Source organism: Tiliqua scincoides, chromosome 7 (assembly GCF_035046505.1).
Source record: "Tiliqua scincoides isolate rTilSci1 chromosome 7, rTilSci1.hap2, whole genome shotgun sequence".
NCBI lineage: Eukaryota > Metazoa > Chordata > Lepidosauria > Squamata > Scincidae > Tiliqua > Tiliqua scincoides.
The window spans coordinates 46,882,031-47,125,823 of NC_089827.1; the positions used below are offsets into that span (position 1 = coordinate 46,882,031).

The 243,793-nt window shown below is 44.3% G+C and overlaps 5 protein-coding genes and 1 pseudogene across 9 annotated transcripts; 1 reads left to right on the top strand and 5 right to left on the bottom strand.

Moving 5' to 3' along the window:
* Positions 1 to 6,594: 6,594 nt before the first annotated feature.
* CREB3L2 (cAMP responsive element binding protein 3 like 2) lies at positions 6,595 to 92,435 on the bottom strand. Of its 2 annotated transcripts, none has more exons than XM_066633830.1 (12): positions 92,349 to 92,435; positions 43,567 to 43,783; positions 27,182 to 27,354; positions 25,463 to 25,550; positions 24,152 to 24,333; positions 22,603 to 22,749; positions 22,167 to 22,225; positions 21,020 to 21,088; positions 11,249 to 11,348; positions 9,600 to 9,726; positions 8,202 to 8,424; positions 6,595 to 7,287 (listed from the first exon to the last, which is right to left on the bottom strand). In XM_066633830.1, exons 2-12 carry the CDS (start codon positions 43,697 to 43,699, stop codon positions 7,212 to 7,214), a joined length of 1,377 nt encoding a protein of 458 aa, XP_066489927.1. In that variant the 5' UTR covers positions 43,700 to 43,783; positions 92,349 to 92,435; the 3' UTR covers positions 6,595 to 7,211. The 2 variants fall into 2 exon arrangements, with proteins under 2 accessions (XP_066489927.1, XP_066489926.1); XM_066633829.1 differs by lacking the exon at positions 92,349 to 92,435 and adding an exon at positions 88,942 to 89,363.
* Positions 92,436 to 103,974: 11,539 nt separating this feature from the next.
* On the bottom strand, positions 103,975 to 116,879 carry SSBP1 (single stranded DNA binding protein 1). 3 transcript variants are annotated; one of them, XM_066634012.1, is made up of 7 exons: positions 116,795 to 116,879; positions 112,476 to 112,545; positions 111,475 to 111,535; positions 110,104 to 110,244; positions 108,419 to 108,506; positions 106,387 to 106,475; positions 103,975 to 104,145 (listed from the first exon to the last, which is right to left on the bottom strand). In XM_066634012.1, exons 2-7 carry the CDS (start codon positions 112,497 to 112,499, stop codon positions 104,102 to 104,104), a joined length of 447 nt encoding a protein of 148 aa, XP_066490109.1. In that variant the 5' UTR covers positions 112,500 to 112,545; positions 116,795 to 116,879; the 3' UTR covers positions 103,975 to 104,101. The 3 variants fall into 3 exon arrangements, with proteins under 3 accessions (XP_066490109.1, XP_066490112.1, XP_066490111.1); XM_066634015.1 differs by lacking the exon at positions 116,795 to 116,879 and adding an exon at positions 115,172 to 115,194; XM_066634014.1 differs by lacking the exon at positions 116,795 to 116,879 and adding an exon at positions 112,732 to 112,838.
* Positions 116,880 to 124,284: 7,405 nt separating this feature from the next.
* On the bottom strand, positions 124,285 to 146,459 carry WEE2 (WEE2 oocyte meiosis inhibiting kinase). The gene is made up of 11 exons (XM_066634452.1): positions 146,106 to 146,459; positions 140,452 to 140,642; positions 138,264 to 138,315; positions 133,149 to 133,321; positions 131,821 to 131,942; positions 130,231 to 130,377; positions 128,019 to 128,120; positions 126,364 to 126,449; positions 125,591 to 125,761; positions 125,366 to 125,508; positions 124,285 to 124,435 (listed from the first exon to the last, which is right to left on the bottom strand). The coding sequence occupies exons 1-11, from the start codon at positions 146,457 to 146,459 to the stop codon at positions 124,285 to 124,287; spliced, it is 1,692 nt and encodes a 563-aa protein (XP_066490549.1).
* Positions 128,462 to 128,581, bottom strand: LOC136658273 (5S ribosomal RNA; annotated as a pseudogene).
* A 4,685-nt stretch (positions 146,460 to 151,144) lies between the features above and the next one.
* Positions 151,145 to 183,755, top strand: DENND11 (DENN domain containing 11). Its single transcript, XM_066634113.1, has 9 exons — positions 151,145 to 151,376; positions 170,295 to 170,394; positions 171,249 to 171,407; positions 172,021 to 172,174; positions 175,133 to 175,271; positions 178,396 to 178,527; positions 179,968 to 180,118; positions 181,192 to 181,260; positions 182,999 to 183,755. Exons 1-9 carry the CDS (start codon positions 151,145 to 151,147, stop codon positions 183,192 to 183,194), a joined length of 1,332 nt encoding a protein of 443 aa, XP_066490210.1. The 3' UTR covers positions 183,195 to 183,755.
* A 5,045-nt stretch (positions 183,756 to 188,800) lies between these two features.
* Positions 188,801 to 242,790, bottom strand: AGK (acylglycerol kinase). Of its 2 annotated transcripts, none has more exons than XM_066633743.1 (16): positions 242,562 to 242,790; positions 238,885 to 239,052; positions 223,784 to 223,823; positions 221,045 to 221,124; positions 214,232 to 214,307; positions 212,773 to 212,865; positions 209,928 to 209,960; positions 206,500 to 206,594; positions 203,121 to 203,190; positions 202,230 to 202,309; positions 200,496 to 200,553; positions 198,682 to 198,829; positions 198,267 to 198,364; positions 196,175 to 196,245; positions 191,448 to 191,532; positions 188,801 to 189,504 (listed from the first exon to the last, which is right to left on the bottom strand). In XM_066633743.1, exons 2-16 carry the CDS (start codon positions 238,992 to 238,994, stop codon positions 189,370 to 189,372), a joined length of 1,272 nt encoding a protein of 423 aa, XP_066489840.1. In that variant the 5' UTR covers positions 238,995 to 239,052; positions 242,562 to 242,790; the 3' UTR covers positions 188,801 to 189,369. The 2 variants fall into 2 exon arrangements, with proteins under 2 accessions (XP_066489840.1, XP_066489838.1); XM_066633741.1 differs by having other exon boundaries at positions 238,885 to 239,065.
* Positions 242,791 to 243,793: the final 1,003 nt, after the last annotated feature.

Genomic DNA, 243,793 nt, shown 5'->3' on the forward strand with positions numbered 1-243,793 from the left:
TTCCCCTGCCTGCTCAGTTCTATGGGCAAAACTAAAATCCGTACACAAGGCACACGCTGATTTTTGCTTTTTCATAGCTGACATGGAATCTCCATGTGCTGTGTGGTCTACTGCCATTACGGGGAAGCGAGTGCCATTGATTGTCCCTAGTTTTACATGTGCATTAACAGGGATTCAAGCCAACAGCTGTTCCTGACATAAAAGCCAATCGGAACTGGCTTAGGTGGAAACTTAGTCTGCACACTGGATTTCCCATGTGCTTAAGATGCATTTAGGTTTGTGATATAAAGTGAAGTATGTTTTTAGGGGGTGACAAATTGACAAATTGAATTCTGCATATAAACCACCTCTAGCATTTTCACCTAAAGATGTGCATAACTGGGCTTCTGGAAAAATCCATCCTGTCAAACCATGGAGACAACTGTGAAGGATCTTCCTGGAGCTTTGCCCTCAAAGACTGCACAACAATCTCATCCGCAGGTACAGGGCTCAGGTTCATTGAAAATGTATGAATTAGGAAACTGGTTTCAGTTCATTGCTCTGATATACTGGAAATCTATGACAACCATGGATTTTCCCACAGCAGTACAATCTTAAATGCTGGCAACAGAGTTTGCAGTTCAGCACCATCACAAATATGAAGTTTCACCAACGGAAAAATGTAGGGTCTGTATGCTAGACCATCTAAGTTACTAGTCCTCAAAAGGCATTTGGAGATAGAATATCAAATAACAGGAATGGCACTTAATTGCATCTAGAGAAAGATCAGAACAAAGATTTCTTTTGCATATACCAAGCCTAGTTTACAGACCAGTTCCTGAAGATAGGTATCAACATGAGCAGGGATTCTAAGTAGTACACATTTCTACACATGAAAAAAGAGAGAAGAGTTTGACACAGCAACCATTTACAAATTAAGATACATCACTGTTGATTAAGCCAGACTACTACAGAACTAGAAACAATTTTTGCTTAACATGTCCTCCACTTTGCAGCTGTATCTATGAACACATCATCTCGCAAATATGCCTGTACAGACAACATCACAGATAAGTGCACAAAATCTAGACTCCTACACCATAAAGTTCAGGTGAAAACACCACACTTGTTTAAAGAGATTTGCCCATGACCCATTGCTCATATCCATTTCTTCCATATTCCCTTTTTAGAGTCATGTGAATTATAGAGTCATGAAAACACAGTGAGGAAATAATTCTGCGTGTTGCACTCTGAGGAAGGACAAGAAGAGAAACATATGAAAAATTGTAGCTGGTTGGGTTGCTCCCTTATTTTCATATCTGCTTCGGAACACTGATTTGTTTCAGCCACAAACCCTGTGGTTCCTCAGGAGATCAGTAATGTGGACTAGCTTCTTTGAAAGACGACTTACCCCTCACTTCTGACTTTCCCCTGCAATGTGAGCTCACAGAACTGTGTCGTTTGTTCCAGGTCATACCACATTTGTGCTGGACTGCAGTGAGGCCAACAGGATTGGCCAGGGTCCCATGTTAACTAACGTGCCTCCGTCTTCTGCACACACCTACTTATCCATGAGGAGATCCCGCATCACCTGAGGCTGTGTCTGAATGACCAAATGATGTGGGATCTGCTCGGGGATAACCCATCTGGCTATGAGACCATCTAAAGGGCAATTCACTAGAGCTCTGTGCCAGATTTTTATTCTCTTCATTTGCGCAGAATGAATTATAGTGAGAAAGATCTCAGCAAAGACTTTGAAAATTGTCACATTTCAACTGGCAAAATGTGAATGGTTAAGGTTATATAATTTAAGTAAATTTACCTAAAGATAAGTTATTTGGAGTCAGTTTCAAGGGTCTCGCTTACAAAGTTTTCTCTTACTTTCCGTAAGAAATTAGGCAACAATTCTACTAAAGATAGAGCACAGATTTCCTCCACAGTCAAAAACATCTACTGGGACTTCTACTATCCGTCACCAATGGTTACTACACTCATTGAAACAGGCATATTTTTCTATGTACATACTAAGAACTCTGTTTTTCCTTCCCTAGGTTTATTTATTTAGGCATGGTTCGCATCCCCAGTTATTACAGGAACATAAGAAGCTGCCTTGTATGGAGTCAGACCAGTGGCCCATCTACGTCAGGACTGTCAACACTGGCAGGTAACAGCAGCTCTCCACAATCTCAGATGGGAATTTTTCTCTACCCTACTTGGTGATGCCAGGGATTGAAACTGGGACTTTCTACGTGCAAAGGAGATGTTATTCCACTGAACTATGACCGTTCCATAAAAGGAGGATGGGGTACACATGTGTAAGCACACATGCTACAACTTCAGTTCAGCTTTCATTCCCATGAAACAGTGGGAATGTGTATTCAAACATGTGCTAGTGGTGGGGTGGGAGGAGAGCAAACTCAGACAACATAATCTTGTCCCCTCCAACCTGTGCAGGCAATTGTTATGCTGATTGGGCAAGATGACCAGACCTGCAGCATGGCTCAATTTGACAATACAAGCTCAGAATAATCAAATATGCAAATAAAGCCTGGAGAGAGATGATTGGTCTACTGGCTAGTGCTGTCAGAGCAGCGCTTAACCCTGCATTGAGCAATACTCTTCTTGACTGCTTTGGCTGGGATCATGTGCATGGTGGGAGGAAGGGACCTTCCTTCACAGGCAAAAAGTCAGATTCCTTAAGCGCAGCCTAATATAGTTTCCCCTCTCTCAGATTTCTTATGTCTTTCCAGGAACATTATTACAGAATCATGTGAAGCGTTCTCTGTTGCCAAATTATATGCCCCTCACATATAATTCAGAAGAGATTACACTACAGAAAAGCCCACAGGTTTTGGCACTTGGAATACTAGAGTTGGATCTGGTCCAAATTCCTACTTGCAGAGCTTTCAGCAGAACCAAACTAGGAAGTAAATACAAACTTCTAAAAGGCCTTGCTTTTTTCTTAGTCGTTGGATCAGTGGCTTACTGTTTCACCTTCAAAACTACCCCAAAAATGGCCTCCTTCCAATTAGCAATTAGAGGAGAACTATTTTTGTCACAGAGTGCGGAAAAGGATGCTAAATATACAATGCCTTATGCTGTGCGTGTGTGCAGGTGGGAATGGGGTTGGGTGTTTGCACAATGGACTTCTGGTATTAGAGCCCAGTTCTTCATGGAAATCCTTTCTAATGTGGCAATTAATTTTAGTCATTCATTGACTAACAGCCAAAGTGCACCTAGACAATGTCTACACCTCAGGGGCTGAGGGCATCCAGGGTCTCCTGGGCAACCGGGACTGCAGTTTACACAGCTCCCTGGCTTATGTGCCCAAACCCCACCTCTTTACAAGGTTGTCCACCTGGCAAGCCGCTAAACACTCCCATGTCCCCCACCTGTCTGTGGCTCTGGCCGTAAGCAGGAGGAGGGGAAATATTAGGTCATTTACCCAAACCTTCCAATGGTTCCTCAGGGTAACCCAGTTCCCTCTGGTCAACCAATACGCATGCACTCCAGCAATTTACTAAAAAAATTTATTAAAGCTTTTCCATGTTAGTAAATAAGACAAAATCCCTCCACCCCTCAAAATACCTTGAGGCTCCCATGGGAGGGTCCCAAACTGTGAGACACATACATTTTAAAGTCAGCAGACAATAACAAGCTGACTACCTACTACATACATGTAATTAAATTTTCAAAGATCATGCAGAATCAGTGTTCAAATGGGCAGAGCATCTCGCTGCACTCTAGTCATAAACCAAACACTCTAAGCTCACTTCTCCTACTTATATAGCTAATGCCCCTTTTTGGTCCAGTTTAATCAGATAGTCTTAATTCTGCCAAGTCATGATCTGCCCCTCTGTTGCTACCCCACATAGCTTCGAATTCTCAGCTATCTGGCATAGCTCCAAACTGACAGCACCTGGTCTCTGTCATTGCAGCCCCCCCCCCAACAGATAACGGACCTTTTGATTACCAGAGCAATAGCTCTCCAAACTGGGATTTAAATTGTCAGTTTTATTCCTCTGGCTGGGTAAGCCTCTGACTTCTCCATCTACTTCAAAAAACTTTACATTTCCCTCTAATCTGGATCTTACAAGTAGGACATTTCCATTTCAGTACAACAAGGGTCTTACAGAAAGGGTATTTCACTTTAAAGCACAGCATTCTCCTTTCCACATTTCCCCACTCAGCCCTCTAAGTGGATGTACCAACGACAAATCTAGAAAGGAAAAATTGGGCATTTGACATTAAAGTCAACTTTATAATCAAGAACTGGACAATATTGTTAAGAATAGCTGAAGAAAGAAGGGCAGATTTTCAGCTTGGTGTAAAAACAGAAAACCATCAATTTACATCAGCAAAAGTCTGGTTCAGAACCAGCCTGAAATAAACTAATTTGTATGTAATAATAGAGAATACAAGGGGGGAAAGTAGGAGTAGAGTGGCAGAATATATACAGCAAAAGAAAGCCACTACCTACACCTTAATCAAATGATCAAGAAGCGCTACTGAGCCCAGGTCTGATTTCCATAAATACAAAGTTTAAAATAATGCCTTCTTTACAGCTCACCCACCAGCTTTCCAAGAGTCTCATAGCGACAGAGATGTGCAATCAATAAGGAGAACTTTGAACACAGACAGTCATAAATTGACATGTAACAGAAAGCATGTGACAGCCACGGTTTGTCGAAGTTTAACATTTCCCTATAGAGCCATTCCAGATTATGAAAAATCCCACTGGAAAGCAATTGAGGACATCATTTTGAAAGATCTAAGCAGGCAGCTATAATTGCATCACAACTCCCTGGAAGCTGTGTTACTTGGGGGTGGTGTGTGTGTTCTACTCTTGAGATATCCACATTAGCAATTCCTTCTAATACCCACAAGAATGATGGTGACTGACCTGGAAAGCCACATGCACTGAGGCAAATGCATCAACAATCATCACTACTGGGTCTTTGGAACCAGAGCAGATGTTTATTGAATGTCATGGTCACAAAAATTGGCCTCTGGTACTCAAGACAGGAAGTTGTGATCATTTGAGCTCAGCTTGGAACTTGCCAGGTTAGGCAGGATATTAAACCTTCACTGGTTTTCATTGCAACACCACCTACTTTGAGGATTGGTATAACTAAAGGGGGGGGGGGGAGAGAGAGAGTCAGGAAGGAAAAGTTTGAATAAATGATTGCACTGATCTTACATTTAATTCTAGGAACCCAAAATGAAGTTTGGAAATTGCTCAATATCTACCAAGAGCATGTGGAGAGATTTCACAGCCTTTGCTTGTCATTCTGGCTGCTAGCTAAAATGGTAGGGAAAAACTAATAAATACTATTTACAACTGAAGGGGTCAGAATGGTAGGGGAATCTGAACAAGTAGAGACCTCATTTGTACAAGAAAAACACTGAATACTGGTTTTCAAGCCAATTTAGTTCAACTGGCACCATTTTCTCAGACAGGATAGAGGAACTATCATCTTTGCTCATTTCCTTTTTGATGATCATTGCAAATAGGAGAATCAGGGATTGCTTTGTGTGCTCAGGAAGGAAGGAAGCAAAGGGAGAAAAGTCAAGGCAAGAAAGAGGATTTTTACCTTTGAACAGATTTTCTTGACTGGTATTAAGCAAGAAAATTGGTTTAGTGCTTGGCCAAGCCACAGATCATAGGCGATAGTAAAGCTACTAGATTTCCTATAAATTCCAATCTTAATTTTAATAGAACGTTACACTGTGTCCAAATGGAGGTTGGTCAAGACTTTAAAAAAGCAAAAGCAATGGTTTAAATTGCAGGTTAAATGAGACTAAAGCTGAAACCCTCTACTCACTTTGCTGGGAATAAGCCCCACTGAACACAGCAGGGTTTACTTCTGAGCAGACATGCAGAGGATTGCTCTGTAAGGAGAATCCAGTTGGAGATTTTAGGACTTGCACAGAAACCCCATGCAGGACACTTTGGTCAACACTGAAAAAAAAAAATCTCAATTTATACTCAAAAATTGGTTCCAGCAGGTTTTTAATCACTAACTGTCAATTTTGCAGAATTTAGCTTTCTGAGGTGCAGGATTTAGGATGCAGATGTGCAGTAATCTAGCTCTCCTGCTCTTAGCATCTATTGTGCCCTATGTTACAAGAAGATTGAGGCCCACCTATAGTAACACAACGTTCAAACACCATTAAGGGATGCACACAAGTGACTTGCTGGGGATCCCGCCAACTACTTGGAGCTTTTCCCATTTTTATGCATGATAGAAATTGGCAGACCATAACCTATATATTGAGGTGTTTGAAAATGGTGTTATTTATTTTACTCAGAAGTAAGCCCATTGTGTTCATTGAGACTTGGGCTGTAATCCTATCTTGCTCTCTGGAAACAAATACATTTACCAATACACTTTCCATTTCAATGGGGAAATGTCACTATGAGGTGAACGTATCTTATAATTACCAAGATCAATGGTGGAAACTACATCTTTGATGGCGTTCCCATAATATAAGTCAAGTTCTCTCAGTTCAGCAACAAATGAAAATGCTTTCGCTGGAACTCCATTGCATTCTTCCAGAATTTGATTACCTGGTCATTCCCACCCATCATCTCTGAGAAAGATATAACAGTCCAATTCACCTACCGAACAAAAATGCCTTTCCTGTGGCTGAGTTTTAAGGGAACATATTTATAAAAACAAGTGATAACTGAAGGATGTTTACTACCTAATGGTGACATTTCTTTGTAAAATTCAATGATGGAAACTCACCCTTGGCCCAATCATTGAAGACAGATTTAACCTCACCTCTGGGAGGGCCTCTGCAATCTCTTAACCTCTATCTTACATTTTGATTAATCTATAAGATAACCAAGAGAAGGCAACCGCTCTTTTGACACTCGCAGGAACCCACTTGATTATCCATTCAGCACCGCACTGCACTTCTGCTTGGAGACATCCTTGTTCCCATCAGACCCCTACTAGCAATGCTTTTTTGGTACCAGCTGCCTTTAAATCCTTCCTGTTGATTGCAGGAGGCAAAAAGCAGTAAAAGGGTGTAAGTTGGAGATGGGAGGGGGCAGAACAAGAGCTGAAGACCAAAAGTCACTTCCTTGAATCCAAAGCCAGTGCAGAAATCAGGCAAATGCTTCACTCTTGCTCTTTCCATTTACTGTCATGATAAGTTCCTCAGGCCTTTGGTTGGAAAGAAGAGGAAGGAATGAGAAAAAAATCCCTTATTTTGTTTTCCTTTTAAGATGTAGCATTAACTCTTCTGTCAATTTCAATGATCTTGAACGTCTCATTTACATCCAGTTCTGAGTTGACTCTATAAGTAGAAGTGATAGAAATTCAGTTACTACAAAATGATAGTAGATGCAGAAAAAAAAAAATCATGACAGAAGTATTTTCTATTCACATTGCTAAATTCTATGCTTTGTAATTCTGCAGTAAAGTCTCCGGCAGAGACCTTTCCAGCCTTGCTACCTGAAATCCTTTTAACGTACAACTGGAGATGCTGAAGTCCAAACCTAAGACAAACCTGCTCCATCTCCCACATGACAGTTCCTCACATATGTATGGAAAGTTATTGTGTCTCCTCTTCAATAGTCCTCATTGTCTCTTCCCCAGACTGACCCATTCTCCTAGGACATGGTCTCCAGCACCCTCACAATTCCAATCCTCCGCTTCTAGACCTGCTCCAGTTTGTCAATATCCCTCTTAAACTGTGATACTCTGGATACAATATTCCAGGTGGGGTTTGACTAATGCAGAATACAGCAGTGCCATTACTTCTTGCAGTTTCGATAGTAGACTTCTGTTAAAACGGCCTAGAATTGCATTTTCCTTATTTGCCACAGTGTCACACCGCTGGCTCATGTGATGCTTGTCATCTATTAAAACACCCAGATCTTTTTTTACACAGACTCAGGCAAGTTTCTTTCCCAAGACAAATAGAAGCGAGAGCAGGGGACAGAACCTGAACTGTCCCCATTTCCCATATCATGGAACCAGTCCAGGTCTCACTCACACCAAGAATCCTATTTATGAGAAAACGCACTAGGGAAGCACTCAAGGGACAACCTACACATTTAACACACTGTGTAGCTTTGGCCCAATGGCAGTAACTATCTTCTCCAGAGCAAGTGACTAAACTCTTCTCTTCCCCACTGTAGCGTGCATCCATATTCAGTCAGCTGAGTCATTGGCCAGATTTCTTTCTCCTCCTTGCCATTCACTCACCTGCGTGTTTGCAGCCCTACCAGGACAGGCTTCTCTAGCCTGGTTTCATTGGCTATTGTGATCTCTGTCACTTCATCATGCTCTGCCCTGGAAGCAGACTCCAAGGATGATACTGAATGTTTGGAAGCATCCAGGTGCCTGTCCAAGGCGTTGCTGTGGTCAGAGAGATGCTGCTCCTCTAGCGGGTGAGATCCTTCGTAAGTCAGCAGGCTCCTTGACCTCACTGCACAGATAAAGAGATGGAAGACAATCTCAGGCACAAGGGGACAGACATTTTGGACACTAGGGAAGTTCACTGGATTGTGGTCCTTGATCACCACACACTGTTTTAAGTGAAGAGTTTCTGCTAGGACTACGTTTGTGGGGTCAGGTATGATTCCACTAAGGAGGCTGCCTTGTATGGACTCATACCATTGGTTCATCTTACAAAGTACTAAATGACACTGGCTCTCCAAGGTCCTTTCTAGAACTTGTACCAGAAATTGTGTTCATCTGGAGGTGCCAAGGACTGAATCCAAGGCGTTCCATATGCCATGAATGTGCTGCTCAACTGAGAGTTGGCTCTGCAGTAAATAAGTGGGCCACAGGCCCAGCCCATTCATGCAATCAACTGAGGCAGTTGCCTCAGGCAGCAGACTGGTGGAGGCTCCACCTCCACCCACCCACCCACTTGCCTCCACTTCTCCTCCATGAGGAGAGTACGCAGCAAGTAAGGGAGGTGGCAGCATTTGGCATGACACCTCAGGTGCCAGGAAGTTTTGGGTCAGCTCTGAAGGGCCATTTGCCACTGAATATATATGAAGCTGTCCATATAAGCAATTCTGGCTGCACAGATACTCCCCCTTTTCCAGACTTGCTGCCTGTGAACCTTGTCGCCTGGGAACCAGATGCCAATGACTGAATGGGACATTCTGCGGGCCCAGAGTATGTTCTACCACTGAATCATACTCTCTTTCAGAGTTGAAATGGACCTCTAAGTCTCCCCATCAACTTGCTCCCTAAACAGAGGCGACCCCCCCCCAACTGCTACTCAGGCATCTACTTCTGGAGCTCCTGTGGTGGAGCACACCACCACAAGGCTGTCAGCAGCAGGTTAGTGATGGCAATATTGGGCAGAAGTGGCTTAAGGGGCCACAGCAGGCACCACAGGGCAGCTACAGTCATATAGATCTGGTTGTGGTTCTTCCTGAATAAACAAGCTCCCTCTGCACAAGACTATTCATTGCACCACTGTGTGGAAGCAGGAAGTAGAATTCACTTGTGTTTCCCGTTTCTTCCACAGAACACCTAAAAAGACTCCAGGCCGAGTCCTAAAGACCTCTGGATTCCAAGACAGAAACTCCAAGTTCCTTTCCTTTCCAAAATGAAAACCACCAACCCCTAGGAACGTTCACTCACCTATGGAGGCTGTATATGATTCTGGTATGGAATGCTGACTGGGCAGCACTGTCTTCGTGATGGAAGAATTCGGCCCAAAACTCTGTGAGAAGCTGCCAAAACAAACTGCAAAGCACAATACGACAACCTGGCAGAAGGAAAAAAGAACACAAACATTCAAATGATACATGACAAAATAATGTCTCATTGTTTGCGCATAAATCCAGTCTGAACATAAATCCAGCAGAACTCACATCAAACCCAAGCAAATAAAGTGTGGTTCAAGGGGTTTCATTTTCCCAAGCTGTATTTATCATTTGATAGGATGTTTGTTGCATCTGTGTTTCTGGTTACAAACATCCAGCTTAACTCAAGACACATCTAACATTAGTGCGGCACCCTGGATGTTCTGAAGCCATTTGGCGCAGATGAGCTCCTTATTGAAAAACTAGCAAAGGTAAGAAATCTGCCTTGGCTAGACGAGGCTGTGATATGAATTTCAATTTTGTTTCATAACAGTAAAGCAGGCATGCCTTGGGCTACTTGCTCTGATGGGTACCATGTGTTTAAAAAGTAACTTAACTGGACATACTGACAGTGCAAAGACTCAAACAGGGATGGGGGAATCGCAGGAGCAGAAGTGATACTTGAGAATACAGGGACAATATTCTCAAAGCAGCTTCCCCTCTTGGATTGATACAGCAGAAAAGAAACAGAAACACAGTCAGATTTACTAACTACAGAAAGTCAACCCACAAGCAGATGGCTCAAGCCTTTTGGGACTGTAACATTTCATAAGGAAGAGGAACATGAGTTTGACTGCTCTCTATACTTCAAAAATTCCCCATCCAAGAAAAGCTACCACTCAAGCCAGCACATCCCAGTTCGCTAGGTTTCTACATGCAGGGAGTTGTGAGTAGAATTGAATCTAATATATGGTTCTGGGACAGTAAGGAGCTAAAGATGTGAAGTGAAACTCTTGTGACCAGGACTGGACCCTACTACCCAGTGAAAGAAAAACCTATGAGTTCACCATGAGCACAACCTAGGCAATCCAGTCAAAATCTAACCAGGCTGCTGACTTCTCCCTTGGCACTGCCACTGTTTGCCTCAGGTCTTCCATAGAGATTGAACTGAAGGCTGGCTTGGCCATTTTCACTACAGTTGACCCACAGCATTCACAGGGATTCCATTCCAGGAACCCACAGAGATGCTGAAATCGGCAGATAACAGGATCCACAAGTGGGCTTCTTAGAGGACCTCGCATTTTGGAGGACCTGCCAGAGGCCTTTAAGATGCACCTCCATTTCTTCAAAGAGCCTCTCAGAGGTCTCAGAAAGCCTCCTGGATGCGACTGGAATGGGCATCTGGTCACATCTGGAACATCAGGTCAGCCCTACACCATGGATTTGGAACCCGTAGCGAGTCAAATCCCCACAGAACCCACATTCCAAACCTGCGAGCAAAAAGGGCCAACATATACTGAAGTCAACCACCATCTTCCTCTTCTCAGTGTGCACATGACCACAACTAAGTGAAGGAAAAGCGCCCCATAAACTGCAATGCACACATACGCTTTGAAGTGATTTCTCTAACCACCCCACCCCACAACAGCTGTAGCCAAAGGATAAGACCCAAGAAAGGCCAGTGATGGCCCAGAGAGGGCTCACCATGAGACAGGTCCCCGTTTGTGTGCTAGCTGCTTTGCATGAGCGAGACAATCTGCCAGCCACCATGGCTTGGAGCCTCTGCAACTGTTGCAGGAGTGTTCTGAAAAAAAGACAAGAACAGCAGTAATCATTATAAAAGCATCCCTATAAACTAATTAAGGAGTAGCAAGAAGTCTGGATATTCAGTTAAACCACCACAACAGCAAGACAATGAATTGTCCAGGAGTATATCATTACACACAGGAAGATGGCAAACATGTGCACATTTATGTGGGTATAAGCTCCACTGAACTCCATGGAATTTGCTTTCACCTACACAAAGGACAGAGTTGCAAGCATTATAGCAACAACTGACACAGTTAGCTATTGGGAAGCAACACTATTTTTATTTACTCGATTTCAATAAATAATACAAGTAACCCTTATCCAAAATCCAAAACTTTTTGTGTTTTGTGGTCATGATTTTTTTTTTTTTCCAAATGGTTGCTATTATCTTGTGTGGCTCACATTTGGTTCCTGCACCTTTAAACAGCAGCCTGATACATAGAAATGAAGAGGGGGAGACACTCTTCCTTGCATGGAGAGGAGTCTAGCTCACTGGTGGCCAACCCACAGAACACACGCCATTAACGGCACAAGGACACTTTCTAAGTGGCACTTGCAAAGTTACCACATATTTAAAAAAAAAAATTCAAATAGTAACTAAGGAAGCACCACAGCAGTTTACAGTTTGCATGAGTTCTTGGCTTTTCCTTACACAGCACACTCTCAAGATTCTAATGCTGCAATGGGTGCACTCAGGGTAGCCATGCTTACTCAGCATTGATTTACTCTGGTTGGAAAATGGGGAGAAAGGTGGGAAAAGAATAATGGACAGGAGGGAAAGCCAATAGGGTGGATGCTAGTGAGCTGCATTCTGCTAACTGGCCAGTCACTCATCAGAGAAGGTCAGGTTGGTGGAGTGCGGAAGAGGTGAGGGGCGGTGGTGGGACTGAGATGGTGGGGCTGAACAGATCAGCAAAGAGATAGCCAATGAGATCAGTAAAGCCCAGGTGGCCCAGCCAGGTGGAGATACCATTTCAGGAAATCATCTGCAAATCATCAGGAAAATCATCTGCAAAGAGATCCTGACTAAGATAAGACCTTTGAGGATAAGAAGGTGGGCAAGGCAGAGGGGGATTGAGCTATGTAGCAGTACAATGAATGCACCTTGGACCAGACTGAAGGCCACACTAAAGTGATGTTAAGGTAAGTGGTGTTCAAGATTCTCTACTTTAAAAGTAGCACTGGCGTGCTGCTGTTTATCCACCCTTGGCCTAGTGACTGTGAAAAGGACCATGAGTTTGAAGAGGAAAGACATGCCCCAAAGCCATTCGTCAGAGTTCCAGCTCCTTCGACTCCCTCCCAGAACCCTTTCTGTCTCTCCACACCTTCTGTAGAGAAAGGCTCCTTTGGAGATAAAGTGGGGGAGAAGGCAAAGCAAAGCTAAAAGCCTTGCTCTTCCACTGAGAAAATGCTCTCTCATTTTTTAAATACATTCCTTTTAGCCACTGTCTACCAAAAAAATGAAAGTGGGTTGTGAGAGAAGTCATGGGGGGGGGGGAGATCCAAGTGGATGATACATTAAGTAAAAGGTACTTGTTATACATTTTATTGCAGGTTACAAAGGCTTTGGTAAAGCAAACATATTCAGAGCCTGAAGGGTGGGGAGGGAAAGGGAACAGAAACCCTGAGGCAAAGTGGCTGAAAAGAAGACACCCTTCCAATCTTTGTCTGACTCACTTTATGGGTGCAATTCAACTAATGAATCACCTCCTCAGAGGTGACATGTATGTGCTTTTGCACTTCCCTTGCCAACGAAGGCTCTGTTGTTTCATAGCTCTGTGTGAAGAGAGTCTCCTACTTTCCAGTTAACATTCTGCTTCTCTCCAAGGATGAGCTAGGTGAGGTGCAAAGCACAGAACATAGTTCCTGTTCAGAAGACTTACGTGTGATGTGGGTGATACAAACAAGACAAGTGTGATCCACCAGCCAAAGTGTCTGACTCTGACCAGGAGGACCTGGGTTCAGATTCCGCCTCGGGTATGAAGCTCACTAGGTGGCCTTGGGTCAGTCACTCTCAGTCTAACCTACAACCTCACAGGGTTGCTCCAAACATAAAATCGGATACTTCCATCTATTAGTCCAGGGGTGGCCAATCCACAGCATGCGCGCCACTAGTGACATACAGACACTTTAAATGGCATGTGCAAAGTCGCCATACTTTTGGGGGGGAGAACCACACACAAAGAAAGCACTGCAGCAGCTTACGGTTTGTTTGATTTCTTTACTACTCCTTACACAAGCATGCTCCTAAATTTCTAACACTGCAATGGGTGCACTCAGGGCAGCCAAGCTTACTCTGCTTGATTTGCTCTGGTTGGAAAATGGGGAGAAAGGCAGGGAAAGAATGATGGACAGGAGAGAAAGCCAATAAGGTGGATGCTAGTGTTGATGCTAACTCACTCGCTTAACCGAGGATGGTATTGATAGAGTGCTGAAGAGGCGAGGGGTGGGCTGTAGAAGGCAGCAGGGGGCCAAGCAGGGCAGTGTAGTGGTGGCCAAAAAGATCTGCAAAGCCCAAGTGGCCCAGCTGAGCAGATATACCATCTTCTGGAAAATCATCTATGGAGAGATCCCAGCTAAGATCATCTTTGAGGTTAAGGTGCGCAGGCAGAATGGGGAGTGGCTGGGCTATGCAGAAGGGCAATGGACACACCTTATATGCACCTCGGAAGGAGTCCTGCTGGGCTAGACTAAAGGTTGGTTGGCAACCTTCAGTCTCAAAAGACTATGGTATAAGCCTACAGCACCTGGTATTCCCAAGCGGTCTCCCATCCAAGTACTAACCAGGCCTGACCCTACAAGCAGGTCATCTTTCTGGCCTCATTAGCAGTCAGCCAGGTGTCTTTGTAAAGTCCCAAATAGGCAACAGCACTCCCATGTTTCTTGCTCTGTACCTTCTGGCCCTCGGATATATACTGCCCTTGAACACGGAGGCTCTATTTAGCTATTATGATTATCGCTAAAAGCGACATTAAGGTGGAGTGGCACATTCAAGACTCTCTACATAAAAAGTGGCACAGGGCGTGCTGTGGGTTGGTCACTCCTGTTCTAGTCCATTCCTGGTTCCTTAACAAAATGGAAAGATGTACTAATGATTAATAATTTCATTTATTTAATCTTTTTACATCTCAACTAATCTTTCCACTATAAAAATTTCCTAAGGTGGTCTGACTGACACATGAGTAATGGGAAAGGTCTGACATTAGTGCAAGTACAGCAGAGATCAGTTGAGAATAGAAGAGCAAGCCCTGCTGGATCACACCATAGGCCCATCTGGTCTGGCATCCTATTTCCTGGCAGAGCGGCCCATAGATGCCTGGGGAAGCCCCTAAGCAATAGTCCCCCTCCCAGGAAAAGATTAACCTCAGGTGGCTAAGGAAAGCCCCTGAAAAAGAAGAGGAACTCAGCAAAGAATACAGCTGCTTGACAAAGGAAGGGAGAGAACTTCCAGGCACAAACCATGCCACTGTTTTGATTTTCTGCAATCTGCCTGCAGAAAGTGGTTCATCAGAAATGTTCTCTACATTGATAAGCATTTAAGACTGCCTTGTGTCACTAAGTTGCAGGCAAATCCTAAGGTTTGCCCAATCTATACCTACTGGAAGAAAAAGCTGCTATCATAGAGAAATCCCGGTTGAATACCCATTACTTCTACACACCTGTCTTTTATCTCTTACAAAAAATTAAATACACACCTGATCCCCCCAAGGACTGTCAGGCTGTGGCAGCACAATACGGGAGATCCAAAATTATCACGCCTCATTTGAAATGCCTCATTGAAGCTTGCAACAAAATCCATCGTCACTTAATGGGAAAGGTAGATTGCAACACAGATTCTTGTTTGTGTTTTTTTAAATGAAGTCATGTAAATGGAAAACAGACAAACACTCTATACCAGAATTTCAGCATACTTCACCATATAGAACGCTTACTTTCAGCCATTCCTCCTTTCTTCCTGCACACACACACTTCAATAGCTGATTTATCATTAAATTTATTAAGAACACAGAGGACAACTTGGGTCATTTCTGTTTATGCCTAACAAAAGAACAGTTCAATTTAAGTTGCAAAGCCATCATCTTAAAAGGCAATCCATTTAATAGGTATGTTGGAAAACATTTCCGATCAATTTAATTTCACTAGTTGCCCCATCATTCCTCGCCTTATGTTAAGAGCCAGCTCTGGTTGGCTCCCCTCAACCAGCTTGCACGTAACTTTCTCTGGACAGCCTGAACATGGAGCAGCAAGTACTCACCCCTGCGATGGAGTGTTGCAGACTAGATGTGCAAGTAAAGTTTGCAAGAGAAGCACGCTTTCAACCAGAAACAGTGCACAAGGGATGGTGACCACTGGGGACCAGGACACATGGGGAGAAGGAGATTCACTCACTTTCTCCTTAAATTGCTCGTTTGGGAGCCAACTGTTGCTTCAGGAGGTCGTTTGCAACAGGAAAATGGCAAAAGGAGAAACAAAAAATCTCTCCTCTCCCACTTGCTTGTATTAGATGTTTCCTATAAGGAAATCTTTTGCTTCTTTGATGGTCCATACAGAGCCCAAATGGAGATCAAGTACACGAGAGGGATGTTCCTACCACTGTTTCTATGCCAGCTGAAGCAACTCAAATTCCCTCTCTTTTCATGATTCTTTCCAGTGGCAACCTTTGATATTGACACACCTAAAGGGAAAAGATCAAGATGTGATCCCCTCACCTCTTCGGAAGGGAGCTCATGTTTTGTAAAGGAACACACAGCTGGTTCCTGCATTCACATTCACCACTTGAGAACTGTGGCATTAAGTGATGATTCACAGGCATGGACAAGCCATCACATGTCAAACAGCAAATGGTACTTTCTGTTAACTTGCCCCAAAACTGACTCCGAAAAAGCTGGTACATACATTCAGCAGAGAGGCAGTAAGTGTAGAGTAATCCTACAACAAACCTGCCTGTATGGACTGACCCAAAGATGGAGGCTGAAGGTAAAAACATGGTGGCACCTTTAGAATCTGTCATCTGAAGCAGGGAGTCCACACTGCTTCCTGGAAAGGAAGGCTGGATATCTCTCTTTCTGTAAGGAGGGGATCAGCTTCTTTCCTGTATTGCAGGGTGAGGGGAGAATCTCTTTGCATCTACTGACCCTCCCTCCCCCAGATGATGGGGGGGTCTCTCTCACTCACACACACACACACACACTCACCACTTATTCCATTATGAAGCAGCACTTGTGTTCCCATGTGGTGATACAAATTCTACATGTAGTGCATGCTGTATGGATCTGTGTTTAACATCAGTCCCTAATAATACAACATAAAGCTGATCTGTTAATGGGACCTAAACGACAGCTGACTTCAGGTGAGTGGAAATCTGCTACTTAACAGGAACCCTGAACTCAGGAATTTGGAGTTGGACTCACGGGCTCTGCACCAACTGTTGCCCCAGAGAAACAGATGATGCAATAGACTTCTATGATCCCTGGCTCTAAAGACAGGTGTTGCACATTTTATGACCCATGAAACAAACTTCTGAGAAACCCAACTCATTATGACATATCATGGGATGTTGATGTCTGTAAGAAATGGCTAACATTGGCTTGGTTTTTCTGTCCTCTGAATATAAAGCTCCCAAGCTTTATTGCTAACATCTGAAATCTCTCCCCCTATGCCCAAAACTATGTTTACTCTTCTAGAAGAAGGGTTGCGTTGGTAATCTGGTGTCTTTCACTATTACAGAATGAGCCTTTTTTGGACATTTTTTTCTCAATTTTCCCAGAAGATACACATGGATTTGCAAAAACAAGAACTCAGAAGGATCCCGGAATACTCACATATTATACATTTCACATGACTGCAAACACAGGCATTGTGTCTATCCCAATATATTCCCATACTCCCAGAAAGATCCCTTTAAATGCTGTTTCCACTAGAATGCTTAGAACTACTGCTTGAACATCCAATGGAAATTCATTGGGTTGACTGCCAAATTCGCACTGATAAAGCACTTAAACACACTAACACACTGTGGGGACAGTGCTAGCAATACAACACCAATGCACGACAGAAGGGCACTCAGCCGATCCTCAGGAAGCTGGGACTGTTTTCTGCTCCCAATGTCCCTCAGGAAACCAGAAGTGACATTTTTGGCCTGAAAAGGCCATTCTGAATCCTGCAGAGGCCATAGGCGGATGTGTGTGGCCTCTGTGGCCTTCAGAAAACCCTCCGAAGCACAGCTCCAGTCACCTTTGGAAGGTTCAGGTTGGCCAAGTCTGGCTCAACATGAGTCTGGGGGCCTCACTTTGAGCTAGATCCATGGAAAGAAAATCTGCAGATACTGAGACCCCACCTGTACTTTGTTATTTAATGACCAAGTGCGGTAATGCCGCGGGGTGCCCCACTTTTTCCAATATGTGTCTTCCATACAGAAGACCAGGATCAATCTCCAGAACAGAAGATCTATGATTGGACTTTCTATAGCTTTTTAAGAAGGGAAAAGTAGCCACTGGGAAGGTCCTTTGGGTCAGGGTCCTCAAACTTGGTGGGGAGAGTTAAACCTTCTCCCTTACTCATTTTTCTGATTTCTTCCCGTCACCAATCAACCTGCTACGTGCCCTGCAGGAAAAATCATATAACATGGTAATTTAAATATCTTGGACGGAACAGTGGGACAAAAGCTAGAAATCATTGTACAAGTTGCCACAAGGTCTCACAGGGTCTGCTGTGAACCAACCTGTCAGTCTTTGTTATAGACAGTGACCTGATGCCATACTGAGATGTCACAAGTGGACAGAAGACATGGAGAGGAAATTGTATCCTCTCAGCTTAGATTTCCCTGGATAACCTTGAAACGCAGAGTCCTCAAAAAGGCTGCACAGCTATCCTTTGCTTCACTTCATTCACCAGCAGCGCTGTACCTGCCTGCCTGACAGATTTAATTCTGATCATTCCTTATAAGCGTCAGAGAAAATCCCACCATCTAGTAGTGCTCTGGCAATTAGAAATGACAGCCAAACTCATCATGAGGAAAAAAAATATTAAAATGACTATGAGAAACCTCTTTCCATCTTGAGCTACATTGCAATTTAATTTGCACAGTTCAGCCTTTTCCAATCATTCTTTTATGTACATATGCAAAACGTCTGCCCCAGATCAGACTGACACACACAGACAACTCTTGATCACTTCACCATGGATTCTGTTGAGAATAGCCCAGACTTAAATGCACTGGAATTCGTTGGGCTGACACAATTCTGTATGAAGCTGGTGATTCATCTACTTCTACGTATGTATGATATTAATGCTGTTTTGGAGGGATTGTGTATAACTCAGAAAGGGGAGATCTAACACATATTTACACTGTCATTGCTAGAAGCACACAACATGATCATTTTTTAGCATTTTAAATTGAATTAATTACCAGTGTTGATGATTTTTTTTTTTAATCCACAGTTTGATTTATGAAAGAGAAAAATCCAAGGGGATGTGTGGGAGAAGCAAACAACATAGCTGGTGAGGTATATCCCTGCAGGGCAAGTCTCAGTAAAAACACCACGAGCACTAATAATGCCATTTTCATGGGACTAAGACAAAGAAGGGTTCACAGGCAAAATTGCCATTTTGTTACTTTGCTGACAAACCCAAATCTGAATCTTGCAATTTCAAAATATTAAAACAGTAAATTTTTAAAAAATTACCCAGCTTCTCACATCCTGTTTCTCTTAAGTCAATTCACACATTGCAAAGCCTCAGTGAACTCTTCCTATAAAATACCTGGAGAAATTGAACAGATTGTGTCCAAGTGGGCACTATCAGCTGCTGTTCTTGGAGACAAAAGGTGAGCCATCGTGAAATGGTAACTACATATAACACACAGACTACAACCCCAGCATCTTTAATTGAAGAAAGCCACTTTGCAAAGGATGACCTGAGAATGTTGATGCAAGCAGCAGGATGCTTCATTCTTTTCCCAGTCACTGTTTCTCTGCTCCATATTGTATCCACATTCCTTACCCCATCTCATAGGCAAGGTCTGTGGGGCACCTTCAGGCAAGAATCGGTGGGCTGAGCAAGCTCTACTCTCCCTCCATGCAGTGTAAACTGTGGGCATCTCAAACCAGAGACTCTGGCAACATGTCCCAGGAGTTGGACTCACTGAACTCATCAAGCCAATTTCTAGGCAGCGATCAGCCTGACCTTTGCTGCCCTGCAGTGCCACCCATGTTGTGGCCAAATCCAGTACTACAGCCCAGATGACCTGGGAAATCAACAGGGGCCTGGCTGGCTCCATATAAAAGTTGTTCCAGGCTTGGTTCCCAAGTCTGAGCAACTTGTCACTAAATAGCTATCCAGAAAACCTTGCCTCGCCACTTTCCCTACATGATCCAGAACCTGACTACAAAGCCTGCCCTGGTTCTTGTTGATGCTAACTCCACTGGGCCCTAACACACAACAAGCCTCTCCTACATGTTTCAGTTACTCCCCCTTCCCCCACGATTTTCTCACCTTCCAAATAGGAAATATGATCAGCAGAGGAGGAAACAGGTTAGAGAGGGTACATTAGAACATGGGTGTTACAGTCTGTAACACAGCAAAGGAGAATCAGTGGGTACAGAAAGAGTTAAGCATGCTCTCTTTTGGCTGTCAATTCTTCCTTAGAGCAGCGTCTTCTTCCTCCACACTGCCTATACATATTTAGATATGAAAAGCTGCATTTGCTGGGATTACACATAGTTCTGCCCTTGGTTCACAAATTGCACATGGGAAACCTCTCCCCAGCTAAAAGCAGCCTGGGGTGGCCTTTGCAATACAAAATCTGGAGATTAAAAACACGTGCAGTCCAATTAGCCAACACAGCGACCGTCAGTCAAACTCTTCAAGGTCCTTATCATCAAGATCTCTCTCTCTCTCTCTCTCTCTCTCTCTCTCTCTCTCACACACACACACACACACACACACACACACACACAACACTTCAGTGCTATGGTTTTCTTCCAACAGATGCATGATTACACTCCCTTAACTAGGTGCTTTTTAATATATATATATGCACATACCAAGTTCACCACCCTAACCTGTCGCTGTCACAGCAGAGAAAGCTGATAGAGCCCAGATGCCTGATCAGAAAGAAGAAAGGCATTCCTGGTGAAATGCACTCAGTGCTGACACTTCTCGTGTCAAAGTGGCAGGTCTCTGCCTCACTGCCAGTGCCTAACCATATATCAACACGGGTGTTACAACCAGTAACATAGATGGTTCTGTCAACCTATACCATGAGAAATATTAGTCAAGGGGCATTGAATACACTGACCATATCTATTGGAATATTTATAAACCCATAGTCTTCTATTCACCCAGCACTAGATTTTAAAAAGCAAATTGATCTTATCACACATCATAGCCGCAGGCGCATGTCCAATAATGACGCTACTTAGAAACCCGGAGAACCCTTAAAAAAAACAACAGTTCACCATGAACAGTTTTCCAAAAGAACCAACTTTTACCTAGGTGATAAAAAATTTAACACAAAGGGCACCTGCTCTTCCCCCCCCCCCCAAGAGAGGGCATTCTATTAGCAGTTGATAGGTGAGTCCATACTACAGGCCCTTTCATTCATCCATTGCTCTGTTCCAAGGATGGTGAAAAACGAGTTGCTGATCAAGGGTTTGACAGCCTTACCTGTTTGTATTTTCCAGAACTTCCACTTTCTTGCGGAGTTCACTGTTCTCATTTGAGCAGGATTCAACCCTTGGAGACAAAGAATTCACCATTAAGGATCAGCGTTTAAGACAGGCCAACAAAAATTGAGTCCTTGAGCTCATGGTTAGGCAAGCAGACAAGGATCTGTCACAAACCCCTAACTTTAAGAACCTGGCAGCCATTTAATTCATAAGCCAGAGTAGCTTGCACTGCTCACAGTGCTGGAAAAGGAGAAGATGCTGCCCCAATCCTGTTCTTGGCATGGGTACCTAAGCGTGACAACAATAGTTTGACAATATTACCACCAAATCTGAATTGCTATCATAAGCATTAATAGCTAAAAGTTTCCTTCTGATATCAATAGCAGTATTCCCACCAGCAGCCACTAGGGGGCACATGAAACACACACTCTTCCACCTATCTGTGGCCATGTTGATTCCAGGCACCCAAATGAACACAGCAAGAGGACTTGTTAACAGCTGGTATCTTTGGGTCAAACTGGATGTGACATGGGATTTCCATGCCTGGAGTTCTCAATGTCTCTTTTTTCCAAAAAAAAAAATAGCCACCTGGGAGGGGGGGGGCACGACGACAATCTGGATCAGGACTGTGACATATTGGAGGCTTCTGTGCCATCCCCCAGAGATGCTATTAGCCATGGACGGAAAAATGTGCAAGCGCAATTTTCCCCTCTGCAGCTATTAGTTAGCATCTAGTTAACCGTGGGGCAGAGGGTGACTTGAACCAGGAATTGACACAGGACAAAAGGGTTTACTTTCTCCCATTTGCCACTGTTCTAAACCAGAGTCCTCAGCTGCTGCTTTCTCGGGAGGGATAACGAACACAAGGCTAGCAGTTCCATTCACAGAACTGCCATCTTGCATCTAGTTCAACCCTTAGTGACTCAGCTGAAGATAGGATCACCCTCCACCCTCTAGAATTGTATGTTCTGGGAGGCAGCAGACCTCCTGGACTTCAGTGCAACAGTCCTTCCTAGATTGCTAGACAATAAGAGGACCAAACCTGGAACTTTAGCATGCAAAGCATGTGCTCCTCACTGGGAACCCTGGGACAATCTTCCAGCTCCCATTGCTATTTGATAACATAAAATGATTGGCAAGCTTACTTCTTCTCCAGGCTGTCCATGTATTCTTTCTTTTTTCTTCTGCTCTCCTGTGCAGAGATCTATGAGAAAAAGAAAATACCATTTACAGCAGAGAGAATCCATAGCAAAATCCATAGCTAAATCTTAAACTAAATCTTAAGCTATAAGATTTAGAAAGACAGGCACACAGTTCCAGCTTCTCCTCAATCCCGATATCATTCAAACATGGATGGCTGAAGAGATGAACTAGTTTCATGCTAGTTGGGGAGTACTTGTATTGCCCCATTACACCAGGTCAACACAGGCTAGCCCAAAATCTCTGTTAGCCTCTCAGAGACCAAAGTGGTCACACAAGGCACCGAGTCATCCTTTCTCAGAACCATCTTAGTACAGCTGTAATCAAGCACAGTTCCATGGGACGAAAAACAAAAGACCACATTGCTTCACAGGGATGTACCTTGTTCTTGATTTTCCTGCGGATCTTCTTAAGTGCTTTCTCTTCTGCTTTTGTAAGTGGGAGTTTTGTAGGGATAGGGTACCCTTCTGCGATCAGTGTCCTCTTCTCTTCCTCTGTCAAGATCAGTGGACCCATACCCTGTAATTTCTAAGACCACCACACAGCAAGGGAGAAAGAAAACAGCTAAATGCATGCATAACGTACATTCTTAAAGGCTTCTCTCACAAGTAAGACCATGACAGCAATCAAAATGCTGACATCTGCTTATATACTCATGCAGACTTTCAGTATAGAAACAGGATCTAGTCTCTGAAATAGAATAGGCAATATTATATGCTAACAAAACTGCAGGTGTTAAAAAATTCCTTCAAAATTAAACTGGCTGCCCAATTAAGCAGGGCACTTCATTAAATTATCAAAATGTTTTAAAATCAATTACTCTGCCTATTATTGACTCAACACTGCAGCCCTATTAACAGTACTAAAGTATCCCTTTCCGTGTTTACTTTAAACAGCCATAATACTGCTGCCAGTATTTTGTAAACTGAAATACCTCTTCCTGCTTGTTACTTGTAACTGCATTCCTGGTTTGTTCCCTTCAGGCTCAACAACCGAATGGGAGCCTGATTCTGCCATCACTAAGTGCCCCTCTGCCCCACTCTCAGGATTAAAAGCACAATCCTGAGCACCCCAGGCAGCCACCGCTGCCTCCTTGGGAGAAGGTGACTTTCAGCCCCTTGCCCCAAGTAAAGGAAGTAACCCCGCAATCAGGCCGCTTGATTCTGCAGTGGCTCTTGAACTGGCGCAGAATTGAAGAGTCCTGTGCTGGGCCGCGCAGCCCAACCCAGGGCTCAAGATCCGGTGGAGCTGAGCTCCACCAGTCCCGCCCCCTCCCTCCCCCACCATGCCTCCTACCCGCCCTCTGCCCGCCCTACCAAGATTTTAACAATTTGGGTCAGTAGTTGTGTCACACACACCCTGTGTGTCAGCCGGTGCAGCCCGCACCCCCTAGCGACACCACTGGGCAGGACCACTGTGGGCAATCTGTTGAACAGTAAGAACTGCACTGGAGGCAGCATCACATCCTTGGACAGAGCAGAAGTACCTGAATAGGACTCCTCCCCCAGCTAGTGGTATTAACTTACCTGCCGCAATACACTGCCCAGAGCGTGGAGTGTATTACCTGCAGCAATACACAGGGTGCACAATTTTTTGACAAGAGTTTGTAGCTAATCCTCCTTCTTGCTCTCTTCAGCGACTCGGGTGTCAGTTACTAGATGCCAGAGGCAACAGGTAGACCTGATCTTTGTGCCCCTGATGGCACCTGCTTCCAATAGAGCTCCAAACCGACAGTGCAAGCCTATGCTTGTCTAATTAGTAGTGTGCATAGGACTGCAGTTCTAAGCAACTGCACAGCCAAATATATCCTGAAGCAGTAGGATTTAGTGGTCCAACAGCAATGCTCATCGCAATAGCTTATATTGTACCACATGAAGCGCAGGACAAAACCAAATGCATCACATTAAAGGAGAAAGAGCGCATCCCTTACATGTGGCGCTGTTAACAGTGGAGAGTTGGCCAGTGCGGAAGCTGTGCGCGATGTCACTTTGACAGCAGCTTGCAACTGAGTGGGACTTGATGGTGGGAGGGACCTGGCTGGGCTCTGCCCACCCTCGGAATCACTGCCATGGCTGCTGGGTGGGGTTGGAGGCATGCGCAGAGCATCCACTGCTGCAAGAGACAGAAGGGAAGAACAGAGAGCTTGCCTTAAATACTATATATAACAACTGGAGGTCGCCATTGCAAATGTTCAGAAATGATCTTTATGGTTTTGTATTTCCAGTTACTGCTGCCTTGGATCCCTTCGGGGAGAAAGGCCGCTTAGAAATACAGTAAATAAATAAATCTTAAAACTCTCAAAAAAAGGAAATCCATTCCTTTTAAATAGTGCAAAGGGGGGCATGATTGGGAGCAGAACTGCAGCAAGGGCAAAATTCTAAAGAGCCCCCCCCCCCAATTATTATCCTCTGCTGTGGGTCTGCTCCCTTTCACTCCCTCCCCTGGCTTCTATTTTTTTAAAATAAAGAACAAATGCACCAGGCCACATCACATGTTTAGGGTAACATGTAATTTGACTTTCAGTCCGCAACCCCTATGCTACAAGAAAAGTTAATGAGAAGTTGGATATCGCATCAAAATCTCATTTATGATTGTGCTGGCACCCAGTGCAGAAGCAGACACCCAAATTTGCATATGAAGGATTTTTATCTCATATTTAAAGAGACGCTTTACAGGAAGTACAGATAAAAACATAAGATCATTATCCTGTCCTGCTATTTTTTAAATTTTTTTTTGCACCTCGGTTATCATTATGGAACTCTCCTGAGATACTCTTAATACTTCATACTTTGGACTATTAGCTACAGCTGTTTGCTACAGATGGACTGAAATGTATGGCAAACTAAAAAGAAACTCTAGGACTGCTGAAAATATTTTTAGGAGGGTGTGGGGATCACATATTTCCTCTAACAAAAGGTCAATAATTCAGTCATATTTTTGACCTTCAACAAAAGGTCAACCATCCAATGTAAAATGGCAAACCCCCTAAAGCTACTGTCAGTCAATTGTGAAACTGACAAAAGGTTGGAGGAAGAGAAACCCCCAAGGATGGATGGGTGTATTATCCATCATTTCCTTATCACCCCATTGCAAAACTCTCAGCCACTGTGCTAACCTCTCAGCAGGTGCAGTTTCCCAGTGCGTCTACCTGCAAGGTATTGATCAAAACCTGTCCCTTTTGAATAAGGCACTTCTCTTTTGCTGTCTGTAAATGGAAGAACATCAACAGGCAAAGACAAACCTTCCTTGGAAGAAAAATTCAGGAACTGATCCACCTCGTGCGGCTCCAATTTGATCTCTGGAAGAGCCTTGTGATTCAGTGGTTTCATCTAGAAGGACAAGGGTATTCAAAGAGAAATCAGATAGCCATCAGGACAAAAAAGGCATGCCCTTCATTCTTCCTGTTTTGTCATTTGTTAATCCAGATAAATGAGACTGTCACCACAGAAACCTGTTAGGTCACTTTTCTTGCTAATGCCAAAACTGTAGACAAAGTCACAAGATGGGGATCAGCTCCATAGGTCCTCCCCCCATCAGTTCAAATGCTTTCCACCACTACCACCACCCATGGAATGGTCAGCCCAATGTTTACAAAGGCTTTCAAGAAAAAACAAAGTACACAAAAACAGCCGATTAACATGGGACAGCCTCAACTCTCCAGTAACTGTCAGGCAGCAAGACAGATATAAACAAGCATGATGCCAAAGGTTGACTGCTACCATCAATACAGAGCCAACACATTCAACCACCCATCTAGAAGTGCTCAATTTCTGATTGGCTAATCTGTAAACCCCCCGACTGGAAAAATCAGAATCAATTTTAAACAATCCAGTACTACAAACTAATGGATATTTCACTGGATATACAATGGGCATGATCTAGTATGGTGCTTTTAATAAACATGCATGCGTGTGCAAGAGAGGTTTGTTAAACCCCAGTTTCCCATGACATTCAAATCAAAAACTGTGGTTTAAGTGATCTCTGCAAATCAGGATACACATCCATTCTTCTACTGCAAGGGTCTCCAAACCCCATCCCAGGGGTTCAGATGCGGCCCACAGTGACAAGCCTCTATCTGGCCCGGGACTGATCCCCGTAAGCCTCTAGCCCACTTGACCGAATGTGACCAGAACTGTGCTCCCATCGCATCTGGAGGGTGTTCTGAGGAGGCCATGCCTCAGAATGCCTTCTAAATGCCTAAAAACATCAGTTTCTAGTTTTCCAAAAAAAACTTGGAAGTGACGTTTTTGCGCCCTCCAAAAGTCTTAGGCTTTCTGAGGGTCAGGAAGGCCTCCACAGCTCTCAGAACATGCTCCAGGCATTCCTGTGATGTGCTGGTTCTGAGTTATTTACTCCTGTACATGTAAGTAAGCTGCTTGTGGGATGGGGAAATAGAAGTCCATTTGAGTGTGCGTGCTTTATTTCTGTGGTGTGTGTTTATGCTTGGAGAAATCCTAGGACTTAGAGCCCATTCATTCATCTAAGTTCCATCTCTAATGTATTTATTTAAATTTTATATTTTTTTTTTTTGGACCTCTGGCCAAAAAGTTTGGAGACCCCTGTTCTACTGCCACATTCTCCCACTTCATTCCATTGCATGCTTTAGACCAGGTCTTGGAGCCCTGTCAGTTCATGGGTTCAAGCTGAAAGAGTTACAAGCCTTGCTCTTTCCTTGTTCTGTAGCCAACACAAGACTACCTCTGGGCAATGACTGCCAGGTAGAAGGAAAGAATTATTGCTTTTCATTTTCATTAATATCTGATTGCTATACAGTTAGAAGTGCCAGGGAGCTCAATTACACGCCCGCTTGGTGGTAAGCACACATTTGCCACTGCAAAACACCTTTAACTCTGACCCCATCAAAAAAACGAAGCCTCTGGGGGAATGCTAGAGATTGACATCATAGCCCAGTGACATCATTGTTTTGCTCAGTTAAGTCATTAAGTACTAAAGACCGTACCATGCTTTCATCCTGCAGCTCTGATTCTCCTTCTTCAAGAGCTTTGGGACTAGGTGTGGCAGTAAGGCTAACAGAGGGAACAAGACTCGAGGCTTCCCCCACAGCAGTTTCTGTCTTTATGGTTGCTGAAGTCAACTCTGAACCCAGACACCATTCTCCATTTTCCAGGTTAGCTGAAAGAAAGAGTGCAGATGTTATGAACCAATGCCAGAACAGGCAGACTTTTCCCCAGGAATTTGGGAGGGGGGAGAGACCCAACAAAAGCCAACTGTAGCCAAGAACCGGAAACCCAAAGAGAAAGCATTTAACTCAACAAGCAAAGTGTTCCACTTTCCCTCCCAGGCTATCATTTCTTAGCCCAAACACAGCCTGGGGCAAAGGTGGAGTGGCAAGGACGGCAAACAAGGTAATTAAGGAGAGCTGCTCAGAAGAGCCGCAAACAAGACTAAACAAGCCATTAGACAAAGCAGCTGGGGGTTCGTGCAGTCGTGCGAACACCGAGAGATTGCCCGCTCAGCCAGCAAGGCCTTCTGCCTTGACGCTGCTCCCACGGATCTGCATGAAAGCGATTTAAGAAGCAGGATCGCCTAGCGCTCTTGCAATCAGGCTGTCTTTCTCACAAAGCTCAATGCACCAGCGAAACCTGGAACAATGTCTCAGCTCATGTGATTCTCAAAGGCAGACAGGGCTCCTGCAGTACCACAGACAGTGAGGCTGAAGGGGAAATGGTGACATCTTTGTACTCTCTCACCCTGCTGAGCCTGATGGAATCACCTGTAAATGATATAGGAGTCCTGACCCAACTGCTGATGCATACAGGCACTGATGCCATCCTGCTTTAATTCTTCCAAGAAGTAGCTGGAAGTCATGTCAGCAAAGCTGTTCTTGTATGCCAGGGGTGGCAGGCTTCAGGTTTGGGAGATCTACTCTTTTTTTCTGAACATTGAGGTTTTACTTCAGTTATCTGGGGCCAGGTGTCAAACAGCAGCCCAGGAATGGTGCCATAAGTTATACGCTGGGATAACTGAGCACAGGTAAAGATCACAACCGTCACACCTACGACCTGCACACCTACATGTGAAGCGCTATAGACCAGAGACAATAATTGATTGTTCCATCTTTAGCATAGGGAGAAATTATGTTGCACAGTTGCCATGTAGACTGAATGATTCGTGATGCTGCATTGCATATATTTTTAGCACATATTTGCAGGCAGTAGCACACCAAGGGTGGTGCGGAGGAAGCAGTCCACCCCGGGTGCATGCCATAAAGGGGTGTCAGCATGCCTGTCCATTCAAATGTTGGGTACACCTGGCCTTCTCCATGGGGAACCTCAAGGCAGAGGCCAGGTCTACCTTCTGAAAACAGGCTGGTCTGGCCTCCCAGGGAGGCGGAGAAGGTACTTTATTTACTGGAGGTGCATACTAATAGAAGTAGTAAATCTGCCCCAATTCAGGCAGCAGATCCACTCAGGCCACTGCTGCCTTGCATGGTACCAGCATTTCTTGCTCAGGGGTAAACCTCCTCAGATCAAGGAAGCCTTGAACCACTGTGTCTCAGTCACTGAAAGCCCCATCTTCCATAAATATATCCAAATATATCCGCCAGGAGCCATATCAAGGCGTCACTGTTTTAGCCAACAACTTCCCTTCAACAGAAACATGATATGCAGAAGTGATGGATAGTTTGGTCCATCTTGCCTGCAGAGGATATTTATTGCAGCAATTACTAGCAGCTTTGAGAGAAAGAGAGAGACAGACAGACAAAACTAAAATTTGGAGAGGGGAAAAAAAGGCTTACAACCTCTTGCTCCTGAAGCCTTGTAGTGAGCAATATGAAAGGAGGAGGAGGAAAAATTACAGAGCTCTGATGTTAGTAATTACTTGGCGGTGTAATCCTAACCTCCCCCTGCTGGCAAGGGAAGATGTAATTTGAATAATTTGGTAGGCCAGGCCAAAAAGAAGGTGAACAAAAATAAATATGTATATACTGTATCCTGTAATCAGACACTTCAAAACAGTAATCCATGCTCTGCCAAGGAGAATTAACTGTATAGCAAACAATCACTAACTTTTAAAAAAATATATATATTAAGAGAGACAGATTCCAAGGAAATGATAATTTTGCTGCATGTCAACCCATGATCAGAGAATGCTAGAAGCCCTTCTCTGGCCCTAAAACAGCCCTTCCTTTCCCCACATGCAGCAGATGGGCCCTGTTCATAAATTATAAAGACTTTATCCCATTGTTAGTGAAACACCACACATGCGTATGGTGAAGAACAAATGAGACACGACGCTGACTGCATCACCATCTAGTTACAGTCCATTTTCAAAGTAGAGCAGCCGCCGTGTGCATCTGGATCAGGACCATGCAGGAGGAGACTAACATTTTGTTCTCGATGAGGACTGCTCACCCTTCAGCCCTGTTTGACTTGGGAGGAAAGCTTCCACTGGTGACAATGGCTGGGGGAGGGGGCAGAAACAGTCCGTATCAAGACCACGGCAGGGTCAAAGTATGAAAAAACAAGACCAACTCTATTGTGGTGGCTTCAATATAGATTCCATACACACACACACCCAGCAGCTGTTAAGAAAGACTAAACATTTCAAGGATAGGACCATTATTAGTATAGCATGTAGTCTTGTCCTTAGAGGCTTAACAAAGGAGAGGATGTGGTACCCTGATTTCTGGCTTGTATATGCACAAACAGTCTCAAGAACAATGAAGATATCAGAGTCTTTTTTTTTTTGCATTCTTAAACACAGCTTGATCAAAAGGAGCTGGAAAATCCAGCTTTGGAATGCAGAAAAAGTGAGTCTAGAGACGGGATATCGAATAATCTTATTCCCAGCTGCAACTTCCCTCTTCAGGCACCAAGTCTGGCCTCCCTGAATCTCACCCAACATCTTTGCAGGGCATGCCAAGGCAGACATAATCCCCCCCTTTTTCCAGAGGCACCACCACCCCTCTGACCCACCAGGTGAGAGGCTGCATTCATTCATCTCTAAATGGGTGGGGGTTCTCTCCCACCCACCACCACCACAGATAATGAAAGACAAGCGGTGGGCACATGCTCCCAACAAAGGCGGCAGTGTGCAGCCCCAAACACTAGAACCTTTTACAGACTGGCAGCATGAATGATTAAATAGAAAGAGGAAGGGAAGGTAGAGCATACCAGAGTGGGTCTGCGGCAGTCATTTTCCAAAGCTCTCTTTGTTTTGAAGGACAGGCATCGGTTTGACTGGCAAGTCCATGGCTCAGTGTGGGCTGAGGTGCAGTCCCAGAACCCCCTTTCTTTACCAGGACTTATTCCTCAAACGTGAGAATATTCAAGAAGAGTGTCTTTGCCCACACGCAGAGTGCTTTTCCCCTCTCACTAGTAGCGTCTTCAGGCAATGTCCCCCAGGAACTCAGAGAGAACGTCTCAAAACAGGAGAGCAATCACAGCAGGCTGCTCCATGAAGTGCCTCCAGACAGAAGCTCTCTGTTCTTTGTGCCCCAATGCTGCTGACTGGGAACTTTGGGCCATACCAGTTGGAAGTTTGCCACAGATCCTCCTGACCTGGAAAGTCAGATGATGCTGGAGGGTCAATCAAGAACACGCGAGGGATACGAGGACCCACAGATCCTTCAGTCTGGGCAACTCCCCACAGGGGAGTCACCTGGTTCTCCTGCTGTGCCTTCCAAGCACCAGCTTTTGGATCCAAGCGTGCCTTCAAGAGACTGATCTAACCCCAGCCCAAGTACATGACAGACATATGGCATCTAGGTCAGGCATCTAGGTGGTTCACTATCCACCTCTCCTTTTAGAGAGTAAGGAATGGACATGTTCTGTTTCAGCTCTAAGGAATCTTTTTTAAACACACAGTAGTTTTTCAATTAAGACACTCACTGCATCTCCAACTGCAATTCTTAAGGCTGGGCAAAGAATTATCCAAGAAAACTTTCAACTGAATGAGGAGAAAGGGGGATGATTTGCAGGTGAACAGGGAGCTTAATTTGGACTTATTTTTAGCCATCTTCTCTGCATTCGCCGTGAGTGCCTCTTGTATTTGGGCAACACCACCCTTCTTGGCAGCTGCCATCTTTTTCCCAGAATCCCTCCTCCACACAATACTATGTCATTATGTTGTTACATTGTTCGAACAAAGATTCTGGGGTAAGAATGCCACTCTGAACATTTTATCTCTACTCCCTGAAAACTCCACCTCCTCATTTCCACTACTTGCAAAATGGGGTGACAATATAGGAGGGGGCAGGATAGATTTCAGCCCAGCCCTAGCAACTACAGCATGGGTTATTATAGCATGACCTGGCTTTAGTACCACAGAAGTTCATTTCACTTCCTGCATCCAAGGCTGACTGGCAATGAAACACTCCCCTCTCCATTCCGACGATGGCCGCAAACGTTATTCAAAGCCCCCCACCATGTTCTTCACACATGCAGGAGTCAGTCGGGTAATGACAGGATGGCTGCTGACTCATCTGGAATGGTTCCTCGGCTGGCGGATCTGAAAAGAACGAAGGCCCTCATTTTGTGGCTTTGCACTCTTTGTGGGTTAGGACAGGAATGGCCAACGTCTGTGCTCTCGAGGGCTGCTCCAGCTCGCTGTCTGGGGACTGAAAGTGTACTCAGCCACACAAGTGGTTGGGTGACATGATCTATCATTATAGGCAGTTCTTCCTTTTATAGAAGATTCAGAAGTCTCCCACCCTGGTACTGACCAGGACCACACCTACTTAGGTTTAACGGTGAAGCTTGTGAAAGGGAAACGGGGTGGGGACGGACGAACACATAGCCATATTCAGTAATAAAGCACATACTTTGCATGCTGAAGGTGCCAAGTTCAATCCATAACATCTCTAGCAGCAAGCGGGGGGAAAATGCCCCACACATGCACACATACCCATTCAAGATCTTGGAATGTCTCTATCAATCAGTGTAGATACTACTGGATTAAATGAACCAATTATCCAAGTCAGTAGCAGACAAGGCCACATTTTTATGTGCTATCACAGTGTTTCCTCAAACTGTGGAGCAGGACCCACCAGTGGATCATGAGTCGATTTTTGGTGGGTCGCAAAAAAATTTTGAACCGAACCAAAAAAAAAAAAACTTTGCAAGCATCCTTGTCCAGTTTGCAGAATAAAATTGTTAGTTAGAATGCTAACCTGTGGTATGAGGTAAATTAATTTTCATACCTGTAAATTAAAATGTGACATTTTCCAATTATCTCTAGTAATTGGTGTGCAATAGATCACCTGTGAACCCAGTTTCAGCCTGGAAGTCTCTAACTTCACATCGTGCTCTCCAGTTCAGCCTTCTGGGTACCCTGGAATGACTGTAAAGATTTGGGGGAATAGTCCTTGAAAGTCATTTCAGGGAGACTAGCAAATGCCTACACACACGTTTTAAAATGTATGGTTCCTAGCAACCTCAAGAGCACAGGATCCCAATTATTAATTATTAATAAATAAAATATTTGTTTCTAGATCTTTGTCTAGGGGGTCGTGATAGATCATAGTTTTAAAAAGCGGGTCCCAATGCTAAAAAGTTTGGGCAACACTGTGCTACCACATTACTGTAGCAGATGTATCTACACCAGTTACTCAGCCTATCAAAATTTGGCAGCACAGAGTTTCACAAATTACGGTGCGCATGCAGACAGGCACAACAGGTACAAACTCAAAAACAGGTCCCAAGAGGGATAACACAAAGTGTGCAGCATCTCACTTACACACATACAACTTCAACACCACTTCCAGGACCAACTAACCTATTTCAGAATTAGATGCACCCAACTTAGAAACACTCTTTATGAACAAAACTGTGGGCAACACCATACCATAATTAACATTTGAGAGGGCTTCAGGCCTTGCATCCAGCCCTAGGTCACATTTTGAACACCAGTGGTGTAGAGCTGGGGTCTCTAAACTTTTCGGCCGAAGGGCCGCATCAAATATCTGGCACAGTGTCGAGGGCCGGAAAAAAAAAATTAAATATAAAATTTAAATAAATACATTAGAGAGGGAACTTAGATGAATGACTGAAATGAATGAATGAATGAATGGGTTCAAATGTCAACGATTTCTCCAAGCACCAAGCCAGCCCAAGAAATAAAGCACACACACTTAAATGGATCCCCATTCTCCCACCCCACAAGCACAACTCCGGCTGGGTATGGTCAGAGGCTCTCAGGGGATCGGAGGCTGACCAAGGGGCCGAATTTGGCCCCTGGGCCGGGGTTTGGAGACCCCTGTAGAGATACAGTGGCTGATAGAGGAGAGCATCTGAAAAGACAACACTCATTTTTAAATGTGCTTCTCATACAGTAGAATTAGTTCTGCCTGAAGACAATTCCAGTTTGGAGCAGGCCCAAGCTTGGCACGTGAGCAACTCATATGCAAACAGTAGATTTTGCCTGTTAAACACCATAATCAAGGGGAGATTTCATGCGAGACAAGCCGTATCATGCAAGACAAGACAAGAATCCTTCAAGGTTATAAAAAAAAAAACTACAAGAAAGGTAGCAGATGTGAACCATGGATAATCACCAATGTATTGCCCTCTGACCAGCACTGGGGGAGTGGGGGGGGGGGAAACAGTCACCTGGCTCAACAGAAATTAAAAATGGGCATCTTACAGCAATTTCCTTTATGCCTAGGAAGGTTTAATACAGAACTTTACTACCAACAATTTTTTCTTCCCCCAAACAAAAGGCAATGCATTGGGCAGCCTCCCACCCCTACACCCAAGTCTCACTTCTGCACTAACTAGCTGCACAAATGAAGCCTAATGGGGCTTTGTCACCATCATGGTAGATCCAGCTGCTGATCTAGTTCAAAAAAGTAGCAAAAGCAGCAGCAGGTCTCTTTAGAGTGAATTCAACCAAGGAGCTACATGGGGGAGCATGGAGAGAGAGAAGACTGTGTCCCTGATGCAGCTAACTTCACTTTTGATGTGAAACAGTCAAAGGGGCCTCGCTTCCTGTTCTCAGTTTGAAGGAGAGGGTTCATATGGGAGAAGGCATCCCCATCAACATCCTGGACATTAAGGGCTTTAAAAGTCAATTTAGTATTAGTTAGTATAAGTATTTATAAACCCCTTTTCAACAAAAAGTTCACAAAGCGGTTTACAGAGAAAAATCAAATAACTAATGGCTCCCTGTCCCAGAAGGGCTCACAATCTAAAAATATGCAAAAGAACACCAGCAGACAGCCACTAGAAAAGACACTGCTGGGGTGAGGACGGCCAGTTACTCTCCCTCTGCTAAATAAAAGAGGAGCACCCACTTGAAAAAGTCCCTCTTACCCAGTTTTCAAGGATTTAGCATGGAAACCAAGTTGTAAGATAACCACTGAACATTTGTAACACTAGTATAATATGATCCATGTGGATGACCCTGACAAATGTTGTCCCACCACTCCGCTGCAATTTAATACCCTAATGCAAGGGTGCCCAAACCCCAGCCTGGGAGACACTTGCGGCCCTTGGGGGCTCCCAATCCAGCCCGCAGGGAGCCCCCAGTCTCCAATGAGCCTCTGGCCCTCCTGAGACTTGCTGGAGCCCGTGTTGGCCCGATGCAACTGCTCTCAGTGTGAGAACGACTGTTCGACCTCTCACCTGAGCTGTGGGACGAGGGCTCCCTACACTACTTGGGTGTTCCACATCTGTGATGCAGCAGTGGCAGCAAAGGAAAGGCTGGCCTTACTTTGTGCAAGGCATTTTATAGGCCTTGAGCTACTGTAAGACCTTCAGTCATTCATATAAGTTCCATCTCTAATATATTCATTTATGTAAATTTTTCCCCTGGCCCACACAGTGTCAGAGATGGTGCGGCCCTCCTGCCAAAATGTTTGGACACCCCTACCCTAATGTATTAAATGGAAGTTAATATCCTAGTGTTCTGACAGCTATTGGTGACAACACTTGATGAGTAGGCTCATAGAGGACAGGCCAATCACTAGCTATGATCAATGGAACCTCCAGGTTCAGGAGCAATATACCTCTGGATACCAGTTGCTGGTGATCAGCAAGCTAGGAGGGCCGTTTGTCTTCTTGCCCTGCTTCGGAAGTTCCCAGGTGCATCTGTTTGGCTACTGTGGGGAACAGGACAGAGGACTAGATGGTCTTTAGGTAGAGACAGAATGCCATTGAGACCCAGAGCTTTGTCACAACGAAAGGACTACACTTGGAAGTCAATTTCCAAATACCACAAATACAGCATCATTTATGAACGCGACACACATACATACATTTTAGCCTTTGACCTCTAAGGAGCAACAGGCCAGAAGGATCAAGTCTCCACACTAACAAGTTATTTCTACATCAGACGAAGTGGCCTGTAGCCCACAAAAGCTTACGCTGAAATAAATGCACCCTCTTCAAAGAACTCTGTTGCTTTTGCTGCAACAGGTGGGGGGTGTTGTAATCTCATGCACACTCACCTAGAAGTAAGTCTTATTGAACTCGAAGGAGTTTGCTTCTGAGTAGACATTCATAAGATTGCACTGTAACACAGCAGCACCTTTGGAAGTTCTGCACTTCTAGTTCTTAGACTGACTGTGCAGCCATTCTTCCAAAAATCAACATATGCTCGTGAGCAAATTCACTTATTCATCACCCTGTTGCAAAATGGTCTTGGGTATCTTCCTCTCCTGGAATCTCAGTCTGATTTGAAGACGGTTATCATGTATGTAGGACAACCTAATTTCTCTATGAAAATAACTTAGATTCTCTGTTGCTACAGGGACTAGATTCAATTTCTAAGAACATTTTAAAAGTGGGGAAAAATTACCCTTTAGGAGAAATTGAATCCATATGGAAGGGGAGGGGAGAAAAAATTGCATCAAATGTCACAGCTACAGCCATCCCCCCATCTCAGCAGGCCTTATGCATGCAGCCAGCTTCCCTTAGAGCAGCAAAGAGATGTTTGATGATTCACCAGAATTATGAATCATCAGAAGACTCAGGCTGGCCCCCCAGAACAGGGGCACTGTGAATGCCAGCCCACTTCCAGTAGAAAGCAACACAGATACAGCAACTGAATGTTAAGTAACAAAACTGGTCAAGTAATTAAATACACATCAAGTTAAGAAGACAGCTGCTTTAAAAGGAGCTGAAAATGTTCTCAAACTGCAAAAGAAGTTCCACAAAATGTTCTTCTGTATCACTAAGTAAAATTGTCATGGGGAGAAAATGACAAAGTGTATTTTCTATAAGCACTTGCTCGCTGCAAACATGCAGCCTCACCAATACTGCACTTTTCCAGCCATAGTGTCAAGAAGATGGTCATTTATCTCAGTGTTCCTTCACATGCCATGGACACATTATTTTTTTAAAAAAGGACAGAATTGTCTTGCGGGGTCACACCTAGCTCTACCCAGTCCAGCTCTATATTCCAAACAGCAGCCAGTCTGATGATTCTGAGCATTTGCAAGCAGGGAACATGAGGGCAAGAGGTCTCCCCTGCTCTTTGTCCCCATGATCTGGCATTAAAAGTTGCTTCTCCTTATGGAGAGTCAATTTCACCATTATGGCTATTTTTAGACCTTCCCACCCCACCAGCTCAGGGATAGTAACAGTATATCAATTACTGTGTCCTATCCCTCAATTATCAAACACTTATTACACTTCTCTAGTTCTGGCCACTAAAAACTAGTTGTTTCAACTGAATGTTGAAAGCACCATACACTGTTTTCTGGCTGATGCACCAGCCCAAATTTGGTGAGACTGGAAGCTCTCTCCAGAAACCAGAACTGGCTTTCGGAGGCTTTTGCGGGTCATTCTGAGGCCTGCGGAGGCCAGTAGAGTGGGTTGCCGGCCCAGTGTAACCCACAAGAAGCTTCCAGGGCCACCCAAAGCTTATGGAATGGCTCTGATTTGGAGCCATTAGGACGAAAGGGTGTGTGGGAGGGCCCAGCCTGTGACCCATCCTGCACGGGCTCGCAACCCACACTGGGTTGGGAAAGGTTGCTCTCTAGTCTTTTCTTGTAGGGAAGGTGACCCAAGCCCTTGAACGCTTTAGTTACCGTATCTTTCCTAGATTCATCATATCCCTGCTTGGATGAAAAAACCAGAACTGTACACAGTATACTGAACACAACCACCCTAGAGATTTATATAATAGCACTGTGATATTTGCTATTTGCATGCTTCTATTTTTAGACCGATGTAGCTTTCTAAAAAATCCAACTGTCAGATGTAAGTAAGAAATGGAATATAAGTCATGAATTACTATTTGAAACTCCAGCTGGTGGTAACTGGCAGTTAGTCTTCAGAATGTGCCTATTAGGAAAATAAAGCAGACTCCAGTTATATATAGCTACATTGAGCTGATGTTTACTTGTGCATATGTCTGGTTTGATAATCACATGTGAATTCACAGGTGCCCACAAGGGCCAGCAGACCATCTGCAAGCTTCTGCTCAGCCTTTGTCCTTGTAACGTTTTCTCCCCCTTTCTCCACAGGCCTTCTTAATTTGCATCCCTTAGCATACTAGTTCTCAAACCTTTTAGCACAGGGACCTGCCTTTTAGAATGATAATCAATGTCAGTACAGTTTCTCAAACTGTGGGTCGGGACCCACTAGGTGGGTCGCGAGCTAATTTCAGGTGGGTCCCCATTCATTTCTATATTTTATTTTTATTATATGACTTGATGCTACCATGGTATGTGACTGCATTTGGGGAACTGTTATAGAGCTGTACATTGAACAGGCTACTCTGTATATGCTTTTAACAATTATGGTAAATGGGACTTACTCCTGGGTAAGTGTGGGCAGGATTGCAGCCTAGGATTGTTGAAAAATTTTCCTGCTTGATGATGTCACTTCTAGTCATGACATCACTTCTGGTGGGCCCTGACAGATTCTTATTCTAAAGAAGTGGGTCCCAGTGCTGAAAGTGTGAGAACCACTGATCTATGTCATTACTCTGAAGTGATGTCATTAACCTCGAAGTGATGTCATTGCCAAAGTGACATCAAGAGGGAAAATTTTTAACACCCCCATATGACAAAAAAAATCAAGTAAATTGAACTTTTACAAGTATAAATTTAAAATAAAGAACCACCCTCCTAACCTCCCCAAGAAGTTACTAATCTATTAAAAACATCACAAACATCCCCAAACATCACAAAGACTGCAATCCTATCCACACTTACCTACAAGTAAGCCCCACTGACTAACATTGTTAAAGTCATATACACAGTAGCCTGAGAAAAGTGCAGAGCTGTAACATTTCTCCAAATGCAGTCGCATACCATGGCAGCATCAAGTCTATTAAAAAAAATACATATTGAAATGAATGGTGGCCCACCTGAAATTGGCTCACAACCCACCTAGTGGGTCCTGACCCACAGTTTGAGAAACATTGCCATAGTACATCTGCACAGACTCCAGGACAGTGTTCATTCAGCTCCACAGATGCCAAAAATAACTTCTGATCTTAACTGCACTGAGTGTTAATTTGCACACCTTCCCTTCTTCACCCTACTACAGAGTTACCACACCACTGCACAGTGACAGTTGCACAGGTCATAGGCCAACATAGCAGCACAGCAGACCCAGCTTTCTTTTATTTTCAGGAACAAATTGGTTCACCAACCAAAAATAAATCATGCTCAAGACCAGAACGTGCATGAATCGCCACCATGAAAGTGTCTATGGTCTTGCAAGAACAGAAGAACCATGTAGCTTAACACACTGATTCCAAAACACTCATTTCCAGAAAGTGCAATCCTAAATCTCACCATGACCTAGATGTCCACGATCAGCAATTTTTGTAAAATTCCTGGGCTCCATTACCATCTCCAAAGCACAAACACGAGGATAATCATTTTAACAGTTCGAAGAATAGGGGAATCCAATTGACATAGTGGAGCATTAAAAAAAAAAAAACCTTTGATTTCAATCTTCTACATACTTTATATATTCTACCACCTTAATGAGATCATATGCCTCTACCATGGTCTTTGTAATATTTCTGTAAATTGCAATGGGTGCTCTGATGGTGCTGGAATCATTACCCCAACAGCATTAAATGGGAAACTGAAATTAACATACATCTGTTTGTTTCGTGTTTGTAAGTACAAAAATATCACTATGATTGACTGCTATTTGTCCTGCTGTTTCATTTCTGTACTGCCAAATAAAAATGCTTAATGAGGGTGGTTTTTGTCTTTGCAACTGGGGTCATGTTCAAGCCATCTACCCAGTGGCTGTTTAGTCACCTCTTACGACAGGTACAGCCACTGAGGGCCTATTCTTATCCCCCAGCCACCGGGTAGATGGGACTCGTTAGCCTGGGAAGGCAGCTCATCTGAGAGAAGGAAAACTCTGATCCCAAACCTCCACTGCCTTGTGGCTACATCCAGTTATGGAAAAGGCTTCAGGAGTCAACCCTGAGGCAAAATCCAGAGCCGCAGTCCCTGAGGCAGTTCATGGCTGAACACAGTCATGTTCCGGGAACTCCTGCGACGCCGCTGGAACCAACCATATTGACTTCTGCTTTTCCATTGGACCATTTCAGTGACGTGGAGAGGGGGGATTTGCTGCATGGGTAGCAGTCTATCCTCCATACCTACTTTACCCAGGCTTCGTGCACTGGAGAGGACACTGTTCCAGAACAACTATTCAGAGCGCGATACCATTGTCTTCCGAGACTGAAGGATGCCAACATGGACACGTTCAAGCCATGAACACCAGTTTGGGATACATTGAACACCTACACGTGATTAGTCAACACTGTTTGTTAACTCGCTCTGTTCTCTTCTTGCAGAGTTTCTCTAGCATTATGGGACAAGTTCTCTTGGTGGGAAACTACACCAGAGACACCAAAAAAAACATTCAACATCAACTGGGTTTTGGGGAGGGTTTCCAGTTCTGGGCAGTGATTACATGACACTTTCTTTACAATCTGCCTTGCATCTAGTATCCTGCATCCTTGCCTTCTCTCTCTTGTACTGACAGAAGGACTAAGCAACTGACAGTGCAGCAGCTACATCCGCCCCAAGAAATGCCATATTTGGACCCCAACTTAGTATCCCATTTATCATGCTATTTACCCATAACAAGCTCTTTGCCTGGGTGGCTGGAACACAGATACAGGGTCCTTAAATGCTCTTCACCTCAATCTGAAAAATTACAGGATTTTTGGCAAAGCCGATTTTAGGCTTCTCAGCTATTCACTCCCAAAGCACTTTTGTCATTAGGTTTGAATTATTGTAATTCAACATGGGGCTGCCCTTGAAAATGGCTGGAAGTTGCAGTTGGTTCAGAATGCTGCAGCCCAGGTCCTTTCTGGGGCCCAGTGTTCTGATCAAATTATTCTTGTATGCTTCCAAACAGAGAGTGGGTGTCAATGGGCAATTTTCACAATGGGGAGAGGTGAAAAGCAGTGTGCCCCAAGGATCTGTCCTGGGACCGGTGCTTTTCAACCTCTTCATAAATGACCTGGAGACAAGGTTGAGCAGCAAAGTGGCTAAGTTTGCAGACGACACCAAACTTTTCCAAGTAGCGAAGACTAGAAGTGATTGTGAGGAGCTCCAGAAGGATCTCTCCAAACTGGCAGAATGGGCAGCAAAATGGCAGGTACGTTTCAATGTAAGTAAGTACAAAGTCATGCACATTGGGACAAAAAATCAAAACTTTACATATAGGCGAATGGGTTCTGAGCTGTCTGTGACAGATCAGGAAAGAGGTCTTGGGGTGCTGGTGGACAGGTTGATGAAAGTGTCGACCCAATGGGCGGAGGCAGTAAAGAAAGCCAATTCTATGCTTGGGATAATCAGAAAAGGTATTGAGAACAAAACGGCCACACCTGGAGTACTGTGTCCAGTTCTGGTCGCCACATCTCAAAAAGAATATAGTGTTAATGGAAAAGGTGCAAAAGAGAGCAACTAAGATGATTACTGGGCTGGGGCACCTTCCTTATAAGGCTATGGCATTCGGGCCTCTTCAGCCTAGAAAAGAGGCACCTGAGGGGGGACATGATTGAGACATACAAAATTATGCATGGGAAGGATAAAGTGGATAGAGAGATGCTCTTTACACTCTCACATAATGATGCAAGGGAGGGCACCTGGATGCAGGTCTCTTGTTGTCTTGTGTGCTCCCTGGGGCATTTGGTGGGCCTCTGTGAGATACAGGAAGCTGGACTAGATGGGCCTACGGCCTGATCCAGTGGGGTTGTTCTTATGTTCTTAATTCAAGGGGCTGGCTGGAAACTTTAAAGCTGTATACAGTTTAGAACCTGGCTGCTTGAAAGAGAGTCTTCTCCCACATGCATCTGCCCTTGCACTTAATTCAGCAACTGAGGGCTTGAGCCCAGTTCTATTTCTTAGTGAGGTACGTCTGGCAGGAATAAGATGCAGGGCCTTTTCGGTAGCAGCACCTAGTCTATGGAACTCCCTTTCTTGGGAGGCCCAATCATCATAGTCTCTTGAGACATTTTGTCAAGGCATACTTGTTTAGACTGGCCATCTGTTTATAATGTGCTTCCCTTTTAGCTTTTTTTGTTATTTGGTAATTTTATGGAGATGTTTTTAACATTTTATTTATGGATTAAGGCTTCTCGTTTTATAGCTATTGTAAGTGGCCCTTGCAGATGTTAGAAAGCTGAGCTCCAAAATTTTCTAAATAAATAAGTTTACCTGGGACTCTGCTGCTTAAGTTTATAAGAGCAAAATTCTGCCAAAAGTCACACTGGCCAACAGGAAGTTGGCCACCATCTTGGCTTGCGGCATTGTCAGTGGGGGGAGCCAATGTTGCTGCACTTTTTAGCACTTGATCAATTTAAAATAAAGTTATGCATTAAAAATTAGTTGCCAATGCGAAGTTTGTTCTTAACTCTCTGGGATGCAATAAAGCAGAGTCATTAAGGACAAGGAAGAACAGAGTACATGGTGCAAAGGATCGCCCTAGACAGGGCCTCTGAGAGGAATTTTATCAGGAGGTACAAAGTTTATTTGGGACCCCTTCCCAAAGGGTGGGGGGAGAAGGTGGCACCAGGGGCGGAATATTCTTTGGAGACCAAGTCTACTGGACTTCCCAATGCAGAGCCCAAATCTATTTGCCTATGCAACGTCAGCAGCTAGATACAGTAATATGGAAAACCAAACACACTCCCAAGTCTCTCTAAAATCTTTTAAACATAGATAAACATTGCAGAAAATTAGCATCATCATATTTAGGCTCACACTAGAATGGAAAGTGTCCTCTGTAAATCAAAGCATACTTCTGTAGCTGTGTCCCTGAACTCCTAAACACTCCTTCATGGTAAGCAGTTCCACAAGCCAAAGAGCTACTGTAGCAGGCCAGTTTCCTCTCAGATTTGACACAGTCTTAAGGACTGTCATGTATGCATTCCTTGGCCTGATGTATATGGTTTGTGGTAGCAGCCTCTACATGCCCACAGTAGTGCCCCCAGCATCCCACACGGGCAGTGAGTTAAGGTGAGATAGGAAAATGTAAGAAAAGGAAGTTTCTGGGGCCCCTTCTTTGGGTCCTGGGACCAAAGGACCCTTTCATGGGTCCTGCCTACAGACCCTCACATCATCACTGGGTACCCAGGGGCTGATGGTGCCAAGCCAAGATAGATCAGATATAAAAACAATGGAAGTGCTGGTGGGGCCTTCAGTTATTGGGCCTTTTAACAAGACAGGGCCCAGACAACAGCTTGAACTAACCAATATCTGGCACTGCCCATGCCCCATCATCTGTGTGCAGTTGTTCAAGAACATACATCTTTCATGATATTTAACATTCTGCAGAAAACACTGTTACAACAGCCGCTATGCTGACAGCAAACAAACTGCAGCTACTTAAAGCAGGGAGCTGCTCTCGCTTCCCACAAAGACAAGCCAAAACAGATCGCTGCCATGTGGCTCCCATCTAAGATGCCTCCTCTTCAGCTTGTGAATGCCTCAAGCAACACCGCCTCTACCAAAGCTACCCACAGTTCCATAAAGAGAAACAGCTATTTTGTCCGCTCTCGAATCTCAAACAATGCTCACTAACTCTACAAAGTTTGACGCATTCACAATGGCCACTTTGTCAAAGTGCAAAGATGCAAAGGAATCTCTCTCTCTCGCACACAAACACACACTCCTCCCCAACATTTAGGGGTAAAAACATTTTACAATCATATGCTCCCACTTGAACCTGCTGAATTGTTAAGATACTCATCAGACATGCTGCTCACAGCACCCCCCATTCTATGAGCCGAGGTGAGAACTAAGGACAGGGTCAGGTCCCGGCTGAGGGGCAGAGTGCACAGATCTTAAACAAATCAAATCTTCTGAGCAGACAAATATGCTTAAACCCGGCATGCTTTCATTGAAGCACAGCCCATTTTCAAGCCTCTCTCCCACTCTCTTCTTACCTTCACTGAAACTGTCATCAGCTGAAATGTGGGTCAGCGGCGATTGGGGCCGAGAGTCGCCACAAAGCGAGTAGCTGTGCTCTGCCTGGATGAGGGGAGCAGGAGAAGCTGGGGACAGCTCCACCTCCATCATCTCATTTTTCTCGGACAGGAAGGGGTCATTCAAGAGCTGCCCCAGAACATCCTGGGAAAACTCATCGAGGAGCTCGGTGAAGTGCTGAAGAGAGAAAGAGGAAGAAGAAAAAAAAATAAGAGCTCAAAGTGCTTTTACCATGGCATAAATGATACATTCACCCAAGCAAAAGTAGAAAAGAATTTTTTTTTTTAAAGCAACAAGTTTTTGACCATTTTCATTTCATTTTCCTTAGGAGCAGCTCTAACTGAGTTCAGTTCACTGGTCCATTTCACTGAGTGAAATGTGATTTCAACACTCCAACGCTTATTGGCAGCAGCTCTCCATGTTCTAGACAGGGCCCCCCCCCCCAATCCTTCTTGGAAATGCCAACAACCATTGAACTTGGAGTCTTCAATATGCCAAACCTGAGCTCTTCCATGTAGCCACAGACTCATTCTTTCAGCACCAGAGTGCAATCATTCACAGCACAACCCCACTGCATTTTTACTTAAAGGTACATTCTACTGTGTTCAACCGAACTTACTCTTACTAATTGTGTTTAGGATCATAGTCTTTAGTTGAAAGTCTCAGGCAACCAGCATGAGGTCGACACAACCAAACAGGCATACTGGGAACATGGACTGAGTGGATTGGTGAAGAGTGAAGCAGTTGCTCATGTTTCACCAAATGTCTACCCTCATAATTCAGTCATTTTAGAACATACTGCATTGTGGGATCAGATCCCTTTCCTCTGGAAGCTTACAAGCAGGATCAAGTGCCGGAAGTACTATCCATTCTTAGGTAATCATGGATAATAACCACTGACAGGCCAACCCCATAGCCCTTGGCATATGTACTTAGCCCACAGTACGTAGGCTAAGTACAAATGGGGAAAGTGATATCATGGCAGCATGTCCCAATCCCAGTCTAAGCCTACACAGATCCCACACAGGTACAAACTTGGTTGGCAACCTTCAGTCTCAAAAGACTATGGTATAAGTTTACAGCACCTTGTATTCCCAGGCGGTCTCCCATCCAAGTACTAACCAGGCCTGACCCTGCTTAGCTTCCAAGATCAGACAAGATCGGGCATGTGCAGGGTAACAGTTGCTGCACTGTACCCAAGTAGGCTTGTTTATACAATTGAGGAGGCCTTCCTTTTTGCAAAGTCCCAACTATAAATACAATTTGTAGGCACAAGATATCAGTGTGAGCACCTTACTGTCACACAGGCTGAAGGGCCCAGCCACCATTATCCTGCTTCCCCCACCACACACACGTGTAGCCAGCCTACATGGACACATTTACCACACTCCAATTCAATCCAGTTTGGAAAGGCTTGACCTGGTGAGACAGACATGGATTAACTTGCAAACTGAGTACACAAAAGCAATCACATGACTGCTTTATCATGCACTGTTTCTTTCGCCTGGACTGATTCACACAAGCATATGCATTTCTCTCAACTAGATAATATGGCTAACTCATCACTCTGACTGCTACATTAAATGAAACTCTGCATGTGTGAATGGGCTACAGACAGTCACTCAAGCAGAATTTTCAGGATCTGAACTCCATGTTTTCGGCTGTTCTTATTTTAACTCTGATTTTAACACAGAGTTTCCAAGCCAGGTGAAAAGGAAAAACGTAACAAGAGTGTAACATAACAAAAATGCAAATATCTTAAGATTGCCATTAGTACATTTAAAATAAACTAGAGATGTTTTATAGTCTACTCACATGGACCCAATAATGACTTTTTAATTAGAACTGATCAAGACTGTTATGTCTTGCAGAAAGTTGACACAGATGAGACCACCATTTCTTTTTAATCTCTGACCCTCCGTCAAAAAAAAAAACAACACTCAGCATTTTACAGACTGAAATGAAGTGTACTATGCAGCATTCTATATATCTTTACGGTCTAGCAATTTTGCCCAACACCATTATTTGCCATCTTAGTCCACCCCATCTACGTACATTCTAGACAAGCATAGGATACACAAAATTTTCTACTGCAAAGTAAGAAAACACTCCATCATGTGGCTATAGTTAATGAATTTATCTGTATGAGAAATGTTAAGATCTTTTGCATATTATTTCAAATGAACCCATTCTGCTGCATGTGACAAGTCTAATAATTTCGTTGTTTACAGACTTTAAAAGATTTTAATCCATGCTAGAGATCCCCACTTTGATTCTCTGATGAATTTTTGCTATGACTTTGGTCAGATAACAGACAAAACATGCATCTTCTGTAACAAAAAAATACATTAGACTTCACTCTGGATGTTCACCAAGGAATGCAGTTGATCCAGTATACCTGAGATTTCAACCACAGGCAAACTTTCTTTTTTATGTACCCTCTAGTTTCCATATTATGATTTCAGGTAAAACTGAAGGCAAAAATAAATCCTTAAATGGAGTAACAGATTGGAAATAATAAGGGAGTAAGGTCAAGGACTGCAACGTATAAGGCATCAGAGCACAATTTTAGCAGTGTAATCTGGCCCTATTGTGTTAAATATATAAAATAAAAGCCACAAGAATATCATGAGGCTGGTATTTAGTGTCAAAAATTCCTTCTGCCAGTTGAGAAATTAAGTGTTGAATTGTACTCTTGCTGTAATGCAACAGTCACTCTCAACATAAAGGATTGTGTCTCATCAAGTTAATTGCTGCTTCTTTAATAATAAACATAAACAAGGGTTTCAACATGGCGGATGAGAAAATAAAATGAGAAATGTAAAAAGAGGTTAAATGCTGAATGTTTTGGGAAATAAAGCTACAAACAGCATAAAAGTTGCTTGTGACCTCCCTCTCTTTTTGCCCTTGGTTTTGAATGCAGACAATAAAATGGTCCTTTCCTGCATTTTCTTAACTCTTGTTTACTAATCATTAACTAACAGAGCACTACACTGGCCTTTCAGACAACAAATACCACTGGGCCTTTTTGAAGATGAAACAGTGGTTGAAATATTGTCACAAGAAACCACGGTCAGACTTACACCACAAGCAAGAAATAAGGTCAGCATGGAGAAAATGTTGATGTTGCCAGAGAGTCAAAACTAATGAAAGAGCATATTTCACCCAAGCAAGCAATGCAAAATCCCACAGGATAGGCAGTCAAAACACTGCATCCTCCACACACACACACACAATACACAAATAGAAGGGTGGATGTTTAAACTTCCAGCTGTAGGAGAAACGTTGTTTTTTTCCCCCTCCTAAGCTTTTTCTTAGTTAAGGGCCAAGTTACATTTTGCAATTTGCATTGAAGTACACTTAAAACCTCCAAAAACAAAAAGCAGCCATGCAAGGGACCAGAGTATGGGGTAGAGAGTAGAGTATGCCGAGTGACACAGCATGAAAGCCTTCTCTCCTGCGCCGTTTCCCCACTGAAAACTGCCTGTCCAAAGTTGCCACATTGACCCCAATGCCGCTCTTTGATTGTCTCAAAAAGGGAACGTGTCTACTACCACAGCCTGGAGCAAAGAAATCTTGCAAAGAAAGCAGAAGGGGAAGCTTCCAACCCCACATATGCAACTGTTATCCCACACAACTAAATCATTGTTGCCATATCAGTAACAAGGTCTTCAGCTGCTGCAGAAACTAAGCCCAAGGAAAAGGGCCACGACCTCCATTCATGTATGTTCTTCCTTCACTCTTGCCCGCCTGGTTCTTTCCTTCTCTACGCCCATGTTGTCTTCTGCCTTTGTTGAAACTGAGGCTTATCAGTTCCATGGAACCTGCCCATTTGCTTATGGTACCCTTTAAAGCACCTTGCATGCTGAGAGTGCTAGACAAATAACCAGGCACAAGTATTGGGATTCAGGTAACCTTTTTGTTCACTTTCAAAACAGGTGCTGACAGGAATGGAAGTAAGAGATTCCCAACATGGGGTGGTTGTCTACTCTTTTAGGGTACAGAGAAAGTCCGGGGTGTGGTGAAAGGCTATGAATGGAAGGCACAAGAGAAGCATTGCTCTTTAAACAAAACTGAAAGCACCCAGGTGAGATCTGTAGTGACCACAGAAAGCTGAAAGACAGGTGCACAGAGAAAAGTTACCAGGAAGGATTCTGCTGCAGCTGGGGGGAAATGCAAGAAAAAGAGTGGACGACAGCCACGTTTGAACCGGAGGGCAAGCCTGACACCCACCCACAATCCGTCCTTCCCCAATTCACTGAAAGAAAAGCAGCACCTGCATTTCTGAAGCATGGACAAACTTGTTGACGATCACCAAAAGCAGGAATGAGTGCTCCCAACAAGCTTGGAGTGGTGCATTCACACAAAAACACCCATTTAGATAGAACCAGAATTTAAATTTCTAAGGACCCATGCTGCATCACATGCCAAGTCTACCCACATACACACAGACCCACCCCCCAATCTCTATAATCACACTGCCGCCTTCATTTGAACTCAGGTATAATACATACATTAGATTAATGGCATGACAACTGCCAAACATCACAGTAACACAGGAAGTTGCCCTATACAGGGTCAGAACATCGGGTCCATCTAGCTCAGTGCTGCCTACCATAGGGGTGTCAAACATAAAGCCAATGGGCTGGATCCAGCCTGCAGAAGCTCTTTCTCTGGCTCCTGTAACAACTGGGTTCTCCCAGCGCTGCCTTACACAAGCAGTCAACTTTCCTACAAATCCCACACCTGTAATATACCCAGTTGCATATTTAAAGCCACATTTAATCCATTCATATGGGAGATGCTGCCAGCTGTTAAAGTATCCTCATGCTTGGGAACACTGCCATATGTCACAATGAGAAAGCATCACCATTTCCTAAACCATGGGAAATGCCCCATAGCGCTCATTCAAGAGATTGTGAAGCTGGGGCAGGCACTGAATCTTAAGTCACTTCTCCAAGGCTGGGAAGATGCTACACTAAGGTATTCCGGTATAGGGCTGTAGCTCAATGGTAGAGAACACATTGTGCATGCTAATAATCTCAGGTTCAATCCCTGGCATCTCCAGGGAAGATCACTACCTGGAACCATGAATAGCTGCTGACATTCCTGACCTAGTGCAGAGGTCTTTAACCTTTTTCAAACGACCCCAATCAATCAATAGACTGCGTCACCACTGCTGGTTCCATCTCCCCTCCCAGGACCCAATCTACCCACCCCACCCATCCCCTTCCCTGTCCACCCTGTTTTTCCCTACTTCTTGCGGCTTTACAGCCCCATGAGGTAGCAGTTTGAGCCTTAGGAGCTATGGGTAAGACAATAAGAAGATGCTGTTCAGAATTACATCAAGAATCCATTTCTGCTAAGGCAGTGCCATTATTTGATTGGATTCAAGCCCTTGTTATTTGATGGCATCACAAACCACAATTTGAAGAACACTGACCTAGAGGGTTCAATAGTCTCATTCAATGCACAGCAGTTTCATACGTTTGCTCTGCAGTCAACACAGCTCTATCTCCTTGGAGAGCAGTGAGTTAGAAACTGGCTGGGAAGGGAGAAGGAAGCAAGACTGCATGGGCAGAAACAGTTTACCTTCAGCATTCACACAGAAAGTGTGTGGACTCTGGTTGGCAACCTTCACTCTCGAAAGACTATGCTATAAGCCTACAGCACCCGGTATTCCCAGGCGGTCTGCCATCCAAGTACTAACCAGGCCTGACCCTGCTTAGCTTCCGAGATCAGGCATCTTCAGGGTAACAGTTGACTCTATTAGAAGGCATTGCCAGAGTCCTCCTCACCTACTGCATTTTTTTTACAGTGGAGTGACACATTCTCTCCCATGCCCACTCTAGAGAACTATTTAAAAAACAAACAGCAGCTTTCAGTTCCCAGACTGAAATGTGGGATCCTGCGGCTTCTAAGTCAAACAGGTATAATTCATGTCCTAATGGAAAGCTCCTGGGAATTGGGATCCCAACTAAACATAACAACCCAGGTGGTCTCTAGGGTTCATTAAAAAATGAAACAAAACAAAACAAAAAGTAGGTGAGGCTGAAACAAAAAAAGAAGATTTTTTCACATTTTTAGTTGGAGATGAATGCTCATCCTCTGTTTATCTCCAAGTTCCACAGCTCCAAATTAGTCATCATGACTTTAAACACATACTCTGACCCTACATCTTTGGATTTATTTTTTTCTGCAAGTGGTGGAGGTGGGGAGCCAGACAAGGACAGCAGTATGGAGAGGGATTTAACCCTTTGCCTCTTTCATGACTAATCTTTTGCCTCCAGACTCCCCTGGCTGCTATTTATGGGGGAGAAAGTCAAACATATAAGGACCAATGATGAACTGAAAACCACATCTAGTTTGGCTCTAGGCAACAGGAGCTCTGTCAAAACCCCAGGAATATTTCCATTGATGTTTTTCACTCCTGATTCAAGTAACTTCCATCTGCTACAGCATCTTTCAAGAGGTGTGTCAGTAACCCACTGCAGGATCTTAAGCTACCTAACCAGGTCTACAGCCAGAAACTTTGTGGTGCTGGAGCCCAGATAAACATTGCAGAACAACCAGAACAGCCTAATCGACTGAACTTTATGCACTTAATCCACAGCCTAATCCACTGAACTTTATAAATGCCATATTAAATAGCATTTAAAAATACATGCCTAATCACTATCACCTTGCAGTCATTGGCTAGACTTTTAGAAGGAAGGAACACTTGTTAATGAGCCATTGGGTAGAATTCCATCTGCATGCTGTTTTTTAATGCACAGGGGTGGGCAGGCGGAATTTAAGATGTCACAGTGTTCCACAGAGGGATGAACAAAACTATCTATATCATTGACTGAAGGAACACATTAGCTGGATGCCAGGGAGCAGTAAATATACTAATCAGTGCACAAATGTCATGAGAGATAAAGCACTAAGCAAAATCCAGTTGTCTGTTTAACGCCCTGGCAGAAAGGTCTTGATCATCTTAAGCCACTGCTTACACAGAGACACAGTTAAGGTCAAATCAACTTGGTCTGGACTTGCCAACTTCAAAAACCATGGTGATCACCCTTGCCAAAACAAACAAAAGAACATCACACAAGCTATATTGTCAGGGTGACCAGATGTCATAACCACAAGAGGACAAGGCAACCCAAAATGTAGGACATCCAAGAAAAATGTAGGACGTGACAAAATAAAAGCTAAAAATATGCATATGTTGACTGCATGTGGTTAAACACTACATTACAAATTAAATTTAAAACTATATTATATATAATTGAGTAATTACAAAAAGGCTATGTGCTGCCTACAAGGGCTCACTCACAGGGAAAAGAGGGCATCTTTTCCAGGACACAAGGCTAAAAAAGAGGATGTCTGGTCATCCTGTATACATGCCCTGAGGGATTTGGTGCTGATATCTCCATCAGCAATTGGATAAGTTGCCATAACGTCACAGAGAGGTAAGTGAGGCAGAAGAACCTTGGACTGCCATTGGCTGAGCTAGGCCACTCCCACAGAGGGGCAAACACAAGGGCTTTGAGAACGAGTGGGGTGGAGAGAGAGGGATTCGACAAATTTATGGAGGAAAAGTTCATCACAGGTAACCTACCAAGTCATGGTAGGTATGTGCAAGCTCATGGTTTTAGAGGTAGGCTAACTCAGATTGCCAGATGCAGGGGAGGGCACCAGGATGCAGGTTGTGTCTTGTTGCCTTGTGTGCTCCCTGAAGCATTTGGTGGGCCACTGTGGAATACACTGGGACTGGATGGGCCTGTGTCCTGATCCAGCAGGGCTCTTAGGTTCTTAATCCTAGGAAGCAGAGGAAACTTGCATTCTGCCATCCCAATAAACACACATTAGAACATACACTCCACTAGAAAGTGCACGTGTAGTTAAAATAATATACAGTTAAAAAAAAAAAAAAAGGTGATATTCCCTTTAGCTACAGCTAGAGAGGTTCTTTCTTTTTCTTTTTGCCTCCCATATGCCCAAATTCATTGATTTATTGAAGCACACAGCCATGTAAAAGAAAAAGAAAAACCCATTCCACAATCAAACAGAGTAAGATCAACTCCTGGAACAGCAAGAGGTGGGGAAATGCCAAACCTTGGCTGTGGACAAGTTGGAGCGCCCAGAAACAGCTCAGTCTGTCCAGACACATACCAAGTCTTTCAGACAAAACATTCCTTTCTCTATGCCTGCCTCCGGCATAAAAGGCTATTTATGTCTGACTGCAAGAATCCCTGCGGAGCAGATGACGGCCCACACTTCAGCTAACCCCTCTACCCTTGACTTCACTGCATGAAATCCCCAACGTGGTTCGGAACATCACACAAGCCATTTTAAAACAAAAGTTAAGCCAGCATGATATCGGTAGCAACAGGATGCCTGTCTGGAATTGTGAAGTCACCAATCAAGGGAGGGGAGGGGGAAAAAAAACTCATTTTATCCTCTCTGTAGAAAAGAACCTAGGAAATGTGCAAATTATCTGGCTATTTTCAGCACTATATAGAATACATTGTGCAATCCATTTCCACGCTTTCTGCAACAAAGCCAATCATCTTGCAGGTACTGTATTCAGACACACCGAGAGCACAGGGGCAAACCAGTGAATCCTAAGTGCCACCGAATGTTTATTTATATCCCATCACATTAAAAACAATTTAAAATGGGGGCATTCAGCCCCAAGTGTGTGTCAGTCCCTCCTTTTCAGAGCCTGAGTGTACAGACACACACAAATGCTTCTAGTGATCATCATTCACTACCTAGTTACCTAGCTGCCATCTACTATGCATTCCATCTAGATGGGATTCCAAGTACCACCCACCACCTTCCCACAAGAACTAAATCCACAGAGAGATGGATGAATCACACCAAACTAAGTTTCACAGCTGTGAAGTGGTGGGTTGAACTGAAATCTACCAAGAATAACTCCTTCTGGATTCTTCTCCCTATCCCAAGATCTAATTTTCAGTGTAGGAGAGGACTGCATGATGGAGCGGGGGCAGTTCACATGAATCCCACTAATTTTAATTTGATTCCATTCCACTTGTGTATCTGAAAGCAAATACCCTACTTTAAAAATAAAAAATAAATAAAAGCTATTTGTGTTGGAACTAGATAGCATTCAGGACTTCTTCCCCACTACATCACCATGATAAATTTGCCCCCCCCCCCACTGTTTCAGTCTCAAATCACTTATTCCAACACAAACCAGTGCAATTGGGCTAATACTGTGAATCTGGATTTGCATCCCACTGCCAAAGATTCACATTATTTGTTACAGAAGGCCTGTGTTATCTCCCCACTAGGCTGTGTCAAATCTTACCTGAAGTCAGAAGTTTCTAGTTTTGCTGGCTGAGCCAGAAAGTCTTGCACCAGACTGACGCTGGACATTGGATCCTGTGTCAGTAAACAAGGTTGTATTGCCGGTTCACCAACCTTTGCTTTTAGCTGAGGATGTAGCACTTGCTTAAGAGGGTTGACCCTAGGATTTCCAGGAAGATAGACTATCCTGCCTGCAGGTGGAAAAACTACCAGCTAGAAAAAGTTTACCAAAAAACTGAATTTAGAAATCAATACCATTAATTAGGACTATGAGAAAGGATACAACTTTGAACTGCGATTAGATTCAGCAAGAACACACTAAATGTACACATCCCTTGTTGATTAAATCAGCTTTAATTAAAACCCAAGCATTCCAGAGACCCTTGAATCACATTATAACTTAATGGAAGGGTCTCTCCCCACTGACTCAAACAGGTGCTGCCCTAGAAGGGCAGTAACAACTTCTGGAGATTTTCCCACAAATCAGTTCAGCAATCAGCTGATAACACATCGATTTTATGCTTGTTTACTCAGATGCAAGTCTTTAATACATTTCTAACCCACCTTTCTCTCCCTGCCATGGTCACACAAGGCAGCTGGCATTATTATTACTATTACTATTTTTAATATTACTATACAAACAATGCAGCAAGAAAGCAGGAAAAAGTCAGAAATAAAGGCATCCACTGGAGATGAAAGTAAAAACTGCTTTCTTTGTAAACTGCTTTGTGAACTTTTTGATGTAAAGCAGTATATAAACACTGTTAATAATAATAATAATAATGAACAGAAAAATAAAAGCAGCAATAAATGAAAATAGAATCACCCTGAGCTCCTTGGAGGAAGGGTAGAATAAAAATGTAGAAAACAACCAAAGACAGACATCAAAGTTTGCAATAAAAGCAAACATGAAACATTAAAAAAAAACCAGTTTAATTAAAAATCTTTTCAGTTCCCACCAGAATGCATTAAGGAAAGGGGTTCCATAACTGTGGTGCCACAGATTAGAAGGCCCTGTGCCTTGTTGCCACCCTCCTCCCTTCTGTTGGGGGTGGCACATGCAAGACAGCCCCCACTGGCAATTTCAGGTAGTGGGCCAGGATGTATGGGAGAAGACAGCCCTTCTGATCCTTTGCCATAGAAGTCTTTAAAGTCAAAACCAACACCTTGAACTGGACCCAGAAGCAAACTGGCAGCCAGTGTAGACACCAGAACAGTGGCCCAACAGAACTGAACTGCCAACAAGTCAGTGGGGAACCACGTAACAACAACGGCTGCCAAGTTCTGCACTATCTGATGTTTCTGGACTGTCTTTGAGGCAGCCTCTCGTGGAGTGTGTTGCAGTAAAATAAACAAAATGTCACCAAGGTATGGCCCAGTGGGATCTTTAAGTTCAAAAGGCATAAAATGGCAACCTTAACCCACCCCCAATGCCCTCCTGCCCATTTCACACCAGTAATTATGCCTTTGACAAAGTCAGAGGTGAAAACACTAAAAAATTATTTCCACATCTGGTCTGCAGCAAGAATGGGACATCTGTTGGACTGATGAATTACCACAAAATGAAAGCAGATACCAGCAAAGGAAACAGAGCTGCATCGCCTTTTGGTTTCTCTCTACTTAATGCTTTAGGAACAGGATGATGATCTTCTAGTTAGAACACAAATGTCTTACCAGGGTTCAGGGTTGGCCCCTGGTTCCTTACAGCCCTGTTTTGACATGAAAATATGAACAAATGCAAGTTGAAGTGTGGCTACAGTCATACAGCCTCCCTTCTTTGTCTTCACCAGTGTGTAAGGGTGTCTACCCAGCCAATTAAAGCAGGCTGGGCAAGGAGGAGGGAAGAAAGCAGCAGAGATGTTGTAACAAATCTTGAGCTCCATCATCTGCCAATTCTCATCCAGATGCTTCTTCAAACTCACAGGCTGGGTGGAACATGCTGGGAGTGGATGAGAACTCTGCTGTCAGCATGTGTAATTAAAGAAGTGACCGGCTGAGAACCAACAGGAGGCAGAGCTTATAGCAAGGGCAGGCCAGTGTACTGATCAGATCACTCTGCCTTCTACTTTTTCCAGCACTTACTGCTGCAATTGCTTGTGACTCCATACCTATAGGAAGAGATGGATTGCCGCTGCTCTACTCCTCAGTGAGCAAAAAGAGGATCAGAGAGCAGGATGAAGTGCTGGGTTGGCAGTGAGCAGATCTGGGGCACCCCTTGTCAGTTTGCCACCACCTCCAGCCCATCACTAGAAGCAGCCACTTCAGTCTGACCTGTGGTTGGGCCAGCCCGAGCTACAGCTTGGGCATCTATCTGCTTCGGACAGTAGACAATTAATCCACTCAACTTTTGCAAATGGAAGTGTTTGTGGCAAGCAGGCTGGATCAATTCACTCAACCCCGACAAGCCACACTGTATTGAACGGTACCAATTCTCATGCCATTTTCACCATTGGCCAAAATGGATAAGCTGTGGTACAAAGCCGGTGACAGTAGCACCAAATCCCCAAGCTGCCACTCAGGTGCAAGAGTGGTTCTAATGTCACCTCTGCTGTGAACTCCCACCACTCTTTCAGCTTCAGCCCGCTACCCCCAATTTTCAGACTGTTGTACGGATTGTTGAAATGACATGCGAACATTCTAAAATACAAGTTGATTTGCACCACTCTGAGGCACTTCTTACTCCATTTCTTATCTTTGCAGTGGAGTCAGACATCCAGATGTGCCTTCAAAAGCCTGCCAAGGAAAGCAAGACACTTCTGCACCACAAAGGGTTAGATTTTCGTGCAGAAAAATCTGTTTCGCAGGAACACATTCAATCTGTCTTCTTCACACTTCCACTAGCTAAAATTGCTAAGTACCATTGGCTTTCTTCTCCAAATGCAAAACCCCTCCAGTCCCACTAACTGGTTTCTTTACACAAGGGAAAGGATAGCTTCCCACACAGAACTGTTCTGCTAGCAAGTCATTTTGGAATTATACTTTGTACGTAGCTTGCAAATAAGGGCGGGAAAGAAAATAACCCCAGTTGTGTGGCTTTAGTAACAGAGGCAGCTGACCAAGTAATTCTCTTTACATTGCTTTATGGCTAATTGATACTTAAGATCAGGGCTAGATTAAAGAGGCACAAGGTAGAACTGTATCCTGTGGTCCCAACTTTATCTCGAGCTCTGCAGCACATTCCGATCTTCACCTCTCCTCATTACACCCTGCCCTGGCTATCAGACTCCTGAAAGCTGCCTTGACACAGAAAGCATTGTTTTTCTCCTCGAGCCAGAGATGTTATGGGCATTGTAAGGCTCCCACACAGCTGAGAACACGGTTGCCACTTCTAGAAACTGTACCATGTCCTGATGACAGGCAGGATTAAAGACACTCAGCATTGTGAGGGCTCACCAGACACATTTAGTTGTGAGACTGCTCTACACAGTACTTCGTGTTAATGGTTAATCCAGCCTGACAGAGTTTATCCCAAGGAGTAAGCTCTGGTCGCTCATTGCGATGTACTGCTACTGTTGACAGCTCATTTGTCCTTGATGACTACAGCCATGTTTTCATGTCATCAGGATCTACAAATACAAGGTGGCTGGAAGAGGGCATATGTTATTACACCTCCTAAATCAAAAAGAATGTAGCATGTGAGGACCAGGTGTTGACAACTCCTGATACCATGCAGATTCCAACATAGCCACTGATGCCAGGCTGAACTGGATGTTGCGCACCGAGAAGCACTCGAGCTTCATCTAGCTTCTAGCTTCTCATCTAGCTTCTAAAGCTATAACACAGTGCAGGCCACAGGTTTGGACCCAACACAAAACATACATGTCTGTCGCTTCTGACTAACTGCTTTAACACTTCAAAGACTTAAAGAGGTGGGAGGGGAAAAATACATTGTTCAGAGACAAGCCGCAATTGTCTAAATGCAATCTTATTAGCTCCTGGGTTTTCTCTGTGATATTTCAATGAGGATTTTATTGTTCACTGCTCTGATCGCTCATTGAAAAAGTCAGTTTAAAAATTACAGTAAACAAACGCACCACAAGGATGCGTGAGTCATTTTCTGTGGAAGCACCACTTGCAAAAGATTGCTCAACGAGAAACTGGGGATAGACAGAGAATGAACAAAAGAACATGATTTATTTAGTTACTTATTTTAGTGACGTTAACTTGCCCTTCATCCGCAGAATTCAGGGCAGTGTATGTGGTCACTCCCACCTCCTTTTATCCTCAAAAAAAAAACACCTGTGAAGTTGGTTAGGCTGATAGTGGCTGGTCCAAGGTCACTCAGGAAGATCTTTGTCACCAAGTGGGGTTTTGAACCCAAGTTCTACCAGTGTAACACTGCTCACACCACTCTACTTAAATCCTCTCTAGACCACCATCCTGGTTATAAAATCTACCAGTATTCAACAGCCTAGAAAGACAGAAACATTTGACTCTTGATTTTTGAGAAAGGTGTCATTATGGGCTTTCAACATCCTTTTTGCCCTGATACATTTACAATAAATGTATAAATTGCCAGGAATAACCCCTGGGTACTACCCAGTGCCTACCTAGACAAGTACTTGTGCTCTAGCAGCTGCTGTCCACCTATGGATCATGCAATATTATGGTTATCATCTGTTTTAGTGACTGAAAAATATAAAGATTTTCCACTCATGGAGATAAAATGGTGGGAGAAGCTAGAAGGCTAGAGAACAGCCAGTCAAAATAAAGGATGGCGGCCCTTTATCCAGTACACTTTTTAGATTCATTAAAAAGAACATGAAGAAGGTGTGTTTGGGCAGGGCATCTCCACCTCAGGAGAAGTTAGAACAACTCCACATAACAGAGTCTGTGCCATGTACCTAGTGAGGGTGGTGTCTGGCTGACTGCGCACTGGCCAAAGGGGCCACCTAGCCAGGCTGACCTCTGAAAGTTCTAAACCAGTGGCAGTGTCCAATGCGCCATCAGGGCCTAGGCACATCAGTGGCTAGTGTCTGGGGAGCCCAGGATAGGACTTTGCCCCAAGGTCTCCAGGTACAAGAACCAGGCCTTTTTAGTATAACTAAGCAAACAGCAGTTACTAAGCTACTGTCATGTGTTTTCTCTGTTCTTTCCTTCCAGAGCATGCCTCAGGTTCGAGCTGCCTCCGCAGAGATCAAGGAGAGCAGTTGACTGGTTGCAATTAATTCCCACAACATATATTACCTTCCCCCCCCCCCCCATCATTTGCTGCTCCTTGGGTGGTATCCCGCTTCCTTCCATTTAAGTTGTGGATCGTTTTTCTCCTCCTTGGGTATGCATTCTTGAATGTAGCAAAGTTACAGTGAGCATCTGCAATTTGCCATCTGGACTGAGAAAAGCCTGAAAAACTCAAGTACAGAGTGTTGCAGACATAGTTGGAACTCAGAATGGCCTTCAACCCCAAAACAGCCAAACACAAATCCTGGTGTGATTTCCACAAAGAGCGCTTTCAGTCACGCAAATCATAAAACATGCAGCGGCCCAACAATCCAAGAAGGGAAGGCAGAACTGAAATGAAAGAAACAATTATTGCCAAAACTCTGGTTGGCAACCTTCAGTCTCAAAAGACTATGGTATAAGCCTACAGCACCCGGTATTCCCAAGCGGTCTCCCATTCAAGTACTAACCAGGCCTGACCCTGCTTAGCTTCCAAGATCAGACAAGAACGTTTCAACAAAAACTAGCTACAAACAGTCATTGCTGGTGCCAAGGATGTTCACACACAAACTGTCACACCCTATAAAGCCCTGGGAATATAAACCAACTCTTCTGCACTGCTAAATGAGTGGACAACATGAACAGCATGATCTAAGGTGGAGCATAAGCAGACACGGAAGAAAAGAGAGGAACAGGAAAGGCATTTTCCTCTAATGAGAGAGGAAGATCTCTCTCAGCTGCATTTAAAGCCATCACTGAACCTCTAAAATGGAAATGTTTTTAATATTTGGAGGTGATACCCAAATATTTATTTATAGTATTTTTATCCCACCTTTCTCCCACACCAAAGGGGACTCAAGGGAGCTAACAATATGAAACATAAAATACAATATATATTAAAAACAATTAAAAACAAACACCCAGGATCACAAAATTAAAATATACATCATTAAAAAGCGCCAGCCCCCATGATCAGTTAAAAGCCTTCAGGAATAAGAAGGTCTTGAGGTCCTGCCAAAAGTTCTCCAGAGAAGGAGCTGTTCAATTCCATAAATGGGGTGCCACCACCAAGATATTTGAAGTATTTCTCCAGTCTTGCCATCACTCATATCTTACCGACTAACATTCTAAACACCAGGTTCTCACCCCCACCCCACGGAAGCCTTCATAGGTAGACACAAATGTTGAGTCCATATATGTCTGGGCTATCAGTAAGCCTATCTTGGGTTCATATGTTCCCTTCTACCTACTCGCACTCCAACGGTCTCCCTCACTGCCTGACTCAAGCAAATGTTTGCTGTTACGCCCAAACTGGGGTAATGCTCTGTTTCCAAGCCAGAACTGGAAACCCACTTCAGACTATGATTTCTGGTCTGGTAAACTCTCGATACCGAGCTAAACAAACGCATCGGTAAAGCAGCTACCACGTTTTCCAGACTCACAAAGAGAGTCTGGTCCAACAAGAAATGACAGAACATACCAAGATCCAGGTCTACAGAGCTTGCGTCCTGAGCACACTTCTGTACTGCAGTGAGTCATGGACTCTTCGCTCACAACAGGAGAGGAAACTGAACGTTTTCCACATGCACTGCCTCCGATGCATCCTCAGCATCACCTGGCAGGACAAAGTTCCAAACAACACAGTCCTGGAACGAGCTGGAATCCCTAGCATGTATGCACTGCTGAAACAGAGAGCCTGTGTTGGCTCAGTCATGTCGTGAGAATGGATGATGGCTGGATCCCAAAGGATCTCCTCTATGGAGAATTCATGCAAGGAAAGCGCCCTACAGGTAGACCACAGCTGCGATACAAGGACATCTGCAAGAGGGATCTGAAGGCCTTAGGAGTGGACCTCAACAAGTGGGAAACCCTGGCCTCTGAGCGGCCCGCTTGGAGGCAGGCTGTGCAGCATGGCCTTTCCTAGTTTGAAAAGACACTTGGCCAACAGTCTGAGGCAAAGAGGCAAAGAAGGAAGGCCCATAGCCTGGGAGACAGACCAGGAACAGACTGCACTTGCTCCCAGTGTGGAAGGGATTGTCACTCCTGAATTGGCCTTTTCAGCCACACTAGACACTGTTCCAGAACCACCATTCAGAGCACGATACCAGAGTCTTTCATGACTGAAGGTTGCCTACTACTAAACTATGGTTTGCACACATCAGAGAGAGGAGAATTGGCATGTGGGATGATGGGAGAGGGAGAATGTGCAAACCCAGGGTATGGTTCAAATGGCCTACCATGGTTTTGCTTTTACATGTGAGTCAAGTCAAAGGAAGGTCAACGGTTTGACTCAGCACCGAAGAATGAAATCAAGTGCGTCAGGGTTCTTGGTTTGATCACAGGGGGCAAGGAAGAAAATATACCTTATCTGTCCCTTAGCTCAGGTGACTGATATACAGAGCCTGAAAAGACATCAGATGGCCGAGTTGAGCAACACACTCAAGACACTTCCAACTTGGAGTATTTTTTTACCCTGAGATTCCATTACAGCCCTTGCCAGCTCACTGCAACGCAAGTTGAACTTAGATTTTTCTTCTCTAACAGTTACTTTTAACCTTTGCTCTAGAAATAGGTACAGATGAAAGACTGGATTCTCCAGACTTGGAGGAGGCACTGAAAACAAAATGTGAAAAACCTAGTATTAATTGCAATTCTGATGGAAGGAACAGAACCAAATGGATATTGTAATCATGACTTTGCAAGACAAGCAGGTACCCTCAAGTTCCTTTAAAAACAGCCTTGCAAATAAGAGGATGGACATTATAATCCACAATAGCAGGCCATTTGATTCTGTATCTGCTATGCACTTCTATCTCAGTTGTTTTGGCCTGAAAGACAAAGGAGAAACAACTTTTGCAATACTTTCCTGCTACAGGCAATCCTTACTTGCCAAAGGCAACCAGGCAAGTGCTATTTTAAGGTTGGTTTTAAAAATGGGTCACACAAGTCATCCACAAAATGCTCCTAATTTATGAGCCCATCAACACAGCTCACAAGGTTTGCTTTTTTCCACCATCAAGGCAGCTACATAAACAAGTTTTTGCCCTTCTCCATGATGTCACTTGAAGAAACTTTTGATTCTCTTCCAGATTGCATTTGCAGCTGGCTCTAAGAAGGAGAAACTACTGGAGTGTATGCACATTTGCGAGAATCACTGTGATATCATGATTAGTCACGTATGCTGGGGAAGGAACAGGCTGCTCTCGTACACAATCCTACTCCCTGCAGATCTCCTAATGCCCCCAAGGGATGTGAGATCCAACTGCAAGTTTGAGACTAGCATCAGACAGGATAACTGCACACACCCATTCCATTGGGTTGATCCTTGGGCTTTGTGGGCAAATTTCCCTTTCCTTCCCCATATTAAAAATGGAGGAAGAAAAAATCTACCATACTCAAGTACAAAGAAGGAACTTCGCACTTTTCACAGAATGAAACAAACAAAAACCACCATCGTGTTCTGTAATTAGAAGATGCTTTGATTATCTACTTCCTATGTGAGTAAATGAAGAGTAAAGAAAAGAACGAAATTTGTGGCACTAAATATAATCTTGGTATACAGTAGGTGGGATATTAAGGCTGCATGGGACAAAGAACATTTAACTTTGGGTCAGTACCAACGCAAGGCACATGAAAAAAATTTGTACTATCAGCAGTTATTACACCAAGCAGTCTTGGTCCACAAAACTCTCCTTCTGATTAAAAAAAAGTTGTTGCAAGAAAGAAAGAATCTGAGTCACAAACACGACGCATCTTATGAGGTTTTTAAAAAATAATCAAGTTGGCTGCAAAAGTCAAGCATGACAAATGGGGTGTTGTTCCTCAGTGGTGGAACATGTGGATTGCTTGTAGAAAGGCTAATGTTCAAGTCTGTGGCATCTCCAGTTAAAAGGATCTCAGGACTGTGAATGAGTCCAGTTAAAATAATAAGATCCAGTTAAGAATAAGATCCAGTTAAAAGGATCTCAGGACTGTGACTCTTTGATACTTGGACAATCACTGCCAATCACGTCAGGCAATACTGGGCTTAGACCAGGTGTCAAACTCATACAGTGGGCCGAAAGTATTCATGATGCCTGCTGAGGGCCAGAAGTGATGTCATAAAGCAGGACATGATGTCATTAAGCTGGTCATGACCAGAAATAAGCACTTTTTTCTCACTTAGGAACTCAGTTGCAAATGACAGAAGAGAACAATGTGCAAATCTTGATCATTTTCAAGATATGGGAAACCCCAATTATCATGCAGGCAGCCCTTTTAGCAGTGACACTTTGGCACAGCTCAACAACTGAGAGCAGCTGATGGTAGTGCTAGGACAGCCCGAGGGCTGGATAAAGAGCTTCTGGGGGGCCCGTGGGCCTTATGTTTGACACCCCTGCTTAGACAGTCCAGTGCTCTGAAGCAGCCCACGGCAGCTTCATATTTAAACTGACAGTTGCAGAGGTTCAGATACAAGCCCACAATGAAACCCACGTTCAAGTTAAAAAAAAAAATTCAACTCCCTTCGAGAGCCAAGAAAGTGCTGAGAGAGCAAATATCAGGCACCCTTCCCTTCCCCCCCCCCACGAACTATTGTCCCTTCCTTGCCTTTATTGCCATTCCTTATTGTCTTTCCTTGCAGGGAAAGAAAAGATTTGGACCAAAAATCTCAGAATGCCTTTCTGATTCCACTTCCTGACACTGCTCTGTTGGCCCAGACAGGACACATTCCCTGGGGCGGGAGAGTTGGCAGGTCTCCAACTGGAACTTCAACACAACGCTTGTATTCTCCAACAAAGAGGAATGTTCCACAACAGGCGTGCATAACTTCTCATAACTGCACGCTTTCTCTTTCAATATTTTAGCCTGCCTGTAATTTTTTATTTTTAATTACAAAACACTCCATCGGCGAGGGAAGTTTTAAAAAAAGTTCCCAATGGGGACTAGACTATTCCCAGACCAGAGGGGGATTCTTATGACTTCTCAATCCGAAACGGACTGGGAGGTTTTGTTTTAAACTGGATGACCCAGAAACTTTCCATAATCTGCCATCTGTACAGCATATTGTTATTTATGAAATCTAATCTGACTGAACGGTAATCAGATTCCATGTTTGGGTTTTTTTAACTAGAGTTCCATTTTTGTTTCTGGATTTTATGAACAACATGAATAAAATGGAAGGAATTGCAACTGTAAGTAATGAAACAGTTTTAACTTTTTAAACAGGCAAGTGGCTTTATTTTTTTAAAGCTACATGGCTTGCATCTGCTTTTAAGACCATGTCAGAAGTCAAGCGATGCCCACCTATAAACGTTTCTTAGAGACAAATTTGTCCAATGAAAAGCGGCATGCAGAAATTCAAACTATATATAATGAATGTATGGGCAGAGCAGCCTATGTGCACTCAGTTGGAGATATGCAGGGATCTTAGGTGCATGCAACAATTGAAGCATGGAAGCTCCCAGGAGATGCATGCACGTTGAGGGGCTTGCCTTCCTGTGCCTTCAAAGTATGCAAAAACACTGTACCAAAAACAGCTCAAGTCCCCTGGAATCTAAATAGAGATCAATATTTACCACTTTAAGAATATAGACTGCACAGGTAGGGTTGCCAACTCTCCAAGACTGGTCTGGCATCTCCAGGAATTAGTATCCAGCTATTGAAAGCGACCCTGGAGGGCTTCCAAGAATCCAAACACAGCCTCTAGGAATTCCCAACATGATTTCATGCTAAGAAAAAAAAATATCCAGGAATAGCTTCAACCCAAGTTGGCAACCCTAGGCATAGACCAAAATCCCCTCCACAGTGTAGGCCTAAATCCACAGAAATAAAGTCACGTTCCACTGAAATTAATAGAATATGATCTGTTCGTGACTAACTTTTCTTGACTTTAGTGGTGTTTAAGCATGACTGACTTCTCAGAATTTAAGTCATAGGGTTCAAGTCAGTGAATCAAGCCTTGCAGCAGATTACCAATTCCCACATTATGTACTCTTGTCTCCCAGTTATCTTCTATCATGTTCCTTTTCTTTCCATTTCTCTTATGGAAAAAAGAAGCCTGGGCATAATGTAATTCTGCAAAGGTCCAAGAACGCAACAGGGAGAGTGTTTTAATTATTTTCTTCCCAGAAGTTCTGCACCACCCAAAAGGATGAATTCCTGGTTTCATGAAACAAAGTTTTTATTTCAAGTTGTAGCTCTGTTTTTTTCACCATAGTCCTATATAACCTTGTTTCCTGGAGTGGTAAATTAGACATAGTGGGGAGAGCTTAAAGGTGATGGCTTTCCCCTGCTGTCTGTTCCCAGCATCTAGTATTTAGAGTTATTCTGGCTTCGACAGCTTTTTTTTTTGTGTGGAACTATTAGTGTGCATAGCGCTTCACAACAGAGGCCCCTGATCAGAGGTGCTTGCAATCTACGAAATGACACAAAGGTGACAGAGGAAAGGGAGGAGAGAATATGCAATTATATCATGCATATAATCATGGGCATAATTGCACCAAGGTAAAAGAAAAAGAGACTAGCTTCATGGTAAAGGTGGGTTTTGATCAAAAAGTTGAAGGAAGGAGGCGTTTCATTCAGCTTTCACAGTGAATAGCTTTTAACATACTCATCCCCCAGACATCTGTCTAGCCACTTTTAAAGCCACAGAACCCAATGACAATCACCATGAGGTTCATTATGACCACATATATTTACCTTTTTTGGCATGCCCTAATCAAGTTGCTTCCAAGTTCTAGTTATATGCAAGAGGAAGAAAAAAAAATTCTGAAATCTCTCTAAATGACTCCAAATGCGATAGTTCTAGCTTGTCCCCCTTGGCCTTCAAAGCCCCAAATGCTTAGTCTTTCCTCACATGGAAAGCATGCAGAGGATCACCACCCTAGTTAGCATGCCAGTCATGTTTTAGATAAACACACGTAATTATAGAAACTCTCGCCGTGGAAGGCCATTTAACCAGAACAGTGGTGCAGTTATTTCATAGGTTTGGGACATGTTTTGAAGGGGTGGGAATTGTATGAGTAAACATTCTGCTGCTTTCCTGTTATGAAGGCAGGAGGATTTTTTTTTCCCCCATGCAGAAAGTCTGGGAAGTAACCCTATATATAGTATGAAATGTTGTGTACTGCCCAGTTATGGTATCCAGAGTGGGGGAGGAGAGTTCAAGCGACAGCCTGTACGGCTCCCCACATATGCCCTACTGCAGGTAATTATGTTACCAGAGGTGGAGAAAGTCAGAGCAAGGAAAAAGGAGAGTCTTCACAAAGTCCCCCAAATCTTTGGTGTAAGAGGGATAGAAGCACATATGGGTGTAGCAAAAGCCTTAAGCGGCAAGAGCTAGAAACAGACCACCGTTTCTAAAAGAGGTGAATGTCCCCACCTCACGTTTCTTTTGCCCTATTGCCATCTCTGGTCAAATAGGCTTGAAAAGGATACCAAATAAATGGAGTGCTTCCAAGCTAATCTTTTTTGTTTCCCCTCTCTCCAGTGGTGATATAATTTGCTCAATCATTTTTTTTTTTATTTTTTTTTGAGAATCCAGTCTGCACTTATTCCAAACCACTGCTCTCTTATGTTATCTCCATTCCTTCCTGACCCACCTCTTCCATGCTGGTTTATTGCAAAGTTTTTTTAAAAAGGTTCTCACACAAGCATAGCACAAAGCTTTCCACTGTGAAATGACTAGCCCTATAATCTCAGCCTGTTTGGGGGAGTGTTTTTTTTTTATATATGAGTAGGTGATCGGGTAGAGCCCTGCCTCTTCCATCCAGTCCCCCCAACATTACTTTCACCACCACTACACTATCTCCAATGAAACTGACAAAGTGGGCAAAGCTGGTCAATTTTCATCTGCCTCTGCTTTTTGCTTTTAAAAAACAAAAAAATTTAAGTACACATATATCATTTCTTGTTTTTTGTTCAAATTCTCCACAGTGCAGCAGGGGAAAAAACCCATGCCACAAGGGGAAGTCCTCACAAATGCTCAGCAAAGAGAGGCACACAGGCAGAGTGGCAGCTGCCAATGGCTAAGAACTGTGAAAGCCCCGGCACTTCCATATCACAACAATATGCTGAGTTAGTGAAGTTTGCAAGTGCCCCCTCAACACAAACCAGCTTATGAAGCAGCTCCTCTTCCCTTACCACCATAACATTCCTCTCTGTGGCTGTGCTCTGCTACCAGTAACAGGGTTGGCAGTGAGCACCACTGATAATGGGTGCAGCTGGGAAAAGAGACTGCACTTGAAATCACACGATACTTTCTTCTGGGGGAAGGGGTCAGGATGGTACTCCTAACTGTGGTCTGCATCCAAGTCTCATTCCCAGAACACAGCAACAGCCCGCCAGCACTAACCAGGGTGTCCAGCAGCCGTTGCACTTTACATACGATATTACGTAATATGCTCTTGCCACAGAACACTGCTGGCCCTAACATTGGAAAGCCAGTTCTCCCAAAATGGAATGAAAAAGATCTACACTGTGTGGTGCCTGGGTGGATGCCACCTAAGCCTAATGGAAGCTGGGATAATGCCCATCCCAGATATGTGTGATTCCTCAGAAGCTCTCTCTCTCTCTAGCAGGATGTTAATTACAAGTAGATTTAGTATGAATCTGTTTTTTATTTTGAGCATTGCCTTTTGATTTCATGTATAGAACTTGATCGTTTATCCCGCATTTGTCTCTTTAAAAAAAAAAAATCTTGTCCTTTGATTAAAACCAACCTGCCTAGTGCTTTAGCTCAGACAGCAATTATCCCCCAGAGTTCCTTGGCCTTAACGCAGTCAACACACTACCCAAAGATGTATGGAAATGTAAAAGGTAAGAGAGAGAAGTTAAGCAGGAACATCAATAGAAATGCTTCTCCCCCTCCCCCTATCCTTTTCCTTCCTCAGAGAACACAGCACTGAAGCGGCAGACAGACAAACAGACTTGCTTGCTTTGTGGCCTGTGCTGGTGGCAGCAAAAGAATATCAAGTACATGTATGACAATGTCAGGTTGCATGCATGTTGATGTGTTCTCAGGATGGGGAGAAGTACCACTTCAAAGTAAATGTGGTCCTCCTCAGCACTGCTCAGAAGGTCACCACAATTACTACGGAGTCGATTCCTAAGCAAGCAAGTTTATGATATAAGCTGATTTTCAACATCATTTCTTTCCAATGCTCAGGTTGTGCAAAGCTGAAGGGCTGAACACCTGTTTCTCAGGTATGCCTAGCTCTCCTTCAGGCCTTTCTAGTACTCCTGAACTTCACATGCAAAAAAAGCAGATAGCCTGAGGAGGTGTCACTTGTTCAGCTGCCAGACTAAGATGGAGAATGGTGCTCATTCCTCATTTTTTTTAAAAATCTTTCAAGCATCTTGGGTCCTCCTCTCTCAGTGCAGAACCTTAGCCAGAAGGGCAACTAGACAAACAAGTCTAGACTACAACTGTAACCTGCATAACCTCTGACAAAATCCATGCCATGCCTGATTTCTCAGGGCTTCTCTGTACCAAATGAACTGGTAAGCCATGCTTTCTGAAGCGACACTTTCTGAACCTCCTGCAGCAAAGTGTAGAGAGATCGGGGGGCTACATCACATTCTCTAAAGATGCACAATTGCGAGGCATGAGGGTTCTTATAGTGGATGGACATTCAACCATATTTTGGGGGCATGCAATTTAAAAACACTCTGTTCCATTCAAAATGAAACGAATATGCGCCGCATGTGTTACCAATGACAAGCAGTGGAGTTGCACAAGCAAATATTTGCCAATAGGAAAAGAAATTTTAGCCTCCAAGATACAGTATCATTTTTTCATAAATATGTTCAGGCTGCTGCTGGTGTATAGTGAAGTAAAATTGTATCCAATGCTTAAATTTCATCAATTATTTTGGATAGCACAATTAATTCAGAGAATAATCTGAAAAGGCACACAATGTAAATTCCATTCCCAAAGTTAAGCCATTCTAATCCTGTAAGTTGCCTGGATAAGAAACTTGCTGGGAACCATGAGTAAGCCAGTGTGAGGAACAGCAGGACAGAAGCCAAGTGAGTCAATTAAATATCTGTCTCATTTTGGTAAGAGATCCGTCAACTCTGCTACCATGTTATAAACTTGGGAAGCCGGAGATTTGTGGAGTGAGCAGTAGGGTGGCAGTAAACATGGACAGCTAATCTAATCCACCTAACATATCACCTGGTCAAGATGATGTCCAGACAGTTGAGCTAGGATTTCTCACTGATGAATTAACCAATGGGAAAGGCCGTATCTCAAAACCGTACAAAAAGGGACGACTGGATTGAGGTGCTACATTGTTTGTTCCAGCACTTGCAGAGTTAACTGCACATTGCTCCCATTAACAATCCTGCTGTTGCATTTTGTACCAGCTGCTACTTCCATCTGATCATCAAGGGCAACCCCACACAGAGCATGTTGCAGTAATAATGTTGGGGTGGGTGGAGTCGGTCATTTTCCCCTTAAAGCAGCCTCTTTTATAACCAACTAGATCCACAATATTTTCTTCCAGTGCTATGAGCCAATGCTCCATGTTTTTTCTTAAGCTGAAGCATATTTGTGGAAGAATGATCATTTTTATACAAACAGGCTCGTAAAAGCCTGTTTGAAAAGTTTCTCTCTTTCAAAGGAGATGGATATAAGAATTCTGGAGCAAAATGGAATGCTAAGGCAATGCACATAAGCATCAGCTGCAGGACAGATGTGATGGGTTTCCCCAACAGATTAAATGAGACACAACATGGTGTAGTGGTTAATGTTAGACGAGAATTGGGAAGGCTCCGGTTCAAATCCTTTCTCTGTCATAAAGCTCAGTGGGTGACTTTAGGCCAGTCACTATCATCTTGTCTAACTTGACTCACAGGACTGTTATGAGGACAAAATTCAAAGGGAGAGAATCACATTCATCACCCTGCGGTCCTTGGAGAAAGGTTGGGATTAGGAGATAGGAAATTCCACACCTGTGGCAACTCCTACCTGTGACAGGACTATACCACTTCAGACTGCAGGTGGGGGCTCCCTGAGGGAATGTTCCCCCAGGAAAAATTTCCATGCACCAAAAATGAAGATGCAAAGAGGACAAAAATAACTATGGCCTCACTTTCATGGAGGTGGCCAGCCTCTGTCTGGGCTGTACCACTTCAGATGTAGGTTGGGGCTCAAAGGAATGCTCTTTCAATCAAAAAACTTCAACACATATAGAAAACCAGTACAGTCAAGGAGAAGGGGTCTAGCCCAGCCTTGCTTTGTCCCTCACATGCTAGCTTTCTATGTGTAGGAATATTGGGGGGGAGCACTCCATCAAGTGAGTTCCAACCCTCAGTTGAAAGACACCTCATCAAAGATTAAACCACAACAGCCTCTGGTCACCTTTGCAATGCTGGGAAACTGGAAGCAGAAACCAAGGTTAAGGATGGTTGTTGCAGCACCAATTCTGAAACTGACATACTACATAATTAGCAAGAGCCTCTGTGAAAGACACCTTTGTGCTTCTAATCAGGGTAGGTTCTGTTCCCACCCACCCCCCCTTTCCTCAATCACCTTCAACTGCTGCATTAATTTGATTTCCATGCCTGCTTCTTGAAATACCTGCCAGAACAAAAGACACTTCATATTTCCCTTGCAACTCAGACACTACTCCAGCATGGTGACATGTTGCTCTATTTTTTAAATGACTTACAAATTAGTTCTTCATATGCTAAATGTCAACTGTCAGGGATTCAAATGCTCTTGCTGCCAATACATAAACACATGCAGATCCAAAGACCATAAAGACAATTTCAGAGTTTTTAAAACAATACTCTGACTAAGAAAGGATAACTTAAATGGCCTTGGAACTTCACAGATCACATTTTCCATTTAAAAAAAAAAACACCTTAATATTAGCCTTGTGACTGAAGGCTAATAACTGCAAGCTTCAAGTATAGGTATTGGCAACCTTCAGTCTCGAAAGACTATGGTATCGCGCTCTGAAAGGTGGTTCTGGCACAGCGTCTAGTGTGGCTGAAAAGGTCAATCCGGGAGTGACAATCCCTTCCACACCGGGAGCAAGTGCAGTCTGTCCCTGGTCTGTCTCCCTGGCTATGGGCCTTCCTTCTTTGCCTCTTAGCCTCAGACTGTTGGCAAAGTGTCTCTTCAAACTGGGAAAGGCCATGCTGCACAGCCTGCCTCCAAGCGGGCCGCTCAGAGGCCAGGGTTTCCCACTTGTTGAGGTCCATCCCTAAGGCCTTCAGATCCCTCTTGCAGATGTCCTTGTATCGCAGCTGTGGTCTACCTGTAGGGCGCTTTCCTTGCACGAGTTCTCCATAGAGGAGATCCTTTGGGATCCGACCATCATCCATTCTCACGACATGACCAAGCCAACGCAGGCGTCTCTGTTTCAGCAGTGAATACATGCTAGGGATTCCAGCACGTTCCAGGACTGTGTTGTTTGGAACTTTGTCCTGCCAGGTGATGCCGAGGATGCGTCGGAGGCAGCGCATGTGGAAAGCGCTCAGTTTCCTCTCCTGTTGTGAGCGAAGAGTCCATGACTTGCTGCAGTACAGAAGTGTACTCAGGACGCAAGCTCTGTAGACCTGGATCTTGGTATGTTCCGTCAACTTCTTGTTGGACCAGACTCTCTTTGTGTTTCCTTGAACACAAGGATTCAATATCCAAAAACAATAATTAGAACAAGCAGTCTTGTCTCATGATAAACAGTTGTACTGGAAGTGATTACAGGGGTTGAACTGATGTTGACAAACCGAATTTCATGGTGACTTCTCAATTCTCATGAGAAAAACACACTATTATGATTTACTTTGCATCTTTCCGGTGTTATCTGTTGAACTTCAACTACTGAATTCAGGCTTCAAAAAGGTATTGGTAGTGTTAACAAAGTTATAAACTGTTTCCTGGCCAGGCCTCTTAACACAAGCCAATAGCAGGGTTTCTCCTAGTCCAAAGGAAGGAGGAGGAGGCCAGGTTATACTTCAGGTGACAGTACACAGTTAATTTACTGTGCTTGAATGAAACACATTTCCTCTCCTAAAACTGGGCACAGGGTTCAAGCAGATATTCAGATATCAATGGAAAATTATGCTCAAGATTACAGTGAAACCTGCTTTGTACACTTAAAGGTCAATAGAAATGTTGTATTGTGGCACTTTTACATCTTCCCCTGATCTACTGAAAATAGATCAGAGGTGACATTCCCACAGAGCCAGGTTCTCAACATGCACACCAAATTTCATTCCAAGATCTGAATGTTCAAAAGGAGATGTCACTTTACAAAGAGAACATCAAGCAAGTACATTGAACCAGTGTGCCTCACTTAGCTTGGACAATGAGTTTGGTGGGGCAGGGTTTGCTTTTAGATTCCAGAACATGTCCTCTCCTAGTTTTGAAGGTGCTTATGTTAGACAGTTGATCGCCAAGAGCTTAAAGTCTCAGAAGTTCCTGTGATCAAGAATCTTCATTCCAAGTGTCACCTAATTAGGCAGGGCTTGCCACAATCTTCTAAGCAGTCCAGTACAATTTCCCCAAATACAAACCAAGACTGAGGGCTTATATAGAAAAGGCCACTGGGGTTACTTCCAGTGGTACCTGCTGAATATCTCCACATCTTATTCGTGCGGTAGCACAGCAATCTACTTCACCAGACACAATGGATGGTTAGGGCTACACTTGCTGCTGCCTGGAGGTGTAAACAGCTGTTATCTGAACAGAAAAATCAAGGACCAAAATGTATATATTATTTTTCAATGTCTCTTTCTCAGGTGTTCGTTCTCTTATAGAAGCTCATATGCCATCCATAACCAGCTTTGCATTGCTTTCAGTACTGTCACTTTCCAAGACACTCTTCCTTCTTCTGGATAATTTTCCTAGCTGCCACCTGATTCTGTACTACCAACTTTACACACCAAATCCGCCTGTAGTATTAATTGCCTGTATTTCTTGAAAAGCACTGTCTGTTGAACTCCATTTGCATTTCTTACAGGTATCACACACATAATTGGGTAAGAGGCACTTTTTCAAGTGGGTGCTCCTTTTTTTTAGCAGGGGGAGAGTAACTGGCCCATCTCACCCCAGCAGTGTCTGTTCTGGTGGCTGTCTGCTGGTATTCTTTTGCGTCTTTTTAGATTGTGAGCCCCTTTGGGACAGGGAGCCATTTAGTTATTGGATTTTTCTCTGTAAACCGCTTTGTGAACTTTTAATTGAAAAGTGGTATATAAATACTGTTAATAACAATACTGTTAATAACAATAACAACAATAACAATTATTATTATTATTATTATTAGTAGTAGTAGTAGTAGTAGTAGTAGTAGTAGTAGTAGTAGTAAGCAGCACACTTAAAAAAGGAGCCTAACTGGTAAGCCTGTACAAAATGTCAGGAGGTCCTTTCAGGCTCAATATCTAAAAACATCCAAAGGGTGGCCTTTATCAGTTTTTGCTTTGTTTGTTACAACATAGATTAAGTTAAGGCAATTTGGTTGGACAACCTAAGCAGTTATGCTCGAAGTGAAGAAAAAGAGAGGAAAGCCACATGAATAGAGAATGGGCAAGATGTGCATGATTTACTCATGGAATGAGGAGCTGGGGGGATTTCAACCAGGAGAAAAACAAACATGCAAGAGTTAAATCCTCTCTTCACTTCATGCTGCACTCTTAGGCCAAGCAGTGCGCAAACACACACATGCACATCATGGCCGTGTTTGCTTTTTACAAGAAAAACACGGCAGATTAAATAACGGATCTCCTGTTGCCTTACCTAGTTACGCCCTAAAAGGCAACTAGAGTGAAATCAACTATGCAGACAAGCTAACGGCCCTTCAGCGTCGTGTGCCGCAATGGCTGAAGTTCCCCCTCAGCTCCCTCACCAGATCACCCATGAAGGCCAATTGAAGCTGTTGCTTCAGGCAACAGATTAGTGGAGATGCCCACTTCTGTTTGACTGCTCACCTCCACTGCTCCTCCTACTACTACCTGGATTAGAAAAGGAAGAGGGGGATGGAGCAGATGTGTGGCAGAGGACATGTGGTTGATGTACCAACCATTCCTCTCCTCAACTCCACCCTCCTGTTCCAATACAGGAAGTGCGAGAAGCACAGGTTGACATATCAACAAGGGGGACAGCATTTGGCCTGCTGCCTCAGGCACTGGGAGATCTTGGCCTGGCCCTGCTCCCTCCTGACAGTTCTGCAGTTCCCACTTCCCCTCTCACTTCTCCCAACTGGTCTGTGGCCATAAGAGTTCTGCATTATCTCTGAAAGACAGTGTGCAGCTCGACACTGGTTCCGCGTCTGTCACAAAGTGCCTTTGCAAGCCTTAGGCAGCAAAACGAACCACTTAAAGGAGCACGGCGAAAAACCTTTTCAATTCTAAATTCCAGAATCTTGTGAAAGAATCAGCCACGGAACCAGCACTTATGCACCCTGGACTTTTTAAGCAGCCTCCTGCAGGTACAAACTGGCTGAATGGTTTCAAAACATTTTTAGGCACAGACAGACCAACACTTTCTGCAGAAGGGGAGAGATTTTGACAGGCTAAAACATGTGCATTACTATTTTTATCTTGGTCTTCACAAGAAACCCACAAGTAAGAGAGATATCAGGGTTCCCATATCAACAGGGCTAAGAGGACAACTTGAGACACAACTTGCTCCAAAAGGAGTTCAAATAAACCCAGGCTCAGAGCTGTAGTCACACAGCAAGACTGTCCTCCTAAAACAGTGTTTCTCAAACTGTGAGTCGGGACCCACTAGGTGAGTCGCAAGTCAATTTCAGGTGGGTCCCCATTCATTTCAATGTTTTATTTTTAATATATTAGACCTGATGGTCTAATATATGAGACTGCATGGTATGAGACTGCATTTGGGGAAATGTTACAGACCTGTACTTTTAACAAGCTACTATGTATGTTCTTTTAACAATGAGAGTAAATGGGACTTACTCCTGGGTAAGTGTGAGTAGGACTGCAGCCTAGGATTGTTAAATGTTCCTGCTTGATGATGTCACTTCTGGTCATGACATCACTTCCGATGGACCCACTTTTTCGAATGAGAATCTGTCAGGACCCCAGTGCTAAATGTGTGAGAACCACTGTCCCAAAAAATATTCCAGACTGCCTTTGGGACTTTTTTTTTTTTTCCCCTGTTTTGCATCAATTCCCTACCCCTCTAAATTCCCTCTCCACCAGTTTTCTGGCTCCAGGCCTGTCCTGACCTCACCTAGTCCAAGTCCCGACATAAGGGAGCAAGATTTCATCTACCAGAGCAGTCAATCTTTTTTTTCCATGTGCTGTGGATTTTTGCCTTGAGGGAGTTATGAGTGAGCAAAACTTTCCAGCCACTGATGGAGAAAAGCTAGGAGAGAAGGCCAGGGCTTGGCATTAGTACACAATGGAATCTCACATCTGGAGGGCCAGCAGGCGCCAGGTTGCTTACGCTCTCCCTCACTCTGTGAAAGGGGCTTTTGTTACTGGTTGGCTATATTTACAAATGTCTCACTCTCTGCATCTGGTGGTGGTCTTTGTTTTCCTACAGGAAGAGTCTGGGGGTTGGGAAGTTGAAGGACCTCAAGCAAGAAATTCAATTTTCACTCTACGGCATTTTAAATGGCAGAGCCTACATACCAGAAACCCATGCCAAGGGGGAGAGAGGAAGAAGGGATAGTGCCAAAACACATGCATCTTTATACCTTTAAAAAAAAAACAACCAAAACACCTTTTCAAAAAGAAGCAGCCGCGAACGATGAAAATAAAGAAGTTACACACTGTTTGCCGTCTTGAAAGCGTGACTGTGTTCCTCTCCGAAATGTGTGCAAGCCCTCTGCTCAGAAGCATGCATTCAAAGCGTGTGGATTACAAGCACAGCTGTGAGGGAAAACTGCAAGGCGACACCTCACGTAACAGAGAAAAGAAACTTTAGCCGGCAGAAACTGAAGAGAGAATCGCAGAACTGATACAAGTAGCAGGCCAGCATCAGAAACTATTGCCTCACAATGAGAGGCACAGATGTTCATCAGGAAGCCAGCCACGGCCCCATTAATTTTAAAAAGGGCAATCGGAAGTAGCTCATCACTGAACGACGATAAAAATTATTTCCCACTCTGGATTCTCTTCTGTGAACGTCTGGGTGAAAAATAACCGGCTCCCTAATGAGATTTTGTGTTCCCAATGTCTTCAATAAAGTCATATTCTAAAACCGCTAAAAAAACAACACAGACATGGCCACAAGATTCTGCATCAAGAGAGAGATGCCTCCTCTTTTGAATGGCTTCTTCAAAGATTTCCAAAGTAACATCCAGATGTGTTTTTGCTCTTCCCAGCTGTGAGGCACCACTTCCCTATCCCTGGTACAACCAATGGTATCATACTACCACCAGGTGGCAATATCACCTGAAAATAAAGGGCTCCCTTGGATAGGAAGTTCCATTCATTACTATTTATTTTACCAGATGATGAGGAGTCAAGTTCTCTTTGCTACTTGATAGGGCAGTGATAGCCCCCTCTGAGCTGAAATTTCTTATCCCAAGATAACTTGGCTGTCTTAGGATGCCAGGGAGGCGGACAACTACCATCATGGGAGGACTGTCTTCCTGATTCTTGCTCATAAACACCCATTGAATAGACCCTGTACTGGACAGGGTGTTGGACTAGATGGTACCTCCAAGGTACCTCCCAACTCTAATATTCTAAGATTTTAGCCTTGAAGGTCAGGACCAAATGCCCTTCAACTCTTCTCCTGTTCCATAGTTACAGGCTGTCATGAAGAAACCCAGGCTCCATCGCTCATTCTAGAAGGAACAGCTCACCCTATAGCTAGACTTATCATAATTTTTAGAGTTGAAACAGGGACCATTTAGAACAACAACAGGCATGGTACCAGGTGGGGGTTTGTAATATCCCTATTGGGGAAACCTGCACCTCTGACTCAGGGTGCCTGCTCAGAGAAAGTGACAGCCACCCAGGAGTGCTCCAAGGTCCCGAGGGCCTTCCACGACCCTTTCCTAGGCTCGGCTGGGGTCCCCCTTGCTCCCAGACTGAACCCAAGACTTCCTGGGCCATGTTGACAGGGATTGGGGCTGCTGCCCTGCCAGGGACAGGCCGAGGAAGAGTAGAGGTTGGCCCCACGGTGCTACAGCCACTGCTGGAGAAGCAACCTCTCCCTTCAGCATCTCAGCTCCTTTTGATCCAACTCGGGCAGCCCCACCCCTTCCAGACATGTGGCTGGCCCGAGGTCTCGCGAGACTCCAGGCCAGCCCGAGACCCAGATGGGCAGTGTGTCAGCTGACCATCCAGGAGCTCCAGCAGCTGAACCATATTGGCCTGTGGCACCCTGCCCCCCCAGGACGGGTATCCCGCAGCTGGCCGGGGCACCAAACTCCCTGACTGTGGTTCTGCAGCAGGGCCAACAGCCCAGCCCCAGTTGGCCAGCCATCCTGAAGCCAGAAACCAGGAAAAAATTTCAAACCACATGAAATGCCAGGGCAATGCTGCTAAAAAGGGACAATCCTGGCCAAACAAGGACATATGGTAACCGTACCTAAAACCCTGAAAAAATGCAATAACCACCATTTTCTGGCAACACCCACCAGGACAAGCCCTGCCCCCCATAGATGTCTTAATTTGAAAAAATTGTTGTCGGTTGCAAAATTGCCTTTATATTATACATATGATGTATAAACGTCTATATATTTATATCTATAAATATCAAGTACATTTATACCCATGTTACTTTTATGACTTTATTAACCTATGTTGTGGTTATGATGGAGTTGAACAAAAACTTTCCTATTGCAAAAGTGGTTATCATATGTTCATGGGGCAAGATGACATGCAGCCAACTATTGAAATTAAACTTTCTAATCTACATCATTCAAATACTAACAGTTGCTCCCTCATTTTACATTCTGCATTGACTATATTTACAAGACAAAATAAGAGACGTTCTGAGGAACTGTAGTGATCTGGTGGGAATACCACAAATCACTGTGAGGAGTTCTGGGATAGAAGCACGGCACACAGCTCATGCCCTTGACCTATCTTCAGCCATGGTCAAGTGAAGGACTTGACAAACAGGCAGGCATGAGCAGAGCCTGTCATGTTTTCCTTCTGGTCCACTGTTCTAACCGGGGACAGGTGTTTGTCAGACCAGCACTGTCAGCCCACATTCCCTGTTAAGTTTAGGGATAAGCGAGGACAAGCTGATGGAAAAGGTCAGCAAGAAAGCGATGCAAGCCAACTAAGCAATAAGAGATTCTCACTAGAATGAAGGTGTCCCATTTCCCCATAAGAACTATTCGTGAAAACAGCACACACAAATATCATCAGTTGCATTGATTTCATACACAGCCACATAGATTCAAATTCCAGAGGCATGAAACAAGGCCCTGTGGAAGCATTATGTATCAAATGGTACAACTCACATATAAACACATTGGGCTATGTGCTTCCGGGAGACCCAGCAAACACTGAGATCCTGAACAACTTTTTCAGACGTCGAAAAAATTGAGTGCCCACTCATGAACACACCACAGAGTACCGTGACACCTTAAAGACTGACAAACTGATTGTAGCACAAGCTGTCTTTGCAGACAAGGCAATACATGTGTTAGCCTCTCCTGTGCTGCAAGACTCCCTCTTGGTTTTTGTCTAACACAGCTAACACCCTAGAAGTGGCTGGCATTCCAGAAATAAGTCCTTTTGGCAGACCTTATCTGAACACAGAGCCAAGATGCTGAGAGACACAGGAAAGCAAGTCGCTGGTTAAATTTAGCAGAATTTTCTGGGTAGTTTATCTGAAGAGATAAGGAAAGCTCAAAGTTTCCCCAGCTCATCTCAGAGCACAATCTCTACTCTGAACTTCAGACAGCAAAATGTAAGTGACAAGAGATGCCCAGAGGCCACGGACTCCTTACCACCTAACTCCAAACTGCATGCTCTCATTCAAAATATACATTCAAAGTTATTTCACCCCACCCTTGCTCCACAGAGCTCAGGAAAGGGCCCATAATCTCCTACTAACTATCCCCTTTTATCCTCACACCACAAACAGTAATTATGCTTCAGCTGATTGCCAGGGTTTGCTGGACAAGAATGGATCTCCCTTCTTTTAAGGTAAAACCAGCAGGAGGAGAAAGTTGAAACAGATCAAAGCAGGAAGTTGGGCTTGGGTGGGGGGGGGATTTTTCCACACTGATGTTTCTGTAATCAAAATTGAGTGCCTCCCCCAAAGTTGCAGTTTGCCCCCAAAAAAGAATATATTGAGGAACCATACTACATAGCAGTTATTTTCAACCGCTGCGCTGTGGCACACTGGTGTGTGGTGAATGGTCTGCAGGTGTGCCATGGGAAGAGGGTCATAAATTAGTAAGACCATTGGGGAATGTGAGCCCTTGACCAGCAATGTGGTCAGCCTTGTCAATTGTCAAAATACTGACAGTGTGCCTTGACAATTTTTGCACCTTCTCAGTGCGCTGTAAGATTAAAAAGGTTGATAGGTCGCAACTACCACCCCTATAGTTCCCTTATAGGCTGTAGTACAGATTCCAAGGGAATCATTACTATAATGTTATTCATAATGCCATCAACATACCTTATATGTTACAGAGAATCACGGGAAAGTTCCCTGTATGGCAGAGCTTACAATCTAGAAAAAGGCACATGGGAGAAGAATGGATGGAGAAAAGTGAAATGGAGGAAGTGTAAACAAGGGAAGAAGATGCATTTATTTCAGCAATGTACTGAACTGGGAGAAGGGAGTTGTGCCAAAGGTGGGTATTGGTGGATATTGAAGTAGAATATGAAGGAAGTAAGATAGGTGGCTTCAGAACACTCTACAGAGTACATGTGTGTTGCAATTGTCACCTTATTTTGGTCAGTATGTTAAGTAGAATCTTTTTTAGCAGATCCAACAGATTGCCAGTACAAAGGCAAAGCTATAAATTCCAAAATAGAAACCATGCTGAGGAAGCCCACATAATAAAAACCACAATATACGGAAGAGGTTGGCTCATGAGGTTCAGGTAATCTTTTGACATTTACAAGCTCCTGGCTGGAACAGCCTGCCTTCGATTACCCCCAAGCCAAGAAGCTACAGATATTTCCCATCCTGCTCAATATGTTGACACTGCTTGGCCAAATATAGTGATTCAATAGTGGAACAACACAGTAAAAGATAACAGGATTTAAAGTCATGCTGCTCCTTTACCTGCATAAATAAACAGGAACGGGGGAGTTTACACACTGGCCGGACTGCGTCAGCTCATGGGGAGTATCCGCACCATAAATATCAAACTGGTTTAACAGTTCTTCTCCCTCCACAGGGCACCCTGAAACTGTAGTTCTGGGAAGGTGGCTAGAGGTATTTCACTGAATTCAGTATTTTTAGCCAACAAAAATTCCCAGGGTTCTTTGTAGGAAGCCAGGACAACTAAACAGATATAAAACTAATACAAGTTTGAAACCTTGATATAACTATATAGGCACATGCATTAAAGATGCAAGGTGGTTTTGCTCAATCCCCAATGGAGGAGTGGTGATGGTGATAATTATACTTTCCCAGTCAGCTATTGCAATCTGGCCAGTGAAGCAAGGAAATAGCTGGAAGGTATTAACCAGTGGAGGAAGACTTGCCCTGAATAGAGACAACATTATTCCTATAGAGTTATACTTATTGCCACAAGTCCTGCTAGATCAGCAAAAATCATTCTGTTTCCCACAGTGGCCCACCAGATAACTCTGGGATGCCCACAAGCAGAAGACATATTTCTCTCCCACTACTGCGCTCCCATAACTGGTATTAAGAGGCATATTGCCACTGCATAGCCATCATGACCAGTAGCCAGTGACATGACTTTGTCCCTCCATGACTTTGTCCAACCCCTTTTTTAAAACCATTCAAGCTCGCAGCCATCACCGCACCTTGTCGCAATAAGTGCCACAGACTAATTATGCACCATGTGAAGTTTTTAAGTTCCACAGAACCGTCATAAGACATAAGGTAGGTGAGACAGCATTTCAACACGCTTGTTAGACAACCCAGATGACAAAACTGAGGCTTGGGAATTCTGGGTACAAAACAATGTAAAAATTTGAGAACCACCACATTCTGGATTGCCTGGCCGGTCTTCAACAGGGAGGGTCCTCCAGTAAAAGAATTCTTATTTCCTTGAAGGCTGTTGCACAAGTCAAGACTGTCAAGGATGAACATTTATCAAGTTAATAAGCAGTGCTTAAACAAACAAGTGTCAGTGAAATTGAATCAGGCCACAGGTTCAACAGAAGGTAGCAAAGGGAAAGTAACAGAAGAACAGAATTAGTCATTGCAGAAACAGATGCAACACAATGCCACATCAGGGAGCTGCAACCTAGGAGTGATGCTTCCAGACCTCACACCTACAAGACAAAACCATGCTTGAAAGTGGGTCAGAGTCAGCTGAAGGTTCAGAAACTGCAGCAGACACCAGAAACAGGCTTGTTGTAGTATAGGTGGTAATACCAGGGTCATACACCTCTACGTCTTTCCACCTGTGCGCTCTGCGACATCAGACCTTGCCAAAAACCCTGCAACACCTAAAACACTTAATCCTAGTTAAGTCTTGCAACATTATAATGATTTGCAACGCTTATACAGCTCATGGAACATGCCGCTCACAAGATTTACGCAACATACAAAGCCTGGCATCAACTATCCACCCTGAGCAGATAGGATCAAACTGAAATTGTGCTAGAGGAGAGTGAGACGGCATAAAGAGAGCCAAAAACATTACCCGACACATTTCCACACAACCTACCAAAGGAACCCTTTAGCTCTAACACTGTGTGTCGGCATCCTTCAGTCTCGGAAGACTATGGTGTCACGCTCTGAATGGTGGTTCTGGAACAGAGTGTCCTCTCCAGTGCGCGAAGCCTGGGTAAAGTAGGTATGGAGGATAGGCTGTTACCCATGCAGCAAATCCCCCCTCTCCACGTCGCTGAAATGGTCCAATGGAAAGGCAGAGGCCAATACGGTTGGTTCCAGCGGCGTTGCAGGAGTTGCCAGAACGTGACTATGTTCAGCCATGAACTGCCTCAGGGACTCCGGCTCCTGATTTTGCCTCGAGGTTGACTCCTGAAGCCTTTTCCGTAACTGGATGTAGCCACAAGGCAGTGGAGGTTTGGGATCAGAGTTTTCCTTCTCTCAGATGAGCTGCCTTCCCAGGCTGACGAGTCACACAGAGCCGTGTATGGAAGTGACACATTAAACAATTTGAATGCCTGGGAAATGAAGAGCTTGAATTTTAAAATGCAGTGCGCTCTCTGTTCAGCTCGCTCCATTACCTATGTGGCATTCTGACTTTCTGCACCTGGATTCATCCCCTTCGGGGCCAGCATGCCTTTGCAGAAGCAGATTAAGTAAGCAAATTAAGTATTCATTCTTTGTACAGCTGCCATTCCAAAGGAGAGGGGGGAAAAATCAGGCCCAAGGGGCTAAACTAGGGACTCCTGGCAAACAGAGGGAAGACACTTTCAACAGGGTGCGTATACATCACAAGAGCTTTTAAAAATCCAGAGTGTTAGTACAGTGTTACTAATTAGTATCCTGTGTGTGTGTGTGTTTCTGGTTTTTAAAAATTACAGCTGGAATCCAGAGAGTTACACCAGATGAATCCAGAAGCTTGTGTGTTACCTGATGGTATTTTTTACTTTTCCCTTCCGGTCGTTGACTCTTGCCCTCTGCTGCCCCATACAATATTAGAACCTGCTCTTCAGGCTGACCTCATTTAAATATGCCATGCAGAAGGGCTGCTGTTGAAAAAACACACCTTCCAGGTACACAGAGAAATAACAGCACAGTTCTGGGGATCCTAGTGACAGAGATCAGTGGATAAGCCTGTTAACCTCTTGCTCACTGGGCAGAGAGGCAGCATCTAAAGCAGTAGCGCTTATATGCAGCGGAGAGGGCAGCTGCCCCTGTTCATCCCAATGCAGCTACGTTCCCATTGGTTGTTTTACCCTCACCACCACATTGCCCCAGAACGCAGCACTTTCATGCAAACCCATTCATTTACATGAGAGAAATGGAAAGGAATGAATTTGGGGGTGTCCCTGCACTGATAACCAAACATGTTTCTGCTAACTGCAGCTGTTAAGAGCCAGGCCTGCTTCTCCCTGCATGGCACCTTCTCAAGTTCTGTTTATTGGTCCCAGCAGTGCATCAAAAAACATTGGTGTGTAATATATACTGCATGCACGTGACACAGACACCCTGAGCCAATCACAGCTCCTCCCCACACGCAGTCAAGAGACAATTGTGGATTTTACGCAGCACAGAGGAACACTGTGGGGACGTGTGTCGCAGATATGGGTGTTGCTACTTATATAAAGCTGTGCCCAGCTAAGATACAAAATTGACCCAAATTTCAACTCTTTTCAGTCTTCTCAGTCTATGAAAACAGATTAAACAGCTTTGAACTGAATGAAGAAACATTGTAGCGAACATGCACTATTCCGTGACTAACTTTGTTCCCTTGCTTACGTAGGGTCAGGACTAATTGTAGATGTGTTGGGGTCACCGTCTCCCAACAAAATGGTTGAAGCAGCTGCATTTCATAACAGACTTTTATATCCTTCCCCATCAGAAATTTGATTCAGAAGGAAGGGGCAGTAATAGCCACTGTTTCAGAAGAATCTGCTGATGTTCTCTGTTTCTTTCCTCACTTCCATTCCCTCATCAAGAGGGATCAGAAGACTGCCTCCAATCAGAGCAGCTCTTCAGATTATCTTTCAGCAGCACGCAAATTTGTCCAGCTGCACAGAAGACAGGGTGTCTATTCACAAGGAGAGGTGTGGGATTCCTGAGCAGTAGATCAGCTAAACCTAGGTTTTTTATCCAAAGCAAGAGACCGTGCCGTTCTTCTTGGTTGCACATTGCTTAAAATGCAAGGGTCCACCAAAAGGAAGCCAAGGTGTTCCAAGTGCAACTGTTCATAACTTCGCACATTGGCTTCAGTGATGTGCACTGCATGTGCAAAGATAAGAACATTAGAAGAGCCCTACTGGATCAGGCCCAGGGCCTATCTAGTTCAGCTTCCTGGATCTCACAGTAGCCCACCAGATGCTCTGGGAACACATAAGACACTTGCATCTTGCTGCCACTCCCCTGCATTTGACATTCTACTTACCCTCACACCCTCCAACGAAGACACCAGACTGCACTTGGGTTTAAGTTGGGACAAACATGGGCCACTTTATTAAACACAAGTGAACAATTTTTAATGCATGAAACCTACTGAACACACCTTCCCTCCCTCGCCAGTCTGGGGTAGACAAAAAAAACTGACCTCCACAGCAAATTTGGATGAGAGAAAAAAATTCCGACCTGGTCCTCATGATGAGCGACCAGCTAATCTCAGACTGTACATTCCCATCATGGCTTGTAACCTGTACTTTAACAGATACCAAAATGAAGCCACACCTGGGAGGTGCTGGATTATTACTTGGTAATCTAGGGTACCTTTCAGCTTGAACATGGCACAAAAATTGAGTTTATGACTTTTACCAACAGTGACAGAGAACTATGTCAGGAGAAGATATATCTTTCACAAGTCCTTCAAACACCAATCAGAAACCTGCAAACTCTGGTGGAGTTGTATAGGGATCCCTTAAAATGGTTAGGATTAGGATACTAATTCCTGGTAGGATTGTACCAGAGTGTTTGTGTGTACACAAAGTTTCTCCTTGCCCACATGGTTTCTCCTTGTCCACATTCTGTTTCACTCACGTGCAAAGTTGCATAGCAATCTGACAATGTCTAATCAGTAGGTGCACTTTTTGATATCAGCCAAGTCCATGTCAAGTGTCTGGACATGGTTCAGAATGGATGCAGAAAAGGGACAGTTTGTTGTAGGAGTCATCACTGGAAGTTCTGTTAAGGAGTAGGGACAGAGGCTTCCATCACTGATGGAGTATGCCTTCCATCTGGTCTGCTTATGGAGTCTGTTCTCCATCAGAAACACCAGCTTCAAGGAGCATCACTAACATATGAACCTGTTTTAGATCACTGGTCCAGTGTAGCAGAATCTACTCCAGCTAGAGAGAACACTCCAAGGTCCTGGGCAGAGGACTTTCCCAGCCTTCCTGCTCTCACATCCTTTAACTGGAGAGATCAAAGACTGAACTTGGAAACTTTCACATGAACTGACAAATCGAGCACTTTCTGTTCTTCCGGCTTCTGAAAATCCTGAAGCGCTTTCCAGTTGTTCAATCATGTGCAAAGACTACAACCCTCACTTTCAGTATGTAACAGCCTCAATCATGGTTGTGTAGCATGATGCTAGGTTACAGTAAATGTATTCCTACAAAAGACTACCCTTGAAGACACTTTAGAGGTTGCACCTGATGCAGAAAACCCACCACTTCCAGCAGCATCCCACCTCATCCAAAGGTCTGTGCTGGCTCCTTATAGCTTTCTTCCTGACACAACCTAAGATGCACATTTTAACCTACAAAAGTCTAGACTCTGCAGTTGCAGGTGCCAGTAATCGATATCGAAAACATCAACAGTCTAAGACCAGAGTCTGGTACCTATTCACCAAAGTACCACCACTTCTTAAAAAATGGCTGAAGGATAAAATAACTGGACTTGGCTCCTGCTTTTCTGGCAATAGCCCCGCAAGTAAGAATTTTAAACAGACCCATTGTTCCTGATTGGTCAACAACCCTACTTGCATGCCTGAAGAATTATCTAATTCCTTGTACCCCAGAACAACCTTAAAAACAATAGAAAAAAGGCACACAAAATGTAGAACATTTCTGAAAATATTTCATGAGCTTTTTCTGTCCCTAGTGGCAGAATCAAGTTGATAGTTTGGTAGGAGAGGTCAGGGTGGGGTGGGCTAGGGAAGATAAGCTAAGATTTTTGGATCTGGTTTCAATTTGTGAGTTTACAACACTTTGTAAGATTTAATTTTTTAATTTACCATGTTCAGGATACAAAGAACTGTGCGAATAGTTTTCAATGCTCGAAGGAGCTCTGGACTTGTGAGTACTGAACAGCAACCCTTCATACCATACAGAACAAATCTTTCAAATCTCCAAGTCCTTTCAATAGGGAGTTTGCGATACAGTGTAAGGCTCAGGGTGGTTCTTCGGAGCCAAGTCCATTAAACTAAGCAATACAGCAAAATTGCTATCTAACACCCAATTTCCAAAATCCACAGAAATAATTAGAGATCATATTGCATCCAAGCATTTGAATGCCTCTCTAACAGTCAAATCTGTAAATGAAACTAAGTTTCAATAATTGAAAAATCACAATTTGTGCGCCTATATTCTAGCATATGGACATTTCGTACAAATGAGAAGAAAAATTTCAACAGCGAAACATTGTGTTAGAAATTGGTCCCATGGATGTAAAGAATAAACGTTCCCAGCACACAGCTGTTATGTACATAGTGTAAAGTTAACAAATACCAACAGAAAATGCTATTTTTATGAAAATGTTGCAACATATATAGGTCAAGAGGAAGTTGTGGCAAAATAATAAAATACATTTCAAATACCATACTTGCACCAATATAGGTATAATGAGAGGATTGCTGCAAAGATCCTATTTGATATATATACACAGAATTTTAAACTTCTCTACTATTTTTGATACAACACTGCTTTTTAAAAAAATTTTTTACATATGGTCATTTGAGTACAACACAGTTGTGTGATGGGGCATTTGTTTTTTAATCCAAGTTACTAGCTCCACCTCTGTCTCTGTTTAGGTGCACCCCAAGTTCCATCCTTAGTCACAAAGAAGGCTATTCACACATCACACAGTTCATACATACATATTTGCATGAGAAAGACTCAACAGGTTCATTATAAAAGTGAACCTTTGGACAAATGTAGGAAATGGATTGTGCATTGAACATAATTCAGGAATAACTGTTTACAGAGATCAACAAGCTGTGTACAGAGATACACACAGATTGTACACACATACAACACACGTACAACAAAAGAAAATATTTCTTTACTCAGTAGTTGGTCTGTGGCTCTCCTTGCCAGGGGATGTGGTGATGGCAACAGGACTAGATGCCTTTAAAAGGGAATTGGACAAATTTCCGGAGGAAAAATCCATCACTGGTTACAAACCATTATGCGTATATACAACCTCCTGATTTTAGAAATGGGTTGTGTCAGAATGCCAGATGCACGGAAGGGCACCAGGATGCAGGTCTCTTGTTGTCTTGTGTGCTCCCTGGGGCATTTGGTGGGCCGCTGTGAGATACAGGAAGCTGGACTAGATGGGCCTATGGCCTGACCCAGTGGGGCTGTTCTTATGTTCTTAAAAGTGATGTAAAAATGCAGTTAAATTGCAACATAAGCCAAGAACTGACACACAAGTGCCAGAGTGACACAAACAACAAATTAAGTGGGGAGCAGGACTGAAAGTCTTACAACAAGCCAGTCACATTTCTGAAGTGGTTCTTCCTGCCACTGCAAGGTCTCCAGACAACACAGTTTGCCACCATCTTGGGCCATGAAACCCACCATGTGGGAAGTGCTCAAAAGATGTACTTCATAGTTGCCACTCCGTAATGGGGCGATATCTAGAACTGCTCATCATACCTATGAGGAGAGTTGCTATGCCATTACTAGAGGCTACCAGAATGCACAGCAATTCTCCGTCAAAAGTTTCTGTAACCATTGCAGCCCCAGTGTGGAACAGTAGCCACATGGTGGGTGTTCCTGTACACAGCACATGGCAAGTGTGTCATTGGGCCCTAATAAAGTGACCCATCTTTTGTTAGAAGACCTTGTTAAATCTATACTAGCTTTTGGATTATGTCCAAACATTAGAACAAATAGAAGGGTAATTAGGGCCAGGAAAGCTTACCCTCCCCTGATATTTTGGATGTCCCCACATCCAAGAGGTCCCCACATCCAAGAGGCTAAGAGGTGGTGATGTTTTGTGATATGGAGGTCTGGCTCAATTGGTAGAGCTACCACCTTGTATGCCTGAAGATCTGAGGCTGCCAGTTCGAAACAACCGGAAGTACCCGAGAACTGACGACATGCTGATATACTGAGGAGCTGACCCTCAGCTAGTGGCAGACAGGAGTTGCTGTCAAGTGGAGCGTGGGAGGCGAAGGGCCAGAGAGAGGCCAGACCGGGAAGGAATCCAGCTGGAACGAGGAGTTCTATGAAAGACTAGAACTGTTCAATTGTAAAAATCCCTACGGGGGGGTTTAGAACAGCCTGCCTATGTAAACCGCCTTGGACTAAAGTCTGAGGAGAAATCTGACGACCAAAGAAAGGCGGTATATAAATACCTGTATAAATAAATAAATAAATATGGAGCTGGGAGAATTCTCTTTGTGAAATTCAACCTTACTTGAATTATGCAGGAACCTCTGGCCCAAGCTACCCTTTTTGCTTTCTGCTTGAGGCAAACAAGCCTAGACAACGTACCATGGAACTGAATTAATGAGTGTACAATGCATGCACACGTATCTATGAACTCCATGTAGTCTACCTGGAAGGGGTTAGTTGTTTTTTTTAACATGTGTATCCTCATGGAATGAAGGCTCATTTTTACCAAGTCTTTAAAAGAAAAAGTTTTGTCCCTTTAGAGGGAAGATTCAACCAGGACTTGTCAAAAGCATTGTCCATTCCCCCCCCCCTCAAAAAGTTTCTTTCAGGAAGCAGAAGTCATCTGTGCATGCTCAGAGTCACTCTTGCCTTGGTATTAGGGCTTAATTCAGAAGTGGCAACAACTTTTGAGGGAAAGGGGGCATTGCTTGAATGAGTAATTTTTCTTTGCATACTTCTTCCGCTGGTAAGCAGATAAAAAGTTTTTACACCAAGACTTCAGTTGGATAAAGTCACTGATGGGCACATTTCAGTCAAAGGAAAAAATCTCAAACATCTGGCACAGATTGCACAAATTCATTTTCTGTGCTGTTTTTCGTATCTATTCTGCCATCACCACCATAAATATTCTTCAGAAATGTGGGCCTCTGCCTCCCTTTCCAACTGACTCTTGGAATGATATTAGATGACTGGCAAGCAAACAGGGGAAAAGTAAAAACCAGGAGCAAGATCTGCCAAGTTTCAAAGCTTCGGGATCTCACCCAAAGAATAAGACTATTATAGCAGCAAAGTTCTCAGCCGGCCACTTTCTTCTCAACAACTTAATGCTGTGTACACATCCAGGAGCCTCTTAATTGCGCAGAAGCAGAAAGGAAAAGTCCAGTCACAAAAAGTTACCCACAGGGCTCTAAGCTCTTTAAGGAGTAGGAAATTCCTGCTTCTTTTAAAAGTAGGGAACACATTAGGCCCGGTCTATGCAAGCCGTGCAAGGTTTCTGCTGTACAAGAGCCATCAGATTTGTACAAAGGCCTGGGAGGAACAGAGAAGCATTCAAGTGACTTCCCCGTCTGTCAGCGTCTCTGTTTCCCGTCTGCTGAAATTCCAAACTCCAGGCTCTCCTCCATTTTCAACCAGAAAGCTGTTTTGAGAACTTCTCAATACACATTCACCAGGTGAGGCCTCTTATCCCCCCACCATTGTGATGAGCCAACTTTTAACACACATTGGAAAGGGGGGGAAGAAGCAGAGGGAACTTGGCTATGACAGCCAAAGAAGATGAAATGGAAGAGAGAGGCCAAGTCCAACCCAGCTCATCCTTCCAAAAGTGTCTCCTCCGACAAAATGTAAGCCCAAGGACTCCTAATGGTAGGGTAACTTTGCAGGAAGCCAGATATGCACTGACCAAAGCTTCTGATCCTCCCCCACAAACCCCCTCCCCCACTGTCTGTCTCCTTTCCTCAAAAGTGGGTGACCCTAACCCACCATCAAGTTGACAGATCCCCCCCCAACTTTCCATGCCCCCCCCATGATGCCTCTTTTCTCACCGTGTTGTACAGCAGGGCATCAGAGTCCACCGCTTCTGAGAGCTCGCTCAGCTTTCGATCCCAGTGTAACAGGCTGTGCTCCCCACCTTCCAACACCTCCATAGTCAGTCACAAGCACAGGGGTATCAAAGAGAGGGGCAGGGAGAGGGGGGGGCAGAGGAAGACAGGGCCACCCTCAGCACTGGCTATTCAGGCACAGGACTCAGTCCAAAAGGCAGATCCCCTTTTTCCTTAGCCTTGCAAGGGGGTGGCCAAAACCGATTATAAATTTCAAAAACTTCAGAGAGAGTCCAAAGCTTTCCCAGTCTTCAGCTGCCCACTTGCTCACTCAAAGATACCAACAGCCTGAGAGCTTTGCACCTAAGCTGGTCTCTATATGTGTGGCAGCTTTAATAGAGAACTGGAGTCTCTCTTCCTCTTCCTCTTCCTGCAGCAGCTCCAGCACTAGTCCCTTCTCTCAGCTCTTCCAGAGTCAGACTGGCATCAATCTCTGCCTTGCCCCCTCCAAACCTTGGCTCCGCCCCCCGACCAATGAGGACAGGGGAGCGCTCCTACTTCTTAACCTGCAGACCAATCACAGCCCAAGAAACGAACGCTCTCTCTCCATCTCTTCCAACCCTCCCCGTTCCACAGGCACCTCTCCAGCTGTTGGAATGTGGGCGGGGAATCCCATCTACGTCATAAAAGGAAAGGCCCTCTTTCTGCTTTCCATTCCTCTTTCCTCCCTTCCCCCCGACCAATCGCTTTTGGAGTTGACGGATCCAGCTGCACCGCTGGAAAAGCCCTGCCAAGGATTGGCAGGCGGGGCAACCAATGAACTAGCGACAAGAGTACAGCTTTGGGAGAAGCCCCGCCTGTGTTCTAGGAGCACAATGAAAACAGCAAAGGAGGTGAAAGAGGGGGTGGTAGAGGCTGCTGTTAACCCTGGAGGTGCCAGCTGTCAGTTGACCCAGACTGTTGATTCAAGCCTCTGCATGGGGAAGTGTGAGCAAAGTCCGTACTTTCTTAAGAAAGCAAACATCAGAAGGGAAGGAGGATGTGCCGTTGGCTGGATCCTGGTTAGGGAACAAAGGGACTGAAGCCCTTGAGTGACACAGGGCTGTGAGAGGGCAAGAGGCAGTGTTGCACAGTGGTTGGAGCTTTTGGGCTTGGCTTGGACAAGGGTCCAAAAAAAGGACAAGGGGCATTTTGGGGGCAGAGCCCCCCATGTTAGATTTGGAAAAGATAAGCAATGATAGGTTTAGCATTCATTACACACACACACACACGCACGCACACACACCATGCTAAACATATTTTTTTGAAGTCACGGAATGGAAATGAGCAAAAAGGGCTTTGACTACCAAAAATTAGTCTGATTCAGCTATGACTTTTGGTCCAAAAGCAGAGACGTGTGCATCCCTAACATAAGAAGAGACTTACTGGATCAGGCCTATGGCCCAACTAGGCCAGCTTCCTGTATCTCATAGTGGCCCCACCAGATGCCTCAGGGACAACAAGAGACCTGCATCCTGGTGCCCTCCTTCGCATTTGGCATTCTTAGGTAGCTTACTTCTTAAATCAGGAGGTTGCACATTCCCATCATGGCTTATAACCTGCAATGGACTTTTCCTCCAGAAATCTGTCCAATCTAGGCCATCACCACATCTTGTGGCAAGCAGTTACACAGGCTAACGACATGCTGGGTATAGAAATATTTTCTTCTGTATGTCCTAATTCTCCCAACACTCAATTTTAGTGGATGTCCCCTGGTTCTGGTGTTGTGTGATAGAGAAAAGAACATTCCACTATCCACTCTATCCACCCCCTGCATCATTTTCAATGTCTCAGTCATGTCCTCCCTCAGGTGCCTCTTTTCTAGACTGAAGAGCCCCAAACGCTGTAGCTTTTCCTCATAAGAGAGGTAGGTGTCCCTGCCCAGTTATCGTTTTGATCACTTTCTTCTGCACCTTTTCCATTTCCCTCCATTTCCATATCCCTCAAGCCTAAGAGGTAAGTTTTGAATCTTTTGGTTGCCTGAGTAGCTTATGGCTGATCTAAATGCTGTGGCTGTGAAATCTTGTCTATAGGGAACACAGACTGTGACCATAAGCCCTAGTAGTTTTGATGGCCTTTTCTTTCCAGTAAGCATCCTTAGGATTGCAGATTTCTTTGAACATCCAGTTTATTATTCAGCAACCCATCCTACAATGGGGGTATAAGAGGTTCCACCCTCTCTCCTTCTCACTGGCACCAGTGCAATTAGTGGTAAAAACCAACTGAATGTGTTCTCCAACACCCTGCAAGAGGAAGCAGATAATATCCTGTACCAGCTGCAGTTTCCAAAACATAAAGGTTACTGGGAGATATTACTATCTCTCAAAATTGCCTACCTCACGTTTGTTGGGAGGTTAACAAGGGGTGACTCCATGTTCCTTGAAGGAAATGTGATAGACTTGATCTCCCCTTGCTACTTGATTACATTAAGCTTGCACATCAGTCCCACTGAGTTCAATGGGGTTTCTATTTCAAGTAAGTGTGTGATAAGGCAGCAGCTGCAATGACCAAGCATGACTTATGACACTCAGGATTCTTTTTTTTTCTCCTCATAGCCATATAACTCTTTCATATTTAATCATCATCATCATCATACCTACAGACACAATCAAGTTTCAAGGCTACACAAAAGCCATGATGGTGGCAGTTTCCAATGGTCATACAAAATGGATACTGACATGATGCACTACATGACAATAGTATCAGTACGAAAGGCATTATGTGTTAGCCCTTAACAAAAAGTTAAATTATGTGTTAACCCTTAACAAAAGTAGCCCTTAACAAAAGAAGCTGAATCTGTCCATACCAGAAATGTTGCCACAAGTCACTTTCTGCATTCAGTACAAACCCTTATGATTCCAATACATACACACTTCCTCCTAAAATTACCAGCTTGGGATTTCTTCCCCCCACCCCAATAAATGCTGAATTTGTACGCCCACATAAAGCCTGAGAATATGACTCAGCCTGCTGAAAACTCCAAGGGAGAAAACCATGAAATGAGCACCTGAAAGGAAGACACTTATCGATAAACTTATCACAATGAGTAATATATGCCAGGGAGCCATGGCAAATCAGTACTCCAGCATGAATCCTTACATGTTTCCAGAAAGACATCTCTGCCTTCCGCTTATTCAGGTATAAAACTGACTTCAAATGTTTAACAGAAAACTCTGTGTGTGAGCTTGAGCGAGTAAGTAAGTAAAAGGGACAACAAAGGTGCCAAAATGTGTGATACTCAGATCCAAGATCCCAGCTGGATCTGAAATCTTGATTTGAGGCTGATCTGAAATCATGAGACACATTTGGAGATGCTACAACAGTGTAACATGGAGTCATTTGCATTTCTGTTGCATTTGGGTTCCACTCACCTTTAATTGGGTTTTATATGAAATTGCGCTGTTGGTTTTAGTTGCATCAAGGACAGTTTCATGTAGCCATCAAGCTCCAATCCAGTTCCCACCTGATAAGGGCTCACATAGTAGTTAAATAGAATGCCAGGACAACAAAACAGGTGTAGCAACTTTTTGGAAGAGACATAAAACATAGGCTTTGGTTCTAGGGAAAGGGACTTCCATAAAACTACTGCATTCACTAAAATATTCATTTTCCTGGGAGTAAGCCCTATAGAACACAACAAGATTTACTTCTAAGTAGACATGCATAGGCTTGCTCCATGAGCTTAGAAAGAATCAGACTGCACAAATGCCCTATTAGCATTTTTCTAGTTTTTAGTGTCATAAGAGCTCAATAAATTGGTTCCTGTTCCACCCTGGCTGGTGACTTGATATAACATCTCTCTCCAAACTGTCTGCTGTCAGAGAAATCCTCCAGAGAAGGCCCGCTGATCTTTCCCCTCTTTTTGGGAAAGTGCTCCCTCCAGTCTCACCTCCACTTCAGCAAACATACTGCACAATAGTGATTCCTGTCTTTCTGTTGTGAAATCACTTCTAAGATACTGGACACAGAATAATCTACATTGTGGCCACTCCCCCTTCCCCCTCTTGGACCGTAAACCTCCATCTTTCAACCCCATCTTGAACCAACCTAATTATTGCAATGCACAAAAATGACTGGTGATTCTAAATACTGTAGAGCTGACATAGTAGTTATGAGAGTGAGCTGAAGAATCCCAATTCATATATCTGCCCTGAACTCATCACATAGCTTCAGAAAGGCATCATTTTTCAGCATCAGTCCATGCTTCCAAACAGAAATAGCAACATTGGCCCACCTTCCAAATGTATTGTAGATATTATAGCAACTGTGCAGCTGAACACTTAATATATACTGTATTAACATTAAATGTTACAAAGATAGAGAATGAAGTATAACTAAAACATGCCAAGTTAAAAACATACCAAAGAGAGCAGTGTGATAAGAGTGCTGAATCTGAACCAGGGAGATTGAGTTCAAATCCAGCCATGACCCTCTCCTGGTAGCCTTGGGCAAGCCAGTGTTTCTCAGTCTAACCTAGAGTTACAATGGAGATAACAGCAGACAAAGAGTATAAATACATTTTGAAGGAATGTGTTTATATTATGCTGCTGGTTTAAGATTCAACTCAAACACAGAGCACACAGGCCAGACCTGGTGTCTGCGGTTGGCGCTGCTGGTAACTGCTAAGTACCAGGGTTCTCAGAAGGGCCACTGATCCCTGATATCACTTCTGTGCCCATAGCTTTCCCCATAGCCTTTGAGGGCCTCTTAGCTTACCCGAGGAGGGGACCTGTGGAGGACAGTTTTCCAATGGACCCCTTAGGATTGGTTCAACACCTCCTGATGCCTGAGGCAGAATGCCAAATTCTGCCCTCCCCCATTACCCAACAATGTACCAGCCTCTGCTCCTCTCACACTCCTAGCTTAGCACACCCCTCCCCATTTCCTCTTCCTCTCTGTCCCCCTTCTTTTTCCAATCCAAGGAGTGAAAGAAATGGAGGCGCAGTGGAGGCAAGCAGGTGGACAGAGGTGATCTTCTACCTGAGGTGATCTTCTAGAATATTCTATTCTATTCTACCTGAGGTAACCGCTTCAACTGGCCTCAAGGATGGGCCGGCCCTGGCCCCCTGAAACCTGGAGATGACTCTGCTCAAAGCAAGGCATCTTTCCAGCTAGAAATTAGCCAGAGCAAGACATAGCCAAAAGAGCGATGAGCACGAAAGGCTTCATGTCCTAGTGCCAAAACAGGGACAACCAGCCTGCTGCTGAATCTATTCCCTAAAATGAGAAATCCAAATGCAGAAACTAGACACTAAACAAACAAAACCGCTGGCCCCTTCAGTGAATATCTCCACCCTTCCCTCCCCCCCACCTCACCCCAACGCGTAGAGTTTGGTACTGTATTTCTGAGATTTCAGGAAATTGAACTCTCCGTCTACAAAAGTCAAAAGCATCGAAGTAACTTTCCAAAAGACTGCACTTGGCACAACGCCTGCCATTTGCTTTTAATTGAAACATTACAGTCAAGTGTAAGGGCAAGAGGTGCAGGTTTCCCCATAGCTCACACTGGAAAGCACAGAGCACGTTTGGGTGGAGGCCAAAGACTCCAACTGGCTTGCCGTTTTTTCTCAGAAAACTGTTGCAATATCTCCAACAGTGTTGCAATCCCCAAAGTTCTTTCTATGGAATAGGCATCCTGTGGTTTTAAACCATGCGTCCAACATGCAACAATCCCTCCCTCCTTTTTTTCAAAACCTGCAGGATCCTCACAGAGTTCTAGTAAGTTTAACGTACTTAATAACCCAAAAACAAAACAGCGACAACGGAGAACTATGTGCCTTGATGCTCTCCTAGCAAGGAGCATTCTTTTACTTGAGGAGAAAATACATTATCCTGTCCATCGTGGGGGCACCAAAGATGGAACTCAAAAATTACAGAAGTTACCCAAGTGCCTTTGTCCAACTTAGCTTGCAATCTTATACACCCTTTCCTGGGAGTAAGTCCCACTGAGTTCAGTGGCACTTACTTCTGAGTAGCCATACATAGCCTTGTGCTGTTAATGGTCCCAATGTATCTGAGACATTCTAGTAACGTGGTAAGAAAATTATTGATTGCATTTGGAGGTTATTCAGGGAAAGGGCAAATCTTGATGCAATTCTTGTACCAGAGCTTCCATAATTAGCCCAAATAAAATAATTAGATGGTCCAGATTAAAGAGTGATAAAGAAAAGCCTGTAAGCATTGTTCTGCACTAAATTTTGCTATGCTTTAAGAGGCAGTGTGGTGTAGCAGGTATTTTAATTTTATGACAGATAGAATGTAACAATTAAAGCATAAAAGATTAACAGTAAAACATATAGAATAGCCTCTTAAACACAACATGAGATTTAATTTAAAACCCATAGCCCTTACAGCCAAAAGGACTGTTTGAAAAGAAAAAGGGTTTATGGCCATCGCAAAGGAGTTGACAGGCAGCCCAATCCTATGCGTGTCTACTCAGAAGTAAGTCCCATTGAGTTCAATGGGGCTGGCTCCCAGGAAAGCATGCATAGGATTGCAGCCTATGGGTCCAATCCTATCCAATTTTCCAGTACCAGTGCTGCTGTGCCTTTGGGTATGCACTGCTTCCTGTGTTAGTGATGCAGTCACAGAGGCCTCCTCAAGGTATGGGAAAATTTGTCAGGGTTTGTCAAGGTATGGGAAAATCAGGGTTGCATTGCAGCTATACCAGTGCTGGAAGGTTTGATAGGATTGGGCCCTAAGAGGATATTTCTGGAGGGGGTTTCTTAATTGAAGAGCCATACTGATAAAGCCCTGCTGGCAGTATGAATCTCACCTCTGACAGTAGAGAATTTGGACCAAGGTGACCACAGTTCAAATTCCTTCTCAGCCAGGAAGTTCATTGGGCTAGTTGCATGCTTTCAACCTACCACACGAGATTGTTGGGAGGATCCAAGTTTCTAACCCCATGTCTGTGCTACCCAGGGAAGAAAGTCACAATACGAGAAAATAAGCCATCGCCGTCCTGAAAATGTCTCAAACCAAGCCCAACACTCTCCAAACACAAACTCAACACTCAAAGCATCAACATTGTTCTACAGACTAGAGGGAATTCAATGATTCATCTTATTTTACCTCTCCCCACCCACCATGTGCTAGTTTCCTTACTGAGTAGGTTTTTGGGTTTATATTCAAGTATGTTGTCAGGTTAATGTCAATGTCCCTGCAGAAACAAAGACAACTCCCAAGGGAAGGAGTACTGTTGTAGGATACTTGCTGTCTGAATCATGTTGCCACTGGCTCCTTTGAAATGCTATATGTAGTCATGCTGGAAAATAAAATTAGGATGTTAAAACAGGGTTGAGTGACAAAAGGCTTTTCTAGCCATCACAGGTCCTGTTTCTGTCAGATGTCCTTATCCAGAGATACAACCCCTCCTATAGGCATTAGTCTTGTGGCACCCAAATGGCACACAAGATCTTTGTTACGTAAGCTCCAGGGTGCCACAAGGTCACTCTGAAGAATTTTATACACTGAAGGGGTGAAGCAAAGTCAGATGAGAGAGAACAACTCCTGTCAGGGAAGGTGGATAAATATCAACTGGTTAAGGTCCAGCATATATGAAGGGCTGCCACCCCCTCACACGATTCTGCCCAAGCCTTCACGTCTTTAGTGAAGCCCTGCTCTATTCCCCACCACCAGTAATGGATGCTGTGTTGGCGGGGCTGTGAGACAGGACCTTCTCTGAGGTAGTGGCCAGCCTCTGAAATGTTCTGCAAAAGTGGTGTCAGAAGTCGGCACACTAGGCGGTTGCCAAGGGCCCAGTAGGCCTTCTAAAGGGCCAACTGCTGACCTTTGAAATTCCCAGACATAGTCTGCCTTTGTGCAGCAATGGTGTGGCTCTCTCAGCTGAGATGATTGCTCTGCCCCCATCTCCTCCCTCCTATCCCTTCCATGTATGGGACCCCAGAGACTCCCACAATAGAGGCCTCTGAGAGAAAACTTCCATTTGCAGGTGGGGGGAGGGATATCTGGAGGATATGCACTGTTACTGCATGTGCTCAGGGGGGACACAGGTACTAAGATACACATGCTGTGATCGTTGGTCATGTGCTCCCACCTGAGATTGTGACTGGAAATTCAGATTCAGTCCAAAACCATGAAAAAGGATGAACAAAGTTTATTTAGAGGTTATTTACAATAACTGGAAGAAATTGGAAGGAATATTTACAATAACTGGGAGGAAGAAAGAAAATGATACCACCACAAAAATAAGTTTTTTGTGGTGCCACTCAATGAGCCTAGTGAAAGGGGCATGTGTGTGGAGCCACTCAATGAGCCTAGTGAAAGGGGCATGTGTGGGGCAATAAGGTGCAGGGATGATGAAGTTTACTCTGCACTCACGCAAACTTCAATCCTTTCCAACAGTTCCCTGGTCACTGCAGACAAAAGGGGCTCTAGGATGAGCAGGAGAAGAATAGAGAAATCTTCTTGCGGGGATGGAGAAATGGGTGAAGCCAGCAGGGTGACGGAGCACAATATTGTTTTGAAATACGATTTTACAAGGCAGCTGCAGCCAACTGTAGATGCCTGGAATGACATCCTCACCATATGCAACATCCTTCCCGCCCCCACGTCTTTCTGGAAATACTTTCCTTAACCCATTTTTGCCCGGCCCACAGGAGTACACTTTTGGTCCCTGTTGCGTATATGCAACATTGGGCAGAAACGGCTTTAAAAAATTGCATGTGAAGTGACTCTTAACACAATCAGGTTTTTGTGAGGTCAAGATTAGAGAGCAAGCGGAACCCATCAAAAGGATGGTGGCATCTGGGTGAGTAAGACCCTTCCAGAACATTCTTTCAAGATGGCGACTTCGATCCTCACTCGGCTACGCTCTGGGTGGCAGCCTCCATTTCACCCAGCTGAATACCTAAATTACAGATTTCACATCACTCCTTGGTACACACAGTAGGTTGCAGAATCCAGTGTGTCTCTCAGGGATACCAGTGCAACAAGCTCAGAGCAAACTTTGACTTTTGAATGCCCTCTACAGAAAGATAGGAGCAGAAAATATACCAATTGCACTCCTTAATGGAGATAAGCATCAATGCCTCTGTTCTGGCTCACAACTGACCTGGAACAGCACTGCAATAAATGATGATCAGCGATCACATGAACTCGCTGATTCTCTTATCAGACTAAAGTCCCCATGTTCAGTGTTGGCTTACAGCACCAATCCTGCACTCAGTGAGGCGTGCCCAGTTCCATTAAGATAGCTGTCCTGGAGCACATAGAACCAGCCACAAGATAGTACTCACTGCTTGACACAGAGGAACATGCCCTGAAGTTTTTTGGATAATACTTTGGGTTTCTTTTGGGATGCCTATTAAAGCACCCTCTTTTCTCTGCACCACTCCACTGCCAGTTTCCCAGCTGAAACTAAAATGGAAGCTGAGAGTCAGCTTTTACTTCCCTTCCCCCCAAATTATGTGTAGTACATTCATTATTTTGTTTTTAAAGATTACACCAAATTCATGGTAGATAGGGCTGTCAACCACAGTTAACATTGGCAGCTAAAGAGCCTCCATGTTCAGATGCAGTATACCCCCCCAAACACCAGATGATGGAGAAAAACAATGGAGGATGGCAGCTGCCCTCATATACTGTTTATGAGCTTTCCCCCACTGATGGAAACACAACAATACTGAATTAAATGGTCCTTGAACTGATGCTGTGGAGCTCTTATTTGGGCTTCCACATATTTGGGCTTCCGCAGATAATTTAAAACAAAAATTGAGCGTGTTAATGTAAAGAAAAGGTAACATATTTTTTGAATTGTACAATCCTTTGTTGATATTCTACACTATTTAAAAATGAGGAATTGTAGTGTCTTAAAAGAGATGTCACCTTCCATGTTAGTTTAAAAAAATATATTCTAGGCTGTGACTGACTTTCTGGAATCTGCTTGTTGCTACTTCATCATCGGACTTAGTACTCAGTTTGGCTCAATAACCAAAACATCTAGTATGCTAGAACATTTGAGGTACATCTGGAGGCAGGTTTTGAAGTCCTAGCTACTGCACTTCTCCACTCACCCTATAACTGCATGTTCTCACTCGCCCCCTCAAGGAAGCCCCTTCCTGCCCAATACCCAGGTTCACATCAACTTATATAAAGGGGAAGTTTGGCTTCCATTCTCCCTCACTCGCATGAATAATGCTGCTAGAACCACCTAAAGTACATAAAATATTCCACCCACTCCACGTAAACCTCAGACTTAAAAGAGAAGCGGGACAATCCTATGCATGGCTACTCAGAAGTAAGCCTAATTCAATATGCATACTCCCAGGTAAGTGTGCATAGGATTACAGCCTAAATCTTCTTAAAGCCTTAGTTGACACTTAACAGACCTGTTACAGCTTGGGAGGGGACTATGGCTCATAATCAAGCCAACCCTTCAGACACAAGAGCCAGGATTAAACAAACAGAGCAGTGTTTCTCAAACTGCGGGTCAGGACCCACTAGGTGGGTCACGAGCCAATTCCAGGTGGGTCCCCATTCATTTCAATATTTTATTTTTAAACTATCAGACTTGATGGTATGTGACTGCATTTGGGGAAATGTTATAGATCTGTACTTCTAACAGACTACTTTGTATATGCCTTTACCAATGAAAGTAAATGGGCCTTACTCTTGGGTAAGTGTGGGTAGAATTGCAGTCTAGGATTGTTAAAAATTTTCTTTCTTGGTGATGTCACTTCTGGTCATGACATGGCTTCTGGTGGGTTCTGACAGAGTCTCATTCTAAAAAGTAAGTCCTGGTGCTAAAAGTTTGAGAATCACTAAAATAGAGGAATGAAGGAAAGACCACTAGCATTGCATTTTCTGCCCATGTAAACTGCCTGCCCATGTAAATCACATTGAATAAAGTCAAAGGAGTACTTCAATGACCAAGAAAGGCAGTATATAAATACCAGTATTATTTTCTCCTTTGGTACTTTTTTGCAGCTAAGAGCAGGGCAAGCATCTAAACACAGGGCACATTCAGAGTAATGCTGAAATCACTGCGTGAGGCAGTCTTCACATATCTATTTAGCATAATCACACTCCAATTTTTGCCTGTAACCAAGCTTCAGCAAATGTCCCTGAAATCCTATCACACGCTCTTACTCCTGCCTCTGCTTCCCCCTTCTGCCTCTATGTAGTGCTAGATGGGTCAGTAGGTACACTGTAAGCATTTTGGGGCAGAGACCTGCCTTTGTTAAGTGCTGTGTATATAGATGGTGCTATCATAATACATTGATTTCAAGGTATTTCAAAGGATTTCAAAGGATTTCAACCTGTATGCTTTTGTCATTTTCAGGAACAGCGAGTTGGGGTTATAGCTCAGTGGTTGTAGGGGGTTGTAGCGCAGGGGTTGTAGCTCAGTTGCTCAGTCTCCAGGTCAGGCTGGGAAAGACTCCTGTTCCTGGAGAGCAGCCTCCAGCCAGCAGCCCAGAAAATTCTGAGCTAGGTGGACCAATGGTCTGCCTTAGCAGAAAGCAGCTGCATAAAACCTGTTTCTGGATAGCAATACTAACAACAGGCTTTGCTCCATGCATACAGAAAGCAATGAACTCTGACACCTTAAGAGTCCTGAAAGTATATCCTCCCTCACTCTGAGATCAGCACAACACAATCTGATTCATTCCATGGGCTGCCTCCTATCAATTCACCCATCACCTCTGGGATTTCTTCATCATCAACGTAATGTCCTCAGCCACAGCATGTCATACAGGCTTCATGTACTTAAAAAGCCGTGCTCTCATATGCCAGTGAGGAAAGCAGTCAGGAGGGGCATGAGAACAGCAAACAAGCCACACAATGTGTACGCTGCAGGCACACACTGAGAAACATGGGAAATCAGCCAGCCTCCTGGTTGGCAATTCCTCATTCCCCCAGAAGACAGATACAAAAACAATGTCATTGTCAAAATCATCCATTTGAGAATGAAGTTTGTTCTTTTGGTAGCACAAGCTTTCTCCTAGCCAGCAGAAAATAAGTAAATGAGCACAACACTCACATCATGCTGCTTTGGTCCAACTGAATCATTCTGGAATTTGGATGGACGAATGCCATTTTATACTTGTGTCTTATGACAATTCCATTGCCTACCAAATGGAGCTTCTAGTGCTCTCATATAAACAAAGGAAGCTGCCTCTTACCAAGTCCATTCTGCTCAGGACTGATTGGCAGTGCTGCTCCAGGGTTTCAGAGAGGGGTCTTTATTTCCTGTGGAGGCTGTCAAGGATTTAACCTGGGGCTTTCCGCATGCAAAGCACATGCCCTACCACTGAGCTATGGCCCCCTGCAAGGAAGTGAACAGGTTCATACCCACTTAGCTTCAGTTACAATGCAGCATCCCACAATCCCCGACTAGTCACTGGGCCACGGAATATACATGTGAATGCTGCTTCATATGTCATTAAAAAAACCTGGCTACATTCATTAAGCTATTTCTCCATTTTTACTCCACTCTTCCTTTAAGGAGCTTAGGGTTCTTGCACGATTCTCCCCCTGCCCCTTTGTCTTCACAACAATCTTGTGAGGTAGATAGGGCTGAGAGTGAATGGTCCATGATCACTCACTGAGTTTCATGGCTGTGAGGCGATTTGATCTGGGGTCTTCCCACTCTTAGCCCAATACTCTAACCACTATACTGCTTTCAAAACTGACCTGTCAGGGAAAAGGTCTTTCCTTGGCACAGCATTTTTTTTCCTTTATGTGCTCTCATGCGCGCACACACAGAGGCAACAACTTATAAGAAACAAAAAAAATAGCACCTTGTCCTTGGCAGACCACTGTTGGAAACAGTGCTGAGCTAGATGGCCTTTGTTTTTGTTCTAGAAGTGCATTTCTTGCACCCTTAGGGTTGAAACCATCAAAAGCATTCTGCTTTATGTTTGTGCTTCATTAACAAGGCAGAGAAAAGTAGGGACACATCCCCTGACGTGTACGAAGCTGTGCAAATATCAGCCAAAATTTGCTATAGGTCACAGTGCTAGTGGGTTTTTGTCTCATGCAGCTGGCTAATGCAAGCACCCCACCTCCTGTCATGGTCCTCTGTGGTTTATCAGCTGAGCTTCAAATATGCAGTGTTTGCTGGTACAGCTGCACTTTTGCTGGCAGGAGTCAGGGATAGGGGAGAAGTTTGTGCAGTTACAGAGAAAGGATGACTCAACTCAGACTTCATAAATAGCAGAGAGAGAGAACTGACAGGAGCATGAAAGTCATGCACGCATGTTGCTAGAGTCCGGTTTGGGAGCCACTGGGACTGCAACCTCTATGCATCAACGTACGGAAGGGGCAATGCTCAGCAGTAAAGCAGACGCAGAAGACCTATTGACCATTTGTCTGCGCATAACATGGTACTGGATGCATGCCAGGCAAGCAGAACTCAGATAAGACTTTAGGCAATTTGCTTGGGCTAACTGCAAGTGGGGATCAGGTCCCACAGGCCTCAGTGAAGAGGCCAAACTTTGGTTCTATAGAACAGCACTTCTTCAAGGGTCTGCTTTTGCAGACTGGCAATTTTTTCCCCTGATATGCCACAGGCTGGCACTATAAGCACCAGTCCATAGCATATCAGCTTACCTAGCCTTTCCCACTTCTACCTCTGCTTCTCAGAGCCTCTCACAGAGCTTGGCAGGCATCCTGCAGACCAGCAGCCAATGGCTTAGGTACAGGCAACCAGTCCACAGACCACAGGTTGAGTGGCACTGCAACCTTCTCTGCCCTGCCTTCTCCTCCCCCAGCTGGCTGGTTCAGAAGATGCCTCACCTTCCCATTGCATTTGAAAAACTCCAGGACCAGTTGCACCTTGACCAGTCACCAGATTGTGGCCTGTAACACACCAGATCCCAGGAGCTTCTGGACTTCAGAGCAAAGTGGACACAAAAGAGGTGCCTTCAGTCTTGGCTTCCCCCTCATCAACCTCATTATAAACCCAGTCCAGATGTGTATGATAATTCAGGCCCTCCTGAACAATTGAGGACCGCTCTGCAAGGTGCAGAACAGCAACAGCAGCATCCATATCCATCCCCTGGGGACAGGTCATCAAGACACACAAAAAAATCTTTGATGAGTTCCCCCCACAATTGCCTTTACACTTCCCTATGGCAATGTTGGTTATAAGAGGCTGAGTCGTGGACCCCTTCTCTCCCTTACTATCACCTGTTGCTCATGGGTTGCTCAGCTATCTGTTGGTGCTGTGCCAAGCACCCTTAATCCCTCCACTCCCCAAGGACCCGTGTCAGCCTGCTCTCTTCTTTCTCCAACCTTTCGTTATTCTCCCCTGCACTCATTCGCTGAGTGCTACCCCAAACTGCCATTCCAGCACCTGCTGAGCTGCCCATTGGAAACAGCCAAGGCTATCACCTAGCCTCTGTTGGAGGAGGGACAGCTTGCAAGCTAGATCTGCACAACTGTGGGTGTCAGTATGTACATCACCCCACCGGTAGGGGGGAGTAGTTTCCTATTTAAATGCTTGTGGGTTGATCTACTTTGATCTGGCTTCTCATTAGCTCTCTCTCCTGCCTTGTTGTCTTGGGTTACCCGCCTAAGCAGCCACAACCAATTACCTCTCTAGTTTTATTTACCCTGACTTTCTCCCATGCTGGCTTTAGAACAGAAATCGGGTTTTGCAAGTGCATCTTGATCACATGTAAAGGACGTACAAAGCTACATTACACTGAATCCAACTGTTGGTCCTTCCAAGCCAGTACTCCCAGGTCTCTGGCACACACAACTAATTACAGCAGGCCCAGTTAGTATGATAATATAGCCATCCAACTAGTCTCCGAGACTTGCCAATTTGCATAGTCATATCCTGATCCAATTATACAGATTCATCCACATCAGCGTTAAGAAGTAGATTCAAGTTCAACAAAGAACTGAAACAAGTCACATATTGGCCCTGGTTTTCCTTTAGAAGTGAAACAGGCAGATGTCAACGGTCTGAAAGAAGGAAGAGAGAACAGAACAAACAGAATCCAGAACGCTCACAAGTTTCCCACCATTTGTTCTAAAAGTTCTTTTATTATTATTATTATGACAAAGAAATTGTAAGAACAGACATGATTGCATAATTAGGAAATACTACCAAAATAAAAGATAGTAAACCACAGTCCAAATATTGAACACCTCATTCCTTTTCTTTAAGTTGTTCACTCAGGAAAATGATGTTATCTGGAAAGAGGGAGGAAAAACAGAGCAAGAGAGTAAGAGGCTGACTTATGTAGAGTCAGAGCATTAACCATCAAAGCCCACTACTCTACTGCTGACCTTGTGTGGTACAAGGCAGGGTACACAGCAAATCTGCCTTGCACAAAGGCAGCCCTGGATTCAATCCTTGGCACTTCCAGGTAGGGTTTGAAACCTAGAGACTTGTCAGTGCAGACAGTACTGAGCTGGACAAACAGAGCCAAATTCTATCCAACTTTCCAGGAGTGATGCAGCCATGCCAATGGGATGTACACTGCATCCTGTGGTGGTGGTGGGCAGTCATGGAGGTCTTCTCAAGGTAAGAGGAGACCCTTACTTCGAGGCTGGATTGCGGCTGCATCAATGCTAGAAAGTTGGTTAGGATTGGGCCCTAAGAGTCTTAGGATAAGACAGTATCTTACATTGATTTTGCAATTTCAACTGTTTGCATGATATTATGGCTTTGTGTACTAATCTGGCCCCAACTGGATAAAAATCAGGCTATCTATACAAATATTCTACTAAAAGCCTGGCACGTACAGAGTAAGGAGACTCAAGTCCACTGCAATTAATAGGTCAAGGCATGCCTAACTCTTCATAGCATCATCTTGTTAGCCTCATGACTAGGAAAACTGACAACAGTCTTGAAGGTTCATAGACACAATGCAGGTACATGTAGGTCCCTAAAATAATCTGGGTCTGAAGCATCTCAGGGAAGCATCTTCTCCCATACTGACCCCCCACACCAACTCCTTGTGATTTGGATCTGCTGGAGAAACCCTGCTTGGAATAATAGCTTTTTGCAGCTCTGTGATCAGCACTCCCTAGGAGCAGAGGCTTCTTGGTAGCTTCCCCAACAATATGGAACGCTCTTCCCTAAGAGGTACTTGGCTCCTGTCATTGGCTTCCTTTCAGAACCATACAAACTCTTTTTTGTGTGCTTTTGTACATACACTTTTAAGACTTGCCTTTTCTGCCTGTCCTTCTTATCTCAGGCTGCAATCCTATCCTCACTTTCCTGGGAGTAAGTTTCACTGAACACAACAGGACTTACTTCTGAGCAGACCTGCTTAGGATTGTGCCCTTAGTTGCTTTAGGGTTTTGTGGTTGTATTCAGTATTTTGACTACTGTTTTTATTGCACTATTCTTTATTATTGTTTTATGATTATTGCACTTTATATTTCATTCTTATTTAGCATCTTTCTGTTTTCTTTTGACTCGATTTTAGGCCACCTTGAGCACTCCAATTATTTAGAGAAAGAAAAAACAGGACACAAATCCACAAATACACGTCAGCTGGGGGCTGTAGAAAATACATTTCCACACAAGGGAACAGAAACATTCTAGGCCATCTGCAATGAACTTCCTTCCCCCTTGCCCCCTAATTTTTCTTCTTCTTAGCAGCTCTATTTCCTCCTCAAAATACCTTCAAAATCTTTGTGTGATTCAGAGCCTGACGCAAAGAGAGTCGGAACAAAGTCTAAGCAGTAGTATAACCAGACATTCAAGTATTTCCTGCTAAAAATTCTTGCGACTGAACTTTCAGGCAAGGCCCATGATCCTTTGGAAAGCTGACACAACCTGAACACCCTCCGCCAGCAGAGTGAAAGTGCGTTAACACTTGCTAGCTACTACTCACTGGCTTGTGTTATGAAGGCTGACAGCTCTGGTCTTAGTGCCTTTAGTCCTTGTCACTAAATAGCACCAAATGGCGACACCTACTGACACAGACTGAGAACTGGAGATCTTGCCCAGGTCTAGATATATGCAGCAAATTGTCAGAAAAAAATGTTCTTCAACCCAACCAACATTGGGGTCGGGATCCCAATGGGGTAGTGAAGCCTCCTTTGGGGGGGCGTCGTGGCAAGCTTTCAAAGCCTGTGCAAGGGAGAGCTTGGATCCAATCCAATAATAGTACTGCCTTATCAAAACTGAGTTCTTGATATAATCCTGCATAGCCTCTTCTTGCTTTCTTGCCCTGAAGCTCCTAAGGTCAGCCCTGCTCAGGTTACTAACTCACAGGGCTGTTGTGAAGACACAAGACAGAGGGGAAAACAAGGTAGGTGGGGGGGCAGATCAGATTGAAGAAGGGAGGCAGGATAGGTGGTGGGTCTCCAGTTGGGGTCATGACACAAAAAAGGTTGAAGACCACTGAAATAAGCAAAAGGAGACAATTTGGATCCTCTCCCCTGCCATCCACAAGCTTTGAGTGATAGAGATTTTACCTGCGATGACTGTTGTGGCTTGCCGCCTTACATTGCTTTTATCTACATATTCACCATAGTCTATCTTCCCCTCCACATAGATGCGGGCCCTGCCAGGAGCAAACACAGAGCAGGGAACAAGATTAATAGCAATATTTGCATACGACGCAGAAATTACCTCCTTATAATTAAATTAATGCTTAAAGCCCTGCCATTAACATTGGCTTAATTCAATCACCACCAATGAACATCGGTTCATTGCCTAATTCAGAGGTTCTCAAACTCCCAGGAGCTTGCGAATCGCTGTAAGTGTGTGTGGGGGAACAAGGAAGGCAGTGGAGAATAAGGATAATTTTGAATGATCCATTCACATTGGCACCCATTGGACTCCAGCTCTAACCCTAATGAGACAGATTACCCTACCCCAGCTTTGCAAGTAGTTGTAAAAACCTTGGTTTCCGCTGGTGGTGATTGAATTAGCCCAGTGGTTGCGTGATGGCCCTGGACTCTGCCCCCTTAAGGGGCAGAGGGAAGGCAACAACGTGATCCTTAAGGGGGGCTCAAGGGCTGACATGTACTTACCAGTCCCTGCAGCAGCCTCCAAGGGGTGGAGGAAGCCCTGCGTGACCCTCTGCAGGGCTCCCCAATCTTCAAAAAATGAAAGTGGAGTGATCATGCCTCACCCCTGGTTTGCAATTGCAAACTGGAAGTGGGATGTGATAGCTCCACTTTCAATTTCTAAAGCTTGGGGAGCCCTGTAGAGGGTCCCACAGGGCTCCCTGCACCCCCTTAAGTGGGCAGAGTCCAGGGCCCTAAGGCTGGGGTGTCACGATGCCCCAGTTTGAGAACCACTGGGCTAATTCAATCACAACCAGAGGAAACCAAGGTTTTTACAACTACTTGCAAAGCTGGAGTAGGGTTATCTGTCTCATTAGGGTTAGAGCTAGAGTCCAATGGGTACTTATGTGAATGGAACATTCCAAAGTTATCCTTATTCTCCAAGTGTAGCTATGGAAGTTAAGGCATCATGATGATCACACACATACAACATGTCATCTTTGCTGGCTTCGCTTGCATTTCCACACTTTCTCAAGCTTGCATTGCAGGTGCAGCAGTGCGTCCAGTCCAAATGCCCTAGCTCAGCAATGCATTGTATACTCGTAGGTCTTTAAAACATTCAAACACACTTCACATGCATTTGATCTCTGCCATACATACAATAGCTCCCAAAAAATTGGTTAGCATTTGTATACCCCTGTTGCAGACTGGGGAGCTCAGGTGGAGACATTCTAACTTGCCTAAATGGGCTCAGGCCAAGGGACAATCTGAAATAGGAACTTGCTGGTCCACAACTCCTTCATCTACCCACATCTCCCACTCCAAATCCTCTACATTCTCTTGTTCCACCAGAAAAATACATGGACATAAATACATTTATGAAGCTGCCATCTGCTGGATCAGACTATTGGTCCACTTGGCTCAGTGCTGCCTACACTTGATGACAGTGCCTCTCCAGGGTTTCAGGCAGGGGTTTTTCCCCTGTCCTACCTGGAGATGCTGCCGGAGATTGAACCTGGCCCCACTTACATGTGTGCTACCACTGAGCTCCAGACCCTTGCCTGTGACTCCTCTCCCTTACCTTTTCCAGGTATACTGTTTTCAGTATTCAAAATTAATCACACACCAAAGGGGTGCTGCTCACAATACACTTGCTGACTATTACTAGACCCACAGTAGCTACCTGTGGTCTACAAGCTCCCACAGCAAGAGGCACTGCACTAACTGACAGACTACACACATCTATCCCCCACAACTGGGCAGGTCTATCTCTGGTGGACAGAACGGTGGCAGCAGCACACAGCAGGATATGCAAAAATCCCCTATTTGGGGGTTCTCACCTTTGGGGAGACAATTTGGGTTCTAATAACAATCAGCTTCCCCAAGGCAATGTGATACAAGGAACTAGCCCTCAAGCACACCAACAGCACTAGTAAGACACTCTTGCTTGTACAAGTAGCCTGGCAGTTAGAGTTCTCACCACAGTTCCACTCACCCCTTCTTCACATACTGATACGCCACATCTCTCAGGCCTGGCCTAAACACAGATATCCTGTGCCATGTTGTCTTCTGAGTAATATCACCTGGATCAAACAACATACAGGGGAAGTTACAGCATTCGTGGTGTCTAGTGCACATGCAAAAGCTCACCATGGTGAGGTTTCCTTCCTTAAGTAGGAGAACTTTGCTATTTACGAGGTCACTCTAGGACAGCAGAGGACATAGAGGTGAGTTGGTTTCTGCTCAGAACACTTATCAACCTCAAAAAGACTTGCTAAAGAGGCCACAGCTCCAACAGCCCAGTCCACCGCAACTCCCTGTGCAGCAAAACCAATACAGCATTTGCTGAACCCTGTGGGGGAGTTTCAGCCTCAAGAAGCCTCCTGAGGCTAAGGGAACATTTGTTCCCTTGCCTCAGGGTAATCCCCCAAGGGCTTGGTGCAGGTATACTTGGACCTGGCCAGTGATATCGCTGGCGTAAATCGGCACTTACCTGTGGGATCAGGCCTGCTGCTGCCAAACCCATCCCTTCCCATGCCCAATCTGCCTTCCTTCCTGCCCTGTCGTCAACCCATTCTGCCCACCACAACTCTCATCCAGCCCCTGTGCAGCCTTATCTCAGACTTTGGGTGTCTGTCGCTGCACAGACCTGGCCACTCGCCATTTTTGGCAGCAGCCAGGCCGTGCTCTCTACTGATGTTGTGTTCACAACAGCTGCAAAGTGTGTTATGCTGACAGAACACATGCTTTGCCAGCATTACACATGCTCAGGATTGGGCCACAAGTCTGGCAACAGGAACCTGCTTTAAGCATAGGAACCAGCACGGCATAAGCCACAAAGACATAAGTATGTGAAGGGAGCTAAAGGCAAATGAGATCCCAAGGAGTGAAGAGTAAGAAAGGATACAGGGAAGAAACAAAGAAAGAAAAATGAGACCCAAGGTCCTCTAAAAATTAAGGACTAGAAGTTTGAGATAAGTGTAGCGTGGAGCCCAGGACTTCAGAAGATTTTGCATGAGGCCCACTGGTTCTCACACATTTAGTACCGGGACCCATTTTTTTAGAATGAGAATCTGTCAGGGCCCACTAGAAGTGATGTCATGACCGGAAGTGACATCATCAAGCAGGAAAATTTTCCACAATCCTAGGCTGCAATCCTACCCACACTTACTCAGGAGTAAGTCCCATTTACTATCATTGTTAAAAGAATATACATAGTAGCTTGTTAAAAGTACAGGTCTGTCATATTTCCCCAAATGCAGTCACAGACCATGGTAGCATCCAGTCTAATATATTAAAAATAAAATATTGAAATGAATGGGGGCCCACCTGAAATTGGCTCATGTCCCACCTAGTGGGACCTGACCCACAGTTAGAGAAACACTGTGACCTAGAGCATTATTGAACATCCCTTCCTATGCCAGACAGTTCCCACTACCAAAGTAAAAGAAATGCAGTAGGACTTTATCTGGCCTTAGGGCTGTCTTAAGTGGGATATTTCTGCATGCAGGAGGAGGGCGTAGTTACGGAGGTCAACGTATATTCGGCATTGGTACCATAACATAGGCTTCAACTAAACTACACAACAGTGAAGGGGTTAAGGCTCTGTTTCATTTTACATCGGGTCAGTCCCAAAACTTACGACACAAGGCAGTTACACCTTTGGTAGCGCACACTCACCTCCCTGAAACACCTCACTGTCTCCCGATCGCCACATCTCGTTAGTTGCAAGGCTGAAAATTGTAACTGGATTTTTTCCTTCCATTTGCCTCATGACAGGATCCTGTCCCACCCGGCCAAGTAGCTGGATACGGTTCATTGCTAAAAATGTGACAAAATTACCTGTGAGGTTCGGAGCCGAAGTGGTTACAGGTGATGCACTCTTGACACCACACCACACTATTAAACAAGCCAACGTGATGTGCAGTCAATAGGCCTGCACCCAAGCAGCAAAAAAGCTCCCCTACATATCAAAGAGCTTCCAGGGCTTGCAACTACTCACAGTTCATTTTACTTTGTGAGAACATTTATAACCTGCTTTTCTGTTCCAAAATGAGTTGCCTAAGCTGGCTCATATCAGATTTAAGATCAGCCTTCCCCACAAAAAAAGTCAACAACCAATTCAAAAACTACCCATGGCCAAGGAGCAGCGTCATATAAAAAGAGAGATCTAATCAACAAAGGAGCTGGGCATAACAAGAGTCACCTACCAGTTGGGCAGATTCTTATTTAAAAATAAAAAAAGACAAATTCATGGAAGATGGGCCTCTCTCAGGCAAATTTTGTGACAACTCAATGGAACCTCCAAGCACAAGGTAATGTACCTCTGTATATCAAATGCAGCAGAAGGGAAGGCAGTTGCCCTTCTGCTGTTGTTAACAGACTGCTAGACGTTGTGCGAACCCACCAGGCCAATTCTTACAATCTCATGTTCTAGATGGCAGGCAGCTAAAAAGTCTTTCACACAATGGTTCCCAAACTGGGTGAAGTGGCAAACACACAGGACCACCATGGGATGTTCCGAGCATCCTTCCCAGCTCTCCTGGGTGTAACAAGCCAAGATGGTGGCACCTGGGAGAGCCAGGAAGGCCACTGTGACCATGGTAAGTTTGGGAACAGCTGCTTTAAAAGATGATAGATCTCTCTCCTCAAAAGCTTGATGGCCCCTTCAGTCCTTTAGGTGCCACATCAAGACCTGGCTTTTCACTGTGCTTCAGGGGAAGGGGAATATTTTGTCTGGTTTTTAAGTTTCCTGGGGCTTCTGGGGGTGGGGATTTGACAAGCATGTGTTGCTAATTGCCCATTCATTTGGGGATTATTACGTTGATGTTTTTGAAGTATTATTAACATCTTTACATTTTTCATTGTTGTTTTCCTTGTTGCCTTCGGCAAGAAAAGAAGCACAAAAAACCCTTTAAGAATAAAAACAAGCAAGCAAGCCAGTCAAGTTCTAGACAGAAATTGCATGGAAAAATGCCAACAACAATGCCCCTGCCTGATTCTATGTGATTCACAGAAGTCACACACGGTGCGTCCAAACAAACAACTTACATCTTTCAAGGACCAAGGGCATTGTCGACTCCGACTCATGTCTCACAAACTGACGCAGGACCTAGGAAAAGAGACATGGGTCAAACACAGACTGCCCTTGTCCAAGTCACTCTGATAGGGCAGTTCTGGGGGAAATTGTCCCTTGACAGGGAAAGAGGCTGATGTGAACAGCCATGAGTATGGCTGGGCTTAGGTGTTTGGGCAGCTGACAGCCACCACCACCCACCTTCAGCACTGCATATTTGCTAGTGCTAAGAAATAAGGGATTCTCAAGCCCTACCAGAAGAAACTGTGAAAAAACAAAAGGAAGCAGGAAACCTGCCTGCAAATAAGTAGCTAGACAGAGATTTCTATAGTGTAAAGGCATCTATCCCCTACTTAGCTCGTAGGTGACAAATCAAACAACCACCTCCACATTTCGTCTTCTGTTAGCAGCCCAGTGCCAGTAGTTTCCTAGGCCTTACAAACAGGCCAACCAGCCTATTGTCCTTCTGATCATGAAGGCTGCATACCAGAATCAACATCTTCACTCAGAAAGGAAGCTTAGGTCCATGTGGCACAGATCAGGTGGCTGCGTTTGCAGACAAAGTTTTGTAAATGTTTAAAAAACAGGGGCACTTAAGCTACATACATTCACCAGGGAGAAAAACACAACAGAGGCACTGTTGGTGGGGCCTCCCCCGTTAGTAAGTCCTACCTACTGGAGAGCAGAGCTCTGCTCCAACTCAGTTCTCCCTCCACTTTCCAACATTTCCTTATTTTTTCAGACCACTCCCCCTCCAAGGTCCCAAATCTCATTTCCAGAGACCCCTCCTTCCCTTGTAGGCCCCTGCTTCTTCTGCACTTCCATTCCTGGGTTTGCCTGCCTGCCTGCCCTGCCTCTCCAGCTGATGAGAGAAGTCCAACAAATAGGAACCAGAGCCTTCAGCTCCTGGATCACAGTCGTCTATCCCTTGGAGCAGATTACTCTAAAAGCGCAACAAAAGAAAACAAATAGTTACCTGTAGCAATGGCCTGCGAAACATTTCTGCTGTTTTTCTGAATTCTATTTCAGATGCTTTTCTTGTTACTCTGAAAGAGAAATACATTATTAAACATTCAGTTGCCAGTTACCTTATAGATCTATCTCCCATTCTCAGAATGAATTATTTGTGGGTGCACAGCAGTTTAAAACCATTTCTGCCCAGCCCACAGGTGTACACATTTGGCCCCTGTTGCAATGTTGAGCAGAAATTGCTTAAGCTTTCCAGGACCTACCAGATACACTGGATATACATGAGGCACAAAAGCCCAGCAAAATTCAGTTCTCAGCCTATTTTCAGATTGGTGCCTGGTGAAACAAACTCCTGAACTAAAATTACAGCACCATCCACTAAAACACTGCAGCTGCCACTACGACTTTCACTTTCATTTCTGTAACTCATTCCCCACAACAGAAACTGGGGGAAACAAAACAAAGCATGGGGTGGAGTGGAGAACAGAAACAGGAATAAGAAGCAGAAGAAACTGAGCAATGCACAGCAGATGTTTCCGTCAACATCACCATTCAGGCACACATGGAGGAAAGGGTGCTGTTTATGGGAGAATCGTTAACAGCAAGCAGTCACAGCTTGGTTAACAGGTAAGGGGAAGGCTAGCAGGTCCATCATGTTCGATGCATTTAAACCCAACTAGTTTCCAAGTAAATGTGTATCAGGACAAGGGTTCAAGTCTAGCCTGCCTTTCTTCGAAAATAATGTCTACCTCTTTCTAACAACTCAAGCTAGGCAGCAACATTTTTTTAAAAGCTGCTCATAAGAATGTGGCACATAAACATAAGGAAAAACTCACAAATGTTTAAAACCCACTATTTTATGGTTAGAGGGAATTGCATTGCATTAACTTCTCCAGATCCAAATTCCAAACATCAGGGACCCTCCAACTGAGTGCTTGTGTAATCTCTTCAATAGTAATGCTACAAGGGACAAAACATCTTCCCCTGTAACAAAGCCTGGCAACCCTACTGATCCCCCCACAACCCTGCACAATAACTCCAAAGTAAGATGCGTTTCCAGAGGCTTTGAGGAACAGGCGTTGGAAAACATCACCCTGTAGAAGTGCGCTACGGCTACGGAAAACATGCACTATAATAGGGCTTACTTTCTCTCCCCCCTTTCCCCGAAGTCATTACAGGAAGCTACGTGGGGAAAGGAACAGCATCAAATACTCTTCATGAGCTGGAATAAGGAAGGTAGATGAGAGATGCCTCTACCACGGCTACACTGCAGGGCTTATCCTGCTAGATCTCTAAAAAGCACGTGGGTACTCATGGAATGCCTTTTGTTAAAGAGAAAGTCTCCCTTTATGAAACTGTACTGCTGAATCTAATGTTCCAGTAGGATTCTAGTTGGAGCCAGACCACTGCCATCCCACTCATAAGAAGAGCCCCGCTGGATCAGGCCAAAGACCCATCAAGTCCAGCTTCTGTATCAGGAGCATCCATCAGTGGCCCATCAGGAGCCCAGGGAGCCTCAGGGAGCACATAAGACAACATATGCCTCAGAGAGCATAAGACAACAAGAGACCTACATCCTGGTGCCCTCCCTTGCATCTGGCTTTCTGAGGAAGCCTACTGCTAAAACCAGGAGGTTGCACACGCCCATCATGGCTTGTAACCTGTGATAGACTTTTCCTTCCGAAATCTGTCCAATTCCCTGTTAAAAGCATCTAGGCCAGATGCCATCAGCACATTGTGTGGCAAAGAGTTCCACAGACTAATGGTGGTTGGCAACCTTCAGTCTCGAAAGGCTATGGTATAAGCCTACAGCACCCAGTATTCCCAGGTGGTCTCCCATCCAAGACTAATGATGTGCTGGGGGAAAAAAAAGTTTCCTTTGTCTGTCCTAACTCTCTCGACACTCAGTCTTAGTGGATGTCCTCTGGTTCTGGTGTTGTGTGTGAGAGGGAAAAGAGCATCTCTCTATCCATCCCCTGCATAATTTTGTATGTCTCAAATACAAATTTATATTATATATGGCAGAGCCACAAGACCATCAGGGGGAAAAAAACAGATGCAGATAACTCAAGGAATCCTGTTCAAACATAAGCTGAGAAATGAAAGCTTCTCTCTCATGCAATGGACACAGGGTTTCAAGCAAACAGAGAAGGGGCTTGCAGTGCAGTTAACTGGGAGATTGCCACTGATGGGAGACACAAGGGAAGCAAGAGCCACACTGCAACATATTATTATCATTATTAACAGTACTTATTGACCGCTTTTCAATGAAAAACTCACAAAGCGGTTTACAGAGAAAATCAAATAACTAATGGCTTCTGTCCCAAAAGGGTTCACAATCTAAAAAGATGCAGAAAGAGAGCCAGAATGGTGTTGTGGTTTGGGAGTTGACCTTAATCCAGGTTCCAATCCCCTCTTAGCCATGTAGATTCCTGAGTGACCTTAGTCCAGACATAGCCTTACTTACCTCACAGGGTTGTTGTGAGGACAAAAGGAGGGAAGGAACTATGTGCACCACCCTGAGATCCTTGGAGGAAGGGTGGTATAAAAATGTTATAAAGAAAGAAAAAGAAGAGCAGCAGACAGCCACTAGAAAAGACACTGCTGGGATGAGGAGGGCCAGTTACTCTCTCCCTGCTAAATAAAAGAGGAGCACCCACTTGAAAGAGTGCCTCTTACCCAGTTAGCAGGGGTTATACCTACCTAACATACCCAGGGTGACCAGCTGTCTTCTTTTTCTAGGACATGTCCTCTTTTTTAGCCTTGTGTCCTGGAAAAGAATTTAAATGTCTTTTTCCCTATGAGCAGGGTTCTCATAGCCTTCTTGTAATTAATAAAATTGTATGCAATATAGTTTTAAACTTAATAATAAGTAATATATTGTTTAAATTAACATAGCTTTTATTTTGTTGGCATGCCTCATCCTCTTGTGGTTATGACATCTGGTCACCCTGAACGTACCTATATACCTTCCATAACATATACCTACCTACCATAACATACCTATATACCTACCCTAACATATACCTATTAACGATACCTATATACCAGCTAATTTCAATCATAGCACACAGGTGTGTGTGCCACAGATGGTCTGCGGGTGTTTGGGGGAGGATCATTTGTTAGTGGGTCTACTGGGGAATGCGAGCCCCTGCTGTCAGTGCAGTGTGACTTGTCAATTGTCAAAAAACCGATGGTGCGCCTTGACAATTTTAGCGCCTTGTCAGTGTGCCACAAGATGAAATAGGTTGAAAATCACTGTTATATACCTACCATAACATACCTATATACCGATCATAACATACCTATATACCACATACTTACTTACTGTAACCATATACCTATCTATATACCTACCATAACATACACCATACCTATATATCTATCTATCATACCTGTATGCCTACCATAACATATGTCTGCAGTAGGCAGACACTTTGGAAAGCAGATGCATGAAGTAGGTATAACATATACCTACCACAACATATACCATACCTATATATCTACTTATCATACCTATATCCCGGTCAGCCTGGGAAGGCTGGGAAGGCAGGTCATTTGAGAGAAGGAAAACTCTGATCCCAAACCTCCACTGCCTTGTGGCTACATCCAGTTATGGAAAAGGCTTCAGGAGTCAACCTCGAGGCAAAATCCGGAGCCGGAGTCCCTGAGGCAGTTCATGGCTGAACACAGTCACGTTCTGGCAACTCCTGCGACGCCGCTGGAACCAACCGTATTGGCCTCTGCCTTTCCATTGGACCATTTCAGCGACATGGAGAGGGGGGATTTGCTGCATGGGTAACAGCCTATCCTCCATACCTACTTTACCCAGGCTTCGCGCACTGGAGAGCACACTCTGTTCCAGAACCACCATTCAGAGCGTGACACCATAGTCTTCCAAGACTGAAGGATGCCAACATACCTATATACCTACCATCACTTACTTAGTAGGTACACTTTGGAGGTACACTTAGTAGGTACACTTTGGAAAGCAGATGCATGAGGTAGGTATAACATATACCTACCACACCTCTGCATCTCCCATAACATACCTATATCCCTCCCCCAACATATACCTGCTGACCACACCTACAAGCCTACCATCACCTACTTCTACAGCAGGCACACTTTGGAGAGCAAGTGCCTGGGAGCCTGGGTGGGGGCAGGAAGTGGGTGAAGAGGACTGTAGCACAGCAGAGACCCAGGGGCGGGGGGGCAGCACCAGAGGCCCCTCTGGAAGCTCCCTGCATGATGCACAGCCCAGTGCAGGGGAACTGAGTGCATGCTGGGCGCTCCAGGAGTCCCGCCTGCCTTCCTGCAGCCTACCTCTCCCGGCGTCCCAGCTGCAGCCTCCCTCGCGGCGCTCCACAGGATCACAGGAAGCGGCACGCGGCCCTAGAGACGCAGCCACGCGCACCTCCGCAGACACGTCCGGTCTCCCGCCGAACACCTTCCCCACTCTTGGCTATGACAATGCCACGCAAGGATGAGTCTTACCATAGAGGTGCCCGAGGCTAGAGCGTCGACACTCAGAGCTTTGCATGCTCACCGGAAGTGCTTGTTGTGCGTCTCCGTAGCCTTTTTCTACCTCTATGGAGGCAGAGCATTTGGCAACCTTCAGTCTCGAAAGACTATGGTATCGCGCTCTGAAAGGTGGTTCTGGCACAGCGTCTAGCGTGGCTGAAAAGGCCAATCCGGGAGTGACAATCCCTTCCACACTGGGAGCAAGTGCAGTCTGTCCCTGGTCTGTCTCCCTGGCTATGGGCCTTCCTTCTTTGCCTCTTAGCCTCAGACTGTTGGCAAAGTGTCTCTTCAAACTGGGAAAGGCCATGTTGCAGAGCCTGCCTCCAAGCGGGCCACTCAGAGGCCAGGGTTTCCCACCTGTTGAGGTCCACTCCTAAGGCCTTCAGATCCCTCTTGCAGATGTCCTTGTGGTCTACATGTAGGGCGCTTTCCTTGCACGAGTTCTCCATAGAGGAGATCCTTTGGGATCCAGCCATCATCCATTCTCACAACATGACCGAGCCAACGCAGGCGTCTGTTTCAGAAGTGCATACATGCTAGGGATTCCAGCACGTTCCAGGACTGTATTGTTAGGAACTTTGTCCTGCCAGGTGATGCCGAGAATGCGTCGGAGGCAGCGCATGTGGAAAGCGTTCAGTTTCCTCTCCTGTTGTGAGCAAAGAGTCCATGACTCGCTGCAGTACAGAAGTGTACTCAGGACGAAAGCTCTGTAGACCTGGATCTTGGTATGTTCCATCAGCTTCTTGTTGGACCAGACTCTCTTTGTGAGTCTGGAAAACGTGGTAGCTGCTTTACCGGTGCGTTTGTTTAGCTCAATATCGAGAGAAAGAGTGTCGGAGATCGTTGAGGCAAGGTACACAAAGTCATGGACAACCTCCAGTTCATGCGCAGAGATTGTGATGCAGAGAGAGAACTGCAGGTTCTCTGCTATGGGAGGCTGCAGCTCCCTATAGATTCTATAGGGAAAGCCGCCCTAATAGGCTTGAGCCAAGAAAAAGAAAGGAAGAATAGGGAGCCACAGCCCCAAATTCCCCCCACATCTAAAACAAGGGGGGGATTTGCTACCACTGGGACAGGATTCCAAGTCTGGACAAAATTACAAACAAAAGATGGGGGGAAAAGAACACCCCATTGACACACACCAGTGGGGCAGTAGTAGAGCTACTACTCTACTACTACTAGTAGCTCTAGCTCTACTACCACTAGTAGAGTAGTAGTAGAGCTACTACCACTAGTAGAGTAGTAGTAGAGCTACTAGTAGTAGTAGAGTAGTAGCTCTATTACTACTACTAGTTACTGCTACTAGTAACCCATTTCTGCCTGGCCCACCGGTGTATACATTTGGTCCCTGTTGTGTATTTCTGTCTAAAGTTGCACATACGCAACAGGGACCAAATGTGTACACCTGTGGGCCAGACAGAAATGGGTTAAATAAATTCTGTTCTCACTGGAGAACTGAAAATTTGAAAATGTGCCTTTAAACTCCTGAATAAAACTCTCACCCACAAGTGGTTATTCAACTTTGCTTTCTCAGCACATGCCTATTGGAGAGTAGGTGGCTTTGGCAGGGAGGACAGAATATGCAGAAGCTTTCCCAAGGTTGAAATATATTTGGTTACAGCAAATTGCCCCCCCCCCAACCCATCATAGATGTGGGAACATTTGGGGCTATTGCCCATTTTTTATTTGGACTCCAAAAGATCCAAATAGGGAAGGCTATCCATAGAAATTACCAGGAGTTGGAGCTTCTTCTATCCTGAAGGGCCACTGGTAGAGAAGCTTCCATTTCTCAGCCTATGTTTGAACAGGATTCCTTGGGTTATATGCATCTGGTTTTTCTTACATCTGTGGCTCTGCTAGGAATGTGATGGCTATGGAATCTTCCAGAATCCTACTGGAAGATTAGACTCAGCAGTACAGTTTCATAAAGGGAGACTTTCTCCTGAGCAAGAGGTATTCCAGGAGTACCCACATGCTTTTTAGGAATCTAGCAAGGTAAGAACATAAGAACATAAGAACAGCCCCACTGGATCAGGCCATAGGCCCATCTAGTCCAGCTTCCTGTATCTCACAGCGGCCCACCAAATGCCCCAGGGAGCACACCAGATAACAAGAGACCTCATCCTGGTGCTCTCCCCTACATCTGGCATTCTGACTTAACCCATTCCTAAAATCAGGAGGTTGCGCATACACATCATGGCTTGTACCCCATAATGGATTTTTCCTCCAGAAACTCGTCCAATCCCCTTTTAAAGGCGTCTAGGCTAGACGCCAGCACCACATCCTGTGGCAAGGAGTTCCACAGACCGACCACGCGCTGAGTAAAGAAATATTTTCTTTTGTCTGTCCTAACCCGCCCAACACTCAATTTGAGTGGATGTCCCCTGGTTCTGGTATTATGTGAGAGTGTAAAGAGCATCTCCCTATCCACTCTGTCCATCCCCTGCATAATTTTGTATGTCTCAATCATGTCCCCCCTCAAGCGTCTCTTTTCTAGGCTGAAGAGGCCCAAACGCCGTAGCCTTTCCTCATAAGGAAGGTGCCCCAGCCCAGTAATCATCTTAGTCGCTCTCTTTTACACCTTTTCCATTTCCACTATGTCTTTTTTGAGATGCAGCGACCAGAACTGGACACAATACTCCAGGTGTGGCCTTACCATCGATTTGTACAACGGCATTATAATACTAACCGTTTTGTTCTCAATACCCTTCCTAATGATCCCAAGCATAGAATTGGCCTTCTTCACTGCCGCCGCACATTGGGTCGACACTTTCATCGACCTGTCCACCACCACCCCAAGATCTCTCTCCTGATCTGTCACAGACAGCTCAGAACCCATCAGCCTATATCTAAAGTTTTGATTTTTTGCCCCAATGTGCATGACTTTACACTTACTGACATTGAAGCGCATCTGCCATTTTGCTGCCCATTCTGCCAGTCTGGAGAGATCCTTCTGGAGCTCCTCACAATCACTTCTGGTCTTTACCACTCGGAAAAGTTTGGTGTCATCTGCAAACTTAGCCACTTCACTGCTCAACCCTGTCTCCAGGTCATTTATGAAGAGGTTGAAAAGCACCGGTCCCAGGACAGATCCTTGGGGCACACCGCTTTTCACCTCTCTCCATTGTGAAAATTGCCCATTGACACCCACTCTCTGCTTCCTGGCCTCCAACCAGTTCTCAATCCAGGAGAGGACCTGTCCTCTAATTCCCTGACTGTGGAGTTTTTTCAGTAGCCTTTGGTGAGGGACCGTGTCAAACGCCTTCTGAAAGTCCAGATATATAATGTCCACGGGTTCTCCCGCATCCACATGCCTGTTGACCTTTTCAAAGAATTCTATAAGGTTTGTGAGGCAAGACTTACCCTTACAGAAGCCATGCTGACTCTCCCTCAGCAAGGCCTGTTCGTCTATGTGTTTTGAGATCCTATCTTTGATGAGGCATTCCACCATCTTACCCAGTATGGATGTTAGGCTGACCGGCCTATAGTTTCCCGGGTCCCCCCTCTTTCCCTTTTTAAAAATAGGCGTGACATTTGCTATCCTCCAATCTTCTGGCACCGTGGCCGTTTTGAGGGACAAGTTGCATACCTTAGTCAAGAGATCTGCAACTTCATTCTTCAATTCCTTAATAACCCTTGGGTGGATGCCATCAGGGCCCGGTGACTTATTGATCTTTAATTTATCAATGAGGTCTGAAACATCTTCTCTTTTAACCTCTATCTGACTTAACTCCTCGGTTAGGAGGGGCCGTTCGGGCAGCGGTATCTGCCCGAGGTCTTCTGCCGTGAGGACAGATGCAAAGAACTCATTTAATTTCTCTGCCATCTCTAGGTCTCCTTTTATCTCCCCTTTCCCTCCCTCACCATCCAGAGGGCCAACCGCTTCTCTGGCGGGTTTCCTGCTTCTAACATATTTGAAGAAGCTTTTATTATTCCCCTTAATGTTGCTGGCCATGCGTTCCTCATAGTCTCTCTTGGCCTCCCCTATCACCTTCTTACATTTCTTTTGCCACAGTTTATGTTCCTTTTTATTCTCTTCATTAAGCACTGCAGTGTAGCAGTGGTAGAGACATCTCTCTTCTACCTTCCTTATTCCAGCTAATGACAAATATTTGACTTTCTTCCTTTCCCCACTTGGCTTCCTGTAATGATTTTGGGGAAAGGGGGACGGGACAGAAAAGCATGAGGAAGAGCCCACTCCTATGCATTATAGTCAATGGGGCTTACTTCTGGAGAGGATAAGATGACAGCCATGCTTCTGTTCTTCAGCCATTCCCCATCTCTCCAGTTGCTGCCAACACCTACAGCCTCCCAAGAGCAGCAGAAAATGTGTAGCCTTCTTGTTCATTGAATTGTTGCTTCACATCAAGAGAAACACATACACACAAGAGATGGGCAAGGATGACATTCTCGAAACAGTAACAGTAAGGTAAAGCATAGGTATTGGGGAGCTGTAACAGCAAACATCAAACCTATTTAGTTGTGGAGCAGGAAAGGCCAAATTATTTCACTTATGGAACACAGGGGCCTATTGAACAGATGATGCTACCTTATACCAGGTCAGATCATTGGGCCAGCTAGCCCAGGACAGTTTATACTCACAGGTATCAGCTCTGCAGGGTTGTGACAGGTGACATGGGAAAAAAAGCTTGCCTAGCTGCCCCTTTTACTGGCTGTGCCAGGTATTGAAACTGGGACCTTCTGCATGTGAAGTATAGCAAATGGTAAGTGCATAAGGAAGCTTATAAGTATAGGTGCCCACCCTAAGCTGCAAATGTAAACAGAAAAAAAAGGGACTTTCTCTCCAACAAAAAGTATTCAAAACACCTTAAACAGAATGATTATAATGCTTTTGCTAACAGCTTCTCTTCCTTGAGTAGGATGTTCAGGTCTTGTACCATCTGGCTGGTGTGAGCTACAAGGGGTGGTAGCTCCTGGAAGAATTGAGTGGAGATATTTGGGTCCTGTCCACACCTTTCTTGCTTTCAAATGCCTTAGTAGGCCTGCAGCAGCTATAGGAGAAATCATTCCCATGTAGCATTAAGGAACATTAGCCCCTAAAACAAGATACTAGTCTCTGGAGCAGCGATTTTCAACCCTTTTCATCTCACAGCACACTGATAAGGCACTCAAATTGTCAAGGCACACCATCAGTTTTTTTTACCATTGACAAGGCACACCATGCTACTGGTATGAGGCTCAAATCCCCCAATTGCCCTACTAATATATGACCCTCCCTAAACTCCTGTGGCACACCTGTGGACCATCTGTGGCACACCAGTGTGCGATGGCACAGGGGTTGAAAGTCACTGCTCTAGAGGCAAAAGAGTTTTGCACCAAACAAAAGTGAGCTTGTAACACTTCACTGGCACCCATATGCTACTGCAAAAATTTGGTACACGCCATAGCAAATCTTATGAAGTAGCAGAATGAAAACTACAGAGAAACCAAAAGCTATTTGATACAACTCCAAATGTGGTCCCGTGACAATGTGACCCATTCATTTTTGCATAGACTACAGTTGGCATGCCGGAAAAAAGCACTGTTCTTCTGTGGCAAAGCAATAGTTTGTACAGTTGAAAGTCACTCACATGATGAATGACCCGCACAATCTTTGAAGGCCCAGGGAGTAGACAATTTTTTGTTATGATAAATACTTCTGCTGCTCCCATTCGTGGCTTTTTGTCCACAGTTAGAGCCTGCTCTGTATTCCAGTTCTTATCCAGACCTCAGGCACCCTTGGCAATATTTCAATAAATCAGTTTGCAGGTGCTGCAAGAAAGAGCAATGAAGCAGGCTGTCTTGAGTCATTAATAGGAAACTTTTGAGGCTACATACAGCTTTTTCTATTTTTGAGCCTCTTTTGCTTAGGAGGCAGGAATGTTCAATAAGCTTGGCAAGCAGGCAATTTTCTGGTGCCTTCTATAGTTATTGCACACATTTATCACTACATTGTTATGAGCGTCCCTTAGCTGATGGACCAAGTTCTGTAATGCAACCTGAAAATACTGAACCCTAAATCGCTCTTGTCTCCTCTATAAATTGAATACATCCAGAAAAATCAGCCACAACAAATGTGTCAACAAGATTTAAGTCATCAACCCTCCTTTGTTAAGATCAAAAAGACATCCCCACACAAACACTTTTAAATAAAACAAAGATTAAAAGCTTTATTCACACAAGTGTCACTTTCTTTTTTTTAAAGCAGCTCTGCAACTAAAATCTTGGTGCTGTCCAGCAGCTAGAGGTAAAACCATGTTTAGTCATGTTTGGGGGGAAAAACTTGCACACTTAAAGAAATGTCTGACCGCCTAGAGACACTACTATAATGGTGTGACATAGGGTTGGTTAGTGGAGCAGCAGGTTTTGTTCCCAGACACAATAGCAGAAGTTACACTTTGACAGAGGGAGAAGGTTTACTTTATTTTATTATGAATGCTTTACATAATGTAATCCCCAGAAAGATGGGGAATCCTAAGAACATTTTTATCTCCCTTCCATTGTGCTTAAAAAACCCACTCCGGACACTTGCAAGTACGTAGAGCACTTGTTGGTTTGTCAGCCCCCCACTACCACATTAAGATTTTTATTCTGGACAAAAGAACCCACAGCTTCAAGGCCTGGTTGCATCTTGCCTTCTAGTTCCTGAACATTAGAATTAAGAGGAAAAAGGAGGCCAAATCAACGTTGTGTACGAGAGGGCAAAATATAACCCATTTTCAAATCGGAGTATGTTTGTCAACACCTGTTAGCAGCAGGGCTCAAATGAATCCCATTCACTAGGATTGCTGTTTCAATACTGTATGTTCTGCTCTAGTTACTTTAGTTTGTTGGACAGGCCTTAATGTTTAGGCAGATGGCATTATCTCATATTGTCCTTTCCTCAAGCCACCTGCAACAATGCAGAAGTATTTTCCCTTTATACACAGCTGAAGGCCATTTCCAGCCCATTTTTGAAGGTTAGCCCATTTTAAAAAGGACTGCAGTTTTAATCTAAAAGCTGAAGAGAAGAAATCAACTAACATGGTCTTCTCAAGAGCTAAGGTAGAGTTTGTCCTGGAGTGCTAGAGCAGAAACAATTCATTCAACAAAGGGACATGCAATGTATTGGACAACGGTGGTCTCACACACATGAACCAGCACTATGGCAATTGCAGGTCACTGAATTCAGCACCGTGAACCTTCCAGTTATGAGGACACAGGCAAAACAAGTGTTTAGTACAATCTGAATGGGCTCCCCTTGCTGCAAGAGATAAACTTCAGTAGCTTGAGATGACTGAATGGCCTGGTCTTCAGTTGCCACCACAAGTATAGCTCAACGATCGGGCGTTTTTCCCACCCACCAGGCGTTTTTTGTTGCTCTGATGTTTTGGCTTGGCCCCAGCACTTTCCAACGATGGAGCTTTCTTGAAAGTCTGGGCAAGACGGGCTGCTCTCAGCTCCCTGATCAAATAAAGCAAGGCGAGGAAGGAATATAATTAAGCCATAAACCCCATTTAAAACAAAAACAAAAACAAAGAAAGAGTCACTAGATTACAAGGACAGGTAAGGTCTCTCAAAACAAAAGGATGTTATTGACATCCTTTTTCAAGTTTAGGAAGACATGAAGAGAAGGAAGACTCTAAGGTACACTTACTAAGATAAAAGACTTTCAATGGATGCCCTTGTTTTCCTCACTTTCCATAATGGTTCATAGGTAGTGAATGTACCTAAGCCTCAACACTAGGAGATTTACCTGGAAGTCACAGGGCTGCTTTAGAGGGGAAGAGTTTGATAAAATAAACTGCTGGAACACAGATGTTCAGTTGTCACTCCCTAATGCATATGTGCCTGCACTTTCTGTATAAAAGTTGCTGCCACAACACCTTCTGCCTTAAAACTGCAGGACTTATTTGGCCTCACAGCAGCAGCAACTACAGGTGTCAAGTTTGCAGGACAGCTGGAATGGCTGTCTGCCTCTCCTGTACCTTCTCAAACTACCATGAATTCTCACATACGCCCCACTTTAAGGACTAAAACCCTGCTTTTGCAATCTTTCCTTTAAACAACAAAAAAATTGGCCTGTACAATGCTGAGTAAGAACCTGCATGCAAGAGCCATGGAAAGTTTCCAAGGGAAGGGGTGCTTCATCTTTTGAACTCAATCCCTGTAAAAACTAATGCAAACGAATTTTGCCTGGAGGAAAGTACCAGGCCAGAAAGATTCAGTCACAAGCCAAAGAATTTCTGCAGTTTCGTCTAGAATGGAATCTTCTCCAGGGCATATTGCAGAATTCCCCCTCCATGACTGGGTCTAGCAATCCCAGAGTCCATGGTAGCTAGCCCACCACCCTCAAAAGCTAGTCTCCCTTTGGCACAGAAGAGCAAGCGTCACCTTTCTAGCATGGCCGTTTTGAACTTTTCCACATTCAGCTGTTTCTGGAGCTGGGCAGCTTTCCCAAGAGAAGGCCGTAGAACAGGGTGTTTCGTTATTGCCGTGGCCGATGGCCTTGCAACTGGGTCAGGGTGAATCATAAGCTAAAGAGAAAAAAACAACAACATGAATTTATATTTTTGGTGTGTTAAGTATGAGCCACTCTTACTCTCAAAGGCAACTCACCTTGAGCAGTTCTGTAAAGCCACGCGAGAGATGCTGGGGAATTAGGGGCAGGTTGCCCTTGCGGATATGATGCCACATGGTCCCGTTTGAGGGCAGTGGGCCACATCCTGCGGCTAGAGAGATGGTTAATGCCAGGGCAAAGATGTCTGCCTTGGGCAGATGGCAATATTGCTGTGGGAAAAAAAGCAGAAAGCCAAACATTTTAAACATGCACAGATGCACTTAGGTCAGGTGACAGTTAACTTCATTTGCCCCCTGGAACAGGGTTTCTCAAACTGTGGGTCGGGACCCACTTGGTGGGTGGCAACCTGAGGTCAGGTGGGTCGCAGAAAGATGTGGGTGGCCATCTTGGAAACTGGCAGATTAGGCAGCCAGCGTCATCTTGGAAGCTGGAACTGCCTTTGCCTCAGCTTGCTTGCGTGTACTCAAAGCTCCTCCCAGGAGCAAAAGGGTGGCTTTCATAGGTGCACAGAAGTGAGTGTGGCTGCTGAGTGTCTCGGGGAGCCTTGCTGAATTATTCTGAGGTGGGCTGCAGCCTCTCCCTGCAAACGGGGCGCTTGTTCCTTTTTTGTTTTGCTTTCTCTTTCACCAGCTCCTTTCAGCTCAAGCTCTGCCCTGTGATCCAGCTCCCTCTCCCCCCACTTGCATCCAGCCCATTTCGGCGCTTCCCACCCCCTCCAGGCACTTAAACCTCAGCAGATGTATTACGTGTCCGAAAGTCTTGTTCCACTGAAGCCCGCAGGCTAGTTCCCAAACCAAAGCTATAGTTGTACCTCTTGTAAGACTTCATTAGCCAAGAAGCGGCTATCTCCCTCTTCCACTTGGGGATTGGTTACAGAGGTCACATGTCCAAGGTCCCCTGATAAAAAAAGGAAATTTATAAACCATGAAACATATCGAATGAACCCAAGGTTTCCAAGTTCGCTGTCTTGAAGGAACACTTTTCAAATTATCCTGTCTGCTAGAGGAAACCCTGCATGTTTGTACATGATTTGAGATGTTCTCAGACACAGCTTCAGTTCATACATATAGAACACTTGTCAGGCTGCATAGGCAGAAATTGCTCCATGGGAACTGAGAGCCCCATCCTAAAAAGACACACACCAAACACACCACCACTGTGTTGCAGCTCCAAGTAGCACAGGACAATCAGAAGGGGCCCAGAAAGCTCTCTCTTAGGGAAGCTTGTCTGCCATTACTTGTCTCAAATACCTCTCCCATACGCTTTTAACCTCTTGTTATTTCCCCAGTAAGGAATTCCAAGGACTCCTAGAACAGTTTTGAATTAACTGAAACACGTGAGCCATTTTTAAGTGTACTGGAAAGAGAACAGAGCTAGGAAGACAGGATTGCTCCCACACTGCTAGCACAACAAATAGTCTTCCTTTAGGAAAGCCCGGCATGGACAAGTTAAGAGCCATCTGGGTTCAAAAGCCACATTTCTTAACTAGCACTTCACATCACAGGCTCCTTTAGATCAAATGGGCATCTTGATCATCACTGGTACAGCGGCAAGAGAGGGTTACAGGGTATGGTGAGCCCTCAATTTGATGGAACCCAGTTTAGCAGACTGTGGAAACAATGTTCGTCTTCTATTTCATTAAAAAACTAGTCGGATGTTTTGCATATGCGCTGCTCCATTGACTCAAATGCATTCAGGTTTAACGAATTTTTGGCATTAAGAAACACCCCCTCCTGCCCAGAAGTCCCTTAAACTGAGTTCACTGTACTTCTATACCTGAAAGCATGACTGGTTAGTGACACGGTGATCCAATGCAAGCAGCTCTGAGCTCACTTGTAGACAACAAGAGAACATTCCCATAAGCAACCGTTTTGCAGTTCAGAAACCGAGTTTGCTAGAACAGCCACAGCTCCAAATGGACAATGCATCTGGCAGGATATTAAATGCTTTAGAAATATAATCAAGGTATTCATTTGGTGCTCTATATATTGAGGGGATGAGCTGACAGGCTTTGCAAAGGTCTTTTTGTAGCAACACAACCGAGTATTAATGGCACAGAGCAGGTTCTGAAATGGCTAAAAAGTGTAAGGCCAAGTTATGCTGAAGTTTCTAGCAATTGTGCAAGAGGTTGCCTGTGGAATGGGATATGATGCAAATGGCAAGAAACTCCCAAAGGAAAGAACCCAAAAAGGAGAGAGAAATCTCATAGATAGACCCTCCAACCATATATTACCAGAAATGTGTCTATATTCTCCCATAATTGGGGAAAACATGCAAGAATCAGGTGACTTAAGCTCAAGAAGCAAAAACATGACAGAAGCAAGGTTGAAAGGCTAGGGTGAGAAAGTCAGACTTATATTTATAATCAAAAGTCACTTGTACAAGTCAGGTCTTTTGGAGAGAATAAACTCCAAACAGTTTTATGCTAAAGCTGTTCAGAGGCAAAGTACTACTCAAGATACAGACCTATTTTATACACCACATCAGAAGAGGCAAACCCATCGTCCTCACAGTCACTCTCTTCTTGACTAGCAGGCCCTATCAGCTTGTGACATATAAAAATATTGCCTGCAAGTCAATGAGAAACACAATATTAAAAACCTGCAGTATTCATGCAGACTTATACTAGTGCCACTAAAGGTAGATTGCATTCTACAAGTTCTCCGGGTTGCCACTAGAAACCTTATCCTGTGAAGTGGCACCCCTATGCTTCTCCAGTCCATTAACAATGTGGCTGAACTTGCTCTCTACTGGAGGACTACCAGTATTTATTCTGGAGACGTAGACTTCATCGGCCAAAATTCAAGTGAGATACAGTATCCCCCATTTTCAGATTTTTCCAGGAATCACAATATTATTGGCCCTATTCAGCTGGTTGGCAACCTACAGTCTCGAAAGACTATGGTATAAGCCTACAGCACCCAGTATTCCCAGGTGGTCTCCCATCCAAGTACTAACCAGGCCTGACCCTGCTTAGCTTCCAAGATCAGATGAGATCAGGCATCTGCAGGGTAACAGTTGCTGCTATACATATTAGATTCCAGCACTTGATCTACCTTAATATAGATAAAGCAGTAGTCAACAAGAGATTCAAACAATTCTATATAAAATGTGAATAGTCCAATCTTCCAGCAGGTTTTTTCTTATTCATTCAGAACCACAGAACTATTGATTTGGGGTAAATTCAACATTTATTCAGCTTTAATGCAGATTGAGGCCATTTATTGCTACAATCCCGAACTGAATAGGTGGAAACCCCCAGAGCTTAAGCATACGCAACAGGGTGTTAGGTATGCTATCTGCAGAATGTTTGATGCCCAACCAAGGTATATTATTGATCAAGATATTTGGTTAACTCAGGGCTGGTTGAACCCTGGCCGGAGGGCTGGGGTTCAGCCGAATCCTTCCCTCCCATGACCGACACTCAAAGTTCTGGAGCTCTGCAGCTCTTCTTTTCCCCAGATTGGAACAACGTGATGCTCTGGCCAGTTGCATCTTTGTGGAAATCCAGGGGTAATGCTTACTAGGACATTGCACCAAAGACATGACTGGCCAGAGTGTTGCGTCATCCCAATCTGGGGACAAGAAGAGCTGCGGCGCTCAGGAACTGTGAGTGCAGGTCGTGCCAGGGAATGCTTTCCCGGTGTGTAGTGGTCACAAGTTTGAATGCCGCTGGGTTAACTGAACAGCCCGGGTTCTATGACCATATACTGCTTTGCAAAAGGGTCCTTTTTAACTAGCTAAATGGGTAAACCTTACTATTCTGTTGCTATTTAACACTGCTTTTGTACAGCAGTCTTGAGCATAAAAAGCACTTGTAATCCTTACCACAACCCTTTAAGGCATTATTATCCTGTAGTGTAGATGAACCCGGGACCTCTCGGACCCAAACCGAGAACCATACCCCTAGATGAGCCCTGTTTGTTTCTTCCCTGGGGGCTGGGGGATAAGAATAGGCCCTCAGTTTGGCTGTACTTATCGTAAGAGGCGACCAAACAGCCACCGGGTAGATGGGACTCGTCAACCTGGGATGGCAGCTCATCTGAGAGAAGGAAAACTCTGATCCCAAACCTCCACTGCCTTGTGGCTACATCCAGTTATGGGAAAGGCTTCAGGAGTCAACCTTCAGGCAAAATCCAGAGCCGGAGTCCCTGAGGCAGTTCATGGCTGAACACAGTCATGTTCTGGCAACTCCTGCGACGCCGCTGGAACCAACTGTATTGGCTTCTGCCTTTCCATTGGACCATTTCAGCGACGTGGAGAGGGGGGATTTGCTGCATGGGTAGCAATCTATCCTCCATGCCTACTTTACCCAGACTTCGCGCATTGGAGAGGACACTGTTCCAGAACGACTATTCAGAGCGCGATACCATAGTCTTCCGACACTGAAGGATGCCAACACAGTGCAGATGGGGGTGGGATGGGGGAGAAGAGTAATGTGCCCAAGGCCACCTCGTGAACTCAGGACAGAGGCAAGACTGAAACTATGCAAACCCTGGTGTGCACATCAGCCACTCAATTCTTACACCAAGTGTCATGATTCTTTGATCATGTCAGGTCATGTCATGATTCCTTGACTGCCCTTAGGTGCCTCAAACATACATTCTACAAGGATGGGTTATGTATTTGGTAAAATTAGATGCAATAAAAGGGACAGAGTGAATTTAAACACACTTACTAGGCTTGATATCCATGTGAACCAAACCAGATATGTGAATATATTTCAGCCCTGTGGAAACTTGCAACAGGATCTCCTTCAGCTCGGATTCTTTGAAATAACTGGCAGTCTTAGAGTTTTCTGAAAGCACATCCTGAAGGCTCCCACCTGAGGAAACCAGAGTTCACCATCATAGAGAGACCAGTCCTTGTACAGCTGTTCATGGTCCTTCCTCCCTCCCCCAGGCCATCAGCTATTTGTTCCCTCTTAGAAGAGGAGAGCTTAAAGGTTTGTCGGCTCCTGAACACTTAAATGCTAACCTCACGTTTTCTCCTCTTGAAAGCTAATAGCCAGAGAAAGAATGGTAAGTTACCTGAAGTGTAACCGAGCCACATTTCAGGTAGCCTCAAAAGAACATCATCATCATCATTAAGAATATGAATCATCATTCATACAGTCTATTGCTTTTCAAAAAGAGACTTCAGAAAGTGGTTTACACAGTAAAATAAATCAGATGGTTTCATGCACACATGTCACACACTACGTGGCAGATCCAGATTTGTAAGTGACTGGGTCCCTTTAGGGAGAAGGGCGGGATATAAATAAAGTTTATTATTATCATTATTATTATTATTATACACTTGACAGGGAGCTGCAGCCAATCATAGCTCTCCAATTGCATTATACCGGTAAGTTCATTTCCAGACATCCGTTTGTCTCATTCAGACACTGTATTCTGAGGTGTACACTTAAAAACTGTAGTGTCACACCCCAGTCTCACCTGCACGCAAGTGGTCGCTCCTTGGTGTTATTCCACATTTCAACACCAGTTAAGGCCCATTTGGACCTTTCTGGGGCAGCACAGTACAGCTAGAGTACTGCAAGATGTTACTGCATCATCTGCCCACTTTATGAGAGCTCTGACATACAGAACTCAGAATGACGTAGGATGGAGCCTTGGAATTGGCAACCATGCCAGTCTGATATTTTACAGACAGGGCTCAAGTGAGCTAGTGACGTCAAGGGCCATGGGCAATATAGCTCCTGACCAGAGGACCCAAAGCATGCTTATATAATGGACTTAGGGCCACATCATACCAAACAGATTGCCCTACCCAAATGGCTTCAGCATAGAATTGTGTGAACTCCTCTGTGTATTATGAAAGTATGTGTATATATTTTGTCACATGCACATGCAATAGAACAAAGGATGCACAAAAGGTGGGACATCCCTGCCTATGTGTAGTGAATACACATTGATCAGGAACACATCAAAGGGTGAGATTTAAGTGAAGTAGCCCTCCACTGTGATCTTTTATAAAGACCAAGAGCTCACCACTGCATTAATTCTTTGCTTCTTTTAAGCCATTTCTGCCCAACATTGTATATATGCAACAGGGACAAAATGTGTACACCTGTGGGCCAGGCAAAAATGGGTGAAAATGGCAGTTCAAACTGGAAAGAAACTAGATAGCAATTTATTCTGCTCTTGTGGACTCTTATGCTCCATGTGCCTCCATTGCACATTGGCTATGCATTTTGACGATGCAAGTTTTATTTACTTTGATGGCAAGTAACAGAAATCCTAAGAGTCACCTCCAGCATTCTTACCATTGCAGTGTTCATTCTGAATGATCATGTGATCGTCTTCTGCCCACGCAGAGTAGTAACGCACAACATGGGGGTGATGGCCAAGCACTGCATGTGCATAGACTTCCCGCAAAGCCATTTGCCTGGAAAGAAGCAGAAGAGGCCTGTGTTTTCCACACCAAAAGCTGTATTCCTTTGAGAAAGCAATAAGCAGCACCTCTGATAAGCTCTTGTACAGTATAACCTAAACTTAATCTGTCCCTGGTAAAGAACTGTCTCAAAGTAAAGCTCTTTATTCTGAAGGCAGACAGAAACAGGAACTCAAGTAGGCACTTGAGATAGTACTGTTAACGCATGGATTCAAAGCAGGTAATTTGGCCAACACTACTACTTTGGCCAAATGGTGGCAACCTGCACTCCCTTGATGAATTAGTTGCTGTTTGGATGGACACTGTTTTTCTCCTGGATGGCCTGGTGGTAGCAGTGACCAGGAATGATTTTGTACAGTTTAGGTTGGTGCCTCAGCTGTGCCCAATCCTAGAAAAGATGATCCACAGTTGCACATGCGTCTGTTGAGCCAAGGTTGAATTACTGCAATGTGGTTTGTGTGGGGCTGCCTTTGAAATGCATTTGGACTCAGAAACTTTGGCTACTGCAGAAATGCAGCCACTCGAGTCTTGATCAGGGTTGGTTTTTCAGAGCACAACAACTCTATTATTGTTCAGGATCATTGGTCAGTTTCCAAGCTCCACTCAAAGAGCTGGTTGTTACCCTTTAAAGCCCCAAATGGATTGGGACTGGCTATTAGAAGAACCAGCTCCTCACACTGTGATCCTGCCCACTTAGGTTATTCTGAGATGTGCTGCTCAGTATCCTACCATTGCAGCACCAGTGTTGAGCACACAGGTGAGGGTCTCTCATTCAGACTAGGCTACGGAACTCCCCGTCCCAGGAGATTCATCCAGTGCCATTTAAGCACCAAGAAAAGACTTAAATCAAAATGACTTTAGGAAGGACTAGTCTTGGGTTTGTCTTATAAAATGCATGCTATTTGCTCTGGTTATAGTCTGTTAATTGCCTAATTAGTCACCTTGGGCAACTCAGCGACAGTACAAAAAGGCATGATATAAACACTTTAAATAACCCGGCCAACCACTATTGGAAATAAGATAATGGATCCAGTAAGGTCTCTTCCTATGTTCTTAACCACTCTCTAAAAACTGGGCAGTAGTTATTCTTCTGTATCACTTTGAAAAACCATATTCCCCACCCTCAGAACTTATCCTAACACACCATTATACTTTAGGTAAGGGATTATCTCATTCAGGGGTTTGATCCCATTCACTTACTCATCTGAAGATCCAGCAAGGGGCCTCTTTGAATGCTTGATAGCATAGACACAGCCGTCCAGCCTTTTGATGCACTTGTACACAGAACCAAACTCCCCCACGCCAATTTTCTCCAGCTCCAGGAATTCCTTCTTGTAGCGGGAAATCATGTTGCTCTCATGCAAGAGAAATCTCTAGGAGTGGACAAGGAAAATCACACACAAGTCAAGGACAGAGCAAAGCTCAAGGAGGGACTGGAGAGGCCCCAAATGGAAACACCTAGGTTCCCGTTTCCCTGCAGTTCTGCCCATTATTTAGAAAAAGAGACAAACACAAAGTGATCGTCTACTTTGCTTGCAAGGCTTCCTATCCTTGCAAGTTTTACCCTACTTTCTTGACCTCTAAAATGTCCAGTTTCTAGAAGAAAAAGTGGGATAGCAATTTAGGTCAGGATCTAGAGGGTTGTTCTAGGCAGGAGTAAGGGCTTGGGGACACCATGTGGAATTTGTTCAGTGATGCCACTAGGGTTTGGATCACCCAGTTCAGGAGACCAGTGCGTGATGATGATGCAGGAGGCCCCATGACGGATCTCATTCCATGCAGTGGGCAGGGCACCATCCTGGGTGGTAGGTGTGGTGATGTTCCATTGCTCTGCTTCTGCTGGTTTTTGGGCTATAACTTGATAGAATATATTCCAACCCAGTTTGTTTCATTGCATTCTGCATGAAATCACACATTGAATGATTATATATATAATCATTCAATGTGTGATTTCATGCAGAATGCAGAATACACACACACACGATGGTATTTGAAAATATCAAGATTTTAAAAGTTTTGTCTAGTAGTGATGTCACCCCCATGTGCATCACTGAGTGCGGCCTGCACTCTCCTAGCAACACCAATGAATTTCTTTTTTACTTCCACTGCCACTACACCCCATCTGAACGTTTGGTAGACAGTGCATGGATTTTACAACACAACAGCATCTAAGCCATGCTTTGCCATATAGATTATGATTGAAGCATCCCCTCTTCAAATTTCTGTTTAGGTCATGTATAAGATTGCATTCTGTCAGCAAAGTCCCACCAGTTTCTCAGGTCTTACAAGAACAACCAACCTATTGTTTTAGCACTGTGAATGATGTCAACTTAAAGTCTTCACCCTGAAAGAAAGCTAGGCCCACATAGTGCAGATCAGGAAGAAAGTGTGGTGAGCATTTTGATTATTAAAAGCTTCCTTTTCTGAACACACATCCAAAGTAACTCACAGAACAAAACGCAACATACATATCAAATGACAGCCAATGAAACAGAATCAAGATTACACACTTCAAAGAGTTCTGCTTGCTGAAACAAGGCACATATCGGACCAAGTGTAGCTTGGGAAGCTAGCCCACAGTCTGGATACCTCAACAAATATGGCCCTGTCCCTCATCACACCAGACTTTATATTAACGGACAGGTTGTAGATGAAGTTAACAATATCAACAATTTGAAGTCATAAAGACTGCCCAATAAAAGCCTATTAACACAACTTTCAATACTGTCTAATCAAATTCTGTTCTGACTTGCAGATAACCAGATCCAAGCCTTCATCACTCTTAGGACACATTTTTTTTTACTTGGATCCTAACCTGTATGGCTGTTGAAAGCTGCTTTTTTCGGGGTGGGGGGGGCATACAGATTTCCATTCCCAAACCTGAACAAGAGATCCTTTAAACTGAGAATGCCCAGAGCTGATATTAAGAATTTGTGCGTTGCATGTTTAAACTCTGCTGCTGAGTCAGGATCACTTTATCTTGGTGCAACAAGTTCAGGCCTAGCTCAGCACTCAGCAGCAATGCAAGGTGCCATCAGATATTTCCATTTATGGAAAACAGCATTGCTTTTCCCATGTCGGGGCGCCAAAAACATGCATTTGGAATACTGCATGGGGGCAAGGAGAGAAAGCAGCTTCAGAAAGTGAGTGAGATGGTGGAGAGGGAATGGTTAAGCACATACATACATACACCACCATTCTGATCCAATTATAACCTCCCAAAATTTTTTTTTTTTTCTTGTAAAAGAAACGTGGTTCTCAGGATTTAGCTGCACAGCTCTCCGTGCAATGTTAAGGTGGCACACTGGTCCACCCCCCCCCCCACCTTATAAGACATGACCTTAAGCTGCTGTACATCTCCAGTGTTCCCAAGGTAGAGGACAAAGAATCAGTTTAGTTTCCAACCAGAAGAGGGCAATACTCTTCCATTAAAAATTCCTAATGCAAGACACAAATTCATCTTGAACATCAGTAACTGTGCACTGCCTGACTCAAGGGAGTGGAAGAAGAGGGATTTGTGCACCAGAGAACACAAAAAGAAGCAGCAGGAGATATTTAACTAATGTGCAGTAAAGGGCAGTACTTTCTCCCTGACGAAAAGCTCTATCAAGATCTTTGTCTTCATTAGATTTCCAATTAGAGGCTTTTGATTACTTAAATGTTCCCCAAGGTAACCAGCACAGACAACTGTAATAAAGAAGGGAAAAGAGCATTTAGGACTGATCCACATACTTGAAACAGCATGAGAACTTGCTGGGTCCCTACAAAGGTTGTGCTGCTGCAGAATGCCAGGGAAAGGGGGGATGGATATGGTGTCCATCTGCTTCCCCTTCAACATCAAACACACACTCCTACACAAAGCATGCAGAGTTTAAGATTTCTCTACTGGATCAGCCTCTTCCTTCCTTGCTGGGCCTCTTCTGAACATGCCAGCCTCTACATGTTCCTTTCGCAGCTGGAAAAATTCAAACATACCTGCCTAGGCTCACAGAGTCCCTGTGAAACACGCCCTGGGCAGGTGGCTCTGACATTTCCTGTCCAGAACACAGCAAATTAGTCAGGCAGCTTCATCTCCCAAGCCAAGCTCCAAGCAGTTGGTTCCAGGAGCTCAGCAATCCAGAAGTTCAGCAATGATATCACTACTGATCAAGCCTCTTTGCCCAGAAAGGTTGCGGATTCCCGCCCTACACCATACATAATTGTATAGACATCAGTCTGGAACCCCTTTAATAATCTTTTCTCAAAAATTAAAAGCCTCAAACATTGCCCAGATAAGGACAGTATTCTAGCTCTCTGTTCTTTTTGGTTGCCTTCTTTTCTAGATCCACAACATCCTTTTGGAGATGTGGCAACAACTGTACACCCTATTCCAGCTGTTGCATCACGAATGAAAGAAATAAAGCATAAAACTCCATATCTATGCCTGCCAATCTGTTACAATGTATTTGACCCTCATGAATGACAACATGTCCACCAATTTCAAGGCCTTCAGCTGTATTGGATTAGACACTACAGTTACTCTTCAAAGTGCTGTATTTCCTGAGATACGGACCTTCCAACATGGCCCAGTATGGTCTTCCTGAATGCACTGGCATTCATGGGAATTCTAGGGCAAGCCTGCTCAATGAGGCCAACTTTTCTGCCAAAGGTCATCTACAGTAGGAATTTTCAAACGAAGTCACTGTTGGTGATTTAGCTAGCCCAGGGGTTCTCCAAACCCCGGCTTGGGGGCCAGATGTGGCCCGCGGCAAACCTCTATCTAACCTCTGATTCCCTGAGAGCTTCTGGTCCAGTTGACCAAACACAACTGGTGTTGTGCTTGTGGGGTAAGGGAAAGGGGTTCCATTTAAGTGTGTGCTTTGGGTTATGTTGGTGATTGGAGAAATCCTGGACAATTGAGCCCACGAACTCATCTAAGCTCCATCTCCAATGTATTTAAATTTTATATTTAATTTTTTTCCAGCCCTTGACACTGTGCCATATATTTGATGTAGGCCTTCGGCTGAAAAGTTTAGAGATCCCGAGGCTAGCCAACTAAGATGCATTGCTAAAGCTAGCCAAGCAGGTTTCAGTCTAACTAGTGCCTTGAAAAGAGACAGGCTTGAATCCTCCTACTATGGCTTGTAAAAACCCAAGTTTCCTATGTTTGGAAGAGCAAATAGAAGCTTCTATTTATGCACAAAGGCAAAAGAGGCAGGGAGAGCTTACAAGATCCCAAGGTAATAACTATTTTACAGTTAAATAGCAAGTGTGGGGGCCTGAATATGAGGGCAGGGGAGCAAGGTTAGTAGTTTGCTCCACAATCACCCCCTCAAACTGTTTTAAGAAGTAATGTTCCACTGAAAACAAATGAGAGGTTTTCTTTCTTTATGCCATTTCTGCCCAACGTTGCATATATGCAACAGGGATCAAATGTGTACACCTGTGGGCTGTGCAGAAATGGGTTAAAACAGGGCAGGGGGTGCATTGCACAGGTGCTAAATTGCAGCAGGGGCAAATTGCTGACATGCCGCTTCCACCTGCTATTTCACTCCACCAGCCTAATTGTGCAACAAAGTGCATGTCTGACTAGGCTCTTTGTGGCAGAAGGATCAAACTGAGAACCAGGCACATTCCTGGTCATCATGATCTCTCCAATCAACTAGCAAGATGACACTAGGAAAGATGCTACTGACTTGTCTTCAGCCTACCCACTCCCAGCCAACCAGCAATCCAGGGTTGATAAATGCAGTTCTTTCTTAGTGAGCTGTTGGATGGATCACCAAAATAATGTACATGGGAACACTTTTATTCATTACTAGCAAACAACAATCAAAGTCTTGCTTTGGGGGATCATATTACAATTGATATTTGTCTATTTCTACCACCCCAGCCACTAAAAATCTCCAAATTGGGGTGAGGTTCACACTTGAAGTTTAACATTGTATCCTCAACATTAATTCTTCACACATGCTTTGCAGGTAGAAGGTACCGGGTTCAAACCCAGGCATTTCTAGCTAAAGGTTGGACAGCAGGGCTAGAAAGGGGACCCTTGTCCAAAAGCTGCTGTCAGACAATACTAGGTGAGAAGGGCCAATTCCTCAGCCAGGAGCTTCTTATGTCCAACAAGCGAGCAAGTCAGAGTCTATTTTTCTTCTTTGAGGAAGTATCCCTGATCCCACCAAAATATGCTTAGAATGTCAGAAAGCTTACTTCCTGGTTTACAGAATTATTTCTTGCTCTGCCTACTGTTCTCGGCTAACACGCTATTCTCTCCTTCAATATCAGAGGATCTGTATGATATTTGCACAGCTACACAAAACCTTCCCTGCTCACCTTGGCTGGCAAGCCCTGCTCCATCTGAGCCCCTCTCTGGTTGGCATCATCCCTAAAACAATAAAGTTTAGTCACATGAAGTAGCATCCTAGAGCAAACACACACAAGACCAATTTATAACATTTAAATATTTGAACACCAACTCCAGAACTACTCAAACCTTATGAAGTATTTATATAGGTGCGTCTGCCTAGGAGTGTATGTAGACCACAAGAAAATTCACTCCAAGGCCACAGAGGCTACAGCTAGATTAAGATCAATTCCAGTTTTTTAATCCTTCATACCAACCTACATGGGGAAAGAGCTGCGGCATTTTAAAAGGCATGAAACCCAGTTCCAGGATTACAAAATCCAAGACTCCTCAACTAGCTTGGAATGGAACCCTGTCCCAACTGAGTCCGTTCTGGGCAGTCAATTCATACATCAGCTTCTCTCTCTCCCTCACCCATGCAGATATAGCCCACACTCCTGCAGTTGAGAAAACAAGCTTTATGGCCCTTGACACTCCAGTTTAGATGGTAGTGCAATGATTTCTTAGCACCTGTGCAGCTGACTGGGGAGCCAAACCCATATGTACTGTGGGAAAATGCTGCACCAATCGCACATTTGATCTCCCAGAGATCTCCCTCTCAGATTTTTTTTTCTGCATCCAACTATCTGCTACAGAACATGATTCTGCACCTGTACATTATAGAGCAGTGGTCTCTGAACTCAGGACTACCGTGCAATAGAAAACCCCTCCCTGGCATGAATGGAGCTTACAGTTCTGCCATGGAGCCCCTTATCTTTCACTCCCAATCTTCTGCTAAAGTCATGCTGATCAGCGACTTTTGTCCCGAACTTGGTGTGCAGAACCTGCTCGGGTGACAGGCAGTGGAAGCGACTGTCCAGTGTGACTTTGGAAGAAGTTTAGGGTGAAAGATAAGCTCCATGGCTTATCTTTGGGGTGAGCTCTGTTCATGCCAGGGACGGCATTGTCTGAACTACAGATCCAGCCCATGGGCCTTAGTTTGGAGCTACCTGTTGTAGAGAATATATATATATATATGTTGTAGAGAATATATATATATAAACTCCAGATGTATACGCTGGAGTAGCTGCTTTTAAATGTTATTCATTTAAACAAATTCATATGCCATTTCTTCAGCTAGCAAGCACCAAAACATGCATGTTTCATCAAAAACAATGAAATCCATGAAGATAACTACCACAGCAAATGCATCAGTAACTCCAATAAAGAAAAAAAACACAACAAAATCCATAGTTAAAATTATACGCTGAAGCTGACATAGTGAAAAATTCAGGAAAATTAGGCAGACTTTGCCTCTGAATTAGCCAACTTCTGAATTTTCCATCCAGGGGACACTGATCCAGAGTCCAGAAATGCATTTTACCATAGAAACCAGCTGCTTTTATCAGGGGTCAGCCTTTGTAAGAAAATTGGAGCTACCAGCAATGTGGGCTTATCAATTATAGAATATGCACCTACAGTGGATAGTGCGTGTGTGTTGTTGGCAACCTTCAGTCTCGAAAGACTCTGGTATCACGCTCTGAATGGTGGTTCTGGAACCGCGTCTAGTGTGGCTGAAAAGGCCAATCTGGGAGTGACAATCCCTTCCACACTGGGAGCGAGTGCAGTCTGTCCCTGGTCTGTCGCCCTGGCTATGGGCCTTCCTTCTTTGCCTCAGACTGCTGGCCAAGAGTCTCTTCAAACTGGGAAAGGCCATGCTGCACAGCCTGCCTCCAAGCGGGCTGCTCAGAGGTCAGGGTTTCCCACCTGTTGAGGTCCACTCCTACAGTGGATAACCAGCTCCTAATAGGTCCTTTCAGGACTTCAGCCAGCCTCAAATAGGAGCCTTGTGGAGCTGTTTGGCTCTCACTGAGGACAGAAGTGGAGAAGCAAAGAAAACTCTTCCCCCTCTTTTCCAAACCCCTTGAAACTTCCCCATGCTGTGCTACATAGTACTACAGGGCTCAGACTTCATGTTGGCCGCCCACTCTGAACTGGAGCACTTTAATGCTTTATAGCTGGGTGGCAACAAAACTGGAGAAGGTTCCTTTTTGAAAGCCCCTGAATGCAAGGCAGTTACCCCAATATCCTATTTGCATCCTATAGCTTCACATTCGAAAGACATATTTCCAAGAGGTAATTTATAATAAAGATGTATCTTAATGGGCCCACACTCACAGCTCTCCTCTGGCTTTCCTCTTGCCACTGGGATGGAAGACCATCTGTCGATACGAATCTGGTGTAAACGGGTTAATCAGTAAAGCTGGAGGAGGTTCCTCAGGGTCAGTACAAGTAAATCGCAAGTTTCGGACCCCTTTGGAAGCAAACTTTCCCACAGGTGAAGGAAAAGTTGTCTTGTTTAAGAGAGTCTGGACAAAAGAAACAGATAGTCAATGGAGAGTGTTCTAGACCTCTGGGCTTATCCTACTACTGAAACTGCAAAGAGAAAAATATTCATGAGAGAAACACTTTTATTACTCCTTGGGTGACCTCCAGGGTAGGGCTGGGGAGGATCCAGACTTGCCTCTGTGGACCTGCGCTTCTCCCTAGTCCCATATCACAAAACACACACAAAACATGCACTGTCATGCACATATGGTAGATTCTTGGTGCCACCAGCAATGCACATTTGATACCACTTTGCAAGCAGTCCACAGGGAGGGGGGAGGTGTTTTCCATCTGTCACCCAGCAGCCCTAATGCTGGGTTATCTGAGAAAGAAGGTTCCTGCAGGAAGAGAGAATCTGGTACCAACATGGCCTTTCTGCCTCCCCCCCACACCTTCTAGTCAGCATTCATTCATTCATTCATTCATTCAGACAAACAGACAGACAGACAGACAGACCAAATTATATACTTCAGGAGGCAGAGTTTAAAAGAAACTACAAAAACAGTGTCAAACTAAGAACTTCCCTGTCTACTTAAGTGAACTTACAAATTCATCCCCATCTCTCTGGCCCAAGGGGAAAATGGCAGCTTAGAAATTATCCCTGTCATGACTGGGCAATACCATCATCAGTATTTATATATCGCTTTTCATCAGAGTTCACAAAATGGTTTACAAAGTCAAATAAGTAAATGGCAATACCAGGATTCCTCCTCACTTGGCTGGTATCTCTCACCACCCAATGCAACTCTCCTGCTTTCTCCATTTTTGGAGACTAGCCCCCAAGACTCTGACAGATTTATTTGAAATTAATGGGAGCTCCAACTTCCCACTTCCAAATCAGGTGGGCTGACTGGATCAATGACCAAACGTAAGCTGGACCCAGCAAGGTTTCGGTCAAGAGTATGTTTCCCAGTAATACTGAACAGTCATAGGACTCCAGTGCTATATATATTATCTGAAAGGGATTGCTACCTATGATTTGTAATCCAGAGCTCTGGACCAAACAGAAGATGTAACAGGATAATTTCTAGATTAGTATCAGGGAACAGAGGATGGGGAGGGGGAGAAGGCGCTGTCTTGAATCTTCTGCCAACCAATTTCATCTTTATCTCTAATGAGATTAGAATTGTTCAAATCCTCTTTATTATTCCAACATTGTAGGGATATTTGAAAATACTAAGGCCTTTGGAATCAATACCCTCATGCCCTGGTTGGCAACCTTCAGTCTCGAAAGACTATGGTATAAGCCTACTGTTCCCAAGCAGTTTCCCATCCAAGTACTAACCAGGCCTGACCCTGCTTAGCTTCCAAGATCAGACGAGATCAGGCATGTGCAGGGTAACAGTTGCTATTACCTCATGCCCTACACACTTCCCCAAGCAGTGAGTCCTTCCAGGGGCTAGGACTACAGGGCCTAACTTATTTTGGGTGCCAGCAGGCGTTGGAAATGGTGGCTTTATAAACTTTTGCTTTGATGGACAACTATACAAGCAGAGCATAATGGAAGCAAGTCAACCGTCCTACAGAAGGAAAGAGATCTACCAATCCTACCTCAGACTCCTGGAGAAAGCCCCTGTGCTCCACCTACAGCCCTTGCAGCTCCAACCCCCTCAGCGAAATCCAAATGGTTCTGACAAAAACGCACAACTATTTAAGATGCATTCTTTCATTGTCAGTGGGAAGGCTTCACCTTTCCCAGTTTTGATGGGCAGAGAGAGATTCCTGATCATTAGCCAATGGAAGACATTCATTCATGGACAAAACTGGTTCTGCTTATCACCCTCCAAGTAGCCCTTACGGTATGTTCATGCCAAATACCTTCAAAAGAGCCATTGGCACCTCTTGAAAAGAAAAGATGGCATTGTTTTCTGCTCCTGCATCCTTTAAGAGGTGAAGAATGAAAGGTAGTACATACAGAAGCTGCTTTGTTAGAAGAGAGATTTATTGCGTCGTTGTAGGCGCTGAGCAGCCATTGCAGCAGCACAAAAGGAAGCAGGCAAGTAGGCCTCGATAGTCACAAAGCAACTGAAGCTCAACAATCCTCTGATCAAGATGCCTCCCAGGCAAACTATGTGAAGCTTGTCATTAAGAGATGGGCTTAAACTGGAAATCTGGCTTTTCGCAAGAAGCCACCATGAGGGGGAAGGCTTGAAAAGTGCCAGTTGGGACCACAGGGTGGGATGCTACAAAGTTCTTCCTTTGAACTGTTTTCTATATCAATCATTCCCTACTCCTTTGGCCTGAAATCAGTTATCTGACACAAATAGCTATGAGGCACTGGTTGTGTAATTTTGACTGAAAGACAAGTCAGGACAAGTATTAACAACTCCCTCCCCTTGAGATCCCAATGGCATTTTACCAGTTCCCTGTGACTGCAAAGAGAGAGACAGTTCTGGCGTTAAGGTGGTCTCTTAATGAGGACAGCAGTGTAACACAGTCTGACTTGCAGGCAACTTGCCAGAGATCCTGAACCAAACCTTCCCAGTTCTCACATTCACACAAACTGATTTGCCGTAACCCCCTACTCTCAGGAACGAGTGCAGATTGCATGTCAGATACTTGGAATAGCAAAAGAGCTTGTTTTTCTGCCCTGTGCCAACAAGGCATCTCGAGTTGTATGGCCTACACAGACTGTTCCAAATCCACTCCTACTGGGGGTCTCTTCTGAGCCAGATTGGGACCCATGTCCGTGGGCAGGGAGGAAAAGATGCTAGAATTTGCAAGTGCCACCCAAGATCAACAATTTTCCAACCTGCATTGGACTCAAAGTGGGTTGTCCAATCCAAGTTTGTGGAAGACAACAACGACGACATGGGGAATATTACAATATGGATGTATCTCTGAACTGTGACTAGCTGGAATAGTGAACCATTACATTTTACTTCCCATTAAGGATCTTTGGGCGCAATCCTAACTCACTTTCTAGCACTGACATAAAGGGCAATGCAGCTTCCAGGTAAAGGAACAAACATTCCCTTACTTTGAGGAGGCCTCCATGAGTGCCACCCAACTGCAGGAGGCAGCCCACACCCCATTGGTACAGCTATGCCAGTGCTGGAAAGCTGGTTAGGATTTGGGCCTTTGCCAGCAAAGCTGATTTAAATGAAGGGGAAAAAGGTTCTTTCAGCTATGTTGATACAGTATGATACTGCAGCAGACCCTACTGGGGAGCAGTGGGTGCCAACAGACTCCTTAAGTATCTGTGAAGGGGAAGAAGGTGAAGGGGATTTCTAAATTGCTCCATTTCCAAGTTTTAAAGAGCACAAAACACTACTGCACAATCCTGAGCAATTCTCTCTTTCTGGCCTGCACTACGCTGGGGACTAGCAAGTGACAGGTGTGTCTTTGAAGTCAAGCTGCTTTGAATCATTTTGATGATGTGCAGAAAAATTATAAATTTTCAGCATCTTCTGTTGCTGCTCAGCAGTTCACCTGAGCAATCAAGAGGTTGCTATTACCATGCTAGAGGGTATGGAACTGCCACTGAAACCCAGCGGGGGCCAGTCCATCCATGAGGATGACTGGGGCAGTTGCCCCAGCACCAGATTGGCAGGGCATCTACCTCTATCTGCCCCCGCTATTCATATTAGAAGAGAAAGGCAGAGACAGAAGAGGAACAGTGGTGCTCTCTCCTCTACACTTCCTCTTCCACTCTCAATTCCAGAACAGGGAAGAGGAGGAGCTGACACATCATCAGGTGAGGGAGGGGGGGAGGGGAAACAGCAGTTGTCAGGTCATCTTGGGTACCAATGGTCAGCCCGATCTCATCTGATCTCAGAAGCTAAGCAGGGTCAAGCCTGGTTACTGCTTGGATGGGAGACCACCTGGGATTACCAGGTGCTGTAGGCCTATACCATAGTCTTTTGAGAATGAAGGTTGCCAACCAACCCTTAGCAGGATACAAGACATCATGACCATGCTGTCTGCAAGTCAGTCCTGCAGGGACTTCCAAAGAAATCTGTTCTGCTCCAACACCTGTGCCCATTTGTCACCTGGGACAGCCTACCACCTGAAGCACATTTAAAGCTTACTTTCTTTGGTTTACAGGCACTTATTTTAGGAATTCCATCCAGAGGAGAATCACTCGAGGTAGTTTACGGTATTTTAAAATCAATATAGAAGCTTACAAGAGAATATCAGAGCAATAACTAAGAGCAACAAAACCTGAGACATCAAGTCAAAAACATCAGAGGAGAGGATGGGAAAAAATAAAATGAATCAGAAGACTGGCCAAATGCTCTTCTCAATGAACAAAAGTCTTTGAATGGTGCTGAAAAGCCACAAGAGAAGGATCAATGGCCATAGCAGGGGTTCCACATGCGGACACTGCCAATGATGAGAGCCTCAACCTCTTACCAACCACATCTCAACAAGTGGTGAGACACCCCCCTCAAGGACCTCTCCAGCCAACTGCAGAAGATGGTAAGATCATATGGAAGGAGAAGATTAAGGAATATTAAGGCAATAACTAGTGGAGGTGAAGGGGTAGAGGGAGAGATGTGGGTGTCCCCTGCCAATCTGATGCTCAAGGCACTTTAGCAGGCCTTACGGCTGGCCCAGCCTTGCTATCCCTTAGGATAAGGTCATTGCCCATATAATACTGGTATTTATATACCACCACATTGGATTGCTCCTTTGGCTTTATTCAAGGTGGTTTGCATTGACAGGCTTTCCCATAAACCACCAAGGGGGTTTTAAGAATAAACTAAGAAGTTCTGTCTTTCAAGAACACACCACTTTCCAGGTGGATCTTTTTCTGTCTGGTCCTCATTCTAGCCGTGTAGCCTCCCACACTGAGAAACAGCTGCAGCTCAGCTCCTCAGTTTCAAAGTCTTGCTGCAAATGGAAGCTTCCTGTGTTCTTGAACTTGCGACCTTCGGATGTTGTCTCCAGGGTCAACAATGGTTTTACCCTCTAGACCAGACCTTCTGCCCGTTAGCATGAGGAGGAAAGAGGAGATGCTAACAAAAGCCAAACTGAGTCCCTTGTATCCGGGAGGCCATGTAACACATGAAGACAACATGGTAGGTTAAGAAATGAAGGCACATTTCAGCCTTACTGGCCACACAGCCTTTGCCCTACTGAACTCACAATCACAAGGAGCACACATCAAAGCAGTTAGTGCTTGGTGGGAGCTGCACAGCATAGTGCAAGAGGCTGAGTCATCAACCAGAACTTTCCTGATTCAAGTTTCACCTCTGCCATAAACTCAAAAGGTCATTGGAGGCAAACCACTTCCTTTCAGTTCTCCACAGCTACATTATGGGGGTAATAATATTCACCTAACAGAATGTGTGATTCGATATCCATGCAGCACTCTGGAAGTGCTGCATAAATACCAATTATAGTGGCAGTAGAAAATAGCCCCCCGAACAGAATGGTAGATCATTTTGCAGAGTCCAACCCAAAAGCAATTAGCAATAGCTCATTTCAAGGGTGCTTACCTTTGGGGTATGCGGGGTATCACAGAGTTGCAACTTCTGCCAAGTGACATAATGTAATGGGGTTCCAGGATAATCCTCAGAAGAGGCAGCTTTCTGTCTTAGAGGTGCCTTGTGTACCCCTGCAGGACTTCCCCAGGTCTTCAGGCAACTCAAAGAGAGATCATCGAGGTGCCTCTGTGGGGTGACTGGCAAAGGGCAATTGATTCTCCAACTCTGAGATGCCCAGTTCTTTGAGGGGGTGACACTTCTCAGCTCTTCTTCTTGCATGCTACTGTCATCCGCCAACTCACTGTCTTCCCCACAGCTGGAAAAATCCAACCTCTGGATAAGCGCACTGTTGCTCCAGTCATCCATAGCTGCTGGAAAGAGACAGGAAGCAGGCAGTCTACAAATTAGACCTTCACAATAAGTATACCACAATCATAATGTACCTTGGAAACACTGAACTTACTAGTTGTAACAACAAATCCAGTTCACTATTTCACCTTCTTAATTACCTTTTTTCAAGTAACCAAGACATCCACAAGGCCACACTAACTACCTCTGTTTACCCCATGCAGTTACTAGCCTATAGCTTTACTCAATATACATGCAGATCCATTCTGAACCACTTCATCTTTATAGCAGGACAAGGGCCAACCCCTTGTATTAGAAAGAAAAAGACCATTAAGAAATGGAAGGCCCCCTCCTTTCCTTAAAATGAGGGCAAGGCTATTGCAGTAAGCCTGAAATTCTATGCACCCTTACATGGGAGTAAGCCCCATCAAACTCATTGGGGCTTGCTTCCAAGCAAGCATGAATAGATGGTAATAGGATGTAACTAACGAGATTCCCACAGGGTTCATATTCACTGGGAATAAGCCATCTCCCCACAGCTGCTCTCACACAAAGCTTTAGTCAGGCAATAGATCGCCTAAGCCACACATACATAAACTGGACAGAGAAAGGTTCCACATAGTAACTGCTTCACACTAGAGCTCCACACCCCAGCACAAAGGCCTTATCCAGATGTGAAGGCACTCAGCCAATTAGCAGACAGCCTGTGATAAAACCCATTCTGATTAAAAAAGAGGGAGAGGAAACAAAACCCCTCTATCTCTTATTGCTCCACATAATTTATAACCACTCAAAGATTGCTGCACCACCCAGGTAGCCAATAAAAGCCTTAGGAGTCTCTGTTTGCTATTACCCCAATTTCCTGCTCCCCTCCTCCTATTACAAACAACAGGGATGGCTGCCTTGGTTTTGTGATGTTTGCAAGGAACTGAGAGTTTGCAAGGACTTCTTCCTGCCTCTTGTGCTCTAATTACTTTTTTAAAGCTGTATCCTGCAAAGACTTACATACCCATGCAGCTCTCTTCCAGTCTGCAAGCCAGCAAAAATGAGCCATTTTAATTTCTGTTTGTTAATGCCTTCTAATTCTACTGCCTACTACTGAGGGGGAAACAAACCTGAACAGGCAACAAAACCAGACAGGCTCTGAAAAATCCAGTTGAAAACGGCCCAGATGCCAATCTCCATGGATATATATCTTTGCAGGCCTGACCCTTCTTGGGACATAATCCTCAAAACACATGACTGCTGTGCATCTGCTGACCTTCTCATGGTTGCCTTTTCTGTGCTGATAGATCCCCTGCTCAACAGCTCTATAACAAGGACTTTATGTTTATCCCTCCCTGGAGATTCAGTGATGTAAAGGAGTGAGGTGGAATTCTGATTTCTGTTAAAGGCACATGAGCCTTGCCAGGTAAAATAAAATGTCAATCATATTATATCCTTGTTTTAGAAAACAATTGTCTCTATCATTAAAGTGTCAATAGCCTTGGCATGTAGAAGCTAGGCTGGGGGAGGGGGGGCTCGTGAAAGCAGGGCTTTCTCAGTGGTTGCACCTATATTTTGGAACTCCCTCCCTAAGGAGGGCCTCTCTGCCAGGTACATTCATCACTGATTTTTAGATATGAACATACAAAGTGACTTTCTATTGAGTCAGACCACCTCAGTTCACCTAGCAAGGTAATAACCGTATTTATATACCGCTTTTCAACAAAAAGTTCACAAAGCGGTTTACAGAAAAACTCAAATAACTAATGGCTCCCTGTCCCAAAAGGGCTCTCAATCTAAAAAGATGCAACACCAGTGGACAGCCACTAGAAAAGACACTGCTGGGGTGAGGTGGGCTAGTTACTCTCCCCCTGCTAAATAAAAGAGCACCCACTTGAACCTCTTTACCAGTTAGCAGGAGTACTGTCAGGGACTCTCCAAGTCTTTAGATGAACTGAATGTCCCTTTCAAATGTGGACTTCATGATTTATTCTTCATTTGATTGTTTTTATTGTGCAAAGGTTTTATTGTTGCCCATTTTATGGTAAGTGGCTGTTTGTCACACATTTTACTGTAACAAAGAGCAACAATGCTTTTTTACATTGTGAAACCTTCCAACTTGAGCATGTCCATTCAGAAGTAAGCCCCTTGAGTTCAGTGAGACTTACTCCCAAGTAAGTGTGCCGAGGACTACAGCTGTTGTGGGCTGCTTGGTAGAAACTGAAAGGTGGGATAGAAAATAAAATAAAAAAGCTTTGAAAGGCCTATGAAAAGCTTTGCTAATTGCTGGTGCTATTTGTATAAACTGACCATATTGTTTTTGTCACACAGTATTATTATTAGTTAGTATATTATTTAATTAGAAATATGTGTGTACCACTTTTCAACAAAAACAGCAACAAAGCAGATAAAAAACTAGTAATTGAGAATAAAACTGCCAATATCATCATGCCATTGTACAAATTAGAATCAAAATAGACAAAAGAAAATATTTCTTTACCCAGCGTATAATGAGTCTGTGGAACTCCTTGCCACAGGATGTGGTGACGGCATCTGGCCTAGATGCCTTTAAAAGGGGACTGGACAAATTTCTGGAGGACAAGTTCATCAGAGGTTACAAGCCATGATGTGTATGTGTAACCTCCTGATTTTAGAGGTAGGTTACCTCACAATGCCAGATGCAAGGGAGGGACAAGGATGCAAGTCTCTTGTTGCCTTGTGTGCTCCCTGAGGCATCAGGTGGACCACTGTGAGATACAGCAAGTTGAACTAGATGGGCCTTTGGCCTGATCCACCAGGGCTCTTCTTAAATGGATAGTGAGGCCACATAGAATTGTGTCCAATTCTGGTTGCTGCATCTCAAAAAGGATATAGTGGAACTGGAAAAAAGTTCACTGGTTACAAGTCTTGATGACTATATGCAACCTCCAGGTTTTAGAGGAAACCTATTTCTGAGTGCCAGATGCAAAAAAGCAGCAACAGGATACAGTGGTGGTTTCCAAACTTTTTCAATTGGCGGCTCCTTTGACCTACTGGGCCACTGATCACAGCTCCCCATTAGGGCTACAATCCCATATATTTTACAGGCAGTGGATTTTTCACAAGCATTCTGTGGCTCCCCTGCTGTTTCTGTGGTTCAACGGGGAGTCACTGCTCACAGTTTGGGAACCACTGAGATAGGCCTTTGGCCTGATCCAGCAGGGCTCTTATGTAAATGTAAAGGTGGATCTGGAAGGGTTCATATTCTTCCTGCTCTCCCTTCCTGTGCAAATAGAAAACTGCAATCCTATGCTCACTTTTTGGTTTTTGCATTCAAAACAGCAGCTCCCACTTTGCCTAATTGGGCCTAATTGGGCTCCCTGGACTGGAGGGGGGAGGACTCACCAGTGAAAGCCAGTCAAACTGGGGCTGCAATCCTCTGCGCCCTTTCCTGGGAGTAAGCCCCATTGACTATAACGGGGCTAACCCAGGGATAAATGTGCTTCCCAATCTACTTATCAGGGAGGAAGTCCCATTGGATTTAGTGGGACTGGCTTCCAAGTAAAATTACTATCGCCAAGACACTCATAGTGACCCCTCTGGATGTTGTGAGCATATCACTGATTGTCTTAATTCAACATGTGCTGGGCTTGCACTCTTATAGCCTAATCCTATCCACACTTTCCTGGGAGTAAGCCCACTGACTATAATGAAACTGGCTTCTGGGTAAAAACACCCACTAGGAGACATGGCCAAGAAGACTCATGTAGCGAGCCCTCTGGGAGTTTTGAGCACAGGGAGGCCATATCTCTGAATGTATTTATTCAACAGGCGCAGGGGGCTTGAGCTCTTAGGGGATAATCCTATACTCCAGTGTTTCTCAAACTGTGGGTCAGGACCCACTAGGTGGGTCCCAAGCAGATTTCAGGTGGGTCCCCATTCATTTCAATATTTTATTTTTAATATATTAGACTTGATGCTACCATGGTAAGTGACTGCACTTAGGGAAATGTTACACATCTGTACTTTTAACAGGCTACTATGCATATCCTTCTAACAATGATAGTAAATGAGATTCACTCCTAGGCAAGTGTGGGAAGGATTGCAGCCTAGGATTGTTAAAAATGTTCTTGCATGATGATGTCACTTCTGGTCTTGACATCACTTCTGGTGGGTCCTGACAGATTCTCATTCTAAAAAGTGGGTCCTGGTGCTCAGTGTGTGAGAACCACTGCTATACTCAGTAAGCCCCATTGGGAGCAATGGGATTTACTTCTGAGTAGACACACATAGGATTGGGCTGTTTGACTGCAGTCCATGCACAGTTATGGCACATTCCATGTGCCATCCATGCGCGTTAAATTCCAACCCCGAACACTGTGGGAGCTGCTGCCACTCGATGCTATGCATGTTTTTTTTCCCACACTGGGTCAGAAGATGCTTGCAATCCTCCACCCCTGGACTGGAGGGGGGAGGACCCACCAGTGAAAGCCAAACTGGGGCTGCAATCCTCTGCGCCCTTTCCTGGGAGTAAGCCCCATTGACTATAACGGGGCTTACTCTCGAGTAGACCTGCCTAGCTGGGGCTCCCCCGGCTGCCTCCTTGCAGCGAGCGAGCGAGCGAGCCATCAGCTGACCGGCCCCCAGCTCCGCTTGCCCGTCTCCGGAGCGGGCGAGGGGCGGGCTCGCCTCCTTGCAAGCGCCGCCTCTCCGCTCGGCGCGCCGCAGCTGGCTGGGCGATGGTGGAGCAAGGAGACGACGCGCCGCTCCTCTTCTGGGCCGAGGGCCCGGCCGTGTCCCTGCCGGAGCCTGGCGGCTGGGGAGGCTCGTGCTCCTCTCCGGCATGGGGAGGTGGCGGCGGCGGCGCGGGGGAGCCGGTGCTCGGTCCCGGGGGGCGCCTGCAGGAGCCGGAGCAGGTGGAGGAGGACCAGATCGTGGCGGTGTTTGTGGTTACCTTCGACCCCCGCACTGGTAAGGGCTGCAGCACCGGCGCCGTGCCCCAGCCAGGGACAGCCCCGTCCTCTCCACACTTTCCTGGGAGTAAGCCCCGTTGACTCTCATGGGACTTACTTCTGAGTAGGCATGCCTTGGATTGGGCTCTCAGGCTGCCATTCTATCCACACTTTCCTGGGAGTAAGCCCCATTGACTCTCATGGGGCTTACTTCTGAGTAGGCATGCCTTGGATTGGGCTCTCAGGCTGCCATCCTAGCCACACTTACTTGGGAGTAAGCCCCATTGACTCTCATGGGACTTACTTCTGAGTAGACATGCCTTGGACTGGGCTGTAAGGCTGCCATTCCATCCACACTTTCCTGGGAGTAAGACTCACTGAACACAATGGGACTTACTTCTGAGTTGACCTACATAGGATTGGGCTGTAGGTTGGCTATTATGAGCAATTACCTTCTTCCTGCTTGTGTGTGTGTGTGTGTGTAGGGTGACCAGATGTCATAACCACAAAAGAGGACCAGACACCCCAAAATGTAGGACATCCCAGAAAAATAATGTAGGACGTGACAAAATAAAAGCTAAAAAACACTCCATCTATTGATTTCATGCTGTTAATTTAAACACTCTGTTAGTTGCTGTTAAATTTAAAACTATATTATGCATAACTTGTTACACAGGACTTAATAATTACGAGAAGGCTTTGTGCTGCCTGCGGGGAAAGGGAGGACAATTAAGTTGTTTTCCAGGATATGAGGCTAAAAAAGAGGACACGTCCTGGGAAAAGGACAACTGTCACCCTGTGTGCGTGAGAGAGATCTCAGTTCTGGAAATGGGAGAAAACCAGAGTGATCATCTCCAGTCTCTGCCCATGTGCAGAATTCGCTTCCACATGAGAAGGTTCTGTGCCAGATCAGAGGGCATGTAACTACCTACCTGCATTTTCAGGAGGTGCAGCTCATTAGCTGGTTGACACATAGGGATGTGTCATCCCTTTCCTACTGTTTCACCACCCAAGGATTGCCACAATGCCAAATATCCTGCAGGAGGGCAGGAGGGAGAGAGGCTTGTTTGCTCTTCTGTTTGCTTTGGAGACTTCTGCTGGTAGATAAAGGGAGTGTGCCTGTCCCTTGCGTTCGTGTTTCTGAAGCAGGAGGTACCTGTGGGGTGGCAGGACAGAGACATAATTTGGCCAGCATATCTCCAAGGAGCTGCAATAGTCACAGCCCATAGATCTTCTTGGACTGTTGGCTTTAGTACCAACATCTGAGTTCATGTCCACCCAAACTTGCAGAATAGAGCATTCCAGTGCCTGGTGCACATGCACACAAGTCGACATAGGGCGCAATGGACTGGAGCCTTTCACCCACTGAAATGAATGGGAGCTACGCTAGTGTGCAAGTTTTATTGGAATAAGCACAAGAGACTTTCTTGGTGCCTGTGGTCCAAGATTGCTCTCTGTCACTCAGCTGCCCTCCATGGCAGCCACCTCCTGCCACTTGAAGTGAACACCTAATCTCATTGCAAAGCAGCATTTGCCCCATATGTTTACTTACTGCATGTGGGAAGTTTTTTTGGAGGGGCCTACTATCCAGGTATCATGGTTACCTGTGACCTCCAGGAAGCCTTGTGAATAGTTCAGTGTGACATTCTCTATCCTTTCACTTATCCTTGCCTCTGTCCCAAAGATGGCCCCTACTGCTGAGAACAGAGCCTTATTCAGGTGTGGCCCCTCCATCTGTTCAGCCAGTGTGAGCAAGGGAAGAGTAGCTAGCTAATCATGCCCATTATACACATCTTTAGGTTCAGCATGTTACCTCCAGCATGTTACCTCTAGGCTGTTTACTGCCTAGGCAATAAAAAAAAGAAAACGGAGTAGAAATTTTTTCATAAAATTAATTATATTCTATAGCACTGTTGTGGTATTTATCTTTAAATAATATAAATTGTCAGTTGCATTTTTTTACATGGGTTAAAAATGCTAATCTGTATCAAACTGTGTCCCTCAAAGGTCAGTACAGTATCTCTCTGAGGTCTGCACCCTAGACAGCTTCCTGGTTGGCCTAATGGTAGCTCCAGCCCTGGTTACTTCCTATCCCTGAACGTGTTCAGTGCTAGCCTTTGTAGGAGGTGGCTTCCTGGGACAGAAGGAACAAGTTTCTTTGGTACGCTGTCATGAGTTTGGGAGATCCTAGTTAAAACTCTTCAGTTGGAAAACAGTGGAGGGGAGGGGTTTAGAAAGGTGGATATTCAGGCATGTAGGATGAAAAGAAAAGAGACCATGGACATAGCAAACCTATCCCATGAAGAACTGGAGTCTCTTGAGCTAGATTCTCTGCAAAACATGATGCTCCACATAAGAACATAAGAACAGCCCCATTGGATCAGGCCATAGGCCCATCTAGTCCAGCTTCCTGTATCTCACAGCGGTCCACCAAATGCCCCAGGGAGAACACCAGATAACAAGAGACCTCATCCTGGTGCCCTCCCTTGCATCTGGCATTCTGACATAACCCATTTCTAAAATCAGGAGGTTGTACATGCACATCATGGCTTGTAACCCGTAATGGATTTTTCCTCCAGAAACTTGTCCAATCCCCTTTTAAAGGCGTCCAGGCTAGACACCACCACCACATCCTGTTGCAAGGAGTTCCACAGACCAACCATGCACTGAGTAAAGAAATATTTTCTTTTGTCTGTTCTAACTCTCCCAAACTCCACAAACTTTGTCTGGTGATGTATGCATGAGAGGTGGGGGGGGGGGGGGGAGATGCATCTGTGAAGTGTCATAATCCTCCCATACCAACTTTGATAACTATGATTTGTGCATGTCGGAGAGAATTCTGGTTTTGTGTGTATGTTTTAAATCTTATAGGATAGACTGATTTTTTTTTTTCTCCTTCTGTAACTGAGCTGGGAATTGCCCAATAAAATGGATTTAGGGCAGGCAAGAGAGAATATTTCTTCACATAAATACAGTTCACCTAATTGAAGACAATTTTAAAAATAATATTCAGTTAATTTGGAAAATGCTACCACAAGAAGTGGGGATGATGGTTGACTTAGATGGCTTGGAATAGAGGATTAGACAAATTCATGGTGGACAGACCTATTCAGGTCTATTAGGACCTGCATCTATTCAGGATTAGACAAATTCATGGTGGACAGACCTGCTCAAAGACCTCCTGCTCAAAGACCTCCTGGCACCTGAGGTGGTGTTCTAAATGCTACTCCCACCCAGCTTCTTCTCCTGTTTCTTGGATTGGAAGAGGAGAAAAGCAGTCTAGACTATAGCACCCCCCCCCCCCATGGTTTTAAGTCTAGGAAGCAGGAGAGGACCTGAGGACAAGTGCCTCAGTTGGCCCTGAGACTATTAGCCATGTTAGCTATATGGAATGTGTGTGTTCAGAGGCCAGATCCCACAGAATACCAGTTGCTGAGAAGCACAGTAATAGGCTGGTGCCTAGAAGCCCTGTTGTGGGGTTCCTGGAAGCCTCTGATTGGCCACTGTGGGAAACGGTACCAGGTGATGATTGGATTGTTGTGCATTAACTTTTTATTATTGCCAAATGGGGAAGGTTAACACAAACTCAAGAATGGGCATTTGAAAGCCATCAGTGTAAGTCAAATACACAGCTTACTGATGAGTTGTGTTTAATTATTTTTACTCATCCTTCCTCCAGGTTGCTCAGGGGATGTATGTGATCTCTCGCTGCCTCCATCACCTTGGATGATGGAGCCGCCTTGGGTGCCCTTCAGGGAGAAAGGTGGATTACAAGTCCAATAAATAATAATCACCTCATCTTCACAACAGTCCTATGAGGTAGATTGGGCTGACAGCAGGTGACTGACCAAGTGGGAATTTGAGCCCAGGTCTTCTAGGTCCTAGTAGTCTAAGAATTGAAAGGGTTGCCCATTCTTTATGAAAGTGTTCCCACTGGGCGTGAGGGTGGAGTCATCCGCAAGCATATTGTGACGCCTGTTAGACTGAGGGGTTAATAGCTTTGGGTACCATCTTCCCTAGACATCCTGCTGAATCCATACTGCATAAGGACCATTGTGACTCATTAGTTGGTGAGAGAAAGCACTCTGTGCATGCTTAGAGGCTCTCTGTTACAGCTTCTCGTATTGCAGGAGTGTATTGAAAACCCTGCTTGCTCTTGCCAGAGTGAGTGTAATTGTGCAGCATCTCCGTTCCAAAGTTTGATAAGAGGAACCTTTTGTTTGTGCGCTCACTGTTCCCTATCAGAGCATCGTGGCGCTTCCTTTTTCTTTTGTGGCTTTCTTCACTCTTTGCCACCTCATCCTGTTGTGTCATTGCAGGTTTTCAGTATATGTGGGTTCCCATACAGCAAACTCTCTGGAGATACATGTGACCAAGGGAGGCTCAATTAAACACCAGCCTTTTAGGCCTTACCAAAATGGTTATCCTCTAACTGCAAGTGTATGGAAGTAAGTCCTGTTGAACATGGTGAACTTAACATGCTCAAAAGGGTTGTGGCTGTGTGGCAGCAGCTACTGCTTTTGGGGGTAAAACTTCCTTCTGTTCATACACACATGTGATTAGCTTCCCGTTGGCATGTCAATGCAGGTGACCTATTTCCTGCTTGGCCCTAATCCTGGGTTCTTAGGAGTCATTCATTCATGTATGGATGAATATATTGTGAATGGTGATATGGTGAATATATTCATTCACCGGTCTGCCCTTGAGTAAGCAATCATATTTAGCTCTGTTGTAGTTTGACTTCACGCAGTTTGGGAAACCCTGTCTGATTTTTCCCAGAGCACTCTGGGAAAAGCACTCTGAAAGCCAAACATTATCTACTCCAGGTCTTAATGCCATTCAGATTCCTGAGCAACTTCCACATGGTGCAAAGTCTATCCAGGTTGGTTATGAAACCTGTAATGACTAGGTGTGTGATGAGTATTTCTTTGTCCTTGGGACAGCGCTTGGTGTTTTTCTGGAGCGACTCTGTGGTGTCCTTTGAGTGGCTTTTATACCAGGGAGCGGGGAGACATGAGTGGGCACTAAAACCTCTGTGAGGAAGTAGCTAATCTCTTTTCTGTCTCTCCTGAAAGTCCTTGAAGGATATTTATTCACTTATATTGACAGATGCAAGGAAAATATACCTGTACACAGTTTGCACTGTTCTCAGTGAGCCCACAAATTATGCCTTGATGTACTAGCCAACTGTAATTGGTGGTTGCCACTGACATTCTCCTTCCCCAAATCCTCTCTGTGTGTGTGTGTGTGTGTTGCATTGGGCTTTGGATCAGACAAGAACAGTGCAAACCTCTTGCTTGGCTTCTGCCTCCTCCTGAATTCAGACACAGGAGCAGAAAATCTTTGCCCTCTCCTTTACTTCTGTATCCTGATGCTCCCCTCCCCAGTCTAACTATGTTCTTTGATATCTATAAACCTGCTAGGAATGCTCAGCTGAGCGTTGTGCCCCAGGGGAGAGGACTGTGCAGGCACAGAGGCAGTTCTGAAGTGGGGGAGGGCAGACGAAAGGGAGAAGGGAGAGCAGTGCTGGGTTTTGCTGCTCCCTCTGGGGAGAGTTGAGCTACTGCCCCCTTAGGTGGGGGTCTGGATGACACCACCAAAATACCAGGTATATACTGTATTTTGTGTAATTACTGAAATGGAAGCACTGACTCTGGTTTTACCAGTGATGGGCAAGTTAGTGTCTGAGGTCCTGGAAATCTTGCCCCGCTGGCTTCTGAGGCTCAAGCAGGCTTTCCACGATAGCCCTGAAACGTCTCTGCCCCAGGAAAAGTAGCATTCAACCCAGAGGCAACAGAGGGATGAGAAGGTTGGATCTGGCTGACTGGTTGAAGAACATGTGTGTTCAGTTGCACTTAGTTGGGCATGGGGATGTGGACTAAGAGGTTGCGCCCAAGGCTTCAAGGAGAGAGAGAGGGTGTTCTGGGGTGCAGTTCTGGGCATAAGGGGTAGCAAGTGAGAAAGGACAGTCATTTGAGGGAGCGTGAGAGCCTTTGGGAGACCAGTGCTGGAGGAGCAAAAGTCACAGGCAAGGATGTCCCTGGACATGAGAACAGAGAGACAAGAGGAGAAGGGCAAAGCTACAGAGAATGTTGGCAATCATGGAACAGTTCCAGAAAAAGAGGCTTCCATGATTTTTTTGTTTTTTTGCAGACCTGCAAAATTGTAAAATTAGTGAGTCCTTGAAAGACAGGACACCTGAGAACTTTTGCTTCTCAATAATGAATGTGGGCAGGCTCACTGGCCTTGCCAACTAGGAGAAGAGCACAGTGAGGGGTTTAGTGTCTGTGGGCAAGGACCATGGAAAGCTCATATTACCGTTTATGGATCTCTCTCCTGCCTAATGGCTCAAACAGGCCTGGCATAGAGCTCTAAAAGCACACAGATGCATCAAAAATACAAAAAGTGATCTCTGGGGTCCCTGCCCTTGGTGGAAATCTAATACAAATCCTAGATCTCTAGTGCAATGCGTTCACATACATTCCATTTCTAGTGAATGTTGAGAAATGTAAGGATATTGGTCTGGATTTCTAAGCAAATCCCTCCTCTGACCACAATCTGTGATTATAGCTTAGTGTTGTTTTTTTTCCCCCCAAGTTCCTCTTTCTGGTTTAATTGAAAGTCTTGTCCCTGATGCCACAATTAGTCACCTTTTGAAGGAATAGTCTTCTGCTCGGCAAACATGCTGGATGTTAGAATTCTTTGCAGAGGACCATCCTGACTGGGTCTTAGCGCCTGGCTTGCCGAGGGTAGCGTTTAATAGCATTGGGGGAAATGAAGGCCCTGCACAATGTTTCTTAGGTAATTAATGCACGGTTGTTATGCGCATGTATTGCAAGATTCAGCTGCCTTCTTACAAGGTAGAATGTGCATTGTTGTTGCATTTCTTGACCCTGCAGTATTTTGTTAAAAAATGTAATTTTTATCAAACCTCTCCCCCCCCATCTGTACATCTACAGCTATTATGACATAAGACTAAGCCGAAGTTCTCAAGTGTGACTAGGCATTGAGAACCACTGTTTGAAGACCTTCACCGGCTCCTGGCCCATTTCTGAGTACAATTCAAAGTGCTGGGTCTGACCTCCAAAGACCTAAATAGCATTGGATCTGGGTCCCTGAAAAACATTGAAATAGTTTTGGAGGCCCTCCTCTAGGTGGTTCACGCTTTTCCCATGGTGGCACCCTGCTAATGGAATTCCCTTTGCAGGGAATATCTCTTGGCACCTGTGCTGCTGTCTTTCTGGTGCCATGCAAATTCATTCATTCATTCATTCATTCATTCATTCAGACCTTCTAAGGTTTTATACATTTTAGCTGTTGCTTTAAGTGCTGTGTTAATTTTTTTATTTTTTAACTGTGTCATAGCTTATGTGTAAAAATGCCTTTGTAAGACTGCCTTGGAAATGTAGTTTAGGGTGTGGTATGGAAGCATATCAAGTGCTAAAGTGAGAACATTGGCTCGAAATATTGGGGTGGTGGTAGACTGAAGTCTTCTCTTCCCTCCGTACTTTCTTTCATACTTCTGTTGCCTGTTTTACATCTTTGTTTTTACTGGTGGCTGTAGAGACAGAATTCCCCCCTCCCCCAGAATGTGCTGTTCTGAAGGGAGTGTGATAATGTAGCACCCCTCCAAAGCGGCATTTGGGGGATGCTGTTTTACAAGCATTATGGGTGTAGTGCTTGAAATCATCTTCTCTTTGTAATATTGCTGTGATCCTCCTTTGTTGTATTGAGGTTGTGTATTTCACCACCCTTTCAGTGAACTAACTAGGAGACAGATTGTGGGATTTTACTGGATAGTTGAATGAAAACGTTGACCCGATAAGTGCGTAGTACCTGTGAAGACGGTCAGTTCCTTACTAGCAGTCATGAGGAAAGAGAGAGAGAGAATAAAGCTGCTAATATTACAGTGCCCTTAAATAAATTATAGAGTGGCCACATTAAAAGACTGCATACATTTCTGCTCGCCACATCTCAAGAGGGATATTGTAGAGTTGGAATAGGGGGAGAAAATAGCAGCCAAAATGATCAGAGGACTGGAGTATCTTTCTCATGAAGAATGTTTGGGGTTTGATAGTGCAGGGGGAAAAGGTGATGGGGCAGAGCAAATGGTTGAGGCTTATAACATTATGTATGGCTTGGAGAAAGTGACTGGAGAGAATGCCCCCCCCCCAAAGCACTAGAACTAGGGGGTCATCCAGTGGAACTGATTGGTGAGCGATTGAGGACCAGCAGAAAGGCTCATTCTTCGCCATGTGCATAATGTATCTATGGAATTTATGGCCACTCACTTAGATGGCTTTGGGATTGGACATGCTCATGGGGCTTCTAGGTATGAGGCCTGTATGTGGCCTTCTGTTGCAGGCCTTCTGTTCTGTGCTTATAAATGCCAGTTGCTGGGACACAATGACGGAAGGGTGACATCTTCTCTTACTTGTGAACTTCTTGGAGGCACCCCACTGATCACCATGGGAAACGGGACACTAGGCTAGATGGGCCACTTCCTCATTTCTTTTCCATTGTGCTTGGTGTGTCTGAGAGAGAGGCAGAGGCTGTGTCAGGGCAGGGGGAGAATTGCAGGGGATGATCACATCTGTTGACTGTGTGGGTGTGCAGCTGAGAAGAGTGCAGACGGATCAACCAGTGGTTGCCCCATCCTTTTGTCACCTGGACCAGCCTTTCACCTGTGCTCCACGCAGCATGCCTGTGCAGCACTGGAATGTCTGCGTTACAAATGCATGTGAGTTATCCATTATCTTAACTGGTGATAAATCTTGAAAAACAACTTGCTGTGGGGGTGACTTAGCACTGGAAAAATTTGAAGCGGTTACTTACTGCTTCCATTGTAACACCACTACATGTAGGACAGGGGTATGGTGTAAGATAGAGGGCCACTCAACTCCTAGATCTCTTAAATTTAGTTTTAAAAGCATATATTTATTTTAAGACATTTTTACTCAGTCTTTCCACCCTACATATGGGCACCCCAATATTGCTGTTATTGTACATGAACAATAAAATACAGTATAAAATATCCTAAAACAGAAAACTGTCCACCACCACCACCCCCCCGCCCGCCAACAATTGCACCATATCTATTTGCGCAAAATTGGAGAAGGGCAGATGAAGCACCAAAAACTGCTGGGTGCTTCCAGAAAACCCGAAGAAATGGGAACAGTCTCAACTCGCGTTGTGGCATCTCCTGCTTCTTTGCAGTGGTTATCCTGCCCATTCCATTAGGAATCGAAAGTGTTTTCATTGAAGGTGTGTTCTCCTGGGAGCACGTTTTGGGTGAAAATACTAGGAAGAAAATTTTCCGTTTTGTAACAAGGCAATGTTATTTAGGTAGCCTGCTGATGGATGTATGTGTGTGGTGGGGGGGAGTGAAAGTGGAACAGCCAGCAGAGTGTTCTTAAACTTGATGTACAGTGATCAGGGAGTGGGGGGGCACTGACCCCCCCCCACCTAGTCTAGCTTCACTTACAAGTCAGCATCAAAACAAGCCGATCTGAAAGGTTCAGGAAGCTTCTCATGAAACCAATAGCCTGTTTTACACACCACACCTTTTCCTACTTGGCATGGTCTGTATGGCATGATTTGGAAAGACAATGCCTGGGGGAGGAGGGGGCGGCCGGCCACCCGTTTAAAAACTATTAATCCAAATTACCTGCATTGCCTGCCTGGCAGGCCGCCTCGCCACCTTGCTCCACAAGCATGAAATGGGTGACGTGGAAGAGGAAGTGAGCTGGGGAAGAAGTGATAAGGATCTCCAGGCATGCAAATCCCATTGCAAACAAAGGAGTGACTAAATGTGAACCTGAGTGGAGGTGAAAGCAGGAAGAGCAACATGGCTGGTGAAACGGCTCCAGGTTCGGGGTATGTTTATAAGACATGCCCACACCGAGTTAAGCCATTTCTGCCCAACGTTGCATATAGACAACGGGGATCAAATGTGTACACCTGGGCAGAAATGGGTTAAATAAGAGATTTTGCTGGCCTTAAGAGTCCAGGAAGATTCACACAAGTTGGTGTAGTATAGTATAGGAAAAAAAGAATTAATTTACATTTCAAATTTGAATAAATTTGCATAAATGAATATTGGAGATGGAACTTGAATAAATGAATGGAGGTCTTGCAATAGCTCAAGGCTTATAAAAGGCTTTGCACAAAGCAAGGCTGGCCTTTCCTTTGCTGCATCACAGATGTGAAACAGCAAGCAGTGGAGGGAGCCCTTGGCCTGCAGCTCATGTGAGAGGTTGAAACAGTCGCCCTCATACTGAGAGCAGTTGCATCGGGCCTGCATGGGCTCCAGCAAGTCTCCAGAGGGCCAGAGACTCATTGGAGACTGGGGGCGCCCCGTGGGCCAGATTGGAGGTCCCTGAGGGCCGCAAATGGCCCCCGGGCTGGGGTTTGGGCACTCCTGAATTGTGGAGGAAGTAAATAAGGAGGACTCATCTAAATTGCAGGGTGGTTGTGAGGATAAAAAGGAAAGGGAGAACCACATAAGCCACCCTGAATTCCCTGGAGGAAGGGTAAAGTTAAGTAGCGTAATATGTAAGTGCATAAATAAGAAGTTTGGGGGAAGATGCCTTGGGAGCCATGATTTCCAAGCCGTTCTGCTTAACTGGTTTGTGTCAGGTTGTCCAGTTTCACACTAAGCAAGTCAAAATGCCGCAGGCCCCGCATTTCCACCTGGTATGATTGAATTCCCTCTGCAGCCCCCTTTCTACAGTTAGGTACACAAGCAAGGATCTGCAGAAATTGATAAATACAGCCGTATGTATGCTTCTGGTGTTAATTGGCTGTAGGGGTCCCCAGTCTGGCTTGGGTGTATGGCATTGGGGGGAGGGCTTTGTTCTTTGGCCCCACAAGAATCCACCATTTGAAGCTGGTATTTAGCTGATGGAAGTGAGGGGAAGCTGCTATAGGTGCCTGTATGTTTTTCCTCCTGGGCAAATACAGGGTGTGTGTGTGTGGGGGGGGGGGGTGTTGCTACACATGGGGAAAGTTACTCCCTGCCCCACATAGTGATCTGAAATGGGGCCCCTGAAGCTGCTTTTAAAAATCATTTTTAAAAGAAAGGTGGAAGCTCAATGACACCTTTAACTACATGTATATGTTTGGTCCTTAAACAGAAAGTTGTTACCTAGAACAGCTAGGTAATTTTTTAAATCACTGGGACCCACTTATTAGTATGACAATCTGTCAGGACCCACTGGAAGTGATGTCATTAACCTGGAAGTGGTGTCATGGCCAGTAGTGACATCAACAAGCAGGAAAATTTTTTTATCACACCCCATATGACAAAATCAAATCAAATTAATTTGTAAATTAAGCATTTACAATAAATGTCCCTCCTAACCCTTCCAAGCAGTTGCTGATCTGTTTTTAAAAATATCCCCCCAAAAATGTTTTTAAAAATATCCCCAAAACATTCCAAAGTCCTGTCTACACTTAACCAGGAGCAAGCCCCATTGACTATCATTGTTAAAAGCATATTCATAATCGTCTGTTAAACGTACAGATCTGTAGCATTTCCCCAAATGCAGTCACATACCAGGGCAGCATCAAGTCTAACAAATTAAAAATAAATTACACATTGAAATGAATGGGGACCCACCTGAAATTGGCTCACGACCCACCTAGTGGGTCCCGACCCACAGTTTGAGAAATGCTGGCCTTGAATGATTAGACTTGTGCCCCTAATATTCAGAGGTGCAAGCTAAGTGCCCCACTGAGTGTCTTCTGCCCCCTCAGTATTGACCCTTTCTGGGTTGCCATCCTGTTCCTTTTGGTTTGTTCGGCTTAAGATGAAAAAAAAATTGGGAGAACTGAAAAGTGCCCCTGGCAGCTGGCAGTTTTTCGTCCCAGCAAATAAGCCCTTCCGCCACAGTTTCATCTCTAAAGCTGCCAGCAAACCAGTGTTTCTTCCTGGCAGCCCAGCAGCCCTTCCCAAAATGATTTGGTCCAGGATGTACGTTGAAACTTTTTCTGCCCCTCTTAACCTGCCACCCACAGCTGCAAGTTCTCCAGACAATGTTTTGCGGCCTCAGAAGTTGTGCCAAGCCATCCTTGCTATAAGGAGAGATGGAATAACTTACCTATCTGTCCATCACTGTCACTTCCCCAATCAATAAACATTTTTGCTAATGTTAGAAATAAAAAGTTCAGACCTTGAGGGGATAAGCTACAAACGTTTTGCTTTCTAACACTTAACTCCAGCAACTGAATTCTTCGATGGGCAGGTTGGTACAAGGAAGAAAAAAAACCAGCCTGCTTTCCAGTCAATAAAGCATGCTCATAAATACTGTAAGTTGGCTAAACCTGTGCTATCTTGGAGAGCATCCCTTTCTGGACATTGTGACTCTTGTACAAAACAAACATGAAGGCTCTGCTGCTTTGTGGATTATCTCTAAAGCCTCCCAAGAGCCTTCCTTACTTGGCTGTTGGAAATCTCCAGGAGCCTTCAAAGCATCAGTAAACCATGTCCCACCAGCCCAAACCTGAAATCCATCATATCCATGCACATTAGGGTGACTTTGCAGAAGCCGAGCGCCTTTGGCTCTGGTCAGTGCTGGGGTGAGAGATTGCCCAGGATCTGCATGTGTCAGCTTGAAGAAAGGTGGGATAATGTGAAATTAATATCCAGGGCTAGCTATACACCAGTTTGACCAAATTGGGCCCCACTCCTAAGAGTGTCTAATACTTGACCAGCAAATCATGGCCCTTTCCTGAGTCTGAGATCACTTCCAGGCAGCGCCTCACCAAGCCGGCGGAATGTTGCCTGGACCAAGCAAGCACTTGCAAAGCTCATGTGTCCTACTTAACCCCAGAGCCAGGGCCAGCCTTAGGGCGATTGGACCAATTTGGCCAAATCAGGCTCCATACCTGGAGCAGCCCCATGCTGGGGCAGTGAGTGGTCCACCTTGCTCTGTAGCGGATGCTGTGGAATGGAGACTCCTATGCTGAAGTGTCGTGAGGATAGCATGGTGGGCGGGGTATTGCTGCAGGATGGCCCTCTCTCCTGCCTGCCCCTGGGTCTGATTGGCTAGAACCAGGCCCCCCTGGAAGCAGTTGGTGGTGATGTCATCAGGTCACTGCCACCTACTTTTGGGTGCCATGCTTTGCATGGGGTGCCATCAACCCTGGGCTCGCTGCCCCACTCATTCTGATGAGTCCTCCCCACCCCCACAAAAATGTTTTGCATTGGGCCCCACTGTTCCTAAGGCCAGCCTTGTAAATATCCCCCTATAATGGCTGTTGCTAAGCAAACCAACCACCTTGGCTGTGGAGTCATGGAGCCCAGAAGGGAATGGGCTTTGTCTCACTCTCATGCCTTCAGATGTGGAATGGCAGCTATCAAGTCTGGATTTTCATTGAACAAGGATGGGAAGTGGGCCAAATCATGCACCATATAAAATGACATGTTCGACTTACACTTAGTGAATGGGCACACTGGGGAATGGATGAGCAGTGAAACTACAAGGGAGTAGGGGGGCATTTACTTTGCCCTTCCATGGTTCTGATTGGGATTGTGATATCAGTTCATCCCCTGTTCATTATTTGCAATAGGGAGAACAAACAGATCAAAGCAGCACTAAGTTATTCATGGGCACATAGGGGGGCATGTTTGCCTGACTTTAGTATTTTAGTAAGCAAAGCTAAAGCAGTAGGTCATGTTTGTATTATTTGATGTAGAAAAATGTGAAAAAAACCCAATAACCAAAAGTAATAGAAATTAAATATTTAGTTAGGGGAGTAAAACAATAAAAGTTTATCTAGATTGTATCTATGCTACAATCAGTTGATGCACTTTAAACAGGATAGCACTTTTAGTGTGGTTTAAATGATATTCAGACACCGTCAGCACTTTACCTGCCAATTCCTTTTACTGGACTATGTGTAAATATTTGAAGACACAACAGCTTAATAGCATATTTTGTTTTCGATGGTTTAGATTCTAAGGGGGGAAAAAAAACAGTGGCGCTGAAAACTGCAAAGACACTAATTTAAGTCTGCCCAGGGACTTGTGCATAATGCATGTGTGTACTTTGTAGGAATAGTTGCCCCAAAAAGAGAATTAAGATCCACTTACGTTACTAATTATTTTAATGAAATCGTGCATTCTTTGAAATAGGACATTTATTTTTCTATGGAACAACATGCAACAGCACATTTTCTAGAAAAAATTCGAGCACTGAAACTGTCCTGCCCCACACCATTGTTTATGGGGCAAGAGAATAAAGTTGTCTCAGTGGAGCTAGTATTTACTGGGACGAGGGGCTCGCAGAGGACGGAGGGCAAGAATGAGGCCTGATCAGTTCTGTGGTTGGGGCTCCTGCGTAAGCCTTGGGGTGGATCTCTGCCTCTAGATGATGAGAAAGCATTGTGACAAAAGATGTAGTGAGGGTGCAGAGGTGAATTTAGAATTGAAACTGCAGTGTGTTTGAGGCGAGTCAGAACAGCCACCACATTTTACTCAATGCTGAATTAATACGTGCACTACATGGCATTGAATCAGGCTACCTCATGGACCACTTTGTCCCATATAATCCTGCACCTCTCAGTGCATCCTCAGTCTTCTCCTGTGTAAGGAATATGGTCTAATCTTGATCAAAACTTTAATCATGGTTTCGATCTCATTTTTATAATGCAGTGATTCCCAAAACACACTAGGTCTTATTTTTGGGGTAGCTCTTATTTTTTTTTTTTTAATGTTAAACAATCCACAGTCATTCATGTACAAAAATATATCTTACAAAAATATCCCCTCCGCACCCAGGAGGATGCCTGCCTGCCTGTCTACTCAGAAGTCAGTCCCTTTATAGTTAATGGGGCTTACTCCCTGGAAGGTATGGAGAGAGTTGTTCCCTACGTGCCCAGGAGGATCCGTGCCTGCCTGTCTACTCAGAAGTCAGTCTCTTTATAGTTAATGGGACTTACTCCCTGGAAGGTGTGGAGAGCCTCAGAGCCTGGGGTTGCCTGGCTTGCTGCTTCCTGCCTCAGCTCCTCCTCAGCGTCCTCTGCCCAAGGTAGCACAGCAGGAGCTTTCTAGGTGGCACATGGGAGTGCAGCGTCATGTTGTTCCACCCGCCCAGCTGGAGGACCCCTCCGGCCCCTGGCCCTGATCACAGCTAGGTCTTATTTTCGGGGTAGGTCATATTTTTGGGGAAACAAAACCAGTAACACAAAACCAGTGCAAATGTTTCTAGAGAGAGGCTTTGTTTTTTTATAAAAGCAATAATATCCCTGAACCAGGCACAGAGACCTTCAGGGTTTATTAGAGCTCCTGGGGGAACTTGATAGGCAATCCTTTATTCCAGCAGCTAAATATAATTTTATTGACTTAACGTCGGGAGCAGTGGCCTTCAAAAACACAGCGGAATTGGCAGCAATATGACGGCAAAGTTATCCTTCTCTTTGTGGTTTTCATATCTTCTCTAGTATACAATTCTTGTTAGGTGGAGTTTTTGTTTTTGTTTTGGAGGGGTGCGTGGGTAAAACAAAGCCAACACTTTCGGGGCCTAAAATTTGAGTTTCTTCCCCCCCCCCCCCAATATGTGAAGTAAACCACCTGCAAGCATCCGCCACAATGTCACAGCTTCAGACAAATGATCCTGTGGCTGCAGCACTGGAGAACTTTTCAAGATCAGATTTAAAATGCAGATTTATTTTTTTTTCCTCTTGCACGCTGATCGTATTTCACCTTGACAAGTATTGAGTGTGACAGCATCTACTTGAGGATCTCCCTTTCCCTGAGTATTTATTGAATTAATCTTTAGTAGGATGGTAGAAAGTTTTTAATTGAGCTTCATTTTTCATTGAGCTGGCAAACGGTTGATTGCGATGTCAGCCTTGCAGACAAATCCACCCTTGTTTTTTACTGGGCTTGTCTTCCCACGCATCTGCACCATCACTTGTGGTACATCAGTAGCCTGAAAAGTAGGGGGATGGGGGGGGGAGAGAAACTTGTAGTAATAATCTGTAGTAGTAACTAGTAATCTGGAAGCTTTGCTGCTCCCCAGAAGTGAGTAGGTTGGAGCATCAATCCTGTAGGGAAGGCTAAAGTGTTTGGGGCTTTTAAGTTTTAGGGGGAAAAAATTAGGGAAATCCCTGCCCCACGATGCAGTAAAGTATGTGTCTCATCTATTGATGGCTATATGGAACCTCAGTGTAGAGTGGCAGGGTCCCCTTAGGAGTAGGGGAGAGCTGCTGTCTTTGTGTCCTTTGTAGAAAAAAGGATGCGTGACTCAGATGGACCTTTGACCTGATCCAGCAGGCTTGCTTCCAAGCTTGAGGGGTGTGTGCATGTGTGTGCGTGTGCGCGCATTTTTCTACCTGTTGCGTCTAAGATTTTTATTTTTGACCTTTTCAGATTTGGGGTTCTTCATTAACGAGAACTGTTTTTTGTTCTTTTTAATGTTTATGTGTTCTTGGGGAGCCGATTCCTGTGCTTCCCAGCACCTAGGGCTGCAGCAGCGCCAAAATGGCGACTACTGCATCCCATGGGGCTGGGAAGCAACACCAGGTCTACCCGGGGTAAGGAAGCTTACGCTCCCTTACCCCATGTAATACTCAGGTGGCCTGATGGGTCTCCTTGGATCTGTGTAGAGTCTCCTGGGCCAGGAGGGGGGTTAGGATGTAGCGGCAGAGCCTGCCACCATCTCCGCCCCTCTCCCGTCCTGCTCCCTATCCCCACGCCCCAACTTGCGACTCCGCCGTCCAGTGCTTGCCTGGGGCTCCGGGCAACGTTCCTCCTTTCTCTGTCCAGTGCTGGGAAGGATGGAGCTAGGTGCAAAATGGTGACTCAGGGAACACTGCCAATTACCAGTTACGCCCCATGATACGCACATTGGAATAACCTGGCATATCTAAGTTTAGATCTGCTGTTCTAAACCAGCTGTTCTCCACTTGGCTTCAAAGCTGTCTACTGGAGCTGCACAAAGATTGAGTCAAAGGCAGCCAATTAATCCTCCTACTCTACAGGTGAAGAACACCAAACTGAGAGACAAGTGACTGGCATAAGGCTAGTCAGGGCAGAGCCTTTAAAAAAAATCTCTTGGCAGTTTTACTCTTCTTAAGCTGTTGAGAGCCAGTAACTCTTGCTGGTTTCCTACAAATCACCCAGAGATCTCCCAGTAGACCCAGTTTGCCTTCTACCTAACTCCTGCCCTGCAGGGATTGTTTGATGCCAGTTTTGACTTAGAGCTGCCTGTTCGACCAGTCGGGTGACGTCTGTTGTGAATGCCAGTTGTGAGTTTCCAAGACTGTGTGTCATCCATAGACTGAAGCTGCTCGGGCAGTTGGGAAATGTTGCCTTCGCAGACTTGGGCGTGATGGAGCGTTGAAGTCTCTCTGCAAGACTTGCAGCAGCATCATCGCAAGGGAGGGAGGAAGGAATTTCTCGCCCAGTGGAGAGCAACTGTGGCTGGAGCTTTATTAAGCATTTTTTCCCCTCTTATGTCAGAAATGACACAATTTGTGTGGTCAATGTGGCATCCGAAAGGAAAAAAAAAAACATGTGGGATCATCACTTTGGCAAACAAATTCACAGGTTCTAACCAACTCACTGGAGAGATGGACTTCAAAATTTGGGGGAAAAGAATTAATTTTTTCATCTCTTGAAATAATTGTTTTATGGTGTTGGGGACCCTTTTATCTGACTTGTTGTACCATTCTGCTGTTTTAGGGCAGTTTGTCCTTTTGCACGTTCCTTGCTGGAATGAAAATAAAGCATGATGTAGGGAGAAAGAGGAGCTGAAGAAGGATGTAGATCACAAAATGCCTTGAAATTGACCTCGAACACCCGATTTGCTGCAAGTGGTGGAGTTAGATGTCTCAATCAACAGCTGGGTCACCTGGATACATCTGGGGGTTGATGGCGAAGCCCCTCCATTGGCCTGTCTGGGTCCTGTTGCCATTTGGGTGGTCCTCTTCCAAAACCACCTTCAGTGGCAACTGTTTCACTTGTCTATGACTGGGGGACAGGGTGGCAGATCCACTTCTCTGGGTCAGCTGGACCAACAGCCACTTTGCTGCTATTCTCCCAGTGTGGCAACCCACCTCTTCATTATAACATTTCTGAAACGTTTTTCTTTATCCCTTGCTGGTCTACTTAATTGTGAGCTGAAGGCAGGGCTTGTGTCATGTGTTTAATCTTTGTACCATGTCTAGACAAGTCCATACTGTAAGGGCGCAAAGGACACCACGAAGAGGAAAGGAGAAACGGAGATGGACAGTGCTGTCCTAGGGGTCAGAGGACAGCTGAGCAGGGCTTCTAGCAGATAGAGTTCCAGCGCTGTGTGTACCTCTTAACTGTTGGGTAATAGAATACATGATATGGCATTTAGACACTATATACATATTTGCAAAACAACTGAACACATTCTGTTGCGGTGTCTATATTACAAGAAGATACGTGAAGAACTTATTTCTCCTTTGATTGGCCGACTTTTTGGTTGTACAGAGCAACAATGTATGTATGTACTGTTATCTGATTCCAATCCTATGTTTACATATAGTGTCACTAAATTTTTTACTGCTGCAATGGGCATTAGGAAAAGGATCTTAAATATGGATGAACCTCTGTAGTTGGAGCATAGTCTGCTAGACATATTGGAATTGCTTTAGGGGAGATGGCTGGAAGTTGTTGTTGGTTACCTCAGAACGGTTTTAAACATAATCATAAACTGTTTTATCTTTTTAAACTTAATCATAATATATTGCATACTTCTGTATACTTATATATTTTGATACCTTATATGTGGCTGGTCTTATGACCGTAATAAAGTTCTATTCTATTCTATTCTATTCTATTCTATTCTATTCTATTCTACATATTCGCATAATTTATTTGGGTCATTTGATCAGCACTGGCATATCTAACATCTATGAATGTTTGCATTCATTGCATTTTCTTCTTCTCTTAACTCCACAGGTAACATGGTGGAATGGTGTTTGCCACAAGATATTGATTTGGAAGGCATCGAGTTTAAATCTATGGCCAGTGGTTCTCATAAGATTCAGTCGGATTTTATGTGAGTGTGCAGGATGTTTGGCTCCCTATAGTGTGTCACCTTCCATTGTCCAGAAAGTGCACAGAAGCCACCTCTAATTAGATAGATGCAACTGCTATCTTTGTAGTCTAGCAGTATTCACACAGAGGAAGGTGAAGGTTTATCTTCTTGGGCTCCTGAGGGCAGGACTCAAACCAATGAGTTGAAACTACAGAGAAGTAGATTTAGCCTAGACGAAGGAATAACTTCCTAACTGTAAGAGTGGTTTGGTACTGGAATCCGTATTCCCTCTAAGGGGTCTACACGCCTTCTTCTGATGCATGGCATTGCAGCTGTGCCATAATGCCATCCCTGGATGCTCAGTAGTGACATTATGCATCATCACTGAACTTCCAGGTCGCCAAGTTTCATGCTTAACAGCCATGAAACTTACAGGGAACGCTGACTGGAACAGTCTGCCTCACGTAGTCATGGATGGACACTCTCTTTTGTAAGTTTTTTTATAGAGACTGCAAAGCTACCTGTTGGGGATGCTGTAGCAGTTTCTGTACTGAGCTGGGGGTTGGACTAGATGACCTCCAAGCATCCTTCCAAATCTAACATTCTGTAATTCTAAAATGCCTGGACTTATAAATGGATAGTTTATGCACGTGCACACGGAAAATGGTGGCAGCAATACTAGCATAATACGAATGGGGTTGAAGGTCACAACTTCCCAGTAGAAAACTAGTGGTCTGGCTATTGATCTTCCTTAACAGCTCCTATTTAACTTCCTACCTTTTCATGGACCTTCCTGCCCCCAACCTGTTGTCCTTGTTCCCATTTTTTAAATTGCCTTCTTATTAGTTTGTGTCTTGTGCAATTTTCTTCTCCAGTTACTTCCGGAAAGGACTGTGTTTTGGCTTGGCCTGTTTTGCCAATATGCCTGTGGAAAGTGAGTTGGAGCGTGGGGCCCGCATGAAGTCCGTGGGGATTCTTTCTCCTTCTTACACCTTATTATATAGATACATGCACTTCCTGGAGAATCAGGTCAGGTATGTTCTTCTACAGTTGCTTGTTCCTGCACGCTAAAGGGGCTTGGGAGCAGTTTTCAGTTCATTTGGTTGTTGGTCATGTGAGTCCTTCCTATCTAACAGAAGATTCTGGGGCAAAACTAATGGGACGGTCCCCGGCCCTGGAGAGGGACATGCATTTGTTTATTATTATTATTATTATTATTATTATTATTATTATTATTATTATTAACAGTATTTATATACTGCTTTTCAACTAAAAGTTCACAAAGCGGTTTACAGAGAAAAATCAAATAACTAAATGGCTCCCTGTCCCAAAAGGGCTCACAATCTAAAAAGATGCAAATGAATACCAGCAGACAGCCACTAGAACAGACAGTGCTGGGGTGAGGTGGGCCAGTTACTCTCCCCCTGCTAAAAAAAGGAGCACCCACTTGAAAAAGTGCCTCTTACCCAATTAGCAGGGGTTAACAGACAGTGCTGGGGTGAGGTGGGCCAGTTACTCTCCCCCTGCTAAAAAAAAGGCACAAGCCATGGACGTTAATGGCCATGGACGTTAATGGCACAAGCCATGGACGTTGCTCCCTCCAGGGGCTCTTTTGGTAACATACTTTGCGTTTTGACTGCCTTCCAGACACCAGCTGGAGATGCCAGGGCATTACTCTCACCTAGAAGCATTTTATGATGACAAGAAAGGGCTTCTCCCTGCTGGCAAGGGCACCCCCAGTTCTCAGCAACCCGTCCACTGGCTGCCTTCCATCCACAGATACATGTACCCAGAGATGAAGGTGAGGAAATAAGTCGGAATTACTGAGTTTTTCATGACTGAACTGCATGTTAGTGTTTCATAAGAGCCTCACTGGATCAAGCCAAGTCCAGCTTCCTGTATCTCACAGTTGCCTACCAGATACTCCTGGGAGCACTCTAGATAACAAGTTTCCTATATCATGTTGCCACTCTCTCACATTGGGCCTTCAGAGACAGGAGGCCTCTAAAACCCATAGGTTGCATATAGTCATCATGGCTTGTAACCTGGGATGGACCCTTTAAAGGCATCTAGGTCAGGTGTCATCAGAGTTCCATGTTAGTCAGTGGGACACCATGCAGTCAACTTGCTGAAGCTAGACTAATTTAGGTCTGGCGTCTGAGAGTCACATGTGTGCCGAATTGAGTTTCATGATGGAAGAAAGGCAGGAAATAAATATTGACTAGATTGTGGACTGACAGCCCAATCCTATTCACACTTTCCTGGGAGTAAGCCCCATTGAATCTAATGGGTCTTACTTCTGAGTAGACATGCATAGGATTGGGCTGTAAATCAGGTGAACTGATTTTGTTGGTTGGATTGTGGACTTAGGATGATGTTCCTGTGGCCTCTTACACACAGGTAGTATATACTCTACTGAGTATACTAGGTACCAGGAACATGGTGGGTGTCTCATGGAAAAGTGTTGCTTGTTTTATTGTAGCTTATTTTTAAAAGCTGTTAAGAGCTCAGGCTAATGTACTGTACGTCGTCCCTTTCCCTTTTAATCCTCACAACGATTATGTGAGTTAGATTAGATTGCAAGATAAACTACCATTATTTTCTTTAAAAGATTTGTATCCTGGTTTTTCTGCTTTTAAAAGCATCCAAAGAGCGTCTAGCAAAATAATAATTCACCTTGCCCTAGAAAACAAAACAATCAAATAAAATCAGTCGCCAGCAGAGAAGAAAACCAAAAACAAATAAAAAGCAGGGAAATAAAACTAACCCTCCCCTGTAAATGTCATGACTGGGCCAAAGCGTAGCTAGATCATTTGACACCCAGGACCCATAAATTTTTGACTCCCCCCATTCAACAAAATTAGTCTGGGCTGAAGCACAAGTCTACCCGCCCAGCAAACCTCAGCCACAGAGGCCGAAGTTCAACCAGGAGCCCAGGTCTACCCACCTGGAAGAGATGGCTCTAAACGGCAGTCAGAATGGGAGCACAGGTCTACCCAGCAGGTAGATCTGGGCTCCCAGTCCAGGTGGCTCAGAGGCCAAAGTTCAAATGGGAGCCTGGGCCTACCTGCCTGGTTGACCTGGGCTCTGAGCAAAGAGTGCTCATGCCCCTCCCAAACATAAATACTGGATCCATCCCTGACTCAGTGACATACTGCCCCTGCATCTGGAAGTTCAATGTAGCCATCATGGTTAATAACCACTTGAGACTATAGTCGACCATGAACGTTTAGAATTCACTTTAAGAGTCATCTAAACCAGTGACCAACAACATCTTCCCACCAGGGGTATCACTAGGCTTGGTGTCACTCAGTCTGGTTACTCATGATGTCACCACCATTCATTCATTCATTCATTCATTCATTTTATTTAACTATAGAACAGTATAGGTTACCAAACCAATCAATAACCAACAAAAAACAACAACCAATGGCCAACTTGATGACACTCACACAACTGAATAGGAGTTTTAGTATTAACTCTGATACATGGAAAAGGGAGCTGCCTTATGATAGCATCTTATTGGTTCCATGTTATTGGTTCCATAATAACATCTCTTTGAATAATCGGTCTCATTGGTCCATTTTGAGTTATGGAAATCTACTTTTTGTTACATGAGACAGTTGTATTTTTGTTTTCTGGTTTTTGGCCATAACCTTTGATGGAATGGAGATAGTTCACTCTGGTTTGTTTCATTGCATTCTCCAGTAAATTATGCCTTGAATAGTATAGAACATGTTGGTATTATTCCTAATAACTGTGGTTTTAGCGATTTTGGTCACTAGAAACCACTGGGCTAAAGTCATCTCATGAGTTTCGTCACTGAATTTGATCTGGGGATTAAATCCCATCTAACCCTGGTGTACCCCTGAGCTTTTATTTGCAGAAGGCAAATGTCTATGGGCTTCCCAGGTGCTTGCCCATCTAGGTACTGGCAAGACTTAGACCTAGTGAACATCTGAGATCAAACTCTGCCTATTTCTTTCAAATTTATGGGTTCATTGCAAGAGATCGGTTGCATGGTCCTTGCTATTTGCTGCCGGCAACGTGGATCAACAGGAGTCTAGTGCAGGTTGAAGCCTCTTGGATTTCTGTTATGGCTGGGAATGAATGCATTGTAGTCTTATTATCATATTATGGGGCTCCTTGCAGGGTAAACCTGGGAATTGGCATCAGAGGGATTATAGAGACAGTTCAACCTTCACGCACACAAATACTCAACAAACCAAAGATTTCATATCAGCGAGTAAATGTAGTTAATTATAAGGTAATTGCAAGTGAGTAAATACATGGGTGTATATCTTAGATAATGGAGGTATTGCAATGCTTGTTATATTGTATGAAAATTTCAGCTTCCCTGTAGTGCAAACTTCCTTAAAGAGTTGAAAGAAATTCAAGCTCGAGTTAGTGGCGGTGGTTTTCTTTTTGAAAGACAATCTTGCAAATATCTTTTGCCTGATAATGAAACTCGTGATCTAAGAATAAGCTACAGGTACAAATAAAACTCCGTCTTCTACCTGCCACTGACCTTTTGGTATATCAGATTGCTCAGGGCCTGCCAAAGCATAACAGAAGTCTTTTAGTAGTTTGACTCTGAGAATTGGTATAATTCTGGTTGCCTGAGAAGTTGGAACACTTTGGACTTCCCTCTCCATCCTTGGAGATTTAAAGGGCTTTTGTTTTGTTGGCTGAGATCAGCACTGTCTAGTTTCTGCTCTGTCACTAATTTCATTCCCCCTTTTTTTCTCTCCGAATCCAGATCACCCATCCCGCAGGCTGCATGTCTCAGTTCATCAAGTTCTTTGGGGAGCAGATCCTCACTCTCTGGAAGTTTGCCCTGCTTCGCAAACGCATTTTGATATTTTCGCCACCTCCTGTTGGCGTGGTCTGCTACAGAGGTATGGAGGGGAGGAGACATATGTGATAGGAAGTGATAAAAACAATGAACAGTATGAACAGAGGGGAGGAGAATTCACTCTTATCTTTCAAAGTGCAAGAATTTAGGGGGGTCATCTAAAGAAATGGGTACACTGCCTGTTTTTAAGGCAAGGATTACCAACTGGTGGTCCATGAGACCCCAAAGCAATTTTGTCTGGTTCCCAGTGTCCCCACAGAATTTTATTCAAGGTTTAGTAAAACCTTTGTCTGCATCATTACTCACAAGACAAAGAAAAGTAGTTCAACACAACTCCAAGCTATTTTATGCTTAAATTTTCTGTTTTTCTCTAGCTTTGAGTTGCGCTATCAGTCATACCCAGGCATATCCACGGCGCTTCTAACCAGAGCTGTTGCCTGTGAAAGGAATTGTAGTTGATTAATAATATAATTTTTAATTTGACGTATTTGCATATGAGTAAAAATGGGAATGCAGGCATTTTGGAAGGCGAAAGTGAGACTATACTGTCAACTAAGAGCTATGATTGTCCTCGCTCCCACATTCTCCGTAGAAAAATGGTTACGTGATGACATGGTGTCATTAGGAGGGGGAAGAGAGGGTTGCAGAAGTGGCTACCAGCCTGTAGAAGGAGCACTATAGCCCTTGCTCAGGTTGCAGTGAAAAAGGGAAGTTAGGGGGTGGTGGTTTTGCCCCTGAGCCCCCCCAAATTCAAACCAAGAGTTCTTTATGGTCAAAAGTTAGAGTGACTCTAGCAAGACCAATTTGAAGGGGGGGAAAAAAACAGCTCTTACTTTTGGATGATAACTTGTGCAAATTGACATTCCCTTGTTGACATTTGGGGGAATGCCTCATCTTTGAAGCATGTGTGGTTCAAAACAGTTGGTTTCAAAAATAAAAATTCTGCCAGTTTAAAAAAAGAATCCAGACTAAACAAAGCCTTTAACTTGATTAATGTAACTGTTTTAGCAGATTGCATATTGTCACATCGTGTCACACCCTTCTTGTTACATGGTGCTGACCTGACTGTAGAGTTTGGTTACCTGTGAAGGGTCTGGATTGTGTGTCAGAAAATCTGCTTCTGAAACAGAAGGTGGTCATCCCTGTTTTGAGGGAAGCGCTGCTTACACAACAGGTGGTTAATTGAAGGATGGTGTTGCCATGTCTACTATAATCAGTAGCTTTCGAGATTACCCACAAAGGTGGCTGCTGGCTGTTGTAATATGAGTTGGAGCTGAGCCAGCTCCATGTGGTCCACAGCTAAGAGTCTTTCCTCGAGCATTTGCTTGGACAAAATGTGCTTCCAAGTCACATCAGGCTACTTCTATGCTATCTGAAATGCAGCGGCCAAGTTGAGGCAAATTGCCTTTCCGGTTTGCCAGTGGTTGGGAACAAGTTGAATGGATGCTGCCATCTTCCCTGATTGGACTTTCCAGGAGCACTAGTTGACTGTTAGAAATGTAAAATTAAATGTACCCATCTCCTACCCTGCTGAGTCAATGGAGTTCCTATGTAACTGAGTATATGCAGGATTGCAGCCTGAGCTAGAGAGACTGTTTCAGCTCAGTGGAACTTACTTAGAGTAAACATGCAAAGGATCATGCTGTCAGTGTGGTATCTGCAGCCACAGACTGGTAGCAGCTTTTCACAGTTTCCAGCAGGGGTCTTTTCCAGCCCTACCTAGAGATGCCAGGCTGAACCTCTCACTGCTGAGCTGTACCATGGAGCTACAATCCTTCTGAACTAAATAGGTTGTTTATAAAGACCAAGTCAATTGATTGATCACATCTAGAGTGGCAGTTAAGGTGGCAGCAGGATGATGTAGAATAGACCAAAGACCTTTTTAGACAGTCAGTATCTGTGGATACTTAGTGCACGTAGATCGGGGAAGGAAGCCCGCCCGGTTTCCCTGCCCTTGCAGTTTACAGTTGTTCGTGCTCAGAGCTCTGTCCATGCAATCAAGAACTCCTAAACTGCAGTGTATTCTTTACTGTGTATGGTAAGAGAACTTTCCTTGCATACAGCTGCTCATTCTGGAGGTTTGTTCAAGCATATGGACAAATGCACACAGATTCGAGCCAGAGAGTTCTCTTCCAGTGTACAAGGTGTACATTATCCATGAATGCTAAATACCTGAAAAGGGCTCTGATCTCTCAGTCGTGGATTGCAGAGCAGTCCAAACTTTCTGCCCATAGAATGCTATACAGGTCATGTCTTGTTATACATGGCGGTTCCGTTGCGGAACACCCAGTGGATTTTAAAAAAAAATCAGTGGATACCAAATCAGTGAGAAAATAGCTTTAAAGACCCATTTCCAGGTTTCTTGCTCCTTCATTGTCGCCCTAGAATGCATTGGTATAGACACTATTCCACATTTAGCCACTAGGTGAGGTGCATAATGGAATCTAGTGGAATGAAATTATAATTATTTAACAGCGTGAAGGTAGGAAATTGGATTCTGGTGCTTTTTTCCTTGTTACAAGGCATTTAAAGGTGGTCTTTGGAATCAGTGGTGAGTCAAATCAGTAGATACCAAATCAGTGGATGCTGAGGTTCCACCTGTATAGTGTGTAATATTCTAAGTGGGGGGGGGGGGGCAAGAATATCTGCCAGCACATTGTATAGCTGATAAAGTGCCTTATTGAATAGGTGACCTTACTGGTGTCTCTTCATCAGCTGCTTTATGTACAGAGCAGTTTTGGATGTTTTTCCCCATACTATCAGTGATGCTTTTGATTTAGATTTTGGAGAATATTTGGTTGTTGTTTTTTCTTGTAGCTGTGGCTATTTCCTCACTTGAAAGGTCTTTTTTGAAGGGATGTAACTCAGTAGTAAAGCATGTTTGATCCTTAGCATCTCCAGTTATAAGGATCAAGGTAGAAGGTCTCTACCTGAGCCACTGGAGAGCTTCTAGTCACCACTCCAGTAAGCAGTACTGGGCTGGATGGACCACTGGATTGGCTTCCATTTAGCAGCCATTCAAGGCACCTTCATGTACTCAGAGAGTTCACTCTGTAAGACATTCAAGGTTACAGGACTGTTTCAAGGTGATTGATTGAATCCCGAAGCTGTGTTGTCCGTGTTGCTCTGGAGAGCCTTCCTCACCTCCCTTTTGTCACTGTCTCCAGTTTATTGCTGCTGCTGTCTTGCGAATGTCTCCTTGCCTGGTATTGGTGGAACGGTTCCAGAATCCAAGCCTTTCTTCTACGTCAACGTGGCCGACATTGAAATGCTGGAGACCGAAGTGTCGTACGTGGCCTGTAAGTATGTGGCAGGCCGTGTGTCTTCCATTGCTGGCTTTGCGCCCTTGGGGATTCTGCACCTTTGTTGGTGCAAGCAGAACTTGGCAATTCTTGCAGTGTCCTCTCTGGCAGACTCTATACTGTTAAAGAATCGTGGACCGATGTATACATTCTGCAGAAGTAAACAACAAAGCTTTTCTTGGACTGTACCACTTCAGGGTGGGTCATCAGCTCTGTGTCTGAATGCTGCATTACCTCAGAGAAAGAGAAAACTTTGTGTGCAGAAAAACCTTTCAGGGGCAAGGTTAAGCTGGACTCTTCTTCATGGCATGCTTGCTTTGTACATGTTGGGAGCATTCAGATGTGCAAGCCCCTCTTCCTTCTCAGCCTTGTAAACAGAAGAAATGTTAATTAAAGTGCCTTTAGTTTTTGAGGATGCCAAGTGTGGGCTTTTTAGTTGCCCTGATCCGGGGCATTGTGAATGCCTGTTGGTTCCTGCCCCCAGACCTTGAGCAGCTATGATTCCATCCTGCTTTCACTCCAGTTCTTCATTATATTCGCTCTGCCATATCATGGGAAGAGGAAGAGGCCATAGCTTTGTGGTAGAGTACTTGATTGCTTGCAGGGGTCTTGGGTATCTCCAGGTAGGGCTAGGAAAGTTCTTACTCAAAGCCCAGGAGATCCATCGTCAGAGCTAGTTGGGTCAGTGGTTGGACTCCACTTCCTGTCTTCAACCACTTCCCTCATCCCTTCAAGTGATAAGACTCGCTTATAACAATGTTTTCAGGAAAGAAGAGACCTGGGTTGGTGTGTTGGCAGCTTCTGCAGTATAGTGGTTAAGAACTTAAGGAGCCCTGATGGATCAAGCCAAAGGCCCATCTAGTCCACCTTCCTGTATTTCATAGTGGGTGAAGAGAACTTGCTGGGAAATCCCCGATTGCCTCAGCCACAAATTCATCAAATGAGTCTGAAGCAAGCCACCATCTTTGAACCTCAGTGCCTCCATCCTGAAAAAGACATATGAGGATCATGTAGGTTGTTAGAAGACCATTACAGGGTCCTCTAACATTGACGAAGTGAAGTGTATGCTTCTGAATTTTGGAAAAGCACTATGTAGGAGCAGAATGCAAAACTTGGGAGGGTCTATCAAAGGCTCATGGATGGCTTATAAGAGCTGAATTTGTCAGGATTTGCGTTTCATAGTGGGATTCAAAGAGCTCTGTTTGTGGATGAGAAACTTTAATTTTTATTTCATTTAATTACTTTTGTATCTTGCTTTCTTTAAAAATGTTAGCTGCTGTGGCCGACATTTAAAAGCACCACACCCCAAAACAATAAAATCAGAATTAAAGTGCCGTAACACACATGCAATAAAAAGCCTTGCACCTCTGATTGCAAGCTAGGGAGATGAGGCTATTTCTGTTCAAAGACTTCTTGGTGCTGCTCTTTTCTCGGCAGGTACGACGGAGAAGATCTTTGAGGAGAAGCGGAATCTCTATGATGTCTATGTGGATAACCAGAATGTGAAGACACACCGTGAACACTTACAGCCACTGCTGAAGATCAACAGCGCGGACAAAGAGAAGTACCGGCGGCTGAACGACCAGAGGTAGCTCCCAAGGATATCATTGGTGGCTGACCCTTCGTGGTTCAGCTTATGCGGTACCCTGAGTGCAGGAGTCATGATTTGCATGCTGACGGCCAAAGTACACACAGCTGGTTGGAGCTCTGTGCTCCGACAACTTTCTTCTTGTAAGTCAGCCATTGGGATGAGAGGGAAAGAGTGATTTGGATTGGGGCCAAATCGGGGATGGCCAACTCTTTCTCCCTGCTTCCTATAGCCTCAAACCAAATCTCATCCCAATCCAAAGGTTCTTTTCACCACGAAGGGAAGAATTGGGGGGGAGAGGGGGTTCAGAAGAGAACCTGGGAAAAGTCAGGCTGACTAGGCCTGAGCATCTTTTGCAACTTCCTGTTTCTTTGTTAGGGCACATATGTGTTGTAAGGGCACATCTGTGTTGTCTTTCCCCATTTTCGAAAAAGGAAGAAAATGTTTCAGCTCCTTTTTCTGTTGCATCTCGAGAGTTGACAGGGGCTGATCGCCACAGTTTGCTAGGCAGAAATGACCTTGAAGCAGGAGCAGGAGAAAGCAGACTCTTTTAAAATGGAAAAATAAAACTTTACAACCCAGAGGGGAAACAGAACACAAGAAAGCCATTTTGGCAGAGGCACCTTGCTTGGAACCATCTCCTTTTCACAAATTACATGGACTAGGCAGGTCAGAGACACACTGTAACTAGTTGACGAAAAGTCCAAAAGAAAAGGAATGAAAGAAAAAAATTGGGGGAGGGGCAGAACAGTGTTCAAGCAATGAAATGGAAGGTGCTTGAGCCATGCCCACTTGGATGCAGGTGCTGTACAGTGCTGGATGTGCATGGATCGAATGGGCAGGAAGTCACAAGTTGTTCTCTTCGCCCCTTTTGGGATAGAGGAGAAGTGATGGTCTTCTAGGTATGTAGGGTTAAAGCTGTTTAGGCTGGTATATATATATACATATATATATATGACGGTCAAGATCACCACTCAGAGTTGTCTCTGGAAGTCTGTATGGCCTCTGCAGTTCCTGTTACTGATGTGATGAATGTGTGTGTGTGTGTGTTTGTTTTTTTCCCTGCCATTCAGACAGATGCTGATGTACTCCCAGGAAGTGGATGGCGACTGCAGCTCCTGTGAAGAGGATCTCTTCATCCTGTGAGTATTTTGTGTGGGATTCCTTAGATCAGTGGTCTCCAAACTGTGGACTGTCACGTAGTGAAATAGCCTTCCCCGGCATGCGCAGCACTTACTGTTACTACTGCCTATTACCTTTCCAGCTGATCTCGTCAGAAAGTCACTCTGGGCAGCTGCTTCTGCCCTGAAATTTGGGCACAGAGCCTTCTGAGGCAGTGGGCAGCGGAAGAGGCCACTCGGTGCAACTTCCTGACAAGATCGACTGGAAAGATGAACAGGCAGCGGTGCAGAACATTGAGCTCTGTGCACAGTGGAGAACACTTTTTCCAGGCGCCAGATCCAACCTGTGGGCCGGGGTTTGGCGCCTGCTACCTTTGGTAGAGCATGAGTTCATGTTGAACTGAAAGTAGGGCAGGCCATTGTTGCATGTGGAAGACTCGCTCCTCAGTGTCTCCAGCACAGGGGGACCAAATGTCATAACCACAAAAGAGGACAAAGCACCCCAAAATGCAGGACAGCCAGGAAAAACATAGGGCATGATGAAATAAAAGCTAAAAATACTTGTATATTGATTTCATGTGGTAAATTTGAACACTATATTACTTATTATTACATTTAAAACTACATTACATATCATTTATTACATATAATTTATAACTTACAAGAAGGCTATGCGCTGCCTGCAGGGGCTGCTCACAGAGAAAAGGAGGGCATTTAAGTTCTTTTCCAGGACACAAGGCTAAAAAAGAGGACCTGTCCTAGAAAAAGAGGACATCTGGTCACCCTGCTCCAGCAAGATTCCCTCTAACTTTTTTCTTTCCTGTGCGGAGCCCTACAGCGGCTGAGCAGGTATGGCTGTTGCCATCCAGGTGGTGATGTCATTATAGCTGAGCTCTGGAGCCCTGAGAGGAAAGTGAAAAGAGGAGACTGGTGGGGACACACACGCACAAAAAGGCCACTGCTACCTACATGGTTTGGCCTGGCCAAGCCTGAGCTCAGTGGCTGCTGGCCATGGAGTTGCAGGTGATGTGTGACAACCGTGCTCAATGGGGCCTTGATTGCTGCTCTGCAGCTTACAGAGAAGGCGGACCCAGATACTAAGAAGGACTGGCAGAGGGAGTCCCCTGGAGTGCATTTGCCGGATGAAATAGAGAGTAATGGCCCCGATGGCACCTGTAATTTTCTAGGGGGTCAGATGTCTCTGGCCACCCACCATGTATTTAAACCTAACATTGCAATCCCTGCTTAGCCACTGAGGACAGGTGGAGTGGTGACATTGGGTTTTACCTGCCCGGTGAATGGTTACACATGGGGAAAAAAGTGACCCGGAGAAGCAGAGAGGTAGACTCCAAGCTGATACCTGAAGTGGAACACATTGATTCAGATATTCAGCATGTGAACTTGGACTCCGAGGAAGCAGCTTTTGAAGCAGGAAGATTTGCAGTTTTCCCATGGAAGATACCTTGTGAAAACGTATTGAGTCTGGTACATTTGAACCAATAAATTCTTCTTCAAGCCCTGGTTTGAGGTTTACCTCTCCTTGGACTGCTTTGAGTAGGAACAGATGGCCATTTCCTCCTGTCCCTGTGATAAGTTTTTAGGTAATTGTAAGCTGGACTTCTGGTTATTTACCCTGTTTGGAAAATTCTAGATCAGTTTAACACAAACAAAACAAAATGGGGAATGGACACCCCCTTTGGAATGTGAAACTCTTTTGGACTTCATTTAACTTCACATTCATTCCACATTATCTCTGCAGGTTTTTCATGGAGCAGAATAACCGGATATTTCAGACACTGATGGAGGTGTCAGCCAGCCAGGACAAGACCTTGACAGCTGACCATGCCCGGGGAATGGGCTTGGACCCCCAAGGTGACCGTAGCTTCCTTATGGACCTACTGGAAGTCTATGGCATTGACGTCATGCTAGTCATTGACAACCCTTGTTGTACTTAATGCGGAGACTGAAAGTGGCAAATGCAGGATTGCAAGGAGGTGACTTCTTAAATGGTTCTGTGATGCGGACTTGCTGGAACACCCCGGAACTCCTACCTTGAAGGACTGCCTTTTATTTAAGAGAACTCTCTAAAGAAAGTGTTATATATATTCTTTTTCCTATTAATTTTTATTTTCAGATTATCTTAACCAAGTTGTGATTTCTCTCTTCCAAGATAGACCAACCTTTCTTCTTCCAAGTTCTGTAAAATCTCGTGATGTGCTTCATTCTCTTCTTCATCATCTCTGCCCCCAGTGAGCCAGCGGCATAAGCTGTTTTGGAACCAGATCTGTTGTTGACTGGGGATTTGGGTGTGTGGGGAAAGCACTTTTCTCTTTCTTGGGGACCAATGTGAAACTTGAATGCAACTTTGAGCCTTTGTGTCTTGGCTGTAGAGGATGCCCTTTTAGTTGGATAGTGGTGGTCCCTTGAGATTCTCCAGTTTAGCTGTGGGCAAACTGTAAGGTTGACATAGTGTCATGGTATCCAATGGACATCTTCCTCTTAATGAGGGAGGGACTCTAAAGGGCAGCTTATTCTCCTGCACCTGGTGCTTCAAATGCAATTGAACTTGGACAGCGCTCTTGTTTTTGTGTCTGAGCGAAGAGGAGCATTTAAATAGTTGGATCTTTTTTCTTCTATATATAGGTCTTTGTTACTATGCCACCTCAGAGAGATGGCCTCGTTAGTCTTTGCTGCGCCATGATTAACTTTGCAGTCACCCTGTGATTGATGGGGAAGGACCAATTCCAAGTGATCCCATCTGAAGCCAGGGCAGCTGACTCCCAGCAGTGCTTTGCAGAATCTGTCAGCATCCTCTGCAGCTACGAAACTGAACTCTTTCTTGTCTTGGGATTGGTTGCCAATTGAACTCACTGTGGCAGCCATGATTCCACCTACCATCTTGGTATCTGGTCTCCTGCATGTTGCTCAGGCAGTGACTTCCTTACACGATATAAGTTGGTGTGATCTGTTACACAGGAAGTTGAGTTAGTTCCCATGAATTTTGGCTAACAGTGGAATTTGTTATTGTGCTGCTCTATAGAGATGAGGATCCCAGTAGTGATCTGCACTGTACACTTTCTACAGTATTTTGCTTGCAGGAAACACTGGATTTGTGTAACAAGACTAGAAGGCTCCTTGTGTGGTACATTGAGTACAACGCTCTGGGTTTAGAGTTTAGTTTGATGTGTATCATGCAGTCTGTTGGCCATAAGTTGCACTGATTCAGGTTTGGCTGCCTTGTTGCTTATTTGTGTAGCACTGCACTTCCTTATATCCAGGGTCAAGCGCACCATGTGTCTAAACCAGGGGTGCCCAAACCCCAGCCCAGGGGCCACTTGCGGCCCACGGGGACTCAGCCCAGCCTGCGGGGAGCCCCCAGTCTCTAATAAGCCTCTGGCCCTTCGGAGGCTCGCAGGAGCCCATGCTGGCCTGACGCAACTGCTCTCATCGTGAGGGCAACTGCTTGACCCCTTGCATGAGCTGTGGGACAAGGGCTCCCTCCACTGCTTGCTGTTTCACGTCTGTGATGCAGCAGCAACAGCGAATGAAAGACCGCCTTCCTTTGTGCAAAGCCTTTTGTAGGCCTTGAGCTATTGTGAGACCGTCATTTATTTTTATAAGTTCCATCTCTAATATATTAATGTATTCAAATTTGAAATGTAAATTAATTTTGTTTTTCCCAGCCCCTGACAGTGTCAGAGAGATGTGGCCCTCCTGCCAAATGGTTTGGACACCCTTGATCTAAACACTACAGAGAGTTTAAGACCATTTCTGGTGGTCCATGTTGTAACTGTGGACAAAGCTGGGCTTGCATGACTTCACTGTTGCTTTGAATTCAGTGCCTCTGATTGTAAAGTAGGGTAGGCAACTGGCAGCCAATGAGCTCAGTTTAGCACCCAATGTTGGTCTTCATCCTAAGGATACCCCTTCCATCCCATTATGCATCTCTTGCGAGGTGCATTAAAAGGGAAGAACCCTTGTGGCAGCCTTTATTGCTGTTCATAGAGAAGGAAGGGAGGTTGAATGAGCCCTTTGCAGGGAATTGGGCTGGTAGGCAGAGCCAGTATGGCTGATTTCAACACTCTTGGTAAATTCAAAACATGCCCCCCATTAGTTGCCAACCAGGCAGTGTATCCTGTTGCTTTAGTCTGACACTGCCTAGCTTCAGTCCTTCAAGATAGTGGCCTCTCTGCTATTTTGCTTGAAGCACCTTTGTTTGCCTAATGCAGGTGAGAGTTCGGGAAAGCTGGACTTGAATGGAGGAAGAAATGGGCCTTGTGCATTCAGGTCTTTCCTGGTACCCATTCCTTGGTCTTTTAGCACCTTACACCCGGATGATGTGTCTGAACTGCAAGGAGATCCTTTTTTTCTGTCTTGCTCCAAGCGCTTTCTTATTTTTGTTCTACCCTTTTCTTTGTAGGGAGCACTCAGCCTTTCAAGAAAAATATTAATAGTAGGATGGATGCTTAAAGGATTCATGGGGGAGACATGATATTTGATGGCATTCATCTTCTGTGTGGAAGAGACCCATCCCCTTTCCATATCTTATCCTGTCCGTCCTACCTCATATCTGTTATTATTATTATTATTAACAGTATTTATATACCGCTTTTCAACCAAAGTTCACAAAGCGGTTTACAGAGAAAAATCAAATAACTAAATGGCTCCCTGTCCCAAAAGGGCTCACAATCTAAAAAGATGCAAAAGAATACCAGCAGACTGCCACTAGAACAGACAGTGCTGGGGTGAGGTGGGCCAGTTACTCTCCCCCTGCCAAAAAAAAGAAAAAAAAAAAAAGAAAAAAAAAAAAGGAGCACCCACTTGAAAAGGTGCCTCTTACCCAATTAGCAGGGGTTCACCCAATTAGCAATTATCTGTTCTACTGGAGATCCTTCCTGTGTAAGGATTTGGGATTTAATTTATTTTACACAATAGACCATAATTTAAACTTTTTACAGCATGTTTAACTAGGATTTAACACTTTTGGTCAGCTGCTACAGTTACTCGCCCTTGGTCATCGTTCAGGTGGTGGTGACTCATGTGTGAGGCAGGTTATCTCAGCATGCCTGTTTCTCAGGATTCTGCTTCTCTGACAAATGATTGAGCTGTGGTTGGTGATAGCTGAAATGTTTACATTTAGAGCGAAGTAGTGTCAGAATCGGGCCCATACAGTGCTTGTGTGCCTGCTATGTAAATAGATGTGCCTGTGTAATTTGAACAAGATGTGATGCAGTGTTTAAGGAGCTTTCTGGAAAGAGTAAGAACTTGGGAGAAGTAGGTAAGTATGGCAATTTAAGTAGTTCTGGTCCTTCAACACCAACCTGTTACAAAGACATCTGGGAGGTGAAGCTTTCCCCCATCAGTTTCTCCATGGCAGGAGATAAAGCTGCACCACTTACCTCTGTGCAGGCCTACAGACTACTGATAAAGACACAGGAATAAGGCCAGTAAAACAAAATGGCAATGATAGAAGCAGGTTTGAGGGTGCCCTGTGGTACATCTCATTTACAGGGTTCCTTTGTTGTCCATTTGTTATTGCCATTAAATGGGTGCCTAAAGAACTTTGCCTGTTTAAAAAGATCTTAATTTCAAGGCAAGAGCATCTTTGTGTGCTGTAACCTTTTTTTTTTTTTTTTAAAGTTCTCTTTAGCTTATTCTTCTATTGCCTCTCAAGAGTTGAAAATGGGGACTGCCACAATTTGCAGGGCAGAAATGACCTTCAAGCAGGAACAGCAGACTCTCTTAAAACCTAAAAAATAAAATTTTACAACGCAGAGGGGAAACATAATGCAAGAAAACCATTTTGGCAGTGTTGCCTTGCTTGGAACCGTCTCCTTTTCACAGTGCAGTTCAGTCCTTTTGCCTTGAGAATTACCTTTTTAAATGCAGTCATCTCCAGATTGGCACCTGCAGTTGTATGACACACGTATCAATATCATCCTTGCTACAACAGAGGAGCTTTTGCTGTAGCAGAGTTTAAAATGCTGGGCTGAACTAATAGATCCTGTGAGGTGTATAGTTAAGGTTACATCTTTGCTGGTTGTGTAAAGCAAAGTTGTGTTTGCTTCCAAGGAAGAAGCTTATAGAGGTCTGCATGGTCCTGATGTGTCTATCCATTCCCCAGGAACTTTCTCAGTCCTTTGCCATTGCAGCCCACAGGGCTATTAAGTGGCTTTAAAAATGAAAGAAGATTCTTAAGCACCAATCTGGGCTGCTGCCTTGGGAAAATTCTGAGCCAGATTTGCCCTTTGTAAAGTTCTTGTTACTACTGCAGCAGTTTGAACAAAACTTGAGCACAATGGGGACCTGTAGGGGGAGCAGGTGCTCCATGCAGTCATTTGAGTGGTGCTCCTTTTCCTGGGTTAAGGAGCAAGTGGCTAGTTCTCAGTTCTGTAAACAATGCTATTCAAGGATAGGCTAGTGCAGAACTTAATTCAAGGTGGTCAGCATAAAGCATGCTCGCCTCTCCCGCCACAAAGAGAGAGACAGTACAGGGTGCTTGCTACTGCAGCATGCATGGCCTAGTTGTGGAAAATCCTACTGGCGACTGAAATTTGATGGGAGAGCCTTGGCTCCTACAGACTGCACAGCTGCTGAAATGTACAGGATCAGATAACAGCTAGTGGGGTGCTAATTTTGTTTTTTCACCTCTAGCAGACAGATTCAGCTAAAGTGAGAATTGCTTTGTGCTGGTTAACATTTCAAGCAGACAGTGTTAAATGAGAATAAGAAAATGTGGCAGCAGCTTCAGTGTCCAGTATACAGTATAAACTGCCCCTCTGAGCTTGCTGCTTTTCCATGCACCACCTTTCTGTTAAACAACTTCTATTCTCTGCTGTGGATTCTTAAACTGCTTCAGTTTAAACTGAGTTTACGTTTAAACTGAGTTTACGTTTAAACTGCCTGTGAGAACACAGTCAGACACTGAACTGCTCTTTTTCTAGAGGAAATAGTACTTGCTCTTTGTCTCGTGTTAGATCCTACCATCAACACTCCATAGTGGACGTGGTGTGCTACTCCTACCCCAAGCACACATTGCACTGGAGTAACTCACACATGCATGTACACCATGTGCTTTAGGGGTAAGCTGAATGTGTGCACTAACTCCTAGCAAGAGGATATGGCTCCTTCATGCAAGCCATAAACTAAGAAATTAGAACATGTGAACTAAGCCAACATTTTTAATGTCAGCAGTACACTGACTTGTTGCCATCTCTGAAAAATAGCCACTAGGCCTTGGGTGTTCAGCTGAGTCAATGAGTGTATTGCTATCACTCCAGTCCAACTATATACTACAAGCTGTGATCATTTAATGTCTCTGATGAAGACTATTTCCACTATGTGACTGGCAGCCAGCCAGTCACTTAGTGGGCTGTAACTAAGCACTTTCCTTTTAGTGGTAAACTGTACCAGTGGCTTTTTTGTTTGTCAGGGGGAAAAACACTAGGATTGTGTAAACCACTACTTATGTGACACCCAAGAGGAACATCTGTAAATACAATAATGGTCTTTTTTTACTCTATTAAAATCCACTTTTAACACATCTATCCTTTATGCCTGCTAAATGTTCAACTTGCTTTTAATAATGTGCAATTCCTTAATCTATTCAAAGTGACACAGCACGGGTCCTCTGCATGCATCGAAGTTCAGCTTTGATCCCTTTCATCTATCCTTAATGGACTACAGATGGCAAGACAGGAACCACCATGCCAGTAATGGGCTAGATAGGGTGCTGACCCTCTATCCTGCAAGCAGCTGTGTAGCAGTATAGCTCAAGACTTCAAAAGAGAACATAGTTTTGGAAACATGTCTGTATTGACATTTGCAAGGCGGTATTTCCAGCTCATAGCAAAGAGCAGTGCATTGTAGTTCTAGACATATATACTGCAAAAGAAAGGCTTTCACCGTAGTTCAGGAAGGTCATATACAGAGTCCTTCAGTTTTAGTTCAGCCCGTGATGTACCCAAAAGGAAACCCCTTTTCAGAATGGTTTCATTATACACAAATCTTCTGGCACCTCCTGTGGCTGCAGTGCCACTGGAATGGAAGCAGCTGACTGGCAATCAGGCACTGGCACCTCCAGAAAGCACGCACAGCCTTTGAATACGGTACTGTTGACATCTGCTTTGGTCACGATGCACTCTGAAGCATTTGCTCTTTTTTTCTGCCATCACAGAAGAAATGGAGCTTCCTAGGCAACAGCTTCACCTCCACAGCCATGGTTTCATACTCCTCACTGTCAATAGCCAGGGAACCTTCTGTATCCTACAGAAAATCAGAATTTGCAATAACTCCTTACAGCAGGAAAATGGGCATGCTGCTTAATGTTACCAGCTAAGCAACTCATTTAGAAGATCCTAATTTTTCTGCACTTGCCCTTTTCTCCCACAATCCTTTGGGACCCTGCTGCACCTACTTGTTGGTTGGCAACCTTCAGTCTCGAAAGACTATGGTATAAGCCTGCAACACCCGGTATTCCCAGGTGGTCTCCCATCCAAGTACTAACCAGGCCTGACCCTGCTTAGCTTCTGAGATCAGGTAGGCAAGTCAGTGTAGTGTGCTGGCTCAGGCAATATCTGCTAGTATGATTATTATCATTATTATTTATATACTGCTTTTCAACAAAAAGTTCACAAAGTGGTTTACAGAGAAAAATCAAATAATGGCTCCCTGTCCCTAAAGGGTTCACAATCTAAAAAGATGCAAAAGAGCACCAACAGACAGCCACTAGAAAGGTGGGGTGAGGAGGGCCAGTTACTCTCCCTCTACTAAATAAAAGAGGAGAACCCACTTGAAAAAATGCCTTACCCAGTTAGCAGGCGTTTTCAAACTTTTTAGCCCAGGACCCACTGGAAGTGACATTAGCAAGCTGGGAAAATTTTTTAACAATCCTAGGCTGCAATCTTAGCCACACTTATTCAGGTGTAAGCCCCATTGACTATCCTTGTGTAGCCTATTAAAAGTACAGATATCCCTAAATGTAGTCACATACCAAGTTGGCATTAGGTCTAATACACTAAAAATGAAATACTGAAATGAATGAGGACCCACCTCAAATTGGCTCATGACCCAGCTATTGGGTCCCGACCCACAGCTTGAGAAACAGTGTGCTATGCGTTTACTGTGATGGGGGAACCAATAATGCAATCCTATGCATGTCTACTCAGCAGTTAGTCCCACTGTTTCAATGGGGCTTACTTCCAGGAAACTGTAAGATTTCAGCCCAATGCATTGGTTGTCCTCAGTGTCTTCCTGATGCAGTACAGATAACACCACATCAGCCACATATATGACTTCTACTTGCAGTTAAGGCAACAAGTGTACATATTTAGGTACTATCATAGGTACCAGATACATAATATGTATATGGACCATTGTACCCCAAGATGACAGACTACTGCCTCACCATGGGAAAGTCTCCCTTTGATGCCTTCCCACCTGGAGTGGAATCCCCATCCCTGCCTTCTAAGAGCTGATTGGACAAAATAGTTCCCTCCAGCCCCCCACAAGTAGACATGAAAAGCCCATTCTCCACCCATAAAAGTGTCTGCTGATTTAGAGTGCTAGAACATATAGTTTTAGCTTACCTGCTTACCAAAAGTATGACAAGATTAGGGAAAGTCATTTTGTTTCCTCTCCTACTGCCTCGAACCCTTTCCCCAGTTCTGAAGGTACAGTAATACAGTGCTTATTTGAAAATTCTGCTCAGTGATGAATTTGCACTCAGAATTTCTCCTCCAGGCCTGGCTCACCTTCCTTCATTGGGAGATTCAATAGGAATCTGGAGAGGAACACAGTTCCCACTGAGCAAGACCACAGCCTGAGGTACCAGGAGCAGGCTTATGGGCATATTGGCTAGAGCAGCAATGCTTCCCCACACAGTGGCTTCAGCCTGAGGACAGAAGCAGTATAAAGCTGGCAACTGCCTTTGTAGAAGAGAGAAGACAGAATGCAAAGATGCAGTGAGACTTTGTCCAAACCATCCAGAGTGGAGCAGTAAGGTCATGTCCTTGATTTTCCAGATGGGACAGGTGAAGCTGGCCCATCACTTTTAATGTCCAAGTCCATTCTTTTGGCCCCTTTACAACCAAGGAAGTGAGTCTGATTCTCAGAAATCCGGCTCTCCTTGACACAGTCCCACTCAGCGTGCATTCTGTCCTCTAATGTTTGAGATAATGTTGAGGAAAGCTAAATTACTTATTTCTCACCTCTGGAAGCTGCAAGATACACCTACTGGCCTGAATACACTGGCTCCCTTCTGGACACAAAAGGGGATCCTGCATCTTTTGGCTCCTGGTCAAAACAAAAAGAGGAACAGTCAACATTTACACATATGCTTAAAAAGCTCAAGGCTGCTTCCTACATTCCTTTTTTTCCTCACCAAATCATACTGAGACACCATCCTTCAAAATAGATTAAGCTCTGAAACAGAAAAGGTACCATAGATACGTATAGTATGTGAAATTTTTGCCAAGTTATCAAGCTCCAATTCTCACTTTGCCTGATCTCCAGGTCAGAGGGCAGAGCCTTTCAACTCTGAACAGTTTCCTTTCTCAGCTGAGCTGTTGCTCAGCTCAGGCAGGCACCTCCTTAAGTCACTTTCCAGCCAAAGTTAAATTTTTATTCTCCTTCCTTCTGCTGCAGCCTGGTTCTGCTTGGCAAATGCTTGCAAAGCAGATCTATTTTTTGAAACACCAGGATGGGACCCTCCTTCCCAGGCTACAATTCAGTGCACCATTACTTCAGAATAACACCCATGGAAAGCAGTGGGTCTACTTCTGAGTAAAAAGGGCTGCAAATATATGCAGTTGCATCTCTCTGCTGTGAACTGAATTGCACACTCTCAGTTATGTGTTATGGGCTGTATGTTGCATATAGAGCTTTTTAACACACCAGACACCTTAAAGGTGTCTTTGATTCATGGTTCTCCTCATGTCCACCTTAAAGGTGGATTTGATTCAAGGATCTCCTGCAGTGGTTCCCAACCTTTTTCACTTGCATATCCTTTGGCAGCCCATTTCCATAAATTGTACCCTTCATATTAGCAAAATGTTTGTAATTAATAATACAAGCCCTCATCTCCTCCATATGAAAGCCCAGACTTCATGTATTCATCACATATTTTCTCTTTTCATCTGTTTGAAGAAGACTCTGCCTTTGCACTGTTTTGCACCAGAAGTGTGCTGAGAAATTCTAGGTGATTGATCACTTTTCATATTATGTTTCAGCTTTTTTACTGTGCTGGTTTTCAATCACTGGTTCATACATGAATTGATGAGCAAAAACTAGCTATTGGTGGGGCTTTCACAGCCAACTAGCTACCTCCCTTCCTGCCTTGCTGGTCCTTGCCAGGCAGACATTCTGGAGCACGACCTGCCTTTTTCTGCCATTATTTCATTCTTTTTCAAGTACCCCTAAAGGTCCTGTTGAGTGTCTCTGGGAGTACGTGAATACCACCGTTGGGAACCACTGTTTTACTGGTATGTAGTTTACAGTGCACTTACTCTGATAGTGTTTACAAAAAGGTGGTGAAGACCAGAATTTAAAAAAGAATAAAAATGTATCTTATGATCTTTTACTATGTTTTTAAATAAATTAGAGACTACAGTTCTTAGGTAACAATTAGTAGTAAGTTATTTTTCAGGATCTGGCCTCAGGTAAAAATCAGACAAAACTATAGTCAGACACCCCCCTAAGTTTAACCCCTGACTTATCCAAGGGTCATAGAAAATTCCATGATTGTTGGCTGAAAACCTGCCCTCAACTTATCTGTGGGGTCGACTTATGGGTGAGTATCTGCGGTGACTTGTGGAGTGGCCCCCAAGCATCAACCAGGAAAGATCCCCGCCATAATGAAGAATGAAAGAATAGGAAAGCTATATTTGGAACATTGGTAAGGGCCAAGAAGTAGCAGCACTATCCAGGCATGCATCAAGAGCTACATTAGCTACACCCCAGAAATTGTGATAGTTCGGACATGCATGAGATTGAAGGAACACTAGAAATGCAGGACGAGGCTGATTCTCAAGTAGTTTCAATGGAGTTTCAATCGTCATTTCAATGACTCCAAAGATATAGTTGGCTGATCTTAGTAAAGAACTGAAATGCATTAAGGACACACAAATGAGAAAAGAAAGGTATGGATCAAGAGCAGAGAAGGAACTGTGGCCATTTCAAGAACTTGGCTTGTAAAACTAACTGTCTTGTCAGTTTGCCTAAATGAAAATGAATTACAAATTCCTCAAGTTGCCTGGTCCCTTTAGCTTTCAGGACTGCAGCCTTAATAATTAATGCTAAGCATACTTGGCTTGGAAGTCAGTTCCATTAAGATCAATGCAACTTACTTCCAACTTGATGCATTTAGGACTCCATGTCCACACCCCTCCCCCCAACCACTCTACAAGGCAAAGTTATCATCTTACGTGACACACAGAGAAGAGAGACCACAAGAATACAGCTTGCCCCAAGGTTATAAGCGCTTGGCTGGTCAAGATTACATCTATAGTTGATTGAACACAAAATGTTCAGTGTTCAAATACAACTACAGTATTTGCTGCCCCAGACCGACTTTCCATTTCAACCAGTCTACTCATGACTATACACAGGTACCCTAAAACACATGAACTTGTAGCCATTCGACAATTTATTGATTGGCCTTGCATTGGTGAGACATAAATGGGGCAGCTGATAAGAATGCTGGTCTAATATTAGATTGAGTGACAGAACCAGGTCATCATGGTTATTCACATAACAGAATTACAGAACAGACCAACAGGCCTTTATCTTCTAAAGCCTGGTCAGAAAAGCAAAGACAACAACTGAGAGTGTAGTGCGAGGACATGCTTTTAGGAGTTCAATAATGTGTGAAAAAAACAAATTTAAAAATACTTAAAATATAAGGGTATGGACTAGAGAGAATGCAGACACCTCTACAAGGGTTGTGAAGTTGTGAAATACAGACATCAAGGTGAAAAATAAAAAGGTAAGAACAGAAAATGAACCCCAAAAGAAAAATGGTGTTAACAGACACACAGAATGCAAATTATATGGGGTAAAAAAACACAATTCTACATACATGTAAAACTGCATAGCCATACCAATCAAGAGAAACCAGTAACATAAGAAGCTCAGTTATTCATAGATTACAACTAAGGCAAGATCCCCACCTGCAATTTGCAAAATCACTTCCTATTCCCTATCACTAGGGCATCATTACTCAGGACATCAGAGTGGAAGGACTCAAAAAGGACGCACACGCAACTAGATGCACACTCAAACGCATTCTGCACACTCAAGAGTGCTACGTAAATGTTGGAAAATTATTTCTTCCCTGCCACATTGAGTGTTTGTATTATGAACTTCTTATATTTCCAGCCCACCTTTCAGTCATAAAGGCTTCTGGGGCAATTTACAATAAAATTGAAAACTTGAGAGCTTATCTGATGCATACGGATCCCTGTACTGGACCTTCTGATTCAAGTTTCATTGTCTCAGCTTCCCAAAATGCCTGCCAATGGCTTCACCATATTCTTCTTCCTGATTCAAAGCATCTGTTGGGTTCAGAGGCTTGCATTCTGTACTAACCCTGCAGATAAGCAATTCCACCACTGGGAACTCCTTTTTGGAGAGTTAATGCAACTTGCTACCCTACCATTATTACAGCTATAACTATAAATTTATGCTCTTGGACCATTCATATTGCAACTACAGGTATTACAATTTGGCAAAATTATATGTTCAAGGTCATCACCAATGGTATACTAACACTTGTTCACCAATATTATGCAAGCGTATGAAAATACAAACATATTTAAACTATACATGCATGTGTTTTGCCCACTTTTTTTTTTTTACACATATGGGGGTGGGGGAAACATGCAAAATGGTCCAGAACTGTGGCAGGGTGTAGAGACTAACACTTAGCCCCCAATGCAGTTATAACTACCATCACTATAAGCTTTTTGTTTCCATAAAATAGCACAGAGGTGTGTGCAATTGCAAACACAGAGGGAGCTAAATGCTAAATCCCCACAAACAAGACATGGCCTTGGGTCATTTTGCATGTCCTCCGGGCAGTGTTCGTTTAAAAAGAAAACCAAAAAGGAGGGCTAAACATACAAATTCATTGACACGTGCAGTTTGGTCTTCACTGGGCCAAGTGGAGTTAAAAAGATTTTTGCCTTTGTAGAGTGCCTAGAGAAAAGGCAACTTAAAGAGAAGGACTGCACTATCATTTGTCTCTCTAGAACAGGAAAGGTGAAGGAGTATTCAGTTTATGAAATGTATAGTCCAACAGCTTCCACTAACAACTGAGTAGGATGGACCTCTTGAAGGGCGTTTCCACCTCTACACCTTCCAAGCATCAGACCCGTATCAGCTACTACAAATGTCACCATGTTTTTACAACACTTATGTGCCATTACATTTTGTGTTCAAGGATAGTAGATTTTATCCCTGTGCATCTTTTTTTTTTTTGGGGGGGGGGAGGCAAAAAGGAAAAAAAAGGAATACTTTCCCTTTGAGCTACAACCACTATATGATTGGATCCAGTCCACATGAAAGCCTGAGTAATTTAAAAACACAAAAAAGGTACAGGCATTTTGATATCACCATAAGCCAACAGTTGGGAGATATGCAGAGATTCAAGGCAATAGAGAGGTGATCTGCAGTCTTGCAGTACCTCCAGGGGTCACAGAAAAGACTTGGGAGCAAATTCCAGAACACTTCTGTGTTTGGTTCCCCTGGCATAGATAACATTGATGAATCCTTGCCAACTGAACTCATTTGGCTGTGTCCCTACTCTGGATCTTAGCATAGTAATACACTTCCATTTATAAACTATTCTTGTTTTGTTCTCACTATACTCCTTACAAACCAAAAAAAAGAGAACTGAATTTTATGATAAGACATATAATTAGAGATTCCCAGCACTCACCCTCTTTTTATGTAGTCTCCCTTACTGATGTTATCTGGTTCAATGCAAATATTCATGAAGTCTTCTGTGCGCTGAAATATACGGTTTAGAAATGGATACATTAATACCAACATCTAAAGCATCTCATAAATATTTCTCTGAAAGGCAAACATGTACAACATTCTCTCTAAATGAAACGATTAGATTTTCCCATTCCCAGTGGGGAGAAAAAATATTTGGCAGGCAGGCATGATGCAAAAATGAAGGGTTGCTTGCATTTGCCTTAAAGGGACACTTGTCAGTTTAAGGACCAGACAGTGTACATATTCACTCACACATATGCACAAATCCCTTATCTTTATTTGTGCATACCAAAGGACTAATTTAGAGGATTAAGAACATCTTTCTGCATTAACATCTATGCTGCTGTTCATTTTTTGGGAACTTCATGACGAAAGCAAAGAAAGTAGGCTTATCAGTTTCACTAGCTCTTTTATGAACTCTTACAAAGCCTACACAAGAAAGAGCTTTAATTTTTGAAAGAAGTTCTGATGAAAATAAAACTTAATCAAACTTCATCCTTTATAAGCTCTTTTTAGAGCAAATATAGTAAATTAAGGAATAACTTCCTACAGTTTTCTATTAACCTTTAAACCAGGATTTCCAAACTGGTAAGTTCTCAAACCTAAAACAGCAGTCTGGGGAAGCCTTGCAGGTAGTGGTGTAAGAGGGTACACAGGTGAACCTACTGTGAACAGTCCTGAGCAGTCAAGAGACTGCACACCACAGAGGGGTGCCAAACAAATAGAATACCAGGCCACCAAGATCCTAAGCTGGATCTTGCTACACCCACACCAATTAGGTGGCATAGGTAGATGTCCTTCAGTGTGTATAAGGATGTTCAAGTCTCTACAATATGCAAGTCTTTCATATACGGTGCGTCAACTGAATGCTCACCTTTTCCTCTTCTCTTTAGACTTGGCAAAGGGAAGCTGTAAACAACAAGGGTTATGGCCATGTCTCATACAAATGTGTAGAAAACAAAATTCTGTCAGAAGTGGCCATAATGCTTGTTATAGAGATATCCTGGAGTACACATAGGCAGAGGGAGTGTCAGAGGTTGTCCAGGATGGGCACTGAAGGAGGGTCCATGCCCACTGGGAGACCCAGTCCCCTGAATTCTTCAGTATTGATAGCACCAATGCACCATCAAGGAGTGTGTAGGGGGCAAAATGGGGGGACAAGTGCAGGGTTTTTCCCTCGGGCTCCTAGCAGCCTGGTACAATATCAGTCCCCCCGGGGAGAAAGGCGGGGTAGAAATTAATAATAAATAATATCAGCACTGCACATAGGCCTTCTCAAAACCTACAAGTCAAACTTTGCACCAAAGAAATAACATTTTGCAGCCAGTGTAAAATTAGGCAAATTACAGATGCCCTAGAAGCACTCCTCTTATTCTGCATAATTTATTCCACTAGCTAAGGGGAGGGGAAAGGAGCCATGCCTAGCCATGCCTAGCTCCCCGATCACCAGAAAGCTTGTTCAGCTTCACTTTGAACAATACTCATACGGATTTCAGAAGCCAAACACTTTTAAACATTTTGCAACCACCAGGCCTAAAATGCAACTTTTTGCAACCACCAGGACTAAAATGGTTGGTTGCTGAAAACACAAATGGAAATAAAGACCCTCAGGAAGCTGAATTCTATGCTCAAACACACATGCAACTCTCTTGTCGAATCACAACACATACAGTACCTACAGCCCTGGACATAGACACCCATCATGGAAATGAAGACTGTGTTCACATGTGTGCGCCTCTTTTTGCCATACCTACTTTAAAATGAATTCATATGGCAAAGAATCCCCACCCACTCCTCTATGCATGCATGCACAAGCTGCATTGCATCTTCCTTTAAAATCCACATGTCTCAAAATTGCTTGCTGTCAATTTCAGTATATGCCTGAGATATCAGGTCTATGATATTTAAGCAGGCCATTTACTGCTTAAAACTTCCCAATCAGCAAATACAATTTAAGGAAGAGGTTAAGACCTGCAGCACTAGGAACTGGGAAGGAAAAGTTAGCATTCTTGTGTGTTTTGCACTCTTACTTTCAGGTCAAGGTGTCTGTTCTGAGTAGTAATCGAGAATTCAATGGCAGACAGCGGCATCTCTTGCCAGGCCTCAGGGGTCACCTCCTTGGGGATTTCTGAGGTTCAAGAGGGAAGAAACCATTAAGCAAAAAGTTGGACAAAGCAGGATTGTGTTTTAAGACCAGCAAAGGCCTTAAAGGTCGTTCACTTACTTCTGACTTCAGAGCTTCAGTCCACCCACATATGGCTGAAAGTGAACTATAGCAACCGAGAAAGAGAAAAGAACCTCACATACAATAAAGGAGAAGAACTCATAGAAAGAACAGGTGGCTCTTTGAAGGTCATATTACATGGATACACAGTGGAGAAAGGATGCCCTTCAAATAGAAGCCTTTAAAAAAACAAAAACCAACTTGTCGGCACACTTGCTTACCTTTGGGGGCAGGTGCCCAATAATGTGCAAGCCTCTTGTAAAGCCTGATGTACAGAGGAGGTCTGGAAGTCTTCTGCTCTGGCTCCTCAGGAGGCCTTGGAGTTGGGCCCAAATAGGTAAGGGAGCCTAGGTGCTTTTGAGGCCACTCCTTGGAGTATGACCAAGAACAGGGGGAAAAAGGCAAAACAAAAAAAAACCATTCCAACAGGGTATCTAAAGGCTGGACTAGACATTCTGGACAGAGGTAGATCTGGAAAGTTTGACTGACACAAATTAGCTGAAAGCCAAGAAGGAGGGTACAATATGCATGTGGCAGAAGCCATGGACATAGGGGGAGGGGTGTTTAAACACACCTACACCCTGCTGTTTTACTCCTGTTGTCACTCCCCTATGCATCTAGGAACTCCAGGTGCAGGAAATGCATTTGGAGGAGGAAGGTGCTGGAGAAAAATTGTGTATGGGGGAAGGGACCTTGCACCCCTGCCCTGCGAATGCCCTACCCTTCATGAGCAGTTGAGTTTCGTAGATCTGTGCCTGCTGAATACCTCTCATTTGGCCCTTAAGAACCATCATAATCACAAGGAACAGTTATGAAATGCAGGATCTGATACACCCGCTACAGGATGCCCAATTTGAAACAGCAAAAGTTAGAGATGGTCAATTGGCTCCTCTACTATAGTGCTGCAAGAAGGAAAGGAGGTCTTTGAAGAAGGTCAAATAGTAAGAGGAACATGGCTCATTTTTTAATAGCCAACCAAACACAATTTACCTGAGGATCTCAGTGCCATACGATATTGCCGGGAGAGGACTAATGCTGAGAAACAGCATCATACATTAACTAAACAACGAGCTGCTGTATCAATTCAACCCATATAAGGCATTTCCTGCTTTGCAGCATAAAAGTCATAAAAGGTCGAACAACAGTTAAAGCATCCTTGCTGGGAAGTAGGTGAGAAGGAAGGATGCTTTCCCTCGAGCATCACACACTGGCTGCTACTGCAAGCAGGACTAGGGGACTAATTGAGTCTTGCATCATGTCTATAATGCTGCAGCATTTCAGTGGAGATCTATAGGTTGGTACCTGGGAGAAGGGTGTGAACAGGAAAAAAAGTAACGTATGTCAAATCCTTCTGTACTTGAGAACTTTAAAACCAGAGCAATTAACCTTTCTGCTCATTTTTCAACAGAAGGAAGGCTGACTGCAAGAGGCAGATTATCAACAGTCCTGCAGGCTCTATTTATAGACAGAACTTGCGTCAACTGAATAAATCGCAGGGTGAAGCATTAGCATAACAAAACAGAGGGCTGCATTGGGGAAGGCAGCAGAGTAGCCTCTAACGGGTCTTAGCTGCACTGCAGCATCTCTTCACCCTTCCGAGCTGGTGTTAATAGCACTGTCTGGCACTGCAATATTATTTCAGCTGCGTTCTAGGATTCTGCTCTTTAAAAGCTCTCTGCTTCCGCTGCTTACTTGGCCAAGACACAAACAGCACAAAATTGGATGCTTATCGATCCTGTGGTGAGGGCCAGCTCTCGGAATGTTAGGAAAACTCAAGTCTACACTGCCTTTATTGCATCACATCAAATACACACTACGAGCACACAAAGCTTCCTTATACCAAAGTCAAACCACTGGTTCTTCCAGCCACTCCGAGATCTCAGACAAAAGATCCTTTTCACTGGAGATGTTGGGCACTGAACCAGGGACCTTATGCACGTAAAGCATGTGCTCTACCACTGAGACATGGTTATTTCATGTGGGATTCAAATCTTCAAAACACAATTATTTCATATGGATAGCACTGTTCCCTTACCTTTAAAGTGTTGAAAAAGTGGGCTGCTTGGATTTTCAGAGGCCCAAGATACCAGTACCTGGAAAAGAACACACACAAACATGCAACATACAATTCTCTAATGCAGTTTCTACTACAACTTTCTCTTACAACCTGATCCTTGGACACGGGATATCTAGCCAGAACACAGCAAACTAGTCCCTGGGGAGGAGACAGCAGCACGTTCCCAAGGGGCTCTTTGGGTGATATTTGCCCCTACCATATCACCTTTACAGCAGGAAGGCTTCCAATCCCTTCTATCCTCTACAGCAGGGGTGCCTAAAGTTTTTGGCAGGAGGGCCACATCATCTCTCTGACACTGTGTCGGGGGCCAGGGGAAAAAAGAATTAATTTACATTTAAAATTTGAATAAATTTACATAAGTTTGCATAAATGAATATATTAAAGATGAGCTTATATGAATGAATGAAGGTCTTGTAATAGCTCAAGGCCTATAAAAGGCCTTGCACAAAGCAAGGCTGGCCTTTCCTTTGCTGTCGCTACTGCATCGCAGACGTGAAACAGCAAGCAGTGGCGGGAGACCTCATCCCACAGCTCACTCGAGAGGTCAAACAGTCGCCCTCACACTGAGAGCAGTTGCATCTGGCCAGTGTGGGCTCCAACAAATCATCGGAGGGCCAGAGGCTCACTGGAGACTGGGAGCTCCCTGAGGGCCGCATTGAGAGACCTCGAGGGCCGCAAGTGGCCCCAGGGCCAGGGTTTGGGCACCCCTTCTCTACAGTTCCCAAGTAGTGGACCCCTACAAGGTGTACAAGTAACCATGTAACTAGTTCAGAACCTCAAGAGGATCTCCTCCAAGAAGGAGGGTTAACCATCTGCATATAGCACATTTTCAAACACAACAAAATGTCCTTGAGGCAAATCCCAAGCCCCAAACTTCCCCACCTAGATCAGACTGACTAATCAGCAGTCAACTGCAGAATGATGCCATGCAAGAAGTCACCTGCTCCTGAAAACAGCTGTATGTTGGAGAGTCACAAGGAGGAGTCCATCTTATTTCTATGATGCACCAAATGAGTACCCAAGCACTTGAGGACAAAAGTCAACTATATAGCTGAATCCTGGGATATGGACAATGAATGAGGACCAGTCTATACATTACAAAAGCCACTTGAAACAGTTGCAGCTTGTTTACTCCACACAGCATCCATAGCATGCAGAATGACTCATGCTATGGATCCCCTTCACTGAATGAGAGATTTCAAAATGACTGCAAGTCACATCCAGTAAAGATGTAGGCACTCATCGTATGATGGGGATGTTTTATGTATGCCCGACTTGCTCTAGAATTATGGCCAGTGCACAGAACAATTACAGTGCAGAAACTGTTCTAAGCAGTTTCCATTCAGTGCACATTTCAACCAACCTCTGGAGAGTTGGTCCAGGCTTTCAATAAAACTCTGAGAGTGGCTTAAGAAATGGAAGAAGAAAAATCCACCCTGTAGTGTCTTCAGAAGGACATTTTAGCATGGTGGACCAGGAAACAGGTCAAAGTGGCAGTCACTGCCTCTACAGAAATAATACACAGTACATTGATCTCTGTCCTATTCAACTCCTTTCAGTTCCTTTCAACTCCTCCCGTGAAACAGATCAAAACACAGAGTTAATGCAAACTATCGTGCAGGACACTGGAGAGTTGAGCCTAGCTTCAGCTGGCAAGATGAAACACAACAAAACAGTAGTATATTCCTTTACTTGCTGACTTTGGCTCCTGCATCTCTGTAAGACCCCCATCTCAATCCAGTTAAGGCAAACACAGGCTGCTCTTTGCTCCCCTGTAACAACAAAACAAGCAAGAAAAAAGTAGTTATTAGATAGTCGCTAGATAGTTCATTCCTTACACTAATCTGCAGTGAACCAAACAACAACGGATCTACTATTCTATGGTGGACTGAGCAAAATACAGGCCACTACATGCTACTCCAACAGAAAGTAAAAATTAATGCTTCCACAGAGTGGACTTGGTTGTACCTGTTCAGTCATAGGCCATTTAATTTTGTGGATACCAGGACATCAACACCAAGAACATCAAGTATCATCCGGTGCCACTATACACTGCAGGAATTTTCAGAGGAATATTACAGGAGTAAGGTCCCTCTTCTGCCCTTCCCAAAGTACTACTACTTAATGGGCTGTGTACTGATACAACTACTTCCTACTATAGAAGCCAGGTGAACCAAGAACTCTGGAATATCCCCATATAACTTCATAGAATCAGATCATCTTTGGAGAAGGGAGAATAGTAGTGGGTTTTCATGTGTGAACCCTGCAAAAGACACACCCGTTCTAACAACAGCCCCTGCAGAAAAGCCCACATGTGTGAATACAACATTTATTTTATATTTCCACAAAATTAACAAAAGGTCATGATTTCCATTATAACTGCTGATGCTTTAAAGGAGCATCTTGTCCTTAGTTCCTCTTCCCTGGACATGCTGTCCTTTGAATTATCTTCTGGTGCCACAACCTTTATAGAAAAGTTGTGACACTGACAGACCTGTGATGTGGTCCGAATAGCAGACAGGACAAACAGGTCCTACAAAAACCAAACAGACATAGAAAGAGCAGCTAAGAAAACCTTGCTACCTTGATCTGCAGTACATCAAGTGGAACTGTTTCTCCTTTCAGGATGGACAGTGTGGCATCAGTGATATACCTGGGAAAGAGTCAGAAGAGCACACAGCTCAGTGCTAGAGCACCTGCTTCACTCACACAAACACACAGTTCCAGGTGCAATCTGTGGTGTCTCCAGTTAAAAAGAATCTTGGACAGCAAGGCTCAGAAACACTTCTCTGCTCAAGACACTGGAGTATCTGTCACCAGCTTTCCAAACGAATGAAACAAAATATTCCTAATTTTGTTCACAGAGGGCCACAAATATCTATTTGGTTTTCCAAGCCAGGTTCTATTTGTCCTCCCCACCAATCCCCCTGGCACAGGCTCAGGGCTTCAGAGAGCAGCAGCGACTTCTTTAATTTATGCAGCCGTACGGAAAAGGCAAGCAGCAGCAGGAGTCCTTCCTGCTGTTTCTTCTCTTCTTCAAGCCGCTGTGCAAGCAAGAGGAAATGCTCTTCCAAGCCTGCCTGTGCTTGCCGAGTTCTGTCTCGCTCGCAGAGGTTTGGAGAAGATAAGAGCCTGAGAAGACCTCCTGCTGCTTCCTTCCTGCCCCAAACTGCAAAGGCAATGAGAGGCTGCTGGGAGTTGTCCTTGGCAGAGGGTACTTGTCCCTAGTGAGCAAAATCCCACGTGCCTAATTTGGATTTCTAATCCACCCTCCAGACTCAGGGCAGAAGTCAATATTAAACACAAGATTCATGTTAGAATGATGAGTCCTACTTATTCCCAACTACAATTTTACCCTCTCTTTTGTAGCCAGGGAAGGACCATGGTTTGAGTAGCTGAACCTGGATGCAAAATAGCACAGTTCAAACACATGCTCTGCCACAAAGCTCACTGTGTGTTTCTGAGGAATAAGAACCTCTGCACATGACCCTTTGAGCCAATGTCTAGCTGTGCAGTCACAGGCTCAGTCAGCTTAACTAAACGGAAGGACACGTGTGCTATAGTTTGCCATGGCATTTTCACTCTTCTTTATTACAGTGAACCTTTAATTTAACGGACTGATTGAGAGAAGGGGTTCCATTAATGTCAGACATCTGTTAAACCACACAACTTTGCTCCACTGGTTCCAGAGCCTCTGTGTCGGGCAGTGATCCTTTGGGTCAGCAGAGAATCGAGTAGCCCCATTGCAGGTTACTCCCTTTACCTGGGGGAAGGGGACAAAAGTCCCCTTCTTCCAAGGAGCTGCCAGCGGCTGCCTGGAGCTGCTAGAAGTGGTGGCAGCCATTTTCAGCGCTGCTGCAGCACTGCACAGCTCAGGATTGGGCTGTGAAATGCTTGAGAGCTGCTGCTGTAAAGTAGGACAGGGGACACCATAAACAAAGTCCATGTGAAATAAGTTTTCCAAACTATTAAATCTGAGTGTCTATCATCTTTTCATCACATTCTTCCCCATCCCCAGCAGTAGTAGAGAATTTTTTTTCCCATTCAGGGGGGTCAGTTCATTTTTACACACCATATCTAACTAACATTCCATTTGCTACAAGTCTTGCTAGTAGCCTTTGCAAGTCATTTTCTTCCAGCCAACTGGCACACATGCCCTCCATTTGTGGTTCGCAGAGATTACTACAATGATGAATATTTATAAACCACTTTTCAACAAAAATTTTAGATCCACCAAGTATAAAAATCCACCAAGTATTTTAGAAAGTGAAAATAAGCAAATTGTTCCCAGTCTTAAAGGTTCACAACTGCAAAAGATGCCGAAGAAGACATCAGCAAACATGCTTGATGGCTAAAGAGAGACAGTTCTATTGCTAGATATAAGAGGTGCACCACTTTTTCAAAAAGTTAGCAGAAGCAGATGGACAATGCTCTTGCGATAAACCAGGTTTATGCTGGTCAGTCTGACACCATTAACTTCCATATTTTTACAAAAATGGCAAAATTCCATTTTGGAACATCAGTTCTGTTCTTTTGTTACTTAGTCTTCAAAAGCTCTCTTCCCACCTCATACACATACCTAATCCGCATACACTGCCTAATCCTTATTCAGTGTCCTGAACTGCTTTTGGGAATTTCCGAAGTTCCTAGCCAGTCTACCTAGTAGAAGTGTGTGTGTGTGGGGGGGGGGGGGAGTCCAACATCAACTGTTAGTTTACAGTTTCTTACCAGCAGAAGAAGGATGTCCCGTATGTACAATATAGGACAATGGATAAATGGATAGGCATCTTTTTTTTTAAGTCAGTCCTGACAGCTTTTCCTTTATTAAAGGACAATGCCAATCATTTCTCTTCCTACTTCTTTTTCCACCTGAGGTCTGCTTAAGAGCCACATCACTGGCTTGGAGCTGCTACAGAGCTCAGAGACATGTAGCTATCACTAGAGGTGGGAGAAAATGGTTTTATTTGTTTGGAAATTTTGGTGTTTTCCGAAGTTAGACAAGTAGAAAGCAGTGTTGGGCTTTTATTCAAAATTTACAATTACAATCAATATGAAAGTGTACTAGATGATATAGTGTCAGCAGATTCAGTCACAGTCATTACACATGTATCCCCTGTTAAAACAAACAAAACAATGTTTTTTTGGCGCAGATTTTGGTTTGTGTTTCACAAAAATGAGAAGAGCAGAAAGTGGTGTTAAGCATTTTTGTTTCATTATCACCATTTTCATACACCTTTGGTTGTCACTATTCTCACTTTTAGCTGTCACCTAAGGCCCAATTTAGGATTTTTGGAAACTGGGCAATTTAGGCACGTGCTTGCTTTGTCCCTTTACGCTATCCCAGGACAAAATGTGACATTCTCAATTCAGGGAATGGGGGTGGGGTGGGGGAAGAGGTAGCGGAGGAATGAAAGTGAGTGGGCAAATAAAAGCGAGCAACTCTGCCATTCTTCTGCCTCAGCTGGCCTCATGGATGGACTTGGTGGGGAGACAATGGGAAATTAAAAACCACACCCCCACAGTTTTAATGAAGTAACTCCAGGCCAGATCAACATTTAACAAGCGCCAACTGGCTGGGTTAGAGTGCAGGTTTTGAACATAAATCCCCACTCAGACATGAAGCTTAGTGGGTGATCTGGGGTCACCCACTCTCTCCCAGACTAATCTACATTATAGGGCTGCTACAAGGATAAAAATAGGAAGTCTCCCATGTATGTTGCTCTGGGCTCCCTGGAGGAAGGGTAGGATACAAAATGATAATAAATATCAAGCTTTTAAAAGTTATGTCTCTTGGACATCCCAAGGAAGCTGAAACAGTACAAAAGTTTTTAGGACAAGAAACCGAGCAGATTTACAGCCCTCCTTTCCTATGACATGCACCAATTTCTTCCTCCCCATGGCCCACATTCCTTCTCATATATACACATGCAGATTCTTGAATGATCCTGGAACATAAACTTACTGGACTTGGTTTGCATTCTCAGGATACAGAGCACGACTCAAAGTGTTGGTCTGTCCAAGGGGGATGAATCCGATTGGAATTTTACTGAAAGCTGCCTGGAAACAAGCGCAACACAGATTTGCATCAGCTGGATTCAGCTCCCATTTTTACAGAGCACAGCTGTGCCCGATATCACTCTCCCGCCCAACCCCTCGGTGAAGCAGGCAGGCACTTTCTGAAAGAGAGGCAGTAATAAATAATGACTTGGAACATCAGACTCTGCGGACAACCCTCCAAGTGCCAACTGGCTACAAAGCAGCCTTCTGTAGTCATTAGGTGCATTGTTACACACACAGAGACTGGCACATACTCTCCAAGTAGTGTATGGATTCTGTCAGCAGCCTGCCATCTACCAAGAGACTGAAGGTGGCATCCGAAGCATGGCTGCACTCTGGCCTCCTTCTGCCTCCAGGCAAGGCTAGCTTGATATGGAAATAAATAATTCAGAGCAGCTTTCCTTTGGAAGACAATGAATAGAATATTCAAAAGCAATGTGGCAATCAAGCTAGGAGGACAGAATTTCATTATGTATCAATTAGACAGCCACTTACAAAAAAAACACAATGCAGATTTAGAATGTTATCTTTCTCTCCACAACCCCCCCTGCAAAATGGGGGAACAGAGGCCAAGACACAGATCGACTGGCCTGGCGAAAGGGCCACAGAGCAAGCCCATGGCCTGCATGCTGTTTCAAAGCTCAAATGCAGCTCTGTATTCTCTGGCCATACTGACTGACAGACTGCTGGTTGGAAGTCACTGCTTGCCTCCTTCTCCCTATCAGGGCATGGCAAAGACCATGGTGCTGGCACATGCACACAAACACCCCCCCCCCCATAAGCTGTGCTCCTTGAAGTGTGTCAGCAAGTCAGTGTTAATGACTATATAAGTATCATGTCAATGAATGTATAAGTGTAACCACAAAACCCTGGCTCTCTGCAGAATACCGCAGTCTGCAGCAGCGTGACTCAGCAAAATTCAATTAATTCCTCTGTAGCTTTCCATCACTTTCGCCTACGCTTTATCATGTTCTTGCAACCCAATAACCTTCCTCATCTCACTTTCACCTCTGGCTCCTTATATACACAACAGATTGTCTTTTGTCGGACCCTATGGCTATACAACAATATCATCTGAACGTATAAACGTAGGCACAGTAAACAGAAAGGCACTTCTGCTTGCACAAGGCACCTTGCCCCCAATTTCCACCAAGGCCCCTCTTCCGCTGTAAACCCTATACCCCATGCTGGAGGGTATCCTGCCACTCAAGAGCAGATGGGGGCAGAGGAGGTGACAATGGGGAGAAGTGCCTAGGAAAGCTGCACCCTGCAAGCGGAACTTCATTTGCAGTTCTTTGGATCTAACCCATAATGTACATGACAATCACAGTCTGGAAAAAGGAGCTGCAAATGCCAATGACACAAGGTCAGTGCTATTAAAGCCTTTTTGGGCATGAACTTTTATCTGCAGAATACTGCAGGCATGTAGAGCATCTTGGACTACTGTAAACTACTTTGGAATGCCCACAAAAGAACACGAATAAGAGAAATGCAAATCCATCATGGGATCCATTATCTCTACCTCATTGGTCCTTATCAGACCAAAACAAAAGCACATGGAGAAAATTTCTGAGCAGGTGGCAAACTATATATTCTGCCACACCCACATGGAGTCTAGAAGATGAAAGGATTGGACTAAGAAGGGGTATGCATTCTAGGAGAGGAGATCTGATAACGGGATCATTTGAAAGTCTTGCCTCCCAAAGGGTAGAGAGAGATATTTCAACCACAAACTAAGAGGTGTAGGGTACAGTGCTGATGAAACCTCTGTATCTAGCTGGCTGGGAGACTTCTATGCATCCTCAGAGCCCAGCAGCATGGCTAGCAAGATGTGGCAGATGATAGTCCATTGGCTGGCAGGGGGTCCACTGAGAACATTTGCTGGAGGCTGACAAAGTCTTTCAGGCAAAAAAAGCATTTTGCATGTGGCATCACTTGTACAAGTCACCTCGGCAGATATGTCTTGGGCGCAGTTTCAGTTTGCATGCCCCACTGCCCTACCCCTTGCTAGCTAAAAGGACCCTCCAGTGAGCCACCTAAACAACAAAACTGGCCCTACCCAGTTCAAGTAGTAGCCCATCCTTTCAATATGGCTGAACTAGAGCTGTCCCTCAAAAGGGCCCAACACTGTAACAAGAACAAAAGAGACAAGTACCACCAGAAACTCTGCTGAGAAAACTTGGGTACAGAACAGTAGGAAGTAAAGACTATACCTCTTTCCCATTAAAAAGCAGGTGAAGGTAATGAACTGAAAGAATCAGACTACATATCTCTATACCACTGATCCACTGCTGTTTTAAACAGGAGTGACTGGGGAAGGGGGCTGTATAATGGTCTCCCATTTAAAAAAGACAGACATCACCACTATCTCATTCCGTTTGCCTAGTTTCCTTTCAGCTGTAGATATCTGAAGGCTTAAACATTTTCAGACAGAAACATAATACTTTACATTGATGCTTGAAACGTAATTTTGTCTTTCTACAATCAAGCAAAGTAGTTCTATACAGCAGACACAGTTTCCAGTCGCTACAGCCTCCTCAGATCTTTCACGGAATCATTAAATTGCCTTTTTTGTCAGGTTCTGATAAGACACTTCGGAATATAGTTCTGTCAACAAGCAGCCTCATAGGCTTAACGAAATGCATCCCTGCCAATGTATGTATTTCACTCAAAAGTTGGCTTCTAATGGAAACACATACGTATGTACGCACGCAGGTTCCATTTTAGGCCTCTAGGAATACCGGGAATAAAGCTCACATAATTTGTTTGATACAGTTGGATGAACACCTAAGCACACATGGTTCATGGGCCTCTGAAGGGTTTGAGCTTACGAGATGTCCTTGCCGCATTTCCATGGGAACTTTCCAAAACTAGGAGAGAAAACATGTTTCCATGACAAAAGGCCTAGTGCCTACTGAGGTGGTAAATTTGTGCCTCGGCGGTACTATTTTATACAGCAGGTGGAGGCTCTCATTTTATACAGCAGGTGGAGGCTCTCATAATGGAAAGGTCCTCCAAACAAAAACCCTTCCATACAGAAGTAGCCTATTACAGACAAGTTAAATCTGGAATCTGTAACCCCAACATGCTGGTTTTCTAGGTTCAAGGCACTCTGCATTCTCTTCAATCACGACAGCCTCCACGGCAGCATCAAGTGGGACAGGTAAGACACACATTTACCACCTCTCTGAAAACAAGGCCAAAAATTAATGGAAGCCAAAAATTCAAGAAGCCAGCAGGGCCCAGCAAGTATTAGGCAAAGATACATTTGAAAGTATCATGGGATTCCCAGGGATTTCTGCTGAAAGAGGCAATACAAGAAGACAACCTTACCTCATCTGCCCTTCGAAGAAGCCCAGTTATCACCTAAAATGAAAGAAGTCATTTTAGCTTGCCTTTACTGCCAAAACAACCACATGGCACACCACCAGCTTCAATACAGAACACACCTCAATTTTTGGTCTGAACAGATTTCTTTTCTGCACCTCTTTTTAGACTGCAAGCCCTTTGTGGACAGGTGACCATTTATTGACCTGCTTTGCTGCGTAGACTTATTTGTAAACTACTCTTTATTGAAAAGTAGTATATAAATATTCTTAACCACCTACAGCAGTGATCCCCAACCTGTGAAGCACAGCTCCCGGGGGCAATATGGCAATTGCGCAGGGGCATTGTGGAACGCTTACCGCCTGGCAGCGAACACTCAATGCAACGCTGAAAACAGTGGTAAGAGGCTTGGCTCAGTGGGCAGAGCTTCTGTCTGCAGTTTTCAGCACCTGAAAAACCCAAGCGCCTGCCAATGAACCTCTTACTGCTGTTTTTAGGGTCCCTTCATCATCCTGAACCTAGAATTAAATGGCAATGATGTCACTGTGGTGCCGAGCTCCATGCTGGCAGTGTGCAGCAGCCGTTAAGTTCAGGGACCACTGACCTACCCTGACAGATAACCCTTCCCCCCCAAGTTATCCAAGAAGAGAGTTTAAGCCACTACCGTTGATCTTCTACTAATATTATCACCTACAGTGTGTATCTCATTCTGAAGTACTGAACTAGAAACACAACCTTAGTCACAAATACACTTGCTCTCCAAATGAATTCCGGTGGGGCCCTTGCAGCCCCGCCGCCATTTGCACTGCCCCTCCCCCTCAGCACATGCGGCAAAGGCGGAAAAATACAGACAGGCAGTTGGCTGCCTTTTGGAACAGAGGGGTGTGGTGCAGCTGTTGCTGGGGCTTGCAGGCTGCCCAGCTTCAGCCTGCACCTATCTGGCAAGTCCCATCCACCCGCCCTATGTTCAGTCTGAGGTTAGCTGGTCGCCTTTAACGGGGCTGGGTAGGAATTTTTTGCTGCTAACCTGATTGGCTGTTGGTTGGCAGTTTTTTCGCCTACCCCAGACTGGCATTTGGATGTGGTTGAATTTTGAGGTTTTTTTTTTTGCAAGTATGTTTGGGTTAGGCAGGTGGCGGCTGGGTAGCCAGAAGCAGAGGCCGGCGTGCATGCTAAGGTTAGCAAGGCCAAGGGGTAAGCCAGAAACGCTCTGACAACACTTGTCCGGGTTGACGAGGCTGGCTGGCGAGTCCCTTGGCTGGTTCAAGAAAAGGCTTACACAAGGTTTTCCGGTGTGGGTCTGTGCTGGCCGGCTGCCTCGACCCTTTGGGGTTGGCTGTGATAGGGTAACTCAGTCCTCAATTGAGTGACACTTTGAGCCAGGATGTGATGCCCTGTTGGGGTCAGGGGCAGGTAGATGGCCAGCGCCATTTCCCCCAAGCTATTAGATGCCAGCACGCTGGGGGACTTTAGATAAATTTTTCCCCACTGCAGGTTTGTTGTTTATTAATAAAGTTTAAATCATTCCACGCCTGTGTCTCGTGTGCTTCTTTGGGGGGTGCCAGTGTAAATGCAGCTGTTTGAACACTTCCATTTGTTGCAAATAAAGTGGAACAATTTGTACACTTCAGGTGTACAAATGTGTATACCTGAAGGCCAGGCAGAAATGGGTTAATTTATTTGTACCGTCTATTTTTTCTACAATCTCCAGAGACCGTGAGGCCAGTATTTCTCAATATATACATAGTAGGAATTAGCTTTGAATGTAAAAGGATTTCAGCCAAGTGTCGTGCAAGACTAATTTTAAAACATGGATTACTAAACATGTTCAGGGACAGATACATGGTTTTTGCCAGCAACACAAAGCAGAAAAGTTATGATACTATAAGTACAGATCATAGCATGGATGAAAAGTCAGCACACACAAGTAGAAAGAAAGTACAATTGTTTTTTAAAAAATTCACTGTCAACCACCATAGTCAAATGACAGTAACCCCAAATCCTACCTCCCACATCTTGTGCGTTCAAGATGACTGTATCTTTTTCTGTCCATCCTTTTTCAGCTTGGGATTAATAAAAATAATTGTATGCTGCTTTTCAACAAGAAGAGGTTCACAAAGCCATTTTACAGCAACATAAGATGGTTCCCTGTTGCTGAGGGGGTTCAAACATTCATGCCATCAGTAAATGGTCATGGACAAAGACACTATGCAGGGATGAATAGGGAGAGTGGCTTTCCTGCTGCAAAGCATAAGAGAACTGCCACTTTTAAAAAGAGCCTCTTCAGCTTAGTTACCTGCAGATATTCTCTCCCCCCCCTCCCCACATACACACTCTGACTCAAAGGACATCTGAAATGTTTCTCCACTCAAAATCAGCATCCACTGCATTCACGATGAATGAGGGTAGTAATTCTCTAACTATTTAGCACCAGGACCCACTTTTTCAGAATGACAATCTGTTGGGACCCGCTGTAAGTTATGTCATTAACCTGGGAGTTATGTCATGGCTGGACATGACATCATCAAGCAGGAAAATTTTTAACACTTCCTGATAAACAAAATTAAGTAAATTAGAAGTTTACAATAAGTATAAATTTAGATTTATTTAAAATAAAGAAGAACCTCTTAACTCTCCCAAGAAGTTGTTGATCTGCTTTTTAAAAAATCCCCAAACATCCCATGGTAGCATCGAGTCTAATATATTAAAAATAAAATACACATTGAAATGAATGGGAACCCACCTGAAATTGGCTTGCGACCCACCTAGTGGATCCTGACCCATAGTTTGAAAAACACTGGATTAGGGCACAGGGAATGGGAGTGAAAACATTCAAGAGTTTTTACAGTACCTCCTGCACAGTTCCATTCCCTCCTGCAATAATAATCATGTCTGTGTTTTCCATCAGCTCCAGCAACTTCTTCGCTTGTCCTTCATAATCTGTCTGAGATACAATCAGAGCTCAGAAGTATGTTATGCTTAGTGCAGTCTGCCCCAAAGGAAACGGTGTTTTAGCTCTGTATGCATATGCAAACTTCTAACATACAATACACAGCAGTGATTCTTAACATATTTCTACAGCCAACTAAAATAGCATGGAAATTGAAGGCAGATCTAATTTATCTTACATTAGAAGCATTTATTTCAAAACCTGTGATTGCTTTTTGGGTTAAAAACGTAGTTTGACTCTGTTTAGATGAATGCCATTTTTGAGATCAAATCATGTTCTGCATCCAGAATGCTCTACTAGTTTTGTTACTGAAAGCAAACAGCGCCACCTATTGAACTATTCACATGACATCTGAAACACTGGAGGGGTTTGCAGTGGCCTTCCAACCCAACTATTGAGCAGCAACATACTCCTTAACTCGGGAAACCCTATTCTTACATAAAATAATCCCTTGGACTGACACCATAATTTTGCGAGCCAATGGAGAGGGAGAGACCACAGATCAGCATGTGCAGAGAACGTGCAAGCAGAAGATTGCAGCTCAATCCCAGCAGATTAAAGAATCTCAGAAGTCAGTGCTGGAGTGAAAGTCTCTGGCTGAACGGCTATGGAGCAACTACCACTCAAAAGGGGAGATACATTGGTAAAGATGGAACGAAGTTCCAACTCAGTAGAAAACAGCTTCCTATGTTCATTATTGGATGCCCCAGAAAAATGTAATGGAAAAAATAGTGCAGTGATCCTGGAAACCCTACAAGCCCCTCCCCCCATTTTTTGGTATGCACACACAAGAGTTGAGATATACACAATTTACTTTTATAGGACCATCAACATGCACTGCAATTCACAAACAAAGGTAAGACAGGTTCCTGCCCGGAGATGCCCACAATTAAAAAAAGACAAAATGGAGATGGCAAAGGCAGAAGACTGGTGCCAGGGTAAATGGGCAAGAATGTGGGTTGCATAAGAAAAGCCTGCTGAATCAGGCCAAAGGCCCATCTACTCCAGCGTCTTGTGTCCAACAGTGGCTCACTAGTTGCCTATGGGAAGTCCACAAGCAGGAAAGAGGGGAGCATACTTCTCTCCCACCACTGCTCTCACACCCTGAAAGTGGTATTCAGAAGCACATTGCCACTGAAACAGAGGTAGTATAGCATCATCTTATTAGTATCTACCGATAGACCTATCTGTTCTCCACGAATGTATATAATCCTCTTGTTCAAAATAAAATAGCAATCCTTGGCTACTACATTTATCTTCCTTTCTATTTGGCTTCTCCTCTAACAACTAGTGGATTCTGATCAATATCCAAAGAAAGGGAGATATTTATTAGGAAAAGAAAGGACAAGTTCATTCTTACCTTCACAACAGTCACATCCAAACCAGACAAGTGCAGAATCGGGGCTGCATTCTTTTCAAAAAGGTTCCTTGCTTTGCTAGAAAAGAAGCGACAGGTTATGGCAGTGGTATTCAAAAATGGGGCGTTGCAATGCCCCAGCCTGAGGGTCCTGGTCCCTCAGGCCAGGATTGCGCCGCTCAGGGGGGCTGCAGGGGCTTGGTGCACTTGGCCAAGCCCCTGCAGCCTCCCAGGGGTGTGGGGAGCCCTGCGCGACCTACAGCTCCCTAGGTCAGGGAAAGTGAAAGCAGGGCGATCGCACCCCATTCCGCTAAACCAGAAGTGGAGTGTGATTGCTCCACTTTCCCTTCTGATGGGACTGCAGGGACTGGGGCACACCCTCCATTCCCTGGAGCAGCTGTCCCTGGGTGCGGGGAGCCGGGCTAGAGCGCCTGCAGGGCTCCCCAGGTCAGGGAAACCGAGTGTGGAGAGGTCGCGGGGAAAGTGAGGGGGAGGGGCAGTGCTAATGGGGCAGGGCTGCAAGGGCCCCATTTGGAGAGCAAGTGTATTTGTGATTATGTTTCTAGTTCAGTACTTCAGAATGAGATACACAGTGTAGGAGATAATATTTGTAGTAGATCAATGGTAGCGGCTTAAACTCTCTTCTTGGATAACTTGGGGGGGGAAGGGTTGTCTGTCAGGATAGGTCAGTGGTCCCTGAACTTAACGACTGCTGCAACACCCTTTCACGCTGCCAGCATGGAGCTCGGCACCACAGTGACATCATTTTTCCACTTAATTCATCATCACCACTTAATTCTAGGTTCAGGATGATGAAGGGACCCTAAAAACAGTCCCTGCAGCCCCCTGAGCAACGTGAGTTTCCCCCTGCCGCCTCCCACCCACCAAGACTTACTGCAGGATTCAAACTCCCTGAGAGTTTGAAAACCGAAGGGTTATGGACTTAGACATGTCAAGGTTAATAATCCAAAACACATTCAGAAGAAAAATTATCTGTTCTGCAAGTCATTGCTCACATGACCAATTCTAGTGGTTATGGGGGACCAAGCCAAAAACATTAGCTAAAATATTTATTCCTTGCTATGAAGGCAGCTATTTGACTGACATTTTCTGTATGCAGAATGAACCATCAGTATCTAGTTTCAGTGGCAAGGGTCCTGTGTAAGCAATTTAATGACTGAAGCAAATTAGTGGGAGTGAGGGGGTGGGAGAAGGAACACTGGGCAATACTGGACTCAGATGATGCTCAATAGCAGAACTGAGATTCTGCTAAGCTATTCCTAAGCTTTTCCTAAGCTATTAGGAAAAGATCAAGTTCTTTCCCTTGATGCTCATAAGTAAATCTGTGGCATTTTCAATCCTATCACTCAGTGTTACTATATTCAGAAAGCCACAAGCACTTTTAAAGAACATCTCCACAGGACTTACTACTGTTCCACTCAGCTCTCCAGCAGCAAACTGGAAGCTCAGAACTTTGGTGTTTTGCAATGAGGAAGAAACTAAGGCATCATCACACAGCACAGGCAGTCTTGCTACAGACCCCTTTAGATGGGAAGGGTAGGAATGCACAACACAGGCCCAGTCTAAGGGAACCAGATGCTGAATGAGCACTCTTGGTCTCCGACAACAGCTCCACAAGCACGCTTGCACTTCACAAGACAGGTCTTACAGAGTCCCATAAGGAGCTCCTGTGGCTAATGTCACATTGACATCTCAGTGCTTTTGTGCAACAGAGGCACAAGGCAGGAGCAGAGAGAGAGAGAGAATAATATGTAGCCACATTCAAGTACTGTTTACTCAAATGCTTAACTGTGTTCAATTATTCCCCCAATAACCTCGCAGCATAAAATTTGTCTATGGAGATCTGGCTATGGGCTCAGCTGGAAAAAATGTTGTGATGTTTAGAAGCACCCTACAGAGTGTGCCCCAATAGCTTGAATCCCTACCGCAAAGGATTCTCAAGGATAAGAGAGGCCAGAACATTAAAAAAAAAAATCCCTTTTGGATCAGACCAAAGCTCCTCCTAGTCTAGCATCCTATGGTCCACTGCGACCAACTCATTTACCCAGGAAGCATGGCATGAAGGCAATAATCCTCTCCCATTGTTCCCCCCCTCCCCAGTGGGATCTCTATATAAGAACCGTATATATTCTATACAGGCCCAGCCTGTTCAGAGGAAATGGTACTTGAAGCCCTCCCCCCTATCATGGCCCTCTAGCCCATTCTAGAAGCAGAGGCCATCAGAGAGGAGAGATGAGATGGCAAGCTGCTTTAGTCCACCCATTTCTTCTTCCATGAGCAAACAGAAGAAAGACGACAACACAGGCTCTCTTAGCCACCCGTGTCTGCTTGCCTGGTCTCCTCTTTACTTGCCATGGAGGCAGTAGCAACAGCGAGCAAAGAGATCAGTGGCCACCTGGCTTTCCTGCTTGCAGAGGAGTCAGTGGCCGCAGTGACAGTGGTGGTGGTCCTCGTCCCACCAACTCCACTGTGACCTACCTCCTCACCCCGCCCCCACCACCATGGCCAGCTTACCTGCTTTCAATTTCTGGGTGCTGTTTGAAATAGCTTGGCATATTGAGGGGAGGGAACAAGAAAATTGGGAATAGCGGAAGCTGTTCTGCGCTGCCAGGCCATGCAGCAGACTCGAGAAAGACTTAAGGGGCCAAAAGGGGGGCTCGGTGAGATGGCTGCAGAAGTTACTGACAGATGCAGAATGCCGCCTGCGCCCATTTGCTGCCTCACCTCACAACTGGGTCAGCCCTATATATAGAAATACCTTAACCATATGCCAATAAAGGTGAATGAATGAATGAAATACCTTAACATGAAGTAAAAAATTTATATATGTAAATACACACAAATATGTACATGTATACACACACACACACCTCATCCATACAAACTTAATGATCTTTTCAAAAAAAGCCCCCCAAATAAGCCCTCAGTCAATTACAGTATGCATTATCACCCAATTAATGAGATTTCAAATACTGGTCCTTGGTAGGGCAAGCATTTGACTTCTGAAGGGGAAATATTACGTGCTTTATTCAGTAAAACAAAAACTTTACCTGACCTTGTTTTTGTAATGCTCTCATACATTTTTATGCCTCTTACTGCATAATAAATAACTGTGCTATTAATTATAAATTATTCTACAAAAATAATTTATAGTACCCAGAGACCAGAAAAGAAAAACTTTAAATAAGAGGTATTTTTCAAAGATGTGCACTTTGCAAGACTTCTATCCTATCAAAAATAAGTTTTAGCTGCAATTAACAGTTTAGGCTCCATGGATAATCAATTCAGGTAGTGAAATTCCCATTAACATTACAGCATGCACAGAGACACAGTGTATCCCATCCCCCCCTCTAGTGGAGCCTCTTTCTAGAGAGAGAGAATGGGAGACCTGCTGTGGTTGTGGGCACATGCGACTCCACCACAACTCTGCCCCCAAGTACATCAAATTTAAAATATTCAATCCAGGTTTTTCACCAACACTCAAAGCAGCTTACTCATTTAAAAATATCATTAAAAACAATTTTAATAAATATCAAAGCAGCTGTAAACATAGCAATAAGCTGAATCAAATGGTCTTCACCCAGCACCCAAACAACCACCGTGTAGGAGCCAAGAGAACAGGAGTGATACAGTGCTACTACAGAAGGGCCCTTGAGTCCAGTGGCTATCTGTCTAACCTCAGAGAGTGGGAGCACACAGAGCAGGGTCTTTGGCAGCCATTCACTGACATAGGAGAAAGTAGGACACACACTCAGGAACACCATGGGGGGGAAGCTAAAGTTGCCCCTGCCAGTTTTAGAGCCTAGAGTGAGATGCAACACTTGCTCCTCTCAGCCGACTCTGCTGATCAACAGAATGCATGCTGCCATTTTTGCCAGCCCTCCATTTGGTGCTCTTTCCACCCCTTTTGTCTGGAGGAAAGATCTTTCCATAAATAGCCCCTACATATGTCCATAAACACTGCAACTCTGTATACATTGCAAATTGTAAGCTACTAGAATAGTTGTTCTTGGCTGAAAAACTAGGGTAAAAATAGAATGAATAACTAAAACTGTGTTCCAGTTTGCAGAACTGAATGGGAGGCACTGGGGATCTGGCCAGTTCCTGTTCACATATCTGCACATATTTATATGGCCCTGTCCTATTTAAATGATTTCTATCCCAACAGCAGATAAGGTGTTCAGTTTGTGCCTAAACTATACTACCAGGTTGCAGGTCGAGAAACCATGTGATGGAAAGTCCTTCCCCCTTCCAAAACGAAAGCAAGTACCTGCACTTAGAAAACTAGCAGGCCAAGGAGAGGGCTGGGCTAGAACTCTTCCTCCTTGATACTTTCCATGTAGAAACGTGTTTTCATAGAGGAACATTCCATCACATGACATCCAATTGCAGGCACAGGTTTACCAGCTCATCTGCTGTTTGTGAGAACAAAGCCTTAGTCACGCTAGAAGGTGACGGAACATTGGCAGAGTGTGACATAGAAGTCAGGCCCAGCTGCAGTTTACGGAATCTGAAACTTATCAAGGAGGCACATCCATATGCATTATTGCCAAGCTGCTTCCTTCTGCAATCAGGCTTTTAATGACAGCTGTCAAAACATTTCCAAAATTCCCTCAGCACCACGCACGGATTTGGATTCTAGGCAAGAAGAAGACATCTAGCTATCTTCAAGGCAACACCAACTTGATGGTATTACACCCCAAACATTAACTGTTCAAACTACAGACTGAACGCCCCTAAGGACCTCTAAGATCACTGCAGCAGTAAGAAAAAGTTACAGATTTAAAATGGCCAACTTCTGCAAAAGCCATCATGACAGAAAGCAAAACAAAGGTGAAAGTAAGGCTGTGTCAAATCAGCCACATCTGGCCCTGTGTGATTTAGCATTAGATCTGAAGTGCAAGAAGCCACATCTAGAAAGGAGATGGTACACAGCGGAATGATTCTTTTCACAACTTTGTTGGCCAATTCCTTATTTAGGCTGTGCAACTCCTGCTGACCACTAACCCCCCTCCCCCCAGCTTTCAGAGAACAGCCTAGCTCCATCATGGCTTTAGACTCGCATTGAATCAGCCTGCTCTGTATTGAAGACCTCACTTAGGAGGACCAACTCTGGCCAAAGGGTGGGAGTACAAAGGACCTTAATGCATCTGGAACAGAATACTAAAAGAGAAGAATCCTTCGATTTGGAACTCATGTTGCTAAATGTCACAAATGCACATTTTAATTGTGGTTCCTCATCTACAATACGAGCGTCTGTTACTACAACTGCTCTGGGACACAATCATTCACAACTGTACACTCAAGCAAGCGCATTAAGAGACCTTTAACCACAGCACACCCACCTTCCACGATGGAATTTAGAGCCTAAATAGGGTTGTAATGAACACACAGCTTATTTGGGGGGGGGGGGAGGAGAGGGATTTTCTAGGGCGGAACAGGCTCTGGGGTGAGCAGGAGAATAGAGGAAACCTATGGAAATGCAGAGAGAACAGAGGGATATTGGCTGAGCCCCAAAGGCATGGTTTCAACAGAATTGCAATGAGGGAGAAGTTGGTAGAGTCAGATCAGAAAGGTTGCTGAAAGCAGGCAAGATCAGCTGTTTTGACCAAAGCTGGTAAAGATAGCAAGGGACATCAAGAAAAGATCTTAGGCTTGCTGAGTTCGCCAAAGAACATTCACTCACCAGGGGGCTGGAGGCAGGAGAAGGGCATGGCAGTGCTTTAAGGTTGCACTGCGCATGGGCTGTGTACAAAAAATGAAAGGCTCAAAGAGATTCAAAAGTATATTTGTCCCATGAAGACAAATTCTCAGCATCAGCTATGAAGCCAAAAGTTGATCTGGAGGGGCACCTAGATAGCAGTTGAGGCAGACATGCAGGTTCAGAGAGGTTGGGACAGGTTGTGGATAAAGGTTGAATACAAAGTCTGGAGCCACAGCCTCTGTGTGGTTCTGAACAGCTTTAGCAATTTCAGCTCTGCATTAAGGTTCAGCTTAAGAGTGTCTTAATGCAGCACAAAACAGGCAGCAGTTTACAAGGGAACCAGAAGCAGCACACACATGGGCTGGGAAAACCAGGGTTAATCATAGGTCTCCAGAGGATTGAAAAAGTGACTCCTGATAAGGCAAGTAAAAGGAAGCAAAGGAGAAGCTTTTGAACACAGCCACAGGTAGCTAGGCACAGCCACACTGGCACCAGCAATAGGTAACCTGAAAGCTTGTCTTAACTATCAACAGAGAATATCAGGTAAGGCATGAGACAGAGCATGCCAGAGAGGATGGCTGAAGAGATTGGCACATTCTCATAAGCCATTGGGTTGGGAAAGCACAGCAGGAAGTTTCTCAAAATCTTCCAGGCTTTTGATAGGATTAGCCAAGGTAGCAGTGTGCCTGACTGCATCTTGCCAGGAAGGATCTTTGTGCACTGGTTCTCTCATTCCCTGGGGTTGCACAAGGTACTTGTATACTGTTCACAAAGTTATACAATGTTATACAAAGTTCACAATGGTTATACAAACCTAGCCAAGGCTTCTACTCTGTTGAGGCAGAGATCTTGGAGTGCAAGCTCGTGGACATGTCAGTTATAGATCTTCAAAATGCAGCCAGCCTGGCCTCCAAGATGGAGGCTGGGCAATGCAGTTTAAGTGCAATTCAGTTTCCGAGGTCTGATAACGCTCATTTTAGAGAGAACAGGGAATATGACTTTGACTTATGCCAGCAACTGCTCCACTTAAAGAGAGACATAAAGAAAAGATGCAGGGAAGCTAGGAAAGGAAAATAGGCAGGCAATCTTACCCTTTACAAGCTGCAGGATTGAGGAATACTGTCGCTTTCTTTATCTCCATGCTGGAAGGAAGGATCTGGTTCCCAAACACCTAACAGAGCGAAGATTCCAGTTTTAAAAGAATACTTTCCCTTTGTTCTTGCAGTTGAAATATTACATTTGTGTTATTTTGGTGCTTAAAGTGGACTCCTTTGGACCACTAAAGGAACTGGTTTATTGAGGGGATGAGAAGTCTGATTTACTCTGCTTCTTCCCAGCAAGCAGGGTCTCCTTGCTATTTTAGGGTATGCAAGATGCCCAACTCATTGCTATATTAAGCATTATCGTTGCAAGCGTGTAAACTGGAAGCAGAGTGAACCATGTACACCTCATACTCCCACAGTGTCAATGCAAAGGATGCAAACCTTATACCAGTGTTTCTCAAATTGTGGGTCGGGACCCACTAGGTGGATCACGAGCCAATTTCAGGTGGGTCCCCATTCATTTCAACATCTTATTTTTAATCTAATAGACTTGATGCTACCATGGTAATGTGACTACATTTGGGGAAGCGTTACAGGCCCGTACTTTTAACAAGCTAATATGTATATTCTTTTAACAATGATAGTAAATGGGACACTCTTGGGTAAGTGTGGGGAGGATTGCAGCCTAGGACTGCTAAAAATTTTCCTGCTTGATGATGTCACTTCCGGTCATGACATCACTTCCGGTGGGTCCTGACAGATTCTCATTCTAAAAAGTGGGCCCAGTCTTATACATCTGCAGCTTTCTCTAGTGGCCTATCTGGAAACATCTGCCTCACTATGCTGCAAGCTGACTAACAAGGAGAAGCTCCGTGCAACTGTTACCAACAACCGTAATCAATGAATTTATTCTCAGTGCATTTGGTGATGGAAGTATAAATGAGGCAGCTGAAATGGCTGTATTGAGAGCTCTGCAACTTTTCAAAGCGGCAATTTGTCGCAATTATCTAAACCCCCCTGCAATTATTAGAGCAGAGAATTTAAAATACGTTAGAATTCAATGATCAACTATGTTCTGTTTATTTTACTGCAACAGGAAAGAGAAGGCAGAAGGTATGCCAGACAGTAATTCATGGGGGCAAAGGGCAGAGGAAATCAAACTGGCATGTTTGAAGAACAGATGGGAAAAGTCAGTGATTAATTCTATCACTTCTGCATCTTGAGGGAAATCAGGGAAAATGAGTGCCTGCAAATAATTAAATGTTTTTAACAGCTGTAAGAGACCAGAGAATTATGAAAGCAAAGTAGAGAAATATATATATATATATATATATATATATATATATATATATATATATATATATATTTTCCATATATATTCCATATATATATATGGAATTCAGTGAAGTACATGGTGAGGAACAAGGCCACCATTTCTCCTTCAGCTTAATGTTCTGCACCTCCTTGAAGTTCATACAAGTAATTTCTCTCAAATACAAGTTATTTTATTTAAAATAAAACTCTGGAAAAGGGAAAGCTCCATATAGCAATGATAGGATTATTTTGCCAGGATAAGAGCGTAAGAAAAGCCTTGCTGGATCAGGCCAAGGGTCCATCTAGTCCAGCTTCCAATATCTTACAGTGACCCAACAGATGTCTCAGTGAGCACACAAGGCAACAACATACCCACATCCTGTTGCCACTCCCTTGCATCAAAGATAGGCTACCTCTAAAACCCAGAGGTTACATGTAGTCATCATGACTTGTAATCCATGATGGACTTTTCCAACATAAATCTGTCTAATCATCTTGGCCAGGTGTTATCACAACATCCCGTGGCAAAGAATTTCACAGATTAACTACATGGAAGAATGAATTTTCTCTACGAAAATTCATTTATTCAGCACTGAAGATGCAGGTTCCAGATATGGTCCTAAATATCTCTTGACTATGTCTTCGCAATTGTGAGTTTATTGTCTATCTGTTCACCTATATCATGGTAGGGATATTTTACACAGAATTTCTGATCCCTAGGAATAACTACTTTTAGCATGTATAGGCAATGTGACAAATACTGTTGTTAAGTCTCTCTTCTCTGCTTTCAAACATTCCTGAACATTTTTCATCTGTAGCCTTGTCAAAGAAATGACCATCAAATACTTCCAACACAGCCGACTTTTAGAACAGTTGGAGCACAATGAACTTGACTACACATACTAGGAATGAAAAGAATCATTTTGTGCCTGGCATAGGGCATAAGTTACTAGGAAGTAGAACAATGAAATACAGATATATATAAATAAATCTGCCCTTTTCCTGCTCCCTTAGAATTCTCTTCTCTCTGCACCCTTTTTGCACAGGTACTGGACTACCAGGTCCAATTGGAGTGAAAAAGCCATATTTTGACTGCTCTCTGCTCTGGTAGTTGATTACATGGGATTTCAATCTCTAGAGTTGTCAGTCCTATCATCTCTGCCCCATAGCTTTGCAATACAGGTAATTAAGTTGCCAGAACTGTCAAACCGAATAATAAAAACAAACCAAAAACACCTTCATGATGATCCTGAATCATTTGCACTGGCACTGAATTTAAGGTATAATTAGGTGCAAAGCACAGGCCCTGCAGGAAGAAGAAAGCGCCTTGCAGGAGTGTGGCAAAAGAATACAAACAGCCCCGTTGTCAGGCTAGTCACGTAGGAAAGACCTGCTGGGAGAATCTCCAGAATCCTGCACAAGTGAGATAAGAAAGGGATTTTAATCTAATTTGATCTTGTTAAATGGTATTACCTGGGCTTCTTGGCAAGCAGCTCTCCGTAGCAGGTTATCACTATGAGAGAAAAAAAAAGAATGGGTGTTACATTGACTAAGATTGAGGAAGAGAGACAGGTGGATGGATGCATTTAAAAATAACTTCTCCTGCTTTGGCACATAAAATGTAAAGACCATACATTTCCAAGGAACTACTTGTCAGGATACCAGACAGTTTGGAAGTCATCATTTGAGACTACGTTAACTTCATAAATTTCTTTGTCTGGGTCTTCATTGCTAAGAATTACTGAGATTACATAAATGGTGGATTCCAGTCCTCAGCACTGACCACAGTGACTCCTTGCATGCATAAATATTAATTGGAAAAGTTTCTTTTAGCCCTCCCCCCACCCAATCATGGGTATCATATTCCATCTGCCAGCAATTCCCACTTTTCTGAAGGAAACATTGTGCCAACTGTAGTACCACCAATACATTGTGTAAGTATAAGTAACTGCATTTGCCTGCTGTTCCCTCTGTTTTTTAATCCACTGAAAATTCTCCAAGGGTAGGAATCTGTCTTTCTAAATAGCATCCAATAATATATGACGCAAGTGTGACTTGAGTGGGGTTTGCTGAATCAGCATTAAATAATCAAAAATATTGACTGGTTCTGTGCCATCCCCACCCCTACCACATGGCCTATGATCAGGTCAGCCTTACTATGAAGTCAGGTGAAGAAAGTCACTTTAGACAGTGAATTTGGGAGAGCAGCAGATCTGGAGTGACCTGAAGTGTGTCTTTTGAGTTATTTTTAACCCCTCGAGGATGGGAAACAGAGCAAACTGGATTTGGCCCCCAGGCTGAGGTTTGGAGATCTCTGATTTGGCTCACCAGCCAGCCCGCCTCTCTCAACTGCTCCACTGCCACCTTCTCTTTCACTGCTGCTGCCAGGGACAGCAAGGCTCTCATTCGCTGCCAACCTAGCAGCATATCAGGTACAGTCAGATAAAGGAGTAAGGGACAAGTGTGTGCATGGGGGAAATGGAGCATTTGGTAACCTGCTTCAGGAGCCAAAATATTTTGGTTTGGCCCAGTATGTGATACTACCACATACAGATCCCTGGATCTCTTTTCACACTAGAAAATCTATAACCCCCAAAACTACAGTGGCCAATTCCCCCAATGGTTCAGCAGTTAGTGCCTACCACATCCTTGGACCTCTGTGTCTGATTCTGCAAGCAAAGGAATGCATGTCCAAAGGCCAGGCTAACCACCTATCTTGGGGCTTTTACTCTGTTTGGGGCCAATAGGTGGACTGGACCAAAGGCAGGGGAGATACTAGGTTACACCAATACAACCAACCCAGCCATGGAGATTTTCTATAAGAATCAACACAGTGATCTGAAGAGAGGGAAAACTATGAGGTTTGCACTGGACTGAAAACAAAAGGTTGAATCCTGGTATTTTCATCTCTAATCAGTCCAGGGCTTCAGCTTTGACAAGATGTTCCAGCTTTCCAGAGGCTAGTACACTGGAAATTAATCTAGAAGCAGCATTGGCTGTATCATGCTACATTTTCAGACAAATGGGAGTACAGCCATTTTTGTTTCTTGGCCACAGTGGCCCTTGATGCAAACTGAAATATGTCTCTCACCTAGAAGAGCCAAACCAAATTAAATCTACTTAAATTCTCCACACTCTATCTTAAGACTGTTACAGACTCTGCAGACTTTTCCTATCACGCCCAAATTTGTCTCTCCTCACTTCTGCTCCCTTGCCTTGTTTTGCTTAATATCCCGCCTGAAGAGTTCTGAAGATCCTGATAGCTTGGTATTTACTCTGTGACATTTTAGTCAATCCCAATAAATATATTACCTTGCTTTGGCTTTTGGACTGTTTTGTTCTGCATGCTGCCACTCCTAACAAATAAGGCTTTCTCTGATTTTTTTTGGCTACTTCTCTTTCCAAATAAACTTTCCATCAATTCATGAACAGTGGGCTTGAAGAGTTGTACAATTAAGCAGTAAACAGTTTTGGGAGTGCTTCTGTTTCTGGATGGGGCATTCATGTTCTAATTCATGCAGCCTGAAGTACTCCAAGTTTGGGGAGGGGGGCTTCTTCACTTTTACCTGCCAGAAGATCCAAGTGGAACTCAGTTGTGTCTTAGAGCAGGGGTGCCCAAACCCTGGCCCGCAGGCCACTTGCGGCCCGCTGTGGGTCCCCATCCGGCCCCCAGGGGGTCCCCCACCTCCAATGGGCACCCGGCCCTCACCCCAGCTCACACTGGCCCGCCATGCGAGCTCTGCGCCTTGCTCTCCCTCGCTGCCGCTGAGCTCAGTGGCAGCGAAGGAAAGACGAGCCCAGCCAGCGTGCAGGGCCTTTTATAGTGGGACGGTAACGTGAGACTTGCAGGTCTCGCGTTACTTCCCATTATAAAGGACCCTGCGCGCTTGCCTGCTGGTCTCTTTTCTTGCCCATGGGCTGGGCTGGGCTGGTATCTGCTCCGTTTGGCTCGCCTCCCCTCCCCTCCCCTCCTGCAACCTGAGCCAGGGGAGAGAGAGAGAGAGAGAGAGAGAGAGAGAGATCACGAGGGAGGGGAGCCCAGCCCAGCCCGCAGCACATCTCCCTCCTGAGGGAAGGAGGGCTGGAACCAGCCGGCCAGGCAGGCAGCAGCAGCAGCACATGGGCAAGCAGGCAGGCAGCCCAAGCAAACGAAGGAAGGAGGGCGAGGGGGCAGGCGAGCAAGCGGGTATGTGAAAGTATGTGAAATAGATCCCCCCTCCATTTGTGTGTGTGTGTGTGTGAATGTGATCCTAAACTGGCATGAAGATCCCCCCCCCTTCTTAGGGTGAATGGGATCCTAAACTGGCATGAAGATCCCCCCCCCTTCTTAGGGTGAATGGGATCCTAAACTGGCATGAAGATCCCCCCCCCTTCTTAGGGTGAATGGGATCCTAAACTGGCATGAAGATCCCCCCTTCTTAGGGTGAATGGGATCCTAAACTGGCATGAAGATCCCCCACTTCTTAGGGTGAATGGGATCCTAAACTGGCATGAAGATCCCCCCCTTCTTAGGGTGAATGGGATCCTAAACTGGCATGAAGATCCCCCCCCCTTCTTAGGGTGAATGGGATCCTAAACTGGCATGAAGATCCCCCCCCTTCTTAGGGTGAATTTAATCATAAACTGGATTGAATTCATTCATCCATTTTCCGTCTCTAATATATTCATTTATGTAAATTTATTCAAATTTGAAATGTAAATTAATTCAGCCCCCAACACAGTGTCAGAGAGATCTTGTGGCCCTCCTGCCAAAAACTTTGAGCACCCCTGTCTTAAGAGCAACTGGAATCTGGGGCCTGAAAGATCAGACAGACATGGACATTTGCTCTGTTTTTAGCACAGTAGGGTTCACCTGGATGTGGAGTAACAAAGGGCCCCAGAGGCACTCATTTTGACCCAGCTCAGACGACACTACAGTTTTTGTTAAAATGCAACACACATGACTTGGCTTGTTACAGAACAATTGTACGTGGACGACTTTTCCCCATTCTCTGCCTAGCCTCCTCTTTGGAGTCACATCACTTGTTCTGGCTTACTAATACTATTGCCATGGTAGCGTCTTGAGTTACAAAAAAATTGATTTCGGATGAAGAATCAATCAGAAGAAATTCAAGCTAAGCAACAAGCAAAACTCAGTCAATAAGAAAACCTTTAGTGAAAATAATGGAACCAACAGAAACAAGCCGACTAAGTGAGAGAAACGCATAAATAATATATTGCGCCGATTCATGCCTAATTGGAATATTTATCAAAGTTTTCCTTGGAGGCATTAGTGCTCCCCTTAACATAATGTTTGCTCTTCAGATTCAAAGGAATAAATCATGTGTGTTAAGAAACAGGAACACTTTTTACAAGAACAGACTACTGACTAATTGCAGTAATTTTACTAAGTACTAGTTAAAAACCAGTTCTAGAGCAGAAACAAATTGGATGGCCCTGCTCTATCTTTGCCTCTCATGTAATAGGGACACTGCACACAAGTACGCATGTGTTAGAAGGACAACAGTCACATAACCTTTTCTTTGCCATATGGTGACTTCTGAGCAAAGATCCAAGACAGACTCTGTCCTTATGAAACCCTGTCACTAACCATCCAAGCACCCGGAAAGGACAGAAAAAAGTACGGCTTGGCAGATGCACAGTAGTGGGGAACCAGAGGCACAATGAATCCATCCACAGGGACAGTTTAATGGGCTTCCTGCCACAATTGCTTGAATCATCTCTTCCCTTCAGGTTAGAGAGAAGCTTCCGAGAATGCTTAACTGCCCTGTTAACATCCATGTCAAGCTTCAGAGTCACAGCACTCACCATTGAGCCAAGGCTGTGAAAGTTTGGAGGAGCGCAGAGACTGTGTGGCTTTGCAGACTTAGTAAACAAGAAGGGTAACCTATTAAAAGTTAGCGACACTTAAGTTCCATTTATTTCAATTAGGACACAATCCTAACCCAAGCTCCAATGAAGCTCCAAGGTAAAGGAGCAAACATTCCCTTACTTTGATGAGGCCTCTGTGAGTGACACCTAACTGCAGGATGCAGCACATGTCCCATTGGTACCACTATGCCAGTGCTGGAAAGCACTGATATAAGGGGTTAGAATTGTGCCCTTAGTCTTATTAAATAAGTGGCAGTTAAGTAAATAATTTAACTTTTCTGGACTGTATCCAGCACCTAAAAATCTAATGGGAGAACTGCAGGGGAATGTCACCAAGAGTCCACTAAGGGGACAAGGTGTTCTCCAGAAGCTCCAGTTGTGTTCATAGTTTTGGTCTATCCAGCACTCATAAAGTCCCACCTCCCCACATGGAGATGATACAAGGAAGTGGCTTCCTAAATGCTACAACTCTCAGGGATCCTGCTGTGAGCCAACCTATTCCATTCATTTGCTATTTTAAATTGATTCTAGTTCAGTGATTCCCAAATGTTTTAGCACCGGGATCCACTTTTTAAAAGGTATTGGACCCATCTAGCATTATGAGACTTTTAAAAGTTTCATTTTACCAGACACTTAAGGTTCTGTTTTTATCTTTTAACTATGGGGAAGGGAACACTTCCTGGAGCATTTATTGAGCTCCATGTTCATCAAGTCAGGACATTTCCGGCTCGTCCTCTCAGGTCATCAGAGAAGGCCTTTTTACAAGTGCCGCTGCCTAAGGAGGCACGTGGGGCGGCGGCAAGAAATAGGGCCTTCTCAGTAGTGGCACCAACATTGTGGAACTCCCTTCCCCTTGACTTGAGAATGGCTCCCTCTCTGGAGACTTTTCGGCGAGACCTGAAGACCTTGTTGTTTAATCAAGCCTTCTGACTTCATGGCCTTTTTAACATCTTTTATACATCTTTTAGTTGCTTTTTACAGGCTTGATTCCTCTAAGTACTGCTGATTTATGCTCTTTTATTCTGATTTTTATCAGACTACTGTTTTTATGGGTTCTGCTAATGTGTTTTTTAATGTGTTTTTATCTGTTTGTGAAATTATGTTTTAATCTGTTTTATATGTTGTTAGCCGTCCTGGGTCCCTTTGGGGAGAAGGGCGGGATAGAAATAAAGTTTTATTATTATTATTATTATTAAAGAGAAGGAAAACTCTGATTCCAAACCTCCACTGCCTTGTGGCTACATCCAGTTGTGGAAAAGGCTTCAGGAGTCAACCTCGAGGCAAAATCAGGAGCCAGAGTCCCTCAGGCGGTTCGTGGCTGCACACAGTCATGTTCTGGCAACTCCTGTGACGCCGCTGGAACCAACCGTATTGGTTTCTGCCTTTCCATTGGCTCATTCCAGCGACGTGGAGAGGGGGGATTTGCTGCATGGGTAACAGCCTATCCTCCATACCTTCTTTACCCAGGCTTTGCGCACTGGAGAGGACACTCCAACTTCGCCATACAGCGTCGGCACAACACGGGAAGCAGCAGTTACCGGTTATAAGTCTTTGCTCGATTGGCGTAGGGCATGACGCCAGGGGCTGCTTCTGACGGTGGGAGAGATCATTGCATCTCATTGGGCAGCTACCGCCCGCCTTAAGCTGGGCAGTCCCCAGCCAGTAGACAGGCCAGGGACAGACTGCACTTGCTCCCAGTGTGGAAGGGATTGTCACTCCCAAATCGGCCTTTTCAGCCACACTAGATGCTGTTCCAGAACCACCTTTCAGAGCGCGATACCATAGTCTTTCGAGACTGAAGGTTGCCAACTATTATTATTATTATTATTATTTACGACAGCCTAATTTTCCCCTTCTCCTGGCTTTTGATAAGAGCCGAGGCATGTACATGTGCCTCAGTTTCACTTTCCATAGGGCTCAATACATTTTCCTTGTCAGTTTTGTGACCCACCAAAAATCAGGTTGTGACCCAAATGGTGAGGTTTGACCCACAGTTTGAGAACAACGTTCTAGTTTATTATTGCATGATAAGAGCAATGACAATTAATAAATAACAAAGGGAAGACAGGCTGTATGTTTGTACATTTACCAGCTGGCCAAACTGCCATTGCCTCGAAAAGCCAACTTCTGCTATCACTGTATCCACAGGTAAAGTATGAAGCAATTTTACCCATGGCTGTTGCTCAGGGCTCTCAACCTTTTGACTTATGGCAAAAACAAATTCAAAGCTCAGCGATTTCCAGGTAATGAAGTGCTGCTTTGCTGCTATCCAATTTAACAATTATTTTCCAGACAACTGGGCCAGCTTCAGAAAGTCAGAAAAAAAAAATAATCGGGAGTATGCCAAAGTTACTTAGCTAACTCAGTCAGAATCAATATGAATCTAATTCAGCTCCCCATGAAAAGGCCACTACCAAGATAGATCAAGAAAGTAAACATTCCCTGGGATGTTCTCATACATAAAAATTATCATGGGAAACTTTGGTAGATGTGTTCATTCTCACTGAAGAACAAAAAAGCAATAAACTCTTAATATAGCATTCCAGCAAGTCTCTTTATAAGTCAAATGGAACCTAAAGCCTTGGCAATCAAGTCATTCATTCTGACTGGAACAGCCATACTCTGCTATTGTGACCACGGGCATTTCACCAGAGAGAAGACAAATGGCACTGGGTGATCAGGAAGAAAAGAGCACATTTCTAGGCTATTTTATCACACCATTTCTTTCCCAGATGGTTGAAAGTTCAGGGCAGTTTTTACATGGCAAGGGGAGGGGGGAAGCACTGCAGACCTACAGTGCCATATAATATGACACCTGCAAATTGTCCTTAGCAGGGCAAATAGCAGTTTTGGGAAGGTGAAAATTTTGATTGAAAAAGTATATGCCCAGAACTCTGCTTTAAAGAATATCTTCATATACCACAGTCACAGAGCTCAGATTTTGAACAAATAAGAATAAGTGGAAGAAGTTTTGGCACTGATTCTCTGCACCACCACTCCCCTTCCTCATGAGAAGACATCCTCCTTTAGTTGCAAATGAATGTGCAATGCCTAAGACAGCTAAGTCCAGGGAGTCAAAGGCTAATCTGAAGAGATGTTGAGCTAACGCAGCACCCTTTGCATTAAGAGTGCCAATGATGTCAGAAATGAAGGCACAACATTTCACTAAACGTTTAATCTGTTATAAAAGGGCACGATATGAGTCTAGTCAAGTATGCCCCAAGCATAGTAATTTAGGTCTTGATGTCAGCAACAACCCAAACTTGCTTGTAAGGCTATGGGCATGTACATTTACTGTATTTATCCTTTCTAGTGTTGCTCAACATCCCAGATGTGTGTTCCAGGTGTCCTATATTTGAGCATCCAGCCCAATCTCTCCTGTAGTCTCCAGGGTGGTAACACAGACAGGAATCAAAACTTGGGACTCAAAAAAAAGCTCTAAAAGGCTTTTGTTCATAGAAATACTGAAATGAAAAAGAAAAAGGAAAACCTTTTGCCGTCCATGAAAAAGATTTGATCCTCCCCCCCCCCCCTAAAATCAGGTTAAAAAAATACTGAAAATCTCAAAATCTGTTTAGGTCTTTTAAATATAAGGAAACGCAAATTTAGCTGCACCAAGTCTGGGAAGACTTCTGAATTACTGCTCCACATTGTACGCTGAACATAGGTAGATAAGAATAAGTTCCTACTTACAAATACACTACAGGATTCTCAAAGCATCAAAAAAATCCTACAATGGTCCGCAACTTACATACAGCACAATGAAACCAAGCTTACATCATGGATTAACTAAAAGCATGAAAATATCAGCAAGGTCCTTCACAATGTAGAAAATGAGCAGCAATAAAGACCCCAGCTGGGAATGTGAGCATTTTTTAAATTCCATTTAGAGAATTTGTATTCTCTGCCTTTCCTGTCAAACACAGATCAAGGCAGCTCACAAAAGAAATCAAAAACAATAAATCAAATTGCATTACTTTATTTATTTAACACAGCAAGACATGATGCAGCAATAAAAACCAAACCACAACAATAAGAGCCAGCAAAATACAATACAACTAATTAAAGGCCTGCTGGAAGAGCCAGGTCATTAACAGTTCTCTTGGCATGTAGAAAAGCTCAACCAAATAATTAAAAGTAGCAAGGGAAGCAGCCTGGTGTGCAAATTGGAAGCCAGATTCAGAAATGCTTACTCCATCCTCCAGAAACCACAGCTTGCAGGAGTCAACATTAAGTCTGCCCCAAACCTAAACTAAATTATAGCTTCAAGAACTAAATAAAAAAAAGAAACTGAGCACTTAAAATGTGACTATAAGTATTCAATATTTTTAGATGATTTTAACTTTGTATACAAGTTCAAATGTAAAGAAAAATACATAAATTAAAAAAAGACAATCTAGTTTGGCTGTCAAGGGTGCCAAGAACTCTCCAAAGAACTATATTTTCAAGGTTTTTGTGGGCGGGGAATCAAGACAAAAAGTGACTCAAAATTAGGAGTATAGACATTTCAAAATGCTCAAAAAGCAGGCTCATGAGTGGGTGTCGGAGAAATCGTGCAACTCTATGTAAATTTCTTGATTTTATTGCAATGCTGATAATTTCTCTGCTTGCTTTGGATAAAAATACTCTGGATATCTCCTAATTAACTAGAGTTCTATTTACAAATCTGAACTGTTCTTTGGTTCATTTTTCAGTGGAGAGCCCAAAGTCTGCTGTCAAGAACATTCATGGGCAGTTTCCACCACTTCATTCTTCAATTTATGGGAATTTTTGGGCATCTGCTTCAGCAGAGGAAAGGCAGGGTAGAAATCTTTTAAATAAATAAATAAATTTATTTAGATAGTACCATTAAGTGTACATGGTGGTTCGCAAAGATCCCTGCCTTGGGGGTTTGTAATATAAAATTTGACACAGGTGAGGTGACACAGGTAGGAGGAGAAGGTGGACAGGGTAAACAGGGGAAGGTTATGCCTTTATTTCAGTTGCATGCTGTTACTTAGCACCCCATATGTCCTGAGATGCCATAGAGGCATGTTTTTTTTGTCCTGGGGTAAAACTAGGATCCCAGAGAGTCCAAGCTGGACTTAAAAGGACATCCATTTTTGCTAACACTGTCCTCCACCCCAGCAAAAGGTTCCTGCACTTGTCTGGCTAAGGGTGCAATCCTAACCCCTTATGTCAGTGCTGGAAAGCACTGGCATAAGGGGTTAGGATTGTGCCCTATCTTATCTGAACCTGCAATGCATGCCAAAAATATTTGGATATCCTGCAACAAGAGAAAAAACTAGGAGGCCATTTAGTCAGGAATGAGTTACAATTGGCTCAGAGAATCATTCCCCCACCTTATGCAGGGGGGGGGGCAAACCCACTTATAAATTACCTGATCACAGAATTCCAGATGGCTCCTCTCCTTGCACCCAAACTTTGCTTTGATGCATGGGTGAGCCACTCCCCCGACCCCCCCCCCAGCCTACACAAAGGCTTAACAGAAAGTGATGGGTTGAGGCAGGACTTGAAGGAGGTGCTTTACATTTAAATCAACTCTGTCCATGACCAGGAACAGATTATCCAAATTCTCTCTGAAAAGCAATGTGTGACAATCTTCCCCAGACAGTGCTGAAGTCAGGCACAAGTATTTAATTGTACATTTAGGGGTTACCCAGCCTCCCCACTCCCTTCACTTAAGAGACACCCCACTGCAGGTTGTGTTTTATAATTCAGTCAGGTGACTCGCTGTTGTCTCCTTGCTTAGGTCTATTCAATAAGAAAATTAGACAAATGGGTCTCGAGGAAGATCTACAAGGAGCTGCTAGAGTTGAGGTTTCTATCAGGATCTTGACAACAAGACTAACTGACATAGAAAGGCAAGAGATTTTGGCTGCAGCACAAAAAAAAAGTTTGCCCCTCATTTTCCATCTTAAAAATACCTTTGGTCAACAACCAAAGTACCTGACCTTCTTAGAGTGCCCCTTTGCAAGGAGTGCTTTTACATTAGCCGATGCAACGTGTTGCCTTCTAATGACCTACTTGGTAGGTTTAGAAATGCCCCAAAAGAAGAACGATTTTGCAATTGTAGCCTTAGAGAGGTAGACTCTCTTCCACACATTGTCCTGCATTGTGCTTTTAATCAAGTGCTCAGAGACCAGTATCTCCCCTCGTTGTCAGGAAACAAAAAAGGTCTCTCTGAGATCACCTCTTTACAACTTTTGCTGGCGGGTGAATTCGAATTCGTGACCCTTCCAGTTGCTAAATTTTTACATTTGAGCAACTTGAAGCGGGCTAAGCTGCTGGTTCTAAGCAACTTGGAGTAACTGCGTAAGCAAATTGTTGTGTTTTAACCCTTATTTCTTATCTCTCTTTTAATATATACCTTCATACATGACTGTTTGGAGATATTAGTTGTAAAACTATATGCCTAATAAAGGTTTGCTGTATGTAGTTCAGTCAGGGAGTTCTATAACCCTGTCAATAAACCTGTGACATTACCTGAATTCCACAGTTAAGGAGCAATACATAGTCCAAACCAACTGAAGTGAACCAGGAGAAAACAAATACAGGTACAAAATGCAGTGGAAACAAAATAGAGAAAGAATGAATACATTCTAACTGAAACAGATGTCTTCAGGGAGAAAGGAAAAAAAATAAGAATGCTGAATGGAGTTGGCCAAATATTTACTTCCTGAAGTCTTTCATTTAAACGCTGGCAGGATTTAACGTCAAAGAGATCAGAAAACAGGAAGGCTTAATTGGTTCCTATTTTTTAAAAAGTGATGAAACAGCGGAGTAGATTGTGTTCTCCAGCCAACAGTATTTTCAAATAATTTGGTTAGATTTACTTTTCACTGAAGACATGTTAATTGCGCAAATAGAGATTAAAGTTAAAGCTTATTTAGAAACCAGTATTAAAGGTTTAGGCCTTTATGAAGACCTGTTTCCACCAGGGAAAGCAGAAGTGGAAATCATAACAGAGAACAGTACAACCATTTCTCACATTTTATTGCAATAATGCACCTGCTCTGTTTTTTTGTTAAGAACATAAGAACAGCCCCACTAGATCAGGCCATAGGCCCATCGAGTCCAGCTTCCTGCATCTCACAGCGACACACCAAATGCCCCAGGGAGCACACCAGATAACAAGAGACCTCATCCTGGTGCCCTCCCTTGCATCTGGCATTCTGACATAACCCATTTCTAAAATCAGGAGGTTGTGCATACGCATTATGGCTTGTACCCCATAATGGATTTTTCCTCCAGAAACTTGCCCAATCCCCTTTTAAAGGCGTCTAGGCTAGACGCCAGCACCACATCCTGTGGCAAGGAGTTCCACAGACCGACCACACGCTGAGTAAAGAAATATTTTGTTGTTGTTGTTGTTTCTGGGGGGGGGGGAGGCAACTGCTTCATTTTTTAACAACCACAAAGCAGATACACACAAGGCTGGAAACAGTCTCCTTTCCCCCAACTCACACCAGATACAAAATTGCCCTGGCTCAATCCAAGGACACAGTATGACTATGTCCTCTTTATCAACCCTTAAGGGAGTTCAAAGTGCTACCTCCTAAGAGTCATCAAAGCATTATTACACAGGCAAAATTTTTATTTCTGTTTAAGTCAAGGCATGCAGGAGACATGCATTTTACATGCATGTTTGATGCTATGTACTTGGCAAAAGTCCAGACCAGCAACATGGTTATTTACAGGATTGACAAGAGGCCACAGGCCAGGAAGGCCACACTTTCCACTGAACCTACCCAGCAGCTCCAACGTTCTCAAGTCCTGAAGGAATAGGATGGGTTGCCTTGGTCCATGGTGCAGCTTCACCAAAGACCCACTAACCCTGTCCTTTGTCTTGTATGAAATCACATTGACTGCATGCTTAGTGTTTGTTACCCTGTTGTTTCTTTGTTTCTGAGTGCTGTGTGAGTGTGTGAAGGTATTTTCTGCTTTTCATGGAGCCTCGAGACCAGCTACGAGGCTCTTTCACGAACCAAGTGACCTTCCAACAAATTCATCACTTGGAAACTGTTACTACAATCCTGCAGAGAACTGGAGTAAAGGTCAAGAGAGCCTGTTATGTGGGAGACATGGAAGATAGAGAAGACAGTTTGCAAATAGAGAAGATGCAGATAGAGAATGCAGATAGAGAAGACAGTTTGCCCCAGGCTTACAGTTCTCTGTGTGTGTGTGTGTGTGTGTGTGTGCGCACACACACACACACACTCCTTTTCTTATACCCCTAAACCCATACTTCCTGCCCTGGGTTCCTCTGGGAAGCTCATCTAATCTCTCTACATCCCTTCTTGCCATCACCATGCACCATCTCCTTCTAAGAGTTCCTTTCCACCCCTCTCCTTGTTTCTCCTCCTCTTATCCATTTTACCCAGTACTCCATTGTGCATGAGTTTCAGCCATAGAAATCCCCTATCTAGAGTGAGCAATTTGAGTTAGGCCCAGTTTTGAACCTCCCCTTTTGGTCTCTTGGCACTACAGTAAATCATCACGCACCTTCACCTTCACCTCTGTTTTCCTTATAATGCTAAATTATACAGTTTTTCCCCTTGTGCCCATCCGATACATGTTTGAAAAAGCATTGCTGACACATTCTTATCCCAAATTTGAAGGAAACCAGCAGAAGCAATAAACAGTGCCATTTAATCTACATTGCATAGCCATATACAGTGGTCCCTCCTTCTCTGTAGTCTCTGTATCCACGGATCTCACCATCCATTGATCCACAGACCACACGGCTGTCCCTGGTGCTCCCAGAAGTCACTTCCACGATGTGCCAAGGCCTACAACCCGCTCCCTTGGCTGTGGTTGTCCAGCAGAAGCATTTGGAAATGCTTCCATGATGCATTCTGGGGTGCTCCAAGACCAAAGCAAGGAGGCATGGGCCAAGGCATGACCTGGAAGTAGCATCAGGGAGCACCAGAAACTGCCCTAAAGCTGGTACAGTTTGAGGTGCTAAGGTAGGGAACACATTTTTTTTTTATTATTTTTACAACATTTTAAAAGAGGACTTGACCATCTGCAGATTTTGGCATCTGCAGGAGGATCTAGGAACAGAACCTCTACAGATGCCAAGGGTACACTGCATACTGTATAGGTAAAACTATCTGTGATTTTACAAGCAATTTTCAGATTTAAATTCTCAGAAGCTGCATCTTTCTAAACCCAAGAAGCCCTCTTTTAAAGGACAAAGCAAGCATTCTCCAAACAAGAATGTGGAAGGCTTATTCCGTTCCTTCCCCTTCTTCCATGATATGAGTGGGTGGACCAAGATGGGCAGCCCTGCCAACCTATTTATTGCTTGAGATAACTGCTCAAAGGTGGGCCTGCCTTAGAAGCAGCCACTTATTTGCCAAGTTACAGCTGCTTTGGCTGTAGAGACACTTTCAAAATCTAGGTTTTTATAAACCAGGCTGCCTTTAAGAATAAAAATGCAATACAACAACACTTTCTCAATACATTTTCAGAGCCAAGTCCATCAAAAGGAAAATACCTTCTTAGAGGAGCAGCTTCTGTTCTTTGAAGACTAAAGATCATGAAAGACAATTTTTCCTCCCAAAGCTAGTCATTTTTAAATGTGGGGGAAAAAAATCAACACTCCATTGACATATTTGGAGGAATGGAGTGCCCACTTACAGCTTTTGTCAATTTCTCTTACTTATCTAGTATCAATGTCAAAGAATTCTCAATGAAGAGACAGCTCTCTCACTTTCTATTTATAGCAGGGAGTCGAACCACATCTGAGGTAAAACACCACTTCAGAGAGGGTTCTTTAGTGAACTGAACTCAATTCGAGCCAAAAGCTTTTGATGTCCCTTCAAATGGAACCAAAGCTCAAGTGGTAACCAGTTCAAAGTAACTGGTAATTACTTTGCCAATTCAGTGACACTTGGCTTTTAATTGTTAGCTTCCTGTGGTATGTCCCCATTTTTTATCCTGTTGTACATATCTGGCATGCAACAACAAGAAATTAAAAGAAAATATTCTTGAGCTAAACAGTGATCATTGTATTTATTTTAAATCCAGTTATATTGCAACCGAAAGAGTTTGACATTACTCTGCATGGAGCGAAATCAGTTCAAAATGACTGAACCAGTTATTGAGTGACTTTGAGACTATCATTTCTGGCCTGAATAATGAACTCTCTTCTATCACATTATAGCGCTAATTAGCTTAGCATGGAGACAATGCTCTTATCTGCGCTTCTGTGATGATCACCACACTCAACCTGTACATATTTTTGAGTTCATCACAAGACTCCTGCTAGTCAACACCCCTGTTCTGAATTACTCTTTCTAAACCCATGTATAATCCTACCTGCTGAGGATCACAAGTCATGCTTCTCATTAAGCAAAGTCCAGAAAAGTTTACACTGCATGCATTAGCCTTTGAAATTCCACAAAACTCATCATTTTTGCTGTCTCCTGCTAAGTCAGTTATCCTTCTGAAAGTTTTTTATTTTTAAAGTTGGCGCCTGAACCCAGAGTTAAAAATACTGATAAACCTGAACCCAAATTCTTAATGGTACAACTCCCTGTTCAAAAGTTCTGAAGCAAACAACATCTTCCACAGCCTACATCTTTTACAAATGCTTTAGCAACATCCTTACAGGCAAAAATACCACTATAAACAGAAGGTTTTGGGAAAACAACCTTTTAATTACAATACTATTTAAAGGATCAAGAAATAATTACCAGTGTTTTCCATACAGCCAGTTTCCACCCCAGGTGAGCAGGCAGACGCCAACAGTTGTCTTCTTCCAATGATTTCGGAGGGTGTGAAACACTTTTATCGCCTTGGCCATGTTTTAAGTTCTGCTCTGCAGCACACATTACAAGATGCGAAATGGAACTCTAGAACATCTGTGTGATAAAACTATAAATAAGGTTAAGACAGTCAGGGACAGAGAAACAGCTATAACATTAGTTCACCTCTAAACATCCATTTCTTTTTCCATTAGCAGAATAAAGGCAGGCAACATTACAAGCCAGACAAAGGGCAGTTTGGGTTCAACACTTCATATCTCAGCACTTCCACAAACTCTTATTAGAGACATATATGGTTTGGAGCCTGGGTACTAGAAGGGTACTATCTGGATTCCACCCAGATATCTCTCCATCCCAAGATCGTCTCCTATGCATGCAAGCATAGGCTTGGTTTGAGTTGGCTACAAATTTCTGTTTTTTCAGTTATGAATTGTTAATTTGTTCTATTATTTTTACTGAGTACGAGAGCTGCCTTGAATCTCCTAGGAGAAAGACATTTTTAGAAATAACCGTAAACATTGACACAGAGCAATGAAACTTCCCATCCAGAAAACACTTATATATTTTATGTCCAAAAATTAGCCCGAACCACTCATGTCTTTTTGAGGGGGTCCCATATTCCCTGCAATCTTTCCAGATTTATTCTACTTCTTATTCTGTGATAAAATAAGGATTTTCAGTTGGGAGGACAGGTTGACAATATGCAACTATTGCATACTCAATTGATACAAAGTATCTCAAACTATGCAATAAACAAGTTAGACCAGACCAATAACTGACCCTACTGTATCCCTTCTATAAGAAAAATTGGTTTTCCATGACAACGAACCAGATAAGCTGTAGATGCAACTCCACCCCAACTAATTTTAGTCTTCTTTAACCGATACCATATGATTATAAGCATGCAAGCCATGATCTCCCACCTTTTAACCTCACTTGCCCTTCCTCAAATTCCCTGTATCCTTTTCTCAAGCTTAGAACTCCCAGTTCACTGCATGTTTCCCCCAACACCCCACTTCATCACAGTATCTACCTGACTAGCCCTACACATTGTTCTGCATGCCTACACCCACTCACCTGCGGTTTCCCATTCCCTTTTCTTCCCTCTCCCACCCCTCATCTCATCTTAACAGCATCCAGGCCATTTATGGCAGTACTATCCCTTGGAGCCAACTCACCCCAGCACTCTACACACAAGCATCTTCAAAGTCTTCTCAGTAGTCCTGCTTCTTTGCACACACTTTTAAAATGCTCTCCTAAATTTAAAAAAAACGTCTTGCAAACTGAAAGCCAGCACAGCATGCTGGGATAGGACCACTTTCCTAGCTATGCTAGTTTGCCACTTTTGTATTTGGGGGGAGTTTGGTCTTCTTGCAACACGGAGGAGCATTCAAAACTGGAATTAACTAGTTCAGTGCTTCCCAAACTTTTTAGCACCAGGACCCACTTTTTAAGACTACAATCAATCGTAACCCACCAGACAAAAAAAAAAAAAGAGATTTAGAAAGAAATATTTAATAATAAAAAATAATTTATTAATAAATAATTGGGGTCCTGTGTTTCTGAGGCTGCTAGAGACCTAGACCAGGGGTGTCAAACATAAGGCCCGGGGGCCGGATGCGGCCCCTGGAAACTTTTTATCTGGCTCTCAGGCTCTCAGTTGCTGAGCAGTGCTGAGGTGGTACCACTGAAACAGTGGCCCACATGAAAATTGGGCTTTCCCATATCTTGAAATATGATCAAGATTTGCGTATTTTCTCTTCTGTCATTTGCAGTTAATGAACTTCTATATGAGTAAGGTGCTGGTTTCTGGCCATCAGTTGCTTAATGTCGTCACTTTCTGCTTGATGACATCATATCCGGCCCCTCAGCTAGAGCCCTGAATGCAAACTTTGGCCCTCTGTATGAAACGAGTTTGAGACCCCTGACCTAGAGTGTGCATGTGTAGGTATCTGCTAGACTCCCTGTAAAAGACAGCAAGATGATGTACAGTTAGGGACTTGCAGAATAGACAAAAGGCTGAAACTGGGTTCACACGTGACTTACAATGGTCCAGAGAAATCAGAAAATGTGACATTGTAATTTGGGGGTATGCAGATTACTTCATACCACAGGTAAGCATTCCAGCTGACAATTTTCTTCTGCAAACTGGGCAAAGGTGCTTGCAAAGTTGTGTTTTGTTTTTTTAAGTATTTCAAAAACTTTTCACAATCCACTAAAAATTTGCTCACAACCCACTTGTGGATCCCAACTCATGGTTTGGAAAACAATGAACTAGTTGCATTCTAAGTGATCCAATCCATTCTACGGCCTCATTCTTTTGAATGTGTAGCCCAGATCCTCACACCCCAAGTCCTTTGCATGCCCCCACCCAGCACTCTGTGCTTCTGCAATTCTGTTGCTTACATAAACAATAGTCATTCACCACTTTCTTCACATCCTCCCAGCTTACTCCCTTTTGTCAGCATCACAACACATACAAGCACATGCCTATGGTACTTTTAGGTACTGATGCTTCTGCTCCCTGCAGGATTCCTTCACTTTTAATCTTAAACTCTCTTACTGATGTTCAAAATCTACACATACCATACCCACAAACAGTAGAATGATGCCAAGCCATGCCCTCCAGTCTTGATGAGCTCCAGATTTTGGGTTGCTAACCTGCAGGGAAGGCAATTCTACTTGTGGGTTTCTCTCTCCGAGGCATCACTTTATGCTCCTCTATTTATTTTCCCTGCCTTCCTCCAAGAAGTTCAGGCTGGTATGCATAACTTCCATCCTTCCTTACCCCCACAACAACCCTGTGAGGTGGGTTGGATTGAAAGCATGCAGCTGGTTTGGGGTCAACCACAGTGCAATCCTATGCATGTCTACTTAGAAGTAACTCCCACTTACTCCCAGATAAGTGTATATAGGATCCCAGATAAGTGTTTATGGTGCGCTGCAGGGTTGGGTGGAGATCTAAACCCCAGTCTCCCTGGTCCTACGTTAAACCCGGCTCCTAGTAAGTACTGAGGTGTAGCACATAAGGCTATCCTATCCACACATTGGAGTAAGCCCCATTGACTATAACAGGACTTACTTCTGAGCAAAGCTGCATAGGCTTGGGCTCTGAGGCTCCACTCCTATCCACACTTACCTGTAATTAAGCCCCATTGACTATAATGGGACTTACTTCTGAGCAGACCTGCATAGGCTTGGGCTCTGAGGCTGCAGTCCTATCCACACTTACCTGGAAGTAAGCTCCATTGACTATAATGGGACTTACTTCTGAGCAGAGCTGCATAGGCTTGGCACTAGCCACACTTACCTGGGAGTAAGCCCCACTGACTACAATGGGACTTACTTTTGAGTAGACCTGCCTAGGCTTGGGCTCTGAGGTTGCAGTCCTATCCACAAGTACCTGGGAGTAAGCCCCATTGGCTGCAGTGGGGTTTACTTCTGAGCAGACCTGCCTAGGCTTGGGCTCTGAGGCTGCAGTCCTATCCACAAGTACCTGGGAGTAAGCCCCATTGGCTGCAGTGGGGTTTACTTCTGAGCAGACCTACCTAGGCTTGGGCTCCAAGGGCGTTGGGGACCTGAGTACAAGTTCTCCCCTGGCTTACCTGGGGCCAGCCTGGCCGACCTGCCAGGGGCGGCTGCACAAGGAGCAGGAGGAGGCGACCAGTTCCCCCGCTCTGGGCCCGGGAATCAGCCACGTGGTCCCAGCGCTGCCACAGCCCGTGCAGGGGACCGGCAGGCGGAGTCCTGCGAGCGGCGCTGCCGCCTTCCCCAGGGACGGTGCGCGGGGAGAAGCCTCGCTGCGTCTCCCGGATACACGCGGCTGGCCTGGCCCGGCCCGGCCCGTTGCTCCTTCCCCGCCCGCGGTGGAAACAGGGAGCGCAGCTTGTTGGTTCCGGGGAGGGAAGGGTCAGCCCGGAGCCTGTGCGGCGGGTGCAGCCCCCCGCGTGTGCTTGCAGGGGCTGCAGTTGCAGCTGCAGCGCCCTCCCCTTCAGGGGCTCCAGGTGCAATGGGGCCTTTAGCCACTGCATAGAAGGGGGGCTTTGGGCAGGTGCAGCTGCTCAGGCCTTCCATGGTGAGCCGCACCTGAAAAGCCCCTCTGCAGTGGCTAAAGGTACAGCACTGCGCCCCCCTTTGTGTCTGGTCACCCTGCGGGGGGGGGGCAATTTGTACCCAAGCCCAGGGTTTAAAAGGGGGCCCAGGAGCCAAAGGAGGGGTCCTGGGGTTAAAAAACAAGGGGGGCCCTGCAAGCCAAAGGAAGGGCCCAGAAGGGATCGGGGCCCCCCGAGAGGAATTTTACCAGTTGGGACCAAGTTTCTTTTGGGCCCCTTCCCAAAGGGGCAGGGGGCAAAAGAGCAGGGAGGGTGGTGATGAGGGTGGGCTGAACAGGGGAGCCTGGAAGCCAAAGGAAGGGCCCAGAAGGGATCGGGGGCCCCAAGATGACTTTTACCAGTTGGGACAAAGTTTCTTTTGGGCCCCTTCCCAGAGGGGCAGGGGGTAAAAGAGCAGAGAGGGTGGTGATGAGGGTGGGCAGAACGGGGGAGCCTGGAAACCAAAGGAAGGGCCCAGAAATTTCCTGGGATCGGGGCCCCCCCGAGAGGAATTTTACCAGTTGGGACAAAGTTTCTTTTGGGCCCCTTCCCAAAGGGGCAGGGGGCAAAAGAGCAGGGCGGGTGATGATGAGGGTAGGCAGATTTTTAAAAGATATTTAAAAGATTTTAGAGAGATTTAGGGGTGTGTTTGGTTTTCCATTTTACTGTATCTAGCTGTCAGTGCCACACAGGCAGATAGAACTGGGCTCCACACTGGGAAGTCCAATAGACCTGGCTGTCACTCC

Coding starts and splice junctions, on each gene's coding strand:
- WEE2 (XM_066634452.1), bottom strand. CDS start 146,459: ATGGATGACTGGAGCAACAGTGCGCTTATCCAGAGGTTGGATTTTTCC. Junction 140,643..146,105: donor ATACCCCGCATACCCCAAAG/GTAAGCACCCTT, acceptor TCTTTTGTCCAG/ACTCTCTTAAACAAGACAAC. Junction 131,943..133,148: donor CTTGCTGGATCTTCAGATGA/GTAAGTGAATGG, acceptor GCTTCTTTCCAG/GCAAATGGCTTTGCGGGAAG.
- CREB3L2 (XM_066633829.1), bottom strand. CDS start 89,043: ATGGAGGTGTTGGAAGGTGGGGAGCACAGCCTGTTACACTGGGATCGA. Junction 11,349..21,019: donor GTTCTGGAAAATACAAACAG/GTAAGGCTGTCA, acceptor TCTTTTTTTCAG/AACACTCCTGCAACAGTTGC. Junction 7,288..8,201: donor GTAGGGCTGCAAACACGCAG/GTGAGTGAATGG, acceptor TTCTACTTATAG/AGTCAACTCAGAACTGGATG.
- SSBP1 (XM_066634012.1), bottom strand. CDS start 112,499: ATGTTTCGCAGGCCATTGCTACAG. Junction 110,245..111,474: donor GCCCTTGGTCCTTGAAAGAT/GTAAGTTGTTTG, acceptor TCACATTTTTAG/CAATGAACCGTATCCAGCTA. Junction 106,476..108,418: donor TATCAGTATGTGAAGAAGGG/GTGAGTGGAACT, acceptor TGCTCCTGGCAG/GGCCCGCATCTATGTGGAGG.
- AGK (XM_066633743.1), bottom strand. CDS start 238,994: ATGGCCAAGGCGATAAAAGTGTTTCACACCCTCCGAAATCATTGGAAG. Junction 223,824..238,884: donor TGGCTGTATGGAAAACACTG/GTAATTATTTCT, acceptor TTTCTCTCATAG/TGATAACCTGCTACGGAGAG. Junction 198,365..198,681: donor TTGGGCACCTGCCCCCAAAG/GTAAGCAAGTGT, acceptor CTTGAACCTCAG/AAATCCCCAAGGAGGTGACC.
- DENND11 (XM_066634113.1), top strand. CDS start 151,145: ATGGTGGAGCAAGGAGACGACGCGCCGCTCCTCTTCTGGGCCGAGGGC. Junction 175,272..178,395: donor TGGCGTGGTCTGCTACAGAG/GTATGGAGGGGA, acceptor CACTGTCTCCAG/TTTATTGCTGCTGCTGTCTT. Junction 178,528..179,967: donor CGAAGTGTCGTACGTGGCCT/GTAAGTATGTGG, acceptor TTTTCTCGGCAG/GTACGACGGAGAAGATCTTT.